The following is a 288,358-nucleotide window of genomic DNA, read 5'->3' as shown; positions in this document are numbered from 1 at the left end:
GTGCCAGTCTCAAGGGACTTGGGGCGGTACTCTCTCAAGTTGTGGATGGAGAAGAAAAAGTAGTAGCCTTTGCCTCCAGAACTCTTAGAGAGGCTGAAGTCAACTACTCATGTATTAAAACAGAAGCGCTGAATGTGTTTTGGGCAATACAACACTTCAAGTTTTATCTATGGGGAATTCCGTTTACTGTAAAATCTGACCATCGTCCCCTTGTTCAGATTTTTTCGTGTCATCACAGTGACCACAAGACTCCTTGGCTTAAGAGATGGAGTGGTCTGCAAGAATTTAATTTTCGTGTACAGTACATCTCAGGCCTGAGTAATAAATCTGCTGACTGCTTGTCACGGTTGCCTTTGAATTCTGAACACGTAGGGGAGGAGTTTGAGTGTGTGAATTGGCTGACAGAGCCTTCATTGTCAAAGGAGGAATGGTTATCCTCCACTGCTAGTGATAAGGTATTCTCCTCTCTTAAAGTGGTTATTTCTAAGGGTTGGCCAAGCTACAAAGATCTTGACTAACCTTTTGCCAGGGAAATCTCATAAGAGGTGACAGGGTGGTTCCACCTGATGAGTTTGAGGATAAGGTGATCAACTTAGCCCATGAGGGACATTTGGGTAGGAGCCTTACGAAAGCACGAGTCAGAGAAAGATATTGGTGGCCAGGAATGGATTGAATGATAGAGAATGTTGTCAAAGACTGTCACTTGTGTGCCATTAATGATAGTCTCATGTGACTAGTCATGCTTCTATTTCCCCTGTGGAAGTACCTGATGCTGTGTGGACCAAGTTGGGATTTGATATAATGGGTCCCTTTAAGTTAATGCCTTCTCATGAGAGGTTTGTCGTTCTTTTAGTGGACTACACCTCAAAGTGGGTGGTTTCCAAGTGCATGAGTACTGTTAATTCAAAGTCAGTGATTGAGTTTTTAAAAGATGTTTTTGTTTCAGAAGGTATTCCCAAATATTTAGTCACTGACAATGGGGTGCAGTTCACCTCCCTTGAGATGCATACTTTTCTTGAAGATCTTGGCATAATTCATCAGCCAATGGCCAATGGCCTCACAGAAATGATGAATAGGGTCGTCAACAGTTGTGCTCAACGGGCACAAGAGTCTAAAGTTTCCTTGAGCAATGTGTTGAGAGAAACTTGGTGGGCACATCACACGGTTCCTAATGCCATTTCTCAAATATCGCCTTTTGAAGCCTTGAGAGGGAGGATAGCGAATTCAAAATGAAATCCGGTATGGCTCCCTGTTTGGAAGAACAGTGTTGTGACTGAGGATTTAAGAAGAAATAAACTTGCTGAGTACCAGAAGAAATACAAACTGTGGTTTGATGACAAGATGTCAGTCAGGGAGAAGAAGTGGAATCTGAGTGATCGTGTTCTGGTAAAGAAGGCCAGGTATGGTCACAAAGGTTCGTCTAATTTTCTTGGCCCTTTTGTCGTCACCGCAATTAAGAAAAACATTGTAACTTTGGACTATGGTTGTACCTGGAGTATGTCTAGACTGGTTAAATTCACTGAGACAGCTCACCATACAACTAGTAACCATGGTTGTGTTTCTATGATTAGAGACGCAAACAATGGTTATTCAACTAGGCACAGGCATGTACCTGTGAGATTCAAGGATTATGTTTTGTATTAGAGTATTATTGTTTTCTATTTTTCACCCTGTTGTTGTTCCTATACTGCCAATTCTGAGACTTGTCTTATTGTTTTTCTTGTTCTTTATGTATTGGCCATTGAGAAGAGGCTTTTCCTGTTCTGTTATTTTTATGATTTTGGAAGGGGGATGGGTTGTAATCTACTTGCATGTGCTAGTTATAGAATATAGAATCTGTTTACCTCATGGAGTGTCATGTGACATTCTGGCTTTGGATGCGCTGCTGTTGAGACCTTTATCTGTTGGTGTTTGTATTTGAATAAAGCCTAACTTGGATTTCCTTTGGATTCTGGCTTTTATATAACCATGTTTGTAGGAATGGTTGCATATATGTCTAGGGTGGTGGGTACATAGTTGGGAGGGGTTTGATCAGCTGGTGTGTTAGTGTGTGCTGTTCATTGTGGTGTTGTGTGCCGTCAGGCCTGGCTCAGGCATGGGTGCGATGCACTGTGATGGCATTTGGTCTGAATTTTTTAATGGCTTCAACCATGCTTTCTGTTTATTTATCACAACGTGTGTGACGAAGGTATTCAAAGGTAGAATTTATAACATAACCCAATATTGCTTGACACACCATACTTGTTTATAGAGCACACTGCTACCCACGAGAGCGTAGCTAATGTTTATTGTTTCCATGCCCAATTATGCTCCTTTTACCCAGCTCAGAAGGATGAGATTCTGAGCGGCCCAGCTGGGACTCAGCTGCAGACCCCCAGTGTTCTCTCTCACTCTCTGTATTTTGTCTTACCTTCCACTGTTTGAGTCTCTTTTTGTTCTTTTCAGCCTCTCACCCCCCCCCCCCTTTCCCCTCCCCCTCTGATGATGTGAGGAGGCGGCGAGGCCTACTGGATTCCAGGACAGATTCCTTTGTGATTTGGACAAGGCCCAAGAGACGCGAGGGAGTCAGCCTTGGACGTCGGCCATGATGTGATGTATTCGTCCCTTGGTGTTCAGCGCTTTCACACTGTGGGGATCCGTGCACACTCAGAGACTGCTGAATATAAACATTATATAGTTTTTTCTGAATGGTCAATATCATTGTGAAGCATTTTCTAAGTCAAACTAAAAATTATTAACCCTCAACTGTAGTATGTTGAGTCTGTCAACTAGAATTGACAAACTACTGCCCTAAACATTGTGAATTTTAATTTTGTATAAAGACTGAAGACAATGAAGATGCATAAAGTAATGCCCGGGATGAAGAGTTCACCGAGGAATAAGTTTCTTCAAAATATTTGTGTGTGCATAGTCATATTTTAGAGGTGGTCCACAGTTCTCTGTGGTTATTCGCTCTTGCAACTTTAAATCCAGGATCGGTATTCCAATTAAACTGCAAATTGCACAATATTGCCACCAACGTTTATAGAATACAATCACTGAGCTTGTGATTGTGAGAGTGAGTCCATCTACCTCCTCCCTGCCTCCCCAATGTCTCTGTTTCCTGTCTGTCTCTTCCAGCTCTGTAAAATCTGCATTTTTAGCACAATTACTCTGCTATCTCTTTCTCTTCAGTCAGACTTCATATTCACCCTTCAGATTCCCTTGCTATGGTTGCTTTTACTTACTTTTGATCACTTTGCATTTTTTAAATTTATTTATTTATTTATGTTATACGTTTTTATATAGCACGGACTTTACCCAAAGGTGTCAAAGCCCTTTACAATAGGAACAGTAACGTTACATGAGGAGAAAATTACATGTGGGCATGTTACAAAAGCAAACGTTGCGTTACATGAGGCAAAAGTGACAATTGTGCAAATAACAAAAGCAAACAAGATACAAGAAGAGGTAGCAGACGATATGTTACAAGATGAAAAAGTGACAAGTGTGCATGTTACATAAGCATACAAGATACAAGTAGAGGTATAATACTGCAATAAGTGGCAGTCACTCAAAAGACAAGAACACACTAGGAAGGCACTTCTATAGGCATGGAGTACAGAATTTCCTATAGTGAAAGATCTTCCTTGAGGGAATAGAGATGGTGTGAATTAGATTTGGAAGAGTCTTTGAAGGAGGAGGTATTTGAGGTCAGTTTTGAAGGACCGGGTGGAGGTGGTGGTCCGGAGCTGAGGCGGAAGTGAGTTCCAGATTCTCACCGCGTTGCCTGAAAAGGATTGGGACATCGATCTTTCCTTTTTGAAAGTGGGAGGTTCAAACAATAACTTTTCCGTATTACGTGATGGTCTAGAGCCTCCAGAGAGTTTCAGTTTATCCGCCAGGTAGCGAGGGGAGGATGAGTGCAAGGCTTTGTGGGTGATACAGGCAGTCTTGTAGATAGATCTTGCCTCGATGGGAAGCCAACAGAGGGAAGATGAAATGGCGGTGATGTGGTCGCTTCTTTTGGCCCCATATATGAAACGAACTGCTGAATAGAGAACAGATTAAAAGGGGGACAAGTGGGATTTGGTGAGGCCAGTAAAAAGAGAATTGCAGTAGTCCAATCTAGAAAGAACAAGCGATTGGACCAGGGTTTTTAGGTCTTTCTCCGGGAAGAAGTGACGAATACCCCAAAGAAGGCGCAGTTGGTATCGAGCAGACTTTGCAATGGAATTGATGTGGGAGAGTAGATTGATTTTTTTGTCGAGTATGACACCAAGGGATTTTGCACTGTCGACAATGATGGGTTTATTGTTAAGTAGATTCATCTGATCCATCCATGATTGAACCGGAGGAGGAGAGAGTGAGGAAGAGAGGAGGAGGAATTCAGTTTTGGAGGGATTAATTTTCTCTATTCTATGACCACATACATCTGGGCCAATCATTTAATCGTTCAGAACCAATCCCTATACCTTCCTATTCTTTACATTAAAAATACGTATACTGGAAATATGTAAAGAACAGCTTCACAGTGTGCTATCTAGTACTGCCCCAGATGCATAGTGTATGACTGCTCTCCATAACATTCAGATTCATGTGATCTGGTCTCTATCAGACCTCACACATCTTACTGCCATGTCTGCAGCGCATTGGGGCTGTGGTAGCAGAACCCCGTACCACAATATCTAGGACATCCCAAAGATTCAGGTCAACCCAAAATTTACCTTCGGTAGTTCTGCTCCAGATTCATCTTCTGTAAAAAGAGAGGCACCCTGCCCAATAATCAGTTAAGCAGAATTGCAAAATAAATCACTGGAACCACTGAATAATGTTGTTCTAGATCAGAGGGAAAGCTAAAGAGTTCTATTACAAAAATCTCAAGATCAAGCAGTACGGAATAAATGTCGAGAAGGCTCAAATGCAGAGCTATTCAGGGAAGTCAAAATCAGAAATAAATCTAAGTCACAAGTGAGCATCAAAATTCCGAAATAAAACAAACAACATCCCTAGTGAAATATAATAGCCTTAAAGCTCAAGCCCAAAACCAAAACTTCTTATATACAATTCTTGAATAACTAATTAGTAAAACAGCAAAACCGCATTACAATGGCAAGTAACTAACTCATTTGGCAAATCAGAATCATCTACCGCACACGTTAAGTTCATAAACACTAACCCACTTGTATGTGAGCATCTAGCTTCTTTCATCTTATTACTACCTGGGGATGTTCAAACCAATATGAAACACTTAACAATTCATCTGTACACCAATGAATACAACTAGATCCAGCAACGGAGCTACAGCAGAAGGACCTTGAACACAGTTACAGTTAGGAACCCTAGAAAGTTCATTCAAAGCACAACAAGAAAATTACAACAACTAGTCTTTGTCACTGCAGGGGAGAAAAGATGCACAGGGAAACCGGGTGGGAGGAGGTGAATACAGAAGTGGAAAACAGCATCAGAGCAACATCCATTTTATGCAAAATGGAGTTTCCTATAAAATGTGGGACAACTAAATCACATCAATAAATAAACTTCTATACACTGCATTAAACTCGCTTCAACTGCATTCATATTAGTTCAGCATTTGTGCTTGAATCCATTATAAAATTCATTAGTAATCATTATGATTTTTCCATGGAAATATAAACCCAGAAAAAAATGCTACTACATGGCCTATTCACAAACTGCATTTTGTACTGCGTTTAGAACTACTACAGTAGTGCTACTCTTACTACAAAACGTAATTCGCAAACCCATGTATGGAGACTATCACTTCTCCTAACTTTTCTATGAGGAAATCCCTGATTTCCTCGTTTATGAAAGGTTTCTGTAATGTGGATTAGTGCCAATGTATTCATATATGCAATTGCTTTCCTTGTCTCCATAGTCATGCTGTGCATACCCCCTCATTTGCCCTTTATGTACACCAAGTATTGTTCATGTGAGCCGATGGAGAATCTTTACTTATAGGTGTTGATTGTTAACGTTTGTGCAGACTTGTTAGTGCTTGTAGAGTTTGGTGTTGCCTCGTTGAGCTTGGCTCATGAGAAGCTTCATGTTCTCCCTCCTTTTCTCCCTTCCCAGAATTTTCTCTCCTTGAGATCACTATGCTATTCTGCACTACCCTTTTGTTTCACTCCCCATATGCTGTTTCCCCCTCACCTCCTCTATGTAGTATCACCTCTCACCCATCTCAAGAGGTTGGACAACCTCTGATTGCTACATAGACCTACCATCCACTCATCTAGTGTAACTCCCAATACAGCTCACCCCATCCTTCTACCTATTTCCACGTTCTGCTCTTTTCCCACGTCTACCCCCACCTCCCAGATATTTAGATGGCCTCAGTCTAAATTCCCAGCCTACTAGTCACCTTCCCCTTTCTCTTTCATTTCCACTATTCCTTTCTGCGCCCTCATATCCTCTTTTTAGCTAAATCCTTAAACTCTCACTCCCACCTCCATTTCTGGCTGCCCTCTCTTCACTGCAGCTGGAGGTGTCTACCATTGATATCTCCAGAGCTGCCTTCTTTAATGAATCTTCTACTCCCACCTCATTTCACTCACCTCCTTTTAGCAATTTACTTCCCGCGTGCACAGGAAACAAATGTGTTCCTCTAGTCCCATGCTCCATGTGTTCACTTGGAAGGCTGAAGTGCCTTGAGGGTACTAGGGAAAGGAGGACAAGTCCCACGGTCCCTGTGTGCCCATCTCATCCTGCTTTCTTACTTTCTGCATATTATTCCTCCCACAAGACAGATCAGGTCTTATCTCAGCCTAACCCTTATTTGGTCTTCACCAACGTTGTTGTCTTAGAGCTACTTTTTTTCAAACTAATTTTCTAGCAAATTCATTTTCAAAGTATGAATTAATACCTTGTTACAATTGGCCCATCAATTTCCTCTGCTGCAATGAACTGCAAAGGTACCCGAATAGAGCTGAGGACAACCGTGACCCTGTCTCACATAACAAGATCTCTCCTCCCAAGGATGGTTTGAGCTACTGGAAGAGCGGGACTCCAATATTACATGCCTGTTAATGTAGTCTCTGTGGTTTTGATCTTACCTTAACCAGACCACACTAAAAAGTATTTATCAAAGCGGTAGAACACAATTCCTTTTTGAGTCTATTAAGGCACATTTTAGCAACACTGTTAATTCCTCACTGTGTTCTCTTTCCAAAACTGTAGATCAGCTGTAAAACAAAGATTGGAGATTGACAATACTGTTTTCATTCTGGGCCTGAATACCCTACTTCTTAGAACAGAGGTCTTCAAACTTTTTTGCTTTGAGCCCCCCTCTCCCCAAGCAAAATGTTTTGAAGTTGCCCCCCTATCCAAAAATGTATGGCTAGAAAAGGGAGAGTGGGAGGGGAAGGGGTGAGCTCCCGGACGGTGCTTAGGAGATAATTTCAGGGGTATTATTCTGTAGCTCACAATCCACGCTATATGTGAGACTTATAAAAGTACAAATATATCAAACCAAAACAGAAATTGACCAAATACACTAGGCCCTATAATTGGGGTGTTGTGAGTCTGGGTCCCAATGCAAGTGTACCTGCTGCACTAAAAATCCCTTAAAAAACAGCCCCCAAAACACCCTATCTACCTCAATGCATCTCTCTGAGGAAGCTGTCTCTATCATTTGTAATCTTAAAAATCCCACCCATATAGCACCACTTCCTCAAGGCTATCTCTTTGATGATGTCCATGAATCTCACTACTTTCCTCTTTCTCCTGGACTGTAACCCAGAGGCCCGAGGGGTCCAGATTTTCAGAGCACTCCGTCTAAACGTGAACGTACTCACCTCCTCCCTGTCACCCACTTGACTCAACTTGCAGGGCATGTGCATGTAAACAGACGTGGAAGTGGTCAGGATCTATGGGAACTCACATGCCAGTGCTTTTTTAATTTTACAGAAGCAAATTCCCATACTTTCCAATAAAAAACAACCATCCCTGGGCAGTTATTGTGGCCCTTGAAATGCCTCTGCGTAAAAGTAAAGGGAGGGTACGGATTTGGTGGGGAGGAGTTTTCCTGTGCTGTGAAGCTCAGGGAGGGACAAAGAGCTAAGGACAAAACAGGCATCCTCACCAGGGTGCCTGCTACCTGAAAGATTGCAAATCTGTGCAATTGGTTAATCACAAAGTCTAAGGCTGCTTGGAAGCCATTTTAGGCTTTAATTGATGGGGTCACCTGAGGCTTCATGGGGAAAATGAGTTATTCTTTTTTGATACTTAGCGGCATATTTATAATAAAATGTTGGCACTACAAGCTGTCCAAAATTGTCAGCATCACGCCCCGATATTTTGAAAATGCAGGGATGCCCAGCATTCACAAGATTATGGCACAACCCTATGTTTCTCCTAGCGCTGTTGCAAAAAAAGCTGCCTGGCACCAGCGTAGGCACCCTGCCGCCATGTTGCAAGGCTGCCTGTGCTACAGGGACGATTGTTTATGTACAGGAAAAGATACCTTCCTTGACATAAAAAAATCAATAATGGCGATTTGCACCTTCTATGTGTGCTGCAAAATGCAGCACACATGGAAAGAGCACAAAACGAGGAGAAATTTAACATTTCTCCTCGTATCTCAATTCTAACACCTGGTATTCCATGGCATTAGTCTTTGGCGCTGCCTCAGCCTTGGAAATCTGGGGTAGCATCAAAAAGCCATGGCTGTTGCGGTGGAACGCCCACAGCAACAACCATTGCACTCCCCTTTGCCACCGAAGACTGCGGCAAAAAGGGACATATTTACAAGGTGGCGTTAAGCCACGCAAAGTGGCTTAGCGCCACCTCGTAAATATGGAAAACGGCGCTGCGACATCAAATTGTCAAAAAAGTGACACTCCAGTGGTGGTGTGGGCTTGTAAATATGCCCCTTAATTAAGGGTGGGGGACAAATTCCATTCCGCTCGCGGAACTTGCGAAATTTCGGCATTTTCGCGTTCCGCGTGGAATGCAAAAATGTCAAAACTTCCGCAATCCGCGGCGGAACGGAATTCGGGGGCATGATGAGGGTAGAGGTAATGCACAAAACGGTGGCATCTTCCTGGATAAATATGCAGGGCAGGATTCATTCTGGCACGATGCTCCTGTCACAAAAATTAAACCTCAATAGGTAGCACTTACAGATATAAATAAAGCAGGTGCCCGAGTTGAAGCTCAAATTCAGTAACAAAACAAAAAAAAAAATTGTGAGCTAGGTCGCGGGTGGGCAGGTGTGCTTTTCACCCCATATCTACCGTCAAAAATTTGCTGTGATCCTTGATGGAGCTCTGTGCATCCATGAATTTCTTGAGCGCAATCCCCGTTTAGTTCCTGTGACCAGGAGCTTCTTTCTCCTCATCTGCTGCTCTGATCGGTCTCTGACCCTTTATAAACAAGAGGCATGTGAACTGGCATAGAAGCCCTGCCCGTTTGGCCCCGCCCCCCACACCCTAGCAGTATGCAACGTCTTCCTGCCCTTTCCCCACTATGATGGACAGCAAACTCAAGGGACCCCGGCGCCTTTCAGTGCGGTGGCAAAGTTACAGACACACATGGTCACGGGAGACAACTCTTCTGGCCTTTTACGCAACTGTAGTGTAGGAAAAGCACTATACATTTACCCAACGAGGTAGCACACACATGGTCATGGGAGACAAATCTTCTGGCCCTTTACGCAGCTGTAGTGTAGGAAAAGCACGATACATTTACCCAACGAGGTAGCACTTACTGATTAGCCAGTAGAAAGTACTCCAGTTGAGTAGAGGTATTGCACAAAATGGTGGAATTCAGGTACAGCGTCTCACTCTCTGACGCTATCAGTAGGTATTGTGAATGTGAACTCGCAAAGAAGCCCCACCCCCGAAATCTCAGCGAGCAAGCGAAATTCCGCGTGTTCGCAGAGATTTTGTGCCGTTTCGCGAAATTTTGCGAAAGGCAACTTCGCAAATTCCGCCCACCCCTACCCTTAATGTCAGGGTGTTATTAGCTGAGTTCTAAAATGTTTACTTTCAATTGTCAAATGGTATAGTTTACATATTACTAAAATATATATGTTGAAAGCACTTGTTTTATCTTAAAACATCAAATCATTTTGCAGCAGTCTTATATTGTGTTTTACAATTTTAAAAAAAATGACTTGCATATTCACAGTGCTTTCTGTTTCAGGCTGAGACGCTGTAACACTATAAATACACAAGTCACTATTCCTCACATCTGCAGTGGTCACATTGCCAAAATTCAATTTCATAATGAAAAAAAGGATATATTTCTATGCGATTAGCTTAACTAGTATATATTTTTCTTTTAAGATTTCTACATTATTTAATATGCAATTAACGGAAAGTGAAAAATAAATGAGTTGAAGAGTATGTTGTTCTTTTTACCCACTTTTTGACCCTGCCACCATGTGGATAGAAGGAACAAAATATTCTTCAAGTGTCTCGTTTTTCCACTTTCAGTTACCTGCATATGAAAATACTACAGAAACCTTAAACGAAAAATAAATGCAAGTTAAGCTAGTCAGATGGAAATGCATTCTTTTACATTTTGAGATTCCCCATGTATGTTTTTTAATCACTTTAAGGACGGCATGTAAATGAAGACAGCCTGGAAACGAGCCAAGTTGCACTTCTAGGCCATCTTTATTTACAAGTACTTGTAGGGCCATTTGCATTCCCCGAGAATGCAGCCACGGCCCCCCAGGACGGTGCACCCCATACTTTGAAGACTTCTGCCTTAGAAACTCGTCTAAACCATCTCTCACAAAACATTAGGTACCTTCTCCTTCCACTTGATTACTCTTCTCTACTCTGTGATCAGAAAAGAGGTTGGTAATGACTCACCAGAGAGCCATATCTTGGACATAAATATCTACCACGTCATACTCCGCATTCCAGTGCCGCACTAGATGAACCCTTTTATTATTAATAAATCTTTTATTGAGCAATGCAGGGAGCACAATAAGAATTGAATACATCTCTCTGATTCAAGCCTCTTCCTGAGGATAATTTAAGCTTTATAGGAGAGGCTCCAATGACACAACTGCCAGCATATTTACATTGTTCTTTTAAGCTAATGATCAGACTCAGCCGTTCATCAATCAATGCACATTAAAGACTTCACACTTGATTATTTCCAAAGATGATGTACTGATTATTGATGAGCCACTTACTGTTGATTGGTCACACATCACCATTCACCCGTCTCATTATCATTTGCACGCAATAAAACCTTAGACCAACCAAAAAAGGAGATAATTTGGTCTTGTTATGATAAAAGTATTGATATCAACAGTGACAGCCCTTAACATTCTAAGTCCTCTCTGCCATCTGCAATGAGAGCATTACTTCTGCCTCTAAATGCAGCAATTGCATGAAAGTGTTTTATGCTGAATATGCACCTCTGAAAAGTTAAAGGTGCATACATAACTGCTCTGCTTCATTGAACTCTTTGAAATAAGGACATTGCTGGTAGTGATGGAGGACAATTGGCAATTGGGGAAAATCTCCCACACTTCAAACTTGACTAAGCGTAGGGATGCCTGAAAGAAACACATCTATTATGTAAAGTCTTTTTCCTTCTGACCTCCTGTTTTTGACTGTGTGCTGAGCTTTGTTTTTGCTGGTTTTAGGACTCTGGGCAATTTACCGCTGCTGCTCTGTGCTAAACTGCATGTGCTCTGTGTCTAAAATGTAATGGCATTTGTTTTACACAAACATATACAATTGGGAGAATACAAACTTAGCTTGAAATGAAAAAACAATGGCAGAGGGAAAAATAACACAAAAGTAAGTTTGTCAGATGACAAACACAAAACACAAAATTGTCCTTCATTTGTTGGGTTGTTATGTGTTATCGTTGTTTTTCTTTTCTAATTATTCCCTGAACCATTTTTGCTTTCATATTATGACTTTTAGAAAGTTGGCATTTCTTACTTTACCTTTCTGTGTCTCTGCCTGCCCCTAGAATATACGTCTGGGTTGGTGACAATTGGGCTTTGTGAATTCATTCTAGACAGTCACACACAAAAGGAGCGGAGGTGTGCCCTGTCTGTCCTGATGGTCCATCACCAGGATGATGAGCTTTCCTAAGCTAGAGTGGTGGGAGGAGCTGACACTTACATATAAATAGGGCTATGCCTGTGCCCACACAAAAAGCTACATACCCCCCTGTAGAGTGTCTGGAGCCAGGGTGAGGAATGGCAGGGTCTTGTGCACTACAAAGACCTTTCTTTGAAGCCTATCTTCTTCAAAGACTAAAATGGGTATAAGTACTGGACCTCTGACACTAAGAACTCAGAACACTTCTGGACTGAGGACAACCTGCCAGGAAGAATAACTGTTGTGCTGCCAGGAGGGACTCCCACTTTGCTGTTGCTTTGCTGTGTTGCCCTGCTGCTTCTTGCCTGGGAGTGAGAGGACTGGACTTTACTCACTGTATCCTGCTTTCTAAAGTTTCTCCAAGGGCTTGACTGAGCTTGGAGACCTGAGACCTGATGCTGAGGTCTCAGGGACATCAATGACTACACCAGCATCCTGCTAGCAGCACCTGGGCTCCTCTGCTGTGAGTCCTATCCTGCCAAGTGGTGCCCCTGGAGGTGACTTTGACTCTGCAACCAAGAAATTGACTCATCGACTCCAAGCATCAGTTCAGAACAGGACCATCCCTACAAAACTGAAGCATCGACGATGCCTGCACCGAAGCCATGGACCCTGCTCGCCGGGGTTTTACTCAGATAAATATTGTTTTTTTTTCTAAATTGATGTGGAGTACTTCTGTGGTGTTTTAACTGTATTACTGTGTGTGTTTGTGAGCACAAATACTTTACCCATTGACTCTTTAGTTTAGCCTGACTGCTCTGTGCCAAGCTACAAGAAGGTGAACACAGGTAAACCTTTAGTGTGAACTACCCTTACCCTGACTAGGATTGTGGGTCCCTACTTGGACAAGATGCAAACCTATGCCAACTAGAGACCCCATTTCTAACAAACCATATTTTAATATGGTATCATTCTTGACTAAACACTAATTTCAGAACAAATCAATGCCATATCCAAAAGTGAGCTGGTCAAACTAAGACTGCTGTGGGGTATCTCACCTAATCAAGACTTCAACACCATAGTACAGTCTCAATTATGGCAACTCACCCTCGACTGGGTTACATAAAGTGTACCTCACACTTCTGAGGAACATTTTGCTCACTGGAGCTACTTATATTAGCAGAGGAAGAATATTAGACCATATCATTCCTGTATTACAAACACTACAGTAGCTGTCCATCGAAGTTACATCACTTTACAAGACAGAGTGCATTACTCATCAATGGTCCTTAATCAATGCAGAATCTTTTCTACCTGAACTACTCCCATTTAAAAAACAAAGAGCAGCCATTCAAAATAGATTCCTTTGCATGGAAAATGCTTTCTCTATGTAGGTAAGAATAAATTAACGTGCAATCGAGCATTTACCATAGCCATCCCCATGACTAGGGTTAAATCTGACAGATGTATACAAGCCCTGTGTATGTCTGACAAATTGGTGAATTTCGAAAAAAGAGTAAAGTTATATTCATAATCAACATTATTATAGTCTGCTTTTTGTAAGTCCCACTTATATCTGTAAATGCAAGCCTGACCTATTGGCTTTGCCATTTCATTAGGAAGTGTATGTCAACATCTGGTCTGCAGCATAACATACAGGTCATTAACTAGTAACCTATGTCAGAAGTTAATTTGTCCTTAGCGCAGCATCTGCCATCTTTCGAAGTAGAAAGATTTTCTTTCAGCAGATGACAATATGTATTTAGTGTTATTTCAACAATATTCGTTTTCTGCGTTCAAAGGGAGAAGGCAGTCAGAATTACGAGTGTTCAGAAAAATTAGTTTTTAGGTCTCGCCTAGCGACGCAGAGCATGCGCTGTCACCTTGGTGAAATCTATTGTTGCGGGTTTTGCTTCCGAAGGGGGACAGGAGATGTGCACTTGCCCAGACAGCCGATGTGCATGCTCATGGCGTCTCTTCTCTGGCGATCTCAGCGTCTGGCGCGCTCCCACCGTGCTTTCACTTTTTCCCGCTCAAACAATGCCCCCACTGCACTCGTGACACAGAGTGCTGCCGCTGGTATTTGCTTTCGCTCTTCATCACTCGCTTCTTCCTTTTCTCCCTCCATCAGGCCCCTTCTGCTTTTATTATACACCACCCTTGCGTACCAAAAAGTGCCCCCACACAGGATATTCTGATCGTGCACAGCGTCTCTTCTCCACGCGCACGGCGTCTCTTCCGCCTTTCTGCACGTTCCTGTTCATTGCAGCTCCCACTCCTATTAACTTCCGGAACAGCTGGAGACCGGTCTGCGGAGGAGCCTTCCTATTTGTGCTCTATGCTGTGCTGGTTCTACAGCCTCTTACATATTCATCACCACTGCTGATGCTGCCGCACTCAGCTGCTGAATTGCAGCAAATTGCTGGCCGTACGCCCAGCAGGCCACAGGAACACCCCGGGTGACGCCACGGCTCACGCCTCTCCTCCAGGCGTTCCCAGCCTGTATGCAGTCTTCAAGGCCCTGTGGGAGGCAAGGCACAGGTACCGGGAGCCCTGCAGGCCACGAGATCTGCAGCTGGTCACCCCGGGCCTGCTGGGCCCCCAGTCGCGACCAGCGCGACCGTCACCCCAGGCCGCCGCAAGGCAATTCCGCAGGCAGGCTCCTGCGGAGGTCTCTTTATGCCCGGCCCTGGGGATCGCCCATCACTCTGTGGTCCCGGTCAGACCGCACCACAACTCCGGCCGCACAAGGTCAGCATGCACACCCCCACCAGCAAGGCGTCACAGCTGCCGTGACTCAATGCCGCTGCCCCCCCCACTACCCCCAGCAGGCCTCAAGACAGTCCTTAGGTGCCTCCGCAGTCTGTTGCCGCTCCACTTCAGAACCGAGGGCCCCAGTAGGTATGTAAATTAACAGGAGCTACAGGTGGTTATGATAAAAGTAATCCGCTCACATTTGGTTGTATAGTCCAGGTTGGCTCTTATAAATTGCATATATTTGTTTGCTTTTAAGCTTCGGAAACAAATGTGGATAAAACATTTTTTATTAACTTGTTTTTAAAGTGACGTCAACACCGCCCCATTGCTTTATACATTAGCTATCGTAGTGCTACATGGTCGGGAGGGGTCCTTCGGTGACGATGCAGGTTCCACAATGGCTGGTCTGCAGCTTTTTGTTCTGCTGATGTATGCGTCTGAAACAACCTGGTGATCGCCTTATACATGCCAGGCAAGAGCGAGGTGCTGAGAATCAAGCGGGAGAACAGGGCATGCAACAGGGAGAGCCTGACTCAAAAGAGCTGTAAATCTGCTTCTATACATTAATAATGGACCCCTGGCTGCCCCCAGACATACGATTAGCAGGTGATTGCCACTGGGATTACCATATCTTTTCATAACTATATGTAATCAAGTGTTTTTGTCTCATTGGAATTGAAGAAAGACTACATGTCCCAGAATGCATCTATTTATTAACTGAAAAGTCCAATCGGGCTGCACTGTCAATGTAGGACCCAATGAAAGAACCTTTGTGGACTGCATGGTTGATTACTGCATTCAGGCCCGGCTTGGTTACCAGTTTCGGAATACTATTTTACATCTCTTCCCGCTCCTGCCTTGGGTGGCATCTGCCTCCGTTTTCGAAGTATAGTCCCTCATTTCAGGCAACATACTACTCTTGTCATCTCTGCATTCTATAATTTATAAGCGCTTACAGCCCTGATGATGACGCAAAGCGCTAAGCCCTAGAAAGTACCAGGTGAATGGCAATTTGGATCTTTTGGGGTGGAGTTGGATTAGGCCCGTTGGGGGCAGAGGGTGTCTTTCCTCAAATATTTATCTGTCTCTCCTCCTCCCCCCCCCCCATAACAGTACCCTCCTTCAACAGTTCAGGCGTCAAGTGCCTAAAAGGGCAATGGGATTAGCACATCTCGGACAAGGCAGTTTTAGCCGGATCTCAGGCTCGTCAGAATAGGATGGGGGTCTCACAGTCGTTCAACTGGGAAGCAATAGTTCATAATGCCATTCAATAGGTTTCTAAATGCTCCAAAACCGCAAGACATAAACAATTGTGCCCAGGATCACACGGTCTGTGTATGCCTGGGCGTCAGGCTGTGACAAAAGCAGAAACCCACTGAGCTATCCACATAAAATACATTTCTGCGATCTGCATGGTACATGTTCTTCGCGGCAGGCATAGCACCCTCCAAGGTTAGCGCCAGGTGCGGCTGCTCAGAATGCACCACCTTAAAGCCAACCCTAATGACAGGTGTTACCATTAGGGAATGCCGTGGCCTCTATATTCATTTCAGAAATAACAGTGCATGACACAGCACCTGCTTTCCTTGGCCTCTCACAGTCTCAACATGCTGTCTGCCTAACTGTAGTGATCAAGTCCACTCAGTTCAGATGATTTAAAGAGGTTTATTAGAAGATGGTACAAGATCACAGGAAGATTAGAACAAGACCAGATCAAGATCAGTTCATGGACCAGAGGGAGACCCCACCAGGAGCAGCCAGCAGGCAGCTCAGCCCAGTCAACTGTCCCTTCTCTGACAGATCCCCAACATTCTGACAGCATCATCACATTAACATTCCACTTGTGGTAGAATAGCATTGGGTTAACATTAGCAGGATATAACACTAACAAACAGCTATGCCTGCATACTTCGCAACCACCACACATTACTTACAGCCATCTGTCTGTCACTGCATACCTCCCTACAATGTAAAGTTGTAATTGAGAGCTTGTTCTTTTTCTATCTGCCTGCCTCCACTGTAGCCATTGCTCACTGTAACTGTTTCCTTGCTGTCAAAACACATGGGTAAAACAGATTCTAATTTGCAACAACAATAGCTCTGATTCTTGTTACCTTTATTGTTTGGACACAGCAGCTTTGGTGCCAATTTTAAAATAAACTTAGAAATAGTGTATGCGTCAAAATATATTTTCACTTCCTTGTACTACATGAAACTGTTTATCCTGTTCTCTGCAGCTGTCCTTCTTTGAGCCTTTGTGTAAATGATATGGTCTCTGGATGCCAAATTTATTTACCCACCGGCCGCATGTCAGGGTCAGTCGTTTCGGGCTAAATGGAGCAGTGAAAGGCGGTTAAATTAGAAAAAATGCAAGTCATTTTAAAGCATTTTATTCTCAAAAGGAACCTTTTGGCCCCCTCTTTAATCCTTTCCCCACTCTCAGCGATAGTGTCCATGGTGCGCAGCTCTAACTGTCATAAAGTTTCTCTTACTCGTGTCGGTGGCTCACATCACATCTGTTCCCTGATCCATAGGTTGACTGCAGTCAAAGTACACTGATGATAACAAACTATCCACAAATGTTTTCCACAGTGTCGACTCTCCTATAGTTCCAGCATATTGCTTAAGCCTGGTTTACTGTAATGGCATGGGCTGGTCACTCTAGTTTTATAGATATATTAACATCCTTAAGGTGAAATGGGCTCCGGACAATTTTACAACAAGCTTTCACATAGGTTTCAGATTACCTAAGGAATGCATCTGACGTCACACGAGCCATTCCAGTGTTTATCACTCCACACCACATACATCCACCACACACCAAACAAAAACACAAGGGTAAAAGGCATTATCATTTACAACGCCATAGCTCTAACTCCTGCAAATGCAAGACCTATTGCATTGCAAATGCTTGACGAAGCAGGTCAACGCCGTCTCCTCCTCCTGCTTCAACACCCTCTGCATGCTTCGCAGGATCTTCAAGTGGCTCTCCACCGAAACAAGAAGGACGGTCACCCAGGCCCTCGTCAGCAGTAGACTGGACTAAGGAAATGCACTCTACGCAGGAGCCCCGGCCAAACTCCTGAAACGGCTTCAACGCATCAAGAACGCCTCCGCACGCATGAACCTCTACATCCCTCGCCGCAGCCACATCACACCCCACCTGAGAGGCCTGCACTGGCTCCCTGTCAACAAGAGGATCGCCCTCAAACTCCTCACCCATGCACACAAGGCACTCCACAACACCGGACCAACGTACCTCAACAGCCGACTCAGCCTTTACACCCCCACCCGCCAGCTTTGCTCCGCAGACCGCGCCCCCGCCACCGTCCCCCGCATCTGAAGAGTGACCACCGGTGGCAGATCATTCTCCCACCTCGCCGCCAAGACATGGAACACCCTCCCCATCCGCCTGCGGCAGACCGAAGTCCTTCTGACCTTCAGAAGACTTCTCAAGACCTGGTTCTTCGAACAGTTGCAGCTTCCCACCTCCCCCCACAGCGCCTTGAGACCCTCGCGGGTATGTAGTGCGCTTTACAAATGCCATGATTGATTGATTGATTTTCTTTGCTTGAGTTAAAACCTTTAATCATAGCAATGCCTAATTACTTGAAAAAAAGTGGTGTCTGTAAAAAAAGCAAAACATCACCAGAGCGTGTGAAGGCCGCGTGCATTCTGAGTGTGAACGGTGGCTAGGTCTTTAATCACATCTGAAGATCTCACATAAACCACGCAAGTCTGCTGCCAAAGCAAGCAGCAGCCAAGAAGGATGGAGCGCCGGCTCAAGTTCCCTTTACCTGAACAAAATAGTTTAAGATTCTTTAGTCTGAATGCTTTTCAGAGACATGTTGTGCTAAACATTTTGCAGGGATGCATGACATGAGGCACGTAGACAACGTGTATCACAGACGGGATTACAATACTAAGGCGCTCTTAAAGAGAAGGAAATGGCCTGGATTTTATGGATGAGGAGGTGAGAATCCTTATCAGTGAGGTCAACAGATACCAGTACAAACTGCTTACGGAAACAAAAAATTGCACCTTCCAGAAGACCTGATATGGACCCTCCTTAAGGCCAGGGGTCCCCCCCTAGCCCCCACCGTTTGCAGACATGAAGACTGTCTGGCAGGCTGAGCAAGATCAGCCTGCCAGATGCTCTTTATGTTCAGGTGCGGCAGCCAGGCGCTATACATGCGCATAATGTGCAGGTGCCTAGCTGCCTGAGCTGAACTTTGCCAGGCCGCACATTTCACAGCCATGTGCTCGTGACCATCTCAGCCCTGCAAAGTTCCTTCATGTTCTCTCCCTCATGACAAGGGGGAGTTATAGCACCGGTCCTGGGTGCTTCAGTGTTAAGCCCTGAAGTGGCAGAGTGCCTATCACTGACACTGCTTCAGAGTGGCTTGTGGTCAACAACTCTCACTGACCCCATCCCACTCTGTGATGAATAAGGGACTGCCGCCTCCTCAGGGCTGTAGTCCAATCGTCAGGAACCACCAAGGCTTCCCTCCCGAGATGGCACAGCCAGTAAGTTTTATCTTTTTTTTATGTTTGGTGCAAGTATGTATGTATTACTGTAGGTGTATTTGTGAGTGCATGTTGTGAATGTGTGTGTGTGCGTGTGAATACATTGGTGTTAGTAGGTGTGCATGTGAGTGTGTGTACACCTGCCTGTCCCATCCCTGCTCAAATTACTGTCCATCACTGCAATAGACCTGCCCAATGAGACAATATTTTGGGCAAAATTATACTTTAGTGCCCGCAATAAGGATGTGGATGAGCAACTAGTAGCTGTCATAACCTCAAACATGATCAGTCTGTGTCAAGGCAGGACCAACCTGCATTTTTGAAAGACAAAACAAACCATCAATGTGTTGCCTGTGCTCTTCATTGCATTGCTGATCTGCTAGAAAGTACATATCCAACCCAACTACCCCCTAACCCCCTCCCAGTTGGGTGCTCAACTGTGTTTTTTCATCTTCCTCGTCAACCATCATTCAACAACTTCACCCTCATCCAATGCCTATCATCCAATGACTACATGACCCCGGCATCCAAGGACCTGCACTTCACTGAATTTCATCCTTCCTAAAAGGCCTCAACCAACTGGTTAGCCTGACCCCTTTCTCTTCAGGGACCCTCAACCTCATCTGTAGAGTCCCACAAGATTCTTCACTCAGACCCACCATGTTCAATGCACACTCTCACCAGCATTGTTAACGACTACACAATCAACATCTTATCATACTCTGATGACACCAAGCTCCTACTCTCTCACTGAACACCAAGACCAACTTCTCCACCTGCATGACCACAGTCTCCAGATGGATGAAAATCAGCTGCCTCAAGCACAACACAGATAAGACAGAAGTTGTGATCTTCGGCAGAAACCAGCATTGTTAACAACTACACAGTCAACATCTTATTATAGCCTTATAGCCCGCCGCAGCGGGCTATACCGGCTATTAAAGGCATGCTGCAGTGTTAAAGGCCCGAGCCGAAGGCGAGGGACTTTAACAAGGCAGCGGGACTTTAATAGCCGGTATAGCCCTGCTACGAAGGGCTATAAGGCTATTAGAACATTCTGCCACTAGAGGGCAGAATGTTCCAACAAATAAACAAAGCCTTCAGGGAGCACGAGGGGATTCAAATCCCCTCAGGCTCCCTGAAGTTTTTGTTCACAGCCAGAGCTGTGACCAAAGAAACGTTGGAATGTTGGAGTTCTGGGCTTATACCAGCCATTATAAGCCCAGAGCCATCCATTGTTTTCAATGAAGCTTCCAACATTCCAATGTTCTAATATACTCTAATGACACCAAGCTCATACTCTCTCACTGATAAAAAACTGCACACCAAGACCAACTTCTCCACCTGCATGACCACAGTCTCCAGATGGATGAAAACCAACTTCCTCAAGGACAACACAGATAAGACAGAAGTTGTGATCTTCGGCAGAAACACCTCACCTTGGGACTCTGGTGGACTGTGGAACTCGAACCTGCCCCCATCCCGATAATCCATGCAAAAAAACCTCAGAATAGTTATTGACAGCCAACTCACTATGACCGATCAAGTGAATGTCAGTCTCTGATCCGCACACTAAAGATGCTAAGGTAGAACTTCAAATGGCTCCACACCCACAGAACTGTCCCCAAATAACCTATCACCAGCAAACTGGACTACGGAAATGCCCTCTATGTTGAAATCAACACTCAACTGACCAGACAACTCCATACCATACAGAACTCAGCAGCCAGGTTCACCCTCAAACTCCCACCCCACACTCACATCATCTGCACCTCAAAGAGATCCTCTGGCTCCCTAGCCACACATAAGCGCCACTAAGCATGCACACATTAAAAACCATACAAAATATTGGCCCGCATATCTCAACTACCGCATCAACTTCCACAATCCAACTAGACACTTCCTCTCAGGGGGACTCCTACTCGCACACATCCCCGCATACACAGAACAAAAGGTTGTACTTTCTCCTGCCTCGCTCCCAAAGCCTGGACTGACGTGTCCTGCATGTCAAGGCCCCCATCTCAATTCCTGATTTCCAAAGAAACTGTAGACTTGGTTCTTCACCTAGGCTAGGCCAGGTCCTGGCCCAGCCAAGGCTGCTCCTGCTTCCAGCATCAGGATACACTACCAGGTGAATTGTGCGCCCTACACATTAACATACCATACCATACCATAACATAATGGAAAACAACACAACACAACATAACATAACAGAGGGGTAGGGTACTGAACAGTGAAAAGCTATTCCCAAATGTTGTGCACTGCAAAAATGAGGAAAACAATCTTGCCATGGAATGTACAATGGCCACTTCTCTAAAAGTGTGTCACACTGAAAGAATGTTGGACTCATCTTTGATTTTTCATTATTTGTTATCTTATGTCTATGTATATAAGTTGAAGTGTGGCAGCAAGTGGAAAAAACTGTTGATTGGTCACACCTAGTCAAAGATTACACATTGTCCATTAGAACTTTCATCTATTCATTGGTTTCATGGCTATGTGTGTCATACTTCCCTATTACTAGGCCTCACCAAACTCACACATATCGAAGTGTTGAATGATAGTACAATGCCTAAAATGTACTGGTCATGTGTACTTGCATGGGTACTTAGCTTCATTTGTGGTGAAGAAGAATATATATCACAACTCCAAGATGGCGTATTGAATGTGGGATATATTATATATATACACCAGCATCCGTCATCCTGACGGCATAAGAGCTTGTCAGGATTTCCTTAAAACCAGGAGTGTACACCTGCTTGGTCACACACAGATGATCCTCCAGATGATTGAGATGTGCCTAACTGAGAACGTTTTTATGTTCAATGGTAGCTGGTACAAACAAACGCAGGGTACTTCGATGGGCACTTGCTTCGCTCCCAGCTACGCGAATCTCACTGTGGGCTGGTGGGAGAAGCAAGTGCTCTGGAGCGAGGACCTGGACAAATGGACTAAAAGCGTTAATCTCTGGCTTAGGTACATAGATGATATTTTCTTCATCTGGGAAGGGACGGAAAGTGATCTTTTCTTGTTTTACAATGCTTTGAATGAAAACTGCATGAACTTGAGATTCACCATGGCACATAGCCAACAGACTGTAAATTTTCTTGACATCAAACTGAATATTACTAATAACACCCTAGCCACAACCCTTTTCTGGAAAGAAACATCTGGGAATAGCATCTTACATGCTACCAGCTGCCACATGCCTAGTTTTAGGTGGAGTCTCCCTTACGGAGAACTACTTAGAGCCAAACACAACTGCAGCACAGAGGAGGCATATCAAAGTATTAAAAAAGATATGCTGATCAGATTCAAAGAGAGGGGATACACTGATAAGATGCTTGAGAAGGGGGTACGCAAAGTAGATAATATCAATAGAACTGAGGCCCTTTTCAAAACAACTAGAGCACAAAAAACTACCCCTACTGATCTGACACCACTCAGATTTATAACCACCTTTTCCACTCAGGCAGATCAATTGAGAAACATCTTGAAGAGAAGGTGGGATATCCTTATACAGGATAACATATTGTCAGCCAGGATTGGACCTAATCCATCCTTCTCGTATAGGAAGAATCCATCCCTTAAAGATCTACTGGTGAATAGCCATTTCAAACCTAAGAAAGGGACCTGGCTAGAACAAGGTAAGGGTTTCAAACGATGCAAAAAATGTAAAGCGTGCAGTCACTCTGAGGATGTCAGAGAGGTCACCCTACAGAAGACAGGGAAATTGTGGAGGATCCCAAAACTGATCCACTGCAATACTGACTATGCTGTATATGTCATCACTTGTCCTTGCCCTAAGTGGTATGTAGGGTCAACTACGTTTCCAGTTAAGAAACGTATCTTGGAACACTGGCGAGCAATCACCAACCAAGATCTCAGTTACAGTACTGCCAGACATTTCAGGGAACACCATTCCAGTGATTGGACGAAAGCAAAGTTTTTTGCGCTTGACAGTGTGCCCAAGCATCCTAGGGGTGGTAATAGAATACAGTCCCTTAGGAGACTGGAATCTCGCTTCATATTGCAGACGGGCAGCCTGTTTCCAATAGGGCTCAATAATGATGAAGAAATGTATTCACATCTGTAAAAAAAAAAAAAAAAAATGTGTATATTTTTAGCCAGGCTTGGCCCTTTTTGAAACCAGTTATATGTATGTATATTCTATATATTCGATTTAGAATTTCACTTGTATACCCCCTTTTTTTGGTCCTCCCGGGCTTTGTTTTTGTTGTGTAGGATACATGGACAATATATAAACCTGAGACTATTTGCTTTACCCTGATTGTTTGATGTAACATGATTTTTTTATGTTCAGTATGTGTCAAAGCACTAATATATTATTATCTTTTTTATTGTTGTTTCTGCAGCTTGGGGGCTCACGGATAGACAAGTTCACTACGAATAGTCACGGATATGACGTATTGATAAAGTTCCTGATATGCGCATATCTATCACTGGACTGATATACACTATGCTAATATAAGGGTACTATACCCCTATTATGCACTTTTATTTTATTTTATTTTATAGATGTAGACACGTAGCCCAAATACAAGACGAATTTTCATGGTACTATTCCTGAATTTATTTTGCTAGCACTGAAATTACATAGCAATAAACTGATTATGTTATACGTTAACCATCACGTAGGAACACTCCCCACATGCGGAACAAACATTGATTGTTGTGCACTGACCATCACTTTCTAGTACATCAGGGATACCATTTTATTTTGCTTTATCCCCATGCAACGTAATAAGCTATGTTTACAGCGTTTTACGTTTTGCAGATTCTTTTATATTATTGTCCCGACAATTAATTTGGAATTAATGATATTATGGGTCGATAATATATATGTACAATCTCTTTCCATGAACTACTATAGTTGAGAAACTTCTACGACACTGTAAAATTGTTGTTATTCACCCCGGTCCGACCAAGTCTGTCTTCACTTTCATGTAATGCACGCTGTGACGTGCTGAAATTGTAAATGTGTTATATACTTCCTGGTTCACCGGAAAGGTCATGTGACCAAGGCTGCTTGTCAGCCGAAACGCGTCTTCTGCCCCTTGTGTAAAATAAACTTACACTTTTCTAGCAAGACTGGTTTCGCTCGTCTTCTTTTCTGTGGATCTGTGGAGAAGAACTTCTGTGCAATATATATATATATATATATATATATATATATATATATATATATATATATATATATACACACATACATACATACATATTACCTACTGGCGGTTGCCAGTAGGTAGTTATAGTTAGGACCTATTTTCCATAGGAAATCCGCAACATTCTATTCCCAATAAGTTTGGTGCCGGTTGACGAATCCTCGCAAAATTTTCCAAACTTTTGGCCAGCTCTGCTATGCTACTACCCTGAAAGTTTTGTGGTGATTCGTAAAGCGGGGGCCGAGAAAAAAGGGGGTCCCAAAATGCATTTTCCCCATGCAATTTCCCATAGGATATGTTGTCGCAGCTACAGCCCGAACCGCTGAACGGAATGATACCAAATTTGGCATAGAGGTAGTCCTCAGTTCAGACTCGTGCCTTTTGCATAAATGTTGTGAATCCGTTCAGTAGTTTCTGAGAAAATTAGAGTTAAAAGTACATAAATATCTATGGGCGCGGAGGATCCGCGGACCGTACACGCACCGTACGCGCACCCTTCCCGAACCGAGCGCGCACTCTCCCCGAACCGAGCGCGCACCGTCCCGATCACGCGCTGAATGCTAATTGGCTGTCGAGTGTCTCTCTACATTTGAAACCAGGAAGTGTTGGCGGCCATTTTCTGCCTCGGTAGAAGCGAGGCTGAAGAAGCAAGGGGAATAATTGTGTAAAACATATAAAGGGGGCAGAGTGGAAATACTCTGACCCACTAGAGGTGCTTAGGGGGTCCCAGAAGGACCCCCTGGGGCCCCCTCTTTAAAAAAAAAACGGCGAAATGCGCTCACAGTGCGCGCATCCTATCGCGGTGGGTACGCGGATCCACGGATTTTTTTTTAAAAAAAGACAAGAAATCATTGGTTGTATGACTACTTTGTACACTGAAAGGTAGGGTGTATATTTCTGTTTTTTAAAGGCATGATTCTTATTGGTTAACAAAAACAGATTGTAAGGAACATTATATATGATTAGCTGATATGTTGAAAAGTGAAGGACACGTCCTCTCTTGTGTAGGAACATTGTGTGCTGAACTTCTGACCTGTGTGCTTAGTGCAGTGTTCCATGACCTGTTTCTATGGTAACAGGCAGAAGGCAGATTGGGGGAAGGGTTGAAATGTCTTTCAGTTGGAAAGGGTTGAAATGTTTAACCAATAGAAATGTGTGTTTGCTTTTGAGTTTATGTGTGAAGGATTGTGATTTGATGTTTACATGTATATGTGTGGAAAATGAAAGGGAAACTTTTCCATTGTTTGTTTTTGCTGAGAGGTGCACAGTGCAGAGATTCTGTAAAAGAAAATATGGTGAGTGACTGATATACTTCTTAATTTGCAAAAGAACTTGAAAGATGAGTTATTCAATTGTGAGGGGATGTATGTAGACTATTTTGATTTTAATCAGACTAATGTATTTCTCCTGCTAAAGTGTAGGGAGTACTTTTTTTCTCTACAATCTTATTGACAGTGTGTGTGCATGTAGAAACCATTCTGTGATAAGCATTTGTGTTTTTCATGTTTTTGCAGACAGATAACTGTGCTGTTTTTATATTTTGGTAGAATTAGAAACCAGTCATTGTTTATGAATTTGTGAAATGAGTTATGTTATGTTTCTATACTAAAATGTAGTACTACTTCTGGATAAAGAAATGTGTTTTGGTATAGTGCAAGGGATAGTGTTGTTTGTCTAGAATCACACAGTGAGTCTGTGTGCATTTGGGAACCACAGTGAGAGAAGCATTTTGTAACATTGTGTATTTGCTGACAGATAACTGTTTTAACCTGTCATGTCGTGAAGCTTTAGTAGCATTAGAAGACAGTTATGGCTTATGATTTGATTAAATGAGTCAGGCTTTGACAGAAAAGTGCAGTCCTGGAATATGTAGATTATGTGCAGTTCCCTTACCACTTGCACTGTAGTGAATGAGTTTTGGTAAACTCCTAGGGATAGTGGTGCTTGTCTAGAATCACAGTGTGAGTTAGTGTGTATTTGGGATCAGTGTGAGAGAAGCATTTGGTGACATCATGTATTTGCTGACAGATAACTTTTTTAAAACCTCTCATGTTGTGAAGTTTTAGTAGCATTAGAATCCAGTCTTTGCTTATGCGTTGATTAAATGAGTCATGCTTTGACACTGATGTGCTGTACTTAAATATGTAGATTGTGTTCAGTACCATTAACTCTTCTAGACTAGTGAATGAGTTTTGGTAAACTCCTAGGATAGTGTTGATTGTCTAAAATCACACTGTGAGTCTATGGTCATTTGGGTAAGGATTGTGAGAGAAGCATTTGGTAACATCGTATATTTGCTAACAGATAACTGTTTTAAAACTGGTCATGTTGTCAAGTTTTAGTAGCATTAGAAGCCAGTCTTTGCTTATGCTTTGATTAAATGAGTCAGGTTTTGACACAAAAGTGCAGTCCTGAAATATGAAGATTGTGTGCAGTTCCCTTACCATTTCCACAGTAGTGAATGATTTTTGGTAAACTCCTAGGTATAGTGGTTGTTGTCTAGAATCACACTGTGAGTCTGTGTGCATTTGGGAACCACTGTGAGAGAAGCATTTCGTAACATCGTGTATTTTTTAGCAGATAACTCTTTTAAAACCTGTCATGTTGTCAAGTTTTAGTAGCATTAGAAGCTAGTCTTTGCTTATGCATTGATAAAATGAGTCAGGGTTTGACACTAAGTTGCAGTACCATGTACTATTCTGTTCACTGTGGCAGAACTGAAAATGTAAAAGTTTTACCTAACCACTGTCTTAGAAGTAGTCTGATTATTTAGTCAGTTTCTAAGTACCAAATAGATTGCTTCAAATAAAAGTGTTCTGACATACTATACACTTGTCTTTTACACCTTCAATTCCCTAGTCAGTATCCATACACTTCCAGGAAACACCCTGTCACTCCCTTTGCAGTCCTCTAGAGACCCATTCAACAGCATTTACTAATCCATTCACTCTGCCAAAACCCAAACACTTATAAATTCACCAAGACACTCTCTTTCCAGGTCTTAGCACATGGACTTCTTCAAACCCCTATCCACTATGCATGCAGTCCTCTAACCACCTACACACTTGTCTTTCACACCTTCAATTCCCCAGTCAGTATCCATTCACTTCCAGCAAACACCCTGTCACTCCCGTTGCACTCCTCTAGTGACCCATTCAGCATCATGTACTAATCCATTCACTGCGCCAAACCCTAATAAATTCACCCAGGCACTCTCCTTGCAGTACTCTAATCATTCAGTCAGTACCCAAGTACTCATCCAGTGACCCAGGCATTAGTATATGGACTGCTTCAAACCCCTATCCACTATGCATGCAGTCCTCTAACCACCTACACAATTGTCTTTCACACCTTCAATTCCCTAGTCAGTATCCATACACTTCCAGGAAACACCCTGTCACTCCCTTTGCAATCTTCTAGTGACCCATTCAGCATCATGTACTAATCCATTCACTGTGCGAAAACTCAAACACTTATAAATTCACTAAGATACTATCTTTGCAGTACTCTAATCATTCAGTCAGCGCCTAAGTATTCATGCACTGAGCCAGGCCTTAGCATATGGACTGCTTCAAACCCCTATCCACTATGCATGCAGTCTTCTAACCACCTAGACACTTGTCTTTCACACTTTCAATTTCCTAGTCAGTATCCATACAGTCCAGCAAACATCTTGTCACTGCCTTTGCACTCCTCTAGTGACCCATTCAGTACCAAGTACTAATCCATTCCCTGTGCAAAAAGCCTAGCACTTATAAATTCACCTAGGCACTCTCCTTGCTGTACTCTAATCATTCAGTCAGTACCCAAGTAGTCATGCAGTGAGCCAGGCCTTAGCACATGGACTGCTTTAAATGCCTATGCAGTATGGATGCAGTCCTCTAATCACCTACACAGTTGTCTTTCACACCTTCAATTCCCTAGTTAGTATTCATACTCTTCTAGCAAACACCCTGTCACTCACCCAGTGTGTCTCCTTATAGTACTGTAATCATTTAGTCAGCTAGCATTTAGAGTTTTAGTGAGGTAGGCTTTAGGGCATGAACTGCTTCAAAGTAGTATGCACTATGCATGTAGTGTTTTACCCATCGTCACACTTGTGGTTCAGGGACATAGTTTCTTAGTATTTATATAAAATGTGTTTGTACAGTAATGGAATAGTATCATTTTGAAAGTTATTAATATACATTTATTTGTGATTCTTTTTTACAGATACAGAATAGGCGTGTTTCTCATCTGTTTGCACTCTTCTCGTGCAAGATTGTTCGGATGAAGGGCCCTGGGTGTTTCATCATACTTGCCGTGCCGTACGAGTATTTCTTGTTAGGATCCCCTCGTGACAGAACTCTTTTGCAAATCTTGCACGTGACCAATTTGGCATTTGTCTTTGTTTGCCCCTTGGGAAAAGTAAAAAATTTCCTCACCACTGAAGAAAAACGTTGTTGGCGTGGTGCCTTCTGCAAAAAAAATTCCTCAGATTCGATAAATATTTTAAAGCGGCAACATTTACAGTTTTTGTAAGTTAAACTTATAAAATGTTGTTAGCTGTATGCATTTTATATATCTGTGATTTGTTTCTTGTGGTATTTTGTTGAGAATAGCATGTTGGTTTTTTTTTAACAATCTTTCTGATTTTCCAGATCTGTCGTCGACATCCATGATCCCCACAGGAGTGTTCCGCCTTGTTGTTTTGTATTATTTTTGATACATTTTTTTAATTAGTTTATCGTTCATATATATGTTAATAAAAAAATTACGTTTGAAAATAGTTTATCGTTTATATATTTATGATTATAAAAAATAAAGTTTGAAAAGAAAAATTAACAACGTTTTTGGTTGTTCTCTTAACTGCTGTGTGACTCTTTCTTGTTCTTATTACTGTTATTTGATGGAGTCCACAATGGTGTTAAATTTTGGGGCACTTATCGCTGGAATACTGGTGATATCTGCAGTTTGCACCAACTTCTGAATAGTGTGTTAGATTTATCTCAACTTTACTTCCGTTAAAGTGCTGATAATGAAATGGAGACTAGCCGTTCCCGTGCAAAAAAACACGAGGTGCACCTTTCCGATTTATTCTAAATACTAAAATCCTGTATTGAATTGCACTGAGGTATTGGCTGCACTTACAGTGTACACACAAAATCTATTAAGAAATCTCATTGTATTTATATTGATTGGGAATAGTGCGTCAGGTGCTGGATCTTGACAAGACACACTGCTCAGTTCGTATATTGTTCTGCACACGTAAAAAATCACATCACAACTTTCACACCAATTGCAATGTGAAACAAATTCCGGCGATAAGACACGTTAGCACCAGGGATTTTACACCTGCTTTCTGCTGGTGTTAAGCAGGACAACTACCTGCACCATGAAAGGGAACACAGCCAAGAGCCACACCAGAATACCCACAGGTGCCATAGAGTCAATTAGCATGATACAGGGATACCCATGAGGGCCAGAAGACTCATCTCAACAACTCCAGGACCGCCAATGCCCCCCAAACCCACATCTTAGCAAGTGTGTCACTGTGTTCATTGTCTTAGCATGATAGGCACGAGCCCTGCAACATCAGTGTGCTGTCACCTCAGCGTTGGCAGTGAGCCTGGACATGTAGCTATGCACGCATCCTCCTGCATGCTTAACTGGCGTGTGCTGGTCTGGGGTTCACAGGTCAGTGCAGGGGTGTGCCTATCCGGCAAGGGGAACGGGGTGTCTCGGACATGTCCGTGTACAGGAAGTGCGGTAAGTGTGTCTCTGTTTTTCTGGTGTGGCCTGCTACAAGAGCCGCAGCAGTCGATGTTGGAAAGTGGCATGCACCACCTCCAAACGGCACTGTGATGGTGTAGTTGGAATGTAGCAGGTCATGCGCAAATAGGCATTACAATGGTGTGCCATACGAGTGCACAAGATACAACAGCGCACCGTACAAAAGTGTGGGGGCTCGTGGGAGGGAGGAGCAGCCGTTTGGCAACATAACACACAGTGAACTCGACCATGTGCCACATGCTGGGCATCTCATCCATGATGACCACGGTCGCAGACATCCCACAACACCAACGACTGGCCTTTGTACACATCCTGTATGAATGCAGCGTGGTTTTCACTTCTATGCTCATTCAGTGGTGTGATGTTGGCGGGTTGTGTGACTCGTGCTCCTTGTTGGTGTGTTTCATTTTGGCCATTGTTAGTCTATATGTGTGTTGTACTTAATTGTGCATGTGTGCCATTCTGCCCATCTCCCCCCCCTCCCCCCACTCCCTGCTTCTTCCTCTTCCTGGTGCTGTTGTGTCTATAATTTTGTTGCTCCACACATAAATACATGTAAAGAATAAATTAGAATAGTTCCTTGATTCTTTTAGGTTTCAAAACTTCTCTATTGGTTTATTTTTAATTTTCCATATGAACCGTTTTTTTAATATTCAACAACACACAGAAGTCAGAAGTGCAACGTATTCTATCAACACACTTTCTAGAACATTCTACAACACGTGCAGGTTAAAAGTTCATCAATTTTTTAAAACTTAACGATATTTTTTGCAACATTTTCTTGAACATTTAACGACACGTGCAGGTTAAAAGTTCACAATTGTTTTAAGTTCGAACAGTGCCTTCCAAATGCAAGTAGCAGGTGTGGTTGAGCTGAGCAAATTTTATCCTATGATATGTACTCCACGTTGAAACTGCTTTTTCTTAACCAATCACAAAGATGCTTTTCCACAAAACTAATGTGCACCCTACTTTTAAAAAAGAATGCTTTTCATGATATCTTTAGAGATAAGTTATAGATAGGAATTAGCATTTAAAAAACCTTTGAAATTCACTGAAAAAGCCATAGGTTTCATGCACGTTATAGCTAGGAATTGGCATTTAAAAAACCTTTGAAATTCACTGAAAAAACCATAGGTTTCAGGCACGTTATAGTTAGGAATTAGCATTTAAAAAACCTTAGAAATTCACTGAAAAAACCATAGGTTTCAGGGGCGTTATAGTTAGCTGGACATTTCCCTCGCACAAAACCCTAGAAATTCCCCTGTTATAGTTAGTTCAGCTAACTATAACTCGCGCCCCCGCAATGCACTGCTGATGATGTCACATATTACATCACTCATGACATGGTCAGTGACATCACTGATGACATCTCAAATGACATCACTGATGACATCACTGATGACATCATCCATTGAGTATGTGTTTCTGAACAGTTTTAATATGTTTAATATATATAGGGAAAGGCCTGTTGAAGAATATGTGGGTGTACAAGTGTGTGAATGGATGATTTTCTAGGTGCGTAACTGACTCTATAAGTGAGTCATTAAATGTATCTTACTGCAGACTAGTGACTAAACTGTGTGAATGTCTGTATGTGTCTGTGTGTTGGTGTATAAGTGGCTTCATGGTTTTGTGAATAGCTATATGAGTGTCTATATGGGTTATTGATTGGTTGTCTGAGTATCTGTATGGGTGCCTGAGTGTTTGTGTGGGTAGGGTGTGTGTGACTGTGACTAGATGTGGGTGCATGGTTTTAAGAGTGCATCTGTGATGGACTGTATGGTTGGGTGACTGTATGTAAGGGTGTGTTAGTGATTGAATGTATATCTCAGTTGTACATGTGTCACTAACTACATATGTGAAACGCAGTATATATGTGTGTAAGAGTATATAACTATCTATATGTGAGAGAGTGTGATTTTGGGAGTGGCTGTATGCGCCATAGTGCAAGGATATCTGTGTCATGTGCTGTTTGTTTTTCTGCAGGAAGACACAGAATTTGTTAGTATTTTTATGAGTAAGTGAACTTGAGTGTGTTTAACTGTATAGGTGAGTAAATTGGACTGTGATTAATTATTTGCATGACTGACTAGATGTGTCAGTACCTCAATGGATGATTGGCGGTGTGTGAGTGTCTATATAGGTGTATAAATGTACAGAGTGATTGTAAGTATGAGTGACTGTACAGGTGAGTGAGTGGACATGTATGTAGACCTAAAAGTCAATGAGTGGGTGTGTAGTTATTGGTATTGGAGTATCTATGGTTGTCAAAATGTCTGTTTGAAATTTTTAGTCGGTGTATCAAAGGTTATATTAGGGTGTGAGAAGGTGCACTAATTTGTCACATGGATGACGTCATCAGTGATGTCATCAGTGATGTCATTTGAGATGTCATCAGTGATGTCATCAGTGATGTCACTGACCATGTCATGAGTGATGTAATATGTGACATCATCAGCAGTGCATTGCGGGGGCGCGAGGTATAGTTAGCTGAACTAACTATAACAGGGGAATTTCTAGGGTTTTGTACGAGGGAAGTGTCCAGCTAACTATAACGCCACTGAAACCTATGTTTTTTTCAGTGAATTTCTAAGGTTTTTTAAATGCTAATTCCTAACTATAACGTGCCTGAAACCTATGGTTTTTTCAGTGAATATATATATATATATATATATATATATATTCACTGAAAAAACCATAGGTTTCACACATGTTATAGTTAGCTGGACATTTTACTGATAAAAAACCAATGAAATTCCCCCGTTATAGTTACTGTAGGCAACTATAACTCACGCGACCGCAATCCTCTGCTGATGCTAATACTGTATTTAGACACTTATTTGCCCATATCTTCTTCCATTAAATTTTAGCTATACATATATTACAAATATTTTTTTTTCATAAAGACACATATGTCATCAGCAGAGGATTACGGTTGCGTGAGTTATAGTTGCCTACAGTAACTATAACGGGGGAATTTCATTGGTTTTTTATCAGTAAAATGTCCAGCTAACTATAACATGTGTGAAACCTATGGTTTTTTCAGTGAATTAGCAAGGTTTTTTAAATGCTATTTCCTAACTATAACGTGTGTGAAACCTATGGTTTTTTCAGTGAATTTGTACGTTTTTTAAATGCTAAGTTACTTTACGCCATTTGTGGCGTGCGCGCCCACTTAACGCAGTTCGTTCCGTGCACGGTTTTTATCAACTTTAATAAGCCCTGTACATTTGGTGGCCTTCGGCCACCAAAAGCACAGGGGGTGAGGTCAATGTGGATAGTGTTTTTTTTATTTCGATTTTATAATTTCATGTTGCCAAAATTACGTTTTTTTTCTCTATTAATAAGCCCTGCACATTTGGTGGCCTGCGGCCACCAAAAGCACAGGGGGTGGGGTAAGTGTGGATAGTGTTTTTTTTATTTTTATTTTTTTACCGTAAGCGTACGGTAAGCTTACGGTAAGCGTACGGTAAGCGTACGGTAAGCGTACCCCGCGAAATTGCCGAAAAAAAAATAAAACCGTTTTTGCTCTTGGGGGATGTTTGGGGACTCCCTCAACATGACTATGTGGGAGGGAGTTGTCAAAACAGCCCCGTAACATGTTTTTGGCCATCATGTTTGATAAACAACACTCAGTACGAGAGACAAAATGGCGGACGCCGCTTCCTGGTTTCGGCCGATTCGAATGTTTACTAAGATCTAAGAGCCAATCAGAATCGTGCTCGCGCACGCCACCGTAAGCTTACGGTAAGCGTACGGTAAGCGTACGGTAAGCGTACCGTAAGCGGGCTCAGATATATATATTGATTTAAAGGCTATTTTCTCAGAATCTACTGAACAGATTTACACCAAACCTACAAAAGGCACTTCCTTGACCTAGGGACTACCTCTCTGCCAAATTTCTAGTAATTCTGTTCAGCCGTTCGGGCTGTAGCTCGTTCTAAAGGTCCTATGGAAAAATGCATGGGAAAAACGCGTTTTGGGACCCCCCTTTTATCTCAGCCCCCGCTTGACGAATCCCCCCGAGACTTTCAGGGTAGGAGCGGAGCGTAGCGCCCCACCTATTTTGAGAAATTCGCGAGGATTCGTCGACCGGCGCCAAAGTTATTCAAAATAGAATGTTGAGGTTTTCCTATGGAAACGTGGTCCTAACTATAACTACCTACTGGCGACCGCCAGTAGGTAATGTGTATATATATATATATATATATATATATATATATATATATATATATATATATATATATATATATATATTTTACCCACTGGCGGTCGCCTGTAGGTAGTTATAGTTAAGACCTATTTTCCATAGGGAAAGCATTTTTTGTTTTCCTAATAACTTTGGCGTTGTTTGACGAATCTTTGCAAAATTTTCGAAACTAGTGGGGCGCTCCTGTCAGCTCCTGTCGTTAAAGTTTCGGGATGATTTGTGAAGTGGGGGCCGAGGAAAAAGGGGGGTCCCAAAACATGTTTTCCTCATGTTATTTTCCATAGGAAACTTTAGACACGGCTGTAGCCCGAACTGCTGAACGGAATTAAACCAAATTTGGCAAAAAGGTAGCGCTTGGTCCAGAAAGCGTCCTCTTTAGGGCTCGCGCCCTAGCGTTGCAGTGCGTAGCACTGCTCGCGCAGGCTAGAGCCCTTTTGCAGGGGGTTTTAAAACGTGGCCTGGAATCGCACACGCTCGTGCGTGGGCTTTTCCTTTTGGCTTCCGCGATTGGCCTTTGGTGCGTGTTTTTCCCAAAGACAGCACGCAATAGGCCAAAGGCAGACGCATTGCTCCACCCATGGCCTATTGGTGTCTATTACGCGCACCAATGGCCATGTGGTTTAAATTATCGTGCCCAGACACGGGCGCGATAATTGAAAACACATGTTTGCTGTGGCGCGCGTGCACGGGCACCACTCGCGGTCCTGTTTTTTTTCAATAGCTATGGACGCAGATACCTGGGTTAAATATATCAAGTCACACAGAGACAGATCAAAAGATATGCATAGATACAAGGGCAGGGTTGGAATGTTTCAGGCTAAGAGTAACACATAAATTAGGTGCAGGGGAGTGAGAGTAAAACACTTATACTGAAATATAGGAGAACAGGGATAGAATAAGAGAGATGTGCACCGGCAGAGGTGATATAAGACTGACAGAGTGGCTCTGCTCAGGGTGAGTGCTCCTTACATTTCCTTTGGCTCCCACGCAGCGCCCTGGGCCTTGAGGATGAGGAGGCAGCTGAGCAGGGTGACCGGCCTCATCGTGTCCGGCAGCAGCAGAGAGTGCGCTTGACAGGAAGTCCACACTCCTAGAGCCCCATACAGGTGACACCCTCAGTCGGGTCAAGCCAATCCGCTTCACTCTCCACAGGCCCCTCCTATCACACCTCTCAGCTGGCAGGCTCTCTCTCTTCCTCTTTTGATCATATTAATCAGTCTCTCTCTCTCGCTCTCTCTCTCTCTCTCTCTCTCTCTCTCTCTCTGTCTCTGTGAGACGCACCCCCTACACACCATCTCTCTCTCTCTCTCCTCTCTCGCTAACCCTTTCTTTTGTTTGCCTTTCTCTTACAAGCCTCCGTCTCTCTACTCTGCCTACTCTTTGTCTGCTTCTCTTTCACACACTCATCTCTCTTGCTTGTCTATCCTTGTCTGTCTCTCTCTTTCACAATCTCACCCTTGCCTCTCTGCTCTATCCTTCTCTCCCTCTCTCAGCTCTGGCCTTTTTCTCTCTCTGCTTCTCTTTTCTCTTGTTCTCTCTCCCTCTTTCTGCCTCTGTCTCTGTCTTACTCTTTCTCATTTTCCTTTCGCACTGCAGACTCCTTACTGCTTGTCTGTTTCTTGGCAGTCCGAGCGTTTTCCATAATTAAGAAAAATCGTTGCCTCTCTCAGCTTATTTCCTTTTCCTTACTTTCTCTTCCTTATTTTACTCACCCTTTGCCTCCTCCGTCACCCCTCTCTCAGCCTCTCTCGCCCTCGATTCTTTCTCACACTCTCATTTCACGTTTCTTGTTTTACCTACCCCGAGTCTCTTTATGTTTTCATTCTTTCTCTCTTATATCAGTCATTCTCGTTTTCAATTTCTATTTCGAAATATTTACCTACAAATATATGTATTCTCCCTTTTCTTCTCTACCAACAATTTCTGGTATTCTTATTAGAACAGGAGTAGCACCTGGAGTTCACCCACTGCTATCTTACCTACATAGTGCCCTGGGGGGACAACGGCCTGCCCACCCCCTCACATCTGAGGTAATCTCTGCCAAGAAACGCCTGTCCAGTTGCTGTTAAACTATACAAATACCGCAGAGAAAATACCTGCCGTTTTCTGCAACAATAAAAACCGCTGGCTATAAACACATACCAGACATCCATTAAGTCATCAATAAGAAACTCTCAATGCGAGACGAAAAAAGAAACGTTCCAGGCAGGAGACAGGGTTACAAATAAATGTAGCAACACGATAGCGCGTTGCACAAAATAAATACAGTCAGGCGACAGATGCCAGAGATTAACACCCGCAAGAGGACCGAGTTACAGGACATTTAAGAGAGGGTGTGCTGCTCCATAACGTTTGGGAATGCAGAGTGCAGACACTAATGGCTGACCCTCGGACATGTGGACCTACTTACAATAATGCAAAACCAAAGGGGATGGTGGATTAAACCCAGATCAGTTGACTGGGGGTGAGTGCTTGCAATGTTCAACACTCCGTCCATCATCCCCTTAGGTTTTCCTACTTACAAGAATCCCAGCTTCAACATTTGTCCAAGAATTGTGTGATTCAGGGAACACCTCTTTACCTCCCTGTAAACGTGACTTATCTTAAAACAACTGTAAATTCCCCAAAATATGTCTCTCTCCACATCCTGAATTTTTAAATCTTTGCCGGGGTCCACGGTACAACCTGTTGTAAGCAGTGCTTAATTTGAGCCAGTGGTTGTATGTAACCCATTCAATATTTCTCCAAGTGCGTCGGGTTGAACCGGGAGAGAAGTAGCCCCTGACAATTTCAAATACCTGTAATGTGGAAAACATTTGGTCCTATCAGAACTACAATGAGTCCTTGACCTTAGAGGTTTTAGGAGATTCAGGCATACATAAGTTATCAATGGGACGGATCACTCAGTCCCAGTTGCCACTCCCTCAGATCCTAACTGCCCAGCTCTTTGTGAGTTTCCTACAATTTCCACTGAACGCATGATCAAACGTATAAAAATAATCAACTCCGAAGCTCCTTTGGACCCTTGCCCCACTAAAGTGTTGCACGATATAGCCGATTCTATTGCCCCTCCCTGGCTTTAATGCTCAAGAACGTTCTAAAATCTGATTGTTTTCCTGCCAAATAGAACAAGCATTTGCAATGCAATAGGTCTCGCATTTGGAGGAGTTTCAGCAATTGGCATTGGAAATGACAATGTCTTTTATTTATGTCTTTATTTTTAAAACCAATAAATAAAAGGCATTGTTATTTACAATGCCAATAGCTTAAACTCTCGCAAATGCGAGACCTATTGCATTGCAAATGCTTGTTTTAAATGGTGTAAATCCGTTCAGTAGTTGCTGAGAAATTCGAAAAATAAAAGTTTCGATATATAGGGACGCGGTGGATTTGCGAACACTCCCGACCGCGAGCTTCACTGTTATTGGCTGCCAACACTCCAAACCAGGAAGTGTTGGCAGCCATCTTGTGACTGTAGAACCGAGTCACAAGAAAACAGTAAAAACAAAGTGCGGCCCCCCTCCTGGAGCCCTCGATGGCCCTGGGGACCGCCACCCCCCAGGGCCGGCTCCTGCAGTCTCCCGGGGTGCCCACCCCCGGGACTCTGCTGTTTGCTATGGTAGTTTTGTAAAAAGCAACAGGAGTTAACCCATATACCACGTTGAGAAGTGGGTAGGTACGTCAGAAAAAACAACAATATCTCAACTGGTGTAATTCAGGTAAGACAGTTAGACAAGCATGTCAAATACATTGCAGCAAGGAAGAAGAGAGACTCATGGGCACACAAATTTTTGGATTGGAAGGTGCACTAGGCATCGTATATTTAAAGCATAATTTTGTACAGTTGTAACAGCACTGTACGCAAAACATTGCAGAAAAACAACCCGAAATTGAACTTGGTGCTAATTGTGTAGGTGACGCAACAAGTGGCAACGCAAGTGACAATGTGTATTCAGCGGTGAACGGCGCAAAATGAGATAAGTGACTTAATATAAACAGTGAATAGTGTTGGTTCCGGTAGTATTTTGATACATTTGGAATTTAAGGCAATCGTTTGAGGGAACCACAGCATATAGTGCGCTATTATTTGCGCTGAGTGGTCGACGACGTTTCGATCCTGTAACTTAGGATCATCTTCAGGACCGGGTTGTTGGTATTTAGGCGGTGCTGAAAGCGGTCTCGTGTTGCAATTAGTGCAAAAGTTAATCAGCGAGAATAGGACTCCAGAGGTGATGTCCTGAAGGGACGCGCCGAGGCGTGTGTTGCAGAGGGTGCCGATTGAATGCAGGCATAAAGCAATAAGAGGGGCGGTAAATCAATCCGGGGCAGAGGCACCGCAAGATGGTATTGAGCGGTTGGGGGGCGCGGGCTGAGGGAGCACGCCACGAGTGCATGTAGGAGAGCTGTGTGAAAGCTGGTGGTTCAGCAAGTAACAGCAGTGGACAACGAATAGGTCCGTCCAGGAAGGACCGAGGATCGGTCTCGGCAAGGGAAGAGTAGCAGTTCACGAGTGAATCAGAACATACAGGAGAGCTGGAGCTGGTGACTTCCTACTGTCTCCCGCCCTGTCATAGCAAACTTGCTTTGGGTTTTGGAAGAGAGGGCAGGTTTCCCTGCTCTCTCTTCCAAAATCCAAAGCAGATTGCTTTTCCACACGGGGAGCTGCATGTCAGCAGCTCCCCATGTGGAAAAGCAATGCTGGCTCCCGCAGGAGGCAGCGAGCTGGCGGGACCGTGGGGGCATTGGGGCTCCCCCCACGGTCCCCAACGAAGTGGCCAGGCCCAGGGGATGGGGGCCAGGAGTGTCCTGGGAGGGGGGTCACGCAGCCCCCCTCCCAAAAATAAATGTAAAAAAGGATGGCCAGGCCCTAGGGGATGGGGTCCCCGTGTCCAGAAGTGACCCGGGAGAGGGGCCACGCATCCCCCCAAAATATATATATATTTTTTTTAAAATAAATAAAGGCCGGCCCCGGGGGATGGCGTCCGCGGGGCCAATAGAGGCCTCAGGAGGGGGCCACGCAACCCCCTCCTTAAAAAAAATATATGTGGCCATGCCCCGGGGGATGGGGTCCCCGGGACCGAAATTGGCAATGGGAGGGGGGCCCACAGGGCCCCCTTCCCGTTTAGATTTTTTTTTTTTTTAAAGGGGTCAGGCCCTGGGGGATGGGGTCCCCAGGGCTCAAAAAAAGGAAAAAGAAGGGGGGCCACACAGCCCCCTTCTAAAAAATAAAATAAAAAAGAAAGACCGGCATTGTGCCGGAGGCCCCGCCCCTTCCCAGCAATACTCTGCAAATGCGCCCTGTGGCATGTTTTAAGTTGGTGAATTAATTCCCCTTCAAAACTGGGGGGACCTGGGGGCCAACTAGTCCACCAGGTACCACCAGTATGCGCCACAGGGCTGCCTTGCAGAGAGGTGGTCCGAAGCCACACTCTTTTTTACACCTCCCTGCAACGCAGCTCTGTGGTGCTGGCTGGGGGTACCTGGTGGGCTAGTTAGACCCCAGGGACCCTTAGGACTCAAGGGGATTTAATCCCCCAATTTACAACGCACCAGTGGGCTCGTATGCACAGTGGTGCAGGGAGGGGGCGTTAGCCTGATTTGACAAGTGTGGAAACGTGCCCTGTGGCGCGTTTTAAGTTGGGGGATTAAGTCCCCTTCAATCCTAAGGGCCCCTAGGGGCCAACTAGCCCACCAGGTACCTCCAGTAAGCACCAGGGAGCTGCGTTGCAGAGTGGTGGTCTGAGGCCACGGCCCCTTTTTACACCACTCCGCACCGCAGCTCAGTGGCACTTTCTGGAGGTAGCTGGTGGGCTAGTTCGCCCTTAGGGACGCTCAGGATTCAAGGTGACTTAATCACCCAACTTAAAACGCACCACAGGGTGCATTTGCACACTTGTCACATCAGGCCCCGCACCCCTCCCTGCAACACAGTGCAAACACGCCCTGTGGTGCATTTTAAGTTTGGGGATTAATTCCCCTTCAATCCTGAGGGTCCCTGGGGGGCAACTAGTCCACCAGGTACCTCTTGTAAACGCCACAGGGCTGCGTTGCAGAGACGTGCTCTGAGGCCACGCCCCTTTTTACACCACTCTGTACATGCGGCTTCAGGTGCACTGCTGGTGGGGCGATGAGGTCCTCTTGTGTCCTGAGGACCTCAAGACACAAGTGGACTTCATCCTCTGAGCAGCAGTGCGCCAGAAGCCATGTTTGCAGCATGGTGTAAAAAGGAGCGTGGCCTCAGAACACCACTCTGAAACGCAGCTCTGTGGCGTTTACTGGATGTACCTGGTGGGCTACTTGGCCACCAGGGACCTTCAGGATTCAAGGGGACTTAATAGGGATGTCATAGTTAGAAATTAGCATTTAAAAAAACATTGAAATTCACTGAAAAAAACATAGGTTTCAGGGACGTTATAGTTAGCTGGACATTTTACTATTACAAAACCATAGAAATTCCACCGTTATAGTTAGTTCAGCTAACTATAACTTGCGCACCCGCAATGCACTGCTCATGACGTCACATATTACATCATTCATGACATGGTCAGTGACATCACTGATGACATCACTGATGACATCATCCACGTGATAATCTGAAGCACCTCCTCACACCCTAATATAACCTTTGATACACCTACTCTAAAATACAGACTTCCATTTTCGAAACCATTAACACAACAATACCAGTTACTACATACCCACTCACTGATTCCTAGGCCTTCACACACATCCACTCATTCACCCATACAGTCACTCATACATGCAGTCACTCATTAATACAGCACTATCATATGTACTCATATACCTATAAAGACACTCACACACTGCCACTCATCCATAGCATTACTCACACACCTAGTCAGTCATGCAAAAGATCAATCACACTTCCATTCACACACCTATACAGTTATTCAAAAACAAGCTCACTTATTCATACAGACACAAACACATACTTACTCTCTTATACAATCACTGATACAACCATACACTCATCCATACAGTCACTCCCACAATCACTCACTCTCACATATAGTTTATTTATATACTCCGTCACTCACATATACTGCTTTTCACATATGTAGTTACTTACACATGTACCACTGAGACATCCATTCACTCGCAAACACAACCATACACACACTCACCCATCCATACCGCCCTTCACAGATGCACTCTTCAACCCATACACCCACTGAATCACCCACTTATATATCCATGCACGGAGTCACACACCCCCACTCACCCACATAGACACTCTGGCACCCATACAGATACTCAGACAACCAATCAATACCCCCCATAGACACTCATTTAGCTACTCACCAACCCATGCAACTGCTTACACACAAACTGACAGAATGATACAGATATTTACATAGTTTAGTGACTAACTCATTCATTCACTAAGACATGTTTAATTACTCACTTATACAGACAGTCATGCACTTACTAAATCATCCATTCAAACACCTGTGACCTCATGAGCAGTGCATTGCAGGTGCGCGAGTTATAGTTAGCTGAACTAACTATAACGGTGGAATTTCGATGGTTTTGTAAGAGTGAAATATATATACCTCTACCTCTCAAACAATGTTTGGGTACTAGGAAAATCGCCCTGCCCAGCACTAAGATCTCAGTTCATTGGTCCCCACCATGGTAGTAATTTATAATACATAAATAGCAGTACTGACATATTGCCAAAATCACACAAGGAACATTCTTTTGAACGTTTCTTTTGTTCTTTCTTTAGGGCTGTGACAAACATAGAGAATGAGCATCAGTAATGTCTATTTAGTACAATAATCCCACATTTATCACATAGTATAAAAAAAGAAACGATCTTTTATAGGTGGAAATATTTCATGAAAATTAATATTTTTCACAAAAACAGTGTTTACACAGCTTCTAATTCACAAATACCATGTTGTACATTACTTCACAAAATTTAAGGGGACTGAGTCCTTGAGTCTTAAAATGACTGCCACAGCATCTTTATTGATGTTGTGGCAGCCAATAAAGTCATATCCTGTGATTTACTGATCCTCTGGGCCCCTATAAATACCAGCCCTGGGCGCAGTGGGCGTAGTGAGGCTACGTGAAGCAATACGGAGTGGGGGCAAATCTACACCCACCCGCACACTTCGGGTAGCCCCACTACACGCCACCCGCCTCCCTCTCGCCCTCATTTTACAATTACTAGAAACATTAGATAAAGAAAAATTACTTACCTGAGCTGCCGCGTCCCGGGGCTCCATCTTGCTGTTTCCTGGATATCTTCTTCCTCACAAATGCGCATGCGCACACGCCCGCACTATCACATCTACCCACTTATATACTCTTACACACATACATACTGCCTTTCACATATGTAGTTAGTCACAAATGTACCACTGAGATATACATTCAATCCCTAACACACCCATACATGCACTCACTCAACCATACAGTCCATCACAGATGCACTCTTAAACCCATGCACCCATAGAATCAACCACTCACACATCTATGCATAGAGTCACACAAACCCTACCCACTCAACACTCAGGAACCCATACAGATACTGAGACAAGCAATCAATAACTCATATAGACACTCATATAGGTATTCACAAAACCATGCAGCCACTTATACACCAACATACAGACACATACAGACATTTACACAGTTTAGTCACTAGTCTGCAGTAAGATACATTTAATAACTCACTTATAGAGTTAGTTACGCACCACAGAAAATCATCCATTTACACACTTGTACATCCACTCATTCTTCAACAGGCCTTTCCATATATATATTAAACATATTCAAATTGTTAAGAAACACATACTCAATGGATGATGTCATCAGTGATGTCATCAGTGATGTCATTTGAGATGTCATCAGTGATGTCATGAGTGATGTCACTGACCATGTCATGAGTGATGTAATATGTGATGTCATCAGCAGTGGATTGCGGGCGCGCGAGTTATAGTTAGCTGAACTAACTATAACGGGGGAATTTCATTGGTTTTTTACGAGTGAAATGTCCAGCTAACTATAACATGTGTGAAACCTATGTTTTTTTCAGTGAATTTGCAAGGTTTTTTAAATGCTAATTCCTAACTATAACATGTGTGAAACCTATGGTTTTTTTTAGTGAATTTCAAATGTTTTTAAATGCTAATTCCTAACTATAACGTGTGTGAAACCTATGGTTTTTTAAGTGAATTTGCAAGGTTTTTTAAATGCTAATTTATGAATGTATTATATTTTTTAAATATTTATTTTACAATAAGCTACCTATATATATAGTTATAGATTAACTTTATCCTGTAATATGGAATGGCTCAGGTTTTTTTTTGTAATTTGGATAGAGTTGAACAGCATAGTTAATATCTTCTATAAACTTATAAACACTTTTATTTATTTTTTTAAAGTGTTTTTGACCGTGCGCGCACGGTGCACGCATGCGTACGTGCTCCGTGTGCGCATGCGTACGTGCTCCACATGCGCATGCGTACGTCGTGCGTGCTCCGTACGCGCGTGCTGCGTATGCGCATGCGCGCGTGCTCCTTACGCGCATGCGTGCATGCTCCGTGCGCGCACCGTGCACGCACGATGCGCACACGGCAAGTCATGTGATTTAGAAACAACACTTTTCATTGGTTTATAGTAGTTTCAGGTCATGTGATTAAGAAACAACACTTTTCATTGGTTTATAATAGTTTCAGTTCCAGAAACTTCCAACACCACACCCACTCCCCTCATTATTACTTCTGATTCCCTTGGAGAAGGAGCTGAGCAGCTTTTCCAGTACTCCAGTACTTGAGAATGGCAGAGCAGCAGTCATCTTCTGGGAGTGAGCAGGAGACCCTTGTGCCACAGAGACAGAGGAAACAGAAAAACTCTTTTATATGGCAATTTTTCACTTTTCCAGAGGGGCAGAAGAAGGTGAATGTTCCAAAAGTCACCTGCACTCTTTGTGGTGGTGTCTTATCAAGAGGAGATCCTAAAAAGAAATACTCTTTTAGTATCTTCACTATGATCAGGCACGTTAGAGATGTACATCCTGTGGCTTATGCTCGAGCTGCTAGAGAAAACCCTCCAGCAGCTCAGCCGAGCACATCCGCAGCAGCTCAGCCGAGCACATCATCGGCAGCTCAGCCGAGCACTTCATCTGCGGCGGCAGCTTCACCTGCTTCTGTTCCTCTGGATATACACCCTCTGTTTAAGAGGGTGCATATACGGTGCAATGCGTGCAATGCTCTTCTCTCTTATGGGGACACCAGCATTCCCCTAATAGAGAGCAAGATACAGCAGCACACGTGCGGCACCCTATAATTTTTGCCATTTTTTTGTTCCTCTGTCCCTCAATTAACACAACGGCTCTTTTTAGAGCCACCTAACATCTAAACACTTAAATTTGATTTTTAATTCTATTTTTTTAATGATTTTTTTTCCGCCGTGCGCGCACAGTGCGCGCACCTCGCGATTTAAAAAAAAAAAAAAAATTTTTTTCACCCTTCATGGTCCTTCAGGGACCCCCTGACAAAAGCTAGGGGATCAGGAACTCTGTACCCTGCCCCCTTTTCACGTTCTCCACCTTTCTTTTTCACTGTCACACACAAAATGGCGGACAACACTTCCTGATTTCGACCGATTCGAATGTTGACTGACATGTAACCACCAATCAGAATTACGCTCGCGCACGGCACCGTGCGCGCACGGTGCGCGCCTATAGATATTTATGTACTTTTAACTACAATTTTCTCAGGAACTACTGAACAGATTGACACCATATATGCAAAAAGCACATCCCTGACCTGAGGACTACCTCTTTGCCAAATTTCAAGTAATTCTGTTCAGCCGTTCGGGCTGTACCTTCGACTAAATGTCCTATGGGAAAATGCATGGGGAAAACGCATTTTGGGACCCCCCTTTTTTCTCAGCCCCCGCTTGACGAATCACCCCGAGACTTCCAGGGTAGGAGCTGAGCGGAGCGCCCGTTAGTTTGGAAAATTTCGCGAGGATCCGTCAACTGGCGCCAAAGTTATTCAAAATAGAATTTTCAGATTTCCTATGGAAACACGGTCCTAACTATAACTATCTACTGGCGACCGCCAGTAGATAATATATACACATATATATACAAAAACAATGATGTTGAAGGGATTCCACCACATTATTCAATGCAATCAGTTTTCTATATTTATTAATCACATGTGGAGCACTGAGCCCTTTAAATGGTGGACTGTCTCTTGTAACGTTGTCATGTGATCAAGGCCGGCAAGTGGCTGAAACGCGTTATGGCAGCAATAACTCGAGAAAACTAAATAAAAAAGAATTGCACTTATCTGTGGTCCGCACTCGTTATTAAGGAGAAGAGGCAACGAGAGTTGGAAATATTCAAGACCGGATTGACTTCCTCTGGTGTTTGCAGACCCCTCCCTATGAGTAGGCTCTGTGTTTGGCAAGTCAACTCTTCCGGCATGCGTGGTGTGCAGGTCTGTATATGTGGCTGTCGTCACGGAGGTGAACCGGAAGGAGTCCGCTGAGTATTCCAGGTCACGGAAACCACGGAGGCCCCCTGAAGACACGGATTGTGGCAAACCTGTGTGAATTGTTGGCCTTGCGCAACGGGACCAGAGCAAGCTGACGTCATCGGCTGGCCGGGGATCAGAGGTTGCAACGCCAAATTCACAGAATCAGGGTTTTCAAGACTGTGCATCACATGTCAGGAGGGGAGGTGTGCCCACGGAGATTATCTCGGTGTATATATAACCAGCCGCAAGATCTCCTTGAAGCACCAGTATCAATTACTTCAGAGTTATTATGTCTACTGACATGCTACAAGACAAGGAAGAATCTGCGGAGGAAATATTTTCGGACTCTCCGACAGCTCAATTGGATCAAAGCAGTGGGGCAGCAGGATCAAATGATGGTGGCACTGGCAATGTTAAGGAAATATTCTGCAAACTTGAGAAGGCAATGAAGCAGGAACTATCCAAGTGGTGGGAATTCAAGTCCCTCCAAAGATACCTATATGTTGTCAGGATTCCAAGAGGGCTGAGGATCATGATAGCACCCAGTTATGAAACACCAAACCCCAGAATGATGGCTGAGTGTGCTGAATGCAACCTGGAGCTGTTGCGCAAACTAGTTCAAATACTAGTTAAATATGCAGACAGCGACAGACTGGACTTACAAATGAAGATAGATGCATTCAACTAGGCTATTCAATGCATTAGGGGATAACCAGCAAACTCAAAAGTTGCGTGAAGAAATGATGATCAGATTAAAAAAGAAAAAGATAAGATCAAGTTCAGAAAGTCCAACAAATTCAAGAGGGATAAGGAAGATTATGAGAACGGTCAAATATTTACGTTCTCACGTAAATTTGACTCGCTGAGGAATGCTAGGACCAGCAAATATGCACAAATTTAACATCATAAAGATTCCAATCAAGGTTATGCCAATACTACATTGGCATTGGCATTTGATTTAAGTTCGGCACATCAAAACTGGAAATGAATGCTGCTAGGTCTAGCAAAAGCATAATTAGGCAAGGAGTTGAATTTTTTAAGACAAAGCAGGAGAGAGATTCTCAGCAGGCGCAAAAAGCAGAATAACAAAATAATATAGCAAAGGAACGCCTTCAGAAAACGGAGCAAACAAGAAGCCAACTCGGGGACGGGGTTATTGAAAACGCAAGTAGTGGAAAGACATCAAATTTAAAAACAAACTGCAGTGTCAACACCATAATCAATCTAAGGAACATAGATCTTACCGCAACAGAACAGCAACTACTTGCGTTAGGCATGTCCTGCTGTCCGAAGAGCAATTTTGACTATACGCAAACAAGACCTGACATATACAAATTGATAAGAAAATTTAAATTAAAGAAATATCATTTGCTCCAAAAAACCTCAAACAATGACAGTAGGGACGCATCAAATTTAACATCAAAGGATACATCAAATCTGACAGTAGGAGATTTGCCCTTATTACAAGACCTTGAAAGCCTGCAAAGAGAAAATATAATCCAACCTAATCATGGAGACTCAAGTGAATCACAACATGCAACTATTATCTCGAATTCAACATCTAATGAAACGTCTGCTAAACCCTACACCTCCTTCAAAATCAATTCGAAATTCACTCCTATTATGCCTCGGGACTCCTTTGACATTTTTAAAGAACAGGTGGTAGCTCAGGTTAAAAAATTGAATTTTAACCTACACAAGACAAAGAAAAAGTATACAAATCATGAAAGGAAATATTACCAACTAATTGAGAAATTGCAAAAGGAAAAACAAGTGGTCATTCGAAACTCTGATAAAGGAGGTAATATCGTCCTGTGGCCGCTTGTTGACTATATGGAAGAAGCTTCATTACAGCTAAATGATGTTGAGTGTTGCAGAAAAAGTTTGCTTCAAAAAATGAAGAATATATAAGATGGTCTTTGTGCAAAATTACTGGCATGGAAAAGCTTGGGCCTTATAAGTATGGATGAATATAAATATTTAAAGAAAGAACATCCTTTAATACCCACCATATATTTCATCCCTAAAATTCATAAGAACATGTACAAGCCACCAGGCAGGCTCATTATAGCGGCATGTGAGGCCCTTTTAGAAATAATATGTCCAGATATTTAGATTTCTTTTTGCAAGATCATGTGAAACGATTACACTCAATCTGGATATTTATTGATTGTACTTGACGTCACAACGCTCTATACAAATATCGGACATAAGGATGGGATCAGAGCGATGGAACACTTCCTTAACAGTCGCCATCTAAAATTTGCACAGCACAATCGAATGTTGATCAACATGCTTATGTTCCAAGTCTACCAGGTCTACCAACAGACACGAGGTGTGGCAATGGAGGCCTGCTTCTCTCCCAGCTATGCTTGTTTGTATATGGGCTGGTGGGAGGAGCTGGTCCTCAAACAGCAATATGGTCACATACTCAAAGATAAAATTGTAAGTTGGTTGAGGTTTATTGACAATTTATTTATAATTTGGAGCGGAACAAAGCAAAGTGCATTGGATTTTATTTCACAAATCAATGTAAATAATAGGAATTTAGATTTTATAGCTACCATCAGCTAAGAACAAGTAACGTTTTTAGATGTACAGGTTAATATAAAGAATAATCAGATCAAAACATCTTTGCACCGCAAACCCACTGCAGGCAACCTCAGTTTTGCATGCCACAGGCACACACCATGTACACCTGATACAGAGTATCCCTTATGGAGAAATGTTAAGGATCAGGAGATCTTGTTTGGGGAAGGCATCCGATGAAGGAACTATTCCGAAATGCATTATGCCGACCGAATAAATCTGCTGGTCAGAAGCAAGCCTGTGTGTGTGCCAGGTTCTTCCGCGTGAGGGGCCTTGGTTGTGATGTTTTGGTGCGTGGCCACTATGCACCTTGAGCGCCCCACCCACAAGCAGTACAGCAGAGAAAGTGGTAACTTTGGTCTTTTTCAACGTTTGGAAAGCTGCTGCACCGCCGCTGTCTTTAAACATCTAGCAACACTAGTTGGGATCTAGCAACACTCGTTGGGCTCCAAGCGGGTCCGATATTCCACTCCGGGATTTCCCGAAGAGACAGAAGCGGTAGGGTGATGGCTTGTGGGACCAGCAGTGCAATGCCTATCACAAAGGTGCAATTGGCAGGAATGTGAATACTATCCACTTGGAGGAAGGTACTCACCGTAGGTGTTCGAATCCCTGCCACACCCACCGTGTGTTTTCCGCCTATCAAAGCGATGCAGGCATCATTTTAACTTTGGACTCCGGCAGCACTGGTTGTTTGGGGAAGGCATCCGATGAAGGAACTATTCCGAAATGCATTATGCCGACCGAATAAATCTGCTGGTCAGAAGCAAGCCTGTGTGTGTGCCTGGTTCTTCCGCGTGAGGGGCCTTGGTTGTGATATATCTATATATATATATATATATGTATATATATATATATATATATATATATATATATATATATATATATATATATATACATATATATATATATATATATATAGCCAACACGTGAACGGCGAAGGATCCGTGCCACTTGCAACGGCGCGCAGCGGTAAGGTCGCCAATCTTAAGTAAATCCAAACGAAAGTTGCCTTTACCCAATAACACAGACAACGCCTTAGCCCATATCTGCTTCAAACGTGAGTTTATTATCACGGAAAAGAAATCACCCAACGCGTTTCGAAGCGTCTGCTTCTTGTTCACGAGTAGTGGGCAACAGGAAACAATAAAGTTAAATACAAATCATGTGACATTCAAATTCATAGAAAGTAAAAACAGATTGCATCCGCGATGTCTCAAAGTCTTATAGTAACTGCGACTAACATCATTTGTAATTCCGGGCAATAATTCATATATATTATTCGGGTATATTCAGCAAGTGTGTCAAAATATAAATATGAAGATCACAGCCTGTGCGTTGAAAATTATCTTGTTGCCGCGCACATGTTTCTTATACAAACGTGAGGCGCCTGCGCACAAAGGCCATATTCACGATCTGCTATGGCCAAGGAGATAATGAATAGAGTATCAACCCAAGTGGGAATACCGTTACCCCAGACGGGGAACACTGTTCAATTCACAAAATAGCTATATTCCTGCCCATGTGGGCTAATATTATAAGGTGCAAATAGCAGGTATCAAACCTCACAAAAACAAAATAAACTGTACTCTATACGTAAGGCCCAAGTGGGCATATCTCGCCAAACAGAATCCAAATTAATCATATGTTAAAAAACCAGGAATGAAGATATTTAGCTTCTTTCGCCTTCCACTTGCATCTGAGACATTTCAGCAATCTGAAAATGAAAACAACAAAATGAATGTTCCACTATATATATATACATCTAATTTACAGTTACACACATTACTTCATTGACTCAAGGATAGTGGGAATAAAAACAGTAGTTAAAATTCCAGCTCATATATGAAAAAAAAAAAAAAAGTCCAACTGAATCCTCCGGGCAGGCCAATTGTGTCTTCGAGAGGCAGCAGTTTGGAGATACGTTGACCACTATTTACAATCATTAGTTAAAAACCTGCCCTCCTTTGTAAAAGACACTGGGGACTTTTTGAGACTTGTTAATCAATTACAATGGAATGATAACTGTATACTTATGACATTAGATGTTAACAGTCTTTACACAAGTATACCGCATGATTTAGGTATTAAAGCGTGTAGGTATTTTCTTAGAGAAAGATCTATATCATACCGGTTTCATACTGAAATGCTCATTGACATGATGACAACATGTTTAACTAAAAACTTCTTTATATTTGATGATCAAGTATACCGACAAACTTTCGGAACAGCGATGGGCACCTGCTTCGCCCCCAGCTTTGCGTGTCTTTACCTTGGCTGGTGGGAGGAGCAGGTGGTCCAGACTCAGGATGCATATAACAAACATGTAAGAGTCTGGACCAGATACATTGATGATATTTTCTGTATCTGGGAAGGTAGTCAAGATGAAGCAGAGGCCTTTGTAACTGCATTGAATAACAATACTCTCAATTTGACCTTTACTAGTCATTTTGGTGATCAGACTATAGAATTTTTAGACATACAGCTACAAGTTATAAATAACAAGTTAGAAACTCTGCTGTATAGAAAGAAAACAGCAGGCAATAGCTTATTACATGCTCATAGCTGTCACCCGTCTAATCTGATTAAAAGTATTCTCTTTGGTGAACTCTTAAGAGCAAAAAGAAATTGCAGTACTCCTGAGAATTATAAGATAGAGAGGGAAGTTATGATTAAACGTTTCAATGAAAGAGGATATAGCCATGAATGCACTCCTACGGCATGCAAGAAAGTAGAAGCTAGAAACAGGGATGAGTTGTTATCAGTTAGAGAGAGGAATGTTGACTCTGATGGTGAGGATAAGATAAGATTTATCACCACATACAATAATCAATCCAAAGAGGTACAAAAATGTCTCGGTAAATTCTGGAACATCCTTAAGATGGATCCAGATTTGGAAAACTGTTTAAGTGACTATCCCCAGGTAACATACAGGAGAGCTCAGTCTCTTAATGATTTGATGTGCCCTGCCTTATTGCCCAAATTGAGTACAATACAAAGGAGTGCTGTGCAAGGGTTCTTTGTATGTGGCAGATGCAAGGCCTGTAGGTACAGCACTATTTGTAAAAGGATCAGCTTATCTGCTGACTCCAAAATATTTACAATTGTTAAACATGTGTCATGCAATACGGAATATGCTGTTTACACCCTCAGATGCCCATGTAACAAATTTTACATTGGGAGTACCATCCATAAGGCCAAAAAACGGGTCTTGGAGCATCTGAGGGCGATAACACATAATGACAGACAGCATCCCATTGCGCGGCATTTTCAGTCCATGCATAAACAGAATACCAATTTACTATCATTTATTGTGCTGGATTGCGTCCCGAAGAGAGAAAGGGGAGGAGATAGAATCAAAGAACTTAGACGTTTGGAATCCAGAATGATTATCAAATATCATACTACACATCCTGGTGGTCACAATATTGATGAAGCGTTAGCTATCCATCAAGGTTAAAATTGCCCTGAACGATAGACCTCTTTTTTTAATATATGAGCTGGAATTTTAACTACTGTCTTTATTCCCACTATCCTTGAGTCAATGAAATAATGTGTGTAACTGTAAATTAGATGTATATATATATAGTAGAACATTCATTTTGTTGTTTTCATTTTCAGATTGCTGAAATGTCTCAGATGCAAGTAGAAGGCGAAAGAAGCTAAATATCTTCATTCCTGGATTTTTAATATATGATTAATTTGGATTCTGTTTGGCGAGATATGCCCACTTGGGCCTTATGTATAGAGTACAGCTTCATTTTGCTTTTGTGAGGCTTGATACCTGCTATTTGCACCTTATAATATTTGCCCACATGGGCAGGAATATAGCTATTTTGTGAATTGAACAGTGTTCCCCGTCTGGGGTAATGGTATTCCCACTTGGGTTGATACTCTATTCATTATCTCCTTGGCCATATCAGATCGTGAATATGGCCATTGTGCGCAGGCGCCTCACGTTTATATAAGAAACATGTGCGTGGCAATAAGATAATTTTCAACGCACAGGCTGTGATCTTTATATTTATATTTTGACACACTTGCTGAATATACCCGAATAATATATATGAATTATTGCCCGGAATTACAAATGATGTTAGTCGCAGTTACTATAAGACTTTGAGACATCGCGGATGCAATCTGTTTTTACTTTCTATGAATTTGAATGTCACATGATTTGTATTTAACTTTATTGTTTCCTGTTGCCCACTACTCGGGAACAAGAAGCAGACGCTTCGAAACGCGTTGGGTGATTTCTTTTCCGTGATAATAAACTCACGTTTGAAGCAAATATGGGCTAAGGCGTTGTCTGTGTGATTGGGTAAAGGCAACTTTCGTTTGGATATATATATATATATATATATATGCATATATATTACCTACTGGCGGTCGCCAGTAGGTAGTTATAGTTAGGACCACGTTTCCATAGGAAATCCGCAACATTCTATTTTGAATAACTTTGGCGCCGGTCGACGAATCCTCGCGAATTTTTCAAAATAGGTGGGGCACTACGCTCCGCTCCTACCCTGAAAGTCTTGGGGGGATTCGTCAAGCGGGGGCTGAGATAAAAGGGGGGTCCCAAAACACGCTTTTCCCATGCATTTTTCCATAGGACCTTTAGACACAGCTACAGCCCGAACGGCTGAACAGAATTACTTGAAATTTGGCAGAGAGGTAGTCCTCAGGTCAAGGAAGTGCCTTTTGTAGGTTTGGTGTAAATCTGTTCAGTAGATTCTGAGAAAATAGCCTTTAAATCAATATATATATCTGAGCCAGCGTACGGTGCGCTTACGGTGCGCTTACCGTACGCGTACGGTGGCGTGCGCGAGCGCGATTTTGATTGGCTGTTAGATCTTAGTAAACATTCGAATCGGTCGAAACCAGGAAGCGGCGGCCGCCATTTTCTCTCTCGCTCTCTGAGTTGGGCAGCAAAAACGATGGCAAAAAATTACTAAAGAGACAGTTTCTTGAGATCCTAACCACCCAGCATTAATATAGGGGTCCCCAAACAACCCCCAAGCCCAAATAAATTTTTTTTTTTTTTTCGGAAAATCGCCGATTACGCTTACCCTACGCGTACGGTAAAAATTTTTTAAAAAAAAAATTATCCACACCCTCCCCACCCCGTGTGCAAATGGTGCCCGAAGGGTACCATTTGTGCATGGCTTATTACAGGTAAGAAATAAACAAAGAATACATTTCACAAAGATGCGCATAATATGTCCCCCATGTGCGCACGGTGCGCGAAGCGCATCGTGCGTACATGGCCCATCCCGCATAACGTGGGCACGCGGTTCGCGTAGCGCACCGCGTGACCACCGTGTGTGCACGGCACTAACTGCGTAAAGTGGGCGCGCGGTGCGCGAAGCGCACCGCGTGCTCACTGTGCGCGCACGGTGCGCAAAGCGCACCGTGCGCGCACGGAACGAACTGCGTTAACTGGGCACGCACGCCACGAATGGCGTAAAGTAACTTAGCATTTAAAAAAACGTACAAATTCACTGAAAAAACCATAGGTTTCACACACGTTATAGTTAGGAATTAGCATTTAAAAAACCTTGCAAATTCACTGAAAAAACCATAGGTTTCACACATGTTATAGTTAGCTGTACATTTCACTCGTAAAAAACCAATGAAATTCCCCCGTTATAGTTAGTGCAGGCAACTATAACTCACGCGACCGCAATCTTCTGCTGATGACATATGTGTCTTTATGAAAAAAAAATATTTGTAATATATGTATAGCTAAAATTTAATGGAAGAAGACATGGGCAAATAAGTGTCTAAATACAGTATTAGCATCAGCAGAGGATTACGGTCGCGTGAGTTATAGTTGCCTGCACTAACTATAACGGGGGAATTTCATTGTTTTTTTACGAGTGAAATGTACAGCTAACTATAACATGTGTGAAACCTATGGTTTTTTCAGTGAATTTGCAAGGTTTTTTAAATGCTAATTCCTAACTATAACGTGTGTGAAACCTATGGTTTTTTCAGTGAATATATATATATATATATATATAGTCCACAAACGATTAGGAACGCCCGCTGCCTCCAAACCAAAGGGCGCGTCGAAGTCTGGACCTCCCAATCACGGTCCAAAGTAATTCACCAAACTTTCCTCAAAGAAAGCAATCAACGCCATGTCTGTGCGCAGCAACTCGTTTAATATCAGCTGAAAATGCTGGACGCGTTTCGCCTGTCCTGCAGGCTTGTTCACTAGCAATTCATTAAAGTTTTCATGGATTTTTAACTGTGAAATGTGAACGAGTCACGTGTTGAACTACAGCAATAAAGCTAGACAACAGACTGGTAGTTTTCCATACAACATACAGGTTTTGCTGGAATGAATTTGAATACGTGCCTAGTTGTGAACTAAGTACATAACAATTTTTCTAATAAGAACGGTTACATATTAATTGTGTTCTAATTCTGTTTTGACTGAAAATGACATTGTACAGGATGCCGTGTTTAGGCGAAGAGCGCTCAACCATAATTGTGACCATGGTGGTCTGTATTACAGCCTAAGTTTAATTCACACAGCTGAAAACCATTGCAGAGCCAACACTAAGCATAATGTAAAATTAAAATAGATACTAAATGAATTTTGACCCAGTGGTTGCAATTAGCTAATGCAATAGTTAAAACCTTATGCAGTTGAGCGATCACCACAAATCAAGCCCCAGTGGGCCACTGGCAATTACATAACGTAAAACCAATTTAGAACCTGTATGCACAAATCTTTGACCTATGATTTTTCATTGTCTGTGTCAAAAGTGCCCAAATAATTTTTTTTTTTTTTAATAAACAACAAAAGTTAAAAACCAAAAGAGTCAGGGGGAGCCTATAGATGATTATGCAGATCTTCCTCCATATTAAGACCATCTGGGGTCTTGGTATTTAACTTGATGATATAACCGGATTCAAGTTTATGTAGTTTGTTCTCCCGATCACCACCTCTTATATTTACAGAAACAGCATCGATATCAAAGTAAAAGAGACCTTCTGCGTTTTGGTTGTGGTGTTGCTCAAAATGTCGAGCCACGGGGTAAGATTTATCCCCTTTCTTAATGGCACGTAGATGTTGCAGCACCCTCTTATGTACAAGGAGGATGGTGCTGCCCACGTACTTCAAGCCACATGGACATTGAAGCACGTAGACAGCATAATCTGTCTTACAGGAAAATCGTCCTTTGATTTGTTGGTGGGACTTCTGAGTAAAGTCTAATGGAAAACTGGTGGTATTCTTTCCAAACATACACGCCTTACATTTTGAACATTTAATAAAACCATCCTTCCTGCTCAACCATGAAGTGATCGGTCTCTTTTGAATACAGCTAGGTAGTGTATTACTGACCAATGCTTGATGAAGAGATCTAGCTTTTCTGAAAGTGAACTGCGGTCTTCTTTGGATCAATTTACCCAAAACCGGATCATTCCGAATGATGTGCCAATGTTTGTAAATGATGGTCCTGAGCTCACCTTGCTGATTTTTAAGAGTGGTAATAAATCTACACTGGTTACTGCCAGATTGAATTGATTTGGCTGATTTACTTTCTTTATTAAAAAGTATCTGTTCTCTGGTTTTCTTTTTAGCTTTATGGATGGCTTCATTTAAGCATAATTCAGAGTAGCCTCTGGCTAAAAAGCGGGATCTGAGGCAAGTTAACTCCTTCTCTAGATCCTGGCCACTGCTGCAATTAGGCATTGACATGAGGCACTCCCCATAGGGGATACTTTTCTGGATGGAAACTCATAGCATGTAATACCGTGTTCCCATCAGTAGATTTACGGTACAGCTTAGTCTGAAGTTTACCGTCATGAACATATACTGTGAGGTCCAAAAAATAACCTCAGATGTACTGATATTACTGTTCAAATTCCAAATTCAGATCATTGATCTGGAGCTTTTTGGTAAACTCCTTGGCACTCTTTTCAGTGCCCCTCCAAATGATAAAAAGATCGTCAATGTAACGACTCCAATGTACTACATTGTTCTGCCACTCAGTATGCCATAGCGTTTGGACCACCTGCTCCTCCCACCAGCCCATATGCAAATTCGCATAGCTGGGGGCGAAGCAGGTGCCCATCGCTGGCCCGCATATTTGATGATACAACTCACCATTGAATAAGAAAAATAGTTCTCAAGACAGATGGTGATCATCTTCAATAACATTTGTGTATGGTGCCAAACTTTTGCAGGATGGTTCCCCGGTCATAGTCATTCCTATCGCGCAAAAACTTTTGCGCCTTTCTTTCTTTGATGGATACTTCTAACTTGGTCAATCGTTCTTTCATTGCTGACGTGAATTTAAGGATACTCTCTTGATCCGCCTCCTTGCTAAGCATTTCCAGAATCTGATCAATTTCTTCAAGGATTTTGGCACGGTCAATTTCTGCATATTTTATGAGAATAGCAAGCATTCTGCTAGAGGCTTGACCAAGTTAGAAGTATCCATCAAAGAAAGAAAGGCGCAAAAGTTTTTGCGCGATAAGAATGACTATGACCGGGGTCAAATCTGTACATTCGCTAAGAAATTTGAGACTATGAGGAATCTGAGAATGAACACTGCCAGTGCAGTAGCATCAGTACAAAATTCTGAGCAGAGCAGTATTCCCAGTTCAGAACTCGACACGGATGTAGAGGAAGGAATCAATAATTCAAAAGGAATATCTATTCCATCTGTAGTCGATGAATTTGATTTTTTAAGGGAGGAGAGACACTTCAATCTACGCCCAAGACCCCCTGCAGACACCAGACCACCAAGAGCAAGAGGCAGAGGAGGAAGAGGCGCAAAGGCTCAAAACTTTGCAAACAGCAGAGAGCAGCCCAAATCCAAATCGACCAAGTAACTAACACCAGCGAGTCAACGATAGTCAATCTTACGGATATCGTGCTCTCTGAAAAAGAAAAAAACATAGTGAAGCTGGGTCTTTCCTACTGCCCTAAAATTGATATGGACTATGTAACAACGAGAGTGGATCTATTTAAATTTGTCAGGTCCTTAAAACTCAAGAAATTCTTTGTGGTAGTACCGACAAAATCAATTACATCTGTCCAGCCGCCTACACATGCCCAGTATGAAAATCTGGGTGTTGATGACATGAACTTGATGCTTGAATTATACCAACTCAGAAATCCGGATGATTTAAGTGGACAAACAGATGGAACTTTCAATGCTGTTAGCACCAGTGATCAGATGGTGCTACTGGCTCACAAAGAAGGAATTGACACTAACATTGAAACATTGACCAATTTCAAACCGATCTCGAGGTTTACTCTTGTAACAGCCAAAGATTCTGTGGATGTATTTAATGCATTGGTAGTTAATGAAGTGAAGAGTCTTTGTAAATCATTAAATGCAAAGAAAAAGCCATTCACCCAACAATCCAAATATTATTACAATCTGGTGGATAAGTTATGAAGTGACTGTTAGATCTGGGGGTCTCTAGTTGGCAGGGTAGGTACCACTGTCCAAGTAGGGACCCTTGCTTCTAGTCAGGGAAAGGGGGATACACTGTTAAGATAACCCTTGCTCACCCTCTAGGTAGCTTGGCCTGAGCAGTCTAGGCTATCAAAGGCAATGTGTAAAGTATTTGTACCAACACTCACAGAAACACAGTGAAAATACCACAGATTTACTCCACACCAGTTTTAGAAAAATAAGGTATCTTTACTAAAAACTTCACAAGACCAAATACTACAGCAAAACCAACATACAATTAAAAAGGTTACTTTAAAGATAGTTCAAGAGTTTGCAGAAAGTACTCCACGATGTAAAAATCAGTGTCCTGCACAATGCTACTCTCAATGCACAAAATGCGACACTCTCGTGCCCAACAGTACCTGTAGTTGCGCTAAGGTTCCCAAAAGCTATAACAAGGAAGATGGCAAAGGCGATGCGATACTCCTGAGACCTTGGGGAGGCTTTGCAGCAGCCCTGCTTCACGCAGCAGAGGTGGATGCGCCGGCTCCGATCTGTAGGGGGAGGATGCGATGACTTTGGCTTTCGTTGCGTAGGTATCTTAGGGGGAAGCTTCACGCACAGGTACGATGTGCCGATCTTCGGTGCGGCGCGATGCGCAGCGCTGACTTCTGGCGCCACAACCCTCGATGCGTCACAGGACGGGACTCTGCGTCGACACACGCAGCGACTGGATACTTTCACGCACCGGCAGTGGTGCGGCCCGCAAACTGGTTCTGCGACAACCCTCGCAGCGTCAGGAATCTTCACGCACCGGGACGATGCTCGACGCACTCGGCGATGCGGGTACTCCGGGTGCTGCGATGACGCCGCGATGAAATTCTCCTCGCGCGCTCGCTCTTGCGACTTGCAACCGGATGATGCGTCCCTCAAATGGATGATGCGATGGGTACCAGTTACTCTTGTTCACGCTTCTGCTTTCCAGCTCCCAAACACAGCAAAACGACCTCCTGAGGCCCCAAGACTAGGCAAGCACTCCAAGGCAGGTCAGAACTCCCTCAGCAGAGTTCATGGGGAGCTGGTGGTGAAGTCCTTTTGTTCCTGAGACTTCTTAACAGGGAGCCAGCTCTCCTTAGGCCCTTGGAGATCAGAATCAAAAGAAGGGGACACAGCAAAGTCCTTCCCCTCTCCTTGGCAGCAAAGCAAAACAGCAAGCAGGCAGTCTTCTCCTCTTCAGTTCTTTCCAGCTTTCTCCTTGGCAGAGGTTCCTTCTTAGTTCCACAGTGATCTAAAGTTTAGGTGTCTGGGGTCCTCTTCTTATACCCCTCCAAGTCTTTGTCTCTCTTTGTTTCAGTGGGGGGATTCCCCTGCTCAAACCGGTTCCTGGGTGTGCTCTGCCCTGGAGCACCTGGTTCCTTTCAGAGTGAGGGGCAGGGTCGTTAGACGGTCAGCAGGAGGTGGAGCCTTCTTTGTACTGGCAGAGGCAGAGTCCTCTGCCTGGCCAGCAGGGGGTGGAGCCGGAATTGTGCTGGCAGAGGCAGCCCTACTCAAACCCAGGGGCTACTCCTCCCACCCATTTAGAGCAGATCTCCCTATTCACCCTGCTGCTGACTCATCCAGACTCCTGGAGCCACCTGGCCCATCACATGACACCAGTCAGCCAATCTGCACACAGGCACACAGGAAGGTTAAACAGGAGAATAGCTACTCTCTAAAAAGAGCTATTCTCACACAGTGAATTTAAAAACCATCTTGCTAAAAAGATGTATAATTAAATTCTGAACACAAAGATACCAAACTTGGATTTACTATCTTGCCTTTAGGGGAAGATAGGCATGTAAACAGCCTCCCCTATTCTGTCCTATGGGCAATATAGCCTCTCTGCAGTGAAAAACGAAAATGGCTGCAATTCACTACCAGGGCATGTTACGAACCTCAGTACATGCCCTACCTTTCAGATACACTGCACCCAGCCCAGGGGGGTACCTAGGGCCACCATAGGGATGCCTGACATGTACAGAAAGGGAAGGATAAGGCCTGGTCAGTGGTTGCACTGGCCAGGTCGACATGGCAGTCCTGGACTGCACATAGGCACTGCAAGCAGGCCTAAGACATCATTTTAGGGCTACTCCTGTGGGTGGCACAATCAGTGCTGCAGGCCCACTCGTAGCATTTGAATCACCAGCCCTGGCACATTCAGTGCACTTTACTAGGGGCTGACAGGTGAAACAAATATACCAATCATGGATAACTAATCAATATAACAATTTATACAGAGAGCATATGCACTTTAGCACTGATCAGCAGTGGTAAAGTGCCCAGAGTCCTATTGCCAACAACCACGGGTCAGAAAAAATAAAGGAGGAAGAAGCAAAAAGTTTGGGGATAACCCTGCAAAAAGGGCCCTTTCCAACAGTGACAATAATTGTATTGTGCGTAATGCTGACAAGGGAGGCAATGTTGTTCTTTGGGGCAGGCAACAGTATTTAACAGAGGCATATAAACAACGCAACAACAGGTCAAATTATATTAAGGTTAAAGAAGATGTTATGCTAGGCTGCTATACATCGTACAATGCCTCATTGGTTGAGTGGCATCGTCAAGGTTTAATCAGTAAAGATGAAATGTCTTTTCTAAAAATCCACAATCCCACCACTCCGGTTCTTTACCTTATTCCAAAAATTCATAAAGACCTGAATAATCCCCCTGGCCGTCCTATTATCTCAGCCATAGGGAGTGCTTTTGAGCATACCTCCAAGTATGTAGACTCATTTTTATGCCCTCTTGTGAAGCATTTACCGTCGTTTATTTTAGATACAAGCGACTTCCTACGTAAAGTGTATGATGTTCCATGTGAGGCAGATTTCCTTTTGATGACCACTCTCTATCCCAGTATTCGCCACAAGGATGGTATAAATGCCTGTAAATATTTTTTAGGGAACCGTCCTGCAAATGTTATTGAAGATGATCACCATCTGTCTTGAGAACAATTTTTTCTTATTCAATGGTGAGTTGTATCATCAAATTTGCGGGACAGCGATGGGCACCTGCGTCGCCCCCAGCTATGCGAATTTGCATATGGGCTGGTGGGAGGAGCAGGTGGTCCAAACGATCTGAATTTGAAATTGACCAGTAATATCAGTACATCTGAGGTTAATTTTTTGGACCTCACAGCATATGTTCATGACGGTAAACTTCAGACTAAGCTGTACCGTAAATCTACCGATGGGAACACGGTATTACATGCTACGAGTTTTCATCCAGAAAAACTGGTAAAAAGTATCCCCTATGGGGAGTGTCTCAGGGCCATGCGTAATTGCAGCAGTGGCCAGGATTTAGAGAAGGAGTTAACTTGCCTCAGATCCCGCTTTTTAGCCAGAGGCTACTCTGAATTATGCTTAAATGAAGCCATCCATAAAGCTAAAAAGAAAACCAGAGAACAGATACTTTTTAATAAAGAAAGTAAATCAGCCAAATCAATTCAATGAGGCAGTAACCAGTGTAGATTTATTACCACTTTTAACAATCAGCAAGGTGAGCTCAGGACCATCATTTACAAACATTGGCACATCATTTGGAATGATCCGGTTTTGGGTAAATTGATCCAAAGAAGACCGCAGTTCACTTTCAGAAAAGCTAGATCTCTTCATCAAGCATTGGTCAGTAATACACTACCTAGCAGTATTCAAAAGAGACCGATCACTTCATGGTTGAGCAGGAAGGATGGTTTTATTAAATGTTCAAAATGTAAGGCGTGTATGTTTGGAAAGAATACCACCAGTTTTCCATTAGACTTTACTCAGAAGTCCCACCAACAAATCAAAGGACGATTTTCCTGTAAGACAGATTATGCTGTGTACGTGCTTCAATGTCCATGTGGCTTGAAGTACGTGGGCAGCACCATCCTCCCTGTACATAAGAGGGTGCTGCAACATCTACGTGCCATTAAGAATGGGGATAAATCTTGCCCCGTGGCTCGACATTTTGAGCAGCACCAAAACCAAACCGCAGAAGGTCTCTTTTACTTTGTTATCGATGCTGTTTCTGTAAATATAAGAGGTGGTGATCGGGAGAAGAAACTACGTAAACTTGAATCCAGTTATATCATCAAGTTAAATACCAAGACCCCAGATGGTCTTAATATGGAGGAAGATCTGCGTACTCATCTATAGGCTCCCCCTGACTCTTTTGGTTTTTAACTTTTGTTTATTATTAAAAATATTTTTTTTTATTTGGGCACTTTTGACACAGACAATGAAAAATCATAGGTCAAAGATTTGTGCATACAGGTTCTAAATTGGTTTTACGTTATGTAATTTGCCATTGGCCCACTGGGGCTTGATTTGTGGTGATCGCTCAACTGTATAAGGTTTTAACTATTACATTAGCTAATTGCGACCACTGGGTCAAAATTAATTTAGTATCTATTTTAATTTTACATTATGCTTAGTGTTGGCTCTGCAATGGTTTTCAGCTGTGTGAATTAAACTTAGGCTGTAATACAGACCGCCATGGTCACAATTGGTGTTGAGCGCTCTTCGCCTAAACACGACATCCTGTACAATGTCATTTTCAGTCAAAACAGGTTTAGAACACAATTAATATGTAACCGTTCTTATTTGAAAAATTGTTATGTACTTCGTTCACAACTAGGCACGTATTCAAATTCATTCCAGCAAAACCTGTATGTTGTATGGAAAAACTACCAGTCTGTTGTCTAGCTTTATTGCTGTAGTTCAACAGGTGACTCGTTCACATTTCACAGTTAAAAATCCATGAAAACTTTAATGAATTGCTAGTGAACAAGCCTGCAGGACAGGCGAAACGCGTCTAGCATTTTCAGCTGACATTAACCGAATTGCTGCGCACAGACACGGCGTCGATTGCTTTCTTTGAGGAAAGTTTGGTGAATATATCTATCTATCTATCTATCTATCTATCTATCTATCTATCTATCTATCTATCTAGATATATATATATATATATATATGTATATATAAGAGAAGAGTCCTTCCTGACGAAAAGACCAAAGGACACAGCGGGGGTATCAGGTAACCATTTATTTATCGCAGATGTTAGGCATAATGCATTTCGGCGTTTCATCGTGCCTTCCTCAGATGCCTTTCCTGCCTTGGGTTACGCTCTCTCCCTCTTTAAGATGTCATGCGGTATTCCAAATGGTTGGAGTATTCCAGGCCCCGCCTTTATTGCCTGCAGCTGTTGCCCAATGCTGAACGGTCTCAGCCTCCCAGCATGCATTGCAACTGCAATCCAAAATGCGGAGTAGTGCTTCAATGCACCCTATTGAGCCTTAACAAAAAGAGGGAGACGGCTAATTTGAGCCACGAGAGTCCCAGTAGTAAGGATGCAAATGGCCACCTCGGGTCCCCAACGTCTCAATCTCCGGAGCAATTACAAACCAGGCCATGATGATGTGATACCATGATCCAGCGTCCCCGTGCAGTCACGGACTGCATACTGCAGCGGCTCTTGTCTGTTGTGCTCCCAAGGTGGGCCTCCCAACTACCAATCCTTTGGTGTATTCTGCCACATTGCCTTTACTTGTTGCCGGCCACTTGCGAGACGGGTCCTCTGTTTTGCACGTGCTAAGGCTCAGCTCGTGGAATTTGTATAAAAGAAGAGTCCTTCCTGATGAAAAGACCAAAGGACACAGCGGGGGTACCAGGTAACCATTTATTTATCGCAGATTTTAGGCATACTGCACTTCGGCGTTCGATCGTGCCTTCCTCAGATGCCTTTCCTGCCTTGGGTTACGCTCGCTCCCTCTTTAAGATGTCATGCGGTATTCCAAATAGTTGGAGTATTCCAGGCCCCGCCTTTATTGCCTGCAGCTGTTGCCCAATGCTGAACTGGCTCAGCCTCCCAGCATGCATTGCAACTGAAGTCCAAAATGCGGAGTAGTGCTTCAATGCACCCTATTGAACCTTAATAAAAAGAGGGAGACGACTAATTTGAGCCACGAGAGTCCCAGTAGTAAGGATGCAAATGGCCACCTCGGGTCCCCAACGTCTCAATTTTCGGAGCAATTACAAACAGGCCGTGGCGATGTGATACCATGATCCAGCATCCCCGTGCAGTCACGGACTGCATACTGCAGCGGCTCTTGTCCGTCGTGCTCCCAAGGTGGGCCTCCCAACTACCAATCCTTTGGTGTATTCTGCCACATTGCCTTTACTTGTTGCCGGCCACTTGCGAGACGAGTCCTCTGTTTTGCACGTGCTAAGGCTCAGCTCGTGGAATTTGTATAAAAGAAGAGTCCTTCCTGACGAAAAGACCAAAGGACACAGCGGGCGTACCAGGTAACCATTTATTTATTGCAGATTTTAGGCATAATGCATTTCGGCGTTTGATCGTGCCTTCCTCAGATGCCTTTCCTGCCTTGGGTTACGCTCGCTCCCTCTTTAAGATGTCATGCGGTATTCCAAATGGTTGGAGTATTCCAGGCCCCGCCTTTATTGCCTGCAGCTGTTGCCCAATGCCGTATATATACACACAAAACCAAAGTGTCCCCACTAAGGAAGTCACACCTGTAGGGGTTGACAGCACTACCACCCCTGGTCGTGGCAGTAAGCAAAGTTCTCAGATTCCAACTTGCACAAAGAACCAGACGCGTTTCAAGCCGCAGCCCTTCTTCGGTGGCATGCAACAAAAGGAACAGAGGCATCAAAGCATTTTTGGAGCGTTTTATTGAGTTGCTCAGTCCCTCCCCAATGGGCGTATGCAGGATTGGCATTATGGGTGTTGCAGTCCGTACGCCTGCTCCTAACGTTCCATCTTCCCAAGTGGGTCTCGATGCCTCTGCCGTACTCTATAAACCCAGTGGTCATATACTTTTTAAAATTTAAATCCAAATGGATGAAAGTTGCAGAACAGTGCTGGCCGCTCACTCTGTAACATCCAAAGGCGAGGCCCCCTCCACTCCGAAAGTGCTCGCGGTTGCAAGCACACAGATCCGCTGATTAAGCGGCGGGACATCCTTGCGGCTGGACAAGCCGCTATACAAACAAAACCAAAGTGTCCCCACTAAGGAAGTCACACCTGTAGGGGTTGACAGCACTACAACCCCTGGTCGTGGCAGTAAGCAAAGTTCTCAACTTCCAACTTGCACAAAGAACCAGACGCGTTTCAAGCCGTAGCCCTTCTTCGGTGGCATGCAAGAAAAGGAACAGAGGCATCAAATCATTTTTGGAGCGTTTTATTGAGTTGCTCAGTCTCGCCCCAATGGGCGTATGCAGGCTTGGCATTATGGGTGTTGCAGGCCGTACGCCTGCTCCTGACATTCCATTTACCCAAGTGGGTCTCGATGCCTCTGCCGTACTCTATAAACCCAGTGGTCATATACTTTTTAAAATTTAAATCCAAATGGATGAAAGTTGCAGAACAGTGCTGGCCGCTCACTCTGAAACATCCAAAGGCGAGGCCCCCTCCACTCCGAAAGTGCTCGCGGTTGCAAGCACACAGATCCGCTGATTAAGCGGCGGGACTTCCTTGCGGCTGGACAAGCCGCTATACAAACAAAACCAAAGTGTCCCCACTAAGGAAGTCACACCTGTAGGGGTTGACAGCACTACCACCCCTGGTCGTGGCAGTAAGCAAAGTTGTCAGCTTCCAACTTGCACAAAGAACCAGACGCGTTTCAAGCCGTAGCCCTTCTTTGGTGGCATGCAACAAAAGGAACATAGGCATCAAAGCATTTTTGGAGCGTTTTATTGAGTTGCTCAGTCCCGCCCCAATGGGCGTATGCAGGCTTGGCATTATGGGTGTTGTAGTCCGTACGCCTGCTCCTGACGTTCCATCTACCCAAGTGGGTCTCGATGCCTCTGCCGTACTCTATAAACCCAGTGGTCATATACTTTTTAAAATGTAAATCCAAATGGATGAAAGTTGCAGAAAAGTGCTGGCCGCTCACTCTGTAACATCCAAAGGCGAGGCCCCCTCCACTCCGAAAGTGCTCGCGGTTGCAAGCACACAGATCCGCTGATTAAGCGGCGGGGCTTCCTTGCGGCTGGACAAGCCGCTATACAAACAAAACCAAAGTGTCCCAACTAAGGAAGTCACACCTGTAGGGGTTGACAGCACTACCACCCCTGGTCGTGGCAGTAAGCAAAGTTCTCAGCTTCCAACTTGCACAAAGGACCAGACGCGTTTCAAGCCGTAGCCCTTATTCGGTGGCATGCAAGAAAAGGAACAGAGGCATCAAAGCATTTTTGGAGCGTTTTATTGAGTTGCTCAGTCCCGCCCCAATGGGCGTATGTAGGCTTGGCATTATGGGTGTTGCAGTCCGTACGCCTGCTCCTGACGTTCCATCTACCCAAGTGGGTCTCGATGCCTCTGCCGTACTCTATAAACCCAGTGGTCATATACTTTTTAAAATTTAAATCCAAATGGATGAACGTTGCAGAACAGTGCTGGCCGCACACTCTGTAACATCCAAAGGCGAGGCCCCCTCCACTCCGAAAGTGCTCGTGGTTGCAAGCACACAGATCCGCTGATTAAGCGGCGGGACTTCCTTGTGGCTGGACAAGCCGCTATACAAACAAAACCAAAGTGTCCCCACTAAGGAAGTCACACCTGTAGGGGTTGACAGCACTACCACCCCTGGTCGTGGCAGTAAGCAAAGTTGTCAGCTTCCAACTTGCACAAAGAACCAGACGCGTTTCAAGCCGTAGCCCTTCTTCGGTGGCATGCAACAAAAGGAACATAGGCATCAAAGCATTTTTGGAGCGTTTTATTGAGTTGCTCAGTCCCGCCCCAATGGGCGTATGCAGGCTTGGCATTATGGGTGTTGCAGTCCGTACGCCTGCTCCTGACGTTCCATCTACCCAAGTGGGTCTCGATGCCTCTGCCGTACTCTATAAACCCAGTGGTCATATACTTTTTAAAATTTAAATCCAAATGGATGAAAGTTGCAGAACAGTGCTGGCCGCTCACTCTGTAACATCCAAAGGCGAGGCCCCCTCCACTCCGAAAGTGCTCGCGGTTGCAAGCACACAGATCCGCTGATTAAGCGGCGGGACTTCCTTGCGGGTGGACAAGCCGCTATACAAACAAAACCAAAGTTTCCCCATTAAGGAAGTCACACCTGTAGGGGTTGACAGCACTACCACCCCTGTTCGTGGCAGTAAGCAAAGTTCTCAGCTTCCAACTTGCACAAAGAACCAGACACGTTTGAAGCCGTAGCCCTTCTTCGGTGGCATGCAAGAAAAGGAACAGAGGCATCAAATCATTTTTGGAGCGTTTTATTGAGTTGCTCAGTCCCGCCCCAATGGGCGTATGCAGGCTTGGCATTATGGGTGTTGCAGGCCATACGTCTGCTCGTGACGTTCCATCTACCCAAGTGGGTCTCGATGCCTCTGCTGTACTCTATAAACCCAGTGGTCATATACTTTTTAAAATGTAAATCCAAATGGATGAAAGTTGCAGAAAAGTGCTGGCCGCTCACTCTGTAACATCCAAAGGCGAGGCCGGCCGCCTCCACTCCGAAAGTGCTCGCGGTTGCAAGCACACAGATCCGCTGATTAAGCGGCGGGGCTTCCTTGCAGCTGGACAAGCCGCTATACAAACAAAACCAAAGTGTCCCCACTAAGGAAGTCACACCTGTAGGGGTTGACAGCACTACCACCCCTGGTCGTGGCAGTAAGCAAAGTTCTCAGTTTCCAACTTGCACAAAGAACCAGACGCGTTTCAAGCCGTAGCCGTTCTTCGGTGGCATGCAAGAAAAGGAACAGAGGCATCAAATCATTTTTGGAGCGGTTTATTGAGTTGCTCAGTCCCGCCCCAATGGGCGTATGCAGGCTTGGCATAATGGGTGTTGCAGGCCGTACGCCTGCTTGTGACGTTCCATCTACCCAAGTGGGTCTCGATGCCTCTGCCGTACTCTATAAACCCAGTGGTCATATACTTTTTAAAATTTAAATCCAAATAGATGAAAGTTGCAGAACAGTGCTGGCTGCTCACTCTGTAACATCCAAAGGCGAGGCCCCCTCCACTCCGAAAGTGCTCGCGGTTGCAAGCACACAGATCCGCTGATTAAGCGGCGGGACTACCTTGCGGCTGGACAAGCCGCTATACAAACAAAACCAATGTGTCCCCACTAAGGAAGTCACACCTGTAGGGGTTGACAGCACTACCACCCCTGGTCGTGGCAGTAAGCAAAGTTCTCAGCTTCCAACTTGCACAAAGAACCAGACGCGTTTCAAGCCGTAGCCCTTCTTCGGTGGCATGCAAGAAAAGGAACAGAGGCATCAAAGCATTTTTGGAGCGTTTTATTGAGTTGCTCAGTCCCGCCTTAATGGGCGTATGCAGGCTTGGCATTATGGGTGTTGCAGTCCGTACGCCTGCTCCTGACGTTCCATCTACCCAAGCGGGTCTCGATGCCTCTGCCGTACTCTATAAGCCCAGTGGTCATATACTTTTTAAAATTTAAATCCAAATGGATGAAAGTTGCAGAACAGTGCTGGCCGCTCACTCTGTAACATCCAAAGGCGAGGCCCCCTCCAGTCCGAAAGTTCTAAATTGGTTTTACGTTATGTAATTGCCATTGGCCCACTGGGGCTTGATTTGTGGTGATCACTCAACTGTATAAGGTTTTAACTATTGCATTAGCTAATTGCGACCACTGGGTCAAAATTAATTTAGTATCTATTTTAATTTTACATTATGCTTAGTGTTAGCTCTTCAATGGTTTTCAGCTGTGTGAATTAAACTTAGGCTGTAATACAGACCGCCATGGTCACAATTGTGGTTGAGCGCTCTGCGCCTAAACACGGCATCCTGTACAATGTCATTTTCAGTCAAAACAGGATTAGAACACAATTAATATGTAACCGTTCTTATTTGAAAAATTGTTATGTACTTCGTTCACAACTAGGCACGTATTCAAATTCATTCCAGCAAAACCTGTATGTTGTATGGAAAAACTACCAGTCTGTTGTCTAGCTTTATTGCTGTAGTTCAACACGTGACTCGTTCACATTTCACAGTTAAAAATCCATGAAAACTTTAATGAATTGCTAGTGAACAAGCCTGCAGGACAGGCGAAACGTGTCTAGCATTTTCAGCTGACATTAAACTAATTGCTGCGCACAGACACGGCGTCGATTGATTTCTTTGAGGAAAGTTGGGGAATATATATATATATATATATATATATATATATATATATATATATATATATATATATATATAATATAAATATATATAGATAAAACATGATAGAATTTTAATTTAATTATAATTTACTATTGAGTTCCCGTTACCACTACCTACCCGACATTGTAAAGTTACCCTTACCTCCCCCTACCACTACTCACTCCTGAACCATAAAATTTCCCTTACCTTCCTTTACCATTTTAAAAACTATAAAATAAAATAAAGTGAATAGTTTATTAATTCTTTGAAAGGAAATATATATTAATTATTATGTATGTGTGTTTAACTTTTTCTAATTAAGTGTATTTATTATATTTTAAATTTATATTAAGTCTACTTTATTTTTTTATATTAACTTTTTGTTTGACTTATTTAATAATTATTATTTAATTTTATATATATGTATTTAAAATTCAATATTTTGTACAACTATATTTTTTACATTGATATTTGTTTTCAATAGTTTTGTACTTACCTGTTTAAGTATAGGGAGTCGATATTTTTGCATTCTATATTTTTATATCGATATTATTTACTTCTATATTTTTAACTTCGATATTTTGTCAGTGAACCGCACACACTATCACACTCCTTACATTAGAGAGACCTGCAGCAAAGTAGACAACTCAAGTTTTTATTGTGCTTTTCTTTTTTGGGGCTTGAACATTTTTTTACACTACAGCAATAAAAAATGTTTACACTACAGCAATAACTTTCGGACAGGTTCAGCAGCAGACGGAATGTACAGAGGAACATGCTCATGAGAACAAAGAAGCTTAGGGAGCTCCCCACACCAAGGATTCCAGGTCTCCAACCGAGTCCTGACTCCACCAGGGGAAAATAAAGAATCTAGGTCGTCATCCCGACGTCTTTTTCCCCGCAGGGAATCACAACGCGGTCGTTACAACGACCATGTTGTGATTCCGCATACCATTACTCTGCAAGTCGGAATAACGACTTGCGGAGGGGGGCGCTGGATGTTGGAATAGTATAATTTACTATTCCAACTCCAGTCTGTGCGGACACTAGGGAAGGTGTTGGATTTTAAATCCAACACCTCCCCACCCCTCCACAAGTCGTTGTTCCGACTTGCGGAGTAATGGTATGCGGAATCACAACGTGTTGTGATTCCCTACGGGGAAAAAGTTTTGTGGTAAACGTTGTTTACCGAAAATAAACCGTCATCAAATCATGTGACATGCACATTGTGCCACAAAACTGAGCCGTGGAACATGTGGCAAATGTTGGTTCTAAAAGAACAAATTCTTTTTGTAGAAACCTTTTTAGTTTTCTTGCGTTGTTACTTTTTTAGGATAAAAACAAAACTATAATGTCAACATTGGGATAGGAACTGGATAGAAAAAATATTTATTATAAGTTGGCTGGTGTAGAATTACTTGTGTTTTTTCATGCTCACTCACTCTGCTGCTCTCTGAAGGAAAACACTGTCCTAAGGACAAAGCAGTTCAAACCAATGGTAGCAAAGCGTGCATGACTCTCATCCTGCTGAAACACACCTTGCTCCCTCTAGGAGGGATGGTGTGCTACAGTGCAGCAGCAGATGTCTACATCTGTTCTTGGTACCTCTTCCTTTTTTCTGCTTTAAAGTGGCATTCATTTCAAGCATTAAGATGCTTGTGCATTGACGATGCCCCCAAACTATATTTATGGTTAAAATTACTATAGAAATTATAGGCTCCATTTTGATGGCGGGCGGATCGCCACCGCCCGGCCTGCTATCGCTGAATAATATCGCCATGATAACGCTATATTTACAACGCATAGCGCTATGGCAATAAGATTTCAGCGATTGCGGTATTTTCAATGGAACATCACTGGTTTTCCAGCGATGTTCCATTGAAAACAGCGATAACATTGCTGATACGACCCTGTGGTCCTATCAGCATAATCCATCTCCCATTAAAAGTATGCCTTAGTCAGGAATTTAACAGTTAAGGCTGAGGTAGCGCAATTTCTTTTATCGCTGCACCTCCTTGTTAATATCGCGAAGCTGCCTTCACGATATTAACATGTTTTGTTTTCACAGCCACGCCTTCTTTGCATCTCATTAGTGATGCGAGGCGAGGCTGTGAAAAAATGGGCTCTACATCAAGGAAACACGCGCTAGCGTGTCCTTGATGATATTGCGATATAATTATCGCCGCTTTTCGTCCAAAAACGGACGCTAAAGCGGAGATAATTATATCGCCAGCCCTTGCTAACATGACCCTAACTTTTCCTCTGTGTTATGTAACTTTTGTCTCCTTTTCCCAACATTTACCTTAATGTTTGCCACGTTTTAAAGCCCAATTGTAATCTTTGCCTCCTTTTTTCCAACATTAACATTACATTTTGCCTCCTTTTGCCAGTCTCACTGTAACCTAGGCCTCCTTTTTTCTCAACATTAATCGTAACTATTGCCTCCTTTTTCCAACATCCACCTTCATCTTTGCCTTCTTTACCAACCTAATTATAAACTTTGCCTCCTTTTTCCAACATTACCCTTAACTTTACTTTACTTACCATTTGCCTCCTTTTGCCAGTCTAACTGCAACTTGTTGCCTCCTTCTTTCCAGCCGTAACCGTGACTCTTTTCAGCCTTTATCCCCAAAACTGCTTTTCTCTCACCATCTCTCCGCTTGCTCTCCCTTCCACTTTCCGCCTTCTTGTGACCCTGCCAGTGCCCCGCCACCCTTCCCAGGAGCCTAGTTAATGCAACAGGCAGTGCAGGCCGTGTCCGCCAGAGCGCCGGAAGTACACCAAAGACGTGCCCGTCTGCACCTGGACCTCCCCCAGTGCCACAACACCTGGATCTCCATCTACCCACAGCTACACCAGCACCAGGATAACAGCCCTAATCCAAGGGCCCCACAGTGACCTCTGCAGCCACACATCCCCACAATCAGTGCCTCCTGGTCAACTCTTGCTCACTCCACAAGCACGCCACTGAGATCTGGGAGACCATCGCATCCCTCACGCCCAACGTCATCTTCCTGACCGAGACGTGGCTCAACTCCGCATCTGCATCGGACATCGCCACACCAAATGGATACAAAATCATACACGGGGACCGTACCAACAACCACGAGGGTGGAATAGCCATCATCCACAAAGAATCACTCCACTGCTCAGCTGCCATTGACAACACCACCCCCATCATGGAACACCTCAATTTCTAGCTCAACACAGATGGCAAAACCACTATTAGAGGCACCATGGCTTATGGACCACCAGGACAACTGCCCTCCTTCTGCTAGGCCATCTCCGACTTCATCACCCCTCTGACCATCAACTCCAAGAACTTCATCTTTCTCAGGGAGCTCAACTTCAATGTCGATGACCCCAGTGACGCCAACACAGCCAACCTAATCGAGAGCATGAACAACCTAGGCCTCACCCAATTAGTCACTGACCACACGCACATCGCTTGGCACACACTGGACCCCATCTCCACAGCCAGCAATAGAATCCGATACAGCCATGCCCATGAAATCACATGGTCCGACCATTCAATCATCCAGTGGCTGTCAAAAACTTCAACTCATGGATCACCAAATGCCCCAACATTGTATCCCCCCTCTAACCCGCCAGACCAGGCAGACCCACCAAACACACCCACTGGTTCACCCCAGAACTTAAATCCACCAAACGCACTTGCAAACAACTGGAAAGGATCTGGTGCGCTAGCAAGGAGCCTAACAACTGAACTAACTTAAGATTGGCTCTCAACAAAAAGCACTGACTCCTGGAGAAAAAGGACTCCCAGATCACCCCCTCAAAGCCAGCTCCAACCACAGCAAGGAACTCTTCAGCATCATCAGAGAGCACTCACACCCCTAGCATCTGAGAAGACTGTCACCCCCTCTCAGGAGCTTTGCAACACCCTTGCTGACTTCTTTCACAGCAAAATCTCCACTGTCTATGAACACTTCGACCCCCAACCACCCATTACCTGCATTCACAGCCTCCTCAACCTCACCGACTCCAACTCAAACCCAAGGATCACAACGTGGAACCTTCTCACCACGCAGACCATCACCACCATCATGAGCGCCATCCACTCAGGAGTACCCAGGGACTTCTGCTGCCACCACCTGTTCTACCTGGGGAACAGCACGAACGGCAAGGAACTCATCTCAATCCTCAGTGCATCCATTACCTCTGCCTCCTTCGCAGTGGAATGGAAATATGTGGACAGCGAAGCCACCCCTCAATAAACCATCTGCAGACTCAGAAGAGCTCAACAACTACTAGCCATTTCCTTGCTCCCATTCCCTGCAAAAGTTCTGGAAAAGGCAATCAACCAGCAACTCACAGACTACCTTGAGAACAACGTCCTCCTGGACCCATACCAATTAGTGTTAGGCTCAAATCACAGCACAGGAACTGCCCTACTCGCAGCCACCAACGACATCATGTCTCTCCTAAACCAGGGAGAAACAGCAGCCTTACTGCTCCTCGACCTCTCAGCAGCCTTCAATACAATGTTTCACTACACCCTCTTAAAAAGACTCCGCCAGATGGGGATCCAAGGGGATGTTCTCAACGGAAGAAACCAGAGTTGTCCGTCTCTCACCCTACACCTCGGGCCCAAAGAACACCATCTGCGTCATTCCCCAAGGGTCCTCACTGAGACCAAACCTGTTCAACACATACATGGCCCCTCTGGCCAACCTGGTCATATCTCACGTCATGAACATCATATCATACGCTGATTACACTTAGCTCATCTTCTCCCTAGCCTCAGAGCCCACAAACACCAAAGCCATCTTCCACAGGTGAATGATAAGTGTTGCCAGCTGGATACAAAACAACTGCCTCAAACTCGACACCCACAAAACTGAGGTACTTATCTTCAGAAGCAACACATCCCTGTGGGTTGACTCCTGGTGGCCAGCAGAACTCGGCCCCAATCCCACACCCTCAGAACATGTTAGGAACCCTGGCATCATACTTAACAGCAAGCTCACCAACAAATAAAAGCAGTTTCCTAAGCCTGCTTCCACACTCTCTGCATGCTCCGGAAAATATTCAAGTGGCTCCCAATCAGCACCAGACACACCGTCAGTCAGGCCCCCGTCACCAGCTGTCTGGACTATGGCATCACCCTCTACATTGGGGTCACCATCAGACAATCCAGAGTGCAACATCCAGGCCTATCCTCGACCTCCCGAGGCTTTACAAATCCAAATTGATTGATTGATTGAATGAAGACTGCAGAACATTATGAGCAATTAACTCATACAGCTTTCACATATCACAAGGAAAGGGACTGGCAAGGCAAGAGCTGGAAAGTGGTACAAACCTTAACACATCTTGCCATATCTCCCACTATTCTCAAATTGAGATATTTAAAAACATAGGTGAAGCAGAGTCCTCCCTGAAGATCCCTTTAGCTTGCCAAAAATGTTGCATGCCAAACTCAAAAGCCTAACTCTACAAGAGTTGCTGGGAAGGCAGAAATTAAATTTTAAGTTAACAGATAATGAACAGAAACTCTCAAACGTAGAAAAGCTTGAGAGTTTCAGTAGATCATCTATATTTTATTGCTAAACACTACTAATTTGTAAAATGTGAAAATGGAGAAATAAATATTTAACAGACTTATTTAAAGTCAGCGGGGAGGAAAATAAATGATTAAATCTGGGATTGTATACAGAATACCACTGATAGAAATCCAGCAATACAAAATATTGGCTAAAAATATCGAGGACATAAATATTGACTTTGCAGGCTTTCTGCGTGCCATACAAAATACGGACTTCAAAAATACAGCATACCACAATATCGTCATAATAAGGTAGGAAAACTAAATTTTATTTAACATTGGGGGCGAAGCCAGGCCGCCGACCAACATGGGCGCGCGGCACTGAAGCTCCGCCGAATCACCCAAGCACATCCAAATTATCCCCAACTAGCGAGCCGCTGGTCCCAGCTATGCAGCGCATGCCTCCTGCGGCGGCGATGAGGTGCGTGGGGAAGGCTCCGAAGATGCGGTGGTAGAGCTGGTTTGTGGTGAAAACAGGTCAGATCCCACTGAGGGGGAGGCGCCATCACAGTCCGGCAGACGGACGCAAGACTGACGTTCGCCCAGGCCTCCTTGATCCTGGCGTTCCACTACCACAGCCCGCTTGGGGCGATGAACGCGGTAAGTGTGCTGGGCGCGGGCCGCTGGGGACTCCCTCCCACCCCCTCTCGCTACCCTCCTCGACCACGGTGAGCAGAAAGTGCCCCATGCGCTCCTGATACTCCCTGAGGCCCCGCGGGGTTAGGGCCCGCATGAGGGCCTTGGGGGCCTTTTGCATTGGGGAGGCGAGTGGCTGACCTAGCCGTGCGCTGCGCCCGGCCACCGTGCGCGGAGTTGACTGATCTGTCTCCCCCCAGGGCACGCACCTGCTGAACCTCGCTGGCCCTCCGCCTAGCGACAACCTCAACACCGGACCCAGCCTGCAGTTGCCATCTTGTGGCCTTCACCTGCTGCAACCCGTGCAGGAGATTGTTTCATACCACCTTGTGCACAGCTGCGACACATAGGAAGGCGCAGTCATACAACTCCTACTGTATTGTTGTGGCACTCCAGGCAATTGTGCCCTTAACTTCGATGCCTCTGCCCCCATTGTACGACCGCCCACTGGGCCAAGATACTGTGCCTGTCCTTAGGGCCCCTTTACTCGATAGCCCAGATACCTCCGCAACTCAGCTTCAGCCCCCACACACGGTGCCACTGGCACGGCCATCCACTCGACCTCACGCAGCGGCATGGGCCGTAAAGACCATAAGCAAAGGGTCCTGCCATTCAAAAAACTCACAGAAAAAGCACAGGACGCCGGCCCAGACATGGGGAGGGTGGGCAGGATGCGGGCCCGGGAGGAGAGTCCTCTGCCGTTGCTGACTCACTGTTGCAGGAAATGTGGGCTGGCTTTAGAGCACTGGATGGTAGATTCAACGCTCTTGGCAAACAACTGAAGGGGCTGGGTGCAAAAATAGAGGTGCACGACAAGTGGCTTGATGTGGTAGAAGCCTGGATCTCGGACATTGAAGACAGCTCGGCACACTCTCTAAAGCGCCTAGGACGAGTGAAGCGCCAGGAGGTTGCTATTAAAAACAAGGACTTAGAGGCACGCAGCCGATGCAACAACATACGCATTTTAGCGGTGCCGGAATCCACAAACACTGGCCGCATGGACACCTTTGTTGAAACTGGACTCATCGACCTTTTGGCAAAGAGGCCTTCACTCCTGGCTTCGTGGTGGAACCCATCCTTGCCCGAATTATGAAATACCGAAACAGGGAGATTGCCCAGCGACTGGCCAGGGAGCTGGGTGACACGACCTGGCAGGGGTCCAGGCTAGCCCTATACCCGGACTTCACAGTTATAGTGCAGGAGGCTAGACGTAAATGCACCAGTGTTAAGGCCACCCTCAGGAACTTAGGTCTCAAATATGGCATGCTCTATCCTGCGCAGCTGCGGGTGGACATTAATGGCAAGCCGCGCATCTTCGACTCACCCAACGATGTGCAGGAATTTTGCCAGGCTTATAAAAATAAGGGTGACCAGCAGAAAGTCAACAGGGCGGGCCCTCTTTTCTGCGACAAGGCTCGAAAGCTAGCATGGAGCTCTTCTCCGCTGAATAACCAGGCATAGGCAGAATATAACTAGCAGTGCCCTTTTTCTGGGGTATATGTTTATTGGGATAGTATCATACCTATGACATGTATAGTTTCAATGTGCTGGGTAACTGATGGGGCGTTGCCTACCGCCAGGTGTAGACCATGGGAATGTCAGTTTTGTACCTAGTGAACCATTGCACCTATTTACTGAACCAATTTGAATGTTCCTCGGAGGTTTGGTATCGTTGTTTGATGGGATTTGCTCCTCGCGATAAAGGACGCAAGGCTGGGTGGCGGGCGGTGGGGGAATATGTTGTGGACATAAATGTTATTGCTCATTTACTGCTGTGTTCACTGTTCAGCTGCACTCCTTTTCTCAGATCACAAATGTTATTTCGACACGGAATGTCAGGGGGCTCAATGACAACAGAAGGTGGAAACATGTCCTACACTATCTGCAGCGACACAACGTAGACATTGCATTTCTCCAAGAAATGCAATTGCTTAAGGTAGAGACCACACAATTTGCTTTAGGCTGGGGACAGCACCGCTACTTTTCCAACTTCAGTACCTACGCTAGGGGTACGGCAATCCTCATACATAAAAGGGTACCCTTTCATTTGTACTCCGTCCTGTGTGATAGGGAAGGCCGCTACACTATAGCTACCGGGAAATTAATGGGAAATAACTTCACTTTACTGTGCATTTATGCACCTAACACGGACTGCCCCGACTTCTTTCATGAGTTGCATTCACAGCTTGACCGACTAGACGCAGGTAATTTGATAATTGGTGGAGATTTGAATTTAATATTGAATCCCACACTGGATTGTTCGACCTCCTCCACTGCCACTAAACCGCGCGCACGATGGGCGCTCCTCGAAGTCTGTGAATCCCTGACTTTAATCGATATATGGCGGCATCGAAACCCATCCACCACTGCTTACACACACTACGCGGCCCAATATGACACGTGGACTAGGATTGACTATTAGTTGCTTACACCGGGTATGTGCCAGTGGTACAAGGACATCACCACACTCCCCAGGATTTATTCCAATCATTTCCCCGTGCTACTTCAGCTCCGGGTTCCCAGACCTGACGTCTATGATCGCCAATTGCGGTTCCCAAGCCTGGCCTTGCAAGATGACTTATTTCTCTCCGAGGTGGGGGAGGCAATAGAAGATTATTTCACCATTAATACCAGCTCGGTGGATACATTGGCGCTGCTATGGGAGGCCTTTAAAGCCTATATCAGAGGGGTCTGTATTGCAAAGCATGCCGGGGTGTTAAGGGACTTGCGGGCTACACTGTCCCGTATTGAGCAGCAGCTGGCAGAGCTGGACAGGGAATGCTTAATTCACCCTCGTCCAGAAAAGAATAAACAACGGGTCACAGTACTAACTGAATTCAGGGAAGCTGCAGTGCGAGAATCCCACTTTTTAGGCAAATATGCGACTGCCCGTCGCTATGGGGAAGGAGAGTGACCTGGACGTACCTTGGCGCACATGCTACGGCCTCTATACAATAAAACCTACATCACTGACCTGAGGTCCACTTCGGGACAGCTCCTCAATACCACTGCCGAGATACGCGATACATTTTTAGACTATTACACTACTCTGTACACCTCCAAGGCTGCGCAGGACCCTACTTCACAGGAGGACTATCTGTCTGAGATAGCTCTGGTGTATTTGTAGAAGTATATGCAGAACTTCCTGGCTGAATCCTTCTAAAAAGAGGAGGTCATTAGTGCAATAGAGGCTCTGAATGGCTCCACTGCACCTGGCTTGGATGGCTTTAACGGCGATATTTATAAGACATATAAGACATATAAGGATTTGCTGGCCCCTAAGTTGATAGAAGTGTATGCCGAATCTCTTGAGAGGAACATGCTACCCTCCACGCTCAGAGTAGCAGTCATTATCCTTCTCCCTAAGCCAGGCAAAGATCCCCTACATTGTGCCTCATACAGGCTGCTATCCTACTAAATTTGGATTATAAGATCCTCGCTAAAATGATTGCCCTCCACCTCGCACTTTTGATGGACAAGATCATTGCCCCGGAGCAATCAGGATTTGTTCCTCAAAGGTCTACTTCGCTTAACCTCCGCTCCCTGTTTGCGGTCCTACATAGAATAAACCCTGAGGTCCCCGCGGCGGCCATTCTGTTAGACACAGAGAAGGCACTTGACTCCTTGGAGTGGCCCTTTTTTATATCCGTAATGCTAAAAATGGGTATGCCCAAGGGATATGTGGCCAACACAGCGATGCTGTACAGCGGCCCCGCTGCAAGACTGTGACTAAATGGCTCCCTGTCCCGCCCCTTCACGTTATCACGAGGCACCAGGCAGGGCTGCCACTTGTATTTAAACTTGCAATGGACCCGTTAGTCTGACATTTCCAAGCAAAGCATTTACAAAGGGGTCTGCAATTTAATACTGAACCATTGCTGGTTTCTCTATATGCGGACGATGTTATTCTCTACGTGCGTAAACCTCAGGAGAATTTAGACTCCTTGATACAGGAAAGCATCCGATTCTGACAATTCTCGGGTCTGGGTATAAACTGGCGCAAATCCGTAATATTCCCCCTAACATCCAGCACAGTACAATGGGATTGTGAGTTCCCACTGGACTGGTGCACTGACTTGACCAAATATTTGGGCGTTCACATCCATCTAGACACTGCACAACTGCTTAGGCTCAATTACGGCCAAACGGTTCATAATTTGGAGGCGCAGATAGAAAAATGGCCACGCCTCCCCCTCTCTCTAGCGGTACGAGTGGCCCTGATTAAAATGATTGTGCTGCCGAAATCTTTATACCTTTTTTAACAATATTCCAATCCCCTTACGGAATAGCTTCTTTCTAACTTTACGCTCTCATCTGATTAGACTAGCATGGGCCGGGGTAAGCGACCGAGAGTGCTGTGGCAGGTTTTGACATTGCCCTATGACAGGGGAGGGATCAGCGTCCCAGATCTTCAGCTTTATTACTCGGTTGCCCAGTGCAGTTATGCATCCCGATGCTAGAATTCCTTACCTACGACCTGAAGCAGACTTGGTCCTGCCTGATGACTTGCACACTGTGTTGCCCAAGGGCTTGGCCAGGGACCCCAAAGATATCCAAACAGTCTCCACCACTAGTTGGGCCGGGGCAAGCTGCGGCTCTTCCTATCCCTAATAATCAATGGATACTGATAATGGGGGAGAAATGAGTGCAGCGTACATTAGCCAAATTTGACATTATGAAGTTTGGAGACCTGTTTCCGGGTGGGCATGTCTTCCAGTTGACAGAAGAGAAGCGTTTCCACTCTGCCACTTTTATGGACAGATTCATCATGGACCGGGTACGCTCGGCTTCCCTCTGGAACCAGATTTGTTTGCCCCACTCACGATGACGATAGAGAATGCCAAGGGTGCGCACCTTATTTCTAAACTATACAGCGAATGCTTAGCTATAATCCCTGTTGCAGATGATAAAATCCGTAGGGTCTGGGACACCCCATTCTTGATGAATAGTGGGTTAAATGTTGTTCCCTGACAAAAACGGTTTCCCTAAAACATCCGCCATAAGCAAATTCATTTCACATATTTACGCAGACTGTATGTGACTCCAGCGACGACTCACAGATTAGATCCGACCAGACCACTCATCTGATAAAAATGCGGGGTCCCGCAGGCAGACTTTGTACACCTCACTTGGACATGCATAAAGATACAAGCTTACTGGAGGAAGTGCACAAGGCACTTGGGGACATGGTAGAACTAGACGTGGTTCCCACACCAGAGGTGGCTCTCTTGGGTTATTTGGCCAATTTTCCCAAAACCATCCGGAAATTTGTCACCCTCAGTTTATTGCTGGCAAAAAGAGAAATTGCCATACATTGGGGGCGTAAAGCTGCTTCTACATTTAAGAATTGGCTGAGCAGCTTAACATACTGCAACACAAATAGCGATTTATATGCCAGTACTTTGCCACGCTCCTCGCGGCATAAAGACATCTGGGGCCCACTCAAGACCTATGGGGCCATGGAGCGATTGCCCCCTTCCACACCGATTGAGCAGGGTAGAGTCCCTATCTGGGTGGTTTAACAACACTGCTGGGCTAGATAGGATATCTTATTTGGACCCCTAGAAATGGACCTGCAAATCTATACACTGATAACATGATGGTTATGCCGCACAACATCGTAGAGATTGGGGAGATGTTGGGGCGGCTGCAAGCAGCCTCTGGGATGGAGTTTGGTATTCTTTTGTGATGACTGTACATGCTGAGCAATGCTTTTGATTATGTTTTTTCCTTTTTTGCTTTCTCTGCTACATATTAAAAATTATATAAAAGTATAAAACAAATTAATTACATTTAAATAAACAAAAATAAAATGAAAAATATTAGACGTAGAGAAGCAAAATCACTATTCTCACTCCAAACTCAAATCAGAAGGGAAAGTGTTGAACATTGGATGGATCAGGTTCACTACTCCCACTTCAACCTGAGTAACAGTAGAGAAAGTGTTGACCATTGGAGGGGGCTGATTTACTATTTCTACTCTAAACTAAGGAAGAGTAGGAAAAGTGTTGAACCATTGAGTGGTCAGATTTACTATTCCCACTCCAAATTAGAACCAGTATGGAAAGTGTGGGACTTTGGGGACGATCATTTTACTAGTCCCACTCTCCAATCTAAGCAACAGAAGGGAACGTGCAGGATTTTTGAGGAATCAGTTACTATTCCCACTCCAACCTGAGCAACAGTAGTGAAAGTGTTAAATTGTGGAGGTGCCAAATTTACTATTTGCACTCTGGGATAAGTAAGAGTAGGGAAAGTTTGGGACTTTTGAAGTCTCTGCTTTAATGATATAAAGAAACTTTACATGTCAACAAATATATATACAAATATATTTTTCATATCTTATAATTTATATAAATAAGTAAATGTTACAATACTACATTAACAATTAAGATTATAAACTTAAAAAATTCTATGATGCGCCTAACAATTAAACACATTCAAAAACATATATATATATTTTAAACTCTTCACATCCTGCTACTGTGAAAGTCCAACACCCATAAAAATAAATAGAATTAATAGTAGAAATAAATTAACAATGGACATTAACTTAAAAATGTGATTACAAATCGCAACACTTTTCTGACCCCACACTGACTATACCACTCATTCCGCACACTCTCACACATTCATTCCCTCATTTCTAGCATACATGTTTGTTCCAACCAATGTTGATCATCACTGTCAAAAAACAACGGAAAATGACAATTATTTCAGCCTTTACTGTGTTGCAGGTTGGAATCTTGGAACGTTTCGGTGGAAAGTATGTAGAAACTCCACCTTCTTCAGGACCACCTATGATAGTTTCTCATAAAAATGGTGGATCAACGTGGGGCATATCTGCATATGATATGAGCACTCCTTAATGGTCCAGCCTAAACATGGCATCTATTTTGATTTAAAAGCTATCTGCACTGTTTATTCTGCACAAAAGGAAAAGAGAAAGAAGTTCCACCAGTGTGTTTGAAAAATAGAACTAAAGATAATTAAACTAAAAAATGATAATGAGTGCATGTTGACCAGAGTGATTACCCAAGAGGTCATACCTTATATCCTGTGAGAAGCGAGATTTCATGTTTAATGCACCTCTGTGCTCTCATGCCTTAGCGCCTGTGTGTATGAAAGTTGGAATTCCGGTAAAAGAGATGGTCTGCCTCCACCTGGTTGGGTTGGAGAAAATATATACACACAACATTACCTGATGGAGCCTATCTAGTTTACTTGCGGCCCAGGCTCTGAGGGGTATCATAAATCGGCAAACGATGCAGGCCTCTGATTCGTACTTTACAGCTAATAAGACAAATGTAGCAATGTGTTATTGACACCACCAACATATGTATATTTGCAGTTGTTAGCTGTTTTTTATCTCTGGATGTTACATTCTATATCTACGTACCCTCATTTTTTCCTCTTTTATGTACCTATGCACATGTTTCAAGTCTTGTGCAGGGCTTTCTCTTTGTGCTTAGGGAACGGCTTGATGTAGCTTGGTTTGTGTTCTCCTGTACCATATTGGGACTGACATGTGATCCTGAAAAATGATGCATGATTGACATCCGGAAAGACCAAGAGTTACTCCTGTCTGTCATTTAATAACCGAAAGGCTTGCCTAAGATAATAGAAGGCTCTAACGGACAGTGTGTCCATGCAGACCACCACAGTCTATTAATTTACATACTGGAATAATCAATTTCATGTAAGGCTGTTGACCTTTGGGCAAAAAGAAAAATGCCCTTCTGTCTCTCTATGCAGTAGACAGTGTGGGCCATCGACTGACAGAGAGCTTGTTTTGTTTCATTTTGAGTTGAGTGTTTTTAACGGCAGTACACCCATTCTAAATTTTGCACACAAGCATTTCGCGTGGAATGGGTAGATGGGGTTCAATGCAGGGAATGCTTTTGTATCCTGAAAACTCCCCAGTTAGGCTCCCATCACTATGGTCATTCCAACTCTGCATCATAGCACATTCTTAATAAGTCCTTTTCCCTTTCTGTGTTACACCTTTAGCTAGCTCAGATGAAGAATTCTATAGTTCACCCATTTTAACCATTTCACACAGGTTTGTGACTTTCCTGAGCCATGGGGTGCGTGTTTGCTTATCATGAATGATTCGTTCTGATAAGCCGTCCCTATAAGGCGCCACCTCTGGTATTGACCAAAGGCGCACCCAATAAAACAATGGTTTCAGAGTAGTTAGGAAATGGATACTATTGTAAGTAAACTTTATCGTTTAGTTAATTAAAACCATAACAAAGGATTAAAAAGAAAAATTGTCCTTTACAATAAAACAAGTAAAAAATTTTTTTTCAAGGTATAGTTTCAAAGTCTAAATTTCTAAAAGTAACAAAAGCTTTGACAATTGTACGTCAGTAAAGCAATCATTAATATAAAAAAAGCCTTTTTGTTGTAGAATTTGATATTGCTTTCAAACGCTTTTCAAAGGCTATCAGGAACTTTATCAACTTGCAGTTAATTATGGGGGATGTTGAATCCAGAGCACCAATAATGGCAGACCTACAGGTGCGTAGTCTCTTGGCCCTAAAAATGTGCTTTAAAAAGTACATACGCTCCTGGTTCAGAGTCTTGCAGTGGCATACAATGTGGATTAAATTTTCTTTTGTAGTGCCACATAGACGACAGACATCTGAGTCTTGTCGTTTCCAGACCGGTTCGTCTGCCAGAGTTGGTAATTTGCCGAATCTCAGGGCCATCAGCCTCTTTTTGATGACAACCGAATATGTTGTTTCTAAATAGGCAGCCGGGTAAGTTTTTTATAACTGTTAATCACGGACCAAGAATGGGAACGGTCTGAAAAGATGGCTTTATCTGTAATTAATGAATGAAATTTGGCCCCCTTATTTAGTGCCTGTTTAAAGGAAATATATGGCAGGTCTTTGTCCCAAAGTTTGGCAGAGCATGTATGCTCCAGAGCACAAGTCAGATATTTATTAGCGGCTGAATTTTGTTGGCTTTCTAATTCCTGCCACAAAAATCGGTGCATAATGTTATTTGTGGAGTTCATTTCAGTTCGGTACCATACTCTGATGCTTGTGTACAGTCGTCCCAGTGACTCATTCATTACGCCAAATTCTAGACGCACCTGAGCAGGTGAAGCTGAGCTTGGTAGTTTTAAGACCTTCTTATAGATTTTTGTGATGAGGTTGTTTAAAATATCAGCGTCCTTGCCATGCATTGCTACACTAGCATACGCTAGGGTAGGAAGAACTTTGGTGGCCATCACTGTCAATAAAGGTGTAAACGAAGGACCTTCCAGCTTTTTTGAAAGTATACTTAAAGCAAATATTAAAGCTCCTGCTCTTTGCGTCATGTAGTTTTTCTGAGCGTTTAAGTTCAGTTTGTCGTCGATGTAATAGCCTAAATATTTGTAATTTGATACTCTTTCCAGGGGTTTTCCTTCAAGCATGATATTAAGATGCGCAGATCTGCGGTTGGTTATTAACATTATTTTTGTCTTGGACAGATTAAGAGCTTATTAGTTAGGAAATGGATACTATTGATTGCTAAATGAAATCTAAGTGGTGTAAGCAAGGTGCTTGATGGAAGGCTGAGAAGAGCCCTGATAAACCTATTTTCACACTGGGTAAACATAGTTGCATCAGTGTACCCCCACAATTCGCCTCCGTAGGTGGTTGCAGCCACAGCACTAGCTCTATATATCCTAAAGGGTGATGACACAGAGCTCCCCTGAATGGACTTATATTTTTAAATAATACTTAAGTGGGTGGCACAATAAGTACTGCAGGCCCACTAGTACCATTTAATTTACAGGCCGTGAGTAAATAGTATACCACTTTACAAGACACTTACAAGTAAATTAAATATGCCAATTGGGTGTTAGCCAATGTAACCATGTTTAAGGGGAGGGAGCACAAACACTTTATGGAGGAGGTGAGGCAAACGTTTTGGAGAAAGACCACCCTACGGCTTACAGGTCTAACACATGTTCCCCAGCTGAAAGTGGATAGAACTAACCAGCACCTTGTAAGTCCTCTTCACTAAGGTGGAAAAACAAGAAGATACATTCAGCATTGGCATGGTCCGACCCATGACAGTGTTCCACCGTAAAGTTCAGCCCCTGTAGGGAGTTGGACCACCTCAAAAAGTTTGCATTCCCAGCCCTTATTTGAAATAACTACCGAGGGGCCTGTGTTATGTCTGAATTTAAAAAATTGAGTCCCAAGCAAGTAGGGTCTCAGCTGCTTCAGTGCCCAGACCACAGCAAAGGTTTCTCTCTCAATAGCACTCAACCTCTGTTCCTGGGAAAGTTGCCTCTTAGAGATTAATGCTACAGGGTGGTCTAGGCCCTCCTCATTTAGCTGTGATAGGACTGCCTTTACACCATGCTCCGAGGCATCTGTTGGTCAATAAGCTCCTGGGAAAAGTCAGGGGCCTTGAGCACAGGGGCTGTGCACATGGCTTGTTTTACGGAGTCAAAGGCTTTCTGACAGAATACTGTCCAGATCCTCTTCTTAGTCTTCTTCTTTGCCAACAGCTCAGTCAAGGGGGCACCTATGGTGCCATAGCCCTTGACAAACCTACTGTAGTACCCAGTGAGTCCCAGAAAGTCCCTCATCTCTGATTGAGATTTCGGGGGCTCCCAGGTCAGGATAGTCTATATTTTGATATGCCCACCAGGTGTCTCAAGTGCACCACAGACCCCTGCCCTATCTGGCACTTATTATCCTTGATAGTCATGCTTGCCTGTTTCAGGGCCTGAAGCACTTCCTGCATGCAAAAAGGCATTCCTGCCAAGTGCTGATAAAGACAGCTATGTAATCTAAATGTGCAGGTTCCCCAGCCTCTGGAAGGTGGCAGGGGCATTATTGAGTCCCCTTAAACTAAAAGTGGCCCTCTGGGGTAGAGAAGGCAGACCTCTCTTTAGCCTCCTCGGTCATTACAATCTGTCAGTACCCTGAAGTCAAATCAAAAGTGCTCAGGAACTTGGCAGCCTCTAGCCTATCAATGAGCTCATCAGCTCGGGGTTTTGGAGATTCAATTGAGATCCTTATAGTCAACACAGAACCTGAGTTGTCAGGTGGTGTCCAGTTAGACCGCCTTCAGGCAGACCATCCCCAGTGTCAATAGCTAGGGTATACAAGCATGTAAGCTTAGGAGGGAGGAAAAATAGGGATTCAAACTGCTACTGTAGCTGGTGACAGTCCCCCTGCTGTTCTAGGGTCTGTGTAGGGAAGAGGTTGAAACCCTCCACTATTCCAATCCTTCTTTTTAGATGACAGGAGATCACGAAGAGGTTCACTCTCCTTTTCATCTGTCATCAGCATCATGGTGACCTCAGACCGCTCATAGTGAGGTTTGAGGCGGTTAAGATGGAGTATCCTTAAGGGGATCCTGGGGGTCTTGAGATTCACAAGATAAGTGGCTCCCCCTTCCTCTCCACCACCTCACATGGCCCAGTCCAGCAATCCAGGAGAGCCCTGGGCTCAAGGGAGTCCATCACCCACATTTTCTGCCCAGGTTGGAATCTCACCATGGTAGCCACTTAGTCACTCCATTGCTTCATTGTCTCCTGGCTAGCCTCCATGTTCTCGGAAGCCTTCTTTCAGAAGTTGTCCATCTGGTTTCTGAGGGATAAAATGTAGCTAAACACATCTGGGGGGGGGAGGCGGTCTTGGAAGCTTGATCCAACCCCTCTTTGACCAGACTGAGAGGTCCCCTTACAGGATGGCCATGCAGAAGTTCAAATGTGTGAAAGCCCACTCCCTTCTGTGGCACTTCTCTTTACCCAAAGAGCAGACATGGTAAGAGGACGTCTTACTTCTGCCTCATGGGCTCAGGTAGGCCCATAATCATGCTTTTAAGAGTCTTGTTGAATCATTCAAATAGCCCATTTGTTTGTGGATGGTAGGGTGTGGAGTACTTATTTCTTTCACATAGGCTTCATGTATGCAGACAGGAAGCTGGTGCCCCTATTTGACACACTTTCTTTGGGGAAACCTCAGAGGGATGGCTACAGATACCTAGTGGAATGGTCCACCCAGACTGGGATCAACCTATTGCCTAAGGCTGTCTTGGGGTCCAACGGTCCTACAAGATCAAATCCCACCCTCTCATAAGGTATGCCAACAACAGGCCTGGGAGTCAAGGGAGCTCTTAGCTTTTTCCCAGTCTTCCCACTAGCCTGGAAGGTAGGACAAGTACTACAGTATGCATCAATGCCTGTCTTCATCCAGGGCCAATGGAAGTGGGTGACAAGCCTGTCAAAGGTCTTGTCCTGCCCCAGATGTCCTGCCAGGGGTATCTCATGAGTCAGCCCCAGTAGGTAGGCCCTGTGACATTGGAGAACTACCTATACACGAGTTGCCCCGTGATCAGGAGCCTTAGGCTCACTATACAGAAGGTTATTCTTTCAATATAAGAGGTGATCTCCTGAGGTATCACGATCTCCTGAGCTTTAGATTGCTGCCTCGTGCCATCCAGGGTTGGGCAATCCTTCTGTGCCACGGGGAACTCCTACCTAGTGGGTTCCCTTCCACTTGCTATCCAGCAATTTCAAGCAGGGGGCCAAGTGAGGCCATGTCTTCCCCAATAGGCTCTGGGGTTGCCTCATGTGGCGCCCCATCCACCTGTGCTAGTGGACATTCAGTGACTGGCTTCCAACACCCCTTACCCATCCCTTCCCTGGCAGCTGCCAGGGCCATTCCTCCAGACTTTCTTGACTTCCCTCCTGGGCAGCCATGGATCTGGTGGTCGCACAGATCCACTCAGATAACCATCGTATTTCCAGGTGTGACTTGAGTTCCACTTCTATCCTGGCAGTATGCTCTAAGTTATTCCCTAACAGGCAGTCCATGGGCTTAGCAGGGCTCACAGCAACTTTTAAAAGACCTGAGACCCGCCCTCATCTCCTCAAAGGGAACAAGAGCCACAGGGTAGTAACTCCCCTGGTTGTCTGCTGCCATAACCTGGTGAAACATATTGGGTATCACCTGCTCTGAGGACACCAGATGTCACCTCACAGTAGTCATAATGGCTTCTGTGTCTCTCAAAGCCTCCAACCTCTGCCCATCGATGATGACTCACTGCCTATACTTTGAGGTATTAGAAGACGTGTGAGCTTTGGGCACCATATCTGTATCACCCAGGGACACTAGGATAACCTCACTCTTCTTCTCCCCACCAACTGCGGTCATTTCCTCCCCAAGCACTACACTGGTTATTCCCTGTGACTGCCCACCACTGGGAGGGTGGTGCTCTCATGGAGCACTTGGCATTTCACTTGACGTGTCCATATTTGTAGCACTCATAGCACTTAAGGACACATTTCCAGTTTTCTGATCTTTGAAGCATTTCTCTGGTGGCTAGATATGGATTAAGATCCTTTCTCTTGTGAATTGTTTTGGGGGCCTTGAGAAAACTTCTTGGTTTTATTTTTATCTCCCATCTCTTTCTTCTGTTGGAAACCCTGACCACCCTTTTGGGAGTCCTCCCCAGATGTCTTCTTAGACACGCTTGTGCTGACTCAAAGGTCTTCCTCCTCAGCACGCTTCCTGGAATCAGTATGTCTGCTCTCCACTAGGCGTTGGTGCAGCTCTTTAAAACAAATATTGAGCATGTGCTTTATCAAAATTAGGTTCTAAAGCCCAGTAAAATCATCCACTTTGCTGCTCCACACACAGCCCTTCTGTTCCTTGTTGGCATAATCTAGGAAATCCACCCAGGACTGATTTGGGAGCTTATGTCTGTCTCTGAACCTCTGACGGTACTTCTCAGTGGTCAGCCTAAACTTAGTAACAAGGATTGCCTTCATGGGTTCATGTCTGGTATGATCTGCTGTCTCTAGTTTGAGAAGTGTATCCCTCCCCACCGTGGGTATGTGTTTCCACAGGTAACCCCCACCCCCTTCACCTTAGGGTAGGCCGCTCCCCCGCCTCCGCAGCGCCACCAGTGCTTGCCTGCCTCAGTGTTGCCTAGTTCTGCCTGTGTGCCCCCGTGACTGCCACTCCCACTTCTCTCCTTGTTCCCCGAGTGCGTGGCCCCAGAGTGCCCGGTTCCCTCCTTCTATTTTGTACCCTCGAGTGCCTGCCTCAGAGACTGCCTGGTTGAATGTAATTCCACCTTTTTTCTGTATCCCCGAGTGCATGGCCCCCCCCTGTGCGCCCGGTGCCCCTGCTCGTTGTGCTTGTTTTTCTCCGCCTTTCTTTCTCGTTCTTTTCCCGCCTTTCTCGTCGTCCGCATCGCTTCTTCCCCTGTTTTCTCGCCACCTTCCCAAAGCCGTTTTTTCCTCGTTTTTCCCGCCGCCCGCCTCCCGCTTTTCCCGCCGTTTTTGCGCTCCTCAAGCGTAATCCCATTGGCCCACCTACCCTCCTGCCTCCCGCCTCCCAGCTGACCCCCCCCTCCCCGGCTACCCCATATGTGGCGGCCGCTGCGAGGCTGCGCAGCGGATGCACGCAGCGGGCGCGCCGCTGGCGCGCCGAAGGCGCGCCTAAGGCAAGCCCGTCTGCGCACGTCCGCGCCTGGACCGCGCCCAGCGCCCGTCCCCCTGGTCCCCACGACCCCCACCCCATCCGCCACCCCCGCCTGACCAACGACACCACCACCCTCACCGCCCTCAACCCCGGCCGCACGCCCGGCTGCTACCGCGCTACCCCGAAGCGGACCCACGGATCCTTCACCTGCCGCAACTGCCGCTTTACCTGCCTACGAACACACATCGCACCCGACAAGAACGACTCCCCCGGAAACAACCTCGACTGCATCCTGATCAACACCCGATCCGTCCACAGGCATGCCATCGAACTATGGAACCTCATCGACTCAACAAACCCGGACATCGCCTTCCTCACCGAGACCTGGATGAACCCCTCCTCGACACAAGACATCACCATAGCCATCCCCGACGGCTACAAAATCATCCGGAAAGACCACACCAACCGCACCGGAGGAGGCATCGCCATCGCACACAAAAGCTCCATCCGCATCTCGACCCACGTCGACAACTCACTCCCCGACGCCGAACACCTCCACTTCGCGATCCACAGCGACCCCAAGACCACCCTCAGAGGCACCCTCATGTACAGACCACCAGGACCACGCACTAAGTTCAGCGAAGACATCGCAGACTTCGTCAGCCCACACGCACTCCCGTCCACCGACTACATCCTCCTAGGGGACCTCAACTTCCACCTGGAGAACCACACCGACAACAACACCACCGCCTTACTGGACAACCTCGCCAACCTGGGACTGAAACAGCTAGTCAACACCCCCACCCACTACGCCGGACACACGCTCGACCCCATCTTCTCCTCCAGCAAACACATCTCTTTCAGCCACACCACCGAACTCGCCTGGTCGGACCACAGCTGTGTCCACTTCAGCTTCAAGAAGACCACCGTGCACCACCACACCCAGCAACCACCAAGAAGACAGTGGAATCGAATCACCACGGAACAACTCACATCGACCCTCTCTCGGAAGCAACGCACCAGCACCACAGACCCCAACGAAGCCACCAACAACCTCACGAGCTGGATCTCCGACTGCGCCAACCTCCTGGCCCCCCTGAAGACCCAAGCAAACACCAACAACCACAAGAAAAACTCCTGGTTCACCCCCGACCTCAAGGACTCCAAAAAAGAATGCTGCACCCTCGAAAAGACTTGGCGCCTCAACCAGACCGAGAAGATCATGTCTGCTCTCAAGAACGCCACCCGCCAACACCACCAACGCCTCCGCGCCGCACGAAAATCAGCCTTCCAGAACAGACTAGACAACAACGCCCACAACAGCAAGGAACTATTTGGCATCGTCAAAGAACTCTCCAACCCCGACGCAGAAAACAACTCCATCCCTCCCTCACAGGACCTCTGCGACTCCCTCGCAGCCTTCTTCCACCACAAGATCACCGACATCTACAACAGCTTCACCACAACCAACACGAACCCACCACTGGAACCCGCCACCAACAACACCACCATCCTCGCCTGGAACCCAACCACCACCGAGGAAACCACCCGCATCATGAACTCCATCCACTCAGGATCACCATCCGACCCCTGCCCGCACCACATCTTCAACAAAGCCGACAACATCATCGCACCCCACCTCCGAGACATCATCAACGCGTCTTTCACCACCGCCACCTTCCCGGAGAAATGGAAACATGCCGAACTCAACGCCCTCCTAAAGAAACCAACAGCAGACCCCACCGAACTCAAAAACTTCCGGCCCATCTTGCTCCTACCGTTCCCCGCCAAAGTGATTGAGAAAATCGTCAACGCTCAACTCACCATCGCCCTGGAAATCAACGACTCACTCGACCCCTCGCAGTTCGGCTTCAGAGCTAACCACAGCACCGAGACTGCCCTCATCGCAGCCACGGACGACATCAGATCCCTGACCGTCAAAGGAGAAACCGTGGCCCTCATACTCCTGGACCTCTCTGCAGCCTTCGACACGGTATGCCACCATACCCTGATACGTCGCCTCAGCAACACCGGCATCAGAGGCAAGGCCCTGGAATGGATCATCTCCTTCCTCTCCGGAAGAACCCAGAGAGTCCGCCTCCCCCCCTTCAGATTCACAGCCACAGAGATCACCTGCGGCGTCCCCCAAGGATCCTCCCTCAGCCCCACCCTCTTCAACATCTACATGACCCCCCTGGCGAACATCGCAGGAAAACACGGACTCGACCTCATATCCTACGCCGACGACACCCAGCTCATCTTATCCCTCACCAACAACCCCACCTCAGCTAGAACCAGACTACACGAAGGCATGAAGGAAGTAGCGAACTGGATGACAGACAGCAGGCTTAAACTGAACACAGAGAAGACGGAGGTCCTCATACTCGGCCCTACACCCTCCGCCTGGGACGACTCCTGGTGGCCTCCCGCCCTGGGCAGCACTCCCCAACCCACCGACCACGCACGCAACCTCGGCTTCATCCTGGACTCATCCCTCTCCATGACCAGACAGGTCAACTCGGTGACCTCGGCATGCTTCAACACCCTTCGCATGCTCCGCAAGATCTTCCGCTGGATCCCCACCGACACCAGGAAGACCGTCACCCACGCCCTCGTCACCAGTCGCTTGGACTATGGGAACACTCTGTACGCCGGCATCACCATCAAGCTGCAGAGGAAACTGCAACGAATCCAGAACGCTGCCGCACGACTCATCCTGAACATACCCCGCCACCACCACATCTCCGGACACCTGAAGAAACTTCACTGGCTCCCAGTCAACAAGAGGATCACCTTCAGACTCCTCACCCACGCACACAAAGCCCTGCACAACCTCGGACCAAAACTCATCAACCACCGCGTCTCCTTCTACACTCCTCCGCGCACCCTACGCTCGACCGGACAAGCCCTGGCAGCCGTACCCCGCATCCGCAAAGCCACCGCCGGAGGAAGATCTTTCTCTTTTCTGGCAGCGAAGACCTGGAACTCCCTTACCAGCCCCCTTTGCGCCATACAGGACCACCTCTCCTTCAGAAGGCAGCTCAAGAACTGGCTCTACGAGCACTGACCCCCCCTCCCCCCCAGCGCCTTGAGACCCTTACGGGTGAGTAGCGCGCGTTATAAATGTAACTGATTGATTGATTGATTGATTCCTCTGGGTCCTTGTGTACCCTGAGTACAACTTCATAAGGAGCAAATCACTTGCCTATAACATTTTCCACCATATAGTTAGGCACCTGGGGTATGCTGACTCTCACCTCACCAGCAGACACTGTTAGTAGGCTGTCATCATCAAAGTTTGGCCCTGTAGGTTGCCCTGCTTTGAGCTCCAGCTCCCTCATGCTCTTCCAATGCACCAATAGTAGCTTTTTCTCAGCTAAGGCCCTTTCAGCCTCAGCTCTTTTCTCCTACCTTTCCAGCTTTAATTTGACAAGCTCTAGATTCAGCTTCCTTTCCTTCCTCCTGTACTCCAACTCCTCTGGGGTCATGCCCCTGGAATTCACACTGCTCCCTGTGCAGGGAGTGAGTTCCAACTCGGGGTAAAGTCATGCTCCTCACCTGAATGTTGCCCCTTGGGACTGGAATCCAAGTTTTGCTCCACATCATCCTCTCCATCATGGTACTCTGTTGTCACTAGCAACTGGTCGGTCTCTGCCCATACCCTTAAAGCCTTTTGGAGCCCCGCTATCCTGGTTCTCCATTTGGCAGGCCGACCTCTCTCCTGACAAACTTCCTTGAGCTCAGCCACAGTGTAGCTCTCCAGATTGACAAGCTCAAACTCCATTCTTGCAGATGGGGCTATGGGCACCAACAATCAGGTAGAGCAGGAATACATTTCAAAAAACAAAAAGGGCTAATCAGGAAGAATTTAAATCTCAAATTGGTCTTAGATATGGGATGGTAGTTTATGCCAAATCACTATATGGCACTGCACAAACACAAGTCCTGATCCTCACTGCTGATCACCAATGTGAGAAACTGGGTTACTGGTTGACTGGGGTGTGAGCCCTAGTCAAGCTACAACCACAATCCCTGTCTGGGTAAGGCACAAGCAAACCCCAAATTAACCTGTGCGCAGCACCCTGGTAGCTTGGCGCAGACAGTCAGGCTTGGCTTAGAGGTAATGTAGAAAGTATTTGTGCAAAACTTCAAACAGTAAAACAGTGAAAACACCACACAAAAAGATCCCGCAGCAGGTTAGACAAATAGAGCAAACTTTTGCTCAATTAAACAAGACCAAAACAACAAAAATCTAATCAGTAGAACTGGAGTTATGAATTTTTAAATAATAAAGTGTAAAATAGTGCATAAAAGTCAAAAGTGCAGGCCGACCATAATGGAGTACAGGTCAGATACAGTCCCAGATTAGTCCTGAAGTTTACCTTCTCACATTTTGTGCCAAGAGTCCCATTTGCATTGGCGAGGGCTGCGATGAGGAAGGAGAGGGTCGCATGTGGTGAAGGACAGGCTGGGCGTCATGGACAGGCGGGCTGGACCTTCTCATTGGAAGTCCCCCGTGAGCGCTCGATGCTGCAGTATGAAGAGACAGGCTGGAGGCACTTCGCACTGATTTTAAAGGCACACGGCATGGTCTTGGTGTGAATGGACCCGTTCATGGTCAAGAAGAGCCCAAAAGCTTGATTTCAGTTCCCTAGAGACACACCAAGGGTTCCAGGGCATAAGTTAAAGTAGCATTTTCAAAATGTTAACACCAAATCCGACATTACCATTAAAGAGGGCTGGTCATTACAATTTCATAGACATCATAAATGACATAGACACCAGCTCCCTGTTGGAAGTTACAGCTTATTAAATATATTAATGAATCCCCAATTTTATCCTATGGGAGGTTATTTAACATTTTAAATTCATGTGCAACCTTGTAATTACACAGCATCCTGCCCAATGGGCTACCTAGGGCCCACCTTAGGGGTGAGTTAATTGTAATAAAAGGGGAATGTAAGGTTTGGCAATAGGGTGTAACATTGAAAATAGAAACTACAGAACCACCCCTCGCCCCTACCGTCTACCAATGGCAGCGCTCAGAAATAACTAATGGGCAAACAAGGCCCTCCAGGAATTTATAATGCACGTTTTATATCTATCCCCGTTACTTCGATGTCTGGGTTGCCTCCCTCAAGACAAAGGTATGCAGAAAATACACTTCCATTGTCTGGGGTAGCTTTTTCATCTTGTGCTCAGCAAAACCAGGGGCATCCAAAATTGATCCCACTAGAACCAGTACTCAGTCTCAAAACACACAAAGTCCTACACTCAACATGCACACATGATGTCAGTGCCAGGTTCTGAGTTTCACATCACAGTGAAATTTTACACATGTGGCCAGTAGGCCACACTCACGCTAACACCGGAAATACATGTGGTCACATTGCATCCAAAAACATGGTACACTGCCATACCGCTTTCTGTGATATACCTAGAGCATGGGCAGTAGTCTACTGCCTACTATGAGAGAACACTTTGTGCCCCCCTCCAAGTCACAGAACAGATGCTGGACTTCACATTGACAGGACTAGACCTAGGCCTCTGCGCATATGCTATAATAACATGACACCATTGCCAAAATAAAAGTCAAAATACCAGTTTCACTTGCAGTTGGGCACTCCTGGCATGGCTACATGCCCATGTAGGGGACATTTCTGTGCCAACAGTGTTTGCGCAATTATATACATGGACATGAAATTATTGTAGGTGCACAATGTTTAATATTCTCAAATTAAACATATGCTGGAAGGTATCACAATGCAAACTGACATTTTGTAGCAACATACTTCGATATGTCAAACATTTTATTAAAATGCTAAACAAGTAACTTTTTAAATGTGGGAGCTGATAACTTATTTTTTATTAAGTGTAGCAGTGTAATTTGAAACTAACAATTTTTCAAATCTCTTTTTATTTTTAACTATGTATTATACGTTTAAACGAGGAACGGATTCAAAATTTGATTATATTTTTTGTGGTGGAGGTAAATCCATTTAGTTTGTGCAAATGGATTGTGCTGAGTTGTGCAAACAACTGACAGAAAAAAAGGCCTACTTAAAAAAAGTAAAATGAATGAACAGAGCTGTTAGAGGATTGTGCCTTTTGCCTTTAGTGTGTAAAAGGCTATGATTAGCAACTCCTATTCAATGGGGAGGTATTGTTTAGACTTGGCGGCTGTAGGAATTTGGCTAGTTTCCTTCACAAGCACGAGAGCTGCCCTTGTTCATTTAATAGACAGTATTTGATGATATTTGATGATTGTGGAAACATCAGTTGGAGAGGAAATTTTGATGGTTTGCCTTTTTTTTTAATTCTGTTTTTTTTGCTGGTTGTATGAGTCTATCCACTGTGACACTGTCATTCAAACCTAGAGTGCAAGTGCTCTGTCCCAAAGGGTACTTTACATTGGTTTCACCTAATTGGCTTATTAAGCTCCACGGTAGGCCAAGTTAGATGACCCAAGAAATGCACCAATGACAGAGCTGTTAGATGCCATATGTTGACTGCAATGTGCACTTACATTACCCACATATATGTCAAAATAATATGGCTTCATGGAGCACTGCAGTGAGACATGGCAATCAAAAGTACATGTGCCATGTAGAAAATATGTTATCTAAATTGTTCCTAAAGTGCGCTTATAAGCCCACAGGGCTGTGTGCTACATATATAAAATGCGGCACACAAAACATTGGGAATAGTATGCCCTCATAGCAAACAATTACCCAAAGGCTGTTTTTACTTCATATGTAAAGCTGCATTTTCCAAGAACAGGCCTACATATGAACAAAATTACTTGTACCTATCTAAGCATGGGAAAATGTTAGAGGGATGATTAACCGTTAAAAATTCAATTTCAATGGTGAAAGCAGATTTTTGATCTCCTAAGTGGAAAGCTAACTTTAAGAAAGTCTGCTCTGTGCTTTCTGAGAGAAAGCCAGTTTAGAACTGGTTTGATTCTCAGCACTACTCAAGAGGCCCCATACACATCCCTAGCTGACAATGCCTTGGTCTCTGGCAATAGGAAAACAGTGGTGTTGGCAGCAAGTGATCATTAAGTGGTTAGTCAAGTTTGAGGGGAAGAGTATAGCTGGTTGAACAGAACACAGCTGTCAAAGTTCCTATTTTGATTGGAGATGCCAAATGGAGCTCCAAGGAACTACTACCACTCATTCTCAGAGCTACCTCAGACTTTTGGTATCCACCCAAAACCCTGGCAGAAGTGAGCACACCTCATAACATTGGGGAGATGACAAGAGGTAGTCAGAGCTCCTCTAGGTGCTGGAAGGTGGGAGCCATTTTGGATGAGAGACTCTGGGTAGGTTTGAAATCAGTCAAAAGAGGAAGTGCTGAAAACGGAAGTGAGGATTGTGTGAGAATATAGCCAGGAATTAGTGTAGGGAATGTTCCTATCACATTGGCCCTGAGAAGAAACATCTGGGATTTAAAGAAGATTCTGCCTAACTACTAGGGAAAAAATACTGAAGTACTCCTAACTCCTGTTGGCACTCAGGAATTACAACTTCAGACATGCGGTAGGTGGGTAGTCTTCTACACAAAAGTTAAAAGGGCTCCCTGCTCAGAAGCAAGCTCAGGTGGCTATTTGCAGCTGGAACCGGTGTGAGCCCTTGCTGAACAGAAATCCGGTGCATGCGAGCCTCCCTGAGGACAGGAGTGCTGTAGATCCCAGGCGTGGCTTTCCAAGCATCAAGAAACTTTTGGAAATCTTGGTTGAACAAGAAGCAGGGATATAGAGGCCTGTCTTTACCTTTAGAGATATGACTACTATTTACATGAAGAGCACCAGGATGATTGCAAGCAATGAAGTGTACTAGCATGTAAGGTTACTGACTCTGCCCCTGACTTTCCTGGCCCCTGTGAAGCATAACAGTTTAATTGTAACTTTTCATTCTTTTCATTTCTGGTGTAATGCCAGCCTCTGGTGGGCATTTTGGGTAATTTGTCTAGATTGAAAGCGCCCTTTAGATTTGCATTGTTCCTATGGGCATTGTGTGACTTTCAATCAATCAATCAATCAGTCATTTGTAAAGCGCACTACATACCCCCGAGGGTCTCAAGGCGCTGGGGGAGGGAGGGCCGCTACTGATCGAACAGCCAGGTCTTGAGTGTTCTCCTGATGGTCAGCAGGTTTGGGTCTGTCGTAGGCTCAGTGGGAGGGTGTTCCATGTTTTGGCGGCGAGGTGGGAGAAGGATCTCCCGCCGGTGGTAGTTCTTCGGATGCGCGGGACGGTGGCTAGTGAGTGGTCGGCGGAGAGGAGCTGGCAGTTGGGGATGTAGAAGGAGAGACGTCTGTTGAGGTAAGCAGGGCCGGTCTTGTAGAGTGCCTTGTGTGCGTGGATGAGGAGCTTGAAGGATATCCTCTTGTTGACGGGGAGCCAGTGCAGGTTTCTCAGGTGGGGGGTGATGTGGCTGTGGCATGGTACGTCGAGGATCAGTCCTGCCGAGGCGTTTTGGATGTGTTGTAGTCGTTTGATGAGCTTGGTCGGGGCTCCCGCGTAGAGGGCGTTTCCGTAGCCGAGTCTGCTGCTGACGAGGGCCTGGGTGACTGTCTTTCTTATATCTGTTGGGATCCATTTGTAGATCTTGCGGAGCATGCGGAGGGTGTTGAAGCAGGAGGAGGAGACGGCATTGACTTGCTTTGTCATTGGGAGCGTTGAGTCGAGGATGATTCGCAGGTTGCGTGCATGGTCTGTGGGTGTCGGGGCTGTCCCCAGTTCCGCCGGCCACCAGTAGTCATCCCAGGCTGAAGGGTTGGAGCCGATGATGAGGACCTCCGTCTTGTTCGAGTTCAGCTTCAGGAGGCTGATCTTCAGCCAGTCAGCGACGTCCTTCATTCCTCCGTGGAGGTTGGCTTTGGCGGTGATGGGGCCCTTGGTGAGGGAGAGGATCAGTTGAGTGTCGTCGGCAAAGGTGATTATGTTGAGGTCGTGCTGTTGGGCGACGTGTGCAAGCGGGGTCATGTAGATGTTGAACAGTGTTGGGCTGAGGGAGGATCCCTGGGGTACGCCGCAGATGATCTCGGAGGCTTCGGATTGGAATGGGGGGAGGCTGACACTCTGGGTTCTGCCTGAGAGGAAGGATGTGGTCCATTCCAGAGCCTTGTCTCGGATCCCTGCGGCGTGGAGGCGTGCGCATAGTATGCGGTGGCAGACGGTGTCGAAGGCGGCTGAGAGGTCTAGGGGGATGAGTGCTGCGGTCTCACCGTTGTCCAGCATGGTCCTGATGTCGTCGGTGGCGGCGATGAGGGCGGTCTCGGTGCTGTGGTTGCTGCGGAACCCTGACTGGGAAGGGTCCAGGATTCTGTTTTCTTCGAAGTATCGAGTTAGCTGTCTGTTGACGATCTTCTCGATGACCTTGGCCGGGAATGGGAGCAGAGAGATGGGACGGAAGTTCTTGAGGTCTCTTGGGTCTGCCTTGGGTTTTTTGAGTAGGGCGTTGATCTCGGCGTGTTTCCAGCTCTCTGGGAAGGTCGCGGTCTCGAGGGAGAGGTTGATGACGTTGCACAGGTGGGGTGCGATGGAGCTGCTTGCTTTGTTGAAGACATGGTGCGGGAATGGGTCTGACGGAGAGCCGGAGTGGATTGTGCTCATGGTCTTGATGGTGTCATCGATGCTCACGCTGGCCCAGGCTAGCAGGGGGTCGTGGTCGATGATGTGAGGAGAGTCTGTTGTGTTGCTGTCTGTTGGGGCTGTCTGGGTGTTGAAGCTGTCGTGGATGTCTGCTATCTTGCGGTGGAAGAAAGTGGCGAGGGAGTCGCATAGGGCTTTAACATTATAAAGCTCTGTATCTTAAAATTCTAAAATATTATATCTTCAGTTCATGTTATCTGATTTTATTTATTTCTGCTTATTAAAATTTTCTCTATTTCTCTCATTTGGTTTGACCATTTTTTTGTGTTTTCTTGACTTTAAAAGTGTTGGGAATGCTTGAAAATAACACTAATTTCTGTGCAGAATCGCCTGCTGCTACCTCACAGCTACCAGGTATTAAAGCAAATATTCTCTTGGAACTTTGTTGAGACCTAACGAGGGCTTGTTTACTAAGTTGGTATGGGCCCTCTTCCCAAATTTGAAACCCACTTTCCAGCACAGTCTTACAGAGATAACTATGGGATTTCTATTGCTGATATTTAGCTACAAATCCTGGGGGCTTTAAGTGTGAAAAAATGTTTAGTATGGGCTTTAAAATGTCAAGCGCAACCACCTTTTAATTGTTTAAAACATGATGGAAGAAGAGTTGAGGACAATTCCTGTTGCACCTGTGGGGTTTGCCTAGACCTGTCCACTTAAATGCCCTTCATGAAAATGACTTGCACAGTCGGTGTTGTGAACATGGCCTCCGGAAATATTGAAGACTTGTTTACCTTGGGGGGACTTATGCTCTTTGATGTAGTGGCTAAGTAAAGGTCCTGAAATAAAGAAGTAGCTGTTGATTAAAAGATCATTCCGCGTCAGCTACAGTGCCGACATTATGTAGTGGATTAGAACGGGTTGTGAAGAGTAAACTGGCCCTATGTTGACCTGGTTTCTGGAGTGGGGCACCCCCACAACTTTTTCTCCAAGTGGGCAGGGTGAATGGAGACACGTCCTTGGAAATCCAAATGTTTGGTAAAGGCAAAAGTGTCTGCACTCAATTTTGTGGGAAGAACCAATGAACCATAATTCCTACAGGGGCCTGACCTGAAAGTCAGGTCGGTGAGCCTCCCTTGAACCATGGCCAACTTGAGGTTCCACATACCAGGTGTCCCTGGCTGAGCAGGAGCTTCTGCAAGTTAGTTCTCACATTCTGAATTCTGAACTCGGATAAGGTCTGCCCAGTGATTCCAGGTGAAGCTTGTCCACCTCGAGCTTTACTTTGACTGATCATTCTGTCCGCCTCAGTGAAACTCAAACCTGTGACAGCCTCCAGGTTGGCTCCCCCTGAAAATCTGTGAGTTCCGTAAGGGTTTCTCAGTTTCAAAACTAAATCCTTCACTGAGACACCTACAAGTGCTAGAGTGTCAGCTACAGAGGTTTCTCCAGGTTCCGTTCAAATTGGTGAGCCTTATGGAAGACATCTAAAAATGTAATCATGATAATTTCCACGTTTTTTCATTTCTTTCTGTCGATTTTTAAGAAAACTGTTTTGTTCAATATTTTTAACGGGGGTGTATTAGTATTAGTGGGGTTAGTTTTGTGATTTTTTTATGTGATACTTTTACCAATAATTATTAGGGACATATTTCAAATTTTACGATTTTTATTGACCATTAACTCAGGTCTTTTCAACACTGATTTTTGCTGGTAACATTTCCCATTATTATAGGTTCTGCGTTAATTTGTAGAAAGTATATTTTCGATGAAATGCTTATTGGTGTATATTTCATTTTTCTAAGACTTTTAATTCCTATATCATGTTTTATTCGTTTTTGTTTCACTCATTAATCATTTACTTAAATGTGTTGTATAGACTGAAGCACTTTACTTAATACTGTATTTTTTAGAAACGTTAGATTATTATGCTCAACATCTGAACCTCTTTCTCTCAGGATTGCATTGTCACTTAGACCAAACAATCAATGGAGGACATTGACATGAACAATTGGGAATATCCAGGTGTAAGAAATTGGGTTACTGGTTGAGGGTTGAAAACCTTCTCAAGCAGTAACCACAACTCTTCTCAGGGTGAAGTTACAAGCAACCCCAAATTAACCTGTGTTCACAACTCCGGTAACTTGGCACAAAGCAGTCAGGCTTAACTTAATGGCAATGTGTAAAGTATTTGTGCAACACTTCAAACAGTAATAAAGTGAAAACTCCACACAAAAAAGAATCCCATACCAAGTTAGAAAAATAGAACTTTTCAAAATAAATTAAACAAAAAAAAATGACAAAAATCCAATCAGTGGAATCATAGTTTTTTAATTTTAAAGATTTAAGCACAACGTGCCAATGAGGATATCTGGTTGCACCGGACAAAGAGAAAGTCACATGTTCAGACCGACCACTATGGTGCACGGGCCGGCTAGAGAGACTCCGTGAGGCCCGCTGATCAAAATACCTTTAATCCTGGTTTGCAGAACATTGCGTGAATCCACGTCAAAGATACGTCACACATCCAAAACGGTGCATCATTTCTGAGATGTGGAGAGGCTGCGATGCAAGGATTTGGGTAATCGTTGAGAATCCTGTTGATGGGGCTTGCAATGCAAAGTCCAGCGTTGAGAAAGCAGTGCACAGTTAGGGCGATACGTTGGTTCCGAAGTGCTGCGAGGCTGTGATGCAGGGTCCGATGTCGTCGTTGAGGCTGCAAGGGCCTATACCGAGGATGCATAGTGCAGTCAGGGCGATGTGGCGGTTCCGAAGAGCTATGATGGGATGCAGGTCTTTGAGATTGGTCCAGTCCATTCAGCAGCGGCGATGCATTGGATCTGCTCAGGTTTGCACCATGCAGCAGAGGAGATGCATCTAGAGGTTTCCTTTTGAAGTCCCCAGGCATCTTGCCTTCCCTTTCCTGGCTCCCGACTAACTACAGAGGGTATGCAGCACTTAGTTTGAAGGCAGGACACAGCCTATTCAATTGTAAGTCGGCTGTGCCCAGCTTCTTCCTCCCATCCTGCCAGTGATGGCCCATCCAGGCACACCTAAGCTTCCTATTGTGTGTGGCTGTCTAGGAGGAATACAGAAAACCCAACTATCAGCTACACCCAGTCATGTGACCAGAGGCAGTCTATAGGCACTAAATGGATAAGACTGGAAAATGGCAACTTTCTAAAAGTGGCATTTTCAGAATTGCAATTTAAACCCCGACTGCACCATAAGTCAGGATTTTGAATTGGGATTCCAGAGACACCAGACATGACCTGGTTAGCTCTTCCCATTTGTATATTGCATTTATAAAATGTAATGGGCCAAGCTCCAATGTTATCCTATGGGAGAGATAGGCCTAGCAGTAGTGAAAAAATAATGTATGGGTTTTTCACTACTAGGACATGGAAAAATTGAACATACATGCCCTACTTTTTAAATACATTATACCCTGTCCTCTGGGCTGTCCAGGACCTACCCTAGGGATGACTTATATGTACTAAAAAGGAAGGTTTGGGCCTGGCAAAAGGTTTAATTTCCCAAGTTGTAATGTCAGTTTAAAACTGCACACACAGGCCGCAATGGCAGGCCTGAGGCATGTTTGAGTGGGTGGCACAATCAGTGCTGCAGGGCAACCAGCAGCATTTCATTTACAGGCCCTGGCCCTATGTAGTTCCAATTTACTAAGGAGTTATAAGTAAATTAAATATACCAACTGGGGATAAGCCAAGATTACCATATTTTGAGGAGGGCACACGTGGACTTTATCACTGGTTAGCAGGTCCGAGGTAAGCCTATGATTCATTGTCCTGAAAGGAACTAGATGTTGCCTTCCACAACCCAGGCAAAGACATATATATTGTTATGGGGAGCAAGCCAGTTCTAAGTGGTAAAAGCGTTACACTCTTGTCAATCCTAGCTACATGAATGGTAGTCGGAAATGCGGATTTTAAATCTTAAAGTGACCACTAGTGTCAGTGTGTCCAATTGGGTTTACCAATTTGTATTACCACCACAAACTTGAGAAAGTTGGCAGGAAGAACTGGGAAATTCACCACATATTTCCTTTTCTTACCAGATGGCTTCTCTCAGGCCAGGTTCTCAAGATTTGCAATCCGAGGGGCATATGATCTGTCCTTAAGGGAGAAGGCTGAGTGTTAGACCTGGCACCATTGACGTGGGTCTCCTTTCCATTTTTCTCTTTTGTCTCCTCTGTGTTTGCCGGTGTTAGATGCTCTGGGCGCTGTGCCACTGCCATTCAGTGCCACGGCGCAAATGCTCCCTATTGTAAATTGACTGCATGAATTGGTATAATCCCAATTGACCCAAGGAACATGATGGGAAAGTCGAATTTAGTATGCCTGAGCTCCAAATATTAAAGTGCGTCTTTCAGTGACAATTATTTCTATATTCTGTGTTTAAAACTACCACTTTTGGGAAGTAGGTATTTTCTTGCCTAAGCTTTCCCGTGTGCTCTGCTGTTATGTGTATTGGCTGTCTGGTTTGTGATGGTCAGGGCAGGCTGAGACCGACCTGGATTAAATAGAGAGATCTGCAGTTGGAGTATGGGATGGGGTGACCCTTTGATCTGAGCAGGGCTGTGCCTGGAAAGGTGAGTGATGGCTCCACCACCCACTGTGCGTCTGATGGCAGACCCCTCTCTCTGAAAGGCAGGATGTAGCCTCGTAAATAAAGTGCTCCAGGACGACACCAAACTGGTTCTGGCTGGGTTCAGTGATTTGTGACTTTTTGAGAACAAAGACTTTTGGGGTATAATGATCTGTGCTAAAACCCCTACACGGTGTGTTACTTCTGGATGTCAAGACGAACCTCTGTCCCTGTAACGAGAGGGAAAGGACTTTGAAACTTTTATCCATCTTGCTGAAGCAACTACCCAAGGGCCTGATTTGAGCTTGCCTCCTGCTGAAGTCTCAGGTACATTAGGCTTCACCCATCAGCCATCCGGATTCCTATTTGAGAGGGATTCTACTCGCAGGTGAGGCCTCTGTTGAAAATTCCTGAGCCTCTGGTTCTACTGCGGGGAACGCGGGCTGAAAGTCATCGAGGTCGCTATTGTGGGCCGCTGCAGCTTAGGAGCTGTTGCCGCTGAGAGCCCGCATTTGCCTGTGTTACCAAAGTCATTGTGATCGCTATTGTGGGCCGCCACAGCTGAGGAGCTGTTGCCTCTGAGAGCCCGCATTTGCCTGTGTTGTCAAAGTCATCGTGATCGCTATTGTGGGCCGCCGCAGCTGAGGAGCTGTTGCTGCTGAGAGCCCGCATTTGCCTGTGTTACCAAAGTCATCGTGATCGCTATTGTGGGCCGCTGCAGCTGAGGAGCTGTGCCGCTGAGTGCCTGCATTTGCAGTCCTACGAGAATCATCGCTATTGGTATTGTGGGCTGCTGCAGCTGAGGAGCTGTGCTGCTGACTGCCTGCACTAGTCACCACTTCAAGGATCTTGTTATCACCTGCGGGTTTCGCTGGGTACCCGCCTTTAAGCCCCATCCAGGATTAGCGTGAGTGCACACTGCGGACTGCTACAGCGGGGAGCCGTGGCCGCTGCGAGTCCACCTGTCATCACCGCAGCTTCCTTGTGAGGCTGCGTGCTGTGCCCCTTTAAATCTCAGGCACATTGTGCATCACCTGGTCGCGTGGACCCCGGCTTCGAACTAAGTTCGTTCAACGCGCTTTTTGAGTGCCGCTATTGCTTTTGAAGTGAATCTGTAATTATGTGCTTTGTGGTTTCTTGATCGCCTTTTGAGCCTTGTGTTAAGCCTATATAAAGATACTTATTTTTCTATGACTACTTGTGTGGTGTCCCTTTGTAGTGTCTTCACTGCGTTGTTGTGTATGGTCGTAAATGATACACACACTGCCTCTGAGATAGGTCTGTCTGCTCGTGCTACGTTACCACAGGGTTGAGCAGGGGTTATCAAAGGGTGTAGCCCCTTACTTAGGAAGAAGGGTTATCAAAGGGTGTAGCCCATTACTTAGGAAGAAGGATCCCTATTTGGACATCGGCGCCAGCCGCTGCCAACTAGAGATCCCCATTTCTAACACTGAGGAACCTGGTAACCAGTGCTCAATACACCAAGTCCACAAGAAGAGGGGGCGCTAGGTGGCGCTGGACTGACATGGCCGCACTCTAGTGAGGCTCCAGCCGGCCAGGCGAATCTAAATCCTGCAGTACCATCCTCCAGGTCAGATACAGACGGCCCAACGATACCGGCGAGTGGCGCAGTGCTCTGGGACTGTTCGGTGCAACTCTGCCGAAAATTGGCGGCACAGTGGCAGAGATATTGGGCCCGATTCACAGAACTAACTTAAGACAAAATCCTAAACTTACTACCATTTTGGTATTCACAGAAGGCACTTACTCATTTTGGTATTCACAGAAGGCACTTACTCATTTCGGTATTCACAGAAGTTAGGAGTCCTAACTTTAGGACTCCTAAATGCCTTTTGTGAATACCGAAAGTCTTAAAATTAGGATTTTTCTCAGTTTAGTAGTAGTATAGTTAGGACTCCTAACTTTAGGACTCCTAAATGCCTTCTGTGAATACCGAAAGTCTTAAAATTAGGATTTTTCTCAATTTAGTAGTCCTAAATTTAGGACTCCTAACTTTAGGACTCCTAAATGCCTTCTGTGAATACCGAAAGTCTTAAAATTAGGATTTTTCTCAGTTTAGTAGTAGTATAGTTAGGACTCCTAACTTTAGGACTCCTAAATGCCTTCTGTGAATACCGAAAGTCTTAAAATTAGGCTTTTTCTCAATTTAGTAGTCCTAAATTTAGGACTACTAACTTTAGGACTCCTAAATGCCTTCTGTGAATACCGAAAGTCTTAAAATTAGGATTTTTCTCAGTTTAGTAGTAGTATAGTTAGGACTCCTAACTTTAGGACTCCTGAATGCCTTATGTGAATACCAAAAGTCTTAAAATTAGGATTTTTCTCAATTTAGTAGTCCTAAATTTAGATTTAGGACTACTAAATTGAGAAAAATCCTAATTTTAAGACTTTCGGTATTCACAGAAGGCATTTAGGAGTCCTAAAGTTAGGAGTCCTAACTTCTGTGAATACCGAAATGAGTAAGTGCCTTCTGTGAATACCAAAATGAGTAAGTGCCTTCTGTGAATACCAAAATGGTAGTAAGTTTAGGATTTTGTCTTAAGTTAGTTCTGTGAATCGGGCCCATTGGCTCTCGAGGTCACCGGGAGACGCGCAGTGCGTGGTGTGGAGCGGAGGAACGGCTGACCTTGCCACTTTACACCGGGGATCCGCGGGGCCTGTTAGGCCGCGGCTGTGGCGCCGACATGGGACCGTTGCCGCCATCGCCCCCCTGATCACTCGCTGAGAGGCAGTCCCCCCCCCCCACTCGGTGGTCATGCCTGCCGCTGCTGAAGTTGGTGATCGCATTGGGGGCCTGGGCTCGGGGCTTGCTGTGCCGGAGGGGCTGGCGGTGCGCCCTACGCCGTATCTGCCTACCTTGTCTGCTCACTCTGTGCCCAGACGCCATTCGTGTGACGCCGGCGGGGACACCTGGCACCGGTTCGAAGCAGTGGTTGGCGGGGACACCTCCTTCTCGGCCCCCTCACTGGTGGAGGACGCTGGAGCCGGCCCGGTGGACAACTCTTCAGCCCTCTACTCGGCCTGGGTCTCTGATGCTCTCGGAACTGTGAGTTTGCGGCTTGATTGTCGCCGTAGCTTGGAGGGCGCGGGGGTGCTGCGGCTCCTGCTGGCCGCTGGGTAGAGTTGGGCCCCTGGACGGTCATCTGGGCAGAATACTATTGGAGGCTTTCAGCGGACGGTCTCCTGGATAGTTCCACCGGGGTCGGCGTTGGATGTGCGGAGTGGCGCGAAGGGGTGTGCGGTCTGTGGTTGGACTTCAGGACCCGCGCCTGCCGCGTCGTCTGGAGATCACGATCCCTACACGGACTGGCTTTAGTGATCTGTGCTAGCGCCTGCAGATAATATGGGCAAATCGGATGCGAAACAATCGACACTGCATTTCAATCCCCCTAAGAAGAAAACGGGCGCGCAGTCAGCGGATGGAGGGGAGCCGGATCACAGTGAGGATGAGGATGTGGATTGGAAGGCCCTTCTCGTGGGCATACAGAGGAGCCTAACCTCCATCGACCCCAAGATCGATAATATGAACACTCGTCTAGACGCGGTGGTGTACCGGCCGGATCAACATGGGGAGCGCCTGAAGGAAGCGGAGGGTCGGATATCGGAACTAGAGGACGGGGCCGGGACCGGCGCAACTAAACTTTCTCAGATGGACCGGCTGCTTAAGGTCATCGCAGAGAAGAACGAGGACTTGGAGGCGCGTTCTCGAAGGAACAATGTCCGCCTGATTGGCCTTGCGGAGTCCAGTGGCGGTGGCCGCATGGAGGAGTTCATAGAGTGTCTGCTGATCGACAAATTCGGGCGGGACTCTTTCTCGCCACAGCTGGTAGTGGAGCGTGCCCACCGATCCTTGGGGCCTCGGCCGGTCCCTGGGGCTCCGCCGTGCCCTGTCATCATCAAGTTTCTCAATTACAGAGATCGTGACACCCTGCTGCGCCTGGCCCGGGAGCAACAACCGATTCTGCATGAAAATACCACTATCTCGTTCTATCCGGATTTCACCCAGATGGTGCAGGAGGCCCGCCACAAGTTCGCGGGAGTGAAGAAGGAGCTGCTACAGCGAGATATTCCATATTCTATGCTGTATCCCGCCAAGCTAAAGATCACTCACCTTGACAAAGCTCTCTTCTTCGGTAACGCTCAGCAGGTGGAGGACTTCCTAAAAGAACAGCAATCTTCCGCCTCTCAGCGGCGCAGCCCTGGTGCGAGGTCTGGGTCTCGATCTCCGACGTCTGCTCCGGACTGATGAGTACTAATGTCATTGTTTCTTCTTTTTCCTTCCTTTTATTCTTCTTTCTCTCTCCTCATTGGCCACGCTTCCTTGCTCTCTTCTCTCCCCTTTGCTCATGCCTTCTTCCAGCTGCAGATATGGACTGGCTGAACTGCCGGGACGATTGCTTTGAATGTGGTGGGGGCTACTCCAGTCCTTTGGCCTTTCTTTGAGCTCGCAGGGGACAGGAGGGCATCGAGACCAAGGGTCCCACTTGTAACGTTACTCAATACTTATGATGTACTGGCAGGGAAATTGACGCTACTATTCGCCTTGGCACTCCCCCCCCACCCCACTTATGCCCCTCGCCCAATGTGGTGGTGGTGCAGTGGGTGCAATATCGGGATAGGGGAGGGTAGGTCCAGCTTACTGGTGTCTCCCGGAGAGGGAATATCCCACAACACTGGTTATGTTTGTTATAGGGGATGGGAGGGGTCTGGATCCCGACAGGTTTGGGCTGTCATGGTAGGATGGGTGGGGACGGGGCATGGAATTATCGACAGGGGAACGGTTTATGGGGAGGGTCTCCTCTGACGAGTTGGGGGAGTCGGTTGGAATGGGAGGGGGGGAATGTAAATGCAAAACCACACTTGAGCATCGGACCACACACTCTTATACACTTGGGTTTGATGTCTTGCAATCCCCGTGTTGGGGCCTGGGGACGGCGGTACGACACCTTACTGGCGTAGGAGGGGTTGGGCAGTGGGGATTCGAGGCTCAGCTGCGACACATGCTTTGATCCAGCATCTGGTGCCCCTCCGTGTGATGGCACAAGAGGAGAGATATGCGCAGCGAGACCCGCATAGTAGGGTCAATGTCTTGACATGGAACATACGGGGGTTGGGAGACCCGCGCAAGCGTCGGCAGGTCCTGGGTTATCTTGATCGCCATCAGATACACATCGCGTTGCTGCAGGAAACCCACACGGACCCCCGTCGCTTACCTACTTTTGCATCTCGATGGGCAGCTTACGGCCTTTTTTCTTCATATTCAACATACTCCAGGGGAACAGCCATATTAGTCAGGAAACACACTCCATTTGTACCTCTGGGGGAAAAAACTGACGCTGAGGGACGATTCTGTGTCGTGTGGGGACAGATGGGAAACGCTACCATCACCATTGCATCCTCCTATGGGCCCAACATTGACGAACCCACACACTTTATCTCCCTGTGGGAAGTCATACTGGATATAGGGTCCACGCACCTGATCTGGGGAGGGGATCTTAATGTCACCCTGAACCCTGCTCTGGATCAATCTAATGCAGACACTACACATCACCCTCGCTCTCAGGCCTACATTTTTGACTTAATGGCTCATCATTCGCTGCTTGACGCCTGGCGCCACATTTACCCGGATATGCAGGAGGGCACACACTGGTCGGCGCCGCACTCCACCTGTGCTAGGTTAGATTATATGCTACAATCCAGGAGTTTGGGGTCCTCACTGTTGGGCGCACGACACTTGCCTCGTACCTATTCGGACCATGGACCTGTGCTGATCACCCTAGCTAGAACTGGATTGGTCGGCGCGCCGCTTCCATGGCGCATGCAGCCTAATATTCTCTTAGATGAACTTTTTAAGATTGAAATGTCCCAGGAGATCACAGACTTCATAGACCGGAATAGAGGGTCAGTGGACTGCGTGGCGACGGTGTGGGAGGCCTTCAAGGCCACCATGCGGGGTGTGTGTATTTCTAAGGGCTCGGGAGTTCTGCGCTCGCTTCGCACCACGCTGACCTCCCTGGAACGTGCTTTGCGTGTACTAGAAACTGCCCCTAATTTCTTGGATGACCCCATGGCACAGCTCGTCTTCCGCACCAAACTCACCGAGTTCAAGGGCACTGCTGAGAGAGAAGTCCATTTTCGTGGTAAGCATTTCACTGTGCGAGCGTATGGGAAGGGGGAACGGCCCGGCAGATTCCTGGCGGGAGTGGTCCGCCCCCCGCTCTGCGCCAACCACATACTGGAGGTCAAAACCCCTGACGGCACCATGCAGTGCGATACGCTCTCTATACTCTCCACCTTCGTATCTCATTATTCCGCCTTGTACACATCCAAGCGTGAGTCGCCATTAGAGATGTCTGAGTACCTGTCGGAGCTTACCCTCGGATGGCTATCCGACACCCAGCGGGAACTCCTGGCGGCTCCCATAGGGCTAGCCAAAATGAAAGAAGCCATAATGCAAAAGGCATCGGGCAAGGCGCCGGGTCTGGATGGCTTCCCTATCGAGTACTACAAAACCTTCATTGACCCATTAGCGGCGGTTCTGCGAGAGGTGTTTGAGGAGGCGAATGAGACTGGATCCTTGCCACCCAGCATGTCAGAGACCCTGATAGTCTCTCTTCTCAAGCCAGGAAAGCCCCCAGACTGCTGCGATTCCTACAGGCCCCTTTCTCTCATTAATAGCGATGTGAAGATCCTAGCCAAAGTCCTAGCGAACCGCGTTAATCTCTTGATGGGAGATTTGATTCTGCCGGACCAGGCGGGGTTTATCCCCGGCAGATCTACCTCCCACAACTTACGGACGCTTTTCTCGGTCTTGAAGAACGCTGATCCCTCTCTCACCCTGGTGGCGGTGTTCCTGGATGCCACCAAGGCATTCGACTCGGTCGAGTGGGACTACCTTCATTTGATTCTACGAAACATGGGCATGCCATTGGCATTTTCCAGATGGATTCAAATCCTGTACCACCGCCCCATGGCGAGAGTCCTTATTAATGGTCGTGTCTCTGATCCCTTCCTCGTCACCAGAGGTACTAGGCAGGGATGCCCACTGTCGCCGCTCCTCTTCGCCTTAGCGATAGAACCGCTGGCGTCCCGCCTCCGGCAGAATTACCTTGCGGCATCCCTGAGATGCCAACGGCGGCAAATTTTATTGTCACTTTATGTGGATGATCTCACACTATATATCAAACATCCCCGGGATAATTTAAACCCTATACTCAGGGAATTCGTTAGATTTGCGCTGTACTCGGGGATACACATCAATTGGGGTAAATCTGCTATCTTCCCTCTCACGGAAGGTATTGACAGAGTCCCGCTTGACTTTCCACTAGAGTGGTGCGATACCGACGTGAAGTACTTGGAAGTGTGGGTCTCCAGGGATCGGCAAGAGGTGATGCGCATGAATTACGGTAGGGCTCTTGAAGTTATACGCTCGAACGTGGTCAGGTGGCTGACCCTACCGCTGACCATGGCTGGTCGGATCGCACATATAAAGATGGTTATACTCCCCAAGTTGCTCTGCCTCTTCCTCAATATACCGTTTCATCCGGGTGGATATTTCTTTAGGGCATTACGATCAGAACTCATCCGTCTGGTGTGGGGAGGGAAAAGGCCGCGGCTTAAGTGGTCTGTGCTCGTATATACAAGGTGGGTTCGATATACCTGATTTCGAACTTTACTACAACTGCGCCCAGGCACACTATGCATACTATTGGTACAGGCCCTCCCCTTTCATGCCAAAGACAGCGGTGGAACACTGGTTGGCGGACCCAGTCCCGCTTGAGGGGGCGGCCCTTGCTGATGTGCCTTCGTCCCGCGCGGACCGCAACCCCGTGCATGCTACGGCACATGCTTGGAGTGTTCTTGCTGGTCACATGGGCGTGCCTCTCCTTTGTTCCCCACTGATGCCCCTGGTGTACCACCCGGCCCTCCCACTCTTAAAAGAAGGGCTGTTCCAGAGAATAAAACTAAAAATGGGGATTACGTGCTGGGGTGACCTATGAGGGTAGGTTTCGTGACCTCCCGCTCCTCTATGGGAACACTGTCCCCACCCCCCTGGAGGTTTTCGCTTTTATTCGGCTCCGTAGTGGGCTACAGAAAATATTGCCGGCATATCCGGCTGAGCCTACTGTTCTGGAACCGTTCCATTATCTGCTTGACTCCTCTTCCCCATCGCACATGGTCTCCTCGCTTTATCGGCGCCTATATAGCCGTGTCGGGGGGGAGGTGTTGAGGTCCCGCGCCTGCTGGGAGGCTGAGATCGGCATCGCTTTTACGGATGACCAGTGGGAGTTCTGCTATTTGCAAACTGAAATGATCTCCTTTAGTAGTAGGTTTCGCGTTATTCATTATAAGTTCCTGCATCGCCTCTATTGCACTCCAGCTCAGATGTACAGGTTTAATCTCCGCTATAATGACCGATGTGATAGGTGCCACTCTCCTAGATCGGATTTCCTACACCTGGCCTGGACCTGTCCGAGCATAGATGAATATTGGAGCCGGGTCTATGCAGCCGTGGGGGAGATGCTAGGGTCCCCGCTGCGGCCCTCTCCTTTACAGGCATTACTGGGGTACACCCGGGACATACCTAAGCCAGATCGCCGCTTTGTTACTAGCGCGTTACTGCTTGCCAAGCGCCGCATAGCGTGTCGATGGGGACGGGGGAGAAGCGCCAAGTTTAAGAAATGGCTGCGGGATTTGCTCACCGGTCAGGAAAATGTCCTTTTGTACTCTGAGTTGCTTCCGCCCGCGTCCCGCCCCCATCACATTTGGGGACCCCTGACACGGTACCTCGCTGCACACGGCGACCGGCGATCGCCCTCTGCTACTGCTGAGGGATAGCTCCTCTGCTGTCTGCTTTCACTGGGAGGGATGCGCCTCGTGGGTGCCTTTCGGGGATAGAATCACATGCTACCTGTCCTTCATATAGCGATGCTGCTGGGACAAAGTATTTTCTCTGGAGTAACTGCTCGTTGCCTGCGGCGTTTCCCTTCCACACCACTCCCCTGCACTACCACAACGGGATGCACATGATCACTACTGGCCTTCGTGGGGTTGTACGGTTAGATGTGTCCAGGGGCATGCCGCATACTGACTGGAATCGTGGCATGGGTCTGGCTGGGGGGGCCGGGTTTCCTACTGGGCTGTTCGCTGACCTGGGGGCCCCATCGGGGGGAAGGATTGCTATGAACATGTGATTGTCTCAAGTGTACGATATCAAGCAGACTGTTGCTATTCAGATGTCTCTGTATATGGACAAGTGTGTTGCTTACTGTATTTTGATGAATACATTCTAAATAAAGAGTTAAAAAAAAAAAGTCATACATTCATATTAAAAAAAAAAAGTCCACAAGAGGAGGTAGCCTGACCAAAGTCTCCTTCATATCTGAGCTAACATGGGGAAACAGCCAAGGGTTAGCACAAGGGAGGTGTGTTAGGTGAGTCTAGGCACAGTACAGCAAAATGATTACAGCTGAAATAATGTATTATTGCTGATGTTGTGTGTTACATAAAACGTTATATAAATATAATAAATAATATGTTATATTAAATGTATGCACTGTATAAATAGTAATACGAAAATAGAGAGTAAACAAGACACAATGCACATAAGTAACAGAGTAGATATACAGTGAAACTGATAAACTCACTATTAGGCTGGCAATCTCATGTTGAAACCAATAATCAGGTAAAGCAGTAAAGATGCTAATTACACAAGGCAGCAATGAACCCAGGACACCTGGCTAAACACTGCATACAATATATGCAAAACGTTAACTGTCGCTGTAGCAAAGTGGGTAGTACCCCAAAAATTCTCTATTTTTATTTCCACTTTTGGAATTTTGATGTTTGCACCTCTGCAGTGGCCTGAAACTCCCTAAAAGAGTTTGACCCATTGTAATGCTCTGTTTAACATGGAATTGAGCTGCAACATCGAGTGCCCACTAAGGTCAACTGCTGTGGACAACTGGGGTAATGGGCTCTGAGCATGTTGTTCCTGACACATGTCACAACATATGCACCAATGATAACTGAGCGAATATCACTGTTCTCTGGCTCAGCGTAGCATCTGTGTACAGGTAGCACTGCGGCTTATGGGGCTCGATTGAAATCTTAGAGGATAAAATAACAACCTTGAAATGCAGGCTTGGGTGGACTGTGATTAACTCTTACATATCAACAAAGCCTCAGGCCTACTTAGTAACTCATTTCAGTGCTGAGTTAAAGAAGAGTTTCACCAATTACCGTTTGGGCATGCATGATTCGAAAGACCTACAACCGTCATGGAAAAGCAACCATCAAGCAGCACACTGTTGATTATGCGTTTTTTGTAATGAAACATTAACTCATCTGCTGTGTGCCTGCCCCGTAAACAAATTGAACATCCGCATATGCAGGCAAGCCGTGATACGGTGGTTGGAAGGTTCCTCTATAATCCTGGCTTGCCGGCGTGTAAAATATATGACAAAAGTAAGGGATCTTTTAAGGCAAGCAGATCTAGAGGACTCCAAAAAAGCATGAACAAGGTCGGCTGGGGCTTTTCAAACATGGCACCCCTTCTCTAGCCCAAGCAGTAAGTGGACTGAAAGCCTAATCCATGGGATAATTGGAACAATATAGGAAAACAGTTATCGATAAAACTTTATTGTAAAATTTTGCATTTTAAATGGACATTTTTTTTTTATTTCAAACAGGATTTAGCCAATTTACTTCTGGACAATTTTAGTCACTTGAGCTCTTTGAAAAGTTTGAATTATAGAACCTTTGCAGATTGTCTAAACTGTTAGCAAACATTTTATGCGCATTACTAATGTTATACAGATTTTAAACATTGCCAATCCCGTTGCTAATAAGTGGTATTTAGTTGAAGATTAAGTTGAACATATTTTATTTTAAAGTGTAAATTTTAACAATTTTAAGTAATCATATACAATAAACTATTTGACTTGACTTGACTTGATTGAAACTGAGATGATTCAATTTGGGACTTAAAGGAACTGCACCGTTCCTTTTGTGTAAAATGTGTGGTGATTTTGAGGTTGTGTACTTTATAACTGTGTTGTAAACTAACTTTGGATTGGAACATGGTACAAGGACCCGAATGGCTGACAAGCATTCACTTTCTTGTGCCTGGAATTTATATCCAAGTTCAGATTTTCCCCAAATGAATTCTTTAATATAGTTGTGTAAGAACATATTTTCCTGACTCAGCACTTAATGGAATTCTAACTTTGAGCTTCCAGATTTAGCAAATTAATTACTGTGCACCACCATGTGGCACATCAAAGACCCCAGGGAATAATAAACCTATTCCAGTTGAATAAAGAATCTCCTGGAGGAAGACAGCAGAGTTACAATTATCACAGCTATCACCCGAAACTGCATGGTAATTTGGTAGGTGAAGCTCTCGGTTCTTTGGAGGAGGAAGACAGACTTCTCTCTACTGTCAAGCAGTTGACCAATTTGAAGATTTTGACGGTAAGAAGACAGGCCTTTGTGGGGAAGTGCAGAGGATAATGTGCTATGATTGTGAGGAGACCAAACCTGTTGTATTTTACCCAGATTTCTGTACAGGGGTGGAACAGGCCGTGGAGCGGTTTCTTCAGGGTCAGTAAGCGATGGATTACTGTAATGATATGTGTATTTGTAAAGTGCACTATCACCCGCGAGGGTATCCTGTGTTAAATGGTGTGGCATTACTAGATTGGGTCGGTGCCTTGCCATTTATCCATCGCCACCTCTTTTCTTAGGCCCCTGCGCCCGCAGGGAGAGTTGAGAAGGAGTCTCATAGAAGGAAGATAGACCAGCAATACTGTGACCTCTGCCACAAGCTTTGGTGGTGCACCCACTCATGACTTACACTCCTGGGTTATTTCCAAAGCTCATGGCACCAGCTCATGGCACCAGGTCTAGTGAAGAGTAGACTTGCTAAGGGACCTAATGAATGGGACCTGGTGTACTTCTGTTGGCCTGGTCCTGCTGTAGTTTCTAGAGGATCCAGAACTTTGAACTCTTGCTGTTCCACACAGTCACCCTGCAAGATGCCTGCAGCCTGGGTGGCTGGGAGTACAGAGATAGAGTGTGGTCAGGTGAAACAAGTAGTATGCACTTCCTGAGAGGAATGGGCTGGAAGAGGTGGGGGGCGGGGAGAGGGAAGGAAACTCCAGGAATAGAATTAGAGACGGGAGTGGGATAGCTCCAATAAGGAGAAAGGGTCTTCATCACAGGGCAGCTCCTCGTTGGGCCGGCCCAATGAGGAGCTGCCCTATGTTGAAGCATGACACCTCTCAGGTGTGTGAGGGTCCTTGCTCCTTATAGGAGCTATCCCACTCCCGTCTCCCATTCCATACCTGGAGTTTGCTTCCTCAAACCCCACCCCCCACCCCTTCCAGCCCATTCCTCTCAGGAACTGCACAATGCTTGTTTCACCACTATACTTAGGGGCATGTATGCTGGACCTATCAAGCCCACGCCCCTCCTATTGTGAATACATAGAGTGTGGTCTGCCATTAAGAACATATGAGAAGCATCTGAGAAAGAATCACAGGTCAGGAGATCCCAAGAGCTGGGCAGGAGTGCAAGCCTCAAGCCCGTAAATCTTAGCTGTTGTTTTGGAAGAAGGAAGCAGTGGTGCTAGAGGCTCCTAGGGGCTGATGCAAATCCTCACATAAATACTCCATTAAGGAGGCCTCTGGCTGCTGGCCAGTTGGCAGGAGGAGGATCCCTGGAGTAGACACACCATAACCCCACTGAAATTCATGAGCAGGAATGAAGATATCTTAACTTATCACTGCTGCTTGTGGGCTGCTCAGTGTAAGCCTGCACAGATGCACTGAGGGTAGCAAGGCACACAGTAGTTGTTGACATTCCGATAAGCATTAACTCGGTCATCATAGAGCTCTTTGGAGTAGAGTTTCTGTCCGTCCACCCTTGGGCACCATCGTATTCACACTCTCTCCCTCTGGCATTCTGCACTTGGGTGGTTGCAGGAAGCAAGACGCAAACACCCATATGTCCACTTGAGCAGTGAGGCCTAGTGAGAAGCTGTAGGAATGCAGCACAAGCCACCTGCCTCTCCATATTCACTGAGATCACACCCAGCTGCATGGGCTATCCGAGTCTGCGAGGCCACCAAAACAACAGCTACTCAATCAGCAGGTGTGCATGATCCCAACAATGCAGTGGGTGCCTCATGGACCAGGGCGCTTACACCCCATTGCACAGAGAAAGTCTTCCGAGACCATATTACAAACAGGGCCCCATGGGTGCAACAGGCATGTACGAATGATTTCTGCACCCCGGGGCACTGTTGTATTTCAGAAGGCACAGATGCCTGTACCGCCTCTTCTGTATACAGGTAACGCGAGTGCACATACAGCACTGGAGCTATTTTCATGGGGCGTTCCCGTGCTAATGAGGGAAACACTTTGCCTCTGCAACAGCACACTATTACGGACACTGGCGCAGAGGCAAAGAGGCTGTCAGGAGGCACACTGGCTGTGCACCGCAATCAGGTGGGGCACAATCAGTGTGCCCCCTGAGTGTAATCCCTGAAAGAAGGAAAAAGAGGGCCCATGGACCCCCAGACATTCTGCATGCGGGTGCAGTCACTCACTGCACCTGCCTACAAGGAGATCTCTGGCACGCCTGCATTGAGAAAGGATGTGCGGCCGATTCAAACATCTGCTTTGTTTCTCACTAATGCACTGCCCTCAGGGCAGTGTGATTTCTTAGCTACCTGAGGGCAGTGCTTTATTTGTAATAGGGGCACTATCCTTGTTTGCGCCCCGCCCACTAGTTTAAAGGTACACTGTGGTGCAAACAGGGACAGGGAGCTTTTTATGTAATACTTGCCCTGGTTGCTTATCCAAAAAGATGATGGGAGGGCCGCTCGTGAGCAGGAGCCTGCCAGCCCATCATAGAAAATTGAGTCTGGTTAGAATATCGGCCAATTGCCTAAGGAGATCACATTTGTAAATGTTGTATCATTTTGATGTCTCTCCATTAGGGGATGTAGGCTTTAATAAGAGACTTCATGTTATTGTTTGTGTCAGTTTTTAGTTCTGTTTAAACACTGGATAATCTCTCTCGGTAAAGACCTTATGTTGGTGTCCAGGCCAATAGAGTTGCTTTATAAATTGTATAAGAATTGTTAAATTGTGTAGGCCTTTCTCTTGAACTGTAAATTGTCTCTTCAAGAGTGTGATTTACACCTGTCCTACAAAATGATTTATGGAATACAAACAGGTATACAAAAAAGTGATATGGTGTTTTCTTGAATATATGTGTGTGAGTGTATGCAGGCAGGAACAAACTGCAATGTATCAGCCCCCTCTGCACACAGAGGGGGCTGTACCAAGATCGGCTAATGAGGGCCCAGCAGTGGGTCACTTGGTTTAGCTGGAATTCTGATAAGCCGAGCGAAGAGAGGAGTACAGCCAGTGGGTCCCTTGCCCCTCCGTCCCCTGTGAAGAGCAGGTCCCAGGATGCCCTTGAAGTGACCCCGACGAGGCGTGCAATCGCACCAGTACATTTTGCCTGCACTCAGATGCAAGTGGGGCCTGGACACGATGGAGGGAAATCCACCCATTGGTTATAATCGTGGCTACACCCACCTCAGCAAACTCTCTTATCTTGGGCAGATCACTGAATCTGAGCTCCTTTCCGAACTTTTTGTTCTGCTTAAACTGTGAAATAAATGTGCCATCTGTTTTCTCGTCTGCAAAGATGGGAACGGCGGTGTCGAATGTTTCACGACATATCGCTAAAAATCAAATTTAAAATGTATAAAACAAATGTCAAAATAAGCAAAGTGTTATAACTTGAAATCATCTTATCTGGACTAGCTGTTAAGACTAAGCGTATCACAGCGCGTCGCTATCTGATCCTACTAGGAGGCATTCCTGCAGCAGCGTTCACTCGTGTTCCATGTCAGCAGCAGAGCTGTGAGAAGTGAAAAGTGTTGCCCTGCAGCGCTACACGCCACGCTAGAGCCATGGCCCGTGCACCGCAGAATGTGTGCACGGTTACTCTCCCTTTAAGAATCCTCAGACGCATCATTACAGAGAATAGTGGAGGTGGGAAGAAAAAAAGCAAGTTCAAGGCAGGAAAAAAAGTTTCCTTGGAGAAAAAATGCAGGGCCTGTCCCTCTGCCTGACGTCAGACCCGCCTTTAATAAAACCCTAAAGAGCCGGGGAAAGGGCAGAGCTGGGTGCCGGGACCTGTCAGGCTGGGATTGCTGTGAACTCTCTCAAGTGGTGTTCTTTTGGTTTTTAAAACAAGGGTGCCATTCTGGGTCCAATCAATGTATCTAGCCCCGGCTGACAGGGATGAGGTGGCTTCTGCCCTGGGTCCTAGCAGCACACAGCTTCTGCCAGGTGAGTGAGGGGTGCATGGGGGAAGGCTGCTGTCAATGTGCACACAGTGAGGGCATCGACCTGCACTTCCAGAACTGGGAAATCGAGCTGTGCTGATTAATTGCATTCATGTGTGTACTGATGTGTGAAGTTAGCGGTACTTTCGTGATCCCATGCAACTTTTATTCCAGACAGTCTGAAAAGTTAATTACTGCTGAGTGTGCAGCGTGAGGGGAGCGCGCCACGACTCTGTGCTCGGCAGAGTGGTAATGGTGTTTCCAGAGGCTGCGCAGCGAAGGGTGTTATTTTGAATGGGAAAGTAGGTGTTTTAAATGCTCATTTTTGTGGAACGGGCACACACAGGCAGGAGTGAGATGAGTAAGTGGCTGCGTGAGACACGACACACGTGGCAGCAGCTGCAGGGACTGCGGAGGGGGCGGGGGGAGGAGAGAGAGGCATGGCTGGGCGCACAGCGGGACAGATGCGCCGGCGGACCTCAGCACGGGGTCACTCTCCCCCTCTGCGCTCTGGGCACGAGAGCCCCTGGCACGCTGCCTGTTCCGTGCACCGGCAGGGGCGTGGCTGGCACGGCAGCCAGAGATTCGGACCTACGAACCTGGAGGGCTGGCATTGTCTGCCACCAGTCCTTACTGGGCATGGAAGCCCGTGCCAAATGCCTGTATTGGGCACTGATGTGGAGGGAAGCGCTCAGCTGGGAGCCGACTCTACACCCATCCTGCCCGGAACATGTCCTGACGTGGCCACGGCAGCCTCTGGTACCCTGTTCGCCTTCATTACAGCCGTTTTCAGCAGGGCATCCAGTCTGCACTGGGGACGGCAGGTGCTCACTCAGTGCGCGGCTACATCTGGCACCGAGCGTACCACGGGCACTGCGGTCTTTGGCACCCAGTCAGGCATGAGCACAGTAACGCCGGCACACAGCCAAACAAGAGCACAGCATCTCTGTCACCCGGCGTAACCTAAGGACGGCAGCCCCCGGGCAGCCTGCCCTGGCACGGTAACCTATGACACGCGACCTGCAAGGGCCACTCTCAACGGTGGAAAGCGACTGTTTCTGTCACCCTACCTACCCAAGGAATGACAACTTCCGGCACTCATCCTACTCCGGGCAAGGCACCGATAATACATAGCCTGTGCAGAGCATGGCAACTTTTGGTACCCTCCCTGGCTAGGGCATGACAACCTCTGCCACAAAGCCTACTCAAGGCAAGCAAGCCTGACCTGAGCATGGCAGCCTCTGATACCTAGCGTGGCAGGGGCACGATACATCTGGCACATAGCCTGACCTGAGCATGGCAGACTCTGGCACCTAGCGAGGCAGGGATGTGGTACCTCTGGCACATAGCCTGACCTGAGGATATGAGTCTCTGGCACCTAGCGAGGCAGGTATGTGGTACCTCTGGCACATAGCCGGACCTGAGGATATGAGTCTCTGGCACCTAGCCTGGCAGGGACACGACACATCTAACAGCCCCTAGACTGACATTAGCAGGCCAGCCTCGCGGGGATCATTGTCTAAAAAGCGCTCTCATTGTTCTGGATTCGGACAAACGCGGTAGCATAGACAAACAAAAGAAATGACGTGCCCACCCACTGGATGAAGATGAGTGCATTGAGGACTGGACACTGCTTTTTGTACCGAGAGACCCCCCATCGAGTGTGTGTGTGTGGGGGGGGGGGGTGTACACAGTGCGCTTGAAAATGATTTTTTACAGGTTTAATATAGACGGCTCTCTCGCCGACCAGGCGAGCCAGCCTTGAGCCTGGTACAATTCTTGCTTGTCGCGTTTGCAGGTGCGAACTCCAGGTGCGAGTGGCGCCATACAGAGTGGGTGTGCAACATTAACAGTAACCATACACATCGGACGCCGTCATCAGCTAAAGAAGTTATCACACGTGTGTGGCTCACTTTGTCACCGAAAATTTGGGGCGCTGCCCGCTACTTCACACCAGGCAGGTTCTTATCCAAAAGAGTGGTGCTCATCTTTACCGACGGTTTCGCCAGGTCACAGGAAGCATTTCGGGGGGGGGGGGGGATTAATTCGCGCGTGTGTGTGTGTGTGTGTGTGTGTATATATATATATATATATATATATATATATATATATATATATACACACACACACATGTATATACACATACACACACTCCATACATATGTATACAAATGCACAAACACACACACACATATATATATACATACACACACACGCACACACACTCACGCACACATGGCTTCACAAAAACTGGGAGAGGTCAGACATGCGAGTAACACAAAAGGCTTTAGTCCTACTTTTATGTGTGACCTGTCTGGCTTTCAAAAATCTGGTCAGCCTGCCTATCAGAGATAACTTATTGTGCTTTGAGTTCTATGGAAATAAATTAATCATGTTTGACCCACGATCCTAGTTTCAAACGTGCTAGCGTATTTTAATAGGTTAATACAATGAGTACCATTGGGCTGGGCAGTGATATGCACCTGCAATCTGTCAATAGCCCTATGAAATCACCCAGGAGTGAGCATGCACTTTTGAATGACACCTTTTGTGTTACTGTATTACTGACTGCTCTTTGAGGCACAGGCATGCTATAAAAATACATACCAGCCACTGATTTGCATATGGCTGGGTCCAAACTGGGGTGGCATAGTGGGCAAAAGAACAATGGATTTAACCCAGATCTCTTGACTGGGGTGAATGTTTGATTCATTTAGCATTCCTTCCATCATTTGTTGTCGCATCTTGCAGATATGGCGCATTTCTGCCCTTTTATTTTGACACACGGCAGTGCAGCAGGAAAGCTTGCTGCGCTGCAGAGTGTCAAAATATTGTAAATGAGGCCCTGGGTCTGGTGATGCCAATGTCCTATCTTCATTGGTCGATGTGTGCAATTGTCAGTAAATATTGCCAGGTATGGTGCAAATTTATGTAATCATATGTTGCCATCTACAGCGCACATTCCACCACTGATATGGCCTCACGGCACTTTCTCTGCATTGGTGAGTTACTCTCTGGGTGCCAGGTTACTACCTAAGACAGAGTCTGATCATCTTCTTATTACAGGGGATTGTGCTCTGGCAAAGTCCTCTTTTGATGGAGTATTCATTGAGATGTGAGTGTCTGATTTTGGTGTTTAAGGCTACACCAATTGCCAACATATCTTCACGATCGGTTTCAAATGCTTTGGTCTCTTTCGTATTTCATGCCACTGACAGACATCAGAAAGGGTGCCATTTCTTGGTTAATAAAATATATAAGTATAAGGGCCCATAGTGTTTTTTGGGAGCCCATTTCCAGTGCTGCAAGATGTTGCAGTTGTGGAGTATAAAGTTTGCCTAATCTTAATTTTCTCTCACGCTTTGTTCCCCCACCACCGTATACTTTTCTTTATCTGACTCTTGGTTCTTTTTAGTTCCTGCTTTCTCACTTTTTCACTATTTTCCTATCTTCCTATCGTCCTCTTCCATCTCCTTTTTCTCTTCTCTGTCTTTTTCTCTCTTACTCTGGGTCAAAGTCTGATGATGAAAAATAAGCCCTCGACGCAAAAAGGAGTGGTGTTAGAGCATTAAGTAGGGTGGGTGGGTCCTTCCAGGCCGGAAACCTGGCAGTATTTGAAATCTGGCATTGAAACGGTTACCTATTGGGCTCTATATTCTGCCTTTAACTTTACAGGTAAAAGTATTGATAGATTTTTGAACAATGGCTGGACAAACCATTAGGACAAAATATAAGAAATTGGGTTATTAGCTGGTAGGGGTAAGCCCCATTCTAATAATAAACATCAACCGTGTCTGTGTGAACCACAAAAGTCAATAAATGAACCTGTGCTGAACCCTCTGGTAGCTTGGTACAAAAGTAGTCAGGCTTAAGTTAGAGGCAATGTGTAAAGTGAATATATGATGTTACAACGCAAACTATTACAGCGCATGCTTTTACAACGCAGTTTTTACATCGCAACTACCATTCCATCGCATGATTTTACAACGCATGCCATTACAACGCATTTTTTAAAACTACCATTACAACGCATTCCATTATAACGCATACAATTACAATGCATACCATTACTACGCATAATACTTGTAGGGCAACAGTAGGGTAAGTGTTGGATAGTGTAGGGGTACAAATTACTATTCCCACTCCAGTGAGTATAACAGTAGGGTAAGTGTTGGATAGTGCAAGGATAACAATTATTATACCCACTCCAGTGAGTGCAACAGTAGGGAAAGTGTTGGATAGTGTAGGGGTAAAAATTACTATTACCATCTACCCCAAAACCCATACCCACCCTAAAACAAATACAATTTCCATTAATTACCTTATAATGCGTTGTAATGGCATGCGCTGTAATTGTATGCATTGTAATAGCATGCGTTGTAGTGACATGCGTTGTAATGGCATGCATTGCAATGGCATGCGATGTAAAGGCAGTTGTGTTGTAACAGTTGCTTTGTAAAGGTAGTGTGTTGTAATGACTGCATTGTAATGGATGTTTCCTGTGTAAAGTATTTATGCAACACTCAAACAGTAATAAAGTAAAAACACAACCCAAGAAAGACCACAAGCAAATTTAGGTAAATAGAGAAAAATGTAATAATTAAAATGGCACCAAAATGACAAAAATCCAATCACTAAAACCAAAGTTATGAATTTTGTAAGTTTCAAGTAAAAATAGCGCCAAGAAGCACAAAGCACCAATCGCGGTTATCTGGTTGCGCTGACCTGGTAAAAGTGAAAAGTTTAGGTGACCGAGAACAAGTGTCGGCAGGACACAAGGACCAGGTTCGTCCAGATGGAAAGTTTACCTTCTAACTTAGTCCAGTTCCACGCAGGAGCCTCAGTCGGAGCTTTGCGTTGGTGGGTGACCATGAGGATATCATTGTTGCCACAAAGAGTTAGTAACTGGTTGGAGCTTCGTGTTGGTGGCAAACGTGAGTCTGTTGTCACAAAGAGGATTGTATGGATGAAGTGCAGAGTCTGTAGCCGCGAAGGTCGAGTTGGCAATCGATAGAGAGCTCGCATTGGACTTGGTAAAGCCTTGTCGCATTTGCAATGAGACAGGGAACAGTTCTTTTTAATGCAAAGAGTTCAGAAACTCTACATTTTCACATGGACTCCAGTTTGCAGGTTAGAAGAGTACACTCTGACACCAGCGAAGGATCCAGGTTCTGGGAAAGCACCTTTTGGGTGTCAGGCTCCAGCAGAGGCCAAAAGCAATGTCCAGGCAGGTCCAGTTGGTGCTGGTTAGGTGGGCATTTGTAGATAAGGCCTCTAGAAGATTGTTGTGTCCCTGTACCTTAAATAGGAGGTCAGCTAACTGACCCTTCGGGGTCACTTCTGTGGTCCTGGATTCAAGGCAAGCAAATCAAGTCTTCCTTCTTCAGGCAGCAAGGCAGTCCTTCTTCTGAATCTCCACAGCTCCAGGAGTATTCTGATAAGAGTTTATGGGGGTGCTACTTTTATGCCTAATGCTGGCTTGCTTGTGGGGCTCGCCCCCTAAACCAGTTCTGGTCAATTATTTTCTTTTCTCTTTAAGTTTGGCTCCAATCTGTCTAGAGGAACAAAGGGCAGGCAGGTCCAGGTGTGGGCTGCTATTGCCAGTGGCAGGGCGGGCATCTCCTGAAGTCAAGAAGGGGATGGGTATAGCCCTCAGGCTACCCTTCGAAGCTCCAAACAATCTGAGTTCAACCCCCTGGCCATCCTGTTCAGAAGAGGAGCACCCTCCCCACACCCAAGCCCCTTTAGTTCCCTGTCTGGAAAAAATACACACCACACTACAGGAGACCCATTAACATTCATGTGACTCTGGACACTGACCAAAGAGTCATGTTTGGTGCAGGCAGAAAAATGCCAACTTTCTAAAGCTTGTATTTTCTGAATGCCAATTTACAATTAAAGATGATTTAGAATTACAATTCATATGAGTGGGAGTAGTATTTCTCTATCAGCTCCCAAACTGAAGTTATTGGCTATTAAGTATAATAAGATAACCCAGTGTTAGTCTACGGGAGAGCAAACCTTGCAATAGTGAAAAACAACTTTAGGAGTTTTTCACTGCTGGGGCATGTAAAACATAAGTACACACGTTCTACCTTTTAAATACCCTGCACCCTGCCCTACGAGCCTTTAGGGCCTACCTTAAGGAGGACATTTGAGTAATAAAAAGGAAGATTGAGGCTGGAAAAATATTAATTTGGCCAGTTGTAACGGACATTTTAAAAACGTACTCACTGGCTGCAGGGGCCGTCCCGTAGACATGTTGTGTAGGGCTGCTTTAGAGGTGGGCAGAGAGAGAGGCACATCGAGTGCCGCAGCCCATAGTAGTAGTTAACTTACAGGTCCTGGGTACATGTAGTACCATTTACTAGGTAGATTAATTGGCTCAATCTGGTATAGAAAACTATTTTCCAGGTTTAGAAGGAAGAGCACCAGCACTTTACCACTGGTTAGCAGGAGTAAAGTGTGCAGAGTCCTAAAAGCCAACACAAACAGGTTCAGAAAAGGAAGGGGAACATCTGGGATGGCCCTGCAGAAAGGGCCAGGTCCAGCACAAACCATGTCATTGAGGTAGCTCCTATTTACATGTCACATGTTTAACTTAATTTACTTCCCAAGAGTATTTCCTTATCCAGAATGCTGGCTTTCTGTAGTTATCTTTACACTCAGCAGCATGTTATTCTTTAACAGTGTGCACTGTGAACATGGTTGCTTGTGGGTGTCTGTGTGAGTCAGATTGTGGATGGGAACGCAGCACATTTGAGTGCTCTGGAGTTGAGGCTAGAGGTGGCGTAGTTTTCTCCCAGTGACTGTCAGTGGGTCTTAAAAGTGTTCAGAATGCCTGCTCATCCAATCAGATGCCTCTCTGCAAATTGCACACAGCAATGTTCATACCTGCCAATTGTGATTCTAGGCAAAAGTGTGTGAAGTACGTACACCACTATCATATTACGTACAGTACGAAAATAAGTGAAAATGCAGTGCTTACAGGTGAGGGTGTGTGTTGTGTGTTTTGTGGCTGGTGAAGGGAAGGAGATGCAACGAAGTGCATGCAGAAGAGAATGAAAAGAGGGTCAAAAAAGTGTGCAGAAAAGAGATAAGGTGTGAAATATGCAGATGGACAATTTCAAGAATGACGGGGGAAGCAAAGGATGTGTCTAACAGGGAGGCTACAGAGAAAAGCAATGTAAATGGGAGAACTGGAGTGATCGCAACACCGAAGACTGCTATCCTTTCTACAGACCTCACCGACATGTAATTCACAGTCTCGTAGTTTCAGAACTGAAACAAATTGAAGTGTAATTATTCACTACAAATATGCAGGAAATAAGATACAGAAGAAGTGATTGAAACCCCTACTTTTGGAGAACTGGTAAAGATGTGAGGCACCTAAAGAGGAGAATTGGAGTGACAAGAGACATAAATGGGCATGAGTTCGAGGGTGAGTGACAAGGTCAAAGATAACCCAGGACCTTGGAGGGATCTGACTGTAGAGCATAAGGCCCTGTTGGTGAATATGAGGACTCAGCAAGGGAAGTGGGTAATGTGATGGAGAAACAGCTAAAGAGACACAGGGGCAGATTTACAACTTTTTCACGCAGCGCAGTGCAGCAGTCGCAAATGCTGTGCTGCGTGAAAAGAAGAGAGGCGGAGAGCACCAAAGTCACTGAAATATGGCACTCTCCTCCCCTCTCCCTAGCGCCGGCGCTGAAATCCAATGCCATGAGCCACGGAGATACCTTTGCGCCATTGTGCAAGGGTATATCCGTGAGTCTAGCATAGGTTACTGGAAGGTGTCCTTCCAGTACAAAATACTATGGATAGACTGACTTAAACCATTCTTTGTATGTGTGCTGTACAGTGCAGCACACATACAAAGTCAGAAAAGGAAGGAGAAATTAAAGTGTTTCTCCTTCCTTGTGCCTACTTCAAATGGGGTCGCAGTTTTCTGATGCTAAACCCTGTCTACTTTATTTAGTAAATAGGGTTTAGCATGAGTAACCCATCAGTGGTTGCATGGGAAATGTCATGCTCCAACCAAGGTACGCCCCCTTGTCGGTAAGTAATGCAAATTTGAGTATGAAATTAAATTTCACGTTATTTCCAGTGCTACACAAGTTTAGCACTGGAAAGCAAATCGGAAAAAAAATATTTTGTGCCTATTTGCATCGCTTTTATCACACAAACATGGTGTTTAATCTTAGTAAATCTCCCCCACAGTTTATAACTACTAAATGTATAGATGGCAAGTGATGGTTGAGACAGATTGCAGCACATGTGCAGAGATGTTTAAGATACTCTAGCCATACTGTGAAGAAGTGATATCAATGCCAACTGCATGTACGAAACTGCAGTGTCGCTACGTGCACAAAAGGCGAGCACATGGCACGCTTTGCATGCAGGAGCTAACATAATCCACACAGACAGATGTGCTCCATACAAGATGACACACGCGAAAGGTAGTAGAGAAGATAGGTGAGTGCTGAAGAGCAGGAAGTGAGCTGGAGCAGTCCAATTTTATACCCACTGCTCAGCACAAAAATGCGAATTTTTTTTCAAGTGCTTCAGTGCAAATGGCGGTGCTAAATTGCAAACCACTGGTGCCAAGTTTGTTCAAGCTGGACCCAACTGCGACATACTGCAGTTGTGCAAGAGGATTGATCGTGCAGTAGTAGAGGTATTAGTGCAGCAGGTGCAGGAGCACCAAGGCGCCAATGCATCCCTAATTATGGTTGTTTTTTTAATGTCTTTGTATTCTGGTCGCAACCTTTGACCAGTTACAGACTCCTCAAAGGAGGTGGTAAGTGATTCTCAAATGGGAGGGGATCCACTGTGACCCCATCCCTTTGGGAATCGTGTTGGCAGCCTCAGGGGGGGCAGGTACTGGACTAGGTGACCACTGCCTGCGCTTCCAGATATTTATATATATATATTTGAAGCAGAACCAGGCTCGTTAAGGAACATGGGTTGCTTTTAAAAAAGTTATCAATTTGGAAATGCAAACAAAGGGAAGGTGGTCTTATGTACCTTTCAGACCACCTTCTCTGTGTAAGAAGCTAGTCGCAGATGGTCACAAATTCCTATTTTTCTATTTAATGTGCATTAGACAGGTTGTTCTGGAACTTGTTTTGAATGACCATTTTACAAACTGATCTACATGTGCATAAATCAGTTCACAAAATCAAAACCCATTCAGGGAAAGTCGGTGAGCAAATTGTGACCACTTTTTGTGATTAAACGTCATACAGCTAGCCTCCCTTGCCAAGTGCAATGAGGCAGGCGGTCACCCCCCAGACACTGCGTAAACTTTACTCACAATCATTAATGACCAAGGTGCAGTGGCACTGGGGCCCCTCAGTATAGTGGGCTCACTGTAGCCCAGCAGTGGCTGTTGCTGACCACTCGCCATGAGGAGAAGGGGGCTGTTTTCTTTGCTTGCTTTTGGGCTCATGTTCCCCCGGCTGCAGCTCTAGCACACACAAGGAGTTGTCTCCAGTGCACTATGGAGCACATTTTATGCCGCAGGGTTGTTGAACAGTGTGGTGCTCAGACTCACAAAACCTCCAGAGCATAGTAAACAAAACCATGAACCTAAACTACTGTATCTGCGGATGCACATAAGAGGTAGAGTGGAGAGGGCCAGATGGACCACTGGAGTTAGGAACAAAAACAGTTTACAGTCAAAATGTAGTTAATGCTGAAGTCAACACAGGCAGCATTGTAGTTAAAATGTTTCTGATGGAAAGTCATGCCGGGCAGGTAAATAAATGTACGCTGCATACCGTACACTGAATATAGTCAGCAGGGCCAGACTGGCCGGAGCGGGCACCAGGCGTTTCCTCCATGGGTCGCCAGGATGGGGGCTGTTTTTTTGTTACTGGAGGCTGGTTTTGCAGCATAGCTGCAGAATCGACCCCCTGCAACAAAAGCAGCACAAAGCTTTCCACTAGCACCCCCACCCTTCCCCACCCGCCCTCCATCCTGCCGGGGCCACCCGAGCTCTTTGACAGGGCTGTTTTCAATTCCCAGTCCGGCCCTGGCACCAAAGTGTCTTTGCTGTGACACTCAGTGGCGACTTTTTACAGTGGTTGCAGGTGGCATGCACCAGCCTTCATTTTTGGGGAGCAAGACTTCTTTTTCATCATTGGACTGTGACACACAGGAAGAGAGAGGGGCAGAAAAGGGAGCAAGAAGGAAAGAGGGGAAAGGGAGGAAAACAGAGACAAAGGGAGACACATGGGGGCAAATTTACAAGGACATTGCACCACTAGAGCGTCACTTTTTCCAACTCACCGGTGGCACAATTACCTGCTCCATATTTACAAGGCAGCGCTAAGCCACTTTGCACGGCTTAATGTCGCTTTGTGCAGTTTTCTGCTTCAAAAGGGTGTGCAATGGGTGTTGATGTGGGAATTCCTATGCAACACCCTTTGCTTTTTGACACTGCCCCAGATTTATAAGGATTTGTAAATCTGAGGCAGCTCCAAAAGCTAATGCCTTTCAAAAGTAGGCATTATAGGGGCACAACAATGATAAATACCTGTATTTCTTCTTGTTTTTTGCTCTTTCTATGTGTGCTGCATTCTGCAGCACACATTGAAGGAGCAAAACGCCGTTAATGATTGTTTTTGTGCAGTAGGTGTCCCTTCTTGCACAAACACAATCATCTCTGCAACGCAGGCACCCTTTCACCATGGTGCAAGGGTGCCTGCGCTGGTGCTAGGCAGCATTTTTAGCGCCAGTGCAAGGGAAAACACAAGGGTGTGCCGTATTATTGTAAATACAACGCATCACGGCATATTTTAAATGACTCAGCTAAATTGCTTGCTGCACTGCACTGAGCTACTTTGTTGTAAATATGCCCTATTGATGGAAACACGCCTGTGAGAGGTAGATGACAGAAGTGCATACAGGTGGAAGAAAGTCTACAGGAGGAATCAAGGCACCCTTATGCGACACTGGCATTCTGTACCTTTGGCAGAGGGCTGACGAGAAAAACCTTTGCCCCTGCACTTATAATTTGGCAAATTAAGCAGTTATGCGTTTTGGGAAGAAACGTCGACAGCATGTGCAACTGGAAGGTTTCCACGCTGCCCACATCACGTGACTGCATTACTCACTCTCCGAGAGGTCTCGGGGTGGGTGTGGAGGGCAGCCCCGGGGCCCGGGCAGCTGAGGCGGCAGGACGGATTCCTCCAGGCCGGGGTCACCGGCACATTCCAGCTCGGCACTGGACTCCGCCCCTTCGCGCTCGGCACTGATTGCTGATACGTATCTGCGATGAAAGCGCGGCCCATTGGATCTCACTGCGACGCCTGGACGGAGGAGCGCGCGCGCCCGGCTCTGTGCAGCGCGAGGGACGGGTCACAGGGTGAACTGAAGGGCAAGTCCGCAAGTGTCTTTATTTCAACAGCACACCTGACTAAAGCCTCGGAAAAATTGATGTTTTGCAAATAATATGGCAAGATTAAAAGTTCTGTAAGTGTCTAAACGACGTGCTTGGGCGGTAATCTGGGTGCAAAACTGTCTGCGAGGTATTCCTGCTCAGAATATTTCTCATAGTTTCTGAAACGTTGTGTGGTGCGCGTTGCTGCTATGACACACATCCCTTTCCACAGCTCCCTTCAGACCTTTTCTTCTTGAACAGTCTCCCAGGAACGAAGTAATTAATATTGCACAAAAAGCGTAAGCGAAAGAGGAGGGGGGTACAAAATATCCAAAAGACATGCAATACAAGAATTGGCATCTACAAAAGATGTGTGAAAACAGCTGATTAGATCTATAAAGGATAGATGTCACCAACAACCAGCTGCAGAGCACAACTTCAGTTTTCCTCTGAGCTGTACAAAAACACATAGGGGCTGATTTACAAGAAATTGGCGTAGGGCATTGCCTCAAGGCTTCTTGCTGTGCTGCACTACGCCGTTACAAAAGGGCAGGAATGCACCGTAATCGCAAGTATTCCTGCTGCGCTGCCTTACATCAAAATAAAAGGGCAGGAATGCACTGTAATCGCAAGTCTTCCTGCTGCGCTGCCTTACATCAAAATAAAAGGAATGCACCGTAATCGCAAGTCTTCCTGCTGCGCTGCCTTACATCAAAATAAAAGGGCAGGAATGCGCTGTATCTATAAGATACAGCGCATTACTGTCCCCTGTTACTGCACTGGCGCTCAAATTCCTGGCGTGCGCCAACACAGGCACCCATGCACCATGGTGCAAGGATGTCCGCGCTGTACGAATGATTGTTTTTGTCTAGGAAGGGACACCTTCCTGCACAAAAACCATCAATGGAGGGGATTTCCCCTTTCTATGTGTGCTGCTGAATGCAGCACACATAGAAAGAGGTAAAAACGAGGAGAAATAATGTTATTTCTCCTCATTGTGCCTCCCTTACGCCCCCTCCTGGGGAGGCGTAGGCTTTTGATGCATTGCCAGGTTTACAGCTTGTTGTAAATCTGAGAATGTGTCAAATGCCATGTGTGTTATGTGGGAACACCCACCATAACGCCAATGGCACGACTCCCCATGGTAGCGGGAGGCAACGCAGCGACTTGCGATGCTTCACTCGACAAGGCCATGAAAACGCACGCAGGGTGGCTTTACGTGGCCTTGTAGACATGCCTAGCCCTGTGCGCCACTGCAATGTCACAAAAAGTGACGTTCCAGCAGTGCACAGGGCTTGTAAATAAGCACCACAGTCTTCAACTGGATACAGCAGAAACTATTTGTGGCTGGTTAAGGGGAATTTCCCCCAGGGTCCTTAAGAAGTTTGAAATTTCCGTATTACACATCCCTGCATGTGACTCTAGGCGGCCTTCCTGTACTTAATATTTCCATACACATAACTAAAATGGCTGTGCTAGGAATCCACAGAACAGAATCCAGTCTCAGAATATTCAACAGGAACATACAGGGGCTCGCACTATGGTCCCACTCGAAGTCCTAAGTCCAGCCATACCACATTCATCTGCTAGAACAAGTTTTACTGCACTTAACAGAGATAGTAGTTTTGCAGTGCAAGACCCACAACTTTGGACAGCCCTTCCTGAAGAGTGCAACCCACCCACCTGATTTTCAAGAGACACCTGAAAACACGTCCTATTCGCACAACCCTCCTAGAAAACGTAAACTATACCATGTCAGTCAGGCACTCTGAGGCCGCTACCAGCCCCTACTACACATTCTTCACATATTTGCATTATTTACTTGTCTGACTGTGTGCTTCCAGTTTATCATGGAAGGAGGCTTGGCGTTGCCACAATGTTATAAGTGCGGCGACACATGCAAAAGTACAGATACATCAATAAACGTGACCTATTGTTGGTAATATCTGCAGCACAGAGTGGAGGTTGGGGTTTCACTTTCAATGGGCAGAAACAGCTACCATTACGTGGTTTAACCACTGGAAATATGTTTCCAAACCAAGAGGTCTGGATATGTTTAGACTGTTAATTACAATGGTATCTGCACATTAACACCACAAGGTCAGTCATGGGTTTACCTGGAAGGCAGTGGAAGAGAGTTTATTATGTGAAACCCTTGCTCGTGGCAAAGTATTCAGAACTTTGATCACTTTATATAATTCTATAGACATTTTGAATGTGGCCAGGATCCATCGCATATGCCTTCTTATGCGGCTTCTGCACATCCTCCCCTCCAAGTTATGACTTTGTGCTTGCTGGGAGAGTTTACCACATTTTGTCAAGATTTCCGAGTAGAAGATGAGGACAGGTCACACCCAGAGTATCATTTTTTCACTTTCAACAACCTTGGGTTTGAGTTGTGATTTCATTGCGTATATCCCATAAAGTAAATGAAAAAGTACACAGTTACTTCGTTGTCACTTGGGATTTGATATATCATAAAAATGTTCGTATTAAAATCATTTCCAAGAACAATTGCACAGTATCTTTGATGTAGCATTTCTTGGCAGGAGAACTGTGATATGCATTATTAGATCTGGCAGAGTTAAACTAGAGTTATTTCTTTTGGCACTTTATATGATGGGAATGTTCTTTCCTCTGGGGAACAAAGTTCTTTTTATGTGAGACAGCCCTTTCCAGTTGCACCTCAGGCATATGCACCAGGCACCACATTTTGAAATCTGTACATCCAACTATTTGATGCTGCATCTGAGAAAAGTTTTGAATAATGTAGTAAACCTTGAAACAATGATTTATGTAATTAGCGGGATTTCTGAATTGTCTCTATACCACACCCGATGCACTGCCAATATGTAAGAAAACTTAATTTTAAAACACATCCATCATTGGCCAGAGTAAATATAAACTCACTGGGGTGTACAGAGGGGTTACAAATATGAACAATAGATCTGTCCCCGTCATGTTGAAAGGACTTCAGTTGGACCAAATGGATTGCTATACAGTGGCATTAGGCACGTGTTAGGGTGAGACTTTATTACTGGTTAAAATATTTTCTTCACCAGGTATGAAGTCGACAATGCTACAAATTCTAGGCGTACAACTGCTGGACCTCCTCCTGTCTCTGCTGCTTGTAGCAGGAGATTTCAATTTGGTGATGGATACCTCAACACAAAAAGCAGTGGAGGCCAATTCATGCACACAACTGGCAGGATTCTTCCACATAATGGGACTGTATGACATTTGGATAGGAATGAATGGCTCTAAGAAGCCTTACTTCTTCTACTCAGATGCCCATACCTCATAGGAGTAATTTATTTTATTAGGTTTCCATTGCTTGTAACCAGAGCAGATTCAGAATTGCTAAATACTCTGTTATGCAGCTTTCTGATCACCTGCCCCAGATGATGACGATTTCCTTCTATTGCACAAAAATGGCAGGAGAGGAGGTTGACTGGAATTATTAAAATGTTCCTGCCCAGTGGCATTAGGCACACAACAGACAAGCTCAGATAGCTGAGATAGTTACCTTAAGGAACGTAAGGAGTAGGCCCAGAGCTCTGTAACCGTGTGTAAAGGCTTTGAGACTGTTAAAAAGGACCATTATTTATCTGAAACCATTGACAGGGAGAGGGAAAAATAAAGAAATGTGAAGCCCTTTAACAAGAAACATTAGAATTGAATTGGAAAAGGTGAATAGTGAGAACCCTGTAGGCCACATAGCAAGATTCTTGAAGGCTTAAAAGGAGGAATATTGCTTCAGTGAAGCACACACCTTTCATCACTCTATTTGGAAAAGACTATATGAGGTGAGAAATAAGACTTCAAACTTGGTTGCATGGTTAAAGAAAGGGGATGAGAGGTTGAGGTATTTCCACATAGTCAGAAAGTGGTTTATTAAGGAGTCTGCTTATCATCTTAATAAGCACTCCTTGGTTTCGTCTAAAAGCACGATTCAATTAACCTTTGCTCAACTGCTGGCAGGTATTGCGTAAGCATCAGGCAATTTCCCAGAGTAAAGCATGTTAAGTTTAGCATCACTTACAGAATATGGGAACCAAAAATATCGTGTGGATAGAATATCATGTCAAAGATATCGAGGACCAAAATATTGAGAAGGTAAATGCAAATAGGTAAGTATAGATTTACTATTCTTAACTCCATATCTACATACATCGAAGGTATGTATATTGTCAAGGTACTTATATGTGCAATTATATGTAGTAAAACTTTCCTTACTAGACATTTACCTTTACAATATGGTTGGCCTCGATATTCTTGACACACTATTTTATTCCACAATACTTTTGGTTCTGATATTCTGTGTAAAAACCTAAAGTTTAAGCAGTACCAGCAATGTTAAAGTCAAGAAACAACACAATAACATTTCTAAACGAACTAAACAAAAATAGAGAAAAGTTTATTAATCAAAGTGGCATAAAAATCATTAAAATCAGATTATGAAATGATTTCTTAAAGTTTTAGGAGAAAAAGCACCAAGAAAAAGTAAAGTTCCGATGTAAACCTTCAGTTTAGTTACAGCCAAAGCCAGCTGCAATGTACCTGAGGTCAAATACACAATCACCTAATCAAGGTTTCTGGAGGTCAAAGTCTAAAGTCCAAGGGTGAGAAAGTGAAGAAGGTCAGTTACACAAGGCCAGTATCAGTATATTTGGTGGACTTTGTAAAAGTCTGTGTCTGCAGGTGTGTGTGTATATGTACAAACTGATGTGCCTACTTTATACATGCTTAAATAATTAGTTATACGTGTCTCTGCATGCATGCTCAGTATAGTATCAACAGATTGACTTTGTCAATTATCGCACTAGAAGTACTTTGAAGTGCAAACGCTCCAACAAGCAACTCTAAAACTGCTTACCTTTGTGATGGGGTTTGCATGATTATGATGAAACGACAATGGTGCCAAATTGCATCGCAGCTGGAAAGTTCGTAAGGTAGTTTTCTAGACTAATGCATCTATTACAAGGATCGCATAGGTGTTGGCCCAATAAGGAGAATCTCTTTTCACTGGAATATAATACACCAAAATCAAGGCTTCTGCCCATGTGCTTTTGGAGTGAAACACTATATCTCATCTTGTTTAAGTCCTTGTGCACGGTCTTCAAAGCTCTTCATGGGCTTGGACCCAAACCGCTGCAACGTAGGTTCAGCTGGTATGTACCCACGCGCAGCTTGCGCTCCGCTGTAGCTAAATTGGCCAGGATTCCGACGATAAAAAGAACTACCATGGGGGGGCGAGCGTTCAGCGTTGCAGCTGCGCGTCTGTGGAATAGTCTCCCATTAGAGCTGAGACAGATACAGGATTTGCTGCAGTTCCGTAAGCAAGTTAAGACCTGGCTTTTTCCCAGAGCATAATTTGCTGGTTTTGCCCAGCCGCAGTTGTGTCTATTTTTTTGCTGTGTCTTAGCGCCACGATGCCCGAAGGGTTACAGTGCGCTCTATAAATGAAAATACATACATACTTCTTGAGTGCTTACATTTGAAAGAATTAAGAAAATTGATTATTTGCCCCATTTTGAAAAGGTACAGAGTCTACTCAAGGTCAGAAACGCTTAGCACTTTATTTGAAATGAATACTTTTGATAATACTTTTTTCTTTAACACAAATTTTATTGAGTTTTGTAGGTTTGACGAAATTCACAGTACAGTACATTTGTGTATACATTAGTATGGTGAGTTATACGATATATAGCAAATATTGACGAGGTGTTATGATAAATAGTAGGACTACAATATTTATGTTTGCAAGATATCGCTTCCCATACATAGATCGCAGAAATGATCAAAGGTGAGTAGTGCTATGAAATCAAACATGCACAACATACATGCTTAATCGACATATCCATCACAATCCTGATTGTACTGCCTACTACTTTCTTATTAAGCATCTAATCATTGTCAATTATAAAGAAAAAACAATAAAGAACTGTGCTACTAAAAACTGAGGGGCTCATTATGATGGCGGGCGGACATCAGTCCGCCAGCCATCATAACGGTGATGGGACCGCCTGCCAGTCGTGTGGCGGTCCCACCAGCCCAATTAGGATGCTCACACCACACTGGCGGGGGCATCCTGGCCTTTTCACATTGCGTACGGTGCTGCTGGCTGCAGCACTGTCCGCAATGTGAAAATGCCACGATGTGTATTTCCATGCACAACGTGGCAGGCACCACGCGGTGCCTGCCACCTTGTGCCTGGAAACCCACTGCGCCCTCCTTTCTCCATCAGAGAGGGTCTGCAACGGGCCCACAAAGCCAGTCTCCAGTCTCCAACTGTCTTTTTGCGGCAGGATTTCAGCCTCAAAAAGACAGGCGGAAGGGCTCATCATAATCACTATGGCAGTGCCTGCACGGCACCGCCGCAATGATGCCCTGGTTTCGGGTCCCATAAGACGGGCGTAAAAGGACTGCCTTGCCATGGCGTTCGGACTTTCGTCCGCCGTGGAATCTATATGATTCACGCCGCCATCCTAATTTGGCGGTGGGTGAATCACATTATGATGACGGGAGGATGGCCGCCGCTGGCACGGTGGTGGCGATCCTCCTGCCATCATAATGAGCCCCTAAGTGTCTGTTTCAACTTCCAGCAGGGGGGAAGGTCTAGGTGGGTTCACCAATATCGGAGGGGGTGGGGGATGGGAGGAAGGAGGAGGGAGAAGGGGAGGAGGAGGGAGAGAGAGGGGGGAAAGGGAGGGGGAAAGGAGTAGGAGGAGAAGAAAAAGGGGAGGGGGGAGGAGCAGGCCGCAATTTCGTTACCACATCAGTCATCAGTGACATCTACATGTTGTATTTTAAAATGCTGTATCAGTTGAGCCCATTCTAAAGATATATGTTTCTTCCGCAATCCTTTGTATTCTTCGCGGTGCAATGCCCATCTCTCAGCAGTGGCCCATTTTATAACTTTCTCCCGCCACTGCTCTTTGCGTGGCGCCCTGTGAGATTTCCATTGCTGTGTGATAAGCCTCTTGGCCAGCATTAAGATGAGACTCGTGAAGCGGAGCAACACTTTTGCTTTCTTGGAAAGGGGGGAGATCCCTAAAAGGCAGGCCTCAGGGGTGTCCCAAGAAGGGTTCTCAGAGAGGTATGAAAGGCCCTGTAGAACCTCTGCCCAAAATTCCACAAGGGAGGGACAGGACCAAAACATGTGCATAAAACCTGCATCCATGCCATGACACCTGGGACACTCCGATGGGGAATCGGGGTACATGTGTTGTATCACCCGAGGTGTGAGATGGACCCTATGTAGTACAAACATCTGTATAGTTTTTAGTCGAGCATTTCGGGAAACGCGCCTGGGATATTCAAGGATCTGTACCCATTCCCTGTCAGTAAATTCTCTAGACACCTCTGTCTCCCATCTCTGACAAAGCGTCAAAAAGGAAACTCCCAAATGGGGCCGTAGGCCTCGATACAACCAACGAACCAGGTGACTACCATGTCCCATTATGTGTAATGCCTGTAACAATCGAAAGGTCGGAGGCTCTTTCTGATCCACTAACCAGTACTTACGCACATATTGTGTAACCGCGGCATGCGTCAAGAACAGTGTTGGAGGGGCCGAATAGGTCTGTATAAATTTGTCATGATGCATTAAGTTTCCATCTAAAAATAGGACCCCTACAGTTTCAGCACCAGACTCTACCCAACCGCGTAATCTAGGTATTCCAAAATGATGCTTGGGTTCTGAGGTTATTAAGTGATCAGACAACATTTCCATCTACGGTGTCCGCTGTAGATATGGATCCCTAAGTATTTAAAGGTATTGAGTTCCACCCTGAGCTGCATGAGACCGAATTAAAGTCATGAAAGGAAAAAGCATTAAGCACAATCCGGATAGCTGTCCAAATTGTTCAAACAGCAATGCAATAGGTGCCATATCTACATGCAAATCTGCAAAGTAAAGCAGCATGTCGTCTGCATATGCTGAAATGGAATGACGTAGTTGACCCACCAGGATGCTATATGGTGCCATCCTACAACGTAGCTGTTGTGCCAGAGGTTCTAAAGAAAGCAGAAATAGCAAGGGCGACAAAGGGCAACCCTGCCGTGCACCCCGAAACACATTATACGCTGGGGAGATATTGGTACCGGTCTTGGCCCCTGCCGTAGGTCCAGTATAAAGTAGTTTCACCCATTTAATAAATCCTGCAGGAATCCCATATTTAACCAATGTAGCCAGCATATACGACCAACTCAAAGAGTCGAATGCCTGACGGATATCTAAGGAGAGGCAACCCGCATGAGGGTAATCAGGGCGGGCAGAAAGCAATAGGGCATAGAAACAACATATGTTCAAGGAGGTGCTGCGTTTGGGTATAAAACCACATTGGTCCATGTGGATCAGAGTGGGGAGTAAGGGGAGCAGTCTCCATGCTAAGAGCTTGCTAAGAATTTTGTATTCCGTATTAAGGATCGCTAGGGGCCTAAATGCTGTAAGATCAATGGGGGACTTGTCAGGTTTCAACAGAGAGGTCACTATCTCCTCTCTAGTCGTAGGAGGTAAGGCACCCTCTGCCAAAGCAGTAGTATACAGTTGAAGCAGTTTAGGGACCAGGGACACTGCAAAATTGGAGTAAAACTCAATGGGTAGCCCATTGGAGCCCGGGGTCTTGTTACGAGCAATTCCTCGTATAGCTCCCCGGATTTCGGGAGCGGTCAGGGGGGACGCCAAATCTACAGCTTGAGCTGCTGTAATAGTGGGAGGCACTACTGAATCCAAGAATGTAGCAGTGGCGTCCACCATATAATGAGAGGGGGCGGCATAAAGGTCTGCATAATAAACATGGAATGTTTTATTAATATCCACTTGTGTGGTGAGAAATTCATGGTGACTATTATGTATGAAAATCTAAAGTAGTCAGCGTACACCTATTGTTTAGCATGAGTAATCATTCGTCGTGTACTGATGCAAAAGATTGCATGCGACCCAGAAAAAAGGTAGCCAACCTGTGCTAAAAATATAAGGATCTGGTGGACTGCCACCAGTGTACTGGATGCACAGCACTATACAATGTATTACCGTTTAACACGTTAATAAAAAAGACCAATAGCATATAAAACAATTTGGATTAGCGATATTTATCTGGAATTAGTTTTTGTAGCATCAAAAAATTGTTTTTTGTCATCAATTAGAATTAAAGATGAACGTACATGTTCAATAGTCAAATCTATGACATTTTCCTGTTTGTGTACATCAAAAAACATAAACAAGTAATACAGCCGACAACAAATTTTGTTGAAATTATATAAATCATGCCCAATGCATTTCGGGATTGCAATAAATCCCTTCTTCAGGGGTCACTGCAAAGAAAACAGAAAAAACAATTTTGAAACTATTCACATATTAAACTGGAATATAGTAGAATAATAACAATGATAAAGATGCATCGTAATTTGCCGAGGTGTAGATATAGTTCCTGTACGCATTCAACCCAGAGCAATTATCAACACGAGGTGAAGAAATATTTAGAAAAGAAAAACTTGTGCACGATGTAAAAGTGTGAAACAGGAAGAAACAAAAAGTGAACATGCTGAATAGGTGAAACAAAGTAAACAAGTAACGAGTGACCAATCCTAATGTGGAGCGCACCTTTGTGAAGATCTACATATACTACTCTTCAGTGCTTACTTTTTAGAAGATTCTTAAAAATTGCTGCTGACTGTAAACTTTCTGGACAGTAGATGAACCTGTCTACTGGCAGAGGCTCTAAAGTAGGAGAGGAAGTTCGTTAACTAGATAAAAATATTCCCAGAAAGGAAACCTTAAAGAAGGAAAGCAACCTGTGCAAAATAAACTTACAGCTAATAAACGACACAGTAGTAAACTCGTAGACATCGATGTGTGAAACGGCTTCTATGAAGCTGCTGATTAAGAAAACATGAGTGTCAGTGATGTCTAAATGTCGTGAAATCCACAAATAAAACCACCTTTTGCGGCTATAAAGTACCTGAAAATTATGATAAGCCTCATCAACGCCCGTATCTCAAATGTCTCAAAGTTAACTCCAACGGCAAGGAATATTCAATTAACTGAATGCAACTCCAGCTATTGCCCTTTTCGTAACACCCCGGACTTCTATGAGTAAAAGTACAATAATGCGCGGTTAATAAAACCATGCTCCTTCACCCTTAAATGCCAGAAATCACTAAAAGAACTGGGTCCGACTTACCAGGCAGTGTTGTGAAAGTTAGCCGTTCTCGCATGAACCAAGCCGCTAGTCAGTAGAATTCAAGAGAGTGAAAGTGACGTGAAACATGGTCACCAATATATGGTGCCGTGGTAACGTCCCGCGAGATATGACATAAACTAGCTAGACATAAATGAGAGACTAAACGTCAACGAATGTGGACGCCATCTTAAATTGGGAGAAAATATTGTGTTTGTAATGGCCAAAGTGACGCGTGTGAGGTGAGAAACAGGAAAAACTGAATAAAACCCTGCAGGATATACCGGGTGAAACAAAGCAAAATTGACTGAATAAATGTATGAATGATAATGAAAAATGATAAAAACTATAAATCAGTAACAAGCACTCAGGGAATGAAAAGTCAATAAAATATGTCCGGTTATGCAAGAAGTTAAGAAAAAGCTGACAGCAAGAAAAGAACAGTGTGAATAAAAAGAAAGAAGTAAATAAATGAAAAGAAGTGGTGAACTTGACCTGCCAATGTTGATAAAGAGTGAACCAATACTGCCACCTTGATAGAAATAAAAATGAGAATGAAAAATGATGTAAAGTGGAAATAAATGGTATCTAAATGATAATTGCCAGGGAGAAGCCTACTCACAGTCTACCAAAGTAATTAGAGAAAACTTTGCATTTCTAATTTATCATTAAGCCCACCTGGCAGTAAAGTTTGCAAATGCTTGGTCCACCACACTTCTCTTTGGACTAATAACCTGACAATGTCCATTTCAGGTTTCAATGCAATTTTTTCAAAGATGATGAATCTCAACTGGACATTGGTATGTTGATGTTCCAACCAATGTGCCACGAGATGTGACTTCAAACTTTTGGTGCGTATAGAGCTTTTATGTTCGGAAATTCTAACTTTAATTTCGCAAGACGTTTTCCCAACATAAAGAAGACCACATGGACATTTGATAGTGTAAATGACATTGCTACTATTGCAATCGCCATTATATCTCAGTGAGATTTGTTTCCCTGAATGGGGATGATTGATAATATTACCTGTTATTACATTGTGGCACTTTACACAATTGTAGCATTTACGCATCCCATTGAATTGTTCTTTGTTTGTTGCGCTTGTTTGTGTCAACATGTCCTTAATGTTTTTGCTGCGCGTGTATGCAAATAAGGGTTCATGAACAAACAAACCGTTAAAGTCAGGCTCATGTTTTAATAATTCCCATCTAGATTTGATGATTTTGCTAATTTTAACTGAGTTGGTTGAGAATTTGGAAACAAAAACATGGCTATTTTGACTGGTTTTTGGTTGGGTGGTTAGTAATTCAGTACGTTTCTTTACATGCGTTTTCATGATGGCTTGATCTAACACGTTGTCAGGATATCCTCGTTGCTTGAATTTTACACATTGCTCAGACAAAGTTCTTTCTAGCTGCTTTTTATCTGATACGATTCTTTTAATCCTGAGCAACTGAGAATAGGGAAGGTTGCGTAACAATGATGGAGAATGAAAACTGGAAAATAACAATAGATTATTCCTATCTGTAGGTTTCAAATACACTGAGGTTTCAAAAGTGTTGTTTATTTTAGTTATTAATACGTCCAGAAATGATAGGTTCTCTTCACTTATATTATATGTGAATTTTATCCGTGCATTTTTCAGATTCAACTCATTGATTTGTGTTTCAAGTGATGTCTTGGAATTCTTCCAGATGAGAAAAATGTCATCTATGAATCTGACGTAATATGCCAGATTGGAACTCCACAAATTGTCAGAAAAGATGTGATCAAACTCGAACTTAGACATAAATGTATTAGCATAAGATGGAGCCCCAGAAAAACCCATCGAAGTTCCACTAGTTTGTAAATAAAAGTCATCTTTCCATTGAAGATAACTGTGTTGCAAACAGTATGAGAGTAGTTCTAAGATGAAAACTTTGTTGACACCGATCTCTGGTAATTGCAGTAAGGCCCATTCACATGCCTCTATACCCTCTTTCAACAGTATAGATGTATACAGTGATGTCACATCGATGGTACAAAGTATCCATGATGCTGAGCATTGTTCATTGACATTGTTGAGGAGATTTAAAAAATGTGTGGTATCCTTAACGTAAATTCTCCACGTTTGTACAAATTTCTGTAGGAAATGATCTACAAATTGACCTGCTGGCATAAAAATGGAATCACAGCCTGAAACAATAGGACGAAATGGAGGATCTTGTAGATTTTTATGGACCTTAGGCAACATATATAATTTAGGTCTTCTAGGATGGGACACAGACAAGAAACTACGAATTTTAGAGGTAATCCATGACATATCTTCCGCATGTTCCAAAATTTGCTGGAGAGTCTCTTTGATCAGAGAAGTTGGATCTTGATCTAGCTTAATTTATGTTGTGGTGTCTTGTAAATGTAAAGACACTTTATGTTCATAGAAAGCTCTATCCATGATAACCAGAGCCCCTCCCTTGTCTGCCAGTTGAAATGTAAGTCTGTCGTCCCTTGCTAGTTGTTTGATCATGGCGACTTCATGTTTTTTTAAATTGGTTCGGGCTGATGTATGCAAATTCTATGACTATTACGTATGGCCAGAATGGGTGTGGGAGAGGGCTGGGGTCTAATCAATCTGGCCAGCAGTGTGCCCGTTCGGTTCGAGTCAGCGTGCGTACGCAGTGTGTATGCACGTAAATCTATCACTCTCAAATGTTCTAACAGCTCAGCATATTTAATCCTGGCTTCCTGGAGGTCCGACTCTTTTCTATTATCAGTCTGAGCAGCTATTTCTAGTCCTTGTAATAAATCCTCTTGGTCAGTGAGATCTCGTCTGGCCTCACGCCGAATCCCAACTAGAGTCCCCATGGAAACCCCTCGAATCATTACATTGAATGCTTCCCATTCAATAATCCTAGAAGTTGCTGTACCCTTGTTATCAGTAAAGTATGTGTTAATGGTAGTGGCTAATTTATCCCGATAAATCGGGTCTTCCAATTGTATTGGTTGCAGGCGCCACGTGGGAATCGGCGTGGGGGTCCGACCCCAATTAAGTAGCAACTCCAAGGGATTGTGGTCCGAAATGGTTTTACCCAAATATCTGATGTGCACTGTCATAGGAAATAGATCTGAGGAACAGAGGAAATGGTCTAGACGTGTGTGCAAGGAGTGCGGATAAGAATAAAATGAGTATTCCCACATACCAGTATGTTTCATCCTCCAAACATCCAACAGTCCCCACCCCTTTGTCCAGATAGCTAAGTTGGTCGCTTGTACAGTAGCAGCCACGCTGGTCAAGGGAGGGTGTGATCGATCCAGATGAGTAACAAACACAGCCTTAAAATCCCCTCCTAATATCCTCGGATATTGTGTCCAGTCTGATAGGGCCTGTGAAAGGCGAGAAAGGAAAACATCTTGATCAGTATTTGGTGCATAGATCGACCCTAGGACCACCCGTGTACCATCTAATGACCCCAGTAATAATACATATCTCCCTTGATTGTCAATTCTACTTTCAGTCAGGGAGGACGGGACCCCCGCTCGCAGCCAAATCGCTGCACCCCGGGAGAAGGCAGAGTAGACACTATCATATAGTTGACTCCTCCAACGTCTCTGCACTTTATTAAGTTCAGAAGAGACAAAGTGTGTTTCTTGGAGATAGTCTATCTGTGCCCGGAGCCGGTGTAATTGAGCAACTATCCTATGCCGCTTCTGTATCGCACCCATCCCACCTATATTCCAGGAGATGACAGTGTATGACTTTGCTACAGAAATAACATCAAAGCATGTATCCCATCCTCCCTCCAACCCACCCCCCACCACTCCACAGGTCCCCACCCCTACTCCCCCACTCCCCCAGGAACATCAGGAAATAGACCAGTAGCTTTAAACAAAAGAACAAAAACACAATACAAGGTCAAACGACTAAACTGTGGTCGACCAAACCGTGTGCGAGCAAGGCACATAACACGCTACATAATAAAAAGGCTTCTCACCTTTGGGGCAAGCTGCTTACTTTAGATACATAAGTAGCGACTATGAAAAGTGGAGTAACCCAGGACAGGCCGGACAAAGGGAATATAATATCTGAACCCACCCTGCAGCCTCCTGCGGAGCTGACTTTGTTTGTATCATGAGACATCAAATGAAAAATCAACTGTAAAGTGAGAACCAGCCTAGGACGCATCAGGCCCAGGACCACAATAACTAAACATACCTTACATCCTATAGTGGAGCAGGCCACACTTGACTTATAAATTAACCAACATTTCTTGACATTCAAGAAAGAAATAGGCTTCCCCCTCTGGGAAGGCGCAGATCCGGAGAACTGTAATAATACCCAGAGCATGACACATGTGCAGCACTATTCACCCAGTGGGTTGTTGCTTAATTGCGTTGATACAGAAAGAAACAATGCCATATTTCCCCCAGAGTCAGAGTCCGTGGAAGCCTCCACCGATGGACTAGAACTAATAGCGCATGAGTAGTCTGCAATGCTGAGGCCGTACGTCTACTCTCCATCACCGACAGTTGCAATGGAGGAGTGGCCACTGTACTCTGCACAGTAAGTCCCCTTCATCTTCGGCGCGGAAGGCGCCGTGGCTTTGGCTGTGACTGTATGGTGCGCACAACTCGCGCAGTGTCAGGACATGTCCAGCCATTCCCATGCACTGTCATTACAAAATGCACGTTGATTATAAATGATCTTAAGTTTAGCGGGGAACAATAGAGCAAATGTCAAACCCGCAATGCGGGCCAGGGCCTTAACCTCCATGAATGAAGAGCGTAGATGTTGGACTGTTAGTGTGTAATCTGGAAATATGGAGGATTTTGGTGTTGTCAAAAAGAATAGGGCCAGTATATCGGGCTGCTTGCAAGATGTGATCGCGGTCTCGGTATTTTAGAATTCTGGCCAACATCGGTCTAGGGTTAGCACCAGGAATAGGTTTTTGCATAGGGACTCGGTGGGCCCGTTCTAATGTGAAATGCACTGAGAGGCCCATGGGGGCCACCTTGGTTTTCAGTCAGTCCTCGATAAAAGTCGTGGGATTCTTCCCCTCTGCCCCTTCTAGAAGTCCAACAATGTGAAGGTTGTTACGACGGGCCCTACCTTCTGCGTCATCAGCTCGTGCCTGTAAGTTCTCTACCTGTTGCTGCAGCAACTGTATGTGTGCACCATGCTCCTTCACCTGCGGTTGTAGTATTGAAATCGAGGGGTCAAAGTCTTGTATTTTATCCGCCAGTTTTTTATGGTCATCTTTAAGTAAATTCAGTTCGGTAGATATAGTGCCAATTTGTTGCGCTATAGCTGAGTGCGATTCATGAATTTCCTGAAGGATCTTGTCCAGCTTGTCAATTGGAGGATGAGGTATAGTGCCATCATCAGTCCGATGTGATTGTATCGAGGAGGTCTCAGAAGGCGGTGAGCCGGTCTGGCTCGAGTCCGCCGTCGTCTTCGTTTTAGTTCTACCCATTGCTGACTTAAGTTCGGTCTTGTTAGAAAGTAGGCTTTAGACAGAGACACCTTTGCGAGGACGGTTGATTGAGAATGCTGGGCTAAAGGAACAAGATAGACACACCTCACTGGTTGCAGGCACCAATAGTGGCAAAGCAGTTCCAGGCACATGGTAGGAGCAATCGATGGGGGAGGAGGGGTTCAGGCCATCAACGAGACCAAAGGAGGGAGCATCCGCCAGCACTACCAGCCAAGAATTGGTGTCTCACTAGACCCCGTCCCCCCTCCGACACCCCAGGTAAACACTGTCACATGAACAAATAACACTCTCAATGCGCAATATATGAGACCTCTCAGTAGCTAAGTCACTTCACGCAGAGAAGGAGCAAGTAGAGAATAGGAAGGGGGAAGAAGAGGGGACATCTCCTCCCCAACACTCACCGCCGGTTATAAGCATAATTATCATAGTAGGTTGTAGGCAGAGGCTTCGTGTGACGCAGCGCTCCACAGCAATTAATCCTCAAGAGTGATCAGGCAGTAGGGATGACTGGGTATTACGAGGCCCCACCAGTTCTGTTTCCATCTCCAACGGGTTTATGCCAGCATTAAAGAGCAGGGGCCCAGAGTTAACTCGCGCACTCACAGCATTAGATGGAGCAGAGGAGGAGAAGTGCCAGGCCGCCAGTCCCCTCTCCAAAGCAGGCAGTAAAGCACTAGTGAGGGCACCCCAGGCGTCACCGACCAACACCATTATAGCAAATTAATATCCGGAGATGTCCGCCTCCCGTCACAGCAACGTAGGGCCTGACCTGGGGAGAGAGCAGTCTGTGGCACATTAGACGCACTCACCGCGTCTCGAATTCTGAGATTCCTGTGCCATGATGAAGAATCGAATTGTAGAGCTGAAGAGGTACAGGCAGTGGGGGGAAGGGAGGAGACCCCCAGTCACCCCTGCTGGGGCTCTGACAGTCCTCCACCAGCTCCTGCCACAGGACAGTAGCAAGTCTTCAGGCAGGCCGTCAGCCGGGGACACGCGCTATGGGGCACCCCTCCACAGTCTGACACAGCTCGGCCCAGAGCACTAGGGGAGGCTGGTGCTCAGAGGCCTAATTCACTCCAAGCTGGGCGGCCGAATCGGGTTCACTCCGGTATGTTGGGCGTCTCACAGCCACACTTCACAGATCTTCAAAGGGGATCACTGTGATCACCAGGAATTCCGCTAGTAGTACATCGCCTCACATAGATGCAGGGCAGCTGGGGGCAGTCAGTAAAGGTCGGATGATGATCCCGTCCCAGAGATCGTCGCCTATGCGACCTCCATCTTGGGCTGCTAACCACACCCCCCTACTTTTGATAATTTTACATAGTTTTTCATAGTGTTAGTTCTTATATTTAGTTATGGCTTATCTAACAAAGGATGAGAACTGGGTAGTCAGTTTGGTCTCTTTCTTGGATTGGTGGGATCGTTAAAGATGTTTTAAAGGGAATGCGTTCTAGCACTTAATCTTATGATGTGATTATTTAACAAAAATAACTGGATACTGTGGCACGAAGCACTGTTTTGAATTAGTGGAATTGTTATAGATGCTCTGAAGCGAATGTGTCCTAAAGCACAGTCTTATTATGTGTACAAACAGCAGAAATTGAACCTTTCTTAGGAATTTCTCCTAGCTTTCTATGAAGTCTCTCTCAGTCTACATGTGAGTACATAAATATTTATTTATTATTTCTATAAGATGAATTCTTGGAAATTAAAAAATTTCTAAAATAAATACAGAGATCTGTGTACAACATGGAGGTCTTCAGTTTGAATCCCGAAGGCTCCACTCCGTCTTTCATCCTCCCTAGGTCGTTAAAATGAGTACCATCAAGTTGGGCAATATTTAACACCTGTTTTTGGTTCCCAGAGATCAGACAAATTGGACAGTGTGCTATGTAAGTGTAATAATTATTATTATTACTCTAGCAATACAACTTTACACAAATACAAATGTGTCACAACATCATGAGGCAATTTTATTTTGTGTCAGTGCAAAATATATTTAGATTTAAATAGTGGGAAGAACTTAATTTCATAAGCAGAAGACAGGTTTTCTACAAGTGCTTGGAATCTGTACTATTGCTTGATTTCATGGTTTGCACAACTGGCTTTATTTTGCCAGTTCCAAGGGTAAAAATGATTTCTGGAAGGTATCTGAAGAGTTTTGTTATGCTGTGTTCGCGTGAGGTGTCTCGGAAGTCCCTTTAAATCACTGGCAGATGTGTGGTGCTTTGTAAGATGTTGACACAGTTGGCTCAAGCCCTAGGCCTTCTTATGTGGCCCTTAGGCTGGCCTCATCTCAAGACCTTCCCAAGTAGTCACTTGTAAGCTGTTTTTTTTATATTTGGCAGCACCTCATTCTTTGTTCAGCCCAAGAGGTTAGCTCCAAATCAGTCAAGCAATACAGGTTTATGTGGAATTAAACCACAATGTTTAAAAAAAAAGCAGAAAATCTATATAATACATTTTTAGGTCTTGCCTAGCGTTGCAGCGTGCATGCGCTGCTCACTTGGCGAGACATATTGTGAGAGAGGAGATTTCAGAAGGGGACTTGAAGCCCCGGCCATCATTTTCATTGGGTCGCGTCACCATTTATACTAAACGCTGGCTTCCCATTGAAAAGAATACTTTTTGGCCACTGTCCTTTCTCCCTTTCGTCCGGCCCATCCGGACTGGCTCGTCTGCTTCATGGCTGTCGTGAAGCAATTTCTTATCTCAACATCAGCAGCGTGTTTATTTTTGCATCGCGCTTTCACTTAAAGTGAAAGTGTGATGCAAATATAAACAAGCGGCTGCCTTCCCGAGCGCTTGTTATTCAAGGAGACCCTGTATTTTTGGGGCAGCGCAATCATGAGTTTATTTTTGTTTAACAAATCTAATGTATTTCATTCAGTATTACTTTTTATGTGTTCCAGTGTCCCCCGTTATAATTTATGTTTTTCACACGCACACAAAATCCTAGCATAATATATGCGTTGGTCAAGTGCACGTTCGCCCCTTGGGAAACGGGACTGAAAACAGATGTTTATTATTGCGCAACTCGATCACACGTACAGACATGCGCACTGACACAACGCACAAAAAATATACCCGACCATCAGAGGCATACGTGACCTTTTCAAGTCATTAGAGGGATGGAAAGCTGGTTTTGACACCCTGCTGAGGCACACACTGTGGCAGTGCCCCCGGGCCAGCATGCGCACCGCCGAACAAGGGGATTAGCCAGAGAGGACAAACTGGAGGTCCATTTCTCTGATCATGTCCCCAGAGCTGAGGGGAAAAAACAACATCCTGAAAGGGGCAGAGGCCCTGTGATATGTAAAGGGCCCACTGCTCCCGCGGCTGCTGCCCACATGGTAATCAGGTCTCTGATATTACACGGGTCCCGTGCTGTTTGTGGAGGAGCCGGGAGCAGAGGGCGGGTCTGGGGGCATTGTGACCTTACTCCTACCCTTGTGGTGTGTATTTGGTGTCAATGTTTGAAGTGTTCTCTTGGGCGCTAGAATACCTTTTAGTTGAGTTTGCGCTAAATAAAACGAAAAGCCCGCACCCCTCCCTTTACACTCACCATTTACCCCTCCCCCTTGCACTGTATGCCTTCCCTTCCCCCTCCTTCTTTGTCTTCCCCTCCACACCCCGGATACCCTCCATTTGTCAGTCTGCGGAAGGTTCCATCTGCCACTAATCGAGGGACGAGATCCCAGACGCCCCCGCCTCTCCCTCCTCTCTGCTGAGAGCAGGCAGCACTGATCTCGCTTTCGTTCCACACAGCACACAATTGTCACTTGTGCGTGTTTCCCATCTGTCTTTTCAAACTGCTGTAACTGTAGCGAGGTATATAGTGTAACCTATGTGTTTTGCGCATGCGTGCTAGCCTTGTGTTGCTTGTTTCACCTGTGTGCCTCCTCTGTATTTGCGGCTCCTCTCTGAGGAAGTGGGTGTATTGTGGTGGTGTGTATTTCTCATATGTACGTCACCTGTGCGTAGGGCTACCAGTTGACTCGACATCATCGTGATATAACTTTCCCAGGTCGGGGATTTCCTTTCACCAATCATTGTATTTAGAGGTGGTAGCTTAACTGTTTTTGTTTAGCAAGATTGCACAAACTTGAACCAAAGGTATTCTTCAGTACTCCTATTCCTAACTGCGCGCGCCCCAGTCATCACTAGTGATATGCATAGCTCCCCACCTCCCCCCACACACACTTTGAGACAGGATAAATAAACTTCAGTAAAGAAAGGTGAATAGCACGTCCGCCCAGAAATCTCAGTGGCATGAAAGGGGCTAGCATTCTCCTGACATGCCAGGCCTCGTGTGGAAGGCAAGAGTGTTAAAGAAAAGGTAGGGCTGTGTAGTACGCATGCGCACTACTGGAGGTCTCCAGGCAGGCCCCAGTGTCCCTACTGTTGGGAAAGTGTTGGTTAGGGCTGAGTGACGCAGTGTGTGCTTATAAATTGTGCTGCGCCACTGATGTGGACAGTAGAGGCGGTGTATATTAAATTACCCACATTACTGTGTCTTGCATGTGCTTACCGTCGTCACCCACCAACACCTCAGGCTTTTGGGATGAGGGCAATTAGGGCTAGGAGCAATGAAAATTACCAGGAAGTGATATTGACATACCCTCCCTAGTCTTGGAGAGGAGTACCCAAGCTGTCACACCTGTATCTACAGAGCTAGTAATCTCACACCTATATCTGCAGAAATGCTGATCTCACACCTACATTTGCAGTAAGAGTGATCTCACACCTATATCTGCAGCAATAATGATCTCACACCTATCCAACAGTAATGGTAACATCACACATATAGCTGCAGTGACAGTAATTTCGCGCCTATAGCTTAAATAACAGTAATCTCACACCTACATCTGCAGTGATTGTAATCTCACACCTAGCTAAACAAATAATAATCACACACATATATCTGCAGAAATGCTGATCTCACACCTATATATGCAGTATTAATAATATCACACCTACATCTGCAGTGATAGTGATCTCACACCTGTAACTGCAATCATAATAACAATACATCAGTATATGTAATATCCACTAGGAGTCCTTATTCCAAAATAAGTGGGTATTAACACTTTTTATGCATTAAATAAATATGATGAAAAAATAATTCAATACTAAAAGCCAGTACCATTTACAATAGAAATCTCACACTAGTACAAATGCAATGCAATAGATTAGACAATAACAACAAAGTGAGCTATTGACATTTGGCATTACACAATTTGATTAATGCTTCACAAAGGATAACAAAAAAAAACATTTACGATGCCATCAGCTCAAAATAATGTCAGTGCGAGACCTATTGCATTGTAAATGCTTGTTTAACTCAAGTACTACATACATTCATTTATAAGATGTGGAACTAAAACGTTTACAAGAAGAATTCGTAATTTAATCAATGTTTAGCATGTTTATCAAAGCCGGAACATAACATCTTATCATATATTATGATGCAAATCAGCAGCTGCAGACCTAAACATCTGGGGGCAGGTTTACAATCCCCTTGCGCCACCGGTGCGTCACTTTTTGAGATGCACCGGTGGCGCATTTTAGTGCCCCATATAAACAAGGACAGGAGAAGCCACCCTGCTTGACTTTTCCTCTCCTTGTAAATACGCCCCCTTTTCAAGCAGCACTTTGCGTGAAAGGGGCGTTCCATGGGTGTTGCTGTGGGTGTTCCCACGCAACACTCATGGAGCCAGACACATTTCCAGATTTACGACAAATTGTAAACTGGAAATGCGTCTGAATGCTACGCCTCCCCAAGGGAGGCGTAGGGAGGCGCAACGAGGAGAAATGTATTCATTTCTCTTCATTTTTTCCTCTTTTTATGTGTACCGCATTCTGCAGCACACATAGAAAGCGGAAATCACCTCTGGTGATTGTTTATGTACAGGGAGGTCTCCCTTTCAGCACATAAAGTCAGTAAAACAAAGATGTTTTGCAAGTTCTTTGTGTGCTAATGCAGCACACATAGAAGTTGAAAAATTCAATTTCTGATTGTTTATGTGCAGGAAGGGAAACCTTCCTGCACATTAACAATCTCCCCATGACGCAGGCACCATTGCACCATGGTGCAAGGGTGCATGTGCCGGCGCGTGGCAGCAGTTTGTGCGCCAGCGCAGGGGGAAGCACAGAGATGCAACATATTGTTGTAAATATGTCGCATCCCTGTGCTTTGGAAGTGACTCAGTGGGGCGCACCCAAATAGCTTGCGGCACAAACTGAGTCACTTTCCTTGTAAATCTGCCCCTTGAAGTCTCACATGCATTACTAAACTCATTCGCATGAAGATGGAGTCCTTCTTACAAAAAATCCCACACATGAAGTCCTTCCTACAAAAAATCCCACACATGAAGTCCTTCCTACAAAAAATCCCACACATGAAGTCCTTCCTACAAAAAGTCCCACACATGAAGTCCTTCCTACAAAAAAATCCACACATGAAGTCCTTCTTACAAAAAGTCCCACACATGAAGTCCTTCCTACAACAAGTCCCACATCCAGAAATTAGCACAATCCACTAGGCTCTGTTGAGGTGCCCGGAAGAGCTGCATTTTGCTTGTTTTGCTTGACTCCTCCTGTGATCCTTGACTTATTTTTACATTATATGTTCTGATTTAGTGTTATTGTTTTCCAGCGACTCCATTTTTAACACTACATCATTTACACGCTATAAAACCTTCTTCATGCAGTATTGTGGGGACTTTGTAAGCTTTAGAAATAGACGGGAATATGAAAGAACAACCTGTTCATATCTTCATTATCGCTCTTACACATAATGCACATTGTTCATTGGACCAAAACTCAGACCACTAAATGGAACTTTTTGTTTTAAACCCAACCTGATGTGCACATCAAACTTAATTAAAGTTGGAACCTGGCTGCAGAGTTTGTTACCCAAGAGGTCTGAATGTGATCCAGCAGCACAGGTTATTTGGAATAAGTGCACTAATAAACACAGGTTCACACATTTATTACAACAGTCACAGGATACATTTCCACAGGCCGGTCAAGCTGACTTGAGAAAACAATGCGTGTTGTCTCTCAGATTCCATTCTAGACTCAGTCTACAGAACAGAACATCTGGGGCCATCCTCCTCAGGTCCAGTGGCTGTAATTCTATGTCAGTGTGCAGATATAGATGACCTACAGTACACCTCCGACACATGCTAAAAAGCAATGCATAACCATACATGAAGATTCGCTGAGTGTAATATGCTATTTATCGCATTTGTGGAGTGAGGGGATCACTATTATCGCTCACACAAAGCTTTGCATCTCATAAATCATAGCCCCTTCCCATCAAACGTAATTATACAGAACATAATATATTCTGCACATCTGCATACATACTATATCTTGCTCTGTGGACAGAGAGTTTCATATGCATACTCTGCAGCACAGAGTCTTAACAGGTGCATCTAGAACGCACCCTCTCTAAGGGTGGTGTTGCTCTGCATGTATATTATCATGCCTTGATTATAGCAATTCTCTGTTTCTAGGCAGCCCTATCTCACTGATTATTAGGCTGCAAATCATCCAGAATGCAGCAGCCCGTTTGCTACTGGGCCTACCTTGATTCTAGTCAGCCCGCCCAGCACTTGCCCCTCTGCACTGGCTGCCAATAGGTAGAAGAGTCCAATTCAAGGCACTATGCATGGTGCACTGTGCTAAACACAATTCAAGCTCACAGATTCTCCTGTAAACCAAGCGAGGCCTTCTCACTGTTCCAAGAATCAAAAGGGCTAGAAGGCGTGGTCGATCCTGCACCAATTTTGCCCCCAAACTGTGGCACTCTCTGCCAGTCAGCCTTAGACTTAATATCAATTTGCCCAGTTTCAGGAAGCAATTGAAAACCCATTTGTTTAAATTGCAATGGGGATGGTGTCGGCAGTGATGGCTAGCGCTGGGAAGCCTGATTCGGGTAGCAACGAGCTTAACAAATGTTGCTGCTAATAATAATAACAACAACGTGTCTCCTTTTTGTGAAGCCTGAATCTAGCTCAAGACATCTGGGCATGAGTAGAATCTACAGTAAAGTGAGTGGTCACCAATAATACTGATAAACCGTTTAATTTTGCCTCCTAATTAAGATCACAAACCCCTTTTTAGGTCTCGCCTGATTCAGCGCTTGCGCTGATCTGGCCGAGACATTTTGTAAACAGGCTTTTTCAAAGTGCTGCCGTGGCCTAAAGCTACAGTGCACGTGAACGTGCACGCGCGCCCTCCGTTGCACGCGATCGTAATCGCGATTGCGATCACTTTCACTTTCGCAGCCGCGTGACTTTCGCGGCCGCGTTGCCAAAGCTTGTCAATATTGATCTGGAGGCAGAGCACGCTGTGCAAAAACCGCGGGGCAGCATTTAACAGCTGGCAGGGAACCAGCTTCATGCCAGTAGTGTGAAAAACAGCTCCTTCGAGTGCACAACTACCAGAAACCGTCAGAGTGACTTTATAATCCCGCTGGGATTCCAGCACCCCCTCTCCTAATACAACGAAGAACGAATGTGTATTTTACGTTCCTTCGCTATGCCGTACTTTATAATCATTTTTCAAAGGGAGCGATTCGTGTCCGTTGGTAGCGCCTATTACCGCAGCGCTACATAACCGAATACAGGAGCTGCTGGTTTACACAGAAAACAAGATATTGATATTTCACCCATGTGTTTTCTTCGTGTGAGTTGTATAAAGTAGGTCCCTGTGGGATTAAATGGGTCTTGCACAGCTTGTCTGGTCTGCCACCGTGTGCGATCTCTTAGTCTTCGTAGTTGGGCTTGGTCGATTCACTCGCTCCCTACATAAGACTCAGCCCCAACTTTTCTGCCCGACCACTTTGAATTGTTGCTGGCCCTATACCTTCATCCCACCCCTCCCAGTCTATACTTTAAACATGAGCAGGCACACTTGGCCGGGTGACTCATTTATTCAACTGTTGTTACACAATTGTAGGAAACGTATTTGCAGGGCCACTTTGATTTAAAACGCAACCTGGTACCCTATTTTAAAAATAATGTACTTTTACTGATATTTACAATGCACATATTTTGAAAGCATATACGTGTTTATATTCCTCTCTTCTTATTTGTAATAGCCAGGATACCTTTATTGAAGTATATTTCACACAACACATGGCACTCCCTTTATTTTCAGTGTCGAAGCCACATTCCACCAACACGTTTTCTTTATAAACAAACACTCGTATTTTCACCATCTGCTGTTTGATTTGACTACCTATATTTATTGCTCGATCTCACACAATTCTACTCCATGCCATTCCATGCCTTACAATTCCACACCACTCAATTCCACATCCCACAATTACATGCCACACAATTCCACGCTACACAAATCCACACCACACAATTCCACACCACAACACACAGTTCCACTACACGCCCAAAAATTATACACCACACAATTCCATGTCTCACAGTTCCACGCCACATGATTTCACTCTACGCATCCCAATTTCACTCCACTGCACATAATTCGACTCCACTCCATGCCACATAATTCCCTTGCATGCCACAGAACTTCACTGAATGCCACATTATTCCACTCCACTCCATGCCACATAATTCAAATCCTCTATACATAATTACGCTTTATTATATGCCACATAATTTTACACCACTCAATGCAACACAATTCCACGCCAGGCTACACAATTCTATGTCACATAATTCTACTCCACATCACATAATGCCACTCCACATCATGCCACATAATTTGACAGAACACCACATAATTCAGCAAAGTGTAACATAATTCCACTCCTCCCTACATGACTCCACTCCACACAATGGCATTCCACATCACACAATTGCACTCCAAGTTACACATCTGCCCTTCATGCCACACAATTTCTCTCCATGCTGCACAATTCCATGTCTCACAATTCGACTCCACGCCACAGAATCCCACGCAACCAAGTTCCACGCAACGTAAATCAACTCCACACCACATAATTTCATGCCATATATTACCCCTCCAAGTCACATAATTCCACTCCACATATTTTCAATCCACTCCATACCACATCATTTCACCCCATGCCACATAATTCCACACCACTCAAGGCCTCGCAGTTTCATGCCACACAATTCCACATCTCATAATTCCACTCATGCCACAAATTTCCACTCACACAATTCCATGCCACATAATTCTACTCCATACCACATAATTCCACTTCAGTGCACAACATATAATTCCACATCATGCCACATACTATGCCACATAATTTCACTCCCTACAACATAATTCCACTCTGTGTCACATAATGCCTCTTCCCTTTCGTGCCACATAATTCAGCTCAACATATTTCCACTCAACTCAACACAATTCCTTGCCATGCGACACAATTGCACATCACATAAATCCATGCCACATAATTCTACTATATGCCACACACTTTCACTCCACACCACATAATTCCACACCACGTCACATAATTCCACTCCCCATCACTTAATCCCACTCCACACAATTGCACTCCATGTCACACAGTGGCACTCCTCACAATTCCATGTCTCAAAATTTCACTCCATGGCACACAATTGCACGCCATACAATTTCACACCACACAATTCCATGCCACACAATTCCATGCCAAATAATTCTGCGCCACTTAAATCCAATCCATGGCATGTAATGCCATGCCACACAATTCAAATCAACACAATTCATTACCATGTCACATAATTCCACTCCATGCTATATGATTTCCACTCCACTCAGTGACACTCCATGTCACCCAATTGCACTCCACATCACACAATTGCATTTCATGCCACACAATTCCACGTTGCACAATTTCACTCCAGTCAACACAATTACACTCCATGCAACACAATTCTGCACCACACAATTCAACACAATGCCACCTAATTGCACTCCACCCTCATATTTCCAATCCAAGCCACACAATTCCACTCCATGTCGCATAATTCCAATCCTCTCAATGCCGCACAATACCATGCCAAACAATTCCATGCAACACAATTCTTCTCCACATAATTTCACGCCACCTAATTCTACTCTACACCACATAATTCCACTAGTCAACACCCCACAATTCCATGCCACACAATTCAACTCCATGCCACATAATTTCACTCCATGCGACATCACATGACTCCACATCATGCTACATAATTCCACTCCATGAGACATAATTCCACTCCATACCACATAATTCCACATTGTACCACACTGTACCACCTAAATTTAATCTCCCCAAACAAACATAATTTCACACCACACAATTCCACACCACACAATTCCATGCCAGACCATTCCATATCACATCTCATAATTCTACTCCACGGAGCATAATTCCACTCCTTGCCACCTAATTCTATGCCACATCACTTGATTTCACACCATGTCACATAATTCCACTTCACGCCACTGAATTCCTCTCCACACAATTGCACACCACGTCACATAATTGTAGTTCACGCCACACAGTAACATGTCTATCTCAGTGAATGCAAAATAATTCCACTCCACATAATTTCATGCCACATAAAGTGCTCTCCACTTCTCATAATCCACACCACATAATTCCATTCCATGGCACACAATTCCATGCCACATAATTCCATACCACACCCCATAATTCCACACCACATCACATAATTCCACTCCACCCCCATACTTCCTCTCTGCAGAATTGCACTCCATGTCACACAATTGCATACCACACCACACAATTGCATGTCTCACAATTTCCCTCAACACCCCGCAATTCTAGGCCACACCACACAAATCCACACCAATTAATTCCATGCCATACCACATAATTCCACTCCATGGCATGTAATTCCATGCCACATAATTCCACTCCACTATTAATGAATCCACTCAATAACATAATTCCACTAAGCGGCACATAATTCAACTCCACCACATAATTTCATTCCATGCCACATATTTCCACTCCATTCCATGACACATACTTCCATTCCTCTCAACACAATTCCATGCCACACAATTCCATGCCACACAATTCCACTCCACACAATTCCACACCACACCATATAATCCTACTCCACGCCATGCCAACTAATTCCACACCACATCCCTTAATTCCACACCATGCCACATAATTTAACTCCAGGTAACATAATTCATTTCCATACAATTGCAGTCTATGCCACACCACGCCAATCAATTCCACATCTCACAATTCAGCTCCATGCCACACAGTTCCAAGCCACTCAACATACTTTCATGCCACATAATTTCACCCCACACATCATAATTTCACTCTGCATATTTCCACTCTACTTGACACCACGTAATTCTACTCCCCTCTACATTTGCAGAACAAGCATTTGCAATGCAATAGGTCTCGCATTTTCGCAAGTTTGAGCTATTCACATTACAAATAACAATGCCTTTTATTTTTGTTTTCTTTTTTAAAACTTAAATAAAAGGCAGTGTCATTTACAATGCCAATAGCTTAAACTCGCGTAAATGCGAGACCTATTGCATTGCAAATGCTTGTTTCTAATGTTTTGCTGGCAAAATAATGGCTTGAGGAGAATGAAGCTTTTCTGTCAGCATGTGCATGTACCCATAATATAGACGTTCACAAACCAAACAAGCCTGTGCAAAGCAAATAGGTCTGGTGTTGGCTGCATACCCTTTGGCTTTGCCAATGTTTATTTGGTTTATGATTTTTTTTTTTTATGAAGACAACTGTGACTAGCATCCCTAAAGCAGTGTTGGTGAAACATCCGGATTGTAATTTAACTAAAACACGCATTGTCTAAAACCCAATTTTCTCAAATGTACAGGTACACATTGCACCAGTACTCCTGTGCACTAAAGGGTCTACTAATCGTGCGGATGTGCACATTATGCAAGAGCAGGATGCTATCATTCACTGCCAGGTAAACCCATTGCTGAACTGGGCTGAGCCTGTGTCCCAGGCTGAGGTGGACGGAAGTGAAATGTGAATGACACTAGAGCAGACCACTTGGTGAAGAGGGCAGGCTGAAAGCCCATGTATCTAAGAATGTTTAGCATAATAATCAAATCCACACATTTGTAAAGCGCAAACAATCACCCGTAAGGGTCTCTATGCGCTGGGGGCCGTCGGGAAGATTAAGCAAGCTATTGCCCAGAGTCACATGGTGCTGGGCGTGATCCCCAGATTCCAGAGTCAGTCGCCCTGGCCGCGGCGCCACACCTCTTCCACCTCTTACACCTCATACACATTTATTATCAAAGACAGAAAGTCTTGACAAACGCCAGACCTAAACAAGCATTTGCAATGCAATAGGTCTCGCATTTATACGAGTTTGAGCTATTGGCATTGTAAATGACAATGCTTTTTATTTAAGTTTGGTTTTTGTAAAACATAAATAAATGGCACTGTCATTTACAATGCTAATAGCTCAAACTCTCGCAAATGCGAGACCGATTGCATTGCAAATTCTTGTTGTTGAAGGTTCTGTTGTGCACAAAACCAATATGTAAAGATGGCTTTGGGTCAGCATATTACTTGTGATTTGTTGACTTTATGTTTATCTGCCGCTTCATGACGCACACCGTACTCGTGTAGTGATGCAGGAACAAACATATGTCATCATGCTGGAGTCTAAGCCAGAATGGCCTCCACGTCATGACATATGCATGTACATTTTTGGTGTTGTATGTGTACATCATCATGCTTTGATCAGATTTGTTTTCTCTCATGCTATTTAGCATCTGCAACAAGTCTGTAACTCCGTTCAAAAGTGAGACCTATTGGCTTTGCCAGTGCTTGTTTTTCTTATTTTATGCCATTTTTAAGTAAGTTCAGTGTGCATTGGACAATGTTAAAATAGTATAGATTATTTTAGGTCACATTGGGGCATACTTTGGTTGTTTGGTTATTTCAGTTCTGGCCAGGTTAATGTACCAGGTTAGGTTATTGGCCGGGCCAATGGAATTGTGCGCAGGGGAGGACCAAATTATGTGGCAGGGTCGACCTCATTATGCAGCAAGATAAGGCAAGTTATGTGACCTATTGAGGAACATTTTGTGATAGTATTGCTTCATATTTTTTTCATGTTAACACAATCTGGTCAAAGGTTTCACCTCAGTAGTACCAGTTTAACACCAAAAAAGAGTAATAGGAACATGACCAGTCAACCTTTGCATAGGGCCTTCCACTGCATGGCAACATGGGTCGCTGCGTTTTCAGAAAACACATTTTTTTGTATTAAAATCTGGAGATTATGCAGTAGATGATGGATTGTGTGGTTTATGCGGCAAATGTATTATTGTGCATACAACACTGCCGCCGCAGAATCACATAATTCCAGTGGTTCTGATTATTGGATATTTATTGAACTCACTATTTCCCAGCTTTTTGGCGCTATGGAAAATGTATCAATTTAGTAGCAGCTAGAATATCTGTTCTGCCGAACTTTCCGGTGAACGATGATTGTACGCATTATGTAATAACGCAATAATGTAACTCGTGATTATAAGAAGCGCTACAATACCTTAGGGCCGAGTTCGCGCTAAATGAATCTAAAAACAAACAAGCATTGAAAATGCAATAGGTTTTGCCTTTGATTAAGTTAAAGTCATTTGCTTTGCTAATGGTATTATATAGCAAAGCAAATGGCTTTAACTTAATGGAAGGCAAGACCTATTGCATTTAAAATGCTTGTGCTGTGTTGCGGTCCAATTTTCCCCTCTGGAAATTGTATGAGGGGGTAAGTACAGTGGAACCCCATCCCTTTTTCTTGGGCCCTACTTGACAGATCAAGATCACCCCAAAAGTTTCCAGAAAGGAGCTGAGGTAGATTACTTTGCTTTGTCGAAAAAAAAACCTGCTTTTGGCATATTTGTTCGGTAAGACTGGGGAAACTTAGATGGTACTAGGGGGCTTATTTGCAAGCCCCTCACACCACCGGTGCATCACTTTTAATGGGGAAAGGTGACTTACGGGTGGTGCAAGGGGCTTGTAAATAAGCCCCTGGGTGTCCTCATAAACTTGTGAAGGGTTTCTGGATTACATTGACGACATGAGCCCCATAAAAGGTTTTAAAAGGCCTGGCTGTCAGGAAGCATGAAGTCAATCCAGAGTGGATTGGCTTCAAGTGGTGCAAATTTTTTTTGCATGGAATTGTGTGGTGTGAAATTGTATGGCGTGCAATTGTGTGCCATGGAGTGAAATTTTGAGACATGGTATTGTGAGGAGTGCCACTGCGTGACATGGAGTGCAATTGTGTTGAGTGGGATTAAGTGTTGTGGAGTGGAATTATGTGACGTGGTGTGGAATTATGTGGTGTTGAGTGAAAGTGTGTGGCATATAGTAGAATTCTGTCGCATAATTATGTGGTAGAATTAGGTGGCGTGAAAAATTGTGGAGAAGAATTGTGTTGCATGGAATTGTTTGACATGGTATTGTGCGGCATTGAGAGGATTGGAATTATGCGACATGGAGTGGAATTATGTTGCTTGGATTGGAAATATGAGGGTGGAGTGCACTTAGGTGGCATGGAGTTGAATTGTGTGGTGCAGAATTGTGTTGCATGGAGTGGAATTGTGCAACGTGGAATTGTGTGGCGTGAAATGCAATTGTGTGATGTGGAGTGCAATTGGGTGACATGGAGTGTCACTGAGTGGAGTGCTAATTATAGCATGGAGTGGAATTATGTGACATGGTAATGAATTGTGTGGTGTTGAGTGGAATTACGTGCCGTGGAATTATGTGGCATGGAGCCGAATTATGTTGATTTGAATTGTGTGGCATGGCATTACATGCCATGGATTGGCTTTAAGTGGTGCTGTTTTTTTTGGCATGGAATTGTGTGGTGTGAAATTGTATGGCGTGCAATTGTGTGCCATGGAGTGTAATTTTGAGACATGGAATTGTGATGAGTGCCACAGTGTGACATGGAGTGCAATTGTGTGAAGTGGGATTAACTGATGTGGAGTGGAATTATGTGTGGTGGTGTGGCATTATGTGGTTTGGACTGTAAGTGTGTGGCATATAGTAGAATAATGTGGCATGGATGTACGTGATGTGCAATTGTTTCGCATGGCAAGGAATTGAGTTGAGGGGAAATATGTTGATCAGAATTATGTGGCACGAAAGGGAAGAGGCATAATGTGACACAGATAGCCATTATGTTGTAGGGGCTGAAATTATGTGGCATAGTATGTGGCATGATGTGGATTTATATGTTGTGCACTGAAGTGGAATTATGTGGTATGGAGTAGAAAAATGTGGCATGTAATTGTGTGAGTGGAAATTTGTGGCCTGAGTGGAATTCTGAGATGTGTAATTGTGTTGCATGGAAATTATGTTGCATGGGGTGAAATGATGTGGTATGGAGTGGATTGAAAAGAGGTGGAGTGGAAATATGTGACTTGGAGGGGTAATATATGGCATGAAATTATGTGTTGTGGAGTTGAACTACGTTGCGTGGAACTTGGTTGCGTGGGATTCTGTGATGTGGAGTCGGATTGTGAGACATGGAATTGTGCAGCAGGGAGAGCAATTGTGTTGCATGAAGGGCAGATGTGTAACTTGGAGTGCAAATGTGTGATGTGGAATGCCATTGTGTGGTGTGAAATTGTATGGCGTGCAATTCTGTGCCATGGAGTGAACTTTTGAGACATTGAATTGTGAGGAGTTCCACTGTGTGACATGGAGTGCAATTGTGTGGAGTGGGATTAAGTGATGTGGAGTGGAATTATGTGACGTGGTGTGGAATTATGTGGTGTGGCGTGAAAGTGTGTGGCATATAGTACAAATATGTGGCATGGATTTACGTGATGTGCAATTGTGCCGCATGGCAATGAATTGATTTGAGTGGAAATATGTTGATCTGAATTATGCGGCACGAAAGGGAAGAGGCATTATGTGACACAGAGTGGAATTATGTTGTAGGGAGTGAAATAATGTGGCATAGTATGTGGCATGATGTGGATTTATATGTTGTGCACTGAAGTGGAATTATGTGGTATGGACTAGAATTATGTGGCATGGAATTGTGTGAGTGGCAATTTGTGGCACGAGTGGAATGATGAGATGTTGAATTGTGTTGCATGGAAATTTTGTGGCATGGGGTGAAATGATGTGGTATGGAGTGGATTGAAAAGAGGTGGAGTGGAATTATGTGACTTGAAGGGGTAATATATGGCATGAAATTATGTGGTGTGGAGTTGAATTACGTTGCGTGGAACTTGGTTGCGTGGGATTCTGTGATGTGGAGTCCAATTGTGAGACATGGAATTGTGCAGCATGGAGAGCAATTGTGTGGCATGAAGGGCAGATGTGTAACTTGGAGTGCAATTGTGTGATGTGGAATGCCATTGTGTGGAGTGGAGTCATGTAGGGAGGAGTGGAATTATGTGACACACATGGCATGTGACTCGTGTTGGTTTGTACAGATTTCTATCTGATTTTCGTAGCGTTTCGCATTATTGGGGCCCCATAGGTCATTTAAGTGCCTGCTGCATGTTTCCTCTGACATACGGTCACTTGAGAGCAATGTATCGGAGTTCAGAGTTGATCAACAGGACCCGATGTGTTCTCGGGCTCAGAGGGGAAACAGCAATTAAGGAGGATGTCTCTGTCTCCCTTAAGGCCCAGGGAGGAGGGAGATGCGAGCAGAGCATCAAAGGGCTGGGTGAGAAGGGAGGGGGGAATGCAAAGGTCAAAGCGCGAAAGTGAAAGTAATTCTGTCTGCCGTGTGGCACAGTGGCACCTGTTGTCTGTTCCCAGCAGAGAGGAAGGAGCTGTAGAATCCGGCTTCATGCGCTTGTGGAGGAGGAATAATTATTCTGAAAAGTTTGCCTTGTCTCCAGGTTACCCAGAGTTTCGTCCAGACTAAAACCTCCCATGCTTGTTCTTTGTAAATATATAGAGCGCGTGCATGTTTACATTGAGGCAGAGAGCAATGGGGTTTTGGGGGTGGTGGGGGGGGATGGTTGTGGAGGAGGGAAGGCAGCTGAGAAAAGTATCACGGGGCAGCTGGCCGATCGCCTTGGCACTGATGTATGTCTGTGTATATCTACCTACTCACGGCTAAACTTTCTTTGCAGAACAAATAAAAGTAGAAATGAATGCGTGTGTGTGAATGTGTGAGTGCGTGTGTGTGTGTGCAGTTGAGTGAAGTTCGCATCAAGTTGGAAACTGATGCCTGCCAAAGCATTAAGCATGCAGGATGGCTCTCTCTGCTGTCTCTGCGTCTTTTGACACGCCTCTATGTTCCTTGGACAGTTTACCCAAATGTTCTTGTAACTAAATAATTTTTTATTGTAAATGGCAGACTCCATGAGAGATCAATCCAGACAGAGGCTTCGTAAAGAAGCAATGGGGTTTGGGGGGTGGGGGGTGGTTGTGGAGGAAGGGAGGCAGCGGCGAAAATTAGCAAAGGTCAGCTTGCCGATTGCCTTGGCACTTATTTATGGCTGTGTATATGTCACTGGTCACGGCTAAAGTTTCTTAGCAGGGCCTGCATGTCGGCCTTGCTTCAATGCGATCTCTTATCAGCACAGGGGTCCGTCAGCTGTGGCCAGTGTGCCCTGCAGCACTCACGTCTTTCACCCCTGTCAAGAGCCTCTTTCCAGTTACCCTGCAGAACATGGGTACATTCATGCGTGTCCACTCACCCCATGACATACCCCTCCTGGCAAATAATAAATAATATTTGAGACACGTTCCCTAGCTAAAATATTTCAGCGTATTTCCATTGATTAACTCCAGCTAATACAGATAGATGTGGATACCCTTTTGGCTGACCTAGAGGAGGGGTGCTGTTTGACAGGATGTTTTATATAACTGCAGCTGGCAGGAGAGAAGGGAGGGGGAGTCAATCCGAGGAACAGGCTCTGTGTTCTCCGTCTCACCCCTGGCAAGAACCTCTTTCCAGTTACCCGGCAGAACATGGGTACATTCTTGCGTGTCCACTCTCCCCATGACATACCCCTCCTGGCAAATAATAAACAATCTTTGAGACACGTCCCCTAGATAAAATATTTTAACGTATTTCCATTGATTAACTCCTGCTGATACATAGAGATGTAGACACCCTTTTGGCTGACCTAGAGGAGGTGTTATGTTTTACAGGATGTTTTCTATAACTGCAGCTGGCATGATGACAGGGTTAAGAGGTGTAGAGAAAGAGGGTTTAAGAGAGGGATAGAGAGAAAGCTGGAGAGAGAGGTTTAGAGCTAGGGGTACAGAGAGGAATAGAGTGTGAGTATAGAGAGCGATGGGTAGAGAGACAGGTATACTGTGAGCAGAGAAAGAGGGTTTAAGAGAGGGATAGAGAGAAAGCTGGAGAGTAGAAATACGTGTTGTCAAGTAGAGTGGAAATATGCAGAGTGAAATTTTGCCGTGTGGGGTGAAATTATGTGGCATTAAAGTATGTTGAGTGTCTTGGAACTGTGTGGCATGGAGCTGAATTGTGAGATGTGGAATTGTTTGGCGTGGTGTGGCATAGACTGCAATTGTATGGAAATGAATTATGTTCCCTGGATTTAAATTATGTGGCATGGTGTGGAATTAAGGGATGTGGTGTGGATTTAGTTGGCATGACGTGGAGTAGGATTATATGGTGTGGAGTTTAATTGTGTGGAATGGAATTGTGTGTCATGGAATTGTGTTGAGAGGAATGGAAGTATGTGTCATGGAATGGAGTGTAAATATGTGGGCTTGAATGATATTATGTGGTGGACTTTAATTATGTCCCGCTAAGTGGAATTATGTAATTGAGTGGATTCATTAATAGTGGAGTGGAATTATGCGGCATGGAATTACGTTCCATGGAGTCTAATTATGTGTTGTGGCATGGAATTAATTGGTGTGGATTTGTTTGGTGTGTCCTCCAATTGTGGGGTGTTGAGGGAAATTGTGAGACATGGAATTGTGTGGCGTGTTATGCAATTGTGTGACATGGAGTGCAATTCTGCGGAGAGGAAGTATGGGGGTGGAGTTGAATTATGTGATGTGATGTGGAATTATGGGGTGTGGTATGCAATTATGTGGCATGCAATTCTGTGCCATGGAATGGAATTATGTGGTGTGGATTTATGAGAAGTGGAGAGCACTTTATTTTGCATGGAATTATGTGTAGTGGAATTTGTTTGCATTCACTGAGATAGACATGTTACTGTGTGGCGTGAACTACAAGTATGTGACGTGGTGTGCAATTGTGCGGAGAGGAATTAAGTGCCGTGAAGTGGATTTATGTGACATGGTGTGAAATCAAGTGGTGTGGCATAGAATTAGGTGGCAAGGAGTGGAATTATGCTCTGTGGAGTAGAATTATGAGATGTGACATGGAATGGTGTGGCATGGAATTGTCTGGTGTGGAATTGTGTGGTCTGAAATTAGTTTGGTTTGGGGATCTTAAATTTAGGTGGTACAGTGTGGTCCAATGTGAAATTACGTGGTATGGAGTGGAATTATGTCTCATGGAGTGGAATTATGTTGCATGATGTGGAGTCGTGATGTTGCATGGAGTGAAATTGTGTGGGCTGGAGTTGAATTGTGTGGCATGGAATTGCGGGGTGTTGACTAGTGGAATTATGTGGTGTAGAGTAGAATTAGGTGGCGTGAAAGTATGTGGAGAAGAGTTGTGTTGCATGGTATTGTGCGGCATTGAGAGGATTGGAATTATGCGACATGGAGTGGAATTATGTGGCTTGGATTGGAAATATGAGGGTGGAGTGCCCTTCGGTGGCATGGAGTTGAATAGTGTGGTGCCGAATTGTGTTGCATGGAGTGAAATTGTGTTTCCTGGAGTGGAATTGTGCACCGTGGAATTGTGTGTCGTGAAATGCAATTGTGTGATGTGGAGTGCAATAGGGTGACATGGAGTGTCACTGAGTGGAGTGGAAACCATATAGCCTGGAGTGGAATTATGTGACATGGTAATGAATTGTGTGGTGTTGAGTGGAATTACGTGCCGTGGAATTATATGGCATGGAACTGAAATCATGTCGATTTGAATTGTGTGGCATGGCATTACATGCCATGGATTGGCTTTAAGTGGCGCACATTTTTTTTGCATGGAATTGTGTGGTGTGAAATTGTATGGCGTGCAATTGTGTGCCATGGAGTGAATTTTTGAGACATGGAATTGTGAGGAGTGCCACTGTGTGACACGGAGGGCAATTGTGTTGAGTGGGATGAAGTGTTGTGGAGTGGAATTATGTTACGTGGTGTGGAATTATGTGGTGTTGAGTGAAAGTGTGTTGCATATAGTAGAATTCTCTTGCATAATTATGTGGTGCAGAGTAGAATTAGGTGGTGTGAAATAATGTGGAGAAGAATTGTGTTGCATGGAATTTTTTGGCATGGTATTGTGCGGCATTGAGAGGATTGGAATTATGCGACATGGAGTGGAATTATGTGGCTTGGATAGGAAATATGAGGGTGTAGTGCACTTAGGTGGCATGGAGTTGAATTGTGTGGTGCAGAATTGTGTTGCATGGAGTGGAATTGTGCAACGTGGAATTGTGTGGCGTGAAATGCAATTGTGTGATGTGGAGTGCAATTGGGTGACATCGAGTTTCACTGAGTGGAGTTGTAATCGTAGCATGGAGTGGAATTCTGTGACATGGTAATGAATTGTGTGGTGTTGAGTGGAATTACGTGCCGTGGAATTATGTTGCATGGAGCCGAATCATGTTGATTTGAATTGTGTGGCATGGCATTACATGCCATGGATTGGCTTTAAGTGGTGCTGTTTTCTTTGGCATGGAATTGTGTGGTCTGAAATTGTATGGCGTGCAATTGTGTGCCATGGAGTGTAATTTTGAGACATGGAATTGTGATGAGTGCCACAGAGTGACATGGTGTGCAATTGTGTGGAGTGGGATTAACTGATGTGGAGTGGAATTATGTGACGTGGTGTGGAATTATGTGGTTTGGACTGAAAGTGTGTGGCATATAGTAGAATAATGTGGCATGGCTGTACGTGACGTGCAATTGTGTCGCATGGCAAGGAATTGAGTTGAGGGGAAATATGTTGATCTGAATCATGTGGCACGAAAGGGAAGATGCATTAAGTGACACAGAGTGGAATTATGTTGTAGGGAGTGAAATTATGTGGCATAGTATGTGTCATGATGTGGATTTATATGTTGTGCACTGAAGTGGAATTATGTGTTATGGAGTAGAATTATGTGGCATGGAATTGTGTGAGTGGAAATTTGTGGCCTGAGCGGTATTCTGAGATGTGGAATTGTGTTGCATGGAAATTATGTTGCATGGGGTGAAATGATGTGGTATGGAGTGGATTGAAAAGAGGTGGAGTGGAATTATGTGACTTGGAGGGGTAATATATGGCATGAAATTATGTGGTGTGGAGTTGAACTACGTAGCGTGGAACTTGGTTGCGTGGGATTCTGTGATGTGGAGTCGAATTGTGAGACATGGAATTGTGCAGCAGGGAGAGCAATTGTGTGGCATGAAGGGCAGATGTGTAACTTGGAGTGCAATTGTGTGATGTGGAATGCCATTGTGTGGAGTGGAGTCATGTAGGGAGGAGTGGAATTATGTTACACACATGGCATGTGACTCGTGTTGGTTTGTACAGATTTCTATCTGATTTTCGGTTTGTACAGATTTCTATCTGATTTTCGTAGTGTTTAGCATTATTGGGGCCCCATAGGTCATTTAAGTGCCTGCTGCTTGTTTCAAGGGCTGGGTGAGAAGGGAGGGGGGAATGCAAAGGTCAAAGCGCGAAAGTGAAAGTAATTGAGCAGAGCATCAAAGGACTGGGTGAGAAGGGAGGGGGGAATGCAATTAGCAGAGGAGCAGCTGTGCACGTGCATGTGTTCTCGTGCACTCAAGGTTTAGGCCAGCCAAAAGTGTGGGTAGCACTTTGAAAATCCCACATATAAAATGTCTCTTCGAGCCTTTGGCTCGCGAGACCTAAAAACTGGAGAAATCTGTAATGTACACATCTAAAGACTCTCGCACTCGGCCTGTGGTCCAAAATGTATACACAGCAGGATCTGAAACCAGCAAGAAGATGACATCCCACTGAAAAGCGCCCCATGCTGCTGTGCCAGATGTCATGGCATTCTGCATTAGTACAAGCAGTGTCAGCTGAGGCAGAGCTGGAGAATGCTAACAGGGGGGCAGATCCAGGGTGGTTCACTGATGTTTATATGGAGTGGTACCCCATTTATTATCACAGACAGTGGCAACGAGGGTGTGGTGTCAACGACTCAGGAATGCCAGAATCCAAGTGGTTTGTGTGCAAAACACCCTGGAAAAGATACAGGAACCAGCACCACAGAACATACATCATCAAGGAAGCCAGCCAGAAACAGGCCCCGTGTCCATGTTTGTCTGCACAGGATGAGAGCATCAGGGTCCTTTGAGGCCTTCAATGAAGGTGCTTGAATGACCACATACTATTGGACTATAATGAAGATGCTAGAGACACATCGAGGTATTAGATTGATGACCTGTCACAGAAACTACCACTAGGAAATCTAGAAACATTGGATGCCACAAAAGGAGTAGCAAATGTAATATTATCCGTTAAAAAGTGTGGAGAACTCTATTGCTCTTTGTTGGCCTGCTATGAAATTTCAGATTTGTTTATGTCTCTTTCTTTCTGTTGTCCTTGCATGCATTGCTATCTCTGTGCTTCTGTCGCTTGCTAACCACAGGCTCTGTGTGAAGGGAGAAGGGGAAAGGTCTAAACCCGCGGTTGTATTATAGTTTCTAGGAAACACATTTGGACTGAGCACCATTGCAGCCCTTTCTCATTGCTGGCAGGAGGTGCCAGCCAATGAAAGGCAAGCACAAATGGAGCATGTGTGCATCTGTATGCTGTTCCCATTAACATCAGTCACAAAATGCTTGGGAATGTGTACGCAACAATAAACAAAGTGAAGGAAGGAATGCTTCATTTAATCTCAGCCACTGGCAATTGCTTGGAGCCGCATTCCAGTTCATTTTTACCCATGTGCCACTCTAACTAGAGACTACCCATATGAAAATCAGCCTCGTTTTTGGTAGAAAGGAAAAATCCAGCCCAAACTGCAGGACTGTTCCCCTTCAGATGCGACCACAAGTAATCCCAGATCCAGGCCTACTCAGACCACATCATTCAGGTATGGCTTGAGCCCCATCGTACAGCGAGCAAAGGATCCACGTCTGGGCAGAACCTTCGCACCTATATTGTCTAATGAAAGAACCAACAAAGTGATGGAAGAAATGCTTGAATTAATCTCATCCACTGGCAGTTGCTCAGAGTCACATTCCAATCCATCATTTTGCACCCTCTCTGGCACTCTGGACAGAGGCTACCTGTTGGGATGGGTCTGTACCCTCCACGGTGAACAGGCATGAACCCCTACCCTGAGTGCCAACTACATGTGAAATGGTTATTCTGACTTTTTGTTACCCTGGGGTCATGCAGATCATGTGTGCGGAGGCATCGGCCTGTCCCTGTTAATACAGATCCAGAACCTGCTCTGTGACCGGGAGCGGTGCACTCGTCGTGCCCTCATAGTGGCCTTAGGACTACTGTCCATGCTCCGGGTAAGGCACACACAGAGGTAGTGGCAGCATACAAAGCTTTTGTGAATCATTAGTGCGACCGAACCTTTTTCTCTGTACCAAGGAGAGTGAGGTCTACTGAGCACCCCATGTGTAAAGCTCTGCTGTCATGTGAACACCAGCTCCTTGTGCTAACATTCAGTAGTTGTGTTGAGTGCATGTATGTGCAGAGAGTGTGTGGCACACATATTGCAGCAGGATTGTGCTCTCCATCCATCCATCTCCCTCTAAACTCCTCCCAAAGATGGCCCAGTTATACCTACCAATGATTGAAGAAAATCTCCTCAAGTTCAAGACCCTTCTGCTATTGCATGGCTGCACTTGTCTAAAGATGCACCATCTATAAAAATATGACACCTTGACCCTTTTACAAATGCTATGGCATAAAATCCCTGCAGACCCTGAGAGCTGAAAGGTCACGTTGGTGGTGCTGCCCTGTTAGCAGGTGTAATTCTGGTCCTATGTAAACTGATATGCAGCTAGAGCAGACTTCTTCTCTGGGCAGAAAGAACATAAAATGCATGCCTGAGAGGGATGCTAACCAGGATTGAGGAGGAGGGTGTTTCCAAATACAGTAACCCATGGGATGCACCAACACTCAGCCAATCAACGTTACTGTGCAGCATCCAGGAAAATAATGGTGAAAGGGGGTCATTTGCTTTCAAGGAACCCAAAAGGACAGAGGGAAATACACATAACTCCATATTCTTGCACTTCTGCTTTAGAAATATTTACCAGACAAGCTCAGCAGTGAGCCCAGAGACAGACAAACCCTGCCACTTCTAAAGCACTCTACTGTGCAGCTGAGGAAATCAGAAAAGTTATTCCTTAAGCGCAGAGCCATCACTTAACATGGCACGTGTGGGACAAGGTTGTATGATAGAACCGCGAGTGGATGAACCTAAACAATGACTGCGTCTTAACCGCGCATTCCTTTACCAAGCATGTCTTTACCACGTAATTACGTGGCAAAGGCATGAATGGTAAAGGGGTATGCATGGCTAAGGTAGCGACTCCTCCTCCCCCACCCTAGACTACAAACTCCCCCCTGCCCACCTCCCCTCCCTGAGGTCCAAATACTTCTACCCTCTCCCAACCCCAACGCTGTCCCAAACCCTAAAACACTACCTCGACCCCCTCCCATCCCCTTGCGCTGTCCCTACAACTACCCCAACCCCTTCCACTGCGCTTAGACAAACACCAATTTTAAAAACTACCCCGACCCCCCACCAGCCCTAAAAACTACCCCACCCTCCTCTAAGCCCTAAAAACGACCCGACTACCCAATATCCTTCCCTGAGCCCTAAAACCCTGTCCCTTAACCCTGTCCCTTACCCTGACCCAGCTCTGCCCTGACCTAGCCCTAAAATCTACCCCACCTTCCCCTAAGCCTTAAAAACTACCCCACCTACCCATTCCCCTCCCCATACTCTGAGGCCTAATACCCTAACCCCTAATAATAAACACTACCACGACCCCACAGCGCTAAAACTACCTCCAACCCTCCCAGCCCTGAAAACTACCCCCGACCCACCCCCAGCCCACAAAACTACCCCGACTCACCCCAACCCACAAAACAAACCCTACCCATCCCAGCCCACAAAACAACCCTGACCCACTCCCCAGCCCACAAAACAACCCAACCCACTTCCAGCCCACAAAACAACTCTGACCCAGCCCACAAAACTACCCCGACCCCCCAGCCCACAAAACAAGCCCCAACCCACCCCCTGCCCACAGAACTACCGACTCTCCCCGCCCAGAAAACGACCCCAACCCTCCCCCAGCCCACAAACGAAACTACCACGAACCACCTCCCAGCCCACAAAACTACTCCCAACTCACCCCCAGCCCACAAGACAACCCTGACTCACCCCCCAGCCAACAAAACTACCCCGACCCACCCCCCTCAGCCAACAAAACAAACCTTGACCATCCCCGGCCCATAAAACTACCCCGATCCCCCCAGTCGACTAATCTACAACAAAACAAACCCCAGCCCAGAACTACACCCAGCCCCACTTACCTCACCGCTTCCTGCAAGGTCTTCCTGCTTCCATCCACAGCATAGACCACTGTGTTACGACTGTTTCCCGTGGGACAGACGTGTGGGAATGGTTCTACCTCTGATTGCTTAAAGAGTTGACCCAAATATGTCTGCAACGTCAAAGGGATCACAACGTCTATGCCACCTCAACGGTATTTGAGTAGATAACTATCTAATTGACTTTAGTGTACCTGCTGTTTAGGCCCTAATATAAACAAGCATTTGCAATGCAATAGGTCTCGCATTTACGCGAGTGCCAGCTACTGGCATTGTAAATGACAATGCCTTTTATTTATGTTGGTTTATAAAACATAAATGGCATTGTCATTTAAAATGACAATAGCTTGAACGCGCGTAAATGCAAGTCCTATTAAATTGCAAATGTTACAACGTTGTGCCCCTCTGCCCCCTTCACCCATGAAAACAAATGGTCGGAGCCCTAGCCAGACCCTTCGGGATTTCGCGAATTGCCTTGAAGTCTTACATTGTCGTATAGTGCCTTTATTAGGAGTTTCTCCTCAGCTGCTCCTAAGTGGATTCCACAGGTCATACTGTGACTGGTTGCATAAATTCTATTTCTTTGGGTAGCTCTGTCCCTCCAATCTGGACCCCCAGAGCATACACTAAGGTAGGTTCTAGAATGCCATTTCCTATGGGATGCTACCAGGCCATCTTTGATGGGCTTCTCAGAACCTATACTAAAGAAAATGGAGGATTGCATTTCCAAGGGATAGCCTTCATCTGTGGGCTGCTTCCTCTGATCCAAATCCCAGGCTGCCTAGTCAAATTGGAATACTCTAACAGTTCCCATTGATTTAAGGTTGAAAATGAAGGATTACGAGTAAAATAAAATGCCGCTAAATTTCCATATTTGTCTCGCTAAGTTTCCATATCTGTGCCGCTAAATGTACTAATCTGTGCCGCTAAATTTACTAATCCATGCCGCAATATCCTGGGGGTCTGGATTTTACTTGTGCCTTGACTGGAGGGGGAAAGGGAAGGGTCTGCCAGCTCGTCCAGGTGCATGCTGAGGGGCACAGCAACTTGCAGGGCTAGAGGCACATGGTGCAGTTGATTTGCAGGTGAAGGCGAAAGCCAGCGTGTTACCAGCTCTATTTTTACTTCAAGGGCCTGCACCGCTTGCTGTAGGAAGCAGTCAATAGTCATGCTGGCTGGTGCAGCATTGATTATGGCAGCCATCTTCCGTTTGCCAATTATGGCAAACTAGATGAGCACACAACCTTGTAGAGACATGATGTAACACCACTGTAGGAGCCCCCAATGTGAGCACCGGCTTATGGGTGGGAAGAGGACGAGAGATGAGGATGGTGAGGTAAAATGTGCTGGCGTGCCAGATACAAGGGAAAACTGATAACCTTTGACACTCCTCAGCCCCTCTAGCTGTGCAAGGTCCACAGTGATGGAAGTGGATAATTATTGGTGGCACCCCCACAGGCTTACCTTATTGCAGTACAGTCTGTAGGGTTTATGCCAGTCAGAAACAGTCCATGAGTGCACCATTGTCCTTCCTTTGTTGGTTGCTTGGCGGAGACACCGGGATACAAGTGTGACAGTAGCACCAGGAACGCAAAGCCTAGGTAAGGGCCCATCCAAGCCTCCTCCGGGTGTGGACGGGCCCACCTATGGCCTGGGCACATCCTGTGGGAGATATGCAGCACCTTTATGGTGAACGGGTCAGCAGGGGTCAAACTCCTCCTTTCTCTCCTTCAACAAGGAGGGGACTGGAATAGAGTGCGGCAAAGAAAACAATCCAAATGTAATATGTGAAGTCCTAAGCAGTGCATTGCTTTGGGGGTGGGGGGGGCGCGAGTTATAGTAAGCTTAGCTAACTGCTGAATCTCTAGTTTTGTAGGGGTGAAATGTCAGCCTAACTAAAAAAAGTCCCTATAACCTTTGTTTTTTTTATTTTATATATGTAACACAACTGTTCATAGCTTTGAGTTATGGTGCAGTCCATTGAAAAGCACTTGGATTTGCTTCTGAATCTAGTGCAGCTGGACACATCTGCAAGAAATTTGGCACTTGCTTGATCCATTCAGCAAAGTTAGCATGTCCGGTTCTTCCGGACTCACCGATGCAAAACAAAAGCCGTTTTTCTGAAAGTTTGCTCACAGCTACAGCAAAAACTGGTATCCAGACCACCATCGAACTGGTCATGGTACAAATAGCGTCTTTGAAAGTCTGCCAAAGATCTGTAAATCAAATGCCTGGCACTACTAAACTGGTTCTCCAAACCACTCAATGACATTTCAGTTTGGGAGAGGGTATTTCTAGCAACTAGGTAGCTCACAAGTAACCTGTTTGCGACGTGAACAGCAACCGTTAGCTGGCCCAGTCCTCTGTGGTCAGGGCATGAGTCGGGGGGTACATGCAGGTGGATAGCGTCCACCCACTATTTTCACAAGGTGGACGCCGTCCACCCTGCCAAGAAGTTGTGCCCCACTGAAACGTGTGCTGAACTTGTCCCGGTGTAATTTCCCAACACCGGGACACTTTCAGCAGTACCTGCACATGGTATGCTTAAGATCCACAATGTGCAGGCGGGGACAGGGCTTTCTTATTTCGGACTCCAGCAGGGCCCATAAAGGCCGATATTGCGGGGTCATCAGGCCTCCTTTTGTTCGAGTCGCCTGGCTGGGAGCAGTCAGGAGCCTCACACCGGATGCAAATGAAGCGGAGGGGAAACAAAGGCTCACAACTTGTTAACACTTCACCCATACAGGAGGCATCTTTTCACTTTGTTCAGTCCCCGTTTACAAGATTTGCATGCAGTGTAAGAAGGTCAGATGGGTTGGACTTTTCCTGCATTTACACAAAATAAATAGCATTTATTTAGAGCTTACTACACCTGAGGAGGCGTTGAAATAATTAAAGTACCACTGTATTTTCTTGTAAACCACTATGGGTAGAGGAAGTTTACGCTGACAAAAGGCAACACATGTGTAGCTTACAAAAGTGCGAATCTGCCTAATCAGGAGGGTTTACCGGTATACTCGAAAAACATGATCCACTGTACTCACAATAGACATGTTAAACAAATGTGAGGGCTTAAGATCGGATATCACTTCTTGTGATGCCAACCACCGGGATGTCACATTCATTCCGATTAACTAGGTTAGTCCCACCACATTTTAGGATTTGTGCCCAGTCTGATGAACGAGATGCTGCGGGACTGAGTAGTAGCAACCTTCATCCAATCGTAGTTAGAATCCTCCAACGCCCAAAAAATTAAATTATTGTGGTTCACTGAAAAGTGTACAGCTCCACTACACCAACTCCTCATGTATTGTGAGGCACAACTCCTCCCTCTTGGCTCTTAAGTTGCCACTCCCAGAATATATCCCGGAGCATAAGTGGAAATGCACCTAAATAAAAATAAAAAAAGCAGGTGTCAAAGCTCCTTCTCCGGTCCATCGGTGCTCAAGGAAAACAAATGTAAGGACCTACAAAAAAGCTGTTGTAAATCTCTCCTAGTGCTTGGGAGCAGAGTAAGGGTGGGGACCCTCAAACTTGTACAAGGTATGGGGCATACTACCCCACACTGCTTTCTACCTTTGGCAAGGCTGGAAGAATTCTCGCACAACTCCAAAATTGCAATATCATTAAACAAAATCAGCTTTTACAACAGAAAAATAAGCTAATACAAGCCGAAAATGTATTCTTCTGTATTTGATCAACTCCACAGTTTCGAGACATTAAAGCAAACCCTCCGGCAAGGCCAGGGGCTGGTAAAAGAAACAACCCACCTTTTTGGGTAGAGGGGTGAAGAACTTACCACTACCTTCCCTTTAAAAAGGGGCACAAATGCACCACGATGCCCTTGTGTAAGGCAGGGATTGAATACCCCACTGCCTGGGGAGGGGCATGAGCAGAATACAACCCCCCCCCACACACACACACCGCAAAAGGGTAAGGAGGGGATGGCTAACAAAATACACCGTCGCCCTTGGGCAAAGAGAGGGTGCGGTAATAAACATCTTCCAACACTCGGGGATATGGTGAGGCACACTGCTTTCCTGTGAACAAGGGGGGGGGGGGGGGTGATTGTCAAAGGTAGAAGGATTAGGAGGGAGGTAAACATTCTCGCCATTATATAAGACATTTTTAAAAAGACAACAGCTGTCCAAGCCTCAACATGACTAGTATTAAAACCAGTGGTCAAACCGCTCTTCAACGGGAGGGGGCAGGGTAATGGGGAGGTCTTCCATAATGTGTTATCCATCATCACTTCCTCATTAACGATAGTTTTCACAGAAGTAAAAATATTGTCGCTTAACTAGAAAGCCGAAGTGCAAAGAAACAGGAAAAAGTAAGCCAATTTTAGTCATCGGCGGTTGTGGAGCTGGCGCGGTTGGATGGTCGGACGGACGGGAGGCCATGTGGTTGCAGTTAAACAAAGAAGCAGTTCACAGCAACGTCTGAAAATAGTTTGCCTTCTCGTGTGACAGCGTAGAATATAATTCTTAAAGCCAACCAGTGAACCTCCGCTGCGCGAGGGCACCGTTTTGACAACCGTAGCCCAACAGTACAAGCACTACTTGGGTGTATTGGGGAGTCGACACCAATCCCGGCTCCGCCTTCCTGCAGCGCGTGCTCAGTATTACAGGCCGCTTTACATTTGCTTAGGACAGAAGAAAGGAGGTAAGAAAGACAGCAAGGAGGTAAGGAGGGCCACATCTATCATGCCACACTGTTGAAGTTTCTATACCCCGGCCTCTGTTCCTAGACTACAGAGTCTGACTGGTTAGGAGACACCCATGCTCGATCTTCGCCCTCCACTTTTCTAAGAGGTGGCTTCGAAGCGCTGTTTGGGAACCAGTGATTAAAGGGGGACAAGTAAATATCGCGATGACACGATAGTGGTCCAGTGCCACATCACAGGGTCTGGAACATATCCGAAGTCCAGGCTTTCAGACAGACTACACGCCCAGCCAGGAAAGGCTCTTTTGCGAAGCTCTTGAACCTTCATTCAGCACCTGTGCCCGCTCCCCCCCCCCCCCCAATATCACTGACCGGCCTCCGAGCCGGCAGGCTTCCAGTGCTAGCCTTGAGATGCCAGTGTACTCCAGGAGGAATAAAGGCTGGAAACTGGTTCCATACGTCATTTTTGATCCACAAATCAAAACCCTTTAATTAGGACCCTCAGCCAACCACTAAAAAACACACACGACCACGAAAAAGCCTGTTGGGGTGTTGGTTTTTATTTCAGTTCAAATTTACACGTAATGCCATTTCGGTAGAAGCAAATACAACAAGCAACTGTTAACGCGTATAAACAAGCGCGCACTGAAGCTGACGGAGTGGGAGGGGGAGTGGGGGCGGGCACGCAGGCTGCCAAATGGTGCGATGAATCACGGCTAAAGTGAAAGCAAACAAGTGGTTGCAGGACTCCAAATGGTGCGCGCGCCCGGACGGGTCACATGCACTGTAGTTGGAGGCCTGCAAAGCCACTGTTTGCACTTCCAAAACGCGCTTACTATAAGTCTCGCCAGAGCAGCGCTAAAGCGCTGGTCAGGCGAGACCTAAAAAGCAAGAGGAAAGCCATGTTTCTCCCAAAGGATTACTTTCAAATTTGGAGCAAATTTCAGACTTTTCGTGGCTTTTCAGTGTTGTTGTTTTCCAACCTTATTCGTGTGAGTAACAGCTATGTATGCATTACCACGCGGTGTTAAGTTCCAACTACAGAAATGTAAGGAAAGCATGCATTAGCGCATGTAAATGTATCTTTTGTTTCTCAACATGGAGAATGTTTCCTCAAGATGAAGCCCCTTACCTTACTCCCCAATTGAGTACAGGGGTGCACCTCTTAGAATCCCACTCTGGAAACCCGAATTAACCTGTGAGCAGTTCTAGGGTAGGAAACTACGTGCAAAGTGTATACAAACTCATAGGGTTGAGGAGTTCACCTACATTTGCTGCTGGGACGTCCCTGGAATGGGTACCACCCAGCCCCTAACCCTATCTATGGAGACATACATTGATATTGACATGTAGTTGACCGGTTTGCTATCTCTTGGCGAGAGCTGAGCAGTTTTGGACAGCTTTTAAAAGATACCTCGTCTAATAGACACTTCCTATTAATGATGCCTGGATACACCCTCACCAGGGTATGGCTCATTTTAAAAGCAGCAGGCCTTGTGGGAATTAATTTGCTTGAAGCATTCATTATGTTTCGCGATATTGCAGACAGTGTACAGCGAGCTGGTGATCGCGGGGGGAGAGGGCATTCCTTCCAGTGCCCAGGGCAGTCCATGCAGTTGTTCTCATTGTATTAATTGCCATATTGTTTACATTGCTTATGCTGTAAAACAGATTGAGATTTAGCGTCTTGTGTTTTTTGGCAGCAGTGATGGTGGGAAACATAATGGAGGGCAATGCACTGTAAGTTAATAACCCTGGGTGGGATTGTGTCAGGGTTTGTTGATGTCTTTGGAGTGCTTCCTGCTGTCTTGTATCTGACTGCAGCGTGAGGCATGTGTGATTCGGTGCTGCTCTGTGCATCTCTGAAGGCCTTTGTGTGTTCAACCAGGGCTTATTGGTGGGAGAGTTGACTTTTGTCCCAGCAGTGCTCTTCTGTTTACATCTGTGTAGTGAGTGTGCTGGCTGGGACATCTGATGTGATATACAGCTCAGGGGAGGATTCTGCAGCCCTGATATGATTGTGCTTAACAATAACGTATACATGTTGGCCTTAGAAGGATTAAAGTCTGCTCATGCTTCAAGTGGAAAGCACACTCGTCACACTCACTTTTACTAAAATATTATTTTCACTTCTGTACATTTCTTATGTATTACAAGGTTCAGTTTAATGTTACTAGAAAATATATACTTTAGATTGATTGAAGGATGTAGCCAGTGCATCATGTTCCTAAACCACACTTGACTGCATACTAGAGGTGATCTGGGCATTTGCAGAAGTCCACCTGAAAGCTGACAGAGATCAGCCTGACTGGAAGGGACAGATTTAATTGATACGTATAGGCAGGCTGGGTGTTTAGTTGTGCAATGTTTAGTTGTGTTTTCTTTAGTAGTAAGCTGTTTTGCTTTTCACTGGGTTGTGGTGGGTTCTGTTATGTTGTGATATTGTAGACGTGTGTTGCAAATGAAATTGGTATTGTGCTTGATGTACCCTCAGACACTCCAAATAGTTCAAAAAAGCTTTAGATAGATTAGAACAGAATTGTTTCAAAGCTTATTGAAATATCGTCGAGCAAGAAAGTCCCATTCACTAGGATTTTTTTTGTAACTTACTTTTGATTTAGTAATGACTAAGTAATTCATTTCAGTAGTGAGTCATGTGTAGTCTAGGAATTCTGAGATCCATATTTCTAAAAGGGCACTACAATTTCCAAACATTTAATCATACATTTGAATGAGGTATGAGAATTAAAAAAAAATAAAAAGAAAATTGTCTCTGAATCTGAATAGGATCTTTCTGAAGACCTAGATAAAAGAGTCTAAGGGGCCTATTAGCATGGCGGGCGGATCGCCCAACTGGCAGTGGTGATCCGCCCGCCAGAACACCCCGCCGGACGGCCTTTTACCCCCGCCACATTTGCATGGCAGGAGTACCACGGCGGATGGAAATACCGACCACTGCTTTTCCGCCGGTAGACAATCGTAACAATTGCCTACCGGACGGAAAAGGCCCATAAGATGGTGGCGGTGCCTTGCAGGCACTGCCATCCATTTTCTGAAGTGTGCGGTAAAATGCCTTTCCATGGTGGAGACTCCGCCATGGAAAGGCATGCGGTTTTTACTTTGGGCGCCCGTTGTGGGACCCCGGGAGGTGGGGGGTGGAGGGCTGCACTTGGGGAGTACCTATGGTAACCCCCTACATTGCCATGCACAAGGTGGCAGGCACCACGCGGTGCCTGTCACGTTGTGCATGCCAATGCACAACATGCATATTCAAAATTGTGCTGCTTACAGCACCACCCGCCACAATGTTGAATATTCAGGATGCGACCGCCACGGTGGTGGTCGCATCCTAATTGGCGGTGCGGGACCGCCGCACCACTGGCGGACGGTCCCAGCACCGCTAGGGCAGTCCGCCCGCGATCCTAATGGACCCCTAAGTGACCAAAACTGTATAGGTTGGACGCATTCTCCTCACCCCTAGGATAAACAGCCATGTTAACATGCTAACTGTGATTAATGAAAATTAAAATACCTGATTTTGGATCACAAAGTTTAAATGAGTTGAGATTTGCAATATCAGACAATCCAAATGATGTCCCTTGTAGCACAGAGCTAGAAATTCACGTGATGAGACTATCATTTCTGTATGTCTGTTGTAATATGCAAATGAGGATCTACCCTTCAATCGTACCTTTTAGCTGACATGTAATGCTGCAGTGTTTACTTTGAAAAACCATGCAGTGCGAAAGCAGTGCGAAACAACACTCAGTTCTCTGGGTTACTCTTTACTTCGTCTTTCATGTTTCAAAAATTACAAGAGCCAATAGGTTTTGAATCTGTAGACTATGGTGAAGTACAAATGTGTGAAAGAATTACAATGAAGCATTTTTGTTTTTGTAGAGATTTTGTTTTATGGTGACATTAGACATCAGCATACGACCGAATCAGAGAATTCAATATCGTAATTGGTAACGTATTTTTGAAAGGTTTTGTGTACTTGCTCTGTGCTGCATTGCAGTGGTGTACAATCGAGATATTATGAACTTCAGAAGTAGTGTAAACGTCATTTCAGCATCATCGAGTGTTGCACATCATTGTTCATTTTCTGATGGTATGGAAGTCCTGTGGTAGAATCCAAAGAAAGAGCTTGCCCACTATGTCATTCCATACATTTGTATACAATTATTCATTCATAAACTGATATGTGGCTTTACAAGTGCCAACATTAACGCCATCTTGGAACGGGCCTTGTAGGAACAGATTATAAATGGATCTCTAGAGAAGCTTTCACGTTTTCTGAAGACAGGGAAATGCAAGTCTCTGGCTGCATGTTTTGGGGCACATCAACTTTCTGGCTCATTTATTATGAGGGGCAATTCATTTTTCAAGGAGCCACAATGCAAGTACTAAGTACACGTGAAAAAAATGATAGGGACTGTCTTTCGGGGTCTGCATGTTACGATAAAATAGGGAATCATCCTTCTTTTCCACCGGATGATATGTTTTCATAATATATATAAATAAGAGAGTAGAAATTAAAAATTACAGAGCTAAAGAAACACCAGAGCGTTTTGATAGCTTTACCCTTTCAGCACTCCGATAATGTCGGGTAGAGGATGTGGTCTAACGGCTAGGGTGGTCGGTCTCAAATCTGGGGAACTGGGTTCAAGTGTCGGCAAGGGCACGCAACATCCTATGGTTCTGGGTAAATCTCTTAATCTCCCCTTGCCTCCCAAAAATGAATTTTTCCTCATGGACAGCAACTGGTGCTTGTGTAAAGCGCTCTGATACCTTCGGGTGAAGTTCACGCTATATAAAACTCTGGAAAAAAGAAAAAATGTCACAGAAGTGCATTGCTAGGAGTGCTTGGGATGCTGTTCAGTGAACGTCTACTCACCGGAATGCCAGGGGTATCAGAAGTGGCATCACACACTCTTTGACTTTCACTCACTTACACATACACACAAATCCACAAGCACACATACATTTAAAAGCATTTTTTTACTTACCTCAGCTTCCATGGAAGGGCATATTCCAGCTTATTGTGCTCCATTTTTAATAGGTTTTAATGAATAGTATATTCTATTTATTCACTATTAGTGTAATATAGAATTGACAGAAAATAAAGAGAGTGGAGCCCCAGCTGCCCCTGTGTTCCTGGCACTGAATTTGCAGCCTCTGAGGCCAGGGGTCGCGAAGGCAGTGCTAGGGGTAGCAAAGGACAATCCAGGGGCCGCAGCTGCGACCCCTGGCAATCCCTAATTTATGCTATTTGGAAAACGGGGGACCCCTACCAGGCAAATGTGCTTGCTATACGTAGGGACATTTAGACTTTATGTAAAGAGACCAATAGCAAGCTTCTATTTAAATAAGACATAGTCAAGGTGCAACAAGGCAGTAACCACAATAAATAATATGCATAAAGATGTGAAAATTCACAATATATTTTTTATTTAGAAAAATCTATTTTCAATTTATTTTCTTTGATTTTTATAAAGCTTAATTAGCTCATTCATCTAAATTCTTTTTGTTCAAACCATATTCAAGAATTTTTGATTATTGCTATATACAGGCCATCATGATTACATACAAAAGACATTTCATATTGATAGTATCCAATTAGAACACAGGATAATAATGTCTAGTAATCCTTAATTTACTCGGACATGCAGAAGATGACAACTTGATGATGGCAAGAGGTAGAATAGGAACTACGCGCGTTTCGGCACTACTTCCTTCATCAGGGAACTGTCTATTGCAAAAAGATTGGAGGAGTGGAACCTAATTTATGTCCATGACCATGTACCTTGTGAATGCTAATGTCGAAAGCAAGAGTGCAGTGTTCTAGGTTAGTATTTATAGACTACAGTGTGCATGAACACTAGGCCATTTGTGATCATGAGGAGCGGTATCCCACCTTAAATATTTCTAGGACTTAGCGCCACGTGGTTTGTCATTGCACAGATGATTCAGTGCTGTGGGTTGGCTTGAGGCTCATATGATACAATCAGTGTGGTGGTTTAGTGTCACATGCATGCAATAAAGTTGGCCAGTGTCCTTTAAATGTAGTCTGGCTTGCTAGAATCCCTTGGGTGCAATGAAGGAGTTTTGTTTCCCTAGGATTCATTATCTTGGATAGAATTCCCAAAGTGCAGTGCAGTGTGGTGGTATAGTTCCTCCTGGAATGCACTGCAGTGTAGTGAGTTGGTGTTCCCAGAATGCAGTGCAATGTGGTGGGTTTGTGTCTCTAGGATGCAACAGGGTGTGAAAAATTAATATCTATAGCGTACAGACTAAGGGGCTAATTTATGTTTTGGTGGACGGCGTGATTGCCATTGCCATTGCGGAGTACTTTATTCCCACTACAGCGAGGGTACTTCGCCTGCCTTAATTAGAGACGTCCACAGCCCCTGCACAAATCTCTTGCATTTCAGGAAAACTTCATCATGGCTGTTCTTGGAATGGTAAGTTTGACAGACTGTTCTGTCAACATGACCGAGCTATACATCAAACTTACAACTTTTTTTTATTTTCAAAAAGAAAATCCCAAAACAGGATTTCGTTTTTTAAAATGTAAAAAAATATTGTGCCCCTTGCCATGGGAGTTTTCTCACTTGCTGAGGGTGGCACTGAACACTTTTCAATGCCTCTTACCTTCAGGTTTTTCCTGGCAGTGATGGACATTGAAGATCTAAGTTAGATGGACGGACATATAGCCAAACATCTACTGACCCATACTCCATTGAAGGGTTTTTGACCACAGCATAGACAGAGTAGTCTCTGCTGTCATCAAACTGTTGCAGGGATTCTGCACCTACACAGAACTATGCGCAGGAAAACAGGACCTCGGTGTATAGGGGTGTACCCAGGGCTCGAGTCGGGGTACCACGCGGGTGGACGGCGTCCCCCCACTTATTTTACTGGGTTTTTACCGGGTGGACGCCGTCCACCCTGCCCAAAAGATGAAGCCGGTACCCGAGCCTGCACCTGCGCGCGCGCTCAGCACTCATCAAACCCCACCTTCTATTGTCGAGAGAGGGCGAACAGAGCTCTTTAAGTTGTTTCACGTTGATGGAGCCGCTCAGTATAATAGACGGGCGCTCGTGGCCGTATATTAGAAAAGGTCAGTATGTATTCATGCATTTCAGACGGAGACCGGCAAATTTACTGTGGGCAATAAATACGCACCTAACAAGCAGCGCAGCTTTAATTTCCCCACTCCTTTGAGTGTCAATACGGTGACTAATTCCAACGTAAACATTCTCCTTTGCCCTTTGAACCTGCCCCCATCGCCTTCTACCCTTTGTTAATTAATGGGGACTACATCTCGTGACGTCACTTCCTGCCGTGAGGTCACTTCCGGTGACACCACCTAACTTGGAGCGTCCCCCCACTTCTTTTTGTAGGACTTGTGCCCTGGGTGTACCAACCTAGCACCTTAGTACCCAAAATCCCAAAACCGACTAGCTATAGTGTCTCATTCTTTCTCCTCCAAAATCACGAAGCTACAAATGATTAGACAACCCAGAACACAACACTCACGACTCTCTCAGGAGTCGCGGTAGCAAGACATACCCTTTCGCTCGCTCACTCGTACTTGCCCACAATAAGAATTGGCAGAGTGTTGGAAAGTGGGTTATTGGTAGGGGCCAATGTAGGTCGGCCACTGGCAATAAGGCCACTAACACATGATAGGACTCAGCATGGGTCTTAGAAAATTATTCCTATGCTCAACCCTTGGTAACGTGGCTGCAAGCAGACAGGCTTAACTTCAAAGACAGGTATGTAAAGTATTTAAAAACACCATTTCAGTAAATAATTACGACACAACACAAAATAAAAATCCAAAACCAATTGATAAAAATAGGTAATATTTTTATCTTTTAAATGACACCAAAATGAAAAATATCCACTGTAGGGAACCAAATATATGAATTTTTAGAGATTAGTCACTTTCTAGTGCTTAGAAATCAACAGTGCCCCTTTTCGTCATTTCGTTTTCTCTGACAGGGACACCTTTAGAAGCGGTTCTGGAGAATGTCTCACCAAATGTGTTGTGCGCCTTCTCCAGCAGGTGGGATCCAGTTAGAACTCCTTCCTGAAGTTCTGCTTGCGGGTCCCAAAGTATCCAACACACAATCCAAGGTTCTGGAATCTCCAAGAGGGTCCTTGAAAGTGTGAAACTTCTATTCCACAATCCACTTGAACATAACCCTTACAAATCCACTGGTACTCCAGGCTGAGAATTCTTTGTGGGGATGTCCAGGTGAGCTCTGTTAACCTGTAGCTTGCAGGGAGTCCACTCTTTAGTCCTTTTGCAGCAAGGTAACCCACAGGGCTGCAGATTCAGTTGGTGCAGTCTTCAGAGGTCAGGCCTTAGAAATCTTTGCACAGCAAAACTTCTCAGCAGGGCACTTCTTGCTTCAGTTAGTTTCAAGCAGCAGATCTGGAGGGCTCTGCCCCTCTCAGATACTTATTCAAAATTCTCTGGGTCAAGGTGCAGGTCACTCCTGACCAATGGGAGCAGGGTAACTCCTCAAGGCGATGACCACATCCTGTAGAGTGTGGCATTATTTTGTCCCAGAGTGTATCAAATCTTCCAAATCCATAATGGCTGATTTTCCAGCAGAGAGTCAAGACCTGGCTAAACACACCCCCAGGGGTGGCTTATTTCCCTAGTCTCTCCCACTACCATCTGCACATACCTTCCTTAAGCCTAGCCCTGACTCTGGGTCAAAAGTGTAAAAGTGTACCTAACACCCAGGCCTCCCCTCTGCCTTTGAAGAGCATGGTTTACGACTCCACCCCCTGGCCTGGCATTCCTATGGACCAACCCACTGCCCTCCCAGCAGAGCTGGTAACCCCAGGGGCTCTTTATCACCTCTTCAAAGCAGCCTGGCTAATCCACTTAACTCTGACCAATCGGGGCAGACCACTGGAAGGCTGAATTTGGATTTACAAACAAGAAAGTCGTATAATTTCTTTTATGTACACTTTAGGAGAAATTAAACAAAATGATATTGTTGGATTTAGCACTACTATTCTGAGAAGTCTTTAAAAGGTAGCTCTATCTCCTTCCTATCAGTAGTTATTATTTAATAACTCCCTGCAATGTTAACCAATAGGGCCTGGGATTTGCAATGGGGAAAATGACTTGGGCCAGTTTTCTAGCACCAGGGCTTATAAAAACATATTTTATAAGTATTTCCCTAATTTCTACAGGACCCCCATCCCCTGTGCAACTAGGGGAGACTTTAGGGGTTCTTAATCTGCAGAAATATTGCAGATTCTCCTTCCACAGGGCTCCTAGCATAAAAGTCGTATTTGAGCAGCACTTTACCACAATGTGGGGAGTGAAATTTGAAATTTACTTTACCCAGGCATATAAAAACTCATTTCATAATGGTGTACCTTATATATATATCTGACCCCCACCCCTGGCATACCTAGGGGAGACCCTGGGGGTGCCTAATATGCCCAAAAATTGTAGGTTATCCACTTTTAAGTGCATCTACCACCAAAGTCGAGTTTGGGCACAATTTACTTTTTAAAAGCAGTCCTGGCACCCAGGACGGTTTTTAAACTGACCTCAGGCAAGTGCAAAAAAAGCTGCTGGCCTCTAAACTGCCATGCCCCAGGGTACTGGGGACTTCTAGGTAGTTTCAATCCCCTGCCCTATTATATACTAGGGGCTTATGGGGTAGTTCATGCCAATTACAGGGGTACCCCACCATACCATAGTGTACCCTAGTGTATGTTAGGCGTTTTAACTGTATTCTAATGTGTTCGTTTCAGCTTGGCACTGGGCTTGATTAGGCAGAGCCCAGGGTCAGTCAGAGTCAGTTACCACCAGTACCAGTCAGCAAAACGTTGGGGGTGCCCAGGGCACAGGGTGACTTTGCAACACAGAGTCACTGTAGTAGTTCAAACTTTTTATTTTAGCTTTTGCGCTTCACAATACAGTATACGAGCCACAACCAGCAGCAAAATGCATAAACTCAAAACAATTAGCATTGTTACAATTCCATAGAGTAAAAAGGGGAAGTCATTATATAAAGTCAGTGGAAATGGACTATGAGGCCTAACCACCCTTCCCTTGACTGGAAGAAGTGTATTATATAAAGGAAGATCTCTGGGCTTTATCAGCAGACCCCATACCTTAAAGCCTAGATGGAAGGTTTACATCAGAGGAACAGCATAGCTCTTCTCAATGGAAAGGGCTCTCTCCAAGTGTGTGTTAACATAAGATGTATCCCCGTAATATCAAAGCACGAGTCTCTAGCATTGCAACTGAGTTTAGCATGTTATGTCTAGGTGCTAGGGACTGACCAGAACAGAATAACAATGGGCATTGCTTATCGACCTTGCACAACGTGTTCAGACTAAACTCCAGGAACTCAGCAGAGAACGTGAAAAGAAGACAGCTCTCATGTGAAAGGCATACATAGAGTCTTGCAAAAATAAAGTCATGTAGTAACGTGCGCAAAAGCAAGCATCATGGCAGCAAAGCTCATGCTAACTTAGCAATGCCGACAATGACCCTAAGGGCCATATAACAAAACCTATGGTCCGCCCGACTCCAAATTAGGCGAGTGGACCATTATGTTGGCTAGGGAACTCCATTGCCTCTGCGACAGAGGTCCCTCTCTGCCAACATATAAATCAAGTCCTAAGTGTTTTAAGTTATGGACAATGAGGTGGGGCCTATTGCCCTTAACATGCAGCTGATTCTGGTGGGTAAGTGCAATTCAGTGCAGTTCACTGGATTCATTACTAGGATACATGGCTGCACTGTGGGTTAAAATATCTAGCATGCACATTGTTGTGCTGAGCTAGCACTGATAGGGTGCAATGTGGTGAATCAGTGGGCCCAGGCTGAAGAGCGTAGTGTGGTGGAAAGTATCCTTAGGATGCAATTCAGTGGTGTGAGTTATTATCCCTCCTATGTAGTACAGTATATTTGGTTAGAGCATCGAGGATGAAGTGATTAGTTAATGCAGTGTGTTAGAGCCAATAAGATGCAATACAGTGCAGCAGATGACTGTTCCTACAACAGTGCAGTGTGGTGGGTTGCACGACTGTTCCTACAACAGTGCAGTGTGGTGGGTTGCTTTCCCCTGGACTTATTGATAGATACGCCATACACTGTGTTGGAAATTGTGTTACTGGTTTAGGGGCGTGGGGGTGTGTGAAACCATACTCAAGCAGCAACCACAATCTCTGTCAGGCTGAAGTCACAGCAAACCCCAAGTTAACCTGTGCTTCACTCTCTTGTATCTTGGCACAAAGCAGTCAGGCTTAACTTAGAAGTAATGAGAAAGCTATTAGCAGAGCACTTCAAAATGTAATAAAGTGGAAACACAACACAAGAAAAATCAAACACCAATTTAGGAAAATAGATTAAAATGTAATAAATGATTTCACACCAAAATGACAAATATCTAATCAGTAGAACCAGAGATATCCAATTTCCAAGATTTTTGTAAAAACAGTGCCTAGAAGCACAAAGATGATGTAATCTGGTCGTGCCTGACTGGGACAAAGTCACAAGTTCAGGCAACCCACAATGGAGCGCAGATACATGAACGAAGTTAGGCCCGCTGAACAAAAGTACCTTAAATCCTGTTTTACGGAGCGTTATGAGATCCCGAGTTGAGGATGCATCACGCAGCGGCGGTTCCAAGAAACTATGGGGTTGTGATGGGGAGTCTTGCATCATTGTCAAAGATGCCATCTATGAGTGGTTTGCGATGCATAGTCCTGCGTCCGTTATGTGTCACACAGCGGTGGTTCCGTAGCAGAGCTGCAAGGATATGCATTGTTCTGCATTGGTTCTGCCCACAGGATCATAGCTAGGCTGGAAGAGCACCTTCAGGCCAACTTCCAAGGGGCCCGAACTGGAATGGCACTACTTGGGGGACAAGACTCACAGCAGACAGAGTCCAGGTGCAAAAGAGTAACAGTCCTTCTTGCAGATCAGCTCAGCAGTGTTTCTGAGTCTTCCACAGGTTCAGAGATGCACTGAAGAGTTGGGTCTGAGGGTCAAATATTTATACCTGGTGTCCACTTTGAAGTAAGAGAAGGTTCAGGAGGGTTCCACTACTCAGAGGTGTTTGGAATTTCCTGCCTCGCCCACAACAGAGTAGTGTCAAACCCTTTGTGAGTCTGCCCAGGCAGGTGTGGTACGTGACAGCTCATCCCCCTCATCAAGTCAGGGATGGCCTTTCCTTCCAACACCTATACTCCTTTGTCTCGCTGTCTTGGAGCAATCCACAAAGAGCATCTGCAAGCTACACCAAGGCATGTGATTCAGGAAACAGGCTGCAGTCACCAAATGGTTGGGACAAGAAAATGGCAACTTTCTTAAATTGGAATTTTCAGATTTGTAACTTAAAATCCAACTTTACCATTAAAGAGGGCTTTAAAAGACAATTTTTAGACACCAAGCTTGACATCCCTACCTGCCCCGAATTGAAAGTTAGCACTTATTAAATGTAGTATGTTAACCCAATGTTATCCTGAGGGAGTGGCAGGACTTGCAGTAGTAAAAACACATTTAAGAGTTTTTCACTATCAGGAAATATAAAACTTAAAAGTACATGTCCAACTTATTAAATACACTGCACCCTGCCCTCTGGGCTGTTTAGGGCCTACCCTAGGGGTGATTTATATGTATTAAAAGGGAAGAATTAGGCCTAGCAAAAGATTTATACTGCAAGGTCAAAATGACAGCTTAAAACTGCACACACAGCCTGCAATGGCAGGCCTGAGACATGTTTAAAGGGCGATTTACGTGGGTCACAATCAGTGCAGAAGGCCCACTAGTAGAATTGAATTTACAGGCCCTGGGTACATGTATTAACACTTTTCTAGGGACTTACAAGTAAATTAATCACTCAGTTTGGGTGTAAGTCAATTCTACCATGTTTTATGGACAAATCACACGCACTTTATAACTATTTAGCAGTGGTAAAGTGCATTACAGTACTAAAATTCAACAAAAGGGGGCTCAGAAAACGGGAGAGTGAAGGCAAAATGTTTGGGGATGACCCTGCACAAAGGGCCAAGACCAACACCCTGGAAGTCAGATCCAAACCACTGCCACCAAGATATATATAAACACAATTAAAAACTCCAGGGCAACTCGTTCTGGCCCTGGTGTGTGTATGCATTTGAAGGCAAAGTGCCTCTAGTTGTGCAGCTGGAACTAAAACTCTTGACACGCAGATCTAACAATAAATCAACAATCAGGGTTGAACCACCCAGGCCCCACTACATTCAGAGTTACCTCCAGGAATCAATAACAGCAGTAAGGCTGAAGCAACGTCTGTCTATAAGAGTAAAAGTGTTTTTTGGTTTTTTTGCAAAAGCTACTTCGGTCTTCATTGTGAGAGGGGCAGGAAATTGCATCGGTAATCCCACCCCTACAATTTTCGATTCCACAGGGACTGGTAATTCTGGTGAGCGAAATGACTACAGAATTAGACATAATGTCCTCAGAAATTAGGAATAACCACAGAAATCTGTGTCTGCACACCCAAGCCCCATGGTGTTTTCTCAGTTCTGAGATTTTTCCAAGCTTTGCATTTGACAGGTTTACGCTGATGAAATATCCACGCCATAGAGCCTGAGCTTGAGTTTACCATGTTTAGACTATTCAGATAGTAACTCCTGTTATCAGCCAAATCCTGGAAACAGAAACCTGACATTAGCATCTTGCTACAACGCGGTCCACCTAAAACCTAGAAACGCACTGTTGCATATGTTACACTATCACACGAGACATTCCACTGCATCTGGACTTTGCCTGCACGCAGTTTTGAATTTACAAAGCGGCATTCCCTTGTCTGTCAGTCTGGTATTTGGACTGATCCGCACTGGGCTGGGGTAAGCGCACGGGAACCTCCCAAGAAGCTGCTAATGTCATCATCGCAGGTAGACAGCGGCTCTGGACGTGCGTTCGTCTTCTTGAAGGATTGCTTGACCCGTCGGAGAGCTGGCTGCCGCCAGGGCCGCTCCAGCAGATCGCAGCTCAGCTCCTGTTTGTACTGTATCCGGGATGGCTTTTCCATCTGTGCAGCGGCCTGAGATGTACTGGTACCGAGTCATGGGAGGGCGGCGGAGGAGCTGTGCGGTGCCTGCAGGGCAGAGGCTTCCAGAAGACGTGCTTTCGTGAACGGTAGCACTTAGCACGTTGCAGCGCTGCCCCATGTCTTTCATGGGTGAAACGCAGGCAACTGTGGGGTAGGGGGCCCCAACCCTTCAGGCCCCCCCCCACCCCACCTCTTCCGAGGGCCCGATACCGCCCAAGGCCAAAGAATATCTGTGAGATGTGGGAAACTCGTGGACCCCCTCACCACATTCTGCAGAGTGGGGGGGGGGGGGGGGGGGGGAGGATGCCATTATGCCTTATGCCACTGATGTCATTCAATTTATTACTGCGCCGTGTTTGTGCAAAGTACAGTGGGGCATATTTGTGAGCCTCCTGCGTCACTGTAGCGTCACATTTTGTGACGCTCAGGCGGCGTAAATCACAAAATCATATTTATGAGGTCACACAAAGGCACAATGCGTGGCTTTGAATGGCCTCATTAACGAAAATCGCTACGTTGCTTGCACTGCATTATGTACATTTGGGGGATGAGCGAACGAGGAGAAATAACTTTATTTCGCCTCATTTTTTCCTCTTTCTATGTGTGTTTCGTTCTGCAGCACACATAGAAAAAGGAAAAAGCCTCCCAGGATAGTTTTTGTGCAGGAAGGTCCTCCTTCCTGTACAAAAATAGTCCTGCATACAACACAGGCACCCTTGCACCATCGTGCAAGGGTGCCTGCGTTGGCACTAGGCTGCCAAAATGGCGCCAGCACAGGGGGAAAGGACAGGAAAGCACTCTATTAGATAACTATGGTGCATTCCGGACCTTTCACTCTGATGTAGGGCATCGCAGCCTGCATTTCCAGTCAAATCCCTGCATCTGAGGCTTTTTTGCCTGTTGGGTTCCCTTGATCCTACATTCTCTCTGTTTCAGCCGTATTCCCCAATATTACCACCACTCTTTGAATATCCCTGACCATCCGCCTCTAAATATTTCTTTCTTCTGGCCCTTTTTTCTTCCGCTTGGGTAGTATCTTTCTTCCAGTTCCTCGCAATTGATTTTGATACAATTTTGTGTGCTTGTAAAAACAGCGAATGTAAACCATACGTACACATAAACCACACGTACACATAAACCATACGTGCATAAGTATGCAGGAGAAGCTGTCTGGTGGTTAAGATGACCACTTTGAAGCCCGGAACCTGGGCTTGACCCCCTGCCTCATCTATTGACAGTAGAGAAGAATCATGGTCACATTGCATCATCTCCCTGTACATCAGTCCCTGCGGCAGAAAGAGATCTTATCCCAAGTGCTGTATAAATAACCTGTGTGGCAGGTATTATGGTGCGATCTGAAAAAGTGTAGAAAAGTGTTATAGGTGGAGGTGAGGTGTCCACAAGGATACATTGGGAGACTTTCTAGGAGGAGCAAGCATCTTCCTTATTGCAAATCAGGACCCTATGTACAACACCCACCATAATCCCATTCTCTCATCCATGCTCCCCATTGTTCAGCATCTCCACCACAGCACCTATATTCTCAGCACAATCTACGGTGCGCCATGTCCTTTCACGAGAAACTGACATAAAACGTTTCCAATTAAACTCTCAGACACTGTCCAAAACACACTCCAGACACTCACCCCCTGAAACAGTTGTAACAGCATGCATAGGGCCTCATTTGTGAGGCGCCTTGCGCCGCCGGAACGTAACTTTTTGTGACGTTCCGTGGTGCAGGAGCCTGCTCCATATTTACGAGGCAGCACTGGCCTAAATGCTGGCTCTTAAATATTGTTCCCTTTAATGCAGTTTTCTGCGTTAAAGGGGGTGTGCAATGGGTGTTGCTGGGGGCTTTTTGACACCGCCCCAGATTTAAGAGAAATTGCAAATCTGAGGCAGTGCCAAAAACGTATGCCTCGCTAGGGGAGGCATAAGGGAGGCACAATGAGGATAAATATCTTTATTTCTCCTCATTTTTCAATTTCTCTAGGTTTCCCTTCCTGCACAAAAATAATCATCCCTGCAACGCAGGCACCCTTGCACCACGGTGCACAGGTGCCTGCATTGGCACATGGCAGCCCATTGCGTGCCGGCGTAGGAGAAAAGGACAGGAATGCGCTGTACCTGATAGATATGGTGCATTTCTGCTCTTTTCTTTTGCCGTAGGGCAGTGCAGCAGGAAGGCCTTCGGCGCTACCTTAACTTACATCAAAATGTCATAAATGAGGTCTACGCCTCACTTAACAAAGAACACAATTAAGAAAAGTTCACTTCACTCTCTCTCAGACAACAGGTCAATGATACTACACATCACTCCTAAACAGAACAATCCCTCCTTGTTGGAAAACGAGGCAGTATATGTGAGGCCTGCACAAATAACATGACTACATTTGTCCTTCACTGGGAACCAAACACCCAATTGTAGCGCCTGACTCTCAGAGGGTAGCGTTGCAGAGCAGTCTGAGGCTTACTCAAGGGAGGTGGTGTGGGCTAGTAATCGACATTTGCAGGTGCACAAAAATAACACTCAATAATTGATTGTCCAGTCTGTACTTTGCTTTATAAAAGTAAGAGTACATTTATTAAACACACACACTACTCAATACTATGCACCAATTTACAAATATACATAAGCTGTTGGAATTACTTTGTGACATTGCATAACATCTCCACCCCTCCCGCAAAGGGGGGGGTTGGGTCTAGTACCACCACTCCCATGTATGCACATCAACTTGCCCCCAATGCAGATAGTTGAACATAACCTGGAGCGAGGGCCCTGCGCACTGGCACCATCCCAGTGGCGACCCACTTGAATGCATGGCAATTACAGCCCCTAAAGGCATCACAGATGAAATCACAGGATTACGCATCTACAGCCAGACACCCTAGCAGGACTGTCTGGCAACATAACCCCACTTGGCTTATGACATCTCCTTACACATGTGACTTACAGTCGCTTCAAAAGAAGTACTCCTGGCAACTACACTTCTCCTGCAGTTAGCCTCTTCACTTTAAAAGGAATCACAGGTAAAAGCATGGGATTACATAAATACAGCCAGACCCCCTAGCAGGAAGGTCCAGCAACATAACTCCATTTAGCTTAACATCACCTTACACAGGTACTTCACTTTACACATGTGACTTTCAGTCCACCTAAAAAGAAATAACCACTAGTAAATGCATTTTGGTGCAATTACATCACTTCACCTCCAGGGGATGCACTTCTTCACACATCCCCCACTCAGCCCTTCACTTCATGATGCACTTCTCCACACACCCTCAGCTGTAGAACAAAAGTTCCAGCCTAGAATGTGCTTAAATGCTAGCTGAGCCCTTGAGGGGTAGTTTCCTTTAGGTCCCCATGACAATGAGGGTGGGACTTTTCTTCGTGCTGGGGGGGAAGACTGCGCTTCTCCAGCAGCTCCCCCAGCACCTTTTCACAAGTGAGGGTGACCCCCCTCCTCTGGGGGCCACAAAGCACCAAAACGGCAGATTTGCTCCTCTTTACCAGCCCCCACCACTGGGAACACTCTCCTCTGCCCTCTGGGTCTCTGGGAGGGTAGATTCAGCTGTGTGCTGTCTTCACTGGCTCTCTGTGCCAGCCTTTTGCCAGGCTCTCTTTCTGGGCCCCTCTTGTCCCTGCGCAGAGGCCCCTGTTTCTGTGCACCAGTCCTGGGCTCTTCTTCTGGTGCTGATAGGGTCCTGGGGGCAGTCAGGGGGTCTCTCCTTCCAACTGCCCATTGCGCCAGGCTCCAGCACCTTCAGCCTCAGCCGAGCACACACCCCAGAGAGACCTTCTCTTCCTGTGCAAGTACTTTTTAAAAAGTTGAGTAGGGGGCTGGCAGGAAGTCTCTCTTGGTCCTATCAAACAGCGACACATCACGTCCCTGCCCCTGCTCCCTCCTTCTTGTCCAGCCTCTGAGCTTGTTCAAAATGGTGTCGTCCAGGGTTTCTGGCCACATGTCTGAAGCCTCATCCCCCACGCTGCCTTCCCTCCTTGGTGCAGCCTGGTGCCTGGCACCCAGTGACAGCTGCTAATTGATGAACCTGTATCCCCTCCCATCTTCTCTTTGTGGAGAGGAGGCCCTAGCTTGTGGAAGAAAGGTTATCAATCCATCCAGCTGAGGTCAGCCCTCAGCCTGGGTCTGGTCCTGGCTGGCTCACAGAAATATGACAGTTCTGGATGACCCAAAAGCAGTACAAATATGACTTTGGACTCTGCAGAATACTTCTTTTCACCTCCAATACAATGGACTTTAGTGCATGTTCTGAAACTGTAGGCCTTGTGGAAGTTAATTTAGCCATGGGCCCCACATTCCCTTAGGGAAATAATGAAGTGAAAACACAGTAAAACACACTGACTTTCCCTGGCATGTTTCTTTCCAGTGTATAAAGCCTATTCCATATCACCACCCAATACTGCATAAGTACTGCCACACCATTCAGTTTGTAGCTTCTCCTGGACTGCGCACGCTAGGAATCTCCCCTGCGCAGCCCGTACACGTGTGCACACGCATGTACACATGTGTCTGCATGTAACCAGCCCGGTGTCACTTACTCCAGCTGCTGCGCAGTGGCCTGGTCAAGCCAGGGGAACACCAGTAAAATCCCCATGCAGTCTCTTACAACCTGAGTTCACTGTGGCTGAGTCCCAACTTATGAGGCTCCCCCACAGTAAAAGCTCAACAATTAGGTGCTTAAAAAGCAAAAAATCCGGGCGGCCCACAGTGTTAGAACCACCTTCTAACACTCCTCCTCTCCTTTTCACAAAGGAGAGGGAACTAATGCAAACACTGCCATCAAACCACAGGTAATTGCATTGCAAAAGGGCAGTCACCTTCCCCAAATCTCTATACAAACCGAATAGCACACACCACATAATGTGAAACAGTAGTCACACTCTCCAAACCTGCAAACAAAACAAGCTCACTTATGGTGCATAGTGTGAGAAGGGGCACCCTCCCCCATCCTCAACATACAGACCACATCTCCCTCTATGGAGCTACAAATCATGAAGTCTACAATGTCAGGGTTCTCCAGCGCATGCGCATCCCCCGACACACATGTACCAGGCATCATCAATTCTGGTATAGGGGTTTGCCATTCTACAGGAGTGCAGGCACACCAAACGCATTTCCAGCGAGACACTTGGAAAAGATTGAGGTTGGTTATTATTGCATCTAGATGATGACTTTGATGGGGGCATGGCCATGCTTTCTGTCTAACCCAATTTCTGTAACTTATGCAAATTACGATTTCAGTCACCAGCCTCACAGGAAAATCTCAATTCCAAGACATTGCAAGGAGGCGTGAATAATGCATAGGTGAAAGTCGAATCTCCCTTATCCAAAACTATAAAAATTGGCGCCAAAAAAGTAGAACAACAAAATATTGAGGCCAAACTCCGATTAGCTCTCAAATCCTCCTCCTCACTCACCCCTCAAACACCACAGTACTGCTGACTGCACTTTCTGATAGAGCGAACCCCAAAAATATAAAAATAATTGAAAGTCTATCAATCGCCTATGCACAGCTGGGACCTTGCTAGTTTTCACAATGAGGTTCTACTGCCGAGTTCAAGACAGGGCCGTCTTAACAGCATTATAGGCCCCCGGGCAAAGCAGTGCACTGGTCCCTGCCCACACAACCACTCACAGGAATAAAAATGTTTAACGGCAAATTTGTCTTAAATTCTGGTCTTCATGGGGCCCCAGTGCTCATGGGGCCACCGGGCAACTGCCCAGCGTGCCCATGCTTTAAGACGACACTGATCCCAGACTCCGAACTATCTCCGAGAGGATGCCTGATTAGCTCTTCAATTGTTCAGTATTTCGGCAGAAATGGCTGCCCAGTGGTAATGATGGAGGTAAGAGGCAGTGACGGGTCGCATGGGGTGAGACACTGCAACCAAGGATGAGCGACCCAGTATACGGCAAGCAATGCACCCAGGACAGCATTTCTTGCCAGTGCTGATGAACGTCTCTGTCTTCAACTGGATGAATTCCAACTTTTAACCTGAAATTAGCTGCCAGGACAATACAATCACAAAACCCAACTCATATTCTAGGCATTTTCAATTAACAAGTTGGTTGAGGACTTTCCTCGAACTCAAGCCAGCCTGAAGGACCACAGCCTGCTTTCAGCTGAGCACAACCGATCAGTTAGTTCTCATCAGTAGCAGAGCCTCTGAACTTCAGATCCAGCTCTGACTAACAGGAACTAGTGCTGGCTGTCTCCTCCCTCTCCCTCGGCAAGTGACTTATACATTGACTTCTAGCTGTCCAGCAAAGCTCATGTGAACACGACCCGGCTTTAGTCCGCAATCAAGGTTATTGTCTTGGCAGTTTACCTGTTGTAGCTATTGTGACATAATATAGCATAATACAACACAATTTACAGAAAACCACAACTGTTGATGGTGCACTCTCCATGAGAAGACCGCTATGATTCCTATTTACTTATATTTATTTAATTTATAACTCGCGCCAGTGCTGGAGCAAAATCTAGCTTAAAGGCTGTCAGGGATGTTTCCTTTCTGCTTTATAATTTTTATGGATATTCCATTTGGCCAGTTATACATTGTTTCTTCTGGATTCAGTTATGAATTCAATTTCTGGACAGTGGATTACGCATATAAGATTTGCGGGAGAAAAAAGGAAAATTCGTCTAGTTTGTTTTATAAATGACAACTGAGACCAGTGAACAGCAGTAGCTTATTCCAAAAGTAAGGTGGCTTTTTTTCCACTCAGTATCCAAACAAACAGTGCAGTGGCCCCTTGTCCCAGTACAAATCATTATAACTGGTCAATGGAATTTTCGCCTGGAAGCTCATCATAACCGAAAAACATTTTTATTTTACTTTTATGTTTGTGGTGTATCACAGAGAAGGAAATCACATATTCTCTCTTTCAAATGTTCCTCCCCTTCCCTTCCATCCTCTGCATGCATCTTCTCTCTGATCATAACCTTCTCTGACGCATGCATGTTTGCCTTATTCTCCATTATTGTGTTTCTGCAAATTGTCCACAACTCATTTACAAGATCACAATCTCTCCTCCCTCCTCTGAAAGTCATACCTATGCAACCTCACAATGCCTAATCCCCTCTAACTCCTCTATTACTCTTACCAACCAAGTCAGTGAGCTACTAAAGAACACAACTAACCCTTATTTATTGTGTCCACCATAAAGAAGCAAGTTGGGCTGCATTGAATGGTATGCTTGAATGCACAAACGAATCCCAATAACTAACAGCAAACCAGTGACACTTGTCTAACCATTCCCTTTGAGCTTCAGTGCTTCATAAGGGGAAGTAAGTGCTAGATAAATGCAATTACAATGTAATTTATCGGTGAATTGAAGGGCGTAAGTCACTACAAAAGTTTCCAGATGGCCAGGACATACAAAGGACACAAGGTGCCTGTTTGTGGGTGTGGCTGATTTCAAGATTACATACACCTGGAGGAATTGATCTACACAAGGGGCCTGATTTTCATAGGTAGCTTTACCTGAGAGGTGTAAATGAGGTGATAGTTGAAGTCTTAGCTACAGTGTAAAAAGTAGTCATTCTGTTTGGTGAGTGTTGCTACCAGGTTGTGGAATTCCCTTCCTGAACAGATCTGGAACCTAAGTTTGTTGTTTTGGAAGCAAGTTAAAACGTGGCTTTTTGTGGATTAGGCTTCAGTTGGGGTTGTATGATAGAGGGTCTGTGTCTGCCCTGGGTTGTCTCTGTCTCACTCTGTTCTCTCTTGTTATTAGTGCTTTGATGCCATTTGGTCTAATGCACTCTAGAAATTATACAAATACAAATGTAAAAATGTAAAAAGGGCAGCTTTTGTCACGAGGGTAGAATTGAGCGTGTTAAATCTTTGAATGCTGACAATTACTCTTACATTTTACCAAACCTAAATTTACAACTCCGATATTTACAGATTTTCCAGAGCCCCAAGTGGAAATTGCTATATGAATCATTACTTGCAAATCCGACGTTTTGCTCACATAGCTGTCACAAAAAATGTCTGCGTTGTGTTTTTAAACGACGTCTGTGCCCTTTGGGGGTCTGATTTGTAGTCACACATACTGTTTTTGCTTTAGCTTATTGTCGTGACAGTTTCTCAAGGGAAACGGTACAGGAGCACCATGTTTCATCCACACCAGCCAGGCTAATTTAGCATAAGGCCTAATGGCAAAAGTCCAGAAACACCAAGTGGCCATTTCTCCAAAGGAATGCAAAACACTAATTTGATGTGTTAGTGTGCTGGTTTGGAATTTATTGGACGTGTTATTTGAGAAGTGCTTGGCTGTGTTCCATCTTTACATTCGCCACCACACCTGCAATACAACAGATGACATGCTAAGAGTGGTCTTTTTTGTCAGATAACGAAAATGATGTGGCCCCAGGGAATGGAATAATACATGGCTTTCATATCAGAGCTGTAATTAAACTAGATCACACATTAGACGTTGTTCCGCGTTGCAGGTACATGAGCAAAAGTATGTACTCCGGTATTTAACTACAATAAATATCAAGTATCCGAAGTTGTACCAGAATGCTGGTCTTTCTTTACGCTTATTACTACGATGGAATTGTACACCTCATAAAGAATGATGTACACATGAAACACAACATATCTCCCAAAAATGGTTAATTCCACTTGTTAAAAAAATTCTAGTGAGTATAGTGGCCGAGCATCTATGCACCTACCTGGAAAGCAATTCTTTGCCGGATGACTCAGCGGTCATTGACTGTCCGCATTGAGGCCAAGGGTCGGCATTAATTGTCATCACTAGTCGCACTGTGTCCTAATTTTACTATAGCTGTCGCGTCTTTGAGACAGTGGATCACAATCTTTTGCTAAGTAAACTGTCCACAATCACTATAAAATGAATCACACTGACTTATTATGAATCTGTTTTAAATAACCGCTCTCAAAGAGTAATGTTAAATTACATTCTCTTTAACTCCAACTCAATGCCAACAGATGTGCCCCAGTGTCCAATGTTATCGCCCGATCTAAGTAACCTCTCTGTCAGAACCCTTCTTCACATCATCAGAAACTATGCATGCTCTTCTAGTCCTATGCAAATGACACTCAACTCATCTTCAGATGAACTGGCCCCCATTGTTCTATGCAATGGTTGCCAGACTGCCTTAACAACATCAAATGCAGGAGGGTTCTGAACCGGCTAATAATAAATATGGATACAATGCAGATACTATTACTGAGCAAACATCCTGCCTCCTGGCTTGCTGTATCCTGGGCTTCTGCTTTAGACCCTTGCCTCATGGCACACGCAAACGTAAAAAGCTTCTGGTCTAAATTTGGTGCTAAACTGAGATTGGATTTACGGGTATGTGTGATCATTTACTCCTGTTCTCTGTTTCTTCACAAGCTCAACCCCATTCTTCTATCGCTTGAGGCTAAAAAAGCAACATTTACAACTACAACTGGCGCTGGGCTACACTACTGTAACTCTTTGTATCCTGGCATCTATGAACGCCAGCTGTTCAGATTACAAACTGCTCAAAATTAGGCTGCACGAGCAGTTGTCCAAACGTCTTCTTATAGATCAACTAAACCCATCTTGTTCAAGGTATACTGTCTTTCTCTGAATTATTTTCAAATCGCTCTGCCTGGTACATAAATGCTTAGTTGACTATTTTTCCAGTTTTCTAAATGCCAGACTTAATACAATCCTACACACCATCTTCTTTCTTCCCAAACTAATCTATTGGTCCCTCACTTCAGTAACAATCATCTTGTGTTCTGGCCTCCATAAATATGAACCGCCTTCCTATTGAGCTTAGACTGATCTCTTCCCACCTCTCCTTTATGAAAAATCTTACAATGTACCCATTTCTGTCAATTTTTTTCTTCTTTTTTCCTATCTTAAGGTTACTACACCAATCTTTGAGAGAACGTTACACTTAATAAATTACCATAGCATAACATAACACCAGTCTGTCCTAATAATAAATACTGCTGTTCCATCAAATTTGAGGTTCACGGATGCAAAAGAACCCCCCCAAGTTGATAGACCAATCAATGATTCCTAATCTATGTAGATCATTTAAAACTCGTTTGGAGGGATCTGCATCTGTTTGAGTGGGAGCTAGTATCTTCATAACTATAATTGTACAGACTGGCAAGTATCACGGGCACGTGATTTTGAGATTTTGTCTGAGGTTTTGAGATTTTCTTGACTGAAAAAATTAGAAATTGAGGAGATTGAATTTGAAAGGTTTGTTGAAGGAGAAGAAACATTTCTGGGTGCAGATCATATATTTATGTAATTAGTTATATTTACTTGTCCATTTATGCTGTTTTACATAGTAATATGGGTGTCGCAACGCCGTTTTTGAATGAAAGTTCACCAGATGAATACAGGTGAACTGGATATTTTTGCAGGTTTTGGTGGTTGTGTTGCCTCTTGGTGGTGTTAGTAAGATGTCTGGTTGCACTGAGTGAAGGAGTGGGGTTTGCTGGCTAGGAGGAGGGGACAGAGGGGATGAAGACTGATTTAGTAGTTAGTGTTGGATCATGGCTAGCTGCTGGTGCCAGGATATATAATGTGAGAACAAGTGAATGACTTGACAACCACAGATGTCAATCTCCCTTGATATACTGTGAGTGTAAAATAACTACAGTAGATGTCATCTATACTTCTCTCATGGTGTCAATCAAACAGCCGCAAGGAGGAACCTCATGAATTAAATTCTGACCGCTTCTTTCCACCTGTACCCACGCATTCCAGGTACCCACTCCACTTAGCCCAACAAGTCATATGCCAGCCTGAGGCTCTTGTGTAAATGCACACAGGGTGGTATGTACCTTCTATGTCCTGGTTTGGAAACACACAATGCTCTCCTGCTATGTATCACCAGTGTGTGGCAAACTGAGACAGTGCACATTATGGAAGGAGAGTTCATTAACTCTGAACATGTGGAGCAGAGAAAGGTAAGTTGGTTTGGGGAGCCTTTGCGGGTCACCCGTATTGCCTTTGAATATAGTGGAGCATTAAAAATGATAAAGATGGAACGAGTATCCAACAATACTTGTAGCCACTCACAATGTCACCTACTTGAAAGCAATAAAAAGGACCTTAATCTCGTGAATGCATTAAATAATAAGTAAAAATGCTTAATATTTCAGATCTACCAAACAAGAAATTAAATAAACATTACAATGAGAATATTTAGATTATTAACTGGCTTGTTGTCTGGTTCATTGGCTAGTCAGAGATTACTGGACAGCATATGTGATGGGTTATGTCCTTTCTGATGGGTTGAGGGCAATAAGTCGCACCATGATGCTATACTGCAAGAAACACTTGCACCTACAATTCATTTGCCTGTATGATGAAGCATGTCTCTATGGGTCCTTATCAAGGTATCTAACTAACTACTCTTCAGGCCCTCACTACTTCTACTTTTCCACTATATATTGTTCAATTTACTTGTCAGGGGGTTTTCTGCACATGGTCAGATTGTCCGTCTGCAGAGCCTCGCATATTCTGGCTTGATCTCACTAGTCTCACTAGTTTGGGCTTTAAAGCTGGAGTAGAGGAAGGACAAAAGACAACTTAACTCTCTTACTTCGTGAAAATATTTAATCACATTCATTAAAACAGAATAACATGGCTCACCAGTTCATAAAGTCATTTTGCTTGTACATTCGCTTAGCAATTCCATTTTGGTGAGGCCTTTTTTCTAACAAGTTGAATAATGTAAGGGTCTTACTTAATGGTCCAGTTAATGCATTGGTTATGATCAGCAACCTTAGGATTGTAGCTATTCTTCTTGCTTGGTGTACCCTCTTACAGCACTTCCCTCGGTGCAGAATTAGTCGACCATGCAAACAAGATGAAGTTCCACAACTGGGGGACTGCGGGTCTGATGCACAAAGATTTTGATCTTGTAGTACTTCTGAATTTTAGTTGTATGCCAAGAGATAGCCAGGAGTACTGGATTTACTGTTGAAAACCATGAGTACACCAGGAGTATGAAAAAAGTAAGTCACAGTTACTTATACATCAATCTTTGTTATTCAGGCATGCCTTCTTCAGCAGATAGTGCAACAAGCTATGACTCCATTGATTCAAGATAGCTTGGCTGATGAGGGGTGATACCCTGACACTGATCCCAGGAAGCTTGCTTCATGTCCAGGGAGGACCTGGTTTGGGCGTTCGGGCTGGACTGTTCCCGTGGGGAGCAGGGTCAAGGCTGATTTGCATATGGCTGGGTCCAAACTGGGCTGGCATGATGAGCAAGAAAAGGATGGATTTAACCCAGATATGTGACTGGGGTTGAATATTTGATAATAGTTGCCGTGGGAAGGGTATGCCCAGACATGGGTCCTGTGCTCACTGTGTCACTTGATTCAAGCTAGCCTGGCTGATGACAGGTGATACCCTGAAACTGGTCCCAGAATGCCTGTTTCCAGTCCAGGGAGGACCAGCTATCCAGTTCTGGCTGGACTGGACTGTACCCATGAGGAGCATGGTCAAGACTGATTTGTATATGGCTGGGTCCAAACCACTTCTGGCATACTACACTACCAGTTCTAATCCAAGCAGAGTAGTAAAGTTGGTATCCAGCTATGTTGTGCCAGCAATGAATAGAGATGCTCTCTGCTCCATAAATGTGTAACCAAAGCCATTGGTGCTGTGAGATGTACTGTACAGGTAAACAGGCCCTGCCAAGTCCAATGGTTACCATTGCTTCGCACCCCAACCATGCACTAACCAAGATCGCATTTCCAGTCTATTAGTCCATGACCGGGTGCATCTTAGCCTTAAAACTGCCATACACGCTCATCGAACAATGCCGTCTGACCAGAGCGCAGGAGACCTCTGCTCCCGCCGAAACAGGATTTCTGCTTCCGGCTCTCGATAGCACCAGACGCAGTGCTGAGACCTTGCTTATGCCGTTCCTAGGACTCTGACAGACTTCACACAATTCTGGAGTAAGGCAGGGTTATCCCCTAATACATCTTCTCCTATAGACAGAGCTGATTCTCTTTCACAACTATTGCTCATTGTGCGTTTCCTAATTTGTCTCGCCTGATTACAGCACACGGACCCAAAGGTAATTGAACACTTGTGTTTGTAGGTTGGCAATATTGGTGGCATGCACCTTACTACTAGTTTTTCCCAATTTTGATGTACCTACCCCCTAGTAATCAAATTTCTATATGTACCCCCAGATCACCACTGTTTCAATATTCCAGCAAAAATGACCAACATGCTAAAATCAGAGTAATCAGTCTAGAAGTACTCGATTGTTCAGATACCTTATGCCATTAATACAGAACCTACAGCTGTTAGAAACAGGGTCGGACTGTGGCAGAAAAGTGGTCCAGTCACCAAAATAAAAGTGGCCTCCATTAGTGAGTTAGACATCTAAGGGGCCTAGGTTTGCAAATTGGGGCGATTTTGAACTTGTAAATACACAATATGTAAGTTTGTTGCAAGGAATGGAAGACTACATGAATTTGAGCTTGCTGCAGGCAATGCTTATTTTAATACCAGGGAAATCAACAGTAAAAACCAGCCCAGAAGATCATAAAACAAGCTCACAAACTGCCACATATACAGCCCACACACTGACCTGTCAGACCAGCCCATCGGGCACTGCCTGATTGCCCTGTGGGTCAGTCCAACTGTTGCTTCTAAATAACTTGGGATAGCTTCTTTTCAGGTTCTCCACCCCCTGTGCAGACTTGAAAACCCACAATTCATTCCACTGCTTATCAGTTCTAACTATATCCATTTCGAAGTGCTGTTCACTTTTGTGACCCTTCTCTTGCTATGGTCAGAAAGAGCCACTAATCATGACTCACCCACTTCACAACTACCATGAGCTAATCTCATGGAACCACACAGGACAAACAGGAAATTCGCCTGTGTGACTGCTAGCCTCTCCAAATTTGTCAAACAGCCTTTTGTTAATTAAAAAAAGAAATAAACTAAATAAGAGCAGAAGCACAAATAATTTTTCCTGGGAGACTCCGGCAATGCTCTTGAATGCCAGCGTTGCAGAGTACCATGGTTGCCACGTTTTCATTCCGCCTCATTTCACTTTCTTCTGCAATGGCAGACTTCTTATCCCTTTATCTCACTCTTGCTTTCTTTTTCATGTTCTCATTGTTTTCCTATCTTTCTCTTCCTCCATCGCATCCCTTTTCTGTCTTTCTCTATCTGAGTTAAAAATACTGATGAAGAAAAATAAATCCTCGCCCCCAAAAAGGAGTTCTAGTGCCTACCACCTGCAGCCACAACACAAAAATAACAAGCATTTACAATGCAATGGTCTCGGCATTGGTAAAGTTAGAGCTATTGGCATTGCTCATGACATTATTTTTGTTTATGTATTTGTTTTTAAAACATTTAAAGAAACGACATTGTCATGAGCAATGCCAATAGCTCTAACTTTAACAATGCCGAGACCGTTGCATTGTAAATGCTTGTTAAGGTGGGCGGTGGGTTGGGCGCCGTTATTTTCACGCGGGAGCCTCACACTGCCTAAACTTTGGCAAATAGCGACTTGCAAGGTGCTGGCTAGTAGGAAATCGAGAGTAAGTCGGAGATAAGTAAGAGTGCATCTATCCTGTTGCTTGCCATCGTTCCTGACCGCCTCTTACCCGCAGGTGCAGATCTCGCAGATACATTTGCGCTTGCTTAGGGTGATGTTCTGCACACAGGATTCGTCTGCTGTTAATTGCACGTGGTGATAAGGGACGCGTCCTACAGCCAGATGAACACTTGTCGCTTGTGTGGCTGCAAGTGTACCATCTCCCCAAATTCCCTGTTACCAGGGACGCGCGCCGTTGCCTGGCAACTTGGTGAGCGTCGACTGGTCAACATCGAATGGCTAGCGTGGTGACATGAAACGTCAAGTTTGGGGCGGGCATGAAAAATGCTCCCACTCGATGGGATCATCCGAAGACTATTCACTCCCCATCAAAACGTTTGCATGGAGGATGCGATGCATCGCAGAAGGCAACAGTTATTACAACTTTGAAGGGGCGTCACTGGTTTAATGAGACAGCTGCAAAACGTGAGCGAGCACAACCCGACCCTCCTCAATGTATTAGAATGTGTCACGAAACGGGGACAGTTCTTAATTGAAAAAGGAACTGCCCAGGCTGATCTGGGACTTCTGGTTGTCCCACTTTTCAGTCCCTCTGTCCCATTCAGGGCAGGCAGCCGCAACATTCCCAGACAGAACAGCGTAGTTCCCCGAACAGTTTGACTAACTCTCCTTGGAATACTTCAGTCCCAGACTAGCATAAACGCACCGTTCCAAAGTGGGCGGTAGCCGTCGACTGTCGGGGGCGGATCGGAGCGGAGACACATGCAGGCTTCACGGCAAATCAGTACTCGGGATACTAGCCGACGCACCGTGATAGGGTGAAGGCATCCTTACACTTTAGCAGACTCAGAGTCTGGGAGCTGTGTGACTGCGCGACCCGGAAGTTCTAAAGTTATGGACAAGTGACATCCGTTAAACATAAACAACGGACGACGGATGTTAGACTGAATTCACTCACGGTCCGTGTAAGTAGCGGATAGGTGGTCACCTTAACAAGTAGATGTATAATGCTATTTAATCGATAGGTCATAGCTTCTTAATCTAAGTTACCGACCAGTTAGAAAAATACATACTTGTTCAGCCCTGCTTCAGAATACATGTACCTACTACCATGGAGTATCTTATCTGCTTGCTGCTGAGCGATTACAGTTATTTCCCGTCGAAAATATTGCACCAGTGTTGAGTAGTGCAGACGCACGACAATGAAAAGCACTCGTAGTGTCGCATTGTCTTCCGTGTGCTTACTTACTTTCAACGATGGCGCGCGTAGCCCTTTCATACCTGTAACATTTGGCCACCGGACACAGGGGGAGCGGACGAGCACACGACTGCCTTTCTCCGAGGCAGAGCAGAAATGCCTCGGAGAAAGGCAGCGGCATTTTCGGATTCGGGGGCGTGTTTTGCTGTTGTCTCCTCCTTGTGACTTCTTGCAAAAAACACGCCCCCCCGATCCGAAAAGGACGGGGCCTAATCTGAATGACTGACCTCTTCTCCAATGAGAAGAGGGGCGGGTTCAAGCCCCTCTTCTCCAAGTCATTAAATCTCGGAGCGAGACTGCGCAAGCGCAGCCTTCGCAGCCGAGACCTAAAAACTGGGAAAATATTAGGGAGAGCAGCATGATCAGCTTTGAATACAAATTTTCTTTCGTACCAAGCAGTTGAGACAGATCGAAGCCATGGGGTGTGGCTTGAATCTAACACCCTACTCCAGCCAAGCCAACAAAAAAGCATATGCTTTCTAGGATGCATTACTACGATCATTGCAACATGTTTACTTCTTTATTCACACACACTCACTCATTCACCTCTCTCATTCACTGTTTCCATTTACCTCACTCTTTCTCAATTGCTCTCTCATTCACTTTGACTCTCACTCACTCGTTCACTTTCACCCACTTTCTCTTGCTCATTCACTCTCTCACTCACCTCATCACTCTCATTCAATCCACTTTTAGATCAGTCACTCACTCTCACTCACACATCAATCACTCTCTCTTGTGCTCTCACTCACACATTCACCCACTCTACCTCAGTTTCAATTTCGATCACTCTCACTCACTCACTCTCACACATTCACTCACTCTGTCAGGCAACCCCTCACTTACTGTCTCACTCACTCATTCTATCACTCCTTCATTCTCTCTCACTTTCTCTCTGTGTTTCAGTTGTTATCTCTTTGTCTCTGTTTGTATCACTTCTTTATATCTTCTCCACTCCCACTTTTCCTCTTTATGACGCTGTTACTCCAAGTCTCTCTCTTGCTTTCTATGTCTCCTTCCAGTTTTTTCTTTCTCTCTCTCTCCTTTCTTGCTCTCTGCCACTATCTCTCAGACGCTCTTCCTTTTTACTATGTCCCTCCTCTATCTGATGCATTGTCCTTCTTTGTTCTCCTCCCTGCCAATCAATGGCAACTTATTTGACTCGGCTCTGACTTAAACTTAATTAATACAATCCTATACACTGTTCTTTGCAAACTACTCTTCTGGTTTCTAGTGTCAGAAAAGGTTATTCTGCTGGCAAGCCATTACCCATATCTTCCTACCTTTCATTTATGAAAAATCTTATCCCTAAAAGGTTACTTAGATCCAGCAACTCCCATCTGGCACAAAAGTGGAGGACAGTCTTTTTGCCTCAATGCGGCCTAACTTTGGAATTCCCTCTCTTTGCCCATCCGATCTATGGACAATGATTTGTGCTTTCGAAAACAACGTAAGACCCTGCTTTTTAAGATTCGACCATTCTGGTGCCGTCTCTGACTTTAGTGGAGTAGCTCTTTCTTAACTAGCGCTGGGATGCCTACAGGTCGCCATACACTCTATAAATCCCATAGCACAGCATAGCATTTGCTCGAGTGGAGGTTTTTGAGTGTTTATTTTTTTTAATTAATGACATTAATTACACCTAGCAGTAATTGCTCAGAACTAGACTAACAATGTGCATATTTTGTGATTGTGTTAAAGAATTATTAATTGAAATTAGCATACTAGAGTTAAAAAAGAATAGATATTTGAGGAATGCAGCCTACTTAAACATTGTATAGTTAACTTCGTTTTTATTAATAATCCTTGTGTTGTTTCTTAATAATATAGTAGTAGGGATGGCTACAGTAGGCATTATCATAAAAGAATTGCCTAACACCTGAAATGAGAGACTCAAGCTCTACGCAATGGCCTCCAAAGCTGTTGAAAGATATTAACACAATAAGAAGAAGGTTTCTTTGGGCAATAAAATATGTCAAAAAGACATGCGATTCCTGGTGCATTCTCCTTCCATGCCTTGGTGACAACTGTTACTCATTTAGGTGTAGCAGCACATTGGGTGATTTAGAACTTCAACTACCAGAATTCCTTGTAAGGGTGGGGAGGTGAGTGAGTGAAAGGCTGGATGGACGAAGACGGTACATGCTCTTAGTTTGTCATTGGGTAATTTAAACTTCAAATACCAGAAATCTTGTAACAGTTTTGTCCTGGGCCAGCTTTTTGAGTGATATATTGTTTGTCTAACACTTGCAAGTATTATGGTTGCACGTGGTTTGTTGTTACTGATTTTGGTCTTTTATGGTAACAGTATTCGACGAATGAGTTTGTAGACATTAGACTCGCGTCTTTAGAACATGTTTTCTAAACTATGCACAATGAATGGCCTTGAAAATACTTCTCAAAGAAGGCTTCCTCGTTTAGCTTTTTTTTTTCTTTTCTGTAGCACTTGCATCCAAGTTGCGCTCGCGCCAACTTGGACGGATGCCGGGGCTCCGCGCCATCTGGCGCCGTGACAGGCTCCGCGGTACTGTGCCTTGATTGGTGGCCACTGTGTGAACAGTCTGATGAGGGTCTGCCTGGGATACATTGTCCTCCTGGTTGCAGTGTTATTTTCACTGGCCTCGCGCTCGTGATCTCTTAAACAGCAGTGAGTGAACAGCCCAGAGGATGGGAAACGGTAGCTTTCAAGCTTTCTACATCCATTTACAGTTCGCGCCAAGCAATCATGAGGTGTGCTGTCCCCAGGTGAGGAGAAACAACATTGCCACGTAGGCAAACTTATAAACAATGCATAACAGGTAACCGTGCATTAGCCAGCCGTGAGCCCCAGTGACCGGTGCTACTGCTCCTGCTGCACTACTGAGATTTACCCCTCAGAACACGCGGATACACAGTCACATGCATGCACATACTAAAACACATTGGACACATTGAACTGAGATACTTTTATTTGTATTCAACTTTATTTGTAAAGTCTGGGGTTAATAATTAAAGGAAACATCAAAAAAATCGAAAAGGCTGGATTTGCGATATGATTTCGAGCCAGCCTCGTCGGAGAAAGGTAGCCACGCAGACATAAAGGCTGCCAAGCAGTACATGCTGCTTGCATTATCAACCATATAGTAAGAGATATAAGTATTGTCTGAAATAGAAGGGCTATTACAAGGATACACAAATTCTAGTAGAAAAGCTGGGAAATTGTTTTTATTCTCTCTAAGGTGTTTAGATTTAATTGCTTTCAGTACACGTCTGAAACGGACAAATATAACATTGTATTGGGCATAAGGGTGCAGGGGCGTTGTCAACCCCAGCTTTAGTAGCTACAAGGAGGGTGGGGGTTTTGATCGGCCTCTTCTGCCTGCAACTCAGCAGAAAAGGGCTCATGAGTAACTTGAAAGGGTGGAAAGGTGAGTGGATGGATGGATGGATGTGTGAGTGAGTGAAATGGTGGATGGGTGGGTTAGTGCAGGTGGTGGATGGATAAACACATGGATGAATGAGTGAAAGGATAGAAGGATGGATGAGTGAAAGGGAGGAAGGATGGATGGATGGGTGGATAAATTGATGTGTGAAAGGGTGGATGGAGGGATGATGAGAGGATGGATGGATGAGTGAGTGAAAGGATGGATGATGAGTGAAAGGGTAAATGGATGGTGGTTGGATGGATGCATGGATGTGTCAGTAAAATTGTGGATGGGTGGGCGAGTAAAGGGATGGATGGATAGATGCATGAGTGAAAGGATGGATGTAAGGAAGGATGAGTGAAAGGGAGGGAGGAAGGATGAATGGATGGATGTGGGAAATGGTGGATAGATGATGAGAGAAAGGCTTGATGGATGAGAGAGTGAAATGATAGATGATGAGTGAAAGGGCAAATTGATGGATGGAGTGGAAGGCTGCATAGATGGGTGTGTCAAAAGGGTGAATGTATCTATGAGTGAAACAATGGATTGATGGATGAGTGAAAGGATGGATGTAAAGAGGGATGAGTGAAATAATGAATGAGTGAAGGGGAGGATAGATTGATGGCTGGATGAGAGGGTGGACGGGTGGATGAGTGAAATGGTGAATGGATGAGTGAGTGAAAGGATGGATGGATGTGTGAAAGGGTAAATGGATGGACAGATGGATGCATATGTGAAAAGGTGGATGAATGAGAGAAAGGATGGTTGAGTGAAAGGGAGGGAGGATGGATGGATTGATAAGTGGATGGATCAGTGATTGCAAGGGTAAATGGGTGGATGATTAGAGAAAGGATGGATGTATGAGTGAGTGAAAGAATGGCTTGATGAGTGAAATGGTAAACGGATGGATGGATCGATGCACTGAGTTAAAGGGTGGATAGATAATAGTTGGATGAGTGAAAGGGAGGGTAGATGGATGGCTGGCTGGATGGAAGGGTGGATGAAAGGAAGAGGGCAGGGTGAATGGATGGATGAGTTAGTGAAAGGGTGGATGGATGAGTGAAAGGATGAGTGAAAAAGTGGATGGATGAATGAAAGAGTGGATGGATGAGCGAGTGAGTGAGGGAAAGGATGGATGGATGAGTGAAAGGGTAAATGGATGGATAGATGGATGGGTAGAAGGATGGACGGATCACTGAAAGGGTGGATGGATGGAGTGAAAGGATGGACGGATGACAGAAAGGATGGATGGGTGGCTGGATGAAAGACAAAGGGGATGGATAAGTGAAAGGATGGATGATTGAGTGAAAGGATGGATATGTTTAATGGATAAGTCTGAAGATAAATTGATAGGTTTGGATACGGATGGATGCAATGTTGACAGACTGGATGGTGGATGAAAGACTGAGTGGATGACAGAATATAAAGGTAAAATGGTTGCTAGCAGTGGGTGGATGGAAGGATGAAAAGATGACTGGATAGATGCTTGAATGGAAGAGACCGGCAAGTTCTCCTGAAAAGGGTCGGGATGACTTGCTTCGCTTGCTCAGTGCCATAAGAGCTTTGGTTCAAAGTGGGGAGTATTTTAATTTTCTAGCTACTCCCTTGTAAGGTTGCACCCAAGGTAGTCTAAAGTGGAGTGTGAGGATTAACATATAAACCTGTGATGTGTTAATAAAGAATAGAAGAGGGCAGAATTGGTCCAAGTACTCCTTAAAAAACAGTTAAAGCACCAGCTATACAGTGATTTTTGGTCTTGTTTTGCTCTTTGTGGATCTCACAGTTGCTACCCCCTCCCTCCCGCGTATGTCTTGCACTGCTCTGCCTTCCTGCCCTATGAGTCAATCACTAAAAGTGTATCCTGGTTGCTCAGTTTGAGTGCAATAGCAACACAGCCCAGGACACTGGAGGAGAATGACTAATTGTGACTGTCAGAGCCCAGTATTGGTTGTTTTTTCTGTGGGCACATTAGTGAAACCCCTTCTCAAGTTTTTAACCTCCCAGTGTAGATGTTGTTGGTAATGGGGAGCCTGCCAGCTCCTGCTCGTGGTCTCATTGCCCAACCACATTCCACAGGCCACCAGTATCCCACCACTGGAAAATCAGAAGGCAGTTCACTTAGCCACATTTCTACACTTGGGCCCAGATTCACAAAGGTTTATCGTCAGGTTAGCATTACGTTTATAATGCTAACCAGACCCTAAACCTATTTGGGTATTAACAAACCAATTCTAATTGGTATTAGCATTGGTTTGTACGGAAAAGTAATACAAAGCAGCACGAAACGCTGCTTTGTATTACTTTGCATTAAGTGGCATTACATGAGGGTTCCCATGCACTCACCCATGCTTTTTGATGATAAACCTTATCTACTAACATTAGTAGGCAAGGTCTAGTGCCAAAAATTATTACTGCTGACAAGCAGGCGTTAAAAGGAGAAATGCTTTAATTTCTCCTTTCTTTTCCTATTTTGCATGACTGCTGCACTGTGCAGCAAACACACAAAGTAGGAACCGCTTTTAAACTTGTCTAGCCATAGTATTTTGTACATGAAGGATGTAAAGGATATAAACTCTGAAAGGTGGACATTCTACGTATGTAAATAAATAAATGCACTTTCTGTAAGGTGCACATTCTATGTCTGTTGATAAGTAAACACACTCTCTGAGAGGTTCAAATTCTATATCTGTAGATAAGTAAACACACTCTCTGATAGGAGCACATTCTGTGTATAGATTTGTATAGAGATAAGATAATGCAGTCTCTCTCACAGGTGCTGACTTTACACATGTAGATAAGTAAACACACTCTCTGAGAGGTGCACATCTACATATGTAGATAAGTAAACACACCTTTTAAAGGTGGATATTCTATGTATGTAGATAAGTAAAAACACTCTCTGTGAGGTGCTCATTCTATCTATAGAGATACGATAACGCAGTCTCTCTGAGAGGTGCAGATTTTGCACTTGTAGATAAGTATACTCACTCTCTGAGAAGTGCACATTCTATGTATATGGAAAAGTAAACACACTCTCTGAGAGGTGCTCATTCTGCGTATATAGGTAAGTAAACGTACCCTCTTGGAAAGATGCAAATCTGCGTATGTAGATAAAGAAATGCACTCTCTGAAAGGTGCACATTCTATGTATGTAGATAAGTAAAGACACTCTGAGAGATGCAAATTCTATGTATAGAGATGAGATAACTTTCAGCCTCATGCATCAACCCAAAATCCAGTCGGTAAAATACCGATTCGCTAATAGCTCCCGGTATTAAGTTAAAAATACCCAATCCCAATGCATCAACCCAAAAGCAGAAATCGCTATTTAAGGAATCCTTAAATAGCGATTCTTTAAATAGGGATTCCTTAAATACCGATTCCTTAAATAGGGATTCCTTAAATAGGGATTCCTTAAATACCGATTCCTTAAATAGCGATTGCATTTAAGGAATCCCAAAGTGAGATTCCTTAAATGCAATGCATCAAAGTTAAAAAAATAGCGATTTCGCTAATAGGGGGAGCAAATTACCATGAAGATGAACAGCATGGTAATTTGCAAAAACTTTGAAAAATGCACTTTTGTGCATTTTTCAAAGTTTCATGTTGCGCACACACATGCCCTTCGAGCATGTGTGTGTGCAACATATGTGCACATATCATTTTCAGGGGTGCTATAGGGTGTCATTTTGACACCCTTGCACCCTTGAAATTGCATGAGCAATTAGCGAGAACCTACTGGTACTCGCTATTTGCTCATGCAATCTCCGATTCATTCCTATGGGCCTGGAGGCCCATAGGAATGATTGGGGCGGCATTCCTTAATTGCTACTCGCTATTTGCTAGTAGCAATTAAGGAAAGTTAAGGAATCGCTATTTGAATAGCGATTCCTACATGCATAGCCTTTTGCTATTCCTTATTAGCGAATCCTTATTTTTCGCTAATAAGGAATCGCAAATGCTAATGTTGATGCATATGCCCCATAGTCTCTTTGAGAGGTGCAGATTCTGCATATGTAGATAAGTAAATGCACTCTGAGAGGTGCACATTCTACACAGATAGATGAGTAAGTACACACTCTCTAAGAGGTGCACATTCTACACATATAGATAAGTATAAATTCTGTCGGAGAGGGGCTCATTCTATGTATATGGATAATTAAACACACACTCTCTGAGAGGTGCACATCTATGTATGTGGATAAGTAAACACACTCTCTGAGCGGTGCAAATTCTATGTATGTAGAGAAGTAATCACACTCTGAGAGGTGCACAATCTATGTATAGAGATAAGACGACGGAGTATCTCTGAGAGGTTCACATTCTGCATAGGTAGATAAGTAAACCGCCTCTCATTATAGGTATATAGCTAAGTAAACATGTAGGGCCTCATTTATGAGTTTCTGCCATAGGACAGCGCTGCAGGCCTTCCTGCTGTGCTGCCCTGTGGCAAAGGAAACGGGCAGGAATGCGCCATGTCTATCAGATACAACGCATTCCTGTCCTTTTCCCCAGCACCGGCACACAATGGGCTGCCGTGTGCCAATGCAGGCGCCTTTGCACCATGGCGTAAGAGTGCCTGTGTTGCAGGGATGATTATTTTTGTGCAGGAAGGGAACCCTTCCTGCACAAACACAATCACTAGAGGCATTTTCCTCCTTCTATGTGTGCGTCAGAATGCAGCACACATAGAATAAGAAAAAACTAGGAGAAATAAAGATTTTTTCTCTCCGTTGTGCCTCCCTTGCGCCTCCCCTTGGGTGGCATACATTTTTGGTGCTGCCTGAGGATTACAATTTCTCTTAAATCTGGGGCAGTCTCAAAAAGCCATGGATGTTGCTGGGATCGCCCCCAGCAACACCCATTGCATGCCCCTTTAATGCAGAAAACTGCGTTACAGGGAATATATTTATGAGGCAGCATTAAGGCAAAAAAAGTGGCTTCACGCTGCCTCATAAATGTGGAGCAGGCTCCTGCACCACGGAAGGACACAAAAAGTGACGTTCTGGTGGTGCAAGCGGCCTCATAAATGAGGGCTGGGATCTATGAGAAGCCACATTTTATGTATAAAGATAAGTAAGGTTTAGTGTAAATCCCTGTCTTTGAATGTTAGTAGATACGGATTTGCATAAAATGTCATGATTAGTTGCATGGGAACACCCATGAACCAGCCTTGGAAGGCTCCCTTGACCCACTATTGCACTAAGTAGCACACAGTACAACTTTACGTTACTTTGGAAAACTTTCCAATGCAAATCCTGGGTTGCGTTGGATAGTAAATCACACTCCACCACTTTACACTAAGTTTGTGTCAATTTTGTGATGCAAACCTATTGCTAAGCATTAGCCAGTGGACAATCAGAGGCCAAAGGCTGGAACCTTATGGGGGTCTGTTTCCAGGTGGGCTCTGACAGAAGACTGAGTTTGGCTGGAAAAATAACCACACTAGCCTTCTTGATCGATTAAAGTACATTTGGAAGGCTCGTCTGATATTGGGCTGCTAGCTGTTTTGTGGACAGTCACATATGTTTGTTTAGTAGCCAAAGAAGCTATTCCACATGGGCCCGAAATGTCAGAAGAGGTGTTTTACCTTTCAGGACTAATGAGATCTGCTACAAAAAAAATGGAATGGAAAAGTGTAGTAACACTTTTAAAGTGTTTTATTTCTGCAAATCGGAAAAACATGCATACGTGGCAAAGGATAGTTGTAGAATGTGGCAATGCAGATTAATTGAAAATTGTCCATTGGCTGCAGAGAGTGAAAGGAGCTGCCTCAGTCCAAGCATTCATAGGGCGTGATGTGTATCTTTACTGTCTTTTATTTCAACACTTTTTTTCGGGCAGCTGAGCTGACAGATAATGTTTGTCCTTTTCATGCTCAGCTCAGGACTCTATGCAAACAGAGGCAAGCATGTATTCCAGTGCGCTTATGGGAACATCGCTGAAGAATTTCAGAAACCAGAATGGACGTGTTCCAATGTAAGCAAGCTTTTGCAAACAGAGAACACATGTAAAATGTCGCTTGAATTACAGCACTTCACACAGGAACTTATACTTCAAGATGAAAAGATTTGTGCTGTAATCCTCCAGTCCAAGCTGTGTTTGCTGAAAATCTTTCAGGCACAATTTAGAGCCGGGTCAATGGGAGGTGTGCGTGGACTGCCTTCCAGCAGAGGGACATGTCTGTAGGAAGATTGAAGGAGGAGCGGTGATGGGTCGGCCAAGGGCTAGCTGAGCCTAGTGGGGCAAGGGGAAGGATGGTGAATGGGCAGACTGTGCTGTCAGGTGTATTATATTTTTGGACTGAATTGGTGTATATGTGCGCTGGTGATAGTCGGTTACTGTTTTACGCCTGTCCAAGCTACCCGTTGCCCATAAGCTGCTGGATGTGCCTCACAAAAACTGAAAATTATTCCCACCAAACCCGAGTCCCCAGTGGAGTGTGAGACTTTGGCTGCATTGTATAGCGCTTACATTGAGCGTGATTCGCCTGTGAGGCGCCTTTCGGTGGCTGAGTAGCAGCCACTCTCTAGGTTACGGACTATGAGTGGGAGCTCACGGGCATGAACATGGATGCTGATTATGTGGCCCAGTCAGAAAGAAAATGCCACTTTTGCCACCTTCGTGCCGCATTACTGTAAAGTAGGATGCACAGACAACAGCTTGAATCTGTGAGTAGTTTATTACTTAAACCCCAGCTGTGCAGAGCCTGGAAGGTAGTTTATACTCAACAGCTTCTCCTCCTCCTCTGCTTCCTTTGGAATATCTATTTCAGCAGATTCTGATGGTATCAGAGCGCTGTGAGCAGATGGAAGTCACCGACACAACATACAAAATACAACAACTAGAAGAATAATGCACATGAATGACTAATGCACACTGACATAATAAAAGAGTTATATGAAACATTCTAATATATTTGATAAAAATAGATAACTTAGAGAATAAAACACTCTAACTCATAAAATGTTAATAAAAGATTACTTGCAGGATAAACCAGTGAGGGGAAACTACTTCAGTATATAATCCTTCAACCTCTTGGAGGTGGGTAGGGTGTGCCCAGTCCTAGTAGCGCGTTCTACTGCCCCAGATCTAATACTAGAGCCTGCATCTACATCAAAGAGAACCACATGCTCATTCTCAATGGCTCCTCCGAAAAAACATCCATCAACCAATGCATGCGTCCCCGTCCAATAGTATTCTTGCTCAACAAATCTTCATACTCAGCGTTCAAGTGGCATCCCGCAAGCTTACCAAAATACCAAACTTTCCCATCACTGACGCTGAGGTTTTAAACAGACCTACCACTTTAAATGGTCCTGCAAACTTGCTCCAACTTTTCTCTCTCTTCCTTTGATCTCTTACTCTAATACCAATTACCAATAATACCGATAGAGAGCTTTACCTTCTTCACTCCATGTTTGCATTCATAATAGTTTTTGTATTTCTCCTGTAAATGTAAATGTAAATTTGTAAAGCGCGTTAAACCATAGGCATCAAAGCTCTGTAACTAGCAAGAGAATACGTGGGTGACCAACATAAGCAATTACAGCTGTGAGAAGAGACAAGTCTTCACATTCTTCCAAATGCAGAGTATGAAGTAATACTAGCAATGCATACCTGGAGAATTTTCCATAACCTAGCAGCCTGCTCCTGTGTTTTATTAATGTTCTCTTTAACATCTTGTAAAGAAACTTGGCTTGCTCTTGTCTCTCGTTCTTCATCCACGCCTGGTTCTCTTTAGTAAACAGATCTCTTCCCTTGAGGAGGTTAATATACCCTGTCACAGAAGGTATTTATTGTACTATAGGCCCACACAAGTTTATTTTGATTCCAGTCTCCAACTTCTGCAACGCTTAATGGCCATCTGTATACTGCTCTTCAAAATTCTATTACAGCGTTCTACAGCATCCTTACAAGTGGTATTATACAACAAAGTGAGTCTCCACATGATATTGTTTCTAACTAAGAAATCCTGCAGCCATTGTCACTCAAGAAAGATTTGAGTATACACTCATGCTGGAAGAAGTCATCCGGGAATTTCACTGGAGTATTCGAGTCCACTTTCTCATTTATACTCCCTTCTGATCACTTCAAAAACAAGTCATAAAATACAATGACATTTGGACAATACCTTGTTGATGAAGTCTAGGTTCCAAAATATCAATAGCCAAAGCTTTCCAGGGCCTGTCCGGACATACTAATGAGGACAAAGGTAATTTGACGTTTGTCTGTTTTGCATGCACTGATCACACTTCCATACAAACCTTTCTATCTACAAGTCCATACCAGGTCACCAAGAATGAGATTTAACTTTTTTGTTTTGTTTTTAATGATTCCTAAATGTCCTTTATGAATAATTTCCATAATCCTACCTCTGAGTGTTTGAAGTGGAATTTGGGGATGCAGTGCACGCAACGAAATTCGTTTTATTAATTTATATGTTTACTTACCTGCAAACCTCCGTAATCCATAGATTACTACCCTCCACCCTTCCCCTCCCCCTCCCCATGTCACCGCCCGGCAGCTACTCCCACTACCGACCGCGGCTGATGTCATCACATTCTGATAAAATTAGAATGTGATGACAAGATGGAATTCACCAAAACAACAATAAGGTATTTTGGCCACAGTGCTTTTCTAAATTGTAGGCAGGTGACTGCCAACTGGTTCCATACGCCACTTTATTGCATTCCATAAAAAGGATGCTTGCATTTGTGAGAGCCAAAACCATACTCAATATTCAAAACACCCCAAAATTCAGGAAACCCAACATTTTACCTTACACATTTCTCCCTGTAAATAATTGCATGTAAAGACAATCAGAAATCATTATAAGTCTCAAAGTGAGCAGCAAAACCAGAAAAGAGTGTTAAACAGTATTCCTAGTAGAACAGGAAAGTCTTCTAACTCACCCCCAAAATAAAGGGATTCATATACACAATTTCTGCATATCAAATTAGTAAAACAATAGAGCTATCACGGTATGATGGTAAGTACCAAATCTTTAGCAAATTGAAAATTTGAACGTCATTACCTTATCACATAAGCACTATTCCATTTTAAGATGGCATCCAGCTGTCAGTGCTCCAGAGATAACCGGGAAACTTCCAGCTATGAAGGTTGTCAGTCTGCAAAAGAGTGAGCAAAAGATTGTAAAATCTCACAATAGAGGTTCTCTAAGGAGGTTTTCTTACCATCCACGGTACCACTCCATATAATCAAAACTCCCAAAAAGGTAACCGGATGGTGTATCTAAGCTATACATCAAATATTCTCTGTGGTGGTAAGGGGACAGATGCACACAAGTGTTAAGACGAGAACCCTCACTCATCCTAAGGTGACATGCATCATCATTGGGTTCCCTCTTACACACTGGGACCCCAAGGTACCCAATGTGGGCTACAACTCTCCCGTAGGAGAGGAGCGTGAGTTGTTTTGTGTCATCAAATGTTGGGTCGAGTGAGGGGCAGAGTGCAAAAAAACCAAAAAGTGACGTTAATACTATCTCCTGGATGACGAAGTCAGTCCTTTATTAGTGTTTCCAGTGGATATATTAAAAACAGCTAAGTAAGAATAGGGATATGGATGTACCCTATTAGAGTCTGGTCAACATGTTTCTGCCGGTTGCCGGATCAAATATCGATGTAAAAAATATAGTTTACAAAAATATCAATGCAAAACTATTGAAGACAAAAATATCGACTCCCTATACTTAAACAGGTAAGTACAATAATATTGAATCAAAAACATCGAAGTAAAAAATATGGATGTAAAAAATATTGACTTAAAATATATATATAACTTAAATAAAATATATTAAATAGTATTAATATTTTTAACAAAATAAATTACATTTAATATATATTTTAACTAACTATATTAATAAAATTAATTTAAAAAAAAATAAACACACAAAAATGTGTACACACATATATTTACTTAAATACATTGTATTAACTATTATCATTATTTAATTTATAAACTTTTTAAATTATATAAAAATAAACTATATACATATATCAACAATTTAAAATAAAACATTCTATAATTAATTAACACATTAAACTATTGCAAAAAATAAAACATACATTTTGCAACACTATAATTACAACAGTAGTGAAAATGTTGGATAGCGGAGGGGTAAAAATTACTATTCCCACTCCAGTGAGTGCGACAGCAGGGAAAGTGCTGGATAGCAGAGGGGTAAAAATTACTATTCCCACTCCAGTGAGTGCAAAAGCAGGGAAAGTGTTGGATAGCAGAGGGGTAAACATTACTATTCCCACTCAAATGAGTACAAAAGCAGGGAAAGTGTTGGATAGTGGAGGGGTAAAAATCACTATTCCCACTCCAGTGAGTGCGACAGCAGGTAAAGTGTTGTATAGCGGAGGGGTAAAAATCACTATTCCCACTCCAGTGAGTGCGACAGCAGGGAAAGTGTTGGAAAGCGGAGGGGTAAAAATTACTATTCCCACTCCAGTGAGTGCAAAAGCAGGGAAAGTGTTGTATAGCGGAGGGGTAAAAATTATTATTCCCACTCCAGTGAGTGCAACAGTAGGGAAAGTGTTGGATAGCGGAGGGGTAAAAATTACTATTCCCAATCCAGTGAGCGCAACAGTAGGGAAAGTGCTGGATACCACACCAATAAAAAAAAAAACATCAACATTTTTATTACATTTCATTTCCATTATTAACATAATTAATATTGAAATTTAAATATATTATTAAAAAATATAATAAACATTCATAAATTACACATTGTTTAACACTATAATATCCACAACACACACCTAAAATTAATTACACAATTACAATTCATAATTACTAATTTATTAATGCAAATAAATTAACAAATATTTAATAATTCATCAAGAAAAAATAAATTACTTCCCACCCTTCCCACTATTTACACCTATAAACACCACAACACACACCTAAAATTAATTAAACAATTACCATAATTAATTGATAATTCATTAATTTAAATTAATTAACTAATTATAAAACAATTATTAATAAATTAATTAATGCAAATTATTTTAAAAAATATTTAATAATTCATCAATAAGAAAGAAATTACTTCCCACCCTTCCCACTATTTGTACCTATAAATACCACAACACACACCTAGAATTAATTAAACAATTACCATATTTTAATTGATAATTAGTTAATTTAAATTAATTAACAACTAATTATCAAACAATTATTAATAAATTAATTTACACATTTAACTCTATAACATCACAATTATACAATTATGAATAAATAATAATTATTGAATACATTTCATATAATTAAATTACATCCCACCCTATTCCCCTATAAACACACAACCCATCTACGGAACTAAAAACGCAAAATTCTATTTACAAATAAAAAAATAATTACTAAAATTTTAACACCTAGTGGCCGATTCCGATCCGGGTCGGAAAGCACTCCGACCGAGCCGGATCCGGGGGTTTTTCTAACCGAGCCGGAGTCCTGCAGTCCGAACGAGCGAGTACGATGCGGCCGTATGCTGTCGGACTCGGTTCGGTCGGATTCCCATAGAAGTCAATGGGAGATGGTCGTACGACACGCACATGGGCTCCCATTGACTGAATGGGTACGTCGCGGACAAGTGCGCCCCCTACAGTGGGTACGCATCGGTGCCATCCGCACCGTACATGCCTGTGTTGGGGAGACCCATGGGTCTCCCCCTATGTCCGAGTCGTAGAGCTGCGGGTGACAGCGGTCCGACATGGACCCCCAAAGGCAACCGGACGATTTGCGAGCCGGACACTCCAGCTCGCACAGGCTGTCCGACGTGTGCATCATACTGGCTCGGTCGTGAATCGCATCCATTGCACGCCACGGTTAGCTTACGACCGAGACGTACGGAGCGGTTCGGACCTGGAAACGAGTCGGTCGGTGAATTTCATGTAGCTCGCATCGTACTTTCTCGCTCGTACAGCTGTACGAGTCGGGCGGAAAACACGCGTACGGCGCGTAGTTTTTCCGGCCGGATCACGTTCGTTGCCCTTCCGACCCGGATCGGAATCGGCCCCATAGAATAAAAATACAAACAATTCTCATACAAAATATTAAAATACATAACATTATTAATAAATTGATATTTTAAACAACTATATTTTTGTAAACAATATTTAATACTTCAATATTTTTGCAATCGATATCACTTACCTAACAATCGATATTCTTGACCACGATATTTTTTCCATCGATATTTCTGTCCCACGATATTTTTACCTCGATTTTTCTGTACATCGATATTTATACATCGATATTCAAGCTCTGCACCGTTTCTGCCTTGTTTGACCAAAACGGATCTTGGCATTCTTCAGGACCATACGTTTTGTCACTCTGCTCAGCAAATGTGAGTAAATAATAAATAATTAAATGGAAGACCATGCATTTACTGGTATGGAATTGATCTGTGGTACCAGCTTGAAGTCAAGTCCACATTATGGAGGGATATAAGAACACACATCAGAAGAAACAGTATTCATAACAAACGTCTCAATATTTGTCAAACTCCAGTGTCTAGCCCTAGCACCGCAAAAGTGTATAGATACAAATAAAAACAAGCTGTAGCATGTAGTCTCACCAAATCAAGACTACTAGTCTATGGCCACCTTCATAGGTCCCTTTGTGGCAGATATTAGGATTCTAGAGGTATAAAGGGTACAGTAATACTTAGTCAGGCACTACACAAATGTGAATGTAATCAATTCTCGCCCACTCGTCCTCCTTACAAACTCAATTGCTTTCAGTAGCAATAGTGCATGATGCGTCCTCTTAGCAGCACTATTCTAAGAGAGTGTGCGGAAGGGCATGCCAGTTTTTTTTTTAGTATGTGACTGTACCCAGCCAAACAACATTATGTAAATATCCTAGTCTGTCATCTGGTGACTAAGTTTCTTTATCATTTAGAGCCACGTCAGACCAGGACTTCTTCCAAAAACTTTCGTCTGCACTGGGGTGCACGAATGGTGACATTATTCTACTAGGGGGTGACCTTATCATGATAGTTGACCCCCTGCTGGACTCCACTGGCATGCCATGGTCTCAGTAGGTCCTTCGGGATATCAATGAAACGCACTGCTACTCCTCAGTGCACCTTTTATTCTGCTCCCCATAATGTGTGGACTTTCATTGGTATATATCGGCAAATGCCACACCTTGGCTCGTTGATGTGAAACAAGAGGTACCTTTCGGGGGAGGGGTGGCCTGGAGCACAGGGAAGATTCCAGAGTGCCGCCTTACAGAACGAGATGTTCGACTTTATGCCCCAGGATTCAATTGTGGAATATTTTGAACTAAATAAAGGCACAGTTACTCAACAGGCCACACTGTGTACATACGCGGGGTCTGCATTTATGAACATGCTGGAGTTCTGCGGGATATTTGTAATAGCCTAGCCTGTATCAAATCTGAACTGAGAGACATATACTGCCAGTCTCTCAATGTCGGTACGTGCCACAGGGGCATCATTGCGCAACACTACTGGATGAATATCGAGCCTTGGGTGAACATGAGCTCTGGGGAAGTATGTGAAGGTCCAACGAAATGGGGAGGGAGAGCATCCCTGCCATACACTGGCGAGACTTCTACCTCCAGCGGGGCAGTGGTTGTATACCTGAACTACAGTTACCTAATGGGAGCCGAGTGACAGGTAACCGAGACGTCATTACTGAGCTTTGCTGTTGCTACACACATTTGTACACTTTGCGTGCAGGCAGGGATGAATCTATCCAAGAAGTCACAATGGTATGTATCATGGATGTCCAGTGACAACTCCTGAGCAAACCAATCTCTATTGAACAGAACATTCAAGCCATCGTCTCCCTAGATAGGTAAAAAGCCCCCAGTTTGGAGGGACTCACATGGGTCTTTTAAAAAACATACAAACACTGCCTTGTGCCGCATCTTCTGAAAATGTACAATGAAGACTTATCATTGAAAACCCTTCCAACAGCTCTACAGGAAGCGATGATTACTCTGTTATTAAAGCCATTGTAAAGATTCACGTCACTATACCTAATATCGGCCATTGTCATTACTTAACTCTGACAATAAAATACTTGCTAATATCCTTAAGACCCAGTTGACACTGCTGATGGTGTAAATTATCTCACCTGCTCAACCGGACTTCACTCCTCACCCCTCCAAGCCCTTGAATTTGTACATGGTGTTCTTAGTACTGAACAGGATCTCACCAAGTAGTCCAGCAGCTATCGCTGTGTTAGACGCAGAGAAGGCATTTGATTCTTTAGAGTGGCCATTCATGCGCGCAGCGCTGCATACATTGGGGTTGCTGAGTGGGATCATCACACTTCTTATGCTATTATACTCTCATCCAATGGGCAGATTGCGGGTGAATGGCTCCCTTTTCAGAACCCTTTACCATATCTATTGGTACTAGTCAGGGTTGCCCCCTGTTGCCACTCCTATTTATCATTGCCATGGACCCCCTGGTCCTTCATTCGCAAGAGAAGCATCTGCATCGTGGTCTGCATTTTGTGCCTGGTCCCTTGTTCCTTTCACTCTATGTGGATGATATTTTATTGATCAAATGTCCCCTGTAGGATAACCTGGCCCCTATTGTGAGGGATATTGTTTGGTTTGGCAGGTTCTTCGGCCTTCATATAAATTGGGCCAAGTCTGAGCTGTTTCCCCTCACGGTCGCCACCACCAGTGGCGGATGGTGGCATTTGAAAGTGGTGGGCGTAAAATGCTGGTCATACTGTACCGTTTGCGAGCGAGCTCGAACAACCTAAGGGGGTTTCTCCGCCCCCCCCCCCCGAGAAAATTTTGAAAAAAGTGTGGAAAAATGGTGCATTTTCAAGCAAATTTGAGCAAATATGAGAAAGCAGGAAGGTTAATAAAGCAATTGTAAAAGTGCAGTTATTACATTAATGCAGTTTGCATGCAGCTCTTAGATGACAGTTAATAGCTCACTGTTGTATGTTAGGATTTTAACTTACAAACTGCAAGTAACAAAACAGATTAATGTGCCTGTTGCAAAGAACATGTACCTGATGATGAGCACAAAATGCACATGATCTAAATAGGTCAGTGAGACCCTGCTTTTGTCAGAGAGATCCTTTTGTTCCTTGCAGCAGGCACATTAACCTTCTGCGCTACCTTTCCATGATTCAGCAGTTCCACTGGAGAAAACTCCTTCCACATGTAACATGAAGGAAGTATGAGTTCTATCCAGCCAGGACAGAGGAAATATCTCAGGTATTATAAAAAGAAAAAGCCATTCCAGGCCCCAGTCCTGATCAAAGTTCTTCGAGGCTTTACTCCTTTGCGTTAACAACATGGTCATTACAGTGTAAGGTGCACGACGAAGTGCATACTTAGCAATGCTTTTCACAGCCCACTGAATCGCAAACAATACGCCTTGCAGCACAGCATGAGCCTTCAAACTATTGCTGAACTTTATAAATAAAAATTCAGGCATGCACTATGATTCGAAAAGTTGTGATCTTTGAATTTGCCTGGCAAACAAGCGTCTTTGACTAAAAGGTATTAAAACAGTTCAAAGAGCTGGATTACAATAGAGATAGGAACCACAAGTTCACTAACATGCTGACATTTCATGTTTATTTCATACCACATTCGCTGCCTGTGGGTTTGCCCGTTTCATGCTAAGCTGATTATTTGAGTCTCGAGATGGCGCTGTTGGTAAACCGGATTTATAAAGCCAGCCCTAGAGTCTCTGCGCTATTCACTTCGGTGCGAGTAAACACCGTCAGAGCCATTGTACAATTGCAGTGCGTTATATCAAAATAAAACTGGTCTGTGACTGAGTTCTGCAGGGTGACGTGTCAGTATTCCGCGACAGCCACCCTTACTTGTATTTATTTCATTTATAATGCACAAAAGTGACGTAACATGTCTATCTCCTACATGCTCATAAATAACACAACACTACATACATATAATTATGCCCACACAAAAAAGACAGAAAATTAAAACAAATATACCCACATCAATATTACAATGTCCTAACTACCGTCAGCAGTTGTTTAAGGTGCAGTGCATCAAATGGTTAAGTTAATATCGACACAAGGCATTTTAGCCCAAATTCTGGCACATTTGTAATTACGTTTTGATGGAACGGCAAGAAGGTGTTTAAATATTTCAGTCATCGTTCTCTTTAATGGCCCCAATTGCTCATTTAGAAAAATGTAATTTAACTGGTAGAAGAGTAATTTTCGTTTGAGTACAGTATGATTAAAAAGATCATTTGTGCAAATGAGCAATCGAGGCCCATTGTGGGGATTGGAGAGGGGGGAAATGCCCGTCAAATCAGACATCACGTAACAGTTCAGGTCAAGGTCTTGGACGTGTTTGCTTCAGTCTGTTTTTACAGAACTAATTATATCCATGTGAATATGAAATGTTACTTGTACTTGAGAGATTTTGAATCAATTTAAGTACCGGTTTGTTTTTTGTTCTAGCAGATAAGTAACCTCCAATTTTCGGGCCGTCCGCCCGCTAAAGGATTTCGGCCTTCAAATCTTAAAATGCGTTTAGTCACCTCCGTTGCTAATGTTAGGTGCCCCGCTGGGAGAGTAGAAATGAAAGGAAAAAAAACATTCGTTGTTTTAATTACAGGGACTTTCCGAGCCTGTTTAGGTCCCCTTCTTACATGCCCTATGCAGTGTTTGCAGTGCAGTCAGTCAGTCTTCGCTCGTGGACATTTTAAAAGTGCGCAAATTGTTGTCTCTCTCTGGCAACAATAGTCTCGCGCGGGGGATTGAAAATAAAGTAAACTTACCTGACCGGGTCCGCCACCTCTGCTCTCTGCTTCTGGGCCGGGGTCCTCGTTTGGCGCCTTCACCGTGTAGTCTTCTGGGTGCGACTGGCTGGCAAGCCCTCTCAGGCTCTCAGCCAATCCAGACGCTGCTCCAGAGTCCAGCAGCGCCAGGATTGGTCTGGAGCAGGGTCACTCGCTGCCCTTTAGGAGACCGGGGGCTGCGAATGAAGCAACCCTCGCTCTCCTAAGGGGAAGGCTTAGTGCGCATGTTCGGGCTTGTCTTAAAAACGACCAGCCCAAAAATGAACATGCGCACCATTGCGCTGTCACTCACCCTGAGTGATGCCGCAGCCCCGCCCCCACCCCCTCCAGTGTCCCTCCTAGTTCTAATTCTAACGCTAATTCCATTGCAATCAGGAGTTCTGATTGCTGGAATTAGCGTCAGAAGTAGAACAATCGATTTCTAATTGGTGGGCGATTTTTTTCATTGGCGGGGCAACGCCCGAACGCCCCCAATGGACGCACCGCCACTGGCCACCACCCCCGCAGCATGCGAATATACACTCACTTGGGGGCCGATTCCGATCCTGTATTTTTTTTTCCCGTACGACTCGTATCCGTATTTTTTTTACGTACGAATCGTACAAGTACTGTACAAACGGTGAAATACGATTCGTACGGGAAAAATACATACGAATCGCCTCGGGAAAAGTCTACGAGACGTCCCCGGACAGTATTACGTATGAGTCGTAAAACTGAAGTCCGAGTGCACAAGTCCGATCCGTACCGGCGTTCCGAATGCTCAAGCGTATGGAAAACGTCCCGTACGGAGCGAACTGTGTACGACGGGTACACTTGTGCCCGGGGTACGAGTCATACGGCCCTCCCACCCCAGCCCCGTATGTACGCGCCGGAACTCCACCCCAGCCCCATATGTACGCGCCATACCCCCAGCCCCATATGTACGCGTCGTACCCCCAGCCCCGTATGTACGCGCCATACCCCCAGCCCTGTATGTACGCGCCGTACCCCCAGCCCCGTATGTACATGCCGTACCCCCACCCCAGCCCCGTATGTACGCGCCATACCCCCAGCCCTGTATGTACACGCCATACCCCCACCACAGCTCCGTATGTACGCGCCGTACCCCCAGCCCCATATGTATGCGCGCTGGGGGTGCGGCGTGTACATACGGGGCTGGGGTGGGTGTACGGCGCGTTCATATGGGGCTGGGGGTACGGCGCGCACATACGGGGCTGGGGGTACGGCGCGTACATACGGGGCTGGGGTGGGGGTACGGCGCGTACATACGTGGCTGGGGGTACAGCGCGTACATAGGCGGGAGTGGGGGATACGGTCCGTACATATGCAATGTTGGGGTACGCACCATACATGATGACACGTACGATGTGGGTGATGGCGTGTATGTCACGTAGCGGGCCCCCTTTTCCTCGTGCATCGCGGCGTACTTAGCTTTTCCGGTACTTTTTGGCTCCCGTAAAAATATAGCCGTGCGGAGTGCTGTGGGTACGAATCGTACTTGCTGGTCCGTAAAACGCTGCCTGACTCCGTGCGGACGTCGCGTACGCACTGTCCAGGATCGGAATTGTATGTATTTTTTAGCCGCACGGTGTTTTTTACGATTCGTACGGAAATGGAATTTCCGTACGAATCGTACTTGCTGGTTTGTACGGTGGAATTCCCGGGTACGAGTCGTACGGAGAAAACGCTACGTACGACCATTTGTACCCGGGTTTTACAGGATCGGAATCGGCACCTTGGAGTGACAGTCCAGCTAAATATCTGGACATCATATTGCACCATAACAAGGAGCAGGTTATCTGTCTGAACTATGGTCCAACCATAAAAAGTTTGACCACACAATTCAAGCGATGGATTTGGCTCCCTCTTCCAATGGCCGTCTGTATTGCCATCATTAAAATAGTCATACTGCCCCTATTTCTGTATTTTCTTTTTAATATACCAATCACCCTCACCAACAGTTTCTTTAGCACACTAAGAGGCCTCTTGTTGTGGCCGGCCGTTGACCACGGATAAAATGGCGCATGGCAGTGATTCCCTATGATAGAGGGGTGTTTGGAGTGCCTGATTCACAGTTGTAGTATATTGCTGCACAATGCCATTTTGCCTATCATTGGTATTAAGCAGATGCACATCTCCCTTAGGCCAGACGCGAGAGGGATCAAGCGGAGCCAATTTCATTGCAGTCCATACTCCCAAAGGGCATTAAACTGAATGTCATGGACATCCAAACACTGTTAACCACCAGCTGGGCTTGGAGGAAACTCAGCCGAATACTTGAGTGAGGTCTGTTATACTCCCCTTCCTGGACTTGGCCCTTATTGCAGGGTCATCCCTGAACTTTTTTCCTTCCTCCTAACCTTTTTTCTGACATGGTGTTGGTGGTTTTAGGATTCTGAGCACTTTAGCACTGCTGTCCAGTCTAAAGTGTGTGTGCTCTCCGTGGTAAACATGGTAAGATTGGTCTACACCTGTTTGGCGTATTTAATTTACCTGTCAGTCCCCAGTAATGTGGTATCTCATATACCCGATAAATTAAATGCTACTGGTAGGCTTGCAGCGCTGCTTGTGCCACCCACCAAAGTAGCCTATCAAACCTGTCTCAGGCCTCTGCCATTGCAGGGCCTGTGCGCGCAGTGTTACTGCCGCTGTGACGTGGCACCTAAAGTGTGTGCCACGTCTGTGACCCCCCCTTTGACTGCATGTCAGTCACCCCTAAGGTCAGGCCCTAGCTAGCCCTATGGGCAGGATGCATTATAGGTAAAAGGTAGGACATGTACCTTGAGTGTGTGACATGTCCTGGTAGTGACAAACAGCCATTTTGGTTTCTCACTGATGTGAGGCTGCCCTCCCATAGAAATGCATTGGGGATTCCCTGATAAGTGTTTCAGTGGTAATTCCTGATATGAGAGGAGCAGCGTGGTCAAGATTGGTATGTTTGGAATAGTAATAATAAATGTTGAGCAATGGTGTGCGCAGATTTATTATCACTATTTTAGAAATGCCACTTTTGGAAGTTGGAATTTCTGTGTGCTATGTGTCTGCCTGCCTGATGTGCATTGCATGTCTGGCTCTGGAGTGACAGGGGCTGGAGAGGTGTGTGGCTCCAGGGAGGGCAGGGTAGTCAGCGCTAGGTTGAAAAGGAGATCTGCATTTGGAGTAGTGGGAGGAGTAGTCCCCTGACCCTGAATAGGACTGTGCCTGCCAAGGTGAATGCTGGCCCCGCCCCCCTGTGGTGTGTCTGAGGACCGAGCCCCATCTGACGAAGGAGGGTGAAAGCTTGGTAAACAGAGTGCTTCAACACCCCCTCAAACCAGTTGAGACTGGTTCCCCCAAGCGCGGTGCCAGGGCAGACAAAGAGAAATGATGTATAAGTATTGGGGCTGTGACCCCATGAAGGTGTGCTTCCTTGTGCTTTAGGATACTTGCTGCTTGCTGGGCCCCAGGAGGAACCGCCACGATTGACTGCCTCACTGCTGGAGGGTCCTGTGAGCTGGCCTGCCTGGGCCTAGCCTTGTGCCCTTGAAACTTTGGGATTCAAAGCGCCTCGTGAGCACTGCACCGTTTGTTTCTGGTGCTCCAAGACAAAGAGAGTGCTGGAGCCTTGCAGCGCTGGGCTGCCAAAGTGTCCCTACTGCTCTACTGCTCCAGGACGAGAGGAGCGTCCCGAGGGAATCCCAGCATGGGGATTCCCCCACCCTTATGGTGAAGCGGTAGCCCAGCCCGTATTTTGTTTTTTTTTTAAACGAAGCGGGAGCCCACCACGCATTTTAGGTATTTCTGAAGTGGAGCAGGAGCCCACCCTGCATCTTTGTGCCAGGGAGAAGCCGCCACCACCACAACCCGGACCAGCAAAGAAAGAAACGGAAGCCAGGCAAGGCTGCCTGATCGGGGGCAGAGCTCCTGCTAAGGAGACTGGGCTTTGTGGGCTCTCCCCTCCACGAAGAGGAAGTCAGGCAACGAGCACCTGATCGTGGGTGGAGCTTGCGGCAGAAAGGAAACTGTCACGGGAGCCGACGAGAGCCCTGCGTGTTTCTAGGGTCCAAAGAAGAAGACGGTGCCTCGCGGGCTCTGGGCTCGCACCTGCCCGAGTGGCCCGTAGGAAGACCGGGGAATACCGGCAAGGGGAGAGGATCAACTGGAGTCTCGTGGGCTCCGAACACAGATCAGCAGAGCTCTCCCTACCGGACCAAGGAAAACAGCCCGGTGAGTGGGGCTGTACCTGGATCATTGTTTATGCCGTGAGTAAGCACCAGAAGAGCCCCGGAACAGAGGGCCTTCAAGGGCACAGTGGTGCCAGGGCTAAATTTGCACATCTGACCTGCCTGTAGGAGGGCAGCTGCAACGTGGGGGCAATTGTGTTTTTAGAGTCCCAGAGTGGGGTTCAGGAAGCACTGAAGTGCCAAGCGTGATTCCTCCAGCTACACCGCAAGAGCGCGGGCAGGTGCAACGAAGGGACATTACTTTGGATGTCAAGAAAGGGGTGAGATACACCCCCGCTCCCACAGCATTGCGCACATGGTTTTCGCTGCCAAGGCAGCCAGAGGGTCAGTGGGAAGGCCCTATTACTAGCCGTGACTTTTGGACAGAGGGCATTTGGGCCCCAGGAAGGCTAGTTGGCCTGGGGTCATCTTTGTGCTATTGGTAGAGCTTAAGGCTCCACAAGGGTGCATAATGTGTTGATGCCTAATGTTATTGCATATTGTGGTGATGCCTAATGCAAATGTCATGCTATGATGTTTTTGCTTAATGTGATGCAGACATAATGTGTTTATGCTGCTTATGATAATGTTGAGTACATCATTGTACCAGTAGTTACTGGTTGTGTGATTAACTGACCTTATGGGGCTCACAGCGGCCCGATTGGCCCTGTCTTGTATATAATCCCTGTAAATTATTACCTGGTGCCACTTGGCACAGTGTCTATGTGTGATTATGATTCTAATGTGTTTTGGATAATACAAAGGCTATCTTTTATATAACCTTGTGTGGAGTTTCTTTTGTAGTGTGTCTAGTGTGTTGCTGCTGTTGTGTGTGTGTTGCGCAAACGCTTTACACATTGCCTCTGGCATCAGCCTGACTGCTCATGCCAAGCTACCAAGGGGGTGAGCAGGGGTTATATTCAGTGTGTAACTCCCTTGCCCTGACTAGAGTGGTGGTTTTTGCCTGGCTTCGGCACTAGCCCTAGCCAACCAGAAATCCCATTTTAACACCCCTGCAATACCATTGCAAATAAACCTAGGCTCACTATCACCCAGGAGAAATTTGATTCAACGCACTCTCTTACACCATGATCTACACACTTTGGGACATTTTTCCAGATGGCCACGTACTCTCTCAGGTTTACCCTGGTCTTAATTTTGGCGCTGCCTCCTATTTACGCTGCCCTTGTAAATAGGAGGCAGCGTCAAAATCAATGGGTGTTACTGTGGAACGCCCACCGCAACACCCATTTCCCTCTTCTTTCACTGTAAGTATAGCGTGGAAGGGTGTTTTATTTACAAGGCAGAGTTAAGCCACGCTTAACCCTGCCTTGTAAATAAGGCGAAGTCCCCTATCGCCACCACAACGTCACTGAAAGTGACGTTGTGGTGGCGATAGGGGCTTGTAAATATGCACAAAAATGTAATAACTTTTGAGACCCAAAGGCGGATATTTGAATACAGTGTGCTCTGAGCATTTGTAAGTTGGCTGTCGTCGTATGGGTAGGTTACAGACTTTGGGGCAGATTTATGTTTCCTGGCGCATCCCTGTAAATCAGCAGGGATGCGCCAGGAAAGATGCGTCACGCAAGTTTACCCTTGCGCCACCACAGATGCGCCGCATTTACAATGCAGCGCATCGTGGCGCAAGGATAAACAGATGCGTGACGCATCTGATGGTATAAGGGCGGCGCATTGTTGGAGTCGTGTCGCAAGCACGACGCAACTCCAGCAATGCTCCGGGGCTGCCCATACCGAACATGCTGCGTCATGCCTTACGTCTGCTTCAAGCAGGCGCAGGGTTTTGACGCAGCAGCATCGGAAAAGTGACTCAGTGAAATCTTGTAGATTTCACTGCGTCACTTTTCCGAGGCTTTTTCCGACGGAACACCCACCCTGCATACATTAAATCTGACGCAGGTTTAATGTAGCGCAGGGCTTTACAACGTGACGCATCTCCTTAGATGCGTCACGTTGTAAATAAGGCGCAACATGGCGCATGGTTTACGCCGCCGCTGCGTCACAGAATTGCCGCAACGGCGGCGTAATTGTCTCACAAGGGGCTTGTAAATCTGCCCCTACGTAAGGATGGTTAGAAATCATGAGCTATATTTAATAATGTATTAGTTTCTGATGGTTTTCTTTTGGGTTTTTTTCAGTACTTGGGGTTCTGGTAGGAGTACAAACCTAGGCAAATACGTATTAATCGATGATTGTTCTTCACTCTCCTATCTGGAGGCTGCTAAGCCTTGATGTAGGTAGATCAGTTGTATGCGTTTTTTACGTTTTGAGAAATCTGGAATAATATAATGCTTTTTTTTCACTTTGTTGAAATCTCCAGCAGATTTCATGGCCATTGTCTCACAACAAAAAGGCACCACACAACAAAGACTATTCAACAAGAAGATTTAATTAAACTCTAATTGAAGGTGTGTTGGGCCAAGAACTAATTGTTTTCTGAACATCGGTTTCTTCCCTGAAGCTCAGTGAACGCTCTGTCCTGAGGAAGCCCTTGATGTTTAGCAACACAGAGAATAGGCGCCACATGTATTACAATCAGTGCGGTGTTCGGCTGAAATGCTTTTAATGTGCAGTTTTTTTTGTTTCTCTCCTTTTTTGCTTGGCTGTTCATTTATGGGCAGGCTGCCCGATTTCTATGCCCCAAGGCAAACTGGTTTTTGTTATATTTAATTTTAGGTGTTGTCAAAGGTATGCAAAGCATTCCTACCTCACTCCTTAAGGGAAAGTAACTATGCTCAAAGTGGAATTAAGAGCGGCAGAAGGCAGCATTGCCCCTAAGTACTGTACTCCAAGTCCTGCAGAGTCCAGCCAGTAATGTCCTCTTAAAAAGATGTTTTCTCAAGGCATCAGTCAATTTAAAATACTGGTTAACTCATTTTAGTACCCTGTTATGATTACTGTCAAAACGGAGACTGTCTCCAGTATCATTTAAAATAAAACACTATGAATGTCACAAGTGTGAGCTTGGTTCTAATGTGGTAAATCCAAATTAGATGCATTGAGGAAAGTCATTTCTTTAAACAAGTACACATGCTCACACCAGAAGTGTACTGCAACAGCGCATGCAGTGACAGGTGGTGACCCACAAAAATGGTGAGGCGACATAAATACAATAAAAAAACATACAGATAAACAAACATTTAAAAATGGGGAAAAAAAGTTTCACTTACTTTAGCCTGCAGCATGTCCTCATTGTTCACCAGTCCCCAACTCAAGAGCGAATGGTCCCACAGCTCCCACAGGTCCTTATCCAATCCAGACATTGCTCTCATGCTGCATGAGAGAAGCATCTGGATTGGCTCAGCACTCCCAATAGCACTGAAGGCCTGTGCCTGCTCTCCAACTCAGCTGTTTAAGATTGCTGGGTTGGAGACGTTGAATTGCACATGTCAGTTTGGCCATAGCAAGGTAGCTGGCCAAACTGACATGCACAATTCATACTGATGGGGCCACTTGTTATTGCTGCCAATCAGCTGCAGCGATGCACTGGCCCCGCCCTCCCCTCTCCATTCAGCAGAAAGCTGGATAAATAAAATGGAAATAAATCCTTTTACTAACATTTTTTCCAGCCTATTTCTGCGCAGGGGGGAGGGGCGCTCCTCCGCTCCTATGGAGGAACCGCCATCGAGGGTATGCCTTATAGTCACCTAGAGTCATTTTCACGCTTTGGAACTTGAGGAAATGTGTTAAGTGAGCCCCTGTCATCCAGTGGCTACATTGCCATACACAGAACCTCAGCACCGATTGAAACTTGTACGATCCAGGAACAATCACTTATTCTCACAGTGAAATGTAACTGTCTAATTTAAAAGGTGCAAATCCCTGCTTGATGTGCACACTCATGTGTCATCTACTATCCCCCATTAATGATCAGTGTTGTGTTACTTACAGACTAGGGGGCAGATTTACAAGCCCCTTGCGCCTCTTTTACGCCGCCGTTGCGTCACTTTTGTGACGCAGCGGTGGCGCAAAACCAGCACCATGCTGCGGGGTATTTACAACGTGACGCATCTGGGAGATGCGTCACGTTGTAAAGCCCTGCGCCAGAAGTAGGCGTTTTGGCGCAGGGGGGGCGTTCCAGCGCAGGAACGCCTCCTAAAAGTGGCTGAGGGAAATCTACAAGATTTCACTCAGTTACTTTTAAGCCCATGCTGCGTCAAAACCCTGTGCCTGCTTGAAGCAGGCGTAAGGATTGACACAGCATTTCAAAGATAGGGCAACCCGGAGCCTTGCTGGAGCTGCGTCGCGCTTGTGACGCAACTCCAGCAATGCGCCGCCTTTACGGCACAGATGCGTCACGCATCTGTCCGTTTTTGCCCCATGGTGCGCCGCATTGTAAATGCGGCGCATCCATGGTGGCGGAGCCGTGACGCACAATACCTGGCGCATCCCTGCTGATATGCAGGGATCCGCCAGTTATTGTAAATCTGCCCCCTCGTTTGGGCAAGATGCTCAACAACCCATTCGTACATGTTTCCAGCATCCTCACATACATATATGAAATTGTAGAACTATGGGGTGTGCACATCGCAGTCTCTGAGGTCCTATGGATTGAGGCTCCTCATAGATCTCAGGAGCATATTTACGAGGGCATTGAGCCACAGGAACATCACTTTTAACGACGTTCCTGTGGCCCAATGCCCTGTTCCATATTTACCAAAGTGGTGTTAAGTCACTTTTTACGGCTTAACGCCTCTTTATAAATAAGGTACCCTTTCACCCAGGTATCTGCGTGGAAGGGGTGTTCAATGTGTGTTGCTGTGGATGTTCCACCGCAACACCCATTGCTTTTTGATGCTACCCCAGGTTTACAATGATGTGTAAATCTGAGGCAGCGCCAAAACCTAACGCCATTAAAGAGCAAGCGTTAGACTGACAATACGTTTTTGCTTTTTCATAGGTTGATCCATTGGGTGATTAGACAGGGGCATCACGGGTGTGTGTCCCTGAATGCATTTGTTGGAGTAAATCAGGGCCTGCTTTCTCTAACAGGTCCAATTTACATAATGGACCAATATAGAAAATATTGAAGTATAACGTAACGTTATTAACATACCACACATGCTCCTTTCATTAACAACTGTCCGGATTAGGAAGAATGTTGGCAGAGAATGTATACGAAGAGGACAAACTATAACCATCGGTCACTTCAAAATCTTTGGTGTTAGATTAAGCCAATGCACTTGTAGCAAGGTGATCAGTTGAGTTGTATTTTTTTCTTGCATAATTTTCAATGGGTATTGGCTATTTATTTGTGCTTGTAAACCATGTTTTCTGAGGCAGTTAACACCAATTCTGTCTGCTAAGGTTTGTTTATTCGCAAAAAGATCAAGTGATGGACAGAATGTTGAACAATGTCAAACATTTACCCCAGGACAGAGATCTGGGCCTAAATCCATTGTTTTTTTTGCTCCTCATGCCATACCAGTTTAAAACCAGCCATGTGCAAATTAGTCTTGACTCTGTTCCCCATGGGAATGATAACGCCGGATTCTACTATAAAATCTCAATAAGAATCCTTGGTCGACTGGATCTTTATTACCTGCTGAAAGTGTAAAGGGGAGAAAACCAATCCATTCACGACTAACTAAATGAAGTAAGACTCAGAAAGGATCACTGACTAAAAATAACTGAACATACAAGCACCTCATGACGAGGTTGAAAAAACTACATAGGCACTAATACAAAATCCATCCTACGAAGTAGTCTAATCCGATGCAATATAAAAAGAACGAACAACTCCAAAAATACTAAACAGACAATAACTGCTCCGATATCTATATATAGGTGCCGATTACGATCCGGTAAAAACCGGGTACGAACCGTCGGTCGGAGCGTTTTCTCCGTCCGACTCGTACCCGGTTGTAATACTTTACAAACATGGAATTACGATTCGCACGGAAACACCATTTCCGTACGAATCGTAAAAAACACCAACCGACGAAAATATACGTACAAATGTGATCCGGGAATGCTGCGACGTGACGTCGGGATGCTTTCAGGCAGCGTTTCACGACCCAGGAAGTACGATTTGAACCGACAGCAGTCCGGACGGCAATATTTTCACGGCACCCAAAAAGTGCCGGAAAAGCGAAGTACGGCGCGAAACGACCAGAGTAGGTTGCACGGTACGCGCCGACCCCCACCAGCCCCCGTACGTTCAAGTCGAACCCCCCACCCAGCCCCCGTACCTACGTGTCGAACCCCCCGTGTATGTACACCTGTGTACGTGTCGAACCCCCGTGTACGTGTTGAACCCCACCCGTGTACGTGTCGAACCCCCCCCGTGTACGTGTCGAACCCCCTCGTGTATGTACACCCGTGTACGTGTCGAACCCCCGTGTACGTGTCGAACCCCCCGTGTATGTACACCCGTGTACGTGTCGAACCCCCCCGTGTATGTACACCTGTGTACGTTCGAGTCGTACCCCCACCCGTGTATGTACGGTGCGTACCCCCAGCGCGTAGGGGGTACGCACCGTACATACACGGGTATAAATTATAACATCATATGTCGGTGGATCGGCACTTGCACTTTAGTTCGGATTTTAAATATTCCTTTGTCATTGGGTGGTGATTTAGTTGAAGGTTTTATCATTTGAGTATGTCTAGATATTTTTATACATTGTAAATTGTAACGATTTTAAGTAATGACATACAATATACTATGATTGATTGAATAGGCCTTTCATAGTAAAACGTGAACATTTATTTAGGCCTTTACACATAAGGAATTACACGCATTAATAAATGTTGCATCTGCAAGCACTACATTTCATCACATTTAAAGCACAAGTAATCATTTCTACATGTGCAGACTTTAATATGGTGCACGTTTAAATCTAATGCATTACATTACACGCGAGCTACTTCATTGAACAATTGCAATGAACATCGAGAATTACATAAATCCATCTAAATGCCATTTTACTTTTCTCGAATGGCACAACTCATTCTAACACTTCATTTTCCATTGATTATTACGACACAAATTACTAACCAATATTAACACAAACAAGATTATATATGGGTACGGACTATTCATGAATATAATGTACCCCTACAATTTTCAGAATATCATGACGCTCTATCAGGAACTGCCAGGCCAAGTCCTCGATGGACTGGAAACAAGCATCCTGGGACCAGTTTGGGGTTTCGGGGGTTCCTCATCAGCCAGGCTAGCTTGATTCCAGTGGCATGAAAAGCACGGGACCCACGTCTGGGCATACCCGTTTCCCTACGTTGGATGGGTATGCCCAGACGTGAGTCCCTTGCTCACTGTTTGTTTATTCAGCACTTTATTTTCTGTGAGGAACTTGTTTATACCAAGTTTTAATTGCACTTAACCAGGTTTCACGTCCTCTAAATTTCAGATCTTACTGGCAGGCAGAATAAACGTGCACACAATAGCAATATTGGATTGTAGATCAAGGCATGAGTATACAAGCCCCACTAATTATTGAGTAGGATTATTCACCTGGCGATCTTTTCTATGAACAAGCATTGGCCAACCCACAGGTTTGATCCTCCACTCGAGCACTGTCAAAAGCAATATCTGCCTGCTGCTATGAGAAATAATTGCAAAAGGGTTTGCTTTCTGTGTACGATACCTGGAGGAGATAAAGATTTGAATGTGTGATTACATGGTGCACTTTTCAGATGTAAAATAGTCCCTCGTGTATTCCAGTGGAGGTGGAGGGATATATATATACCCTAACAGCCTTTAGAAAGTAGATGAGAGTAAAATACTCCTGTGAGCTGATATCAAGATGTAATTGACAGTGTCTCAAGCCAATGGTTGAAGGTACCTAGGGTAAAGAGGCCAAGACCCAAGAAAGCTAAAACAAAGGATAGATGGTGTATCATAAAAATGTTTTCCATGTGGAAAAAATGTGGAAAAAATGCATAAATTCATGTCCTTTACCCAGAAACATGATTCTCCTTAGAATAATTTTGAGGGCATAGAGAGAGAAATAGACAAACGTTTGGTAATCGAAGACTTTCGTAGATTTCCTGGCGTATTTCTGGGTGTTTTCTAAACTCCCCCGAAATAATACAAATTGTGAAAATCGGTAACAAAAGCCTGTAACTCTTGCATTATCACTGTTTCATATTCTAGCCCTCCTCTGGGGGTTTTTTTTTTAGCTCCTAAGTAGCTTTGGGATGCGCTGTTCGAATCCTTGGCGTGTTTCCAGCAGTGTGTGTCTTCTTGCACTTCGAACAAGTTTGGACAGCGGGGCTGCACCGCCCGCAGGACACAAAACAATGCATGCTCTTTGAGTCGACTTACAGATAACACTGAGATTTGTCAAACACACGGAGAATTTAGTAAAAGAAATCCCTGCTCTCAACGTGAGCTTTTAATCGCGAATTATATCTACTATACGCGCCGCGAGGGAAACATCTGAAGAGCTTTCTTGTTTCCATCAAACTCTGCTGTTGAGCCCGGAAGTTCTTCGGACTATGTAACCTTGACTCCGCACACACGACAAAATAACAAAAAAATGCATTGATCCTTAGTAGAGAGACTACAAAAGGGTCCTGCGGTTTCTGTCTCAGAGAGAAAAGAGAGTGGGGGAACTCTTCTGGTTCAGATGTCATTGTGTGAGAATTTGGGCTGGTAATCCTTCATTTTTGCTTCCTAGGAAGTTCCTATTGCATACAACCGTATGTGACTTGCGTGCGTGGGCTTGATTTATTTTGTACGACGATTCTGTGCGATGCGTCTTATTTGTTTTCTTTTACTTGAAAATGCAAAATAAAATAGTTTTGAAAAATAATCCTTTTCTCTGAATAAGGTTAAAAAACGTTTAGGAAGTAATTTTCAGCAGGTGTCATGGATTCTTTGTGTGCATTCACTATTGAACTCACCCAGTAACAAGATACCTGAACGAATTATTCAAGATACCTGAACGAAATTATTCCAATCATGGGAAAATCCAAGAACCATGCGGAAAGGTATCCAGGTACTCCATGTCAAGACAAGTCAAGGGTCCAGGTACTCTAAAAAAGCGCCACAATGCCACTCAAATAGCAGAAATGTGCTATTAAAATAGTGTGAGCCCAAAGTGTTTGCATTCAATAAACTGGGACCATTTTATTTTGTAATATTCTGTACATCAGCTCCTGGCTTGCTCTGCCTGGGTGGAAATGTGCGTGGTTAGTGGTTATATAGTCAATACTGTCCTTTAGCCCAGGGTCAAGGTAGCAGCCAGCATCTGCTTGGAGAAGAAAATAAGCAATAAACAACCCGGCCGTCACTTAGGACCTGGGCAGCAGACCACCATCGCAGTAGCACCCGGTCCAGGGACAGCCGGAAAGTCCTCTTATCGATCCAGACACAGAAGAGTTCCCTAACAGCATTTCTTTACACAATTCCTTAACAAAAAGGGCCACATTCCAGCTTTCGAACTCAGCTCACTTACATCAAAGGGCAAACAAAATGGTGGAAAGCAAATCTCCTGAGGAGTGCTCATGGTGGCCAGCTGTGCTAGACCTCCACCACCTTTCTGCTGTGCAGTGGCATATCACTAAGGCCCACGAAAAACCATGCTGCCTACAGCCCTCTCACTTACATCTATCTGGCCCTTCACAATTCTTCTGAAAGTAGGAGGACATGATCTCGCCTGATCATCAGCAAATAAATAGACCTCTTCAACTGGCTTTCGATGAAGGGTAAGCTTCACGCACCTCTTGGGTGAATTCTCACCCACCACGATCCCAGTGGTCGCTTTGCGTCTGAGCGCAGGGTTACTGAGTCTACCTTAACCTGAACACTACCAGAACACTAAGCTGTGTACTGGATCCTAAAAAAAGGAACACTTGGAAGCAGGAAATAGCAAGTTGCTCTCATTACTATTGATAATGAATATGGTTCTCTTCCAAGTAACACTCTATGTATGTATATGACTTGTAAAGCCTTAAACTTAGCCACAAAGCTACAGAGCACTGTAGATTTCAGGAGTTCAACAATAGTAAATTAAGGAGACACGAGGAGGACGAGAAAAGGATAATAATGGCAAGGGAAAACACTAAGGGGCATATCAGCAAGGGCCGGAGATAATTATCGCTCAGCGCTCTTAGCGTGAGGATAATTATTGCCTGCCAATCTGAATTTTATCGCGGAGATAGCATGCTATCAGTGACGCTTATCTCCAAAGCGATAAAATTCAGAGCGCAAGCTGCCAATTGTGAGATTATCGCTGGATATACAGCGATAATCCCACAAGGTTTGGCGATAGCTTGCTGATAGGGCTAGACATACTTAGCCATGATATCCACCTTACATAGGATATCATGGCTAAGTCAGAAAAATACCAGACGTAAAAAAGCAGCGTTAACCGCAGTTAGCGCTGCCTTTTTTTAATCTCTAACAGGGTTAATGATTTCCTTGATAATGATTTTACTCTAGAAAGCCCCCTTTGCATCTCATTAGAGATGCAAGGGGAAGCGTAGAGTAAAAGGGTACTAACATGCAAATTTGCATGTTAGCACCCTGTTACTGATAGGGTGCGAGTTTTATCTCTGCTTTTTTGGCTTTTAAAGCGATAAAACCCTTGTTGATATGCCCCTAAGAGAGTTAAGGGAGTACCAATCCCATTGGCATGGTTTGTTCCATTCTCGTGATACTGTCATCAGCTCCAAACGCCTTTTTTGATGTGTATACCAGTGAATGAAGTAAACAGATTTATCTGAGGCTGAACCAAGTTCTGACTGGGACAAAAAATAGGTCTGGCTGTCAAAATAAAAGTGACCCTGCTTAGTGAAGCAAATAGAGAAAAAACAAATAGGAAATATCAGGGAACTCAACAGGAAAAACCGGCCCACCTGGACATATAACCAGACCACAGCTACTAAAAAACTGTCCCACTCTGTGATTTGTCAGACCAGTCCATCGGGCACTGCTTGATTGCCCAATAGGCCAGTCCAACCCTGGGCTAAATTGTGAATGATTCTGGATCAAGGTGTTGTGGCAGTCCTCATCCTCCTTGATCTCTCGCCCACTTCTGACACAGTTTGTCTTTCCATCTTAACAGCAGGCTGGGCTGAGCAGGGTTGGAGGGCTTGCTCTGGAATGGATCTGGACCATAAGTTGTCAAACTAACTTGTTTAGATTCAGGAAACTACTTAAAACTTGCTCATGCTGTCGGTGGCATTGGCCGTCAGCTTACTTACCCGCTTCAAGGACACCTGCAGGTAATCACACGCTTTAGAAATATTTTAAATAAATATACAAATGATCAAATCTCCTATCAGCGTTACATGAACAATTTTTATCACCAGGGTGAAAATGGAGAAAACAGAACATGAAACAAATGCAAACAATTATGCCACTTCTCTTGCTTGTACATCATCCTGTGTGATTCATTTGTAATGAAGAAAAATACTATTCCATCATACCCATAATAAGAAGATTTTGTCCCATGCGTCATTCCTCATTTGAAATTGTAAAAGCAAGGAGAGGTGTGCGAGATCAATGCAATAGAAAATAGTGTTATGTGATCTGGCCTCCAGGTGATTCAAAGTGTCTCCAAATACATGTATTCTTGTTGGGCATGAAGATGGTCTTGTCAGTTGTTCAGAAACACCCTGACAAGTCTACCTCGGTGCCAGTGGCCAGACTTTATCCTGGGTGCCACAGTACTCTAGTAACTCAAAGCACCCTTCATCCCCGACCAATCGAAGACTTCTAGAAGTGTCTCTAAAAGGTGTCTTACTCCTATCCCTAGTCAATATGTCCTGCTGAAAAAAAAGTTAACCTCTTCTTCATATGGCACTGGCACCAGTGAATGTTCATGTATAAGTCAACGACTGGAACCTCTTATACATTCTAATATTTGACTCCACCATACAGAAAGAGTCATATCTGTCATTAGTGCACTAGGCATGTGGGTGTGAGGTTCCCACTGAAACTAAAGTTATGGGTGTCTGTTTTTTACATAGCCGATTGGCAGGGATAGTGGGTTCCGCGCTTTAAGGCTGTTTTGTGCAACTAAGACTACAGGAAAACTCTGCGCTGTGAGCCTGTCATGTTCAATAAAAGGTAGGTCTTGGAGTAATTTCAATTAGGCTGGAGTAATTCAGAAATTTTGTGTTGTGAAAGTTCTGCATAATTTCTGATAATAATGCCATGTTACCACATCGAATAACAATTCTCCTGTTTGGGTAAAATCATACTGAAACCTGATCAGAGCGTTACATGGGATTTTCAAAGGTAAGAGGAGTTCTTAAGTGTGGGTTGTCACTGGTCAGCATTTCAGGTAGAGTTTTTACCTGAACTACTGGAAAATCAATTCAAAATGCATTTTCGAGTAGATATTTTACCTAAATGGACTGTTTATATTAGCTTGAAACACATTTATTTTTAACAAGAAGGAAGTTGCATAAAGAGTACCTACAGCTTGCCTACTAAAAAAACAGGATTTTAGAACATATCGAGGCAGTAGAAACAAAAGTCCTTCATATGCAATAGCCAAGCACTATATGAAATATCATGAGGAGAATTGTCAATCCATGAGGCACTATGGCACAGAGCACATATTACAGACAGAACGAGGAGGCTGCTTTGTTGGAGAAAATCCAAGTACATCGGTTACAAACTAGAATTCCCTTAGGACTGAACAATGATGAAGAAATATTTATGCATCTGGAGTGAATCAAAAATGGATGCTAGATGAATTATGACTCTCATGGAGTGGAAATGACATTCATTCGAAGTAAGAGGTATAAGTGTAAATTTGTGATGCATATGAGATCTAAGACTTTTACTTGCATAAGAATAATTGATTAGAATTTTATGATTAACTTCTATGCTGATCATGTTGATCTAAACTTGATATTACTTTTTACCACATGAAAATGCATAAGGGCAAAGTAGAATACGAGATCTAAACAAAAGAATGTTTAAGCGGGGGGATTATAGGCTTCTCCTACCAGGGTGGTGTGAATGGCTTTCAAAGTGTAATGAAGATATCACAAAATTTATTTCGGTGATGTTACTTGTATGCATTGATCTCCCAAGGCTCACTTAGAGAGTAAGACAGGTGATTAAAAGAAGAAGTGCAAGAATAGGCTGCTAATTACAGCATGTCACTCTCACTTAATGATGATGACCATGATGAAAATTCAATTTGCGGGTCTCACATGGTGTGCACTGATCAGTTTACCCCCAGAAAAAAACAAGCCCCACAATGCCTTTGTATGGTAGTTTTTTCAAGATAAGAAAGCATTAGCTTTACTGTGAAATGTAAAAGTTGTACTGCTCGATGCTCGATTATTTTATAATTATTAGCACTTGTTTTGCACATAAGTCACTTTATTATCATTTTCACTTGCAACTTTAAATTGTACTACAAGTCCCAGAATTCCTTTCTAGTGGGGTGATGGGAAACAATGTAAGCAGTGAGTGTAAACACCTGTTGGCCATGATCAAGACCACAAGGTTGAAACGTGTCAGCAGTTTTGTAACGTCACCTTAATGGATTAAATAGATGTATGTCTTGACAACAGTCCTTCGAGTGCCGCAAGCCTTTTTGCATAAAAATATAGTGGAAAAGGTAGGCACATGATGACATGGGGCACATTCAAAATATTCCCTATTGTCCGCAACAATATTAACTTTTAGTTTTGTGGAATGCATTTGCCTGAGATTATTTGCCATTATCTTTGCATCAAGTGTAAAAGTACCTGAAGCTTCTCTTGCTTCCCCTTTTTATTTTAATTCACTATGCCAGATTCAAACAATTTTGTTTCTAAGGTAAACATGATTTGCTCATCGAGTCAGGCATGTCCTTTGATTCTAAGGTATAATTTTAGTCCATTGTCCAATATTTGCTCTGCTCCAATGTTGTAATACAATCAGCCCGTTTCTATTTTTTTTTTAAATGATGACTTCAAATGGAAGCTGTGCTATATATTGTGTGCGGACTTCTACATAATAATTTGAAAGTAGTTAGCTCTGATTTTATTTAACAACTAGCTTCATTCACCTCACCTTTTAAAAGTCTGCCCGAACTCCACAGGACCATGTTTGGTCTCCACCTTAGCTGTCTGGACATGTTTTTCCTGGTCCCATAATATTTTCTAATGAGATTGGGTGGACTTCCTATCCTATTCTGTGCTCTGAAGTCACAGAAAAATTACAATTAGCTCATTATAAAATTTCTAAATAAATAAATAAAAAGGAAAGCAATCATTACTGTGTTTACACAGAGGTCTGCTGACAATTAAAAATTAATACTGAGTATTTGGTTATTAAATGGTATTTCTTTAGAACAACTTTACATAAAAGAAGTGTAATCAAATATAATCCTTTAATAAAAGTGTGTGCTCTTTTTCTGGAGGTAAGGGTCTGACAATATTATTTGGGCATTTATTTTTTTAAAGCTTTATTTATGACATAATATTAGAACGAGAACATTACTTATACGTATTTACTTATAACAAACATTATATGTATTGGAAAATGTAAGTCAAAAAATACAGTCCCACAGCCCTGAGCAAATAGTAAGGCACAAAAAGTCCTTACTTGTTCCCGTCAACTATCTAAAAATGTGAGACTCCCTTCTGTGAGGGTCCTTCAGTTGAAAAGACGTTAGAAGTGTTTGTTTTATTAACTATAGCAGTTGTAAAATAGCAACTCATACAATTGTTTCTGAAGGAAAGATGGTACCGATACAAAGTCTGTACCTCAATTAAAATAAATGGCAACTAGGGTAAGCTAGACTGCTCTAAACTGAACATTTGGGCAAATTCAATGATAGGATCCTCCCATGATGGTTTCTATTTCAGATTCACTGAAATATACTGTAGTGTATGGCAAAAGAGAACACACTTACTTATTATTACTGATTTCACAGGCTATATACTGACAGATTATACCACTGGCGTAACGAACCTTGAGGGGGCCTCCCTGCAAGGCACCTGGGGGGCCCCCTTCGGGCTCAATCAGGAGCCCTGCAGCCAGAGTGCTGTGCTGAGGGAGCTTGGGGCCCCCCTGCACCGCGGGGGCCTGTGTTACGCCCCTGGATTATACATAACTTCTACCAGGAAAAGTAAGAGTAACATATCCTTTGTTGGAAGCTGGTTTGAGTAGGCAGTGCAATGTTCTCACGTGCCACTAATTCTGTATTACAAGTATTGCTGTAACTCAAAGCGCAATTTAGTAGGAAAATCTTGAGGTACTAAGAGATTATCTTATTCTGGATTTTACTGATAGGCTTTTGAAATATTTGAAGGTATGACTTTGTTCTTAGCAGTCCACTTAAGTTAACTTCAAGACTTAATTTTGTTGAAAGAGTGGGATTTTTACTTAGAGAATGATGTAGCGCCTAAGTTATTATTGCATAGGAACAACATGCACAGTGAACTTCGTTGTGCCCTGCAGGGGTTCAGTTGATATATATCATGTTGCTGAGTTTCCATTAATTCTGGGTTCACTCCTCAGTCAGGAATCTGCATTCAACGTAATCGCAATGTTGGAATGTGGACGCTATTAACCCTGGTGGGACTGTGAGACTCAGCTCATTGGGGGCGGATCTGATTGATGGTATTACCTGCATGTCCTTGTGATGCACGTCCTGGTACACAGCTGCAGCATTGCCCCCATCTCGCAAGTGCTTTATGCACTTTTAATACTGACAAATCAACCCTGTCATTGCTGTTAATAAATTGTCCCAATTAGACCTTCTGGAGTGCTTGTTAATGAGTGCAGTATACATTTGTAACAATTGGCTGAATCAGCCATTGCCTTTATACTGCTTCTGGCTACTGTCACTTCCTCGCTTCTCAGGTATTTCATGTGTTACTAACCGATGTTATCTAAATCCCGCTTGTGATTGTGTACAAGCACTTGTCAGAGGGGATTATGTTCACTGACAGATTCTTGGCCAGCACAACAGCTTCTCTAGGAAAAGCTACTACAACCTGTTTGGCTTCCTTGTGTGCTGCTTCTCTGTTTTATTCTTTGTGTAGCCTTCTCCGTATCCCAAGGATAATTCACCTTTTATCTTTAATATTGATTGGACATCAAAAGTACATTTATTTACAAAGGGATTCCAAATACATCAGTGTATGGATGGCATGTGATGTTTCTGGAACCTATGGCAGATCCTGGTGCCCTGACACTAAATATTAGACTCTCAGATCTGTTGCCCCCAGGCACAACCCTCTTTCTTGTGTCATTGAATTTGGTGGTCTCCGGAGGGGCTCAACTACACTAAGTCAACGTTCTCCAGCTAAGATTTTAAGATAACTTGACAGGTGGACAAACAAGAATGTGAGATTTGAATTCAAAATACTAATCAAAGATTTAAATTCCTGCGGATCACTAAGACTTTTAAGGGCATATTATCAAGGGGCCGCGATAAAATTAACGCCGCTCTAGCGTCTGTATTTGGGCAAAAAGCGGCAATAATTTTATCGCATTATCATCAAGGACACGCTAGTGCGTGATTCCTTGACTTAGCGCCCGTTTTCCACACGCCTCACCTCGCATCGATAATGAGATGCAAAGGAGGCGTGGCTGTGAAAACAACATGGGATAATATCACGAAGGCAGCTTCGCGATATTATCAACGAGGGGTAGCGATATTTGAAATCGCGTTAAGTATGCCTTAAAGCAGGAATTTAACATCTGTTAAATTCCTGACCAAGGCATACCTAACATGGGGGGTGGATTGTGTGGCTAAGACCATAGGCCCTATCATCAGGGATATCGCCATTTTCCATGGAACATCGCTGGAAAATCAGCGATGTTCCATGGAAAACAGCGCTATTGCTGGAATAATTATCACCATTGCGCTAAGCGTTGTTAATACAGCGCTAGCATGGCGATAATTTCCAGTGATAGCCGGCGATAAAAATCCTCACGCTAAGAGCGTCCAGCGATAATTATCGCTGCCGCTTGATAATATTCCCCTTAGTTTTTACTTAGTTGTGAAATAAGTGAATAGCGTGCTGTTGGTTTGCATTTTTATCTGTTTATACGGTTTGCTAATGCTTAGCCTATTGAGTGCCAGACTTGTAGGAAACCGGATTTTATTACTGGCGGAGAGAGGTATCTTAGTTGTGATGTCAGCAATGCCTCTGCTTCCGAAACATTAAACAACCTAGCACCTTTATAATAAGAGGCAGTTTCAGTGAGGAACTCTGGACTTACCATTAGAGGCATTGTACAAGCAATGCAATGTGCTTCAGTCCGAGAAAGTCCATTTGCAACCTTCAACAGCACCAAAGCAACATTAAAGGTAAGAAATAAATCTGCCACAACTCTGAAACTCATTTACTAAAAAAGACATATGATGTATTGATTAATGTAACACCAGAAAATGAAAATCAGGCTGACAACAGAAGTTAGGATGTTTCAATGAAAAAGTGAAATACATTCACAAAACCCAATGAGAAATCTATCAGATTCGCACATAAAATCTGTGCTAGTCATAGGCACAGGGTCAAGACTGATTTGCATATGGCCATGTCTGAACTGGGGTGGTGTGGTGAGGAAAAATAACGATGGATTTAACCCAGATCTGTGACTGGGGGTGAATGTTTTGCCAATGTGCAACATTCCGTCCATCATCTTGTGTGTTGTGATAGACCAATGCATAGGCACCTTTTCAGGACAGCTTCAATGGAGCGAAATTCAGATAAGGATTACTGGTTTGCCCCAAACAACAGTTTTATTGCAGCCTTCTTTGATGCTTGAATTCCTTCAGCGTGCTCTCGTGAAAGGATCCACAAGGTCAGGTAACTTCTGGCTGCCGCCCGTAATATTTAGTTCTTGAACTTTGTAGTGAAAGTTTCAAGAAGAACAAACCTTAAAAAAGTGCCCACCATGGTTCCATATTTTTCAAGCAGGCAGGACCCCTTGTCTCGGTCCCTCTGAAATCGAAAAATGTCTAAATCCCAACTTTACCAAAAGATGAATATCTTTTTTATGGATGCTACAGATGGTTCTAAACCTTCAGAAGCTCCTCCTGGTGCAATTGGATGTGGCTTTTAGTGAGAAACATGGGGGCATATCATCAAGCACGGCGTTAAAATTATCGCCGCTTTAGCAGCCGAAAACTGCCACTAAAGCGGCGATAATGGGCTTGATAATATGCCCTTGAGAATTCCCATAGAAGCCCATGTTCTGGTGTCAACATGGGCTTCTATTGGAATTCTCTGCGGCATATTATCAAGCCCAATATCGTCGTTTTAGCGGCAGTTTTCTGCCGCTAAGGCGGCGATAATTTTAACGCTGTGCTTGATAGTATACCTCATGATTCTTTAACCTCTCTCATTTGGACTCCAGCTAAAAGTCCAACCCCAACTGGTCCTTTTGCATTTCTCCAAGGAGCACACTCTGTTTCTGGGACAGTTATATTACTCTTCCCAGCCTTGAGAAGACATAGGGCAGAACAACTGTTCTTCTAGAGTAGTCCTGTGTCCAGTTTGCCCTTACTGGTCCAGTATGACACTAGATTCCCTAGCCCTATGACTAGTCTACAGGAGCAAAAGGGGGTGGTGATGGACGGAGCATCAGAACCAATCAAACACTCACACCCAGTCAACAGATCTGGGTTTGATCCATCACCGTTCTTTAGCCCACTCTGCCACCCCAGTTCAGACATGGCCATATGCAAATCAGTCTGACCCTGTGCCTCATGGGAACAGTCCAGCCCGAACTGCCAAGCCATGCCTTCCCTGGACCGGAAACAAGCTTCCTAGGACCGGTTTCTGGCATTTCAGCCGTCTTCAGCCAGGCTTGCTTGAATCCAGTGACAAAGTGAGCAAGGGACTCACGTCTGAGCATACCCTGCCAACTTATGGCGAACAAAGCGGTACAAAAGGGGGTGGTGATGGACGGAGCATCAGAACCAATCAAACACTCACACCCAGTCAACAGATCTGGGTTTGATCCATCACCGTCTACAGGATCAGAGATGAAAAAGGAAGCAAGATTCCCAAAGTCCTTCCTCAGGTAACAGCAATACTCAATCAGAAGTCACTGTCTTCCCAAATTCAGGCAACATTTCAATTTTCAGGTGAGTTGGAGGTTTAATTTCTAGGGTAACTGAGCAGTGATTAAAGTTGACCCCTAAAGTGGTCCCCGCAAAATGTCCACATGACTCACCTATATTTTGTAACACCTAGTGACAGAATATGGTGCCAGTCTCTATGAAGAATGTCTTCAAAGTTTCTATCGTGGGTTTTGGGGCTGCTGTGCTCAGCCTGCTATGCCTGCTCAGGGGCTTTCCTCATAGAAGGGCCTGCAGTGATAAGGTTCTAGAACCTGAGTGGGCTCGTGACCAGTTTGAGAGAAATAAAAAAAGGCTGCTCATTATAGTTATGAATCTATGGCCATTTTGGTACATATTTTTTAAAAACACTGCTTATCCCTAATTACATGTTCATCAATTTGTTTACTTTAAAATATTCCTCTTTTAAGTTATATATTTTATTTTAAACTTGGCCTGGTCCTTGAAGTTCTTTATTTCTTGAGTGATGATTTATTTTGTTGGGTTTTTTGAACAACACCTCATTTCTCTGGGAACTTCCTGCTACTCAGGCTAAGCTGTCAAAGATGAGCCGACGTTATCATTAGTGTAACTTGTTTACCTTTAAGATTTCTTCTGATGGTCAGTATGCAAACTGAGTTGCAGCTCACAGTAGGGCTGTGCACCCTCTCCCCCTTAGGTTGCTTCAATACATGCCCAGAGTGTAAGGCGTTCACATAAACAAGGCTTTAAGTGGGATAATAATGGTGGGGGAGGGTCTCTAAAAAGGGCATGGCCTAAGTAATGTAACAATAAATCTTTTCCAAGTCATGGCTTAAAACATGTAAACTAAAACCCTGGGCCTCATGAGTGTATCCCCGTGCCTCTCGGTGAGCTTTCTGTTATTGCCTCCAGACACATCATACAATTACGGACATAGGCTTCAAACAAGGTAGACCTATTGCATATGCCTATGCTTGTTAGAAGTATCGGAAAAATAGGTAAAAATGATTTTGTTGTGCAAAATTGGAATTGAAAAAGTTTCAATTCCGAAAATATAAGAGTGGGAATTAAATATTAGTGAGGCGTATTGAAGTGGTAGCGTCACAATTACTTCTGTTCTCCCCCTTGCAGTTTTCTTTTACTGTAGCCTCTCTGTGAAACAGTTACGTACTCCCCCCACAGCTTTTTAACATCCTCTATCTGCATATTTTTCACGTCATCTCTTTCCTCTTTTCTACTCTCTCCTTCAGCGCATACTTTCTTGCATTTCCTTCACTTCTGCCTCCTCCACTCACATCAACCTGAAAGCAATTCATTTTCTTTTATTTACAACCTGTAGGTATTTCATCAGTTTTGTACCGTCTTTGCGTTCTTTCATATATACTCACAATTACAAGTAGCATATGTCACTATTGCTCTGTGTGCTCTGCAGAGAGGCCAAGGATTGGATGAGCATGTATTTTAAACACCTTTTTGACTCCCTCATGCAATGTGAGAACCTCGCACTGCTGCCTTTATTCTCAAGGCTAGAACTCTTAATTGCGATCAGTTATGAACATCCACCCACAACCTGAGCTCACCCAGACACACACAGACGACTCAGCTCATTGCACCCCCAATAGATTAATATGCTGCATTTAAAGTTTACAGAAAAACAGCATCATGGAAACAATGTGAACTGTAAACAGGAGCTACCTGACGCTCATGGCTTCCCCAGTGCTTAATTTGAGCCGGTGCTCAGCACCGGCACTTAATTGTTAACATCATACTTGGAACAGTCTACCACATGGTGGCGCTGCCCATCTAATTTAAAGATGAGCAGAACAACGGTTGTTTAGGAATACAATATACGTTAAAATAGTGCTAATACCTGCCTCCCCAGCCATTCTTTTAGCTTTGGGGACCTGGAATAATCGGAACTGTCACATTTACATGCGAGAGAGATGGTTAGTAGTTGTTTCGGCAGCGATGCCAAAGGCGATGGGTGGTTCAAGCTGCAGTGACCTCCTGGTCAGAGCCCTTGCACTTAATATTTTACAAATTAAGCACTGGGCTTCCCTTAATTGTTTTGACATTCATCGTCAATTTGACCTTTTTCAAAGCCAGTTTTACTGCCAGATCAGAGACCTGGAGGAACTCAACCCACTTAAAAGACCTGCACATAATTTAGGGCCACATGTGCGACCATTTCCTTTTGCAACTCGAAATTTGTGTATTTTAGTGACTCACAATTTGCGAGTCACAAAAGGAAATGTACTAATGTGTCTCAGACACATTTTGCCATACCCAATAGGGTCTCAAATGACCTGCCTCATCAATATTCATAAGGCAGGTCACAATTTGCGTACCATCGGAAATAGGCAATAACACAGGGATGGTGGCAAGCTGCGGAAAGCGGACCCATTTGTCTGTGTCTGCTTTTAAAATAAAGTAACTTTTTTGTTTAAAATGCAGCCCGTTTTCCTTTTAACCCCTTGCGTGCCCATGACGGAACCACTCCGTCATGAGCCACGGGCGGCGTGCACTCATGACGGAGTGGTTCCGTCATGCTGCGGCCGCTCCTCCCACGCGGCACTGATTCCCCGCCTGTGCGGGCGAAATAGAGAGTGGGCGGAGTCGTGACGGAACCACTCCGTCATGAGCACAGCTCGCCCGTGACTCATGACGGCGTGGTTCCGTCACGAGCATGGCGGCGCCGCGCTCACCCCGCACCCCCCCCAGCGCCGCGGCAGAATTTGCGCCGCAGCGAAGCGGTTAAGGAAAACAGGATGCATTTCAAAAACAAAAATAAACCTTTTAGTTTACGTTTTTTAAGAGTAGGTAGTGGTCTGTGGTTTTTCACAAAGGGGAAGCGGTCCTCTGGGGACCCGCTCCCATTTGCACGTTGCTTACAACCTACTTGAAGTAGGGGGTAAGCTGTGATTGGTTTGCAAATGCATTCCGGTCGCAAAAAAATCATACATCCCCCTGGGACTTGCTAGTAGTAAGTGATGGCCTTGGCACGCCCCTTCCTATAGCGACTCGCAACCCTATTTTGTGAATAGGTAATAGGGTTACGACTCACAAAATCAGGTTGATACTTGCTACAACCCTTTTTAGTGGTCGCAAACGACCAGAATCTCCATTTGCGACCGCTAAAAATGGTTGCGCATGTGGCCCGTAATGCATGATTCATGTAGACCAAATGATCGATGAGTGAATGGCTGGACTGGCTAAAGACGCCTTTGGTTACCATGTTGATCTGACTTGCTATGCTGAGGGACTGATATGGACATAACACAGGTTATTCATGTAAAGGGCACAGTTGGCAGGAATTCTGAAGAAGCTTCTAAGAATAGGGTGATGAAAGAAGGAGACGAGGCGCCTCAGGATGATCACTTAGGACTGAGGCACAGAATCATGGAACGTTGAGGTCAGTGACGCCTCCATATACCACCACTGACGAGGGCCAATGGGAAACACTGCTGAGGGCTTGATAAGGGTCTATGTGGCCAGTGTGTTGTTGTCCACCCGTGCACAGATGTCATCAAAGTCTAGAATGAGTTCTCTCTTGGTGCAATGCTTCCGCTAGGGCTGGAAGACGAGAAGTGTGTGGGTAGCTTTCGGTCTCTTTGAAGTGATTAAAGTAAAAGCCAGGGTTCATCAGGCATAGGTCCATTATGTCAGAGTGTGGCCGCGTTGAACGAAAGAGAGGGGCAGGATGAAGATGATCTTTCGGAGCCAGCACTTGAATTCATTAGACGAGTTCATATTATTGACCAAGACAGCATTTAGTTGGCTGAGCATTGATAATCTCTTCCTCATGTTTATGTCAGAAAGAAAAACACGATTCAGTAAAGCTGGTCCTGTAGAAAGGAAAATGAAAGGCCTTGATATATAATAGGATAAAGTCGTACATTCTGATAAGCCCTCTGCTGTGCGGATACCTGTCTAGCTGTTCCAAATTAATGTCCTGAGTATTAGGGAGCAACTTCAATATTGTGTCGTATACAAACAAGCGGGTAGTCCTTTAACCCCTTCCCTGTGGGGGTAATACCCCCACGGTGCGGGGGGGCCGCGGCACCACTGTGCTCGTGACGAGCTCAGCTCGTCATGACTCACAGTGGAGCTGTGCTCATGACGAGCTCAGCTCGTCATGACCCCGCCCACTGATTAATTCTCTCGCACAGGCGGGGAATTAATCACGCGTGGGCGGGCAGTGGCTGTTATGACGAGCTCAGCTCGTCATGAGCACAGCTCCACTGTGACTCATGACGAGCTGAGCTCGTCATGAGCATAGAAGGGGTTAAAGAGAATCCAATTACGTCCCACTGTTGTCGATCTTATCATATTAGGGGGGAGGAGAAAAGGACCATGATAAGCCCCCTTGTGCTTGTAGTGCTGAGGCTATACGACTTTATACTATGATATATCGAGGCCTTTCATTGGCCTTTGTAAAGAACCAGCTTTACTGAACTGCCTTTTTTAGCCTTGAAAAAGTCACCTGTGTGACGAAACACGTGTCGGCTGTTTTTCCTGCCTTGAAAACAAGCTTCAATGAAAAAATACTTGGCTCTTCTCATTTAACTGTTGGATCTACAAATTACTAAGAGAAGTTGAAGCACTTCATGTTGATTGTTGTAGGGTGTGCTGTGGTACTTGTTTCTCCTATTTGGGAAATGTTTTGGCGTCGTGTGACTGACCAGAATGGTGTATACATGAAATACATTTAATGTAAGTTAATAGACCTTCCCTGGGAAGTATTATTGCATCACAACTTCCTCCAATTAAAATATGTGCATAAAGTATGAGTGCAGCACCTCTACGAAGTGCTAGGGTGCTGGGTTGCAGCGATGGTATTTAGGTTAGTTATCTCAGAACACCCCAAATAGAAACTGTACCCTTATAATGTTCTACAACAAAGCACAAGAAACGAAGGCCCCCTGTACAAAGGTCCTGGGATGCCTAATAACTGGAGTGATGCAGCATCCTTAATGAGAAACTGTGAGGATTATCAATAACTATGGGCATATATTCTTATTAAAGAGTGTTCACAACTAATTGGGGGTTGACATTATGTTTAACTGATGGGTAATGGAACTTTACATGGAGGCACAAAGTATTAAGGGACCCATGGGTTGCAGTGACAGACTACACTGCCACTGATTGTAGTGCCAGAAGACATATATACATATGCTAGCTGCGTGGCGCACACAGACACACCACACACATGAACACACACACATATACACCTTCGTGGTACACACACACACCACACCCTCACCCCCACAAAGAAACACACACACCTGCGTGATGCACACAGACACACCACACCCTCTCCCCCCCACACACACATATACACATACACACTAGCCTTCAAGGGATTCTGTGTGTCCCCACCACACTGAACTGGCATGATGAAGACAGGCAATGAATGTTTATAATACATATGTTGAAACACAGCTGTAGTAATCAAGTGGCAGTGGCACTGCTGCTGCCAAATAGTCTGTCATGTTGCCTCTTTTTGCTGTTGAAACTAGGCTGTAGTCATCTATTGCAATTAACACTGCTGCTGTATGGTCTGTTATATTGCATAATTTTGCTGTTGAAACTAGGCTGTTGTGATTGATTGGGAGTAGTACTGCTGCTACTGGATGGTCTGTTACGTTGCCTCTTGTTGCTGCCATTTTTTTTAGTTGGGAAACAGTGGTAATTTGGGATGCATTTGACTTTTGCACAGGTCATACCACAGAACACCACAGCAATGCCCCCTGCAACAACAATGACGGAAGGCTACACTCGTACTCAATACTGTAAGTGGCCGTGCGAGTGCCCAAAGTTCAATCCTCGGTGTGCACCTGGGGTCAGTCTGATCACAGATGGCTGTGACTGCTGTAAAATGTGTGCCAAGCAACTCACAGAAAACTGCACCGAGGCCGATTCCTGTGACCACCATAAGGGCTTGTACTGTGACTACAGCAGAGACAGTCCGAGGTACGAAATCGGAGTGTGTGCACGTAAGTATGCGTAAATGCATGTGCATAAGCCACCATTTATAAGCATGCATTTGAAAGGTCAGGCTGTATATATCAATGTAATCATAAATTAACATCCTACATTGGGACCTGGCTATCTAAGCATAGACTAGAATGGACAAGTTACCCTTCAGGTGAGATCTCAGATGCAAGTATAGTACCCTTTGGTAATGGGATGTAGGAAACCTAACGTGGGAGGGGGAGGACTGTTAATAATAAAAGTCCCCAAAAATAAATCCTTTCAAAAATATATCTGAAGCACCAGAGTTGTGATGGGACTGCTTATATCTCTCAACAGTAACCTAGAATGGATCCGTTTTTTGTCGCTGTGGTCTTATAGGCGAAGGCCACCCATGCATATTAGTTCTGTCCAAATGGCGAAGCCACCTAGTCTCTGCACCCATAACAAGCAATCCTAGATGCAATTTTACCACTTTGGGTTTCACAAGGTGATCTGTAGACTGAATCAATAGATGTAGAGTGTAAGTGCTTCACATCCGGATACGCTTTACAAGAAAGTGCAGTAAGTTGAACACAACCTTTATGATAAAATTACAAGCAACTTTACATTGCACGCACTTATTCACAGTCATTCGTAGGGCTTCAGTGAATGGCAAACATTGTGGTGACATGAACAGCAGATATAGTACATCACTAGTAACCTACACAGTACATTTTCAAGAATTCCCATCATAAAATGTGCATTGGATATAAAAAAGAATTGAACATTTTGTTGTCCATGTTTCAACCTTTACATAGAGTCCTGCAAAATATTGTTACTTATATTGCACAATGCATGACCTAAAAGTACACATTCTAGACATACATCCCCAGTCTTTTGTCTTTGAATAAATAAGGATCAGCAAGGATCAGAGATTGACCTTCTTCGCCTTGTAGTCCAAACTCATGACATTGATCACACCTGAAAGCAAAAAGAATGGGTTGGGTATTCTTAGGATGTTATTCACAAACACATATCACAACCAGATCATGAGTCCTATGAACCCCCTCAGTCCCAGTGAAGGATGTATTGAGGTCTTGTCAGAAGTCTTGGAGGTAGTGTCTTGAGTTCTGCGATGCAACGTCTGCCACTGATGGAGATTCTGTGAGGCCTTGCAGCAAATTGTGATGGTCTTCTGAGAGGATCATAGCTATGATGGGAGAAATCCTCTCAACAACTGATTGCCACATATTTGGTTAATGCTTTGGATGCCGCAGATCAACCAGCTCTGGGTATCAAGCGGTGGCAAGTCATAGGGGAGAGGGAGTGAGTTAAACAGGAGAGAGAAAGTATTAAATAGTGAACAGTGTGCAACTGGAAGAACTATACTATCCAATAGTGTCTCTCCATTTACAGTCCCTTGGATTGTGAATAAAGCAGGCATTTGCGGGGCACTGTAAAAATGGGATTAGCATGACCATGATAATGATAGATCCTAAATGCACAGTGTTCATTTACGGGAGATTTAATCTTTAATTTAGTCAAAGACAGGTTACTTACACATACAGAGGTACAACAGAAAGTTTGTGAATATTTATCACGAATTTCTAAATAAACGAAACATTTTACTGATGCATGATATAAACAGTATTATATTTTATGAGCCCCTTCTCTTACATAATATTTCCTTCATTTCCTTTCTATTTTTTAATTTACTAAACCAGGCACATACAGTAGGTATCTTGGCGAGCACCATTTTTCAACAAGAAGTGAGTACGAAATTAGACATCCAAAGAAAATGGCAGTTTTGATTGTAATTAGTGGCAGCCTGAAGCTGCCCGATTAGGGCAACATTTGGATTGGCGAGTCTTTCAACTCTGCACATGTTACCTAAATCTCTGAATATTGTTCCCCTGTAATATTGTAAAGTGGGAGATGACCATAGTGCATGCACACAATCATTGAAGTAAATCTCTGAGATGCATTCTAGGGTGAACACCTCCTTCCCAGCCATTATGCATTTTGCTCATGTCTTGGACTGGTTCATGATAGCCGAAAGGGTTCTAAGTGCTATTGTCTTGTTTTGCTTCCATTGAACTAATTAGACTAACACACCTGAAATCAATGACTTGAAGGTGAAAAGTTCAGACCTAGACACACTGTCTCTAACGGCCTGGATGGAGTGGTCCTCAGAATGCATACATGCAGGGATGTAATAAAGTTCATATATGGAATAGCATTGTATTATTATTAAATTTGAGCTGATGGACAAGGCATGGATCATTCAAAGAATTTGCATTCAATCTGAATGGGTAAAGTGTGTGCCAGTTTCTTTAGCATATCGGGTACAGATTTTACTTTTGTTGGCCTTAATAATTCAATGCAATTGTTTGTGTATGCCAGAGATATGACCCTTGCTGGGGGATCCGCTGTAGGCATCGTCATTTATCATGCTTGATATACCTTTATTAACTTTGCCAAAACACTTCCACATTGGAGATATTTCTAGAAGTTGCCTCTAATGATTAGTTTGAATTCTTTTTCCAGATTAGCAAAGAATCTAAATGTATTTAGATGATGAAGTTGAGCCACCTCCTTTATACGATTACTTTCACTTTCCCCAGGAAATACAGAAAGAAATTTTGGGATTTCTTCATAGTGGGATAAAGTCAAAATCTCTTTTAGGGTGCAATTTACTGATCTCTTATCGTAATTTTGGAACAGAACGTGTAACATGATAAAGTTAAGCCGGTGGCAATGCTTCAAAGTAGAAACATAGGGGCAGATCTATATCGGAGATGCGCCACTTTTACGCCGCCGTTGCGTCACTTTTGTGACGCAGCGGCGGTGTAAACCCTGCGCCACGTTGCGCCATATTTACATCGTGACGCATCTATGGAGATGCGTCACGATGTAAAGCCCTGCGCCACGTAAAACCTGCATCAGGTTTCACGTGGGCGTGTCGACAGAGGGGGGGCGTTCCGTCGCAGGAACGCCCCTGAAAAGTGACTCAGTCAAATCTATAAGATTTGACTGAGTCACTTTCCCAACGCTGATGCGCCAAAACCCTGCGCCTGCTTGAAGCAGGCGTAAGGCTTGACGCACCATGTTAGGGATAGGGTAGTTTGGCGCAGTGCTGGAGTTGCGTCGCGCTTGCGACGCAACTGAAGCACTGCGCCAACCTAAAGTCATCGGATGCGTCACGCATCTGTTTATTCCTGCGCCATGATGCGCCGCATTGTAAATGCGGCGCATCATGTGTGGCGCAAGGGTAAACTTGCGTGACGCATCATTCCTGGCACATCCTTGCTGATTTGCAGGGATGCGCCAGGAAACATAAATCTGCCTCATAGTTAGAAAAACATACAACAATAACTCCTCATCTATTTCTGTTATAAACATTTTGGGAATTTGATCATCAGGACTGGAAAAAATAGCTTGCAACATACAGAAAGAAACAGATTATAAATAATAATGTTCAAAACTGGGGAGTATCCGGCCCCCAATCTCTAACTTGGCACATATCTTAATCTTAGCTGTGCAAGGTGATTTTTCTGCCGTTCAAAATCTATTCATTGCTGAGGTCAATGTCTGAAAACTTAAGTCTAGAAAACAGGGAAGGGACTGAAACAAGTATAGACAAGGTGGGAGGATATTCATTTTAATGATATATATATATAGAACCATTTTATTTCAATTTTACATGATAACAGTAAAACATTTGCCTTGCCTAGTATCAAAGCAAAATCAAAGTGTATCGTTGTCATTTCACAATCCAAGTTTAAGGTGAGATTTATATTGTCCACATTGCTGCAATTTGGCCCTCTTATAATATCTGATCGACAGGCCGTGGTAGCTCCACCATTGTTTCCAATTTCTGTCATACTTGTGGGGGTATCCCCTTGCCTCGTTAATGGTTTCCTCCAGTTTACCATACCAATGCATGGCCGAGTGCTGGTCATAATTGAGGGGGCTGTTAGGGACTTACATCCATGGGTAATGTCTCTCTTGGCTATTAGCGTGCCCATTCCAACCAATATTCTGCCCCCCGGGTCCTCCTAGGTCATCAAGTATACCAAGCAGGGCGATTCTAGGATCCCTAGCCACAGTCTCACCCACCACAGCAGACAATACATCAAAACATATTCCCAATAATTATGAATCAATGGGCACTGCCAGACAACTTGGAAACAGTCTCCCACATAAGTCCTGCACCTATAGTAGGTGGGGTAGGAGAGAAGGCCCACCTTTTGCAGGTGAAAGGGGGACATGTAGGCCTGATGTAAGTACGGAGTCTGGCAGAGATCGTGCAGTGGACTGTACAGACGTCTCTCCAATCCACCTCACCCAATTCCTCCACATGACTCTCCCACCTCTCCGTCAGAGGGGTCATTACGGATTTGTAATTTGGGAAACCCCCTCTTTGCCAAATTGGCCCATAAGGATCTTATTTTCTAAGGGGCTATATTCAGAAAAGCTCTGGAGGGCGTCTTGGTATGTAGGTAGTGCATGTCTTAGCTGTAGATAACAATAACAGTGGGAATTAGGAATGTGAAAATCAGATTAGAGCTCCTGAAATGCCTTCATGAGGCTGCCACTCCAGACATCGCCTAGCCTCGATATTCCAATGGAGTCCCATCCTCGAAACCCTTCTAGGGGGGATACCTGTCCCGCCACCTGCCCACCCACAACAGAGTTTGCTCAGTCAACTTGCCGGAGTATTCCAATTGAATTGGATCCCTACTTTATGTGGAACTGCAACACGGCCCTCCACACTCCAAACACCACCTAGGTAATCCTCTGGAACTCCAGAAGGTAAGGGGCACCATTAAGAATGTGTAAGATATTATCGAGGCCCAGGATAGCCAATTCACCTTTGTATGAGGGATCATCCGACCCCCATGCAACCATTTTAATAATTTTTATCTGCATCACTCTTTGCTGTTGAATTATTGTCTATACAATCACCGATTAGTATGCAAAATTCCTCAATTAGTTTAAACAGAGTATTTCACTAATTAGGTTTGAAAATTACACAATGTCATCAGCACTCAATAGAACCTTTGAAGCGCCAGGCAGCTCTGGGTTTATTCCTCATCCTTTATGTGAACGGCTATAGGGTCTGAAAACATAACAAATAATAATTGTGGCAAATTTCAGAGGAGGTTCCCTCCTAAAGAAACATTGTCAACCAGATGAACTCCAGTATAAAGTACATTTTGATTAACTCAGCTTCTCAAAACACCAAGCGCATTGAGTTGAATGCCTTTTCAGCATAAAGAAATAAATTGCAATTTTAACATTTTACTACAATAATCAATAGCTTCAACCAAGTAATTTGTGTTGACATACAGGAGACATAAAACCAGTCTGGTCAGGGTGAATACGATTCCTGCCAATCGCACCAACAGTATTTTCATAAGAATTGTATTATCTAAATTTATGAATGTGATATACTGGCATAATCTCCAGAATTCAGAGTTCTAGCCTGGTTTCAGGAAGGACACTAATTTTCTGGATGAAAATGTTCTAGGCATTTCATCCTCTTTGGGAATGGCATTTTAAAGAAATGCTAGTGTTGATGCCAAGTCATTCTGAAATGTCAGGTATTCCTCACAAGGTAACCCAGCTTCACCTGGGGCCTTGAGGAGGGAAGCACTGATACAGCAGCAGAGACTTCTTCCATTGTGATATGATTTTCCAAGGATAATTGATGTTCACGATTTTCGTCTGTAATTGGAGTATTACTATTTTTATTTTCCAATCAAATAACCAACAGATTTTATTATCTTCCACTTACTCTCATTGGAAGGCTGTATACAAATTTACAGTTACTCTTTCCAATTAAATTATTTTAGCCTTTGTATCCCATGTATTTAGTTTGCCTATGCTCTCCTTTGACCAGTCACTAGTTACATTGATCTGTGCCTGGTGGAAATGTTCTATTCCCCGCAGTTTTCCTAACACTTTTTTATTCTTTCCCCTGGTGAAAGAAATGAAAGCTTCTCTTTAAAAAAAATCTTTAAATAAACCCCATAGAAATTACAATTGAATTGGATCCCCACTTTTTGTGAAACAAATCTTTAATGGCCATGTAGAGGTTTTCTACTGGCCTTCATCAGCCACTAGTGATAAATCCGGCCTGCAGCATTCATTTATGACGGCCTAAGCATTATGAGATAATTTGCATCTCTGTGTCTACAGGCATTTCCGAATTTATCTTCATATGAATGATAAAAAACAGATTTCTAAATGGCTCTTGTTGTGAAATACCTATGGTGAGTGAATTGTACTTGCTGAGGATTAGAATGTCTCACTGTGCTTTCTGAGATACAATTTTTTAACCCAAATTACCCTACAGCACTATTTGCGCTGGCTCTTTGATATGAGGTCGCCTTGGCAGAGATACCAAAATTTACGCCAGTCACCAAAGGGCAAAGACGTGGATCAGCAGTGTGCCACCATGGGATTTACAAAACGCATCAAACCTTAAGCCCTTCCATCTTGCATGTTGTGAAGCAATGTCTCATATTATGAGTCTTAGGTGCCTCGGGTTCTTGTGAGGGAGCACAATGCCTAGAGACTAAATTATAAAAGTGTGTTTTATATTTATTTTTTTACCTCACTCATTCACACCTAAGAGACATTGGTTACTACATAAACGTGCTAATTATATTTATATCTTTATGTTCAGAGTTATTGAATATTTTTGAGTCTGAGAATATCTAGAGCCACAGAAATAATCTCACCTCCAAGGAAGGAAGTACAGCTTTTGCCACATATGTGTGGGCATCCCTCTGTCATAGGCGATAACTTGTCTAAAATAGTTAATGAATTCACTGTATAAATACATCCACACCTCTCCTATCCTAAAGGAGCTGCATAGGCAACAACTTCAAGCTTACATTATCTTCACAACTTTTGGCGTCACCTACGAAGCAGCAACAATCAGGACACCGCCATGCATAACCTGCCAACATAACACAGGAAACCAAAAGCAAGAAATGGAGGAATGTACAAACACATGAAGGGTTCAAGCCTTGGGTTTATGCACGGAGGGGGAGTGATTGTATCCCTTCACACAACAGGATTCTGCCCTCACAGCCCACCTATTGATGGAGCTCCTCTGTGGTCATCAACAGGGACTTTCAAAGCTATACCAGCCAGTCCACCCTCAAGGTAAACCTCATGTTCCAAAGAGTCACAAATCCTTCCATCCTCATTCTCATCATATTCCCATGTCCTCGTTGTTACTATATATAATCCTTATTTTTTGTAAAGCGCAAACTTATCACCCCTTAAGGTTTCAAGGGGCTGGGGGCCGTCCTGGAGATTATGTGAGATATTGCCCAGAGTCACATGGTGCTGAGCTGAGCAGCCGCGGACGATCGAACCGTGAGCCCTGCGCTTCAGAGTCAGCCGCTCTGGCTGCTGCGCCACACCTCTCCCCTATAAACAGTACTCCCTTGCTACCCTGCTAGGCTTCCCCTGTATAAACACTAATATATTTATAGAACTAACTTCATTCTATAAAGTCAACTTTTTGAAACCCCAAGTGGAACACAGATCCCACTCTTTCATGAATGGAATGGAATAAGCCAGAAGATGCACACTTGCTGGGTGTTTCGCCATAGAGTGGAAGATACAAATACAACCCCAGCTTGAGCACAAGGGTGATGAGCGACAGCGGTCAAAGTCATAACAGGGACGCCCTGCTCCCCATGCCCTGGTTTCACAGTCAGGCTAAGTCAGACCGTGAAGCAAGTGGCTTGGAAAGTGTCTGTGTTACACCCAAACCAGTCCTCCAAAAAGAAAACAATGTATGCTATGCTGATATGAAAATGACTACATTGTGAATATCACTGCATTGATCTCTGACTTTGGCACAATACCAATAAATCAACATTATGCTGCCATGGACCCTGAGCAGGTATGCAAGCATTCTTTGCAGGAACACCGGTTATTGATGGTATCACTCACAAGACTCACACAGAAGATAAGGATTTCCTCTGGAATGTAAAAAGTTGTACCTACCTGCATTTACTAAACGCACGTGTCGCAGTCACCCAAAACAATGCAAACATGGCTGCATTGCATTGTATCTTACCGTAGCATTTATATAGCACTTACTACCCTGGTTGGAGTGCTAAAGCACTTGCCTACATGGGTAGCATACTATACCGTGGCGGGTGAGTGGTTGATACAGTGTTGTTTAAGTATGGAGCTTATGTAGAAGGTGCTTCCATGTAGTGTTTGATGACAACCTATGGTTGGTTTTCATGTGGAACACAATGCTTAGGATTGTGGTGAGTGGAAAGAGTGTGAGGGATAGACAGAAATATTATATTTTGATATGCTGGCAACATTAGTTAGCTCTGCAGTTCCTTTTTTGGTATTTGTCCATGATATAAGGGATACATAAGGGATAAAGTACACCCTGCCATATATTATATGGTCACCGAGCAGCTCCATAACCATATTGAGGAATGAGGCAGAAGGCAGAGTACCTTTATAAGGTTGGGAAACTCTGAGGTGAATAGCAATATCCTCATCATGAAGAACACGGGGTACTTTATCCCCTATAATACATGGGCACACCATCACCCTTCCAACAAACCACTTAAAACCTTGGTGCGTAGCTCTTTCATACGAGAGAGCAAGCATGTTTGCAAACATGAAAATAAAACCTCCAGTGTAAACTTAAACACTTAAAATACCTGTTAGATATTTGTTGTAAACAGATATTAGAAACAGTTCAATACAAGTCAGTTTAAAAAACATGCAGAGAGATTCTAGCTTTTCTCTATCTAAGGGGTGCAAAATCTAAACATATTCTCTCTGCTTGTCATTGTAAACTATTAAAATAGAGCAGAAAAAGAAAAGGAACCTTTTGTTTTCATTGCTTTAAACCAAAGTCGGTCCTGAAGGGCTGGATCCATGCTGAATTTTTAGCATATCCCCATTTAAATAAATGGCGTTATCCTAAAAATCTGTTGTGGATCAGGCCCTCCAGGAGCGACTCTTGCTTTAAACAGCTGCATAAATTATTCTTCATAGCCTGACCTGCCTTTCACCTCGGCTTCTGCCTCTGGTAGCAGGTTGTGATATCAGAACTCAACTGCAATACCTTATAATAGTGTGTTCTCAAGTCTGTTCGATGACTGGGTGCATCCCAAGTTACCGATTATAAATAAATTAGAGACTGCCATTTATACATGCAATACAGAATCCCATGGATTACAAGAGAGATTCCAGCCCTATTTCTGTATTACCACAACACTACCTGATGAGACTGGATAGGCTTTAGGAAGGAAGGGTAAAAAACTTTGCATCACTCTGAAATGCACTTTTAAACCTAGGAAGAATAACACAAAAGTTGCCTGGACAACAGTATTTGAAACAACTCAAAGGTATTCATTGTATCAATATACACAGGCTAGATGAAAGACTAAAAATACATTTGGAAATCAAATCAAAAGCTCTAATTTTAGCACTTAATAACTTGCATTCTGCACTCTCTTGCACAGTGAGCTATTGTCTGTCTTTGGTGCACACAGCAATGGTGCAATGTAGAGCCCCCCTCCTTTGCCTTTTTTGAGAAAGAAATGTCATTGGTTTGCACCTTACCCTACATGTGATGCATCCATGGTGATGGTCACTATGGGGATTGGTTCTTTAAAGTTTCCATTCTTGGCATGTTCTCTCCTTTCCTCCTCTGTAACTTCTTATTTCCCATCACTCATAGCTCCAATATGCCAAACCAATTCGCCTTCAACCATAAAACATCAGTAAAATATAACAATTTCCAACAACCTTTTTAAAACCCTAGCAATCCAACAAAAAATATCAAACTAAATATATTTTTTTGTTTGCCTACAGTATTGCCATTTAAAAATGTTTTTTTCTTATTACAGAAACGACAGGAGTAGGCTGTCTTCTCAATGGAATTAGATATGTGAACGGGCAGACATTTCAACCAAATTGCAAGTATAACTGCACATGCCTGAATGGAGCAATAGGTTGCATCCCTGTGTGCACCAACTCCAGACCACCACTTGTCTGGTGTCAAAATCCCAAACTAATCAAGATGGCGGGCCAGTGCTGTGAGCAGTGGATTTGTGATGATCCAAGGCGGATCCGGAAGACATTGCCCAGGCACGTTGCCTCTTCAGGTATGTCAGCAGTATGGTGCAGATCTATGCTAATGAAATTTCTCTGTGATACCATATGTTTACTGTTTAAATGTGTTTTGTTTAGGAGTATAAGTACTGTTACCTTTAATAAAAGAAAGATGTAGGAAATTGGGTTACTGGTAGAGTGGGGTGAAACCCTACCCAAGCAAAACACACAAACCCTGTCAGGGTGAATCACTAGAAAAAAACGAAATTACCCTGAGTGTAACCCTTTGGTACCTTGCACAAGCAGTCACGCTTAACTTAGAGGCAATGTGTAAAGTGTTTATGCAGCACTACAAAAAGTAATAAAGTGAAAGCACAGCGCATGAAAAATCCCACACCAATCTAGAAACATAGAGTAAAAGCTAATAAATTATTTGAGAGCAAAACCAATATCCAATCAGTAGAACCAGAGATATGTAATTTCAAATTGAAAAAGCACCAGCTGGGGTTATCTAGTCGCGCCAAACAGTGACAAAGTCACAAGCTCGGGCCAACCACTATGGAGCGCGGGCTTAATACAGGGAGCATGTAAGGCCTGCTAAAAAAATGTTCCTTGAATCCTGATTGCGGAGTGTTGCGGGGTTCTGCATCAAAGATGCATTGGTGCCGAGGAGCTGTGAGGCTGCGGTGCGGAGTACAGCATCATCAGGAAGGACGCCATTGAGAATGAGCTCGCAATCGAAGTCCTGCATCGAAGATGCATCGTGCACCGGTGGTTCCGAAGTAGCTGCTTGAGTTTGATGTCATCATTGAGAATGCCGTTGACGAGGGGCTTGCAATGTGGAGGGCCGCATCAATGTTCCAAAGAGGCTGCAGAGTGTAATGCAAGGCTCAGTGTCGGGAATGCAATGTGTCCATTCCGACCACAGCTCGGCTGGCAGAGCACCTTCACGCTCACTTCCAAGGACCTAGGATTGGGGTGGCACCACTTGGCTGGTACAACTCACAGCAGACAATGTCCAGGTGCTGGGTTCAAGGTGGTTGGGGCCTTTTCTGTCCCTGAGGCTCTGATCAGGAGGCCAGACACCTAGCCTTTGGAGTCACTCTGATGGTCCTGGGTTAAAGATGCAGGTCCACTTATGCAGCAGGGCAACATAGTAGCAGCGTTTCTTGCAGAGCACCACAGCAGTCTGGAGTCTTCCACAGGCCCAGAGGTGTACTGCAGAGCTGGCTCTGAGGGTCCGTTATTTCCAACTGATGCCCACTTTGAAGCAGGAAAAGGTTCAGGAGGTCTCACCCCCACAGGTGCTTAGAACTTCCTGCCTTCTTTGCCTTGCCCCAACTTGTCTAGGGTCACAAAAGACTAGTGTCAAACCCTTTATGAGTTTGTGCAAGTAGGGCCTTTGTGATGTGCATGTGTGGTAGGTGACATCTCCTCCCCCTCATAAAGTGAGAGATGGCTATCTTGCCAACATCTAGTGTCATTTGTCTCACTGTCTGGGAGCAATACACAAAAATAACTGCCAGCTACACCTATCATGTGACTGCAGGTACCAAATGGTTATGACAAATGCCAACTTTCTAAAAGTGCATTTTCAGAATTGTGACTTAAATTCAGACTTTAACATTAAAGCAGGTTTTAAATTACATTTCTTTGGATGCCAAACTCACCAATCCTACTTGCTCACAATTGAAAGTTAGCATGTATTAAATGTAATAAGGCAACCCAATATTATTCTCTGAGAGAGGTAGGTCTTGCAGTAGTGAAAAAATAATTTAAGAGTTCATTACTACCAGAACATGTAAAAGCTAAAGTTAGATGTCCAACATTTTACTTACACTGCACCCTGTCCTATAGGCTGTTAGGGCCTACCCTAGGGGTGGCTTATATGTATTAAAAAGGACAGTTTAGGCCTGGCAAAAGGTTTATTTTGCCGGGTCGAACTGGTAGTTTAAAATGCATGCACAGGCTGCAATGGCAGGTCTAAGACAAGTTTAAAGGGCTACTTGGGAGGTGGGGTAGCACAATCAGTTCTGAGGCCCGCAAGAAGAATTTAATTTACAGTCCCTGGGTACATGTAGTACTGCATATAGGGATATACAAGTAAATTAACTGTGCCAATTGGGTCTAAGCCAATTTCACCATGTTTAAAGGAGAGAGCACAAGCATAACCGTGCTATACTGGTTGACTGTATGTAGAGTCTCGGGATTGGAGGTTCTGCACTTGCTCAGGCAGCATGTGGTGGCAGTAGGAGAGTTCACCTCTAAGTCAGTCTTACTCTCTGTCATGCAGAGTTCCACAGGGATCATCATTGAACCCTGCGATGTTTAATTTGTATGTCACGCCACTAGCCAGGCTTATAAAAATGTTTGCCCTGTCCATGGCATCCTACACAGATGACATGCAAATTGTTGTGTCACTGTGGAAGGATGAGGTTAACCCTTTAGGAAGTACATGAGTGAGGTTAGTAAATGGATGGATGGCAACTGTCTGAAATTAAATTAATCAAAGATAGAGGTCATTTTATTTGCCAATAATCCATACTTTTTGGCACCAGCGTGGAGGCCACCTGAATTAGGCTCTCTCCCCACTCCAGTGTCTAAAGTCAAAAACCTGAGAATAATGTTTGACAATGAGCTGAAGCTGAAAGAACAAGTCAACAAGGTCACCTGCACCTCTGTTTGCTCCTTAAGATTATTTAAAAAAATGGAGATATATCTTCCCTTTGAGCTCCTAAAGACAGTAGTCATTTCTCTTGTAGTGGCAAGACTTGATTACTGCAAAAGTGTCTACCTTATTCTCTCAACAGGCTCGCTGAAGTAGCTACAGATCTTGCTGAATTCAGCGGCACGCTTTCTTTTCGAAATCCCCAAATTTGAATCAGCTAGAGGTGCCATCAGGAAACTTCACCAGTTGGCGGTCAGGCAATGCATCGTCCTTAAGGCCCTTTGTGTGGCTTACAAGAGCTTGCATGGGCAAGGCCCTTCTCTTTTTAAGAACAATTTGAGGTGGTACACCCATAGCAGGACCCTTCATTCAGGTTCTGCCAAGAACCAGGTAGTTCCATCTTTTAGAAGGACCCCTTGGGTTGACAAGAGTTTCTTTAGGTTTATTTGTGTTTCACTCAAGGCATCAGCAGTGACCAGTGCTTAATTTGAGCCAGTGGTTCCCAGAATGGCCCACCAGCGCTCATTTTTGGGGACCAGCACTTATTTTTCCTCATTGAATATTGACCGCGAGCAAGAGAGAGAGAAACACGCAAACAGAAAGGAGGGGGAAGAGATAGACGGAAAAACCAGCACAAAGAAAAAAAACAGAGCAGAGCTTTGGGCACACGCACGCCTTCTTTTACAAATAAAGCACTGGCTGTGACACATACTCTAAAGCAATTCAAAAGAGACATTAAGGGCCCTGTGACATTTGGAGAAAATCTTGTTCTAGTGGTTTCTAACAACGTAAGAATGTATTCATTGACTGCGCATATTTGTCCTTCTAAACAAAACCCATTGTGACTGCCAGATGTCAAAGCCACTTCACCTCATACAGGCATTGTGCCATACTGAAGGTTCTTACTCTGCCTCTCTTCTGGTGCCATTTGGAGACCATTGCAGTAGTTTTGAAATCTGTAAATGACCAGATTGTTGCCAGTGTGAAACTTTCCTCTTCTGCCAGCTGAAGCAGAGGTTCACTAGCTATTCTGACAATCACTACAGATTTTTGGGCAAATAGTTAGAGTTGTATAACGTACCCTCAGGAAAAATGAGCCATCTTCAGTGGTAGATTTCATTGTGCTGTGTGTATTTTTATGTACATCACAGAGTGTAGAAATTAGAAGGAGTCCCTACTTTACACCCCTTCATACACTGAAGGGGAGGCTCAATTTCCCATGACTTCATACCATGACATGATTTTTAGGGGTCTAGTAAAGCACTCGTAGTACAATGAGGGCCCGATTTACAAAGGTAAAGTTAGACCTACAGTCTACCTTAGACCAAAAGTCTAACTTTTTAGCTTTTCGGTATTCACAAAGGAAAGTTACTACTAGTAACTTTACTACTAGCAAACATACTAGTAGTAATGTTACTAGTAGCAAAGTTAGTATACAGGAACTTACCTTTGTGAATACCGAAAAGTAGTAAAGTTAGACTTTTGGTCTAACTTTACCTTTGTGAATCGGGCCCTTAGACTTTAGGTGTGAAGTTAGACTTCAGTTCTAATTTAGACTTGAGGTCTAAAGTTAGACTTTAGGTCTAAGATTCTTTACCTTTGCGATTCAGGCCCTAAGCAAATAACGATCATTCTTCAGTCCATTGCCAAAACTGCAATTGCTACATTCTTCACCTGTGAACCTCTTCCTATTATTGAGAGAACCTGTCACATGCAGGAATTCCATTCATTCTGCATTGACAGTGTTCTATAGAGGGAGAGAGCACCAACTTATAACTCCTGGCAGGCTATGTGTATTTGTACATAAAACACTGTGGTACCCCTGGAGAATTTATAGCTAAAATCTATTTTATAAGCTGGATAGTATGCAAAAATATATCATTCAAAGCAGAAAGTCGTCTCATCCCCCCATCATGTGAAGACACGTGGTTCATTCGCTTTTTGACTTTCAACTAGATTTCGGAAATTACATTCAGGTGGGGGCACTCTAAACATCTATTGATCCACCTAAAGGCATTCTAAACTCCACTGCAAGGGTGGCGCCCTCTATGAGCAGATACAACTGCTTCACCCTAAACTTGGACTTCACTGTCACCCCATACCAGCCAAGATAACCTTCAAAATATGTTCCCTCGTGCACCAAGACACCTCTCCCCATCTAGCAAAGCTACTAAATATCTCAGGCACCTCAAATTCTTCTCCTCCAAACTAGCAAATTCAGAACATCTGTGTTGAAGAATCCCTCTGAGAGGGACAGGTGCACTAACTGCATCAGTCACAGCACAGAGAGGGACCTCAAGGGTTATCAGAAGGTGGAAAACTCTTTCCCTCAAACCTTATATAGTGAGACAATCAACTGCTCAGAAACAGTCCTCTGAAGCAGCCACTGCAGCCTGGAACTCTCAGTCTCAGAAAATTGACCACTCTTAATCATTTCCAAATAATTCATCTCATACCTTGTCTCCAAGAAGGTTCTCACTGGTGGGCACTCCGCAGGGTGGATAGTGTGGTGATAGGGGGAGGTCATTCTGAGGTGGGGGTAGAGCATGCCCTAGTGTCCCTTTGTTGGGAAGTGGACCCCAAAGGTAAATTAGTGATTCCAGAAAGTACTTCCAGAGGGCTTCAGTGAATGGGGTCCATATCACTGCTATGCAGGATACCTGATGGTGAGAAGGTTGGTCTCCCCAGAACAGTATCTGCAGGGAGAAGTCTGTAGAGTGAGGAATGCCCACGGGGAGATGCCTGACCACTCTGTGGCTAGGGTCTCCTTGGAATCGGAGGGGGTTCTTCTCAGAGAATAGTTAGTGTCTGTACACAGACGCCCATAGACTGCATGCTTGGCTGGCAGCTCCCACAGGAGAGTAAAAAGCTAGGTGGGGTGGCTGCTCTTTGTGCCCCACCCATACAGATGTTTTTAGGGTACTTCACTAAAAAGAGGGTACAGCAGTCCTGGAGAAAAGTGAGGGTTGAGAGGTGGAAGCCACACCCACTTGGAAGACCAGAGGGCAAGGTGTTACCTACCATGACAAGAGGGGACCCCAGGACTGGCACCGGTGAGTTCACTTCTGACCCAGAGGTGCAGCCAGCACTATCACAGTGGAAAGAGACCTGCACCAGGTCAACCTATACAAGGTACAGAGTATGCCACCATTGAGAGGGACTGTGTGTCCACACTAGAAGTCCTGGACTAGAGGCACCTCTTCAGTCCTGGGATACAGACCTTAAACTGATGAGCCACACCTGAAATGGCTGAAATAAGAGTGGAATCAGGGTGTCAGCAATCTGACATTGTAGCCCCCCAGTATGAGAAACCTAAGCATCTACAGTGCCATCCACAGACTGGGCCTACAAACAAGGGTTCAGCCTATTATTATAGCCTGACTCTTGCAGAGTAAAACCTTCAGTGCCACCAATCAAAATTTATTATTTATTTATTTATTTATTTATTTAAGAAGCTTATAAAGCGCGCAGCTACCCCCGTCGGGGGTGTCCCGGCGCTGAGAGAGCAAGAATATCACCAGAGGAGGCATCCCGGGTCATACCCTTCCAGCCCAGTGTAGCAGAAGCCCTCCTACTCAAGGTTGGGTGAACAGCCAAGTTTTTAATTTGCGTCTGAAGATCTGCTCAGACTCGATAAACCTAAGGTCCAGAGGGAGGTCGTTCCAGAATTTAGCCGCCGTCACACCGAACGTTCTACCACCGCTCCGGGCTAGCCTGAATCTGGGAACAACTAGTAGACGTAGATTATTGGACCTTAGGTTTCTAACAGACTTCGAAAGTTTGAGTCTTTGGCTCAGGTAAGATGGGCCAGTTCCGTGAATGGCTCGAAAGGCAAGGGTAAGGATTCTGCCAAAAATAAACTTTTTGGCAGACAAAAACCTCCCTTTTAAATATTAATAAGTCATACCTATGTAGAGTTGCTCCTGAAGGCTAATTTGCCTGCCTATACTTAGCCTTTTAATGAGGTATGAAATTCCTCTAAGGAGCCATACAATAGACCACTATGACCTGTCGACCCTAATGGGTAGGTATGACACCTCTGAGCTCAGCTGGATATTCAAGGTAAGGGCTGTTGCCACAACACTTTAATCCTGCCTTAAAGGCACGTCTGAGGCATATGTAAAACGAAAGTGCCCGTGAAAGGGGCCAGATCATAATTGTGTATCTGATGTCTGGTTGCTAAATGAATCCTGCTTTTTCTTAATAGACTTTGTTCTCACTTTTTTTATTGGACCAGTACTGCTCCATCCTTGTGCTGTACCCTTCCCAGGGACACATACATGCAGCGCAGAGTCACACCTCTTGCGTTACACTGCACTGCACATCTACCTGCTGTAGTGCAAGAAGGCAAGTTAAACACAGCAGTGGAACTTTTAAAAAAGGTGAGTGAGCCTGTAGGTCTCACTCCAGTGGCACAGAATAACAAGCATTGGCATAGCCAATAGGTCTCGCCTTTGGGACCTTATAAGTGTTTAGCCATGCAACAGTTGCATAACTAAATACTTATAAGGTCCCAAAAGCGATACCTGGCTATGCCAAGCGGCCCTGCGGCCGCGAAAGTGATCGCGATCGCGATCAAACATCAAATTGCCCGCGCACATGCACTGTAGCTGTAGGCTGGCCTGGTAGCACTTTTTGGAGCCCTCTCAATAAGTCTCGCCAGACCAGCGCATGCGCTGGTTCAGGCAAGACCTAAAAAGGACCTGTTCACTACTACTGATCACTACACAGTATGCTGCCAGCACCACACTCCTGCTCCTTAACTCCTGGTGAAGGCGGTAGCCTTCCACTACATTGAGGGTAGCGTTGTAAGCACCCCTCCTGCTCTACCAAGACCACAATCCTTGAAACAGGACCATGTCATGATGCACACGCATGATCACCATGAACACATAACAGCAAAAGTGTTCTCCCAAACAAAATCTTACCTGTTCACAGTATCCACCCTTTATTTATATTACAGGTCACATAATGTTACTGAACAATAACAGAGTCTGTAATCAATGAATAGGAATCATACAGGTGTGTTAAAAAAAACAAAGAAGATCAGTAATAGTTGTAATGGGTAACAAATTCAATTATTGTAGCTAGAAGTAGTGCTTTAAGAAGGAAAGAATATTATTATGCTCGAAGATGGTGATTTTTAAAATGTTGTTAGCTAGCAATGCTCGGCTAAAATATGTTACAGATCATGAACTACTGATAGCATAAAGTTATGACAGCAGTATCTAAGACATGTGGAAACATAGAATAACTCTCATCCAAATTCATGCCCCAAGGGAATGTAGATTAAAATCACAAAATCCATTTAAACCCATCTATTCTTAGTTGTGGAACTCTAGCACCCCCTAGTGGATGTGCGCTAATGTGTCAAATGCCAAAGAGATATAAAGACAAGGTCATGAAAACCATAAACCTGTCTGGGGAACGTAGAAATATATTATAGATATATATATAAAAATAGAAATTCTCAGAGATGCAGAAGTCTTGAAATTTTCCAGTGAATACTGAAGAACGCGTGTTATGTGAAGAGACAAAGTGTAATAAATATATTATGAATAGAGTTTGAAAATCTAGCCAAATTGACTCATGATCACCATGACTAACCATTGCACACATGCACATTTTCATAAAGACCACTGCTCACATTTGCAATGTGTCACAGAGAACACCATCACCCCTCCCAAGAACTCTGCAACACCCTCTTGGACTACTTCCACAGCAAGATCGCCATCTTCTACAACAATTTCGCCTCCCAACTTGTCATTCTCAACCTCGACAACATCAAAAAACCAGTGCTTACCAGCCAAATGATCACCACCTGGTCTCTGCTCACCACTCAGACTAACACAGCCATCATGTCCTCCAGCGAATCCAGGTTGAGCACCGACCCCTGCCCCCACCATCTCTTCAATCTCTGAACCATCACAATCAACACTGAACTCACCAGCATCCTCAACACCTCCATCTCCACAGCAATCTTGCAGGACAGATTGAAACACGCAGAGGGCAGACCCTCCCAAAGAAACATTGTGCTGACCCCAGCGATCTCAAAAGTTATTGCTCCCTGCTCCCCTACCCTGCCAAAGTACTCAAGAAAGCCATCAACCAACAGCTCACTGAATACCTGGAACAAAACCACCTATTTGACGCCTCACAGTCAGGATTCCACACCAACCACAGCACTGAGAGCGCACTGATGGCTGCCACACATGATATCAGAACTCTCCTCATCAACAGATTCTACAACATTGGCATACAGCAAAACGCCTTCACATGGATCACCTCTTTCATTACGGGACTTACACAGAGCATCCGACTGCCTCCCTTCACCTGTGCTCCCAAGGACATCATATGTGGCGTACCCCAAGATTATCCCTCAGCCCGCTCTGTTTAGTTCAGCACCTACATGACCTCCATCACAGATGTTGTCAGATGCCACGGCCTCACCATAATCTCCTAAGCAGACAAAAGTCAACTAATCCTCTCACTCACAAAGGACCCGTGCAATGCCAAATTCTACTACGCCATGACTAATGCAGACAACTGGATGAGAGACAGCTGAGTCAAACTCAACTCCGATGAGACTGAAGTACTGATCTTCATGAAGAATAATTCCATCTGGGACCACAGCTGGTGGCCAGCAGAACTCGGACCAACACCCACACCAACAGACCATCTACGTAACCTTGGCATCATCCTCATCAACCAACTGACCATGAAACGACAAGTAAAAGCAGTAGCCTCCTCCTGCTTCCACACCCTTCACATGATCCAAGGAATCTTCAGATGGATCCCAGTCACCACCAGAAAAACCATCACTCAGGCCCTTGTCACCAGCCGCTTCGACGATGGCAAAATCTCTTTGTCAGCATCTCCACCCAGCTCCTCGGACGACTCCAGACCATGAAGAATGTGGCAGCCAGACTCATTCAGGACCTCCCCATACGAACCCACATCACCCCCCCTCAGAAACCTCCACTGGCTCCACATCCAGGAAAGGTGCCAGTTCAAGATGCTCGCGCATGCCTACAAAGGACTGTCCTACATCTAACGTTGACTGAACTTCCATCTGCCTGCAAAACGCCTGCTCTTCTCCTCACTCACCCGTACACACCCCCGCTTCCGTCACAGTTACAGAGGGGCTGCTCCTTTTCCTACCTCGCCGGTACGACCTGGAATGACTTGCCCCTCCACCTCTCAACAACACCCTCCCTGATGGACTTCAGAAAGAAACTATAAACCTAGCTTTTTGATGGAGACATGGCACCCTCAGAGCCCAGATACCCCTAGGGATGACAGTGCTGCGTTATGCAAATGCTGATTGATTGACTGAAATGCCACATTTATGACACTCAGTGGAAGATGACTGAATATCTGTGTGTTATGCGGTACTTTGAATGTTATGCTCAGGATTTTATCAATGTAGTGGGGTCTGTCAATTCGCATCTTTCTTTGGGTAAGTGAGTGAGTGATTGAGTAAGATTGTTTATACAGTAAAGAACTGTCTGTGAATTACAAGGGCACCATGGCTAAAGATTGTAGCCTAGTAGACAGCCAGATTTAAATTCATAGCCTCTTAGAATGCAATTGTGCTAAAACTCTTCTGGTACCGGAAAAGATGATTAAAGAGATAATCGATCTTAATGTACCTTATAGTTTCGAAAATGAATTACAGATGATGCTTTACCTGAAAATTACTTTATATATTTACTATAGCATATGTAGAAGACCATGAATATTGGCACAAGAACTGCATCATTCAAACTACTTCCTGGAGTCCCTGCTCAAAAACCTGTGGGATGGGGATATCGACAAGGATCTCAAATGCCAACGACCAATGTGAGCTCAGGCGCGAACGTCGACTATGCAACATGCGCCCATGTGAGGTGGACATCACAAAGCACATTAGGGTAAGATATTAGCTCAAATGAAAGAACGAGGCACTGTACAACACTACTTTAAATGATAAATTAGTGAAAATATTGACATCACCAAACCTGAACCCTTCACATAAATCTTTTTATCCATTTGGACTGGTGTATTCTGTGCCAGTTCTGGTCATATTGAATGAATGAATAAATAAATGAATGAATGAACGAACGAACGAACGAACGAACAGGGGAAACCATACAGTCTATGATGAAATATCAGCCATTTGCACATTCTCCTCCTCTCGCGGTGTAGCGAGGTAGAGCCGTCCGGGGTCCCAAAAGTTTCTGGGTCACGACATGGGAAGTTGAAGAGTAGCAAATGTCTCGCTCCTATCTTTACTTTGGGCCAAGACAATAAACCAATCACCTTTATTTAGAAATGTTTTTCTGAACCAAGTCATGACAATTTGTCTGATGGTCATCAGGAAAGCCAGTGCTTATAATCTACGTACACTGGGTGGTATCAATTTAAGATATCCAAGTCCCAAGCCCTAAGTCAAGTGCAAGACCCAGCATGCTCAGTATTGCACCTACTGAAAAGGTGTGGTCTAGACGGAGTAAAGTATGGTTGGTGAATAAATGTATAATGCAGGAACGTATATCTGTGGTTCATGGAAACTTAGGGACAGATTTACAAGCCCCATGTGCCACTTTTGTGTCATTTTTCCCATGTTAAAAAGTGGCGCAAGGGGCTTGTAAATCTTCCCCTTAGTGTACAGCAACATTTCCACTGCCCGTCAGTGATTGCTGCTTCTATATCTGCCTCCCTTGCCCATCTGCTGTGTATGGATTGGTGCTCCCCAACAGGGCCGGACTGGCCGTAGCGGGCACCGGGCATTTCCCCTGAGGGCCACTAGGGTGGTGGACCAATTTTGTGCCCCTGGGGCCGTTTTTGTTACAGGGCCGATATTGCAGCATAGCTACAAAATCGTCCCCTGTAACAAAATTGGCCGAAACCGGCCCTGGCAAACAGCTCGACCGCTCCCAGTGGGGCCAGCTGAGCTCTTTGCCAGGGCCAGTTTTGGTTCCCAGTCCAGCCCTGTCCCAGGGTGGCAGGCCGAGCACTTTGCCAGGGCCAGTTTTGGTTCCCAGTCCGGCCCTGCTCCCCAAGCTTGTTGTATAAACTGTATAATTTGGAGACCCATTGTGTGGTATTTGGTGATCTGATGAGTTGAATCAACAGTGTATAGTGCCCCAGGTATTTGTTGCTGTATGGTACATTTTGGGTGAAATGTTGACTGTGCTGTTCATGCCCAAGTTACTCACCTTTTACCAGTAAATGTTAATTAAGCAGTTGGTGAACTTGTCCTATAATATTGTGCCACCTTAAAGTCACATATGTAGCTGGGTGTTGTTATAATTCCTGTGCCAGAGATTGCTCATTGATGTTGAACAGTAGTTGTAAAAGCAAGAGTTATCTGGGCACACTGAAAGTTCGGTTCTTAATCATCAAGGAACAGGACCTTATGTTAACGCCTTGGCTCCATTCACTGAGAAACGATTGGCACCAACAAACATGTAGCCTGCTCTGTGGACTGAGGAGCCAATTTGATGAGCGATATCTAAAGGTCCAGGCTAACTAGGACCTTTTGGACTATGTTTGATGTGAAAGCCATAATCAATGTGATCTCCAGCCACCTAAATGAAATGGTCAGTTTCATGCTAGCGCACATCTGATCTAGAAAGGTGGTACCATATATAGATATAAAGATATAAAGATTGTAAAGAAGCATAAATTAAGACTTGTGAAACAACGAATGGCTATATGCTTAACAAAAGAGTGGCTCAAGAGCACAATTTTAGTGCAACTTCTGGGTGGATCCCTATAGCCTGCCCATTATGGTTAGTTTGTATTTTGATGGTTTTATGATGTGAACATATTGATCAGGTCAATTGCGCTGTCTAAAAACCAAGTTTCTGTCACACCTAGAATATGATGCTTCGCTTCCCCGATCATGTAGTTGATTTTAGTAGAGGGCTTAGCAGTTGAGTGTGCATTGCTAATGCTGTTTCTTAAAGATCCACAGATACTCCCGCCTGGATAGGGATTGAAGGTGGCACGTGGCCTGTTCGATGTAAGCATGGTTTCTGCAGTGCTTCTTTTATACATTGATTGATGATTGTGGATGCCGGATTTACTTAGGAGATTTCCCAATGGTTCTAAATAGAGATTGAACAATGTGGGTGCAAATATAGAACCTTGAGGAACACCTTGACCTACCGCCAAAGGAGATGAAAGAATGTTCGCTATTTTGATCATTTGGGATCTATCAGAGAGGAAAGAAGGAAACCATTTAGGCACAGTGCCCGCCATGCCCTTTCTCTGTTGAAGAGTGTTAAGGAGAGTGATGTGATTGACAGTGTCAAAGGCTGCAGAAAGGTCAAGGAGAATTAAAAGAAAAGACTCCCCAGAATCGAGTATCTGCAGAGCGTCACCAATCACTTGCAGCAGGGCTGTTTCAGTGCTGCAGTTTTGAATGAAGACGGACTGGAAATTGTCAAGAAGATCATTGTCCTTGATATGACGAGAGAGTTGTTTCGCTACACATCTTTCTGTGATTTTCGCAAGAAAAGGTAGGTTAGTGATGGGGCGGAAGTTGTTGAGGTCGTTCGCATCAGTGGCGGGTTTTTTAAGTAGAGGGGTGACCTGCCCAGTTTTGAAGGAAACAGGAAGGGAGCCTTGACAGAGGGAGAAGTTAACCAGAGTGGTCCAGTAGGAAAGAGAATGGTTATAGAAGTCAATGGCAATGGCACTAGGGATGGGGTCAAGAGAATGGTTGGAGGGCTTTGTTTCAAGGATGCATTTGAGGAGGGCATCTTCAGAGATGGGGTCAAAGTTCTGCCAAATGGCTAAGGATTTGAAGAAGACCTATAGGAAGCACAACGCAGAACGCACTGATCTTTTGATTCAGGAAACTGTTCCTGGCTACGCTTGCACCGCGTCCTCCCACCGCTGCGAGGTTAGGTACAAGCGCTGTTTCTATTTTGGTCACTGTCGGAATTTTGCTTTTAATATTGTTGAAATACTTTTAATATTGTCAAAATACTATTCTGCCCACTTACCCGCACCATAAAAATATTGGCACATCACCTCGCTACTTAGCGGGACAACAAGAAACTCCATTAGTCAAGTGCCACCCACCGAGTGCCATCTTGGTTAGCGCTCTAGTGGCTGGCCTGAGCACGAAGCATCCCTATTTAGGTGGGGGAATGCAAGCGCGCAGTGGGCGTGCCAGAGGCAAGCCCGTCTGCGCCCGTCCGTGCACCGGCTGCGCCCAGCGCCAGCAATGCTGCCCGGCCATACAATGGTAGGATCTGCTACTCCAGGGAGACACTTTTTAATATCAGTAAGGGAGGTCAGGGGGGCACCAAATGGCTTTAACGTGTGGCCTGATTAACAGTAGGTCCTTGATAAAACACCATCATGAGATCTTCAGTTTGCTGTAAGATCTGGACCTGGACTTTTTATTCATTACAGAGACCTGGACCAACCCAGACTCCTCAGTGGAGATTGGCTTTGCGTGTCCGGCAGGCTATAAAATCCTCCACAACCAAGTCCCACGGGGTGAGGAGGGGGGGTTGGGATAATTTTTAAAGTGAGATGGAGCTGTGCTCCGTTACAGATAAAGGAGATTGCTGGATATGAGCTCCTGGGTTTTATATTGCAAGAGCCAAAGGGAATACTGCTGACAGGCCTGGTGTGTTACAGACCTCCGGGCTTAGATCCCCAACACCAGGCATTACTTGACACCATTGCCGCCCTGGCGCTGAAACACTCTAGAGTGTTACTCCTAGGAGATTTCAATCTTTGGGACACCGGGAGCTTGGGGAACCATCTGCAAGCTCTGAGCCAAACCTGTTAGAATCTTGGCTTACACCAACTTATTCAAGAGCCAACTCACCAGGGAGGGCATATGCTCGATCTTGTGTTCACCAATCAGTCTGAGACAGAAGTGCTTAACATATCACCTCTAAGCTGGACCGACCATTTTCTCATACATTTTAGAATGACTATACCTAAGGCCACATTGAATAGGAAAGATCAAATTACCTACCGGTGGGGGAGAGACTGGGCGAAACTTTCAAAAGATAGCCCAGTTCCTCTCTTCCCAAAACAGACCCTTTTTAATCCGGCCGAGTCAGTAGATGAGAACTACAATAGTTATAGCAATTTTGTCATCAATATCCTTGATGGATGTGTCCCTAGGAAAAAGATAAAGATTAGGAGAATACCCTAGGCCCCTTGGTTCAGCGAGGATCTGAAATCGCTTCGTTCTGCTCGCCGACAGGCTGAGAGAAGGTGGCGTAGATCTTATTCAGAAATAGATTTTAAAAAAGCACTGAAATTAGCACAGGCACAATATATACAGGCCATCAGCAGGGCCAAATCACAATTTTATGCCAGCTCTATTCTACAGGCACCCAATGGCACAAAAGGCTCTCGTTAATATCGTGAGGGACCTTTCCAAACCCGGGTGCCTGGCTAATAGAGTTCAGGCATCACAAAAACTTTGTGACGAAGTTGCCACCTTCTTCGATGACAAGGTTGCCAAAATAGTGGGGGGGTTTGACCAGGGTATCACTAGTACCCTGTTGACCGATGAGTAAGTCAGGACTGATATATCTCTCGAGCACTTTCAACCCCTTATTGAAGATCTCTTTAACAGTATTGCCCAGGAGATATCCTCTGGATCGCTCCCCTTGACCCTCTCCCTCACAAGATCTGGAAGGAGTATGGTCCTGACCTATTCCCATGGCTGCGCCAAATATGTTGCCAATCCCTGAGCGAAGGAGTAGTTCCTGAGGGTTGGAAGCATGCAGTGGTAACCCCACTGCTGAAAAAGCCATCTCTGGACACAACAATACCAGCCAATTTTCGACCCATATCCCTTTTGCCGTTTCCCATTAAGATCTTGGAAAAGATGGTTAGCAAGTCCTTGTCATGCTACCTGGAAGAAAAACATCTTTTGGACAGGGACCAGTTTGGATTTCGGCCTGGGCATGGAACGGAAACTGCTCTGACCACTGTGTTGGATAAACTTTGAATGCGAGACGACAACGGTAACTCCTAGGTGTTGGTGTTACTGGACATGTCGGCCGCATTCGACACAGTTAGCCACGCGGTACTTGTAGCGAGGCTGGAGAGACTGGGGGTGAAGGGCTGTGCCCTGAAAAGGCTACAATCCTATCTGTCAAACAGACAACAGGCGGTTACCATGGTGCCATTTGCTTCCCCCTGGTCCCCGGTCTTCTATGGAGTGCCCCAGGGCTCGGCAATCAGCCCGATCCTCTTTAATGTTTATTTACGCCCTCTGATCCCTATTATAAAATCTTATGGGATCGACGTGGTCAACTACGCCAATGATACCCAACTGTTGTTCTCCCTGGAAGGGAAGCATGCATTGCCTATGAACACTTTTCAGGCGTGTATGAGTCAGGTCTCGGATTGGCTGAAGGCCAACTCCTTGCAGTTCAACGGGGGGAAGACAGAGCTGTTGTATTATTCTGCAGCGAGAGTGCCTAAACCCCTGCTGGGCGAATTCAGGCTCAGGCTAGAGGATGATCCCATAGTGGCAGCAAAAACGGTTCGCAACCTGGGGGTTATGGTGGATGATGACCTTCAGATGCAATCTCAGGCCAATAAAACTATCAGCATCTGCTTTGCTTTGTTGAGAGCTCTTCGGCAAATTCTTCCCCTTCTACCCAGTGAGGCTAGAACCCTGGTGGTTAGAAGTATAATCCTGAGCAGACTGGACTATTGCAACTCCCTGTATCTGGGTGCCCCTCAATACATCCTGCAGGGGTTGCAAAGAGTCCAGTCCATGGCAGCCAAATTAGCTCTTAATAGACAGCGTTGTTCCGCCGCTACCCTGGCTCTGAGGGACCTTCATTGGCTGCCCATCAGAGACAGAATCAGCTTTAAGTCTCTCTGTACGGTTTACAGAGCTTTACATAACACAGGTCCGCTAGCCCTGCAAGAGAGATTCTCCTGGTACAAACCCAAAAGACTCCTTCGGTCTACTAGTCAAAGCCTGGTGTCTATCGCTAGAGTAAAGTTGGCCAGGATGGGAGGCAGGGCCTTTGGCACAGCAGCAGCATGTCTTTGGAATGAGATACCTCAAAACCTTAGACAAGCTGATTCCCTGCTGGACTTCAGGAAGAACCTCAAGACCTGGCTATTTGCCAGGAATAGGTAGCAACACTCCTGATTAATAGCTCAGCCGCTTTCTGCTGCTACAGGTCAACACGGTCCTTAAGCGCCAGGGTACCCGTTGGGTGACCGCTGCACTAAACAAGAATTTTATACAATACAATACAATTTGCGCTCCTCTGGAGGGGTAGGATGAATTCCGCTGCTTTCTTTGTAGAATCCTCCAACTTGTAGGTTGGGGAAGAGCAGTTTGGATTCTTGATGAGATCGAATAGTTTTTTGGGTCTATTTTTGGCTGAGTTGAGGAGGGTTCTGAAGTGCGACGCTTTTCCAAGGAAGATGTGCTTGTGGTACTTGGATCTTGCTGAATGAAGCGTGGCCAAATTATCAGTGGAGGGCATTTGTCTCCATTGTTTCTCCAGGAATCTTGGGTACTTCCTTTCTTCATAGAGGGATTTGTTGAACCAACGTGCTGAGTGAGTAGGCCTTTTCTTTTTTCATAGCCTGTGGGTAATAGGAGATCAAACATAGAGTGAGAGGTATCGTTGAACCAGGTCTCTGTGAGGAAGAGCATGTCTATATTGTGAAGGATGATGGCATCTTTCCCAGATGCCACGGCACAATTGACTTGTATTGGAAGCCTTGCGTCTGGCCTTGAGGAATTTGGCTGCGGATATAAAAGGAGTCTAGTACTTTGATAGGCACAAAGTGAGGAGAGAAGAAGTTCTCCATCTGTTTTGAGGATGTAATCATATTAAGAAAAATATAGGGACACTGGCAAACAAAAAGAGGCGAGATGTTACTTCTAACCATACAGTATACTGTTTTGCTTTGAAATAATACTTGTGTTGGAAGATTGGAGAAAAACTTAATAACATTCCTTATTTATTCCTCCCCATCTGTCTTAGCCTGGAAAGAAATGCTTGGCGGTTTACCGAGGTGATAACCCAATGAACTTCACCATATCAGGCTGTGTAAGTAAAAACACATACCGCCCCAAGTACTGCGGCGTCTGCATGGATGAGAGGTGCTGCACTCCATACAAGTCAAAGACTATCGAAGTCAAGTTCGAGTGTCCTGATGGAACCTCCTTCACTTGGAACGTGATGAGGATCAATGCGTGCTTCTGCAATCTCAGCTGCAAGAAACCCAACAACATCTTTTCTGACCTTGCGCACTTCCACGATTACTCTGAAATCGCGAACTGATGTACTGAAGCTGAGATGTGATACTTAAATGACCCAGGTTACCAGATCACGGACTCCAGAATGCAGCATTTGTAGTTGACAAGCATCTGAAATAGAGTGGCATATTTTACTTCCAAAGTTTGGGAAACAAGAAACAACTTTTTTTGTCATATGATCTCAAAAGCAAACTTGAATGAGAAGGTGACGGAAGATCTCACCACCCAGCACAGTTTCCTACACCAAGCGCCTTGCTCATCAAAGCAGCGTCATATCATTGAATGACCTCTCAGCATGTATTACCTGTTCTCTGAGACTTGATGCATGACAATGGGACAATAATGTGCTTCATTCAATGTACATTTTTTGTAATTTACTATTTATTGAAATAACTTATAGTATGAATGAAACCCTTGCTGACATCAGTAGCATTGAAAACTAGTATATAGACATCAAGTGCAAGTTAAGTGATTAAATCCTCTGTGTAATTTTCCTGAAATGTTATTATATGGAGTTAATATGTTACATGCACGTTGGAGCAGAAGCTATGTTTTTGAAACTTAGTAGTGCATAAAAAACAAAATATTATAATTATTATCTCTATTCTTGCTGCTTTGGGTGAGCAGACTCCTTTGGTGCAGATTGTTGAACATGAGCCATTCAGATTTCATTTACCACCCTATCATTTATTTCAGAATATTTGCCTTTGTTGGCGCAATCATATCATGAAAGATATCATACTAAATTAATGGAAATATTTCAAAAAATGGGAACCAAGTTCATGTCCAAATTTTGGTCAAACAAAAATGTATATAACAAATAAGACTTGAGATCTTGGCTTTCACCTGTGGAATATACTCACGTATCATAAAATGTTGTGTTAGTCCAAACTGCATTTGCCAATTGCACAAATATCAGGGATTCGTTGACAGCATTTTTGAATGTGCATAATGCGCTATTTCACCATTTGAAACCATGCACAATTAGATGGGTAGATGTGGAGGTGGGCTAATTACTAACTTACAAACTACAAACTACAAAGCACTGTTGCACAACTCCCCCCCTACTTTTATCCACTTGTTCCTACTCGTGGTTGGTGCAAACTAGTAAGCACAACCCACGAGTCAATCATGGTCCATAGGGTCCGCATGGCATGCCCAGAGTAGGGCTAGAGCTCTGTGTCAATGCTGTTCCAATATATTTATTGGCACTACTTCAAAAGTGGAAAAAAATCCCTAATTTATAAATTCTGGATCAGATTTATACTATCCAGCCTGCTGAAGACACTTGATGTGAGCAGTATCCTAGCAACTTTACATCTTAAATATAGATGTGCTTTCATTGATAATGAACGTCAGCATTTTGCACTAACTGGACAACTCTATGCAGCACAACACTGTCCACGTCTTAGGAACTGATTACGATGTAAAAGGTCGTTGGTGTCAAATGCGGCAGCCTTATTACGATGAAGGCTGTCAGATTTGAAACCGGCCGGTCAGACCAACTGGCTTCTGATGGGCTCAAGGAGCCCGTCGGCCAGTTGGAATCCACTCCTATTGCCCTATGTTCGGCGTTTCCCGCAGGCTTTTCATGCCTGGCGTTCTGACATGAAAAGCCTGTCATAAAATGACTTTGGGCGCCTTAAACAGGGCCCCCTTGCCACAGTGGCCTCCAGATGGAGGCCTGGGAGACACCTATGGTGCCCCCCTGTTAATCTCTGCACAGCGTGGCAGGCACCGTCCGGTGCCTACCATGCGGTGCAGGGATTAGCAAAAGCACCCATTTCTCTATGGTAACTTGTGCTAAGGCCGGTTTACGGCCCCCATAGAGAAGCTCCCATAGAGAAATGGGAGTGTGCGACCGCACCATGTGCGGTCACATCCTGATAATGAGGTCGGGACAGCTGACCGGAGGTCGGTCCATCCCGATTCCGCAACATCCGCCCGACATCGTAATGAGGGTCGTAATGTATCTCCACCTGACATGTGGATTGCAGAAGGACTTATTTGTTATTCAACCCAGAAATACTCAGCACCTAAACAAGGACAATATCCTCAGAGATCTTAAACTTCCTAGACTCTGGTTAAAATTGATGTTATTCCACATTTCAAAAATTGGACAACAACATATATACAGTGAGAATGGTATTCTGGGTTAATCGTGAAGGGTCTGATTCACCAAGCTTTTCTCATGAGCAGTTCTGTCTTAGGCAAAGCTCCTCTGGGACGTATTTATATATTTCAATGAATAATACTTGTTCTTTTACAGGAAAAAAAACGTTGTGAATCACAAAACCTTCTCTTAAAGGAGTAAGTACGCCTTATTCCTGGAAAATGACAAGACATCACACCTAACCCTGGAGTAAAAGGACACTTGCAACAGAAAATGCTCTGTGAATAAGGCCTTAGTGTACGTTACTCTCCTATGCATGTCTCTTTAATAATCACAATAACCCATTACCTACTACTTATGTGTAACTTATTTTCATTGGCTGATGACAAGACAATTCTCACCTAGGTAGCCCATTTTGTGTGGTTTGGTGTTTGACACAGCACAGAGAAATGCATTATTTTATGTAATCTCAATTTGCACATTTTTTATTGTATGCTTCCGCCACCTGGATGTTTATAATCTCCTCGTACTGCTTCTTCTGCACTGAGACTTTGCATCAAGTACATACAAGGAGTGCAAAATGAGCTTTACTTTGTTTCCTTATGTGCACTGTTTACAAATGAACTCTTCATATTTTATTGAATGTTTATAAATCCTCCACAAAGCCTTTTACAATTCTGTGTATGATTTAATCGGCAAAAGAAATCATGATTTTGCATGCCCCCCGTTTGTCTTTGCAGCCTAGAATCAACAAATTCTGGGCAGAAATTGAGTCCAGACACAGGATGTAGGTTTTAGTATGCACATTTCCAAATGGTAACATCCTGTCTTATCGCGTGTAATGTCAAACATATACTCACGTTCCACTTTGTCATCCAAAAAAGACATTCAGTAATCACAGACACAGCTGCACTGGTTTAAGGCTTTGGCTTAAACACGTTTAACAGAAGTCTATTACTGAACAGGTTTGGAGATAGCCTAGAAAACAAAGATGTGAAAAAATGACTTGAAATGTAATGTTTGATCGAACTTCAACATTGCCAATGATTGCACATCCCCATGGCTTTATCCCAAAATATAGGTGCAAATATTGTGTTCAAAATATTTAATTGATTTTTTGCAAGCCAAGA

General features: G+C 44.6%; 1 protein-coding gene across 3 annotated transcripts; it reads left to right on the top strand.

Annotated features, from left to right (window-relative positions):
- Positions 1–119,091: 119,091 nt before the first annotated feature.
- CCN4 (cellular communication network factor 4) lies at positions 119,092–287,900 on the top strand. 3 transcript variants are annotated; one of them, XM_085604888.1, is made up of 5 exons: positions 119,092–119,410; positions 256,825–257,101; positions 266,975–267,232; positions 277,567–277,760; positions 284,841–287,900. In XM_085604888.1, exons 1-5 carry the CDS (start codon positions 119,363–119,365, stop codon positions 285,138–285,140), a joined length of 1,077 nt encoding a protein of 358 aa, XP_085461014.1. In that variant the 5' UTR covers positions 119,092–119,362; the 3' UTR covers positions 285,141–287,900. The 3 variants fall into 3 exon arrangements, with proteins under 3 accessions (XP_085461014.1, XP_085461015.1, XP_085461013.1); XM_085604889.1 differs by having other exon boundaries at positions 119,233–119,410; positions 256,825–257,078; XM_085604887.1 differs by lacking the exon at positions 119,092–119,410 and adding an exon at positions 210,255–210,421.
- Positions 287,901–288,358: the final 458 nt, after the last annotated feature.

This window comes from Triturus cristatus, chromosome 5_1, assembly GCF_964204655.1.
Source record: "Triturus cristatus chromosome 5_1, aTriCri1.1, whole genome shotgun sequence".
NCBI classification, from domain to species: domain Eukaryota; kingdom Metazoa; phylum Chordata; class Amphibia; order Caudata; family Salamandridae; genus Triturus; species Triturus cristatus.
The sequence above is the reverse complement of the archived record's forward strand: the minus strand, read 5'-3'. Positions and strand labels throughout refer to the sequence as shown.

Bases quoted from the DNA above. Each gene is read 5' to 3' on its own strand.
- CCN4 (XM_085604887.1), top strand. From the start codon at position 210,344: ATGGGAAACGGTAGCTTTCAAGCTTTCTACATCCATTTACAGTTCGCG. The intron at 257,102-266,974 runs GTAAGTATGCGT...TTCTTATTACAG, and splicing joins CGAAATCGGAGTGTGTGCAC to AAACGACAGGAGTAGGCTGT. The intron at 277,761-284,840 runs GTAAGATATTAG...CATCTGTCTTAG, and splicing joins ACATCACAAAGCACATTAGG to CCTGGAAAGAAATGCTTGGC.